The 258079-nt window shown below is 34.2% G+C and overlaps 5 protein-coding genes and 2 long non-coding RNA genes across 10 annotated transcripts; all 7 read left to right on the plus strand.

The window, feature by feature from the left end:
- Positions 1–28099: 28099 nt before the first annotated feature.
- Positions 28100–119032, plus strand: LOC125682840 (multiple epidermal growth factor-like domains protein 6). Its single transcript, XM_056147618.1, has 48 exons — positions 28100–28418; positions 42122–42376; positions 64893–65027; positions 65124–65261; positions 72522–72656; positions 72753–72890; positions 74980–75114; positions 75211–75348; positions 77437–77571; positions 77668–77805; positions 78702–78836; positions 78933–79070; positions 81161–81295; positions 81392–81529; positions 82426–82560; positions 82657–82794; positions 84885–85019; positions 85116–85253; positions 86150–86284; positions 86381–86518; positions 88609–88743; positions 88840–88977; positions 89874–90008; positions 90105–90242; positions 92333–92467; positions 92564–92701; positions 94782–94916; positions 95013–95150; positions 96024–96185; positions 96278–96415; positions 98504–98638; positions 98735–98872; positions 100954–101088; positions 101185–101322; positions 103397–103531; positions 103627–103764; positions 105860–105994; positions 106091–106228; positions 108297–108431; positions 108528–108665; positions 110734–110855; positions 111582–111745; positions 112493–112509; positions 113887–114024; positions 116112–116246; positions 116351–116488; positions 118581–118715; positions 118812–119032. The coding sequence occupies exons 1-48, from the start codon at positions 28100–28102 to the stop codon at positions 119030–119032; spliced, it is 6858 nt and encodes a 2285-aa protein (XP_056003593.1).
- Positions 119033–125980: 6948 nt separating this feature from the next.
- Positions 125981–139131, plus strand: LOC130049696 (multiple epidermal growth factor-like domains protein 10). The gene is made up of 11 exons (XM_056147619.1): positions 125981–125988; positions 126301–126458; positions 126555–126692; positions 128747–128908; positions 129001–129138; positions 131217–131351; positions 131448–131585; positions 133714–133848; positions 133945–134082; positions 138384–138521; positions 138986–139131. The coding sequence occupies exons 1-11, from the start codon at positions 125981–125983 to the stop codon at positions 139129–139131; spliced, it is 1434 nt and encodes a 477-aa protein (XP_056003594.1).
- An 87-nt stretch (positions 139132–139218) lies between these two features.
- Positions 139219–140400, plus strand: LOC130049080 (uncharacterized). The gene is made up of 3 exons (XR_008797607.1): positions 139219–139326; positions 139411–140218; positions 140266–140400. It is a non-coding gene; the product is annotated as an uncharacterized LOC130049080 (long non-coding RNA).
- A 31867-nt stretch (positions 140401–172267) lies between these two features.
- LOC125661686 (multiple epidermal growth factor-like domains protein 11) lies at positions 172268–206624 on the plus strand. Its single transcript, XM_056147620.1, has 22 exons — positions 172268–172336; positions 176397–176627; positions 179571–179825; positions 183565–183702; positions 184409–184546; positions 185593–185733; positions 186306–186443; positions 186590–186730; positions 186820–186928; positions 187013–187166; positions 189040–189055; positions 193936–194169; positions 198682–198936; positions 200568–200702; positions 200842–200979; positions 201467–201595; positions 201745–201882; positions 202567–202707; positions 204484–204621; positions 204711–204851; positions 204952–205060; positions 205146–206624. The coding sequence occupies exons 1-22, from the start codon at positions 172285–172287 to the stop codon at positions 205306–205308; spliced, it is 3234 nt and encodes a 1077-aa protein (XP_056003595.1). The 5' UTR covers positions 172268–172284; the 3' UTR covers positions 205309–206624.
- Positions 206625–210848: 4224 nt separating this feature from the next.
- LOC125661791 (uncharacterized) lies at positions 210849–219157 on the plus strand. Of its 3 annotated transcripts, XR_008797599.1 has the most exons (5): positions 212273–212420; positions 213264–213335; positions 214108–214163; positions 216526–216630; positions 218836–219157. It is a non-coding gene; the product is annotated as an uncharacterized LOC125661791 (long non-coding RNA). The 3 variants fall into 3 exon arrangements; XR_008797598.1 differs by having other exon boundaries at positions 210849–213335; XR_008797600.1 differs by lacking the exon at positions 214108–214163 and having other exon boundaries at positions 210849–213335.
- A 4059-nt stretch (positions 219158–223216) lies between these two features.
- On the plus strand, positions 223217–236361 carry LOC125663232 (multiple epidermal growth factor-like domains protein 11). Its single transcript, XM_056146135.1, has 12 exons — positions 223217–223347; positions 224955–225188; positions 230080–230334; positions 232220–232354; positions 232449–232586; positions 232992–233120; positions 233280–233417; positions 234103–234243; positions 235410–235547; positions 235649–235789; positions 235888–235996; positions 236082–236361. The coding sequence occupies exons 1-12, from the start codon at positions 223296–223298 to the stop codon at positions 236242–236244; spliced, it is 1773 nt and encodes a 590-aa protein (XP_056002110.1). The 5' UTR covers positions 223217–223295; the 3' UTR covers positions 236245–236361.
- A 7807-nt stretch (positions 236362–244168) lies between these two features.
- LOC130046510 (multiple epidermal growth factor-like domains protein 10) lies at positions 244169–254888 on the plus strand. Of its 2 annotated transcripts, XM_056146145.1 has the most exons (7): positions 244174–244247; positions 246657–246800; positions 246989–247076; positions 248603–248740; positions 248831–248937; positions 249368–249483; positions 254035–254888. In XM_056146145.1, exons 3-7 carry the CDS (start codon positions 247073–247075, stop codon positions 254195–254197), a joined length of 528 nt encoding a protein of 175 aa, XP_056002120.1. In that variant the 5' UTR covers positions 244174–244247; positions 246657–246800; positions 246989–247072; the 3' UTR covers positions 254198–254888. The 2 variants fall into 2 exon arrangements, with proteins under 2 accessions (XP_056002119.1, XP_056002120.1); XM_056146144.1 differs by lacking the exon at positions 246989–247076 and having other exon boundaries at positions 244169–244247.
- Positions 254889–258079: the final 3191 nt, after the last annotated feature.

Consider the following 258079-nt stretch of genomic DNA (forward strand, 5'->3'; position numbering starts at 1 on the left):
CACTCGCCAGTTGGGATTAAAATTTGGTGTGGGCGCCTGTTACACCCCAAATCGCGATCGTCGCTCGTCCCAAATCGTCGCCTTTTATGCTTAATTTGTATGAATTTAAATCTTATAAGCTTCTAATAAAAAAAAAAAAAAAAAAAAAATATATATATATATATATATATCAAACGAGATGTCTGCGCAATTATTTAATTCATCTCTAACTTTGACAAATGACCAGTTCAAAGTTCACTTCTTGTTATATACCATATGTAGGCCTATACATGTATATATATATATATATATTAAAGCTAGACACTTTATTGCAAATTATAAGGATAATAATTATAAGGATAATAAACCAGACAATTTAGGTGGTGACCCCCCCCCCCCCCCCCCCCCCCCAAACTGTTACTCAATCCATTTTTAGCAGTCTGATTTAAAGCACCGCCTTCTCTTTACGAGTGTAAGGAAAAGGGGTGTATAAGACGAGTGTACGGAAAGGGGGGGGGGGGTATTAGACGAATGTAAGAAGAAGGGGGTGTATTTAACGAGCGTAAGGAGAGAAGGGGTTGGAAAAGCCCTGAATTATTCCTGACGTTCACTAACCATGTAGGCTACAAGTGGTTTTCAAAATTTGTCGTGCAGATAATAGAGTTATCAGCACGGTCGTTATGCGTATATTCTCACCCCGGCGTTTTTTGTTTTTTTTTAAATTTTCTTTTTAAAAATAGTATCTGTATAGATAGTATTAGTTGTCAATATTTATATTTTGTAAAAACCCTTTCCCCCTTGAAACGGGATGCTACGACGTGCCTGGATAATACTGCCGTGATTTACACATTCATTGCTGTTGTAATGTATTATAATCTGTTATCTATGTAAAATTGCCATTGTTAATAAATCCCCCCCCCCCCTAAAACACCACACTGTGGTCCACCATGATCCACATAATGGATCCAGTAGTCGGTAGAGGGGTATCACTGAAATTTTAAATTTTTGTGCAATTCAGAATTAACAATTAAGTGTAAACATGATTGTTTTATTATGAAATGGAATCCTCAAACATAGGTATGGAAAGCAACTTTAGTGCCAATAAATAGTTTCTCATCGAAATTCTAGAAAGGAACTTTTCCATAAAAGACATGCTAAAGTAAACCTTTGGTCCTCTTTACATATTATGTAAAAAAAATTGTATCATAATATAAGGGATAAATCATTAAAAACTTTGGGGAAAAAGCAATACATCGTTGATTTGTCAAAAGGTTGCGTCCATGATTACGTCGTTTTTTTCCTTTGATCTTTGACACGCATATATAATTGGTAATCAGATATGGCGGCACCGAGCGTGGAAAACATCTATAGGTTGACAAACACCAGAGATATGAGTGCGGACAGACAGACAAACATACCAAGTGAAACTTATATACTCCCCATATAAGGAGTGCAATGAAATAACTTCTGTGTAATCTATCCCGAAAACGTAAATAAAAACGATTAGGACGCGCGACGATTTGGGGTGTACAATAGTTAATCCCAAATCGTCACCCCTAATAATAGTGTATATATATAATCTTGTCTCAAATCGTTGCCGGAGCGACGATTTGGTGTGCCGGAAAACGATTTGGGGTGCCGGACGACGATTTGGGGTGAAATGTCATCCCAAATTGTCGCCGGCGACGATTTTGGACGAGCGACGATTTGGGGTGTAACGCCTAAATTTATTTAAACAGTATTTTATTATGAATAACATAATAAGGATTAGACAGCAGACAATCCCTATATATAAGCCTTCTCCTTTAAGGTACAAGGTACAGTCCACATAATTATACACACAAGAAATTACAATATGGATATGAAGTAAAAGGATAATCAGTCATTCCAAATATAATGATTATGTAAGTATTATGATTTATTGATATGAATGATAGGCTAAGAAAATAGAATGTGGGGTGGTTAATGGGATCTAAATGACATACAAAAGAGAAAAAATTAAATCAAATAAAAATCGTGAAAGAAAAACGAATAAGTACAGCAGGAGAATTTATTTTTTTTTGAGAGTACCGACTCAACAGGATAAAAATAGACATACATAACAAACACACATGTATTATAAATGCATTTTTAAAATTTTTTGCTTTTTATAATATATTTCTGAACATATTCAAAAATCTTTATGTTATCTTTGAACCCAATAATCTCATCACCACTCAGCAATAACTTTAATGATATGGGAACTAGTAGTTGCATTGCATTTATTGAATCTAAAAGAGCAATTCTTTGTACTGAGTACTGAACACATTCAAAGAAAAAATGATAAGCATTTTCAGGAGGGTGACCACAAGTAGCATCATCTCGTAGAAATTGACTATGTAAGTCAAAATTTAGATTACTAGCATTATTTCTCAATTGGCAATGCCAGATGTTTGCATTGCATTTACCATGATTAAACAGTTTATTAAGTTTATTGTAGTACATATTTTTTATAGCAGTTTTGAATGATGTTAGAGTAAGGTTTCTAATATGGGCAGGTAGGTCATTCCATAGTTTAATTGTTGAAAGTACAAAGCTATACTCCTTTGCTGTCTCGCTCGCTCACATGGTGAGTGATTTCTGTGAAAAGGAATCGGTCATAATTGTGTCGGTTTTGGTAATCAGTGTAATCTTTAGCGATCAGGCGCTTTTCCGAAAATTATTTACTAGCTTAATTTAATTTGGAGACCTCTTCTAAAACACAAAAGTAAACCATGCACGATTTTTACTCAAGTCGATCGTCAACATCACTGTATAATGTCAAAACAGCTGGAAATTTTGAGCTTACCGGAAAAAAAGAAGAAGCATGATTGCAGTCTTTTTGATAGTTATGACACAGAGATGTGAAACAGATGAAAAACTACTGCTAGTACAAAGAGGGCAGCAGTGCTGTCGGAACAAATTGAAAAAAAATATTGGATGTGGAATACAAATAATTTAATGATGAATGTTTTTGTGGTAGAGAATATTTACGCATATCATATATACCATAGATAAAATATCAATACCTATTTTCAAACTCTCCGAATATTACTATGAATTCAAACAGTATGGTGAAACAAACGCACACAAAATATAGGATTCATTCCCATGTCTCATGGAGTTTTTGCATTATAATTCATCAGATGTGGGCTAGCATGTTTTGTTGTGGGCTCCCAGAAATAACATTTCATCAGATGTGGGCTAGCATGTTTTCTTGTGGGCTCCCAGAAATAACATTTCATCAGATGTGGGCTAGCATGTTTTGTTGTGGGCTCCCAGTAATAACATTTCATCAAAGGTGGGCTAGCATGTTTTGTTGTGGGCTCCCAGAAATAACATTTCAGGCGTCCACATGGCTCCTGAAATTTTTTAGTTAATTTTCAACCCTGACTGTGTATTGCACATTGATTGTCAACGTGTCATGGATATCATGTTGAATGAGGTTTAAGGAGGTATGGCACTATGAGAACCCAAGAAATTCATAATAAAAAGTAGTACATTTATAATATTGAGATGATGTGGTAGATTTTGCATAAACTCTTGCCAAAGTACATTTTATTATCACATAGAATTCTACGAGATCCAAATCTATGGTCCACAGATATAAAGGTTAACCCAGACATCGAATAGATATATCACAAAATATAGATATAAAAATCAAAAGACCCGGAAATAGATTGGTATGTCCTGCCGTATCAAAGCATAGAACATTGAAAGAAATAAAATAAATTTAAAGTAAAAGAAATCTTTTTTAGAAGTAATTCAAATCAGAAAAGAACCTGATGTTAAGGTAAATTTGAAGGCAAGATGGGGGTGGGGTTGGGCGGAAACCCCGCCCCCCCCCCCCTAATTTCAAACCAAAAATGAGGGTTATGACACTGTTATGCTAATGAGTCCTCTGTTGTTGTTGTGTTTTTTTTTTGGGGGGGGGGGGGGTCTTTTTCTTCTAAAAGCCATGTTCAGCCTCGTGTTTTTGTTTCCATGAATTAGCAAATTTTACAATTTTCAGTTTATCATGTGTTTGTACATGTGTATATGAAAGCGTCTATTAGATATAATAGGAATAATCCATCCTTATTCTTTAAATATTTTCGCTTGATCTCAATGATTTTTTATATTCTTCAGATATCTAAATCACGGATGGAGCTACATGTGTTACTCGCAATCGGGATCGGCGTTCTCTTCCTTGTTCCGGCACAATGCTTTGGTAAAACTTTTATTGTCCTTTTTTCTTCAAATGACCACATAACAAAGCTTCTAAAATAGTAAATCTCATTTAAGATAAAGTTTTCAAAAAACACCTGTTAGAAACTACAGTATAATATTTTTTCTAATATGACCTTGAAGTAGACATGGTATTTGTACTAAAAATAGAAAGCATGATTTCTTATCAAGAAAAGAGTGAAAAGCAGATGTTCAGTGTGTTCAATAAAATGATATTTATTTTCCACACAACAAGAAGCAAAATATATACTAAGTAGCCTTGAATTGCCCAAATTTCCTCAAGAAAAATTGTAAAGTTTGTGTGCAGAAAAGACCATTTCTGTATACATTAAATTCTGATCGAGGCGAATTCGTCAACACATATGCAATAGGGAACGTGGTAAATAATCAATGGTTATTTGATATTTTATTTCATAAAACAATAAATCCACTGAATTCGAAAATTCCAAAACAATATATCTCAATTTTCTTTTACTAAATAAAAACCATTAGATTCTATTCTACAATTTAATTACATATTCATGATAATTAAAACAATAGATGAGAAAGAATTAAAATAAGCACAATAAACTCCCAACTTCCTTTATTCCCTAAATCTAATTGTATTTCACGTGCTTACCAAAATCTCACCAATGATAAGAGAATGGACCTAATAATAAATGAATTAATTTAATATGTATACGGTGTGACCGTTGGACCGAGCGAAGAATGTAATTGTCATGATTGGAGAGTCGCAAGTGGTAATCATAATTCCGTTAAGTACGGTAGATTATGATTCATTTAAAAATATATATTTTGATTGAAATTTTCCTTGCGCTAAACACCCAGTAACATCTCAGTATTAAAGGGGTTTATATGGGGACAACAGTTTTACGGGATCCGCCTATTCATTGAACGCGGGAAATAAAACGCAAGGCGACGTAAACAGTACATCGTGACGTCACATTTAGCCTCGACTTTTTTCTCGTTTTCAAAGCAAACAATTATAAACAACAATAATACAATGCGTATGCAATGAAAAAGGCCGTTAAAACTAAATAAAATTAACCAATGAATTCAAAATTGTAAAAAAGTAACCGTAATTTTATCGTATATTCTTATTCAAAGAAACTCATGAACTCGTTCATCTATTTAGTCGTATCACGGTTTTATATGTATTTATTTGCTAAAACCTGTTACAATGATAATTATATTATTCACTTTGAACAAACTGAGTGTTTAAATTACGAATTGCACGTCAGAGTTTTCTATTATTGGCATTCAAAATAAAACACGAATAACTGTTGAAGCAGGTAATGAAAAAATAAATGGCGGCGCCCATATGGATCACGAAAATTTCATTGAACGTATATAGAGATTATCTCTTTTTCTTTTGCTGATTTTGACTTTTTTCTTTTACATACGTGTTACCTTTAGAGCCTTGCTTCGCGGACGGGCCTTCGGCCCGTCCGAGCTTCGCTCGGTATAACCAAACACCCGAACTCACACCATGGTAAATATTTAGGTGGAGTTCAGTGTAATAATTCACCAAGTTACAGCACCTTTTAAATATTTGGGTGTGAATTAGCTAAGTCCCTAAAATAACCGATACGAAGAATCGGGTGTGCACTTTTTAAATGATTTAGCGAACACTATATATATAACTTCACCGAAATCTATACTGGTTTTAAATAACTTTACTAGAAATCTCAGTGTAGTAATGGGTGTCACTTTGTAAATCCCTATAAAAACCCAAAGCAATTAATTAATTACGACTTATTATTTATTTCGTATGATTTAGTATCCCGTTATTACGACTTAGTATCTCGTTATTACGACATATTATCTCATTATTACGACTTAGTATCTCGTTATAACGACTTATGTCGTTTGTACGACTTTCTGTTTCACGTACGTACGAGTGATTATCTCGTTATTACAACTTAGAATCTCGTTATTACGACTTATTATGTCGTTCGTACGACTCATCATCTCGAAATTACAACTTATTATCTCCTTATAACGACTTATTATCTCGTAAATACAACTTATTATTCCGTAAATACAACTTATTATCTCGTTATGACGACTTATTATGTCGTACGTACGACTTAGTATATGTCGTTTATACGACTTATTATTTCGTAATTACAACTTATGTCGTTCGTACGACTTAGTATATCGTACGTACGACATATTATCTCGTAATAACGACTTATTATCTCGACTCGTACGTACGACATAGCAAATATTTATATCAATTGGCAGCAATACGCTTCCGTACTTTCGTGAGTTTCGAGACACCAGAAATGGATTAGAAAGCAATGGATAATAGTCTTACGTTACCACTTTGCACAATAACGTCGCATGACATTAACCGAAGCGCGGAGTTTGCGCCGAAGTAACTGATCGTGAAATATATAAAAGTGTATACTAAAGTTTTACAAGAATGCATTACATTGAAACTTTTCACACTTACAGAAAATATGTCTTATAAAAATTACAATAAAATTCATTGCAATCGACCGAGTACATTTTGTTATATGACATTAGTCCATGAACTTGATAACCACTCGTACATACAGCGAACCGAGATCAAATCTACATGTACATACAGCGAACCGAGATCAATTCTATATGTACATACAGCGAACCGAGATCAATTCTATATGTACATACAGCGAACCGAGATCAAATCTATATGTACATACAGCGAACCGAGATCAATTCTATATGTACATACAGCGAACCGAGATCAATTCTATATGTACATACAACGAACCGAGATCAATTCTATATGTACATACAGCGAACCGAGATCAATTCTATATGTCCTTAAACTTTTTAATATTGTCCTCAAACGCATTATTTTGTTCATTTAGTGAGAATGTTATTTTTTTCAAATAACTATAATACATATGGTTTATATTGTTAAATGGTGTCGTATTTTATACTTTTGAGGTTGACTTTTCGTGGATTACTTTGTGATCGATCGAAACTTTACCTACATTGAGAGAGCGGACTAAACGGACTACATGTACATAGACTGACGTCAGACTTTCAAATGTAGTTGTAGTAACCTTTCATATCTGGAAGAATTGGTTGCCATCTATGTGATGTACTATTTTCTTGAAACGCCCGCTACCTTCATATCCGCATGAACCACCAAAAAAAAAGCAGTTTTGTTTATATATACACCGTCAAGTGAAGGCTTTGATACATGTATTTGTACACAGAGTCTACTGAGGTCAAACTGACCCTATCCTGCGCAATGAAATAAGCTCCGCAGATATTTCTACCAATATTTCCTCCGATTTTTTAAAAGAAATTTTACAATCATCCCAAGGCAGATTTGATAGGGGTTTAAATCAAAGATCATAAACTAATACGGTACGTCGTTTAAGTTATCATGACATTTATTTTTTAGGAATCATATACAATAGCTTTTAAATTGCAGTTTACCGATTTTGTGAAGTACTAATTATTTGTAAACGTATTTGATACTCTTGTCACTGTCTCGATCATCAGGCATGCTAGAGGTAAAATGTGTTTTAAGACAAACTTACAACATATCTTAGTCATAGGTGAGGCTAACAAAGCTATCCGAACTTTGGATACTTCCTAATCTTCGTCATAATTTTAAGACAACAGTGGGGTACATAGCGTACACCTGTTAAAGTATCGATAATTGTAAATATCTAAGACTTACGTTCAATAACAAGATAATCAATTTGCCAACCATTATTTTTCATGAACTGGGGCTCATAAGATAAAGGGTACTTAAGTCCAAGACCGTGCTTATGTAGGACTTAAGTACATTCTTAGACCAGATGCATGCTAAGCTAGGACAATTCGAGCAAAAATTAAGTTTGTCTTCCATACTTTTTACACATGTTTAAAGATATAAAGAACAAGGGACGTTATTGGCCAAAATTGGCCGCGCTTCAAAAACCGATCATATTTAATTTTGCAGGTAGAAAGGTGATAATTTTCTCGTTTCATTTAAGAAATGAAACTTATAATTCTTTGTTTGATGCATGTATCAAACGAAACATTGGACGGAAAACTTCATCAATGTGCGTAGCGCATTGATGAAAAAGTTTTCCGTCCAATGTTTCGTTTGATACATGCATCAAACAAAGAATTATAAGTTTTATTTTTTATCATTTAATTATGTTTTTAAGATAGAAAAACAAATAGTTTCTCACCAAAAAGCTTGAATTAACGTTTCTGAAATGGCGCGTAGGAATACATATAGACAAGAATGAAAACAAAAACAAAACGGCATGGCTGTGCGTTCAGGTCAGGAACAGTTACTGTGCAGATTTAAATGGATTATACGCCAAATTAAAGGTGCAATGGTTAAAAGCTGAATTAAATATAAAGGAAGATAACAAGTGGTGACAGGATTTATGCTGCATCGTGTTGGAGGAGACGTTGAACACTGGTTGTGTCATTGGAACGGTGGAATGCAATTCGACTCCATTTCAATATCGAGGAAAACGTTCAAAACGCATTCGCTGACTGAGCCCCATATAACGCAGTTCAATTTCATTGATATTTACCAGATCAGAAGTCGCCACTTGCTCCGTCATGTTATCGATCTCGTAAAGCAGACGATTCATACCGGGAACTCGTGTAATCTGTCTACTTCTACCAGTAAGTGGTCTACGTCATCAAATGGACTATTCTGCCACGTCATCGCCTATGTATGTTGTTTCTTTAAATTAATTTGTATTTTATTCATATCTTTAGTTGTGCTAATTTTTGATAGCAATGAAAAAAAAATCAAACAAATGCATTTCGTTATATATAATGCTTGTGTGGAAAATACCGTTCTATAAATAACGCTAAAATTAGAACGGGGAAGACGATTCCATAGAAAAGTAGTCCCGCGTGCTTAGTGCAGATGAACTCCGAACGAAATTTGACAGAGAAATCAAACGAATTTTTCAACCAATCAGCATCGTTTATAAGTCATCACTTTAAAAGTTATTAAATGATTCATATATAACATGTACCATTTACTTGTTGCTGATATTGAGAAAACAACGTTACAATATTGCATTGTTAACTCTGACGCAGTCTTCCGACGGTCGCTTTTTCGAAACGACGTCATCAACCTTATTGAATTTACAGTCCCTTGATTCTTCTAGAATATTTTTCTAAAAGTTACAATTTAAACTTTTTGTATAAAAATACTCATTAAGATCAAAGACTATTGAAAACTGGCATGCTATGGAAAATACATTATTCATTTACATGTAACTTTATCGTGATCATAAACATTTTGCGGAAGAATCTTGTGTTAATTAGAGTGAGGAAAATAATGCGTGTATTTGTCAAAAATTGTTGAGTAGAACGCAATCATATTTTCGAAGGTGCTGTTCAATGTCCTCCCATTCAAATGAAATATGGAAAATGAAATGACTCTTAAATGTTCTTCTCTTTTTTTTGGGGGGGGGGGGGGTGTATAAATATAAACACTTCGATTAAAAACGTCGATTGAGTCGGATAAAATTACTTGTTATGCCATGTACACCAAGGACTATATAACAGGTCTGCTTACATGTGTATGCAATATACATGTTACAGTACATACGAGTAAAATATGTCTGCCTCCTGTGGGTATTTACAAAATTATTGAATAAAGTGTGGTAAATGTACATGTACTAAACGATACAAATTTATGTTGCATGAATGGGATATCATTTTATTGGGTACAGCAAAACATGTCAAGTAATATGCATGGAACTTCAGATGGTATATTTCATATAGCAAATGTATTTAAAAACCTCACAAAAATGCGTCCGTGTTTGTATCTTTACATTCCCCTAAATGGTCAACAAAGAGTAGTTCCAACTCTCTCTCTCTCTCTCTCTCTCTCTCTCTCTCTCTCTCTCTCTCTCTCTCTCCATATAGTGTTCATCTTTGATAAATGAAAATTACATCAGTCAGTGGGCATGCCATTGTATGCATCGACATTCAGTCTAAATCTAGAACGGACTCTGGGAAGTTGTTTGAGTACATGTATAGACAATGTGGTATATTTAACTGCTTTTCTCTGGCACTTATTTTCATATGCGAATAAGGATATATTGAGTGCCCCCCCCCCCCCCCCCCCCCTATTCTTGATAGTAGTATTGAATGAGAGAAAAATAGGCTTGAAATTATGAATTGAACTCATGTAGCGAAGGATACCCCCCCCCCCTCCCACTCCCCGACGATTTAAGAATTCGAAGATCAGGCAGAAAGTTTTTTTTTTCATTTGCTAATTAACTACCAACTTATCCTTCGACCCCCCAACCCCAACCCCCCGATAAATGATGCTACGTGTCTGTTTCCAAGAGACAGTATATGTAACTTTAACAGTACTTTTTAAAAAATTAATTTAATAAATATCATGCATGTATTTTTGTTTTTCGATGTGCGGGCCAGGCCTATATGCAGAACACCTTGGAGAGAGAGAGAGAGAGAGAGAGAGAGAGAGAGAGAGAGAGAGAGAGAGAAGTGTCTATCCTAATCATGGAGGGGGTGTACGTCAATACTAATGTAAACTTTTAGTAACAATAATCACAACACATATATTATATATTTTATAAGATTGATAAAAGTTGAAGTGTCATTAGGCTGGTCAAGTTGTTCCCATAGCAAGGAAATGGTCGACATCACCCCCCCCCCCCCCCCCTCAAATGGAGGGGCAACCCCTCCTCGATACTACGGTGTCTGAATATTTATATCTATACATGTATATATACACATGTTCATCCTGCCCAATTACCTTTGTTATATATGTGTACCTGTAAATGTGCATTATATATATATATATATGATCCCGTGGGGATCCTGGTTTGAATAGGTCCTCAGTACTCCTTGCTTGTCGTAAGAGACGGGCGACTAAATGGGGCGGTCTTCAGAGGAGACCGCAATAACTGAGGTCCCGTGTCACAACAGGTGTGGCACGATAAAGATCCCTCCCTGCTCAATGGCCATAAGCGCCGAGCACAGGTCTAAATTGTGCAGCCCTTCACCGGCAGTGGTGAGGTTTCCATGAGTGAAATTTTCTCAAGAGGGGCGTTAAACAATATTCAATCAATCAATCATATTCGATATAGAAAAAAAATCTGCCACAACAACGGTCGAAGTTTGAAATCGATCACAGGTTTTCGACGTTTTAAAGAAACCACATCTCGCTGGAAGATATAAATAATGATATGCTGTTATTTTATTTTTGATTTAAACCGTTTTAAGAACCTTTGGAATCAATATCTAATTACTAATGTAGTAATATTTAATTTCAACATGCATCATTCATATATACATACATGCATGTACGTTAAAATTGATGTAAGAAAACTGCTTTAAAAAAAACACAGCACAAACACGTCAATATTATTAGCAACAAGTTGTATGCATTATATTTGATATATTTGTATTAAAGATAGTTTAAAATTTAGCAAAAAAAAGTAACAGACATCCCACCTGTCTAGCTCTTGAGATATAACGTATCAGTACCCATTTTTGCCGAAAATGAGCGAATTTTGGTCCGATTTTTGTAAAAAGAAAATAAATTCGAGTTATTAAAGGTCTATGCGTGTCTGATTTTAATTTTTTTTTTTTATTCAATTTATTCTTAAATAATCTTATTTTGAAAGGACAGGACGTCCAAACATATTCAAGTGACCTTTAAAAACGAAAGTAGAATAATTTCATTCATCATGTGGTGGATTTTTGATCCGCCTCCTGACTCGAAAGGCAGACATCATCTGCATTTATTAGGTGCAGATTTTTATGGCAAACTATGTAAAGCATTAATTGTTTGACTGGACATATATGTATTTATTAAATCGCAAATTAAAGTAAGTAAAGTTTATGAGGTTAAATGATGCTTTTTTAAAGCATTAATTGTTTGACTGGACATATATGTATTTATTAAATCGCAAAGTAAGTAAAAGTTTATGAGGTTAAATGATGCTTCAGTTCTATAACATGCAAAATATTGACTTTGCGTATCGAAAATAGCCGATTTCTGCATTCATTCATTTTTTTAAATTCATATTGTTTGCAGCCAACAACCGACACCATATTGATAATGTCCAGATATTTATGCCCAAAAAAATTGCTGTTTAGATCAGGTCAAATTAATTGCTGTATATAAAGGGTTTAACAAAAGTCATTGTAAGGACACGGTACGAGTACTCGGATTGCCGAGTCATCAAACGCCTAGTTAAGGGGTAAATGATAATGACCTTTATGAGAAAAAGAGTAAAGACTTTATATACATGTAATTATCAAAACAAAACAATATAATGTTTTAGTCAACTTGGGACATCATTTTTAAATTACGAACATCAAATGGGAGTAAACAAATACGTTTGTTATACCCCTATAAAACAGTTCCTATATAACTCCTTACAAAAAAAAAGTCCAACATTTCGACTGTTCTGGCGACTGTTGGACCGGGAACTGTTAAAATCGACTGTTAAAAAAGACTGTTGACCGGTTTCCCATTGTGACGTCATACAGAGTTATCTCTGCTTGTCGTTTGGTAAACAAACATGGCGGATGTAGATTCAGATACACGATTCGCGGCAGCTACGGAGGACGAAATACAGGCGATTCTAGATAACAGGGACAGTAAAAACACTAAAAATGTTGTGAAGACAGCTGAGAACATATTCAGTGACTATCTCGCGACTTGTGATATGTCTCTTCTCCTTCTCCGTGGAATGTCTTGTGCGGAATTGATTGAAATCTTGCGGACATTTTATTGTGCTGCCTGAAAGAAAGATGGAACCATGTATGCTAAAAAAAACGTTAATTTCCGTACGCTAAGGACTCCAGAAGTCCTATGAGAAATCGCACCAAATTGACATCATCAATGACGCTAGATTTAAACCTGCAAATGATGTTTTCTTCGCTGCAATGGTAAAAATAAAAAAGGAGGGCATGGGTGAAGTGAAACATAAAGAAGTAATCAGCAAGCAAGATTTGGAGCGTTTATATGACAGTGACAGTGGTGTTTTCAGTTGTGAAAGTCCCAAAACACTTCAACAGAAGGTGTTTTTTGAACTCATGTTGTATTTTTGTAACCGGGGCAGGGAAAATCTGCGAAACATGTTGCGAAATGATTACGTCATTCGACAAGATCCTGATGGAAGGCGGTTTCTTGCCAGTTCTGTTTCCAGACTTACAAAGAACCATAGGGGCGAGAACACAACAGATGATGATCAGGAAGGTGGCAGAATGTATGAACAACCTGGTAAGTATTGCTTGATTGATATTTACAGTAGATCTGTATAACAATTCAGTTAGTACATAGATGTGCATATTAAATTCTTTAATTACTATAGGCTAAGTGTACTTCAAATGATCAATTTTAGAATTGTTTGCTTAAAATACCCTTATTTTCCAGGAAATCCAAAGTGTCCAGTTATGAGTTTTGAGAAGTACTTGAGCAAACTTAATCCAGACTGTGATGCGCTTTGGCAACGACCACGATCAAGCATATCAGAGTGTTCTCATGTGTGGTATGACAACATGGTTGTTGGCAAAAATACTTTGGGAAGTATGATGCAAAGGATAAGTAAAGATGCTGGTCTGTCGTTCATCTATTCTAATCATTGTATCAGAGCTACTTGCATTACAATGCTCGATGAAAGTGGGTATGAATCAAGGCATATAATTGGAATTTCGAAACACAGGTCGGAGACTAGTTTGAAGCATTATGCTACGAAGTTGAGTGATGCTAAGAAACGTGATATGTCTGACGCTTTAGCAGGTAAATTTCCTGAATCTGCCTCTGGTAATCAAGGGGAAGCCATCACAAATGTTCAGCGACAAGTTATGAGACAAATACAGAACGATTCTCCTTCTGTAGTCGTCCATAGCAATACAGTTGGTGTTCAAGAAGCAAGTGATGTCGTAGATGTTGACGACCTTGAGCTCGCTGCCATATTAGATAACCCTGATCTATTTGGAACTGTGCAAAACATTGCCCAACCTAATTCAGCAGCAAAGTCAGTCTTTTCATTCCATGGTTGCAACGTAACAATAAACAATTGTTAACTCGTGATTACACATGTCCATCTTTGGTAGTTACATCTTTTGACAGTTTTGTTAAAAGTATTTTAAAGCTTTGAAAGTGTTAATTGAATAGGAAATGCACATGTGAGAGACATATTTGCAATTCAGCGAGTTCAGAGGTGTTAAATGTTGAAAAGTGATACATCTGTTATTGTTGTTTTTATTTACTGTTGTGAAAGAAAATTTGTTATTGTTGAATAAATTTGATACAGAATTCACTGCATTTACTCAATTAATGTAAGGGTATAACAAAACAGTTATTAACTGGGTCCTCAGACAACAGCTGTTTAGTTTGACCCTCGAACTGAACTGTTGCCCTCAGCCTTCGGCTTCTGGCAACAGTTCAGTCCTCGGGTCAAACAAAACAGCTGTTGCCCTCGAACCCAGTTAATAACTGTATATTGTCTCAAAGTCACTTAAAATAGTCTAGATGTCGTTTTGTTACTAAAAATCACAGCTGCTCATATCCTAAGGCAGAAGGTCACTTAATAGTGTTTTTATGTAGAGTATTACATTGGATGGGACTAAAATGATCACATAAGACAGAGTCCTGTAATACAGAGAGCTATGACAGTCTAGATTGTATTATTCCAGTTTATCCCTTAAATAAGTAACTAGTATTAAGGTAATTCCCCATACCACATCTTAGTATTGAAAAACCTACAGATTTCTATCAAAATTTGCATGTATTTTGTCGAGGATTTATTTTGACCAAATTCTCGAAGAAAAATATGTTTAACGGCCTTTCCCAGAGTACAGCCACTTCTGAAAATAGAACACATCACTTTAAAACAAGCAGTGTTAATATACATACATTTTAAGGCACTGTCTTTATTTAAACGATAGAGATATGTTTCTTTCATATGAATTGAAGAAAATGTATTGCATTTGACTATTTTCAATACTGTTTCATCTACTGAACCATGTTCTTGGTTTCAATGTGATGAAAATGCACGTATAGTAGTCAAATTTTGACTAATCATAGCCTACCATATCCGGAAAATTGTGTTTTCAAAAACCTTCAGATTTTTTAAACATTTCAATATGTTTTACCTTTACACTCCAGCAATCATTTGACATAAGAAGTAGGTAGAGTATCGGATACTTTGAGAGCCCAATGACCCCCTCTAGGTTAAAAACCTTGAAAAAACGCATATATTGGAAAATGGTGTCTAAAATTCCTATCTCTGCAAACATGTTTCATTCATCATTTACATTACTAAATTACCATTTCAAGAAATATATTACAGGGTGGTTTTTGATTTGAAAAACAGTTTAATACATTAAAGCTTCAAATAGCTAAAAACCACTTTCATTGATTGCCATAAGCTTCAGTGATCGGTCTTGAAGTTAGAAAAATCCTAACTTTACTATGGAGCTTACTAAAATCCACAGCCTACGTCACATGAACACTGACATGACGTCACAATAGATGAAAAAATATTTTTAACGTTCATTCAGAGAATGGTAACCTATGCTCAAGTTACAAATTTTAGGAAATTCGAATATTTTAAAACACCTTAATTCTGCATTCCTCGCCCCCTTGGTAATTTTTAGTTCCTGGTAGTTTTTAACAATACGATACAGCCATGCGATGTGAGTCTTAACGACATGTAACTACCGCGTACATTCCGAATTGTTTTAATCAAATTTAAAACATCAGTAAAGGTCATGTCCGGCCAGAAAAGTGTTTTAGATAAAAGAAAATTACATTACAACACCATGATCCATACTGTACGTACAAAAATACAAACGTACGACACCTAAGCCTAGAGATAGGGCCTAAATATGTGACAAATCTGTCAGCGTATGATCTATATTGAACACCCTGAAATCATTAGACACAACAGAGATATGCACATACATTGTACATGTACTTGTATATGCACATTTATTATGGATTCGGAGGGCCTCGAAAGCGATTTCTGTCGTGTAAATAAATATAAAAAATATCAGTATAGCTTTAGATTATGCATATATTTTATTTAGATCATGACAACATCGATCGTATTCTTTCAGGTTTAAATAAATTATAGGGAAAACATAACAAAAATATGTGACTCAGTGCATGTAGCACACAAGAATTTGCATTTTGTTGAATAGGAGATTCGATATTTCTACCCATCATTAATGATCAGAAACCACACAAAAGAAATGGCCTACAATAGATACATTGAAAGTTGGCAACACGTTTAAAACATAATCTGTAATATTTGCAGAATTCTCACGGGAATTACCGAACGACTGTGTGTCATAACGCAATGTGTATGGAGATTTTACGACTTAGCGATGTATATAACTATATTATAGTTATATATATTATAACTGTTATAAGCATTTTCTCTCCCGGGCGTTGTCTTGTATAAAACCGGCTTGTTTGTATTATTGCGATTCGTAAGTTGTTGTGTTTAATTCTAAATTTTTGTTGTTTGCTTTCAAACAATCAGTCTAATACGTTCTACAAAATTCACCAAAATGCCACCGGGTTCGTTGAATGTGTGATAACGTTCGTGACTCGTGAATAACGTCAATTCATACAATGTTTCATATTTACAAACTTCTGGTGAATCTATGCTTACAGCTCAGTAAGTTTCATTCTGCCTAGTCTTGAAAAGTACTTTTTTATAAACTCATCAGATATATAACAAATTATGTTTATAACGAATTAAAATAAATTGTTCGTCCTAATTTTCAGTCTCAAAATTGGGAAGGGGAAGGGGGAGGGAATCACTATTTTTGGTGTTGGGTATGATACTAATTATGGGACTAGTTGTATAATGAGAAAAAAATCCTGTAATTGTAGTATCACTAGCTCATTAGTAATGAATGAATTACATCTGTTTTAAAATATGTCACCAATTGCAAAATAAATGATATTTTAGTTATGTAAATTTTTTATTTTAAAAATTACTGTCAAATATACCTGGAAGAACTGCAAGAATTAAAGGAAAAATTGGGAGAAACATATTATACAAATCTTGACTGAAATTGAAGGAACACTGATTAGGGGGCTCACATTATTAATGTCATCCACATTCTAAAATTATCCTTGTCACCCAAATAGACTCTGATAATACTCCTTCACTCACAGGAATTATATTACAGACATACTAGCTGGTTTTTTTTTTTACTCATCAATCATTTACAAATCCTTGTATCTGTTAATTCTGCTAGCAAACCGTTGCATGTGCATCCGTTGTTTATGTGTCTTGACTAAATTACCTATTATGATGTCACACTGTTTTTGATTCGCGAAGGTTTATTTACGTCAGTCAACGAATCTATAAATTGGAAGGAATACATTGAAATTATCAAAATATTATCTCCGTATTATTCCTATCCGGTCAGTATTAAAAAACATTGACTGGTCAATATCTTGTGGATGGGCTATCATTTCAATTGTTGACTATTCGTCAATATAGTTATACAGTGAGAATATATTACTGAATATAACAATATAAATTAACAACCTACCTAAGTTGAAGGAATTCCAACTAGTAGGAAGTTCATTCCTTCTAATAAACTGCCATTTCTTGCTAATCTGGATAATCTTGGCTCATTGTGCACAACTCCAGATAAATATAGTCACTATTTATCTCATATTGGTCCTGAAAAATAGAGCCTAAATTGCTTTTATTCAAATGAATACTACCCAAACATTACAATTTGTTGTACCTCAATTTTTGTGGAATTCATGGGTACCCCCACCAATGATTTTACATCCTAATCAAATCATATTTACATCCACTAAGTTTTCTCCTTCATTTCTTATGAAAATTGATAGTCTAATACAACAGTCTATGAACAAGATATCAAATCTGACCAGTTTGAGTGACAGAGATTGGCCAGGTAGTTTCAGAGAAGTTAAAAAAGAGCCCATGGGCCACATTGCTCACCTGAGTCACCTTGGCTCATATTTAAAGATTTTTCCTATATATTCGCATGTAAAACTTTGATCCCTATTGTGACCCCAACCTACTCCCAGGGGCCATGATTTTTTTTACAAACTTGAATCTGCAGTATGTCGGGAAGCTTTTTTGTAATTGTAATTTTTTCTGGTTCAGTGATTTTTCAGAAGAAGACTTTTAATGATTTTCCCTATACAATGTACATTTGTATGTAAAACTTTGATCCCCTACTGTGCTTACCCCCGGGAACCATGATTTTTACAAACTTGAATCTGCACTATGTCAGGAAGCTTTCGTGCAAATGTAAACTTCTTTCATCCAATGGTTCTTAAGGAGAAATTTTAAAAAGATTTTTATCTATTTATTAGTTATGTAAAACTTTGATCCCCTATTGTGGCCCCATCCTAGCGGCAGGGGGTCATAAGTTTAACAAACTTGAATCTGCACTATGTCAGGAAGCTTTCATGTAAATCGTCGCTTTTCTGGCTCATTGGTTCTTGAGAAGATTTTTCAAGATCTTCCCTACATGTATATAATATAAAACTTTGATCCCCTATTGTCACCTCATCTTACCCCCGGGGGCCATGATTTGAACAAACTTGAATCTGCACTATGTCAGGAAGCTTTCATACAAATCTCAGCTTTTCTGGCTAAGTGGTTCTTGAGAAGAAGATTTTTAAAGATTTTCTCAGATATATTTGTATGTAAAACTTTGATCCCCTATTGTGGCCCTATCCAACCTCCGGGGGCCATGATTTTAACAAACTTGAATCTGCACTATGTCAGGAAGCTTTCATGTGAATTTCAGCTCTTCTGGCCTAGCGGTTATTCAGAAGATTTTTAAATGACCCCAACCTATTTTTGTGATTATCTCCCCTTTGAAGGGGGCATGCCCCTTCATTTAAACAAACTTGAAAGCCATTCACCTAAGGTTGGTTTTGGCCAAATTTGGTTATAATTGGCGAAGTGGTTCTGGAGAAGAAGTCAAAATGTAAAAGGTTTACAGACGACGGACAACAGGCAATCAGTAAAGCTCACGTGAGCTATCTTGAGCTATTAGCTCAGGTGAGCTAAAAAGTTGAATAATTTCGAGAAGTTAAAAAAGTTGAAAAGCTTGCAAACAAGGAACTACAATAGAAAACCACACTGACCACTATGAGTGACTTAAAAATACTTCTTTGTCATTCATATGATTTGATTTGAACACATTTTACTGATATTATGCAAATGGTTTGAACATTGAACAGTTTTATCTACAATGTTCTTTAAAAGCTTACAAACATTATGGGGTATGTCTGATGCAATCATTGCAGAAAACTTAGAAAAACATTGTCAGCTACGGTAATTCTATATTATGAAATGCATATTGAAATATACTGCTCTTTGACAGGATTCTTTAGACTTCAAATATTAGGGTTTTTTTTTCATCAAATTCTTTTATATTGGTTAGACGTTAGCTAAATTGCTTCATTTTTAAGGCAAAACTATATACATACTGCAGAGGCAAGCATTTTCCATTCTGTGACATTATACTAACCAAATATGATATCCTCAACTCACCTCTGGCAAAAAGTATCCAGCCTCAAAACTATCCGTTAACCCTTTAACTACCAGAAATTTTCGAGTTTTCCTTCAAAGCTGATACAAATATTTCAAATTGAAATTAAAGCATTTTCTAGTCTTATTTTCGTAATATAACCTATGCATATTCTGAAAGGAAAAATCCTGAAGATTTTAATTATGCACTAAAATATAGTGTAACGGTTGCCATGACAACAAAAATACTCCACAAATCCCAAAGATGTGTATTTTCACCATTTTCGTCACCTAAAACACACAAATTGAATGTTTATCAGCCTTCATTTAAATAAATTTTAGGAATAGTTGTATTCATATGCATGTATAACATGCATTCATAAACTTTAGTGTCATTTATTGTAGATGTACATTAACATTGAAGTACAATATGCGCATAGGTTACAGTAGACTTATAGTACCTGTAATTATTGTAAAATGTTCCTTAAAACTTGATAAAGAAAAATTTTAATGAAAATTAAAACTCTCTCTACGTATATTTTTAGAATATAACTCATAAAAATTTCAAAATGAAAAAAATAAGTTTCCAATTATGCAGTGTAACGAATTTTTACAGTTACCATGGCAACTAAATGAGTCCATGAATCACAAAAATATGTTGTTGGTTTTTTTTTCGGTACATTTTCATTGTATGTTGTTGGGTTTTTTTCCGGTACATTTTCATTGTTGATTTTCATCCCTTCCTTCACATGAAAATACAAATTGACCAGTAAACTGCTACACTAAGTTTTGAATTATGTAGTATGACCTGATATTATGGTTGCCATGGCAACACAATAATCCATAAATCGCTAAAATGAGTTTTTCATCCTTTTCTTCCCTTGAAATAGAAAAATTGTTCAATAAACTATCACAATATTTACGTCATGTACGTAATGATATCATGAAAACTAGCAGTACAAGTTCAAATATACATGTAAGGTTTATAAACCTACAATACATACAAACCATATGCCTATAGAAATTAAATACCTTTACTCTCCAAATTCTAATATAATATTGTTCAGTAGATCATAAATGCGTCAATAGCTTGGTTCGTTTATAATACAATAAGCCAACTACAAGTATATTGCATCCGCGCTAGTCACGCTTACTAAGTCCGGGAGTACCGAACGTATGAACATTAGGCGTGGTTTGTGACGGTGAATATACCAGGGCCGTAAATTACATGGAGGCGGAGGAGGCAGCTGCCTCCTCCAACTTTTGAGCCAAAAAAAAATTAAAATTTAAAGTTCATTAGAATTTATGTTGTTTCCAATAACTAAGAACATGATACCTCCCTTAAAAAGCATTCCAAATCTTTCTTTTAGAATGAGTTATTCAAGTAACATCTTAGAAGGCCCTAGAATCAAGGATTTTGCACGAAACGTGTTCAGTGTGCACAAAATGTGCTCAGCGTCTGGGGGCCTGGGCGGCCCCCAGACCTCCGCCTAATTTCCTGCCTCCTCCAAATTGAAGGTTAATTTACGGTCCTGTATACTGATAAAACAGTGTACCATATATTTAGAGCGTTATATGATCTAAATTGTTACTGATTTTTTTCTATTTATATTATAAAAATAATGCATACACTGTCTCGCCTCGATCACGCATAGAGAACTACACCATCGGCACCGACGCTTTTTTCGCTGATGTGTCTCACATGCAAGCCGTTTTCTCATCGGACTGAAGAAGTTTCCGATCAGACACTGTGCAACGTCTAGTGAGAAATCAATTAGAGAGTAATGCCTGTAAGGTTTCACGGTACCTGGGTTGTTCAATCATAGAATATAAAACGTGTTTCCTGCAGGCACGTATAATAGGGGAGGGGGTGTTGCCATCCCCCAACTTTTCTCAACACCTTTTAATGTTAAAAGATATATTTGGTGCCCCCCTTCCCATATTTTATAATAGTATTGAAATATAAAAATGTAAAGTCGAAGTTATGAATTGAACTTGTGTACATGTATTGAAAGGTGCGAAACTCCCTCCCCCTATTTAAGAAGTCGAAGTTTGGGATTTTTTATGAGTCGCCGCTAATACATGTAACATCCCTAAATTTTAAATTTTCGGAATTTTTTTAAAGGTTGCACGTTACTCCCACATCCCCACCTCGAGTTTGGAGAATTTAAGTGCTGATTGTCCTAAAGAAGAACTTTTTAAAAATGTTTTTTTTTTTGATTTATCTATTCATTTATCCATTTATTTATTTTTATTTGCTCGTCAAGAAATTTAGACAATGGTGTAGGGATTTTTTCCGGCTTCCCCTCCCCCTGTTGAAAAATTATGCTACATACATGTACGTGCCTGTCCTGTATAAAATACCTGCATGTCGTAATGCGGTTATCCTGCAGGTCCCTGTGTACTGAGTGTATACCGTACATAATAGAACCCCTTTTTACAAAGTAGTTTCCATATGAGTGAAAAATTCTCAAGAGGGACATTAAACAATATTCAATCAATAGAGTACAGTTTCTTGCATGATTTTACATGTAGTGATAATTGATTACTAATATTTTAAGCGTACTTTTAAAAGCATCACTATTTAGTATTATATGTAGATCAGAGAGTCTTCGTCGGCACTGTACGCAATCGTATTTTTTCTCTGACATAATTCAAAAAGTTCGCAATATTTTGTATTTACATATCTGTATACTTTATGCTGTATGTGTGTGTGTGTGTGTTTTGTGGTGTGTTTTTTTTAATAACGGAAATTTGATCAAAATTGTTGTCATTGTCATCAAATATTTAAAGAAATTTACCGATGTATTGTCATCTGACCAGTACATATCAGAGAAATAACTATATGTATTTGTATATATGTCTCTGTACATTTGGGTATTGGGTAATTGTTCAATTCCCATCAAAGATACACATGTGGTTTGTTGAGGTCACGCCGTCCTGTACTCGATCTGCTTTCTGTTCTGTACATATCTGTGTCCTTTGCTGTTTCCCCAAAACTGATAAGAGGTAATATCAGCAGAAAGTAACAGTATACATTATATAAGAGGGGGGGGGGGATGAATGGAAGGAGCTGGGAGGGGGAGAAAAGAGGTTTAGTGGGGAGGTTCTTATATTTCTTTTCTTAAAACTCCTTCGTTTTTCCTTTTTCACCACTGCATCAATGGATCATATACGTATTCGATGCCGTACCCATTGTGTTTTGACAGATAAAAGAAACAATTAACAAATACAGAATATAAATACATTTGCAATATCGCGTTAGCCTGTTATATTTATATATAAATATTATAACCGTTGCAGTGCATATGGGTAGTAAACTGGCATGTAATACGCTTTAGTTCCCAAATGAAATATGCAATTTATCACTATTCGGGGGAAGAGATGGGGAGAGGGCTACCCCCTGTCCGTCCCCTTATATAAGGAGTCAAGTTCATGAGAAGGACCAACATCTTCATGGAACTTTATATTTATGCTATGGAGTTGATGCGACTAGAAGTAGAAATCCTCGCCGGTATGTCACTCAAATGACTGTCCAGTGTACACTGGTGACTGTGTTTCTATATATTCTGATTCATTGTCCTTATTATAGAAACTTCTTCGTAACTGTAGTCATCTGCACCAGTGTCTGACGGTGACCCAACGGACAACAAAACTGAGCCTTGTATCGCTTTCAGCGCTACACTCCATGATTAAATTATGCGCTGTTTATATTACAGTCATGACGACGTAACAAGAAATGGAAATATTTAGTCAAAGCAACTCATTTGACATACTTGTACTGAAGTTATTTTTTTTTTTTAAATTCTAACAGATTATTATTGCAAATAAAGGGAAAAATCCTAATCTAAACGCTAACACGTTTAAATGAGTATACATACTTACATCCAACACACACTGACAACTTGCTCGTAATGATTAACTTATAAAAAATGTACATTTTAGTCCTTTCCATAGCCTACATCATATTAATTGCCTATTCATCTAATGAAAATATACATCTATACCTTTTTTTCAATTCATGCATGTGAGACACTCAAATGTGAACAAACCTTTATTCTTTTAGATTATATAATACATGTACGTGAAAAAGATAGAGAGAGAAATAACACACAAATCCCGTGCGCTTTAGCCATTTTTTCACACATATATACTTAGGCTGAATGCGGACATGTACGTGAAAAGATAGAGAGAAAAAAAACCCACAAATCCCGTGCGCATTGTACCACCTTCACAATCACGGATTTTTCTTACGAGTCCTTACGGATCTCCGACTCTTAGTCAATCACAAGCATTCGTAAATCACTCGTCGGTATCCATGCCTAAATCGTAACAATCCGTGTACTTTTATGGATTTGTGGAATACGTAAGGGTCCGTAAGAAAATCCGTGAAGGTGAAGCCATTGTTCACACACGCGTACGTATACCTAGACTGAAGGCGGACACGCTTACATAGGGAAAATAAATGTACATTGTATTTAGGTTGTAAAACAGTAGTTCTAATTCATAAAACAAAAACAAAAACCCAATCACAAATTTATTTACTTTTTCCACGTAAATATAGTTATGTATCGTTATATAATTTATTTGCGCAATACACACGCACGCTAATGTCAAATGACGTCAAAGTGCATTTTTATCGCGTTTAACTTGTAAAATGCATTACTTTCATGAAGAAATAGGTCTATGACACTTGCCCGTACCTAAATATGATCATAAGAAAAAATGAAGCAAATATTTCAACCTTTCTGAATATGATATACGTTTTTAAATCTTGTGTTTTTCAGAAAAGATTTTACTAACAGAATATAACACAATTTTTGTCATTTCGGCTTAATTTTCCTACTTTCCGGTAACGATGTGCGATTTTAAATGCGTGTTTTCAACTAGTTCCCAACATCGCACAGAAAAACTTTGAGTAGAAAAATTGTTTAGTTTTTACTCTACTTTTAGAAAATATGATTTGTTTCATTATATTCCAATTAATAACAAAACGCCCCCAATTTAATCCCGTCGTCACATAAAAGGCGTCAAAAGGCGTCACTGGGCGTTAAAGGGTTAACCAACTCTCGTTGACAATGATATTTTTCCAGGCTATCCCTTGAAAGAACTTCCACGTACGTTTTGCTGTTCTACTCCCATCTGGTTCAGAAAGCAAAATGCAGTTGGATAACTTAATTATTCTACTTCAAGGCATTTAGAGAAATTCAAAGAAAAGTAATGTTTGATTTCGCACTGTCTGAGTTTCCCTGCAGCTTTAAAAATTCTGTCTGGAGCATTATTAAATTGGTCATAATACCTGAATAAACAAGATGTGTTTGTAAAACACAAATGCCCCCGATAATGGTCAATTCTAAAGATGGCCAATGCCACAAGGACAAATATCTTGGTACCAGTAGAAAGATCTTGTCACAAGAAATGCTCATATGCAATATGAAAGCTCTAATATAAATTTACCATTTAGAAGTTATGACGAATGTCATTTTTTTAAAAAGTAGGTCAAACTCCAAGGTCAAGGGTCAAACATTTTTGTTCCCACAGTAAGGTCTTTTCATAAGAAATACTCATGCGAAATATCATATCTCTAGCACTTACTGTTCAAAAGTTATTAGCAAGGTTAAAGTTTCAGACAGAATGAAAAAATGACAGACAGGACAAAAACAATATGCCCCCCCCCCCCCCGATCTTCGAGGCATAAAAATATATTGATTACTTTTAGATGGGGAATCTTAAGAGTATTTAAGTTTTCGACAATTCATGAAAAGGGTGAGGGGGGTTGGTAGATATTTATCTTCATGCTGGTAAAATGTTTTCCCATATACTCCAATTAAGTTCTTTCTACACAGAATCAAGATATTTAAAAAAAACATTTTAAAAATGTGAATGCATACTTCATATTTCATTAAAAGAGACCCCCTACCAAAACAAAACGCCATACTCAAGGACCATTAATTTCACAATTTTGGTTAAGACTTCCTTGCTCATCCTAACAACTCACTCAGTTTGCCTATTACTTAAATATCCAGTAGTACTGAAGATTTTAAAGAATTAATATATATTCAATGAGAGAAATGTTTCAGTTCTCATGTACACAAAAACAAATTAGTATTTCATATTTTTAGCATCTCTTAAAATGTCTTATTTTGAAATATCTATCTTTTCATCCAGAATTTAGTTTTGCAGTGAAATAGTCCCAGACAACAAATTAAACCTAACAATGTAATTCAAATTCATGTGTTATTAAGACGATATTAAATCTTAATATGTACTTTTCTCAACAGGTAAGTTTAACAAAACTAATTTTCTCCCAAGTCTGACGAAGCTATTCCTTTGCCTCAACATGAATGTGGAATCCTCTGCCTATCAGTTGCATTATATGCTAGTTCAATTCTGTGTCTTCAATTAAAATAACAAGTAAGATTATGTAAATTAAAAATTCACCTGCTTTAGCTATAACATGGCTTACAGTTAAACTATCGTCAAAAGTTTTTGTAACGCTTGCATTCAAACTCGGACAAATTTTCTCCATTTTTTCTGAAACAATAAGACCGGGAGATAAATAATAATAAAAATAATAAAAAAAAAAACTTCAAGGTTGTGAAGGTTTACTTCATTTTTTTTGATTTCTGACAATCACAAAAATAAAATATCTTTTTTTGACAGTGAAACATCTTTATAGTGTGCATGAAGAGATTATAGAGCAAAACTAAGGAAGCCGCTAGGTGCCAGGGTATATAATTAATATTTATTTAACTGGCGGCCGCCACTTAATTTATGTGGCGGCCGCAACTTATTATCTGGCGACCGCCAGTTAATTTATATGGCGGCCGCCATATAAATTAACTGGCGGCCGCTACATAAATTAACTGGCGGCCGCCAGATGATAAGTGGCGGCCACCACTCAATTTAAATCATTTATATGGCTGTCACCAGTTATTCAACTCCTCTCTCTTTCTCTATCTCTCTAAAAATGAAAGGGGTGCAATCCCTCCCCAATGCTTAGTAATATGTATGTGATATATATATAATTTCGATTGTACTGTTAAATACGTAGAACAACGGGGTTGACCCTCCTTTTTTGACAACGTTCAATTCTGTTATTTTCACATGCAAACTAAATCATTTTCACATGTACAATAAGGTTAATTGGCGGATTGGCCCCCACCCCACTCTTTTGGTGGTAGTAATGACTGACAAAAATGTAATAATCAGTGAACTGATCAATTGAAGGATGAACGGAGCCCCCTCCCTCTAATCTAGGAGTACGAAGTTTGGACAAAAGAGACATTTTGGGTTCCTTTTCTGCTTGTCAACTGCAATTGTAGAAGAAAATTCTCCTCCGACTGTCCCTATACACTTTGAAAAAACGATTCTGTGTGTTTGCGTACTATTCTAAATCTTTCCAAAATAATCACTCAGTGATACGAATTACATTGTTTTTGCAACTGGCAGCCGCCATATATAAATTAAGTGGCGGACGCCAGATAAAATAACTGGCGTCACCAGTTAATTTATAAGGCGGCCGTCAGATAATAAGTGGCGGCCGCCAGTTAATTTATATGGTGGCCGCCAGTTAATAAGTGGCGGCCGCCAGATATAATAAGTGGCAGCCGCCAGTGAAATTAAGTGACGACCGCCACATAAATTAAGTGGCGACCGCCAGTGAAATAAATATTAATTCTATACACTGGCACCTATCGGCTTCCGTACAAAATCAATTATTCCTTTTATGCTAAATTCATTTTGTTTCACGAAGGCAGTTTTTCTAAAACTCGGGTATGCCCCTCTAATTTAAGGCTAAAAATCATATAAATCGCTTATTGCTTGGTTTAAACTCAATTTATTTTGGCTAATTCTTGTCAATACACGTCTTTTAAACTTTTTTTCAAAAATACTTGAAGCAAGACATAAGTTCAAGTTGAGTTTATCATATATTTGAATTTCTTTATTCCATCAATATCTCACTGAACACCTTTAGGGAAATTAACATTAGACTTGCAACACCCTCTTTGAAGTCCTTCACTGGTATTGGTAACGTCTCCATATGAGTGAAACACTATCGAGAGGGACGTTATCATTACTAGCATAACAATTTGTGTACCATAAACATATTCTCTGAAATAACAGATTTTTCTATTTTTTTTTATTCCTACACGTAACATTCACCAAATACTTAAACTTGTATGATATATATATATATATATATAATTATATATATATATATATATATATATATATATATATATATATATATATATATATATATATATCATATGACTGTAGAATTATACATCTCAGTTCATAAATAAGTTGTTGACAACTATTAACAAATCACGCACTTGTCAATTATATTTTTGAAATGGAAAATGATAATCTCCATACATGGCAAACTTAAAGATTCTATATCACTGATTGGTGACCTTGATGATGATTCACTAGTGTTTTCTCCTTTTTCAGAAAATATTGCGTTATTGAAACCTGCCTGGCAAGAGCATCCTTATGACAACATTTTAGGTGTTGCCGGTAATGCTGTAGATGGTGAAAAATCTGACCTATCTTATAATGGAGGACAATGTACCACATCTGCTGCTGATCAGCGTACCGCCACATGGTGGGTCAACCTTAGCAGTGTCCTCAATATACATCATATCACGATATTTCACAGGACGGAAAACAGCGAGTCGAGTATACAAAATTATAAGTTCTACATTAATTTCTTTCTAAACAAGTTAATCGTTTGCTTTCATGATGTTCTGTTATCATAACTAGATGTCTTAAATATATCTTTTTTTATTCGAAAATACTTTAAAAATTACAATTAGGTAAAATATTTCTAGTTCGCAACCTTCATTTCATCATGAATATGTAAAACTTATACGGTACCAATTGTGATGCACCAGATGCGCATTTCGACAAATAATGCCTCTTCAGTGATGCTTAAGCCGAAATTTTTGAATTTGGAAATGACAAAAAAACTTGTAAGAGCTAATTTAAGGAAAACTAAAGTGCCAAAAACTGGAGCCAAATTCGTCCAAGGATCAGAGCTATGCATGAGGGAGATATAATCCTGAATTTTGAAATGAATTTCTAAATTTTATCCCAGGAATTAAATATACATCCGTATTTTCAAGCTAGTAACAAAGTACTTAGCTACTGGGCTGTAGAGACCATCGTTGTTTTCTTTTTCCATTTGCATTTCTGGTAAGAATTGCATTAATAGTTATTCTTGTTAAGCTTCCAATGAAATTCGAAGATAGATTAAAGGGCTATGAAAATTACATGTAAGAGGTGCGGATGCCAAATTTTGCAATGGGGTGGAAAGTGGACTACAAAAGCCGGAAGGTTAGAGACCACATTGTGCTCGCTGGTGGGCCAAGACCCGAAGATTGGTTTAGATTCAGGGAGCAAAATATTTGTAGCCTGATGTTGAACCATTCGTTTGGATCAACAATATGGTATGATCGTCATCTTCTCTAACCCCTTTAGTCCGTTCATCATCTCTAGTTCTTCAGATGAAAGAGGCGGTTCGTAGACAAAAATAAACGGAAATATATCACACTCGTGAGGCAAACACCATCTTTAAATGCATTATGACATGTTCGAAACGACTGCTAAAACTGACGTTCATTGCTGATAGTTTTCTTGAGCTAGCCGATTTACAAACTTCCGGTTTTACGCTTGAATAGTGGTGGTCAAACTTTGAAAAGCCAAAATCTAGTATTGATTACAAAACCATTTTCATCCAATACAGAAAATTTGAAGACAGAGTAATGCTGTATATATTTATTTAAACCATGACGACAACAGCCAAAAATATCAAAATGTAATATCGTGAATATTTATAAATTGTGAAGAAAATTTTTAACACAACCAAAATATTCAAACTATTAGCTCAACCTAATGGCAAATGGAATGACTTAAAAGTTTCCTTCGTTAGCTTTTCATATTTATGTAACAATATTCGATTATCACCAGGACATGTTTTTTTTTTCTTCAATTGATTCTATACACGAACGCATAATCTACGCATTGACATATTTGTAAATCGAGGCAGCCTTCTGATAAATAAGTCGATGTCACAGGGCACAGAACAGTGTCCTTTAAATTCAGTGTTTGCCCAACTCTCTATTTTGTATTGCTTCCCAGTAGCTAAATACGTCGTTACTAGCTTGAAAATACAGATGTATATTTAATGGCTGTTATAAAATTTAGAAATTCATTTCAAAATTAAGGATTATCTCCCTCACGCATAGCTCTTATCCTTCAACGAATTTGACTTCACTTTTTTTTTGGCACACTGTTTTTGCCAATAATAGCTCTAAAACTTCATTGTTATTTCGGATTTCAAACATTTCGGTTGAACATCACTGAAGAGACATAATTTGTCGAAATGCGCATCTGGTGCATCAAAATTGGTACCGTATACGTTTTACATTATAGGAGTTATGAGATTGATCGGAGAGCCCTTGTTTGTCGTACTCTAAAGTTTGTAGTCTTTATAGGATATACATGATTAGATAATGTTCTATATCTTTATTTTTCATTTCTTAATTTTGTAAAGATAGATATTACATATATCATTTCTAGCCAGGGCAGACAGATGCAAGATTTTGATCAAGTATCTAATTGTCGAACTCGTTGAAATGATTTCTAGGATCTCTCTCTCTCTCTCTCTCTCTCTCTCTCTCTCTCAATATCTGTTTTCTTTCAATAGGTAATATCTCCTATTTAATCAGATTTTTGACATATGCTTTTGGTCACTTATCCCCTGCTTACAGAGGCAACAAACACGTACTCGACGTAATGAAATCTTTAGATAATTTCACTTTGCAACTTACACCCGCATTAGGCATGATACTGGTCAGGGTGATTGGTATTTTAAGTGTATCTACAAAACAGGGCACAGCTGTTTTGGGGCCATTTTCAAGATCGCTATTATGTCAATTCCATCAAAAGAACGTTTGACGTAATCGCAACGTCATTTTAGGTAAGGACTTCACAATCTTTCGCAAAATATTTAGGTTATTTGGCGCAAAATCTATCAATTTATCAATCTGGGGATAAACTGTTTTATCCATAAGTATGTTTTGATAGAGATAAAAATAATGGTGGCTTGTTTTATTTTTTGGCGATTTAATTCTTGCAGATAAGGTGGACAGAAGGTATGTCCATTGGTTTCTGTCATTAACAACTCTGGTGAAGTTTTTCCAGTGATTACAAATATTCTTCACTTCCGTTTCATTCATCCGCCTCCAGTAGCCCACTGGTTTTCCAGATTTTCTTTGTAAATATAGCAAAATAGCAAATAGAATTTGGTAGATTCTCAGTTGAAACATTTAACAACTATTATTCAAGTATTAATAACTCTTTAGTCCTTCAAAAGCGTCCTAAAATCATCAAGTTATAACTGTGTAGGAATGTCAACACAAAATGTCCCTCAACACCTTCGCATGTTGGAAATACATATCAAAATTTTGATCTTTAATAACCCATAAACCATAAAAAGAAATCCTTACCATGTACCTAATTTACATGCCACCATCTTGGATCTGAACTTCATTGGTCATTACATAGAGAAATTAATAGAGAAAGTATGTTAAATCACAGTGTGTAAAGTAACCTCTGCATAAACATGCGCTCCCTGCATCTCATCCAATTTCCTATGTTCGTATCTTCTCTATGAACCAACTTTCAACGTAACTAGTATGATATTCGGATTTCTAATTAAAGCATTGAAGCGAAGAATCCCATTCATTTGATTACAAGCATTACAGGAATATTTGAAAATTACGAAAAGTCCACTATTACACTTCAAAATACAACGGATATAAAACAAGGATCATGGATTCCAGCATCGGAAACGGAAAATTGATAAAGTGTTTTTCAGGAATCGGTTGACAAATGTACTGAATTATTTTTCATAAAAAATCGTTTTCGAATCAAAACAACCGTTTTACAGCATTAGTTGCAATTCGACGTTGGGACACCGGCGGGGAAAGTTAAGAATTAAAAAATACAGTCATGCACATAGTTTTCAATTTATGGAAAGAAATCTCAGTTGTAATGTAATGTCTGTGACACTTGTACATGAGGCTTCAATAAGAGATACAAAAAAGTGTAGGGGTGGTGGTACATACGTTGATTTGCCGAACAGGATCCTTTTTGCAATATTATGAGGTCAACTTTGTAAGTATCGGGGAGTGTTTTATTTTTCTTATATTTTCTTTCGTGGTTCAAATTTTGTGTTGTCGAAACTTATAATTGAGTCGATATTAAATGTACGCGATATAAAAAACTTGTCAAAGTTATGTGTTTAATGAATATTCAGAACTTTAAGATCACCTGATATCGAGCTCATGAATAAAGTGGTAAGAATTTTTCCATACGACGAAATTCGGTTGAAATCCGAAAAACTTGATTATTTTATCAGCCATTTTGAAACAACTGACAATCGAATAAAAGGAAATTATACTGATCCTAGAAATGAACTGTGGAACCTTAGAATATTTTAGTACTTTGAAATAGTTCTGTATATGGTGACCATTTAGAAAATGGCGGTACAACAATTGTGATGCTGGAAATGGACTTAGGGTATTGAAATTGCACTAGAAATGAAATTTGGTTAAAAAAAATTTGAATTGGCGTCCATTTTGAAAAAAAAATATGAATATATGCCTCCTCATTACCCTCTACTGGCCTATGAAGTTTTATTGGTTCTGTTGAAGTATTTTCATAAAATCGCGCAAACAAAGTAAGCAATTGAAAAGGAAATAATAAGAAAAATTTTGAGCTATAACTATGTTGAAATGCCAACAAAAAAATCCCTGAACACCTCCCCATGTCGGAAATGAACGGAGGTCATGCCAGAATTCTCAAATTACCCTAGAAACTTCATTTGGTTTAATTTCGGGGGGGGGGGGGGGTAGGGGTTGGCAGCAATCTTGAAATGGCTGATATTTTTTGAAACTATTGGAAATTCAATGGATCTGGAACCGAACTGAAAACCCTCAATTGACCCCAGAACCCAAATGTTGTAGACATTTTAGCACTTTGAAATATTTCTGCATATAATGATATGGTGGCCGCCACGGCCCAAACCGTGGTGGAAATGCACCCGGGGTTATCAAATTGCGACAGAAATAAGGTTCAGTTGAAATCATACAACCTTGATTTTTCAACGTGTATAAGGCAGCCAATTTTAGATGATATCGGAAAAACTGCGTTCATAAAAATTGTAAGAAAGAAAATAATAACTAGTGGTTCTAATTGTTCGTGAACAATTAGAGGGCTTTACTACATGTACCTCTGTTTTGAAAAGACAAGACTGTTTGATATGGTAAAATAGGGTAAAATAATATCTATTGTATTTGAAAATACTATATAAGACCTTGAAAATGATTAACATTTTATTTCCATGATGAACTTGAACTTCGATCTTGACCTGATTCTGAAGGTCAATGGTCATTCGGCTTAATATAATTGGCCCATGTCTCTACCTATGTCAATGTAAAAACTATAAGATTAATTAATGTTATTGTAGAATTCTAGGGTCAATAACTATGCTTAAGGGCCCTTGGATCCCTTCGGTTAACATCTCCATAAAAGGATGTTTCAATGTGGATTTATTAGTGAAAGTTCCGTGTCTCCATGACGTCTGGTTTAGTAGAAGTAGCAATAACAAGCTTTTCAACACGAGTCTCGGTAATTCGCAGAAAGGTCAAAGATCAGAGTTGCAATAAATTATGTGAAAAGCAATTAAGAAGCCAAGACTTATGCATATCTTATATTAAAAGTATCTCATGCAGGAAAAATGTATAAAAATGATATTTTCAGTATTTATGGATTACGTTGACCTTTGAACTTCGCGCGATTTTCAAGGTCAAAGGTATCTGATCTTATTCCAGTTGGTTGTCCATAAAACAATTAGTTCTCAACTTTGATGTTTTTACGTAGAAATCGTAAAACATAAGGGACCATAACTCCCCTAAAGGGTCATTGAATCCTTTTGTTAAATGCCCATATGAATTCAACTAGGTCACATCAATGTTTCAGCAAACGTTTTATGCTTCTATCTTTTACAATTAAATTTAGCAAATGTGACAATATAAACGGGGAGTTTTGCGTAAAGTCCAATAACACTGTAAGAAACGCAGGACCACACGTGATCATCTCTGGAGATGTTGAATATGATGGACTATAAAACTTTTCGATACATATAAAGATCTCAAGTTAGTTTTTTTTTTACTTCACAAATACGGCAGTATTATTACTGCAGTTAAAAATTGTGAAACATTCTCGAGCCCTATAGAGCTCTGATTTTTTTTTTTTGCATTTAGATATTTGAATGCAATTCGGCAAAGCTTTGAGCGCAGCTCTACATTCGCTGAAAATTTCAACTTGCTATCTTGAACCGTTTCCGAGAACACTCGGAGACAAACATATCCCTCAAAATAGGAAAATCATGAATATCATACGTATTAAGTGACGTAATTTCAATCGACAAAAAAGCTTTCGAGTCATAGTGAATGTCTATCATTCCTGCAAATTTCACGAAAATCGGTCAATGAATATCCAAAAAACTCGCGTTCATCAAAAAAATTGTAAGCCAAAAAAAAAAAAAAAAAAAAAAAAAAAAAAAAAGAAAAGAAAGAAAACAGAAAAAGAAAAGCTTACGTTCTTCCGTTTCCAACGGAAAACCTTAATAAGAAAAGATTTCAATAACAAATGGAGCCAAAAAGTGTGTCCCCGACAATATGTGTTCGGGAACATGATGATATAAATGATAAGAAACGAAGCAAACACAATTCATTAGGGAACATAACAGAGTTTAAACGTCACTGTTCCAATGAACACAGATCGCCGTCACAAAGGTTCATAATATACCATCCCTCTCTCTATCTCTCTCTGCAAAATTATTGGGGTAATGGCCCGTCGCCCTGTCGCCTAATTTTGTTCTAACGTCATTGCCTCCATTTCGGCGTAACAACCCTCAGTAGAACTTTATATCGCCTATGAAAACTCACATTACAAATACTTGTACATACATAGTCATCACTTAATGGATCGAAGGCCAACATATTTTAGAATACTTGAGTTATTTAATGTGTTTAGCATTAATCAGTGCATGTTTGACACCTCCAACAAATTATTTTGATTCTACCAAGTCACTTGCTACACCCCAAATCCAAGCGTCATGGTCTGGTAACCATTATTGCACGTCAGATTAATATTCATTCCGCTATATAGATATCTTAAAGAATTTATCATATTTTCTATTTCTGATTTAAGACATCTTATAAATTTAATAATATATCTTCTGATTTACAATATAAAAGATATTTCATGAAATACATAAGATATCTTATGAACTATATTTCTCATAAACTTCAGGAGAGAGCTTGTATTTCAAAGAGAATATCTTATAAAAGCTTCTGAGATATCTTATGAAAATAGAATACATCTTATAACTTTATTCTTATAAGATATCGTATAAAACAAACAAGACATATCATAATTTTTATACGATATCTCGTAAACATTATAGGTATCTTATATATTATGTAAGAGATCTAAGAAATTAATTTTCATAAGATATATCATCAACTTAACGAGGTATTTGGTAATATACAATGCATACACGATATGAAAAGTGATGATAGTGAAAAGTGAACAACTGTGATAACTAACATGTTCTATACGATATCTTATAAAAGCAAATTCTTATGATACCTTATAAAGTTTTTAAGGTATCATATACAAATTCATTTATGGGATATCTTATAAAATACAAGATATCTTATAAATCTTATGAAATATATCATAAAACATATACGATGCCTTATGTTTTATAATATGCCTTATAAAATATACGAGTTATCATATCAATTTTCTTTTGTAAGATACATTATAAGACTTATAAAATATATCATGAAAATTATGATATCTTATAAAGTGTATGATATATCTTATATCAAAACGGCATGTGGAAGGCTCTGGGTTCGAATCCCGGCCGCGACAGAATTAAGTAGTTAAAACGAGTACATTGTAGTACTAGTTCCATCACCAACGTTCGGCATCAGGTGTGAATGTCACGGGTCCTCGGAGATGACGTTAAAAACGGATGTCCCGTGTCACAGTAGGTGTGGTATGCTAAAGAACCCTCACTGCTCAATGGCCGGAAGCATCGAGCAAAGCCCTAAATTTGAAGCCATTTACCGGTCATAGTGACATCTCCATTTGAGTAAAAAATTCTCGAGAGAGACGTTAAACAAGATACAATACAATATATAAAAAACGTTAATAATATATCATATAAAGCATATGAGACATCTTATAACGTTTATGAGACATCTTATATACTATATAAGATATATCATATATTCATTGAGATATCTTATAAAAAGAAAATAACGGATACCTTGTATCTTTTCTAAGACATCTTATAAAAGATATGATATATCTCATTAACTTTAGACGATATCATATATCATTCATATGATATAAAAGTTATGACATGTTTTAAAGAGGAATAAATGTAAAATCGGCGTTCCATAAATCATATCACTCTATTTATGATTATGAAACCAAATTATTGTGAACTGGAAAGTCCCTGTGAATGTGAAAGAAGTGATGTCCTTTCTAGGATTTGCAGGCTACTATCGGCGTTTCATTCGACATCTTTCACAAATTGCAACGTAAAACATCCTAAGACGACTCGTTCGCGAAACTTAAGTGTATGTTGTCATCTGCGCCATTACTAGGATATGCCGATTTTCCGTTGCCCTTTAATTTGGAGACTGACGACAGCGCACAAGGATTAGGAGCCGTGTTATCTCAAGTACAGAAATACGTACTGTGATCATTGCTTACGCCAGCAGGACGCTCAGACCAAATGAAAGATCATCAAAGACCATGAGCAGTCTGAAATTAGAACTTTTTGCATTGAAGTGGAGCGTGACTGAAAAATTCCGAGATTATCTCATTGGAAGTAAATTCTTAGTGCATACATACGACAACAACCCTTTGAAATATTTATCATCGGCGAAATTAGGAACGTAGGAGCAGAATGGACTTCCCAACTGGCAGATTTTGATTTTGAAATTAAATACCGCCCCGGCAAACACAACACCAATGCTGATGCTTTATCCCGACTTTCCTCAGACGGTGTTGACATTCTGGATCAGTGTATCGATGGAACTACTATTCCTTCGAATATCAAAGCAGCTCAATCGTCTGTGATATATGTTAATGCAGTGGATGTTGCATACTGTGACACTTTTCCTAGTTATGTCAAAGATGATCTTGGGAATTTACAATCAAATGACAGTGTGATTGGGAAGTGTAAAGACTTTATCATGTCAAAAACAATCCATAAACCCAGTTTTGTGCGGACGAAGAACAAGAAAGTTCAATTTCTCTTACGACAATACAAATACTTGGTTATCTGTGATGGTATCATTCATAGACGGATAAGTGATCCTAAATTTGGTGATCTTGAAACGTTTGAAAGATGTTGTGCTACAAAGTCTAGATGACGAGAATGGACACCGGGAAATTGAACGTACTTACAATCTTATCCGACAGAGATGCTACTGTCCGCAAATGTTCAAGGATATAAGGAGCTATAGTCAGAAATGTGAACGCTGTGCCGTTTCTAAAATACTGCCACCCAAGATCCACACTAACATGGGACATTTAAGTGCATCAGACCCATTAGAGTCCGTTGCAATATACTTTTTCATACTGGAAAAAGCTCAAAGATATGACAATGTTTTAGTGATAACGGATGTATTCAGCAAATGGACTATTGCAGTTCCAACAAAAGATCAGATGGCACATACTGTTGCTAAAGTGTTAGTGAGAGAACTCTTCTGTACTTTCGGTGTGTGCAAACGTATTCATTCCAATCAAGGGAAGTGCTTTGAAGCCGAAATTATACAACAACTTTGCTCACTTTATAACATCAAGAAGTTGAGAACAGCATCATACCACCCCAAGGCAATGGACAATGCGAGCGCTTTAACAGAACACTCCATGACTTACTTCGATCTTTACCACCAGCCAGGAAACGAAAGTGGCCAGAATATATCAAAGAATTAGTATTTTCCTACAATGTCACGCCACATGCATCGACTGACTACTCTCCTTATTATCTCATGTATGGACGTCAATCGCATCTTCCAATAGATTTCCTTTCAGGCAGAACCACCGAACCTTCTAGTGAAATCAACATTGACAAATGGGTAGAATTACAGTCCTTGAAGCTTGTGTTTGCATATAACAGAGCTAAGAAAGAACTCACAGAAAACGAATCCGACCGAAAACAGAGACATGATTCTGGTAAATACGAAACAGAGCTCCAGATCGGTGACCATGTTTATGTTAGAAATCGTGGGATCAAAGGTCGAAACAGAATTCAGGACTGTTGGAGACAGGAAATTTACGTAATAGTGAATAAACCATGCCAATCGGTGTATAGTGTAAAGACATTGAATTCCTGTTGTGATCGTGTGAGAAACGTTAATAGAGTGGAAGTTAAACCAGTGATTCTTTAAAATGTGAATTCCTGTGTTTTAAAGTGTATATTTCTGTATGCATATATTGTTTATTACATTAATCTGGGGACAGATTAACTTTTTACGGGGGAGTATGTGGTAGTTAGTACAAATCTATTCTAATTATTTCTTATGTATTCATTCATTTTTATTTTTATTGTATTTTTGAAAAATTTAATAAATTTCGGATTGAGTGGGACTTCTACTGCGCATCGGATTGGGTTGTTTTTCTTATGCGAATTGGATTGAGTTGATATTTTTGTAACGCTAAATTCCATTCGTCATTAAGTATTTCTCAATAGTCATGATTCACCTTTAACTATATAAGTTACCGTTCAAACTGAATAAATCAAAGCAGTGTACATTTTACTTCGAAGATCTAGCTGTCCAGCTTCAATCAGATGCATCTTGTGGTACGTAAGAATCATATTTACTTAGGTCTTACCTTATTACAATATTTTCGTATATGACTCTTATTCTTAATTGCAACGTTTATACTTTATTGTATTTTTGCAGTTAAAGTTGTATATTTTCAGAATTTGTTTGTAAGTTCAAAGGTCAATTTCTTACAGAACATATTTTTCTATTATAAATGTATGCTGTATTATTGGTAACTTATTGTCAACAGTTTATCTAAATTATGAACTTGTACTTTTTGTCTAATACAATTGTTATTTGTTTTGCTTATAGGTCAATGACTTATACTTTTACTTATATATTTCTACAAAAAATAAACAACATAAAGCCGAAAAAAGACTTTCCTTGCTGCTCGGTTACAATAGTACTGAAGGATAGGTGACATGCCCTCTGCACAAGGTGTTTCCACTTAATAAGAAAGCACTGAAATCAAAACACAAAATCATTAGTAAATGTTTGGGTGGGAAAGCAACCAACAAAAACATGAGATCAAATAATTATGATGACAGAGTGATATAAATCTGTAATCCAGTTAAGATACATGTTCTCTCTCTCTCTCTCTCTCTCTCTCTCTCTCTCTCTCTCTCTCTCTCTCTCAATATCTGTTTCCTTTCAACAGGTAATATATCCTATTTAATCAGATTTTTTACATATGAGTATCTGTCATGACCCATCGCAAACACTTAAAAACACATCCTTGAAATAGCAATACGTTCACAAATAACACAAACAAACAATTTAACTATCATTATATCAGCATGTTTCATTTGGTCGCTCAGGTCCCTCAAATATATACAGGTATCAGAAAGTTTGAGATTTATATCCAGACATGTCACACGATCAACAAACATGAATAAAGATATTTTGAATGTGTAGAAAAAAATGCATGTAATTGAAAAATACTCACCGTAGACCAGCTGCTGAATACAGACAAACTCCCCTTAGTACATGTTCCACACCTCCAACAGAAGATTTTTTCGTGTACCAAATAACTCGGTACACCCCAAGTCCAAGCTTGATGGTTGGATGACCGTGCCTTTGTATTTATAATTATTAAACCAATAATTACCAATGACTGGTAACAATCAAGGAAGCGCATCGCACTTTCTGAATACGGTGTGTCAGTTACACGACTTGGTATGGAGCATTGAATATAAAACAAAAACACAAGAACAGACATGCTCTATTTAAGACATTCTCTCTCTCTCTCTCTCTCTCTCTCTCTCTCTCTGAGGTATCTGTTATGTCACATCACAGTTGATGAATTTAGTATAGGATGCATCTTCACCATTTTGCATTTTCCATCATACCCGAAAATGACCAAAACAATGCTTTTAGTAAGTCCATTTGAAAAGACATGACAGACACTCTTGAAATATAGATGAAGACATTTTAAATGTGTACGAAAAAAAATAATAATTATTGAGAATTACTCACTGCACACCCTTATCATTTTTTCATTTTTTTTTTATTGTTGAATACAGGTTAACTACCTTTGGGAGCACTAATTATCACACCCAGCCAATGCAAAATTGCACCAATCAATATATGCTCAATTCTGATGATCTTGATTAAAGGATAGAAGTACGGGAAGGTTATAATCAGATACCACAAAATGTTCTTAGTTTTATGGTGTGAAACATGTATTAAGTATATTGCTAAACCTTTCCCTCGCCACTCGATATGGTCCCTTGCTTTAATCGACAAAATTGTACCAATCAAGATAAATTCTGATGGTTTTGATTAAAGAATAAAAATACAGAGGGGTAACAAGCTAAACAGAAACCACTAAGAGTTTAATTACTCCTGTGAAACATGTACTAAGTGGGTTGTAAAACTAACGAATAATGATCCATCTCATAACTCCTATAAACAATACAAAATAGAGAGTTGGGCATGTACATGTGTGTGTTGTTAAACTTTTCTCTTATCACTCGATTTAGTTCATCGCTTCGCTCTGCACTACATATCTTGGTACTCGAGAACCTTTTACCAACATATATCTATATCTGTTTTGACTTTTTACAAACCCCTACATCTAGTCATACTTTAAGGATGGATACTAGTTAAACAGTATTGTAAAGGAAGACCACTTTTAAATCATAAAAAGAACATATTTATCATTCCTTTGACTTCATCATCCAGCCGCCTGTGTGCTTGCATAATCATATGCCTCGTTCACACGAAGAGTTTAATTCGCACTAAACGTAAGTTAATGCGAATTAAATCTGAACCGCGTTCACACGGAGATTTTAATGCGCATTAGTTTACTTCGAATTAAAATTGACGTCGCGATTTAATGCGAATTAAATTTACTTCGCATTAGCTCCGTGTGAACGCTAAGCGAAGCTAATTCGAATGAAATGTAGACGCATGCGTAATGGCCAATTTGGGTCACATGCATCATACCCATGGTCAGCTATATATATTAATGTTAGTTTTGTACGAGAAACTAAGCAAAATGATAATAATCACTAAAAACATGTACAAACAGCATGTCATTAGATAATGTCAGACGTAAATCTGTGCTCTGCATAGGCATACTGAGTAATACATGTGGAAGGAATTGTTTTTAAATACGACAACAATGTTTTAAAATAGTGATAATATGATTTTCTTTTTTACATTTTTTAAAACATATGCCGCTCATTGTTATTTTTTATACCATATGACGTCATAGTAGACTTATAATGCGTATTAGTAATTAAAAATTACGTCATAACAGTAGTCACCGGAATGGGAAAAAAGACGTTCCGAAGTTTTAAAATTGGGCCCATGAAGAAACCATATGTTGTCTAGATTGAATGCTGGTTGTCGGAGGAAATAACAAGTAATTTCTTGGGAACATATAAATAAACACGACAAAAAACTCCTTATGTGTAGATCAGAATTATGTATGTAGGCCTAAATTGTAAACATGTAGTATACTGCATGTAGGCCTATATAGCGTTTTGAACAATGAATTCTGTATCTACACAAAATTCATTAAAATATCTATAAAAATAATAACATAGTCTATTCTTTAATTTATTTCGCGCACCCTTTAATAGAGATGCATACGAATTTAATGCGCATTAGTTTACTTCGCATTAAATATTACCGCCGTGTGAACGCTATTTAATTCGAATTAATTTAATACGCATTATTTTACTTCGCATCAAATTTGATGCGAAGTAAAATTTAATGCGCATCCGTGTGAACGAGGCAATAGATCATGAGTTCGAATGTCACAAGGGTTTTATTTTCCACTAAAATTACTCTCACTAAATAAATTGAAATTTAACCTTTAGTTTGCAAAATATCAAAGTATTTCAGATGTGATATACATCCTTAAATTCATTTTTTAATCACACTAAAATAATAAATTGCTTGTGTTGTCATGAACGGTATTAATTCATAAAAATGCTTGATTTTTAGATTTTAGGAACTTTTTTACACCGAGATTTTTAGGATTTTACGTTTTCGTATCCAACACAACCAACAGACTAGACGGTCATCTGTGTTTCCACGACACGAACTACGATATGTCCACCATACCGTCCGTCATCAACATAACCTGTCCAGTACACGGACAATATGTTATCTTTTACAATGAAAGACTCTCAGGAACTACCTATCCTTATGGTTATTCTTTCCACGCATTCAACGATCTCTGTGAAGTCGAAGTTTACGGTAAGTTAGAAAATTGTGTTTCCACGACACGAACTACATAAAATTCGCTATACCGGTCGTAGTCAACATAACCTGTCCAGTACATGGACATTATGTTATCTATTACAATGAAAAACTCAGGGGGTACCTATCCTGCTGATTATTCTTTTCATGCGTTCAATGATGTGAAGTCGATGTTTACGATAAGATTAACTATTGAAAGATAGGCCTATATAATAATAGGCCAAGAGGAATAAGCGGAACAATCTATAACGGAAATATAGCAATTGGGTATATTAGAGTCGGACTGAATGTAAAAGAAATATATGAATTTTTTTTTTGGTTAGCGAGCATCACTTCCCTCTCAAGAAATACAATGTGAATGCTACGATCTATATAATGTACATTGAAATATCCGCAATAGGCGTCACTTTCCGTTTAATTTAAGTCAGGAGCTTGAGATGAATCCGTATATATTAAAGGCACGGCTGTTGTTAACAAACATGAGACGTAAAAAGATTGATATGGTATTCTTATCTCATAAATGTGGTGCATATTGCAAGTGAGATAAATCATTACCTTTATCACACTCCCGTTTGATAAAGCACTTCCGGTCAGAACTATTTTTGACAGTGTCTCCGCTGTGATGACATATTTCCTATGTTGATGCATATCGATGCATGAAATAAGGCGTATAACTTGTTATTCTGTATTTATTTAAAATTTCGTTTATACGAAAATAAAAATGATATTGCCCCAACTGATATAAAATGCAAGTTAGCGGCCATATAAAAGTCAACTCGATTGATAACTACTCAAAAATATTAAGATAAGAAAACGAAGAGATGTCCACACTATCATCATCAACAAGGAATCAACCGCCTATTGGACAAGAGTAATCAAAACTACCTCCATATACTGCGTTACCAAACATTCACAAGCACAGTCTCTTTTCTTTGAGAGCCATATTGAATGTAATGAATCTCAACAGCTTTACTTACTTACTTACTAAAGTGCCTCAGGATTTCCTCCCGCCCTCAGATTCAAACAAAACAAGTGAATAAAATCCAAATTTACAAACGCTTCTATATTTCATTGTAAACTGTTGAACATATTAATAACACTACATTAAAATATTAGGTCTATTTTCAATGATCGTTGTTATTCAAAAAGACAGCAACATCAAACTTTTACCAGAAGGCCAGACCTGCGTCAAAAATAAATACTCGATCAATAGTTGTTATTTTGTTGGAATGGCAAAGCCATTATTAATCATCAAGTGTATCCCTTCTAAAACAATTTTCATCCATGGTTTCTTTTATTAAAATGCCCTTTCGTGCTGTATATGAATTATGGAAAGCCGTAGGGTACCCCCACATTATTATTATTTTTCCATACATAAAATACAAAAATTATAATCGTTTCCAAAAATTAAAATGTTCCCCTATTTGCCGACATTATTATTATATCGCAGCGATAATAATAATCTGTCCCGATTCTCAGACACCAAATTATACTTTCATCCCCGAAAGAAAAATATTCTTCATTTATGACATTATTATGATTATAAATACTGCCGCAATAATTATAAATTGACCCGATTGAAAGCCACATATTATCTTTAGAAATATAATCTTTCCACTACAATAAAAATTACTGAACATCGCCAACAATAATTATCTTTTTTTTTATTTGAACGCTACAGAACATAATCTGTACTGACAATAATAATTCTGGACCAGCCAAAAAGACAACATTATTATTGTTGGTGGAAAAGATTTGGACGATTGAAACAGAAAACGTTTGTCTGAATCGGATTCGCAATAATAATATCCGACTACAGAATGGCAGATATTATTTCATGCATGACTGTGCAAGCGGTTGGTCGAGAGGGACATCACGTTACGTAGTTTCACTTTGACTTTATTATGTAAATGGTTGTTTGCCGAAAAGATATCCTGGTATGTGTTTCTTTGGAGGATGATCAATGTGAATAATTCAATGAATCAATCTTTGTTGGAACCGGAGTATAACATTTTATATCTTTGTGACATGACACATAGAAAGGGAATTTTATCAACATGGCTGCACTGTCACTGTTTTTTCGTAACACAGGCCACCCATAGGGCTCATGGGGCGTGTGACCGGTCAACAGGGGATGCTTACTCCTCCTAGGCACCTGGTCCCACCTCTGCTATATCCAGGGGTTCGTGTTTGTCCAACTTTCTATTTTGTATTGTTTATAGGATTTACGAGATTAATCACTGTTCGTTATCTTCACCTTTCATGGATCTCTTTATTCTGTGTTTTATGTTGATTTCTTAATGTACTGAATAGGGTGTCATCACATGAGGTGTCCATTTCTGGTACAGGAACAACCTTATCGGGGAGTGGGCGTGTCAGTACTAAGTAGCACCTCCACCGCTAAACCCCACATCATTTTGTATGCATGATCATCCTTCTGCTTAGACAATTCACAAAGGTGGTACTAAGTACACATAGGTCATGCAGTTAATTGTTTCCCAGCTATTCACACAACGATCTAAGGATGCATACAATGTATAACTAAGGAGGTACCTTACATCGTCATAATGTCAAACTTCCTTTTAAAACATGGATGGAAAAAATCAATATCAGCAACATTTATATATTCCTGTTGGATTTAACTACCTAGCCAAGTAGCTCAGGTTAGGAAACTGGTTGTTGAGCTGTAGGTTGTGCGTTCGAGTCCAGCAGTGATTTTAAAAAACAATTTCCAGATATCATCAATTCATTTGAAGAGAGCAACAATTCAATCATAGCTCACGTCAATTCAGCAGAATAATTACTGTTATCACCAATTCAATTAATGTATGCAAAAATTTTGAAATGAAAATATGCTAAAAAATTATTTGAAGAGATCATTGACTTGTTGCATGCTTCAAATGAATTGATAGTATCTTCAAAATAATTAAAGATGACTTAAATTATTGAGTTTATACTGATTTGGCACTCCATACAACTGAGCCAAATACCTCAATAAGCTTGTCTGATCAGAATGTCATTGTTGCAAGTCCTCTTTCAATTTTTCATTTGGCATTTCAATGAAACTTAGTAGAAATTATCATTGAGTTAACAACTTTTAAGTTTGTTCATTTCAGGTTCCATGCCACCCTCAAAAGGGAAATAGACCTTATATCAATCCATGAAATATAATAAAAACCAAAATATCTTAAAGCATCTTATACGGTGCCATAATCAAGTGGTCCAGTGTTTCTTAACAAAGACTGATTACCAGAAAATCACCCGTATAAGAAAGTTAAACTTTTTTTTTTCATTTAGACGTACCGATAGCACATGATAAATAAGAAGGATATTTCATTGAACTGGGAATCAATTGCAAAATACTTTTAAATAATTGCTATAATGAGGGTTTTAGGAGAAATCAACACCAATCATGGTTCAAAGAGCTATATCGTCTTAATCACATTAGCCCTAGAATATTTAAACACTGTCACATGACACATTGTCTAAAACACACACACACACACACACACACACACACACACACACACACACACACACACACACACACACACACACATATATATATATATATATATATACAATTATGTGGATGCATACTGTAATTTACATTATAGCAACGAACATGACTATTTTAGATCAGAACCTTGCTTGGGCAATCATAGTCTATGAAAGAAAACACTTTAAGAAATATCAAAGACAATTCAATAAATACATGTATATAATTTATTACACAATCATACATATCTGACATTAATAATACATATCAGAAGGTGCTAAACATTTTGAATATATAAATGTATAGAAAATAAATTTGTTTTTCTGTAAACTTCTCCTGTGGTTAGCAAGTTTAACAGTACAAAGGTTCATGGGTGTTTTTGTAGGGGATGGTGGAGGGGGATGGGGGTGTTCAAACAACATATTCCGTTCATGAATAGCCTTTAGCTTTCATACCAAATGAAATTCTGTAAAGCTCCACATCTAAAATATTTCAACGATAAAAAAAACACCCCAGAAAATGTGAATACATGTAAATGTATCTGATTAGTTAAATACATAAAACTATTGAACAGAAATGAGCTGGCAATAAAAGCAAGTGTATAAAGTCATGGAAACAAATGCATATTCTACAACATCTCTTGATGTTAAAGAATCATCAAATGCATCATGCACTCCCTCAGATATATGCAGAGATGACGAGCATAGGTCCAGTCTCTCAAGGCGTCAAGCAAAGGCAGATATAGATGTTGCCACACACGTAAATACTTCCTCAATATCTTGGAAATTGTTTAAATACAAGTCAATGTAAATTAGGCACTGCATTTTGTTGAACTGCATAGAAGTATTGTGAAGCACCTAAAATAGAAAAAAATATATTATAATTGCACAGTGAGTCTCTAGACATATTCAACATACCCAGTATATAAATTGAACAAGAGGCCCACAGGTCTAAATTTATCGGTCACCTGAGTACAAGTGAAAAATTATCACTACTCCCAAGGGCTATGGAATATACGTAGAAATAATTTCCTGTTCTGAAATCTAAAATAAATTTTAACATTCAGCAAAAGTATAGAATAAGATGTGTTCTTACAACTTCAATGCCCTTATAAGTGCATACACTGATGAAAGGCTTCACAAGAGATGTTTGTAAAATACATATGCCCCCAGAGTGCAAAATTGAAAAGGGTTATACACACACGTCATTTAATTGATAGTAGTATCATCAATGCAAACTATTGAGCGGAGAATATCTTCCTATGTCAAGAGTGGATTGACCATGTGACCCCAAAATCAATAGGGGTCATCTTCTGAAGAAGATATACCAGTGTACCAAGTTTGATGTCTGTCAAGCAAATGGTTCTCTAGACATTGAGTGGTCAGTATATTCCTATGTCCAGTTTTACCTTTGACCATGTGACCTCAAAATCAAAAGGGGTCATCTACCCCTTAGGATGTACCAGTGTACCAAGTTTGATGTCTGTCAAGCAAAGGGTTCTCAAGATATTGAGGGGACAGTCTATTCCTATGTCCAGTGTAGATTGACCTTTGACCTGAAAAACAATATGGGTCCTCTTCTCATAACCAAGCCACCTATGAAATATCATTATGATCAAGTGAATGGTTCTCAAGATATTCAGCAAACAACATGTGTTCTACCGACCGAATGACAGGTGCAAAGCTAAATAATCCTCTTTTTTGAAGGGGGTTGGGGGGCATAATAGGTATATTAACATTAAAAGATATGACTAATTTTGACCCATCCTAGAGTAAAAACCCTGGGTTGTGAAATTCACCATTTTTTGTACATCTTTTTCTGCTATTCCTTGGTATGCATTTAGATTTTCTGTAGTATCATCAAACTTGCACATAAACACTATATTCTAAGTTTGACCCCACCCTGGGATCAGAACGTCTACCGCCCGGATCATGAAATGTACAACTGTGGTAAATACTTCCTGCTTTACATATTAATGTATTTAGTTTTTCTTAAACGTGTGGTTGTAGAGAAAAAGATTTTTGAAAATTTGTAAATTTTGGGCAGTTTTTGTCCCACCTCTACGATCATATGGGTGCAGGAATCCTAAAATTTACAATTTATGTTCCCCTTGTCCCAAAGATGCTTCATACTAAATTTGAAAAGAATTTGACTGGTAGGTATCAAGAAGTTAAAAATGTTAACGCACGACAGCAGATGACAACCAATTGCAATATGTCACTTGAGTTTACTCAGGTGACCTAATAAAGTATTGTAGAAATCATTAAAATGTAATATACTAAAGCAATTATACATATACAATGTATATAAATCACAACTTCATTTACATTGGTTGATGTATGCTGCATAATATATCTAGGATGTGATTATAAATTTGGATACTTACATGTTTTGCCACACAGAGTACACCACATCAATGATGTCAATAGCCAAGTAATGGTATTGATGTAAACAAGAGCTCATGATACATATTCCTCACCTGGGTCACCTTGGACCTGCAGTTGTTCAGCTTTTGTAATTTCTACAAGATTTTTTTCCAATCTTTAACTTCCATGAACAAGAGGCCCATGGGTCACATCACTCACCTGAGTCACCTTGGCACATAACTAAAGACTCTCCATATACATTTGCATGTAAACCTTCGTCCCTATTATGGCCCCAACCTACAACTGGCGGCCACGATTTTTGCAAACTTGAACCTACACTATGTCAGAAAGCTTTCGTGTAAATGTCAAATTCTTTGGCCCAATGGTTCTTGAGAAGATTTTCCCTATATTTGCATGTAAGACTTTGATCCCCTAATGTGGCCTCATCTTACCCCCGGAGACCATCATTTGAACAAACTTGAATTTGCACTATGTCAAAAAGCTTTCATGTAAATATCAGCTTTTCTGGTTTAGAGGTTCTTGAGAAGAAGATTTTTAAAGATTGTTCCTATATATTTGTATGCAAAACTTTGATCCCCTATGGTGGCCCCATCTAACCCCCGGGAGCCATGAGTTGAACAATTTAGAATCTACACTATTTAAGAAAGCTTTCATGTAAATGTTAGCTCTTCTGGTCCAGTGGTTCTTCAGAAGAATATTTTTAAATGACCCTATTCTATTTTTACCTGTTCTTGATGATCTCCCCTTGGAAGGTGGCCTGGCCCTTTATTTCAACAATTGAGAATTTCCTTCACCTAGGGATGCTTTGTGCCAACTTTGGTTGAAATTGGTCCAGTGGTTTTTGAGAAGAAGTCAAAAATGTTAAAAGTTTACAGACGAACAGACGGACGGATGCCGGACTACAGGTGATCAGAAAAGTTCACTTAAGCTTTCAGCTCAGGTGAACTAAAAACTTTTGACTCATAATTCTGTTTACCTGATCGAGATATAGGATTCAAGACAGGGGATACTTACTCTTCCTAGGCACCTGATCCCAATCTCTGGTATATCCAGGGGTCCGTGTTTGCCTAACTTTCTATTTTGTATTATTTATATGAGTTATGAGATTTATCACTGTTTTTCATCTTCACCTTTCATTGTAATCCCAACCTAAGGGTCATGACAACCGAACTTCAATTCACATACTGTAAAGCAATTTCTATTCATGATGAATTTAGCAATTTACAACTGGTTCTCGGTGATTAATAATCGGGACCAAGATAATCTTAAACAAATACAAAATACATTAATGATGGGGTTCTCGGGAACTTCACGAAAATTTCTCACATGCGAATAGAATTTGGTTTACAGTATCATGGATATCCCTCAATATCAACATATTGCTATTCTGGAGAAAAATCTTTTTTAAAAGATATTCTTTTCTGAATGCATAACCCTACTTCCTGGGCCACAATTTGACCAAACTTGAATCTACACTATGTCTTCAAGCTTTCATGAACAATTCAACTTGTCTAGCCAGTGGTTCTCAAGATAAAGATTTTTAAATGACCCCACCTATTTTTGCCTTTTCTTGATTATCTCCCCTTTGTTGATGGGTGACCCCCCAATTATCCAACTTTGAAGGATCATTTGTGTCAAGTTTAATTGAATTTGGCCAGGTGGTTCTAGAGAAGATAAAAATGTAGTTTACAAACAGACAGATAACAGACAAGAGGTGATCAGAAAAGCTGACTTGATCTACTAATAATAAATATATGTCACTGTGAGCGTAAAATCTCACATAGATATATACATGTAACACTATTTTATTTGTGTTACCTTGATTTAGTACAGATTTTCCCTAAGTCACTGAATTGCCATTTCCTTCTAAACAGGATTCAATGAAATGCTACAACGATTCCATTCTCTGTTCCAGGATCCATACATATCTTTTGAGAACACCCTTAAGAAAATATGACAGAAGCTCAAACTTTTAAGTTTTATACATGGAATTTTAACATCAGAGCAGATTCTGTCTAACATCAATTCTTGTGTAAAGGGACTGTCTAGGGTAATTCCATACATTTTATATCCAAGTCCAAAAGAAGAACAAGTTCTCAGTGTTTAGAAATAATTATATTCTGTTGTAATTGAACATATATGTTATAGATATAAAATATTATCTTATGAAATCCAAGGGAAGTGGTGGATTTAAGGGGGGGGGGTGGAGTGCACCCGGTGCGTGCCACCATACATTTTCAAATTTAAGGTAAATTGTGGTATCTTGTTTAGAAAAGTATAATAAACGATAAAACCGATACTAATTTCACCTTATTATGAATAGAAATAGTACAAATGACTTAAATAGGAGATGTATTTCAAGCCCTATAAAATCTGTAAAAATCCAGGAGCTTACGGAGGCTTTGCCCTCTGGGCCCCCATCATGGCTTTGCCTTGGACCCCCTAGGGGCCTTAAGGCAGCCCCCAGATCCCTGCCTAATAAAGTGGCGACAGTAATATTTACCAAATATTGTTCATTAAAACTGAAGCAATTTTCATTTCAAATCCCAAGGGGGATTTCCATGAATATTTTCATAGTAAAGTAACAGTTAAACTTTATGTTTAAAAAATTAATAGGAGGATCCCCTCCTCAATACTATGTGCCGGGAACTGTACAATTTAATTACATCCTAAAAATATCATTATTGTGTCTCCATAATATACTTCATGGATCTACAGAGAGACAATTGTACCGATATGATGTTTAACCCCCCCCCCCCCACCCCCCCCCCCCACTTCTTCGACGCCACCTAAAGCAACTGGATGATTGCAACAGTCTGAATACCCTTGCCTTATTTGATTTTGAGGACAAAAGCCTACTACTACGTGCGACTAAGTTGTGTCAGGCCTTACATTTCTATCAGTGATAGGGTCATAATATAATGATACATATCTATCAGAGCATTTTCAAACTACAAATAAATTATGGGGCTACAATGGCTTGAACACTCTTTCAAGAGGAAGACGCTGATGACATCAGTTGTAACAGGGAATTCAGAATGAATTCATTAAAACCCACTGATAATGATATCAGAATACCTGTACCTGACCCTATGACCCTAGCCTGAGGATGTGGTCAATGTTAAGCTGTTTAGAGCTCCCAACAGATGATTAGATACCTGACCTTTGCACATAATCACACATATATGTCTTTGTAGTCTTACCTCTATCCATAAGTCAATAAGTTGGATAACGGTTAGGTCTGTCAGACAATAAAGTTACAAAGTATTCATACGTGCTGCTTGCGTCACGTGCTAATCTCTCTCAATGGTGTGCTTCTTTTCGTCACGCTTCAAATAAAATCTGCCTTCACGCCTCAAATAATATCTGCCTTCATGCTTCATATAATATCTGCCATTCTGTAGGCGGATATTATTATTGTGAATCCGATTCAGGCAAACGTTTTCTGTTTCAAGCGTCCAAATCTTTTCCACCAACAATAATAAGCTGCTCCAGAATTATTATTGTCAGTACAGATTATATTCTTAAATTAGGATCCGCATAAAAATAGCGTTCAAACAAAAAAGGTAATTATTGTTGGCGATGTTCAGTAATCATTATTGTGGTGGAAAGATTATATTTCTAAAGATAATGTGTGACTTTAAATCGGGTCAGTTTATAATTATTGCGGCAGTATTTATAATCATAACAATGTCATAAATGAAGAATATTTTTCTTTTGGGGATGAAATTATAATTTAGTGTCTGAGAATTGGGAGAGATTATTATTATCGCTGCGATATAATAATAATGTTGGCAAATAGGGGGGCATTTTTATTTTTGGAAGATATTATAATTTCGGTATTTTATATAGGGAAAAATAATGATAATGTGGGGATACCCTACGGCTTTCCATAATGAATGGATTATATGCGCATTATTTTTTCCCGCGTAAAGAAGACTGATAAGCATGACGTCTGAGCCACGGATTCAAAATAAATTCAATCAGCTGGTTCTATAATACTGGGGATCATCTCAAAATTAAGTGAAAAGAAGACGTATGAGATACATAGAACATCTATAATGGCGTATTTTGAGATTGTGGTTTATCGACAAGCCTCGCGAATAAATACGCTATATCAACTCGTTGGATAAACCAAATATCAAAACACGCAATATAGATATCTTCTATGTATCTTTTGTAAACAAAAAAAGCTCGTAAAGATATCATCGTGGCTTGAATCTATGGATGGTGATAACGATGGATGGGTATTCAGATTTTGGAATGTCCAACTTTATCTAAAATATTAATAAAGCCTTATCATGAAATATAGTTGTTTTAAAGTTTGTATTATGATAAAATTATCCTCTAGTCTATATTATTACCGTGTACGACTCTCGGGTTTTAATAGATAAACATTTAATTGTGTAATATTTCATTGTCTCATAATTCATACTATTTATCCTCACATTATATATTTCATTGTTAATTCAAACAGTATTTTATACTGCAAATATTTTTCTAGGAGTATCCTGTGATTAGTTTCTAAGAATTTGATTGTGTTTTATAAGACTTACTTCCTAATTCTACAAAGGTTGTCCTGTACTCGGTTACTACGGACTTAACTGTTCCATTCCTTGTTCTGATACCTGTCCATACTGTCACATAGAGACTGGAGCCTGTCATAGATGTAAACCTGGATACCAGGGACATCAGTGTGAACTACGTATGTATGTTTCAGTGTTATGTACATTTTTCAACTAACTTGTTTCGCGTTCTTCAGGATTGTCCTTTGTTATTCCATGATGCATTTCATTCGTAGCTTGCAGTCCTCAGTATTACGGAGAACTATGTAATGAGACCTGTGGTAACTGTAGTGAGGGGATGACGTGTAACCATGTTAATGGAACCTGTACAAACGGATGTGACGTCGGATTCTATGGGGATGAGTGTAAAAGGCGTATGTCACTATCATTTGAAATGTTAAGCCAGTTTGAAGTTTTTAATGATGTAAGAAATTATTTGGCGAAACAGTCAGATTAAAATCCATCTTCGATTAAAAAAGACGGTGGTTTGTTGATGAAAAGGATTAATCTTTATCTACATATGCTGTTAAAGTAAGCTGTCAGTAATCATAGAGAATTTTTTGGAAAGTGCAAAAAAAAATTATTGAAAGATTCTACAATTTTATGCAGCGTTATTGATAAAATCATTCAAAACGCATGTGTGAGTCACTTAAACTTAAATAACACAGTGTTATTGATCACTTTGTTGTTACCATGGTAACAAGGAAAAAGTCCTTGAAAAAACAGTGAAATATACCTCTTTAAAGTCCAAAATAAATACAATTTAGATAATAAGATGCATATATTTATAGTTTAAGGTAAATGAAAAAGGCTTCTATAAAATTTTGTTGAAATAAGAAATTTAAATATCTCAGCAAAAAATGGTTGCCATGGCAACCAACATACCTTGCATTGTATGCAATCAAAAATTCAATAAAACACTAGATTTTTTAGCTAACTTTTATCAGAAACGCAACACAATCATGTAAGGTATTTCATATAGAAAGAAATAACAAATGTTAGATTTTTATTCAAAAAAATAAAATCAGTTAAACAACTTTTAGTTTTCTGTTACTGACCTTACCAAATACACATATTTTTTTCATGTTCAGCTACATTTTCGAAAATATATCTAATTACTAGGCTAATGATCTAATTTAGGTCAAGACCATTTGCCTTCTGGGTGCATCAATTACTTTCTAATGACATGTTAAATTCTATTGAACCTTGTAAATGACCTTGTCCTACAATCTCAAGGTCACATACATTAACCAATGACCTTCATATTTAATCAGTTGACCTAAACTGCAATTGGATTTAATTTAAACTTGTATAGATCTTTATCTACCAACGAACTTGTGTATTTTTTTTAAATCACATATTGCTGTGGTTTATATATATTATAGTTTATATATGATTGCACTCATGACAAAAGGTCCTTATGGCATATTCAAGAGAACAAAGAAATTGATTTTTTGATACATACATGTAAGATGTTGGAATAAGTAGGCCTCAAGTATTTCTATATCGAAATCTCTATGAAGTGTATTGTTTTATTACATTTAAATATGGATGTGGTCTAAAATACATGAATTACAGAATTTGTAATTGGAAAACGTGTGTGCTATACCCATAGCGTAATGATATAGGAATGGGATATTTGTTAGAGGATCTACCAACAAAATACCCCCCCCCCCTCCCCCCTTCTTATCAGAACAACAATCCACATCGTTATGTATACAGTATTTTGAAATATGAATTGCATTATAATAGAAATTACATTGACCATTTGATAGAAGATAAATTATTAAAGTGAGAATGAAATACTTTGAATACACAAAAAGTGCGTCACAATGCATTTTGAGTATGACGCAATATGAGGTGAAAGTGTGACGTCAGCATTGATACTGATTGAGTGTAGAAAATGATTTGAATATTCTTTGTTGTTGTTTTTTTTAAAGAGAAACAAGTGTTTTAAACTAGACATACTTGGAATCTTGTTTACCGGTGTTTACTATTAATTTACTAGATCCATCTGTCATTGGGACAGTTTGTATGAATTTGGAATTATTAAATGGATTCTAACTTCACTATTAACTAACATATCAAATTCAATTTACAGAAAAATAGGCTAATCTCTACACCACCTTTCAAGTTTCATGTTAAATGAATTCCTTACTGACCATCCAGAATTTGTTATGTTGTCTGCAAAGTGATATTCATTCATTTCTTCCTTTAATTCTGGAGAGTTCACATCAAGGGGGGTAATAATTGTGTAAAATAGTAGGCACTAGTGTAGAGTTTTGAGAGGTTTTACAAAAAAGGGTAAATTATTTAACTGTTTTTATTTACTATATTGGTGGTATAAATAACTGTCTTAAAAACGTCATGTAGAATTAATGTCAGCCCTGCTGCGTTTCAGAGAAAATAGTGTCTGAAAAGAAGTCATAAATGCTCTTTTTTACCTTAATTTATGACTTTAAGAATAAGCAAGAAAATACACATTTTTTTTCAATCACAAGTACCATAATCTAAGTGCTTTCTTGAATTTCCATTCACTGTACATTGCTGGGAAATTGTTTTATTAGAAATATTTATGAAAAGATTAAAAACTCAACATCTTATGATTTAAATGTGGGTATGGTCCGTTGCCATGGAAACACGATGCTTCCAGTAATTTTCACTTTTTTAACATTGATTATCACCATACACAAAAGTGTGAGAGTTTCATTCAGATTTGTGATTTTTGCACTTTCCACTTTTTTAAAGAAAATGCTCAATGGTTACTGACAGCTTCTCTTAAATGCTAAAGTATCACAAAGTCCAATGGTGTATAAACCCACTTGCGCATGCGAGATAGCACTGCACAAAATGCAATGTTGTACTACACATTGATAATGTGTAGAAAACCCGGTGTATTTTTGTAAATACAATATGCACAAACTATTGCATATGGTCTGTTAATTATGTCATAATTTTGTGAAGAGAGCAGATCAGAGATCCCACTATACATTACATAGTTGCATCCATGATATTTTATAATGAATTAGAAGATTTTGCAGGTATTGCTTGTAGAAGTTATGAGATTGATCACTGTTCGTTATCTTCACTTTGCATATACGTGATGGATCATTCTGCATTTAAGGATGGTACCATAAAATTGGTATGAAAAACATGTTTTTCAATGAATTGTTCCCATACGTTGTGAAATCGTAGAAGACCATCAATAGAAATATATCCAAAACATGTTGGGGTTCTGTTCATTGTAAGAATACATGGGCAAGGGAGAGTAACATCATCTTGCCATCAGTGTAAACTTGATAATATTGCATCATGATAATGTTAACCTGATGATGATCTAGATTTATATGTGAAATTCATACCTACTATAGAGAACAGAGACCATTAAGTAATCCCTTTTCATTTTTTTTTATAATATAGATAAAATTAAAAAATTCAGGATTATCTCCTTCACACATGGCTCTTATATCCTTAGACTAATTTGACTCCATTTTTTGGCACACTGTTTTTCCCTATAATAGCTCTAAAACTTCATTGTTATTTCGGATTTCACAGATTTCGATTGAACATAACTGAAGAGACATTATTTGTCGAAATGCACATCAGGTGGATCAAAATTGGTACCATTTAATAATTCATGAAAAATGGCAATTTTCACTTTATTGTTGTATTTTTTTTTTTTTTTTTGGTTTACACGTTTCACTAACTTTAAAAAAAAAACACGTGTAAATAACTTTTAACATCATTAAACAAAATATTCTTTTTACTTGCATCATATTTATAAGAAATATTCCAGCTGATCTCAGTGTTAAACTAAGGTAGAACATGAAAACTCACAAAAGAGACATCCATTTTTCTCTAATTCGCTAGAGTTTAAATCATTATTTCATTAGTTCAGGTATGAAGTGGAATTCTCTGTAACGACCAAAAAAAAAAAATCTAAAGTGGTCCGGCACGTATGTTTTCAGATTTTGATAATACTTATAGATTAAATAAAGTGTCCCATATAATGACATAAATCAACATAGTTTTTATTGCGATGCATTGACAACCATGATTTTTTACCATTGGGGGTACTCCAATTCATAGATAAAGTTATAAAAAACTTTCTTTTTTACAAGCTTAATAACCAAAATAGCAGCGACTCTTTTCTATCTTTGAAATCAGATTATGTAAATTAACAAATCAATAGCTGAAAATCCACGTAATTTTAAGTTTTGTCATTATCAACGAACTAGCTATTTAATTACCTAGCCAAGTAGCTCAGGTTAGCAAACTGACTGATGAGCTGTATGTTGTTCGTTCGAGTCCAGCGGTGATTTTAGAAAACAATTCCCAGATATCATCAATTCATTTGAAGAGAGCAACAATTCAATCATAGCGCACATCAATTCAGCAGAATAATTACTGTTATCACCAATTCAATTAATGTATGCAGAAATTTTGAAATGAAAATATGCTAAAATTATTTGAAGAAATCATTGACTTGTTGCATGTTTCAAATGAATTGATAGTATCTTCAAAAAATTAAATATGACTTAAATTATTTGAGTTTATACTGATTTGGCACTCCATACAACTGAGCCAAATACCCCAATAAGCTTGTCTGATCAGAATGTCATTGTTGCAAGTCCTCTTTCAATTTTTCATTTGGCATTTCAATAAAACTTAGTAGAAAGTATCAATGAGTAAAGAACTTTTAAGTTTGTTCATTTCAGGTTCCATGCCACCCTCAAAAGGGAAATAAACCTTATATCAATCCATGAAATATAATAGAAACCAAAATATCTTAAAGCATCTTATACGATGCCATATTCAAGTGGTCCAGTGTTTCTTAACAAAGGATGACTACCAGAAAACCATCCGTATCAGGAAGTTAAACTTTTTTTTTTTCATTGAGACGTACCGGTAGCACATACACAAGAAAGATATTTCATTGAACTGGGAATCAATTGCAAAATACTTTTAAATAATTGATATAATGATGGTTTTAGGGAAAATCAACACCAATTATGGTTCAAAGAGTTATATTGTCTTAATCACATTAGCCCTAGAATATTTAAACAATGGCACATTGCATAGTGTCTAAAACACACACACACACACATACATACACACACACACACACACACACACACACACACACACACACACACACACACACACACACACACACACACACACACACACACACACACACACACACACATACATATATATATATATATATATATATATATGCAATAATGTGGATGCATACTGTAATTTACATTATAGCAACCAACATGACAATTTTAGATCAGAACCTTGCTTGGGAAACCATAGTCTATGAAAGCAAACACTTTAAGTATCAAAGAAAATTCAATAAATAGATATATATAATTTATTACACAATCATACATATCTGACATTAATAATAGGCCAATCCGAAAACATGAGTTATCTTTCCTTGATCCGGAACGTAGTGCGCTTGCTTAGCAGTAGTTTAAGACTTCCGGGTAGTATATTCGAGAAGCGTCATTATCAACAGTGCAGAAGGCCGCAAAGATATTGCTGTATAATTTCACAGCAATCACGCCAACAAATATGTTAACGTTAATAAAAAATCCCAATGTATAAGTTTACTTCATACACGTGAAAATAACCAAATTTGCATGTAAAAATAATAGAAAATTAATGTTGTAAGTAGAGGATGACACCCTCCTCCCCAATAGAATGTTCTATCATTAAAGTGATGTAATTTCCTACGGCGGGGCTGTCCCGAGACACAGTTAGAATATTCAGATTCAGATTTTTTATTTCCTTAAGCTATACAGCTCATCGGTTATAAATACATTTTGATATTTACAGTAACTAACACCCCCCCCCCATTTTCCAGGATTTCACGTGTTTTATGACTGAAATTAGCATATATCATATATTGCATACATTTCCTCAGGATCTTTAGCCCGTGTTTTAATACAGTCAGATTTATAATAAAATATCAGAAGTTATTTGTTCAATATCAATGTAGTGCATTCAGCGATAAAAGTTCTGCCACGATGTAGTCTAGGTATGTCGAACTGATACCTCTGGATTTTGAAAATGTCCATCTCTTTGATTGTCGAGTAAAATTTATCCCAGCCCGTACTTGCAAGTGAGAGGCCACTGACAGATTTTCAGCTGTCTGCCCACAAATTTTATAGTTTCAAATACAAGTATTATAACCATAAAGAAATTCGTCGTCACAAACAATCTTTAAACTGACATTTACACATTTGGAATTTTACTCAAATTATTTTGTAAATTTGTGGCAAAAAGGGGGAGGGGGTCTAAATCTTGTCATTGCAATTTCTGTTATGACACGATACGTGCCTATACATAATCAAGTACATTTCAAGGGGGCTAAAATGAATAAAAGAGGGAAGATGCAGAGACGTCAAAAGCATTCTATTGGGGGTTATACTTACCTTCCCCCAGAGAATACATTTGAGAATATGGCAACCCCCCCCCCCCAATCCCCCCCCCCGGGATCACACAGGTCTATGAAAAATGATTTATATCAATCGAGCAATATTGAACACAATTAATTTAAAAACAAAAAAAATTTTTGATTACCTATTTTTCTGCATTTTAAACATATCAGTTGATATTAACAATTCCAGCGTCATGCTGCAGTGTACAAATGATTTGCACACAGAATGAACACATCCAGGTATTTTGGAAAAAGTTACCCAAACATTGCAATCTGGTTTATTTTTGAAAGAGTCGATTGGTAGTGGTGGAATAATTTTAGCTCTGATAAAACAATGAGAACGTTGATTTCCTTATTGATTTTTTTTTTTGGAAGGGGGGGGGATGTTTATATGATCTTTGCACGTGTCGATCCTTGTAAAAACCCGAGCTTTGAGTTGATGAGTTGTCATCATTTCTTGAGAATTAGAAGTTCTGTTCTGATTTCATACAAAATAATTATGTCAGTCGTTATTGGAGACATATTTGTAAACAAATGAATGTCTGCGTGATTTCCAATTTAATTTTTACCCCCCCCCCCCCCAACTCGAAAAATCACACCCGACTCGATCAAGAAATTCGTTTTTGTTTCCATTAACATTTTCTTACTCTCGTACAAATGATTTCAAATGTTTTCGATTTTAAGCAGCACCCATACAGTACTGATACTAATATATAACTCTTATAATATATGCGCAGTCTGAGTGTGTTACTACCCGGAAGTTGTCATATTCACACTAAATGTAAGAATACAAAGAGAGATAACTCACGTTTTTGGAAAGGCCTATAGATATCAGAACGTGCTAAACAGCTTTTCTGGCTCAGTGGTTCTTCAGAAGAATATTTTTAAAGATTTTTCCTAGATATTTGTATGTAAAACTTTGATCCCCTATTGTGGCCCCATCCAACCCCTGGGAGCCATGACTTGAACAATTTAGAATCTACACTATTTAAGAAAGCTTTCATGTAAATGTTAGCTCTTCTGGTCCAGTGGTTCTTCAGAAGAAGATTTTTAAATGACCCTACTCTATTTTTACCTGTTCTTGATGATCTCTCCTTGGAAGGTGGTCTGGCCCTTTATTTTAACAATTTAGAATTTCCTTTACCTAGTGATGCTTTGTGCCAACTTTGGTTGAAATTGTCCTAGTGGTTTTTGAGAAGAAGTCAAAAATGTTAAAAGTTTACAGACGGACGCCGGACTACAGGTGATCAGAAAAGCTCACTTGAGCTTTCAGCTCAGGTGAGCTAGAAACGTTTGACTCATAATTCTGTTTACCTGATCAAGATATAGGATTCAAGGTGGGTGTGACCGCTCGATAGGGGATACTTACTCTTTCTACTTCCTCTTTTGTATTACTTATATGCGTTATGAGATTGATCACTGTTTTTTTTATCTTCACCTTTCATTGTAATCCCAGCCTAAGGGTCATGACATAACCGAACTTCAATTCACATACATTCGTGATGAATTTAGCAATTTACAACTGGTTCTCGGTGAATAATATTCTGGACCAAGATAATCTTAAACAAATACAAAATACATTAATGATGAGGTTCTCGGGAACTTCACGAAAATTTCTCACATGCGAATAAAATTTGGTTTACAGTATCATGGGTAACCCTCAGTATCAATATTACAAACATGACCTTGCTTTTCTGGAGAAAAATCTTTTTTAAAAGATATTCTTTTCTAAATTCATAACCCTACTCCCTGGGCCAAAATTTGACCAAACTTGAATTTACACTATGTCTTCAAGCTTTCATGAACATTTCAACTTGTCTAGCCAGTGGTTCTCAAAATAAAGATTTTTAAATGACCCCACCTATTTTTGACTTTTCTTGATTATCTCCCCTTCGCAAGATGGGTGACCCCCCAATATTCCAACTTTGAAGGATTATTTGTGCCAAGTTTAATTGAATTTGGCCAGGTGGTTTTAGAGAAGATAAAAATGTAGTTTACAAACAGACAGATAACAGACAAGAGGTGATCAGAAAAGCTCACTCGATCTACTAATAATAATTATGTGTCACTGTGCGTGTAAAATCTCACATAGATATATACATGTAGCACTATTTTATTTGTGCTACCTTGATTTGCTTCAGATTTTCCCTAAGTCACTGAATTGCCATTTCCTTCTAAACAGGATTCAATGAAATGCTGCAACGATTCCATTCTCTGTTCCAGGATCCACAAATATCTTTTGAGAACACCCTTAAGGAAATATGACAAAATCTCAAACTTTAAATTTTCATACATGGAATTTTAACATCAGAGCAGATTCTGTCTCATATCAGTTCTTATGTAAACGGACTGTCTAGGGTAATTCCATACATTTTATACCCAGGTCCAAAAGAAAAACAAGTTCTCAGTGTTTAGAAATAATTATATTCTGTTGTAGTTGAACATATATGTTATAGATATAAAACATTATCTTATAAAATCCAAGGGAAGTGGTGGATTTAAGGGGGGTGGAGTGCACCCGGTGCGCGCCACAATAAATTTCTTAATTTAAGGTAAATTGTGGTATCTTGTTTAGAAAAGTATAATAAACGATAAAACCGATACTTATTTCACCTTATTACAAATAGAAAACAGTACAAATGACTTAAATAGGAAATGTATTTAAAGCCCTATAAAATCTGTAAAAATCCAGGAGCTTCCGGAGGCTTTGCACTCTGGGGCGCCACCATGATTTTGCCTTGGACCCCCTAGGGGCCTCAAAGCAGCCACCCAGACCCCCTGTCTAATAAAGTGGCGACAGTAATATTTACCAAATATTGTTCATTAAAACTGAAGCAATTTTTGCCATTGGTGTAACATGAGGTTAAAGATTAATAAATGATACTTTATCAAATTATCAGGAACTGAAGTTCTCTGATTGGTCCAGACTCTCTTTACAAATGGGTGTACCTGAGAGTGAGTTCACCTCAAATGAAGTTCCAAGAGGTTTATTCGGGTTCCCCTCTTAACAAACTGTAGATTTCTTACAATTTTATCAACCAATTAAACTGCACATTTTTATGGATGTGTCGTTGTGAAGAAACACAATGGTAGACGCCAAATATCAAAGAGACAAAACACCTTTATTAGTTATTGGTAGAGTATTTCATGTTTTATAGTACTCGTTTTCACTTCTTGAAAACAGTTTTGATTCAGAATTATGGTGGGTTTGTTTTTACACAACACATCTTATTTTGTGTTTATTTTTGTTGGAGGCAAAAATGTTGTAAAACTCCTGATTATTCAATAAATCGTTTATTGACTATTGAATTCAGTCTACTTTGTCTTGATCAACCCATACCTGACTAGGTTCATATAGTTACGAGTAGACCTCATTAAAAGTCAATAATTATATAATGTGATCAACTACGAATAGGAGAGAGCAATGTCAGTTACATAGAACAAATGTATTCTACAGTAGATCTACAAATCAATATAACTTTCCTAAACATTTATCACCATAGAGCATTACAGACAACAGGGTGGGGGGATAGTGGTACTTTTGGTGAACAGAAAACTATTTTTCTTCCATTTAACATGACTGCATTTCAATTCACTGCCAAGGGGGGATTTCCATGAACATTTCCATAGTAAAATAACAGTTAAACTTTATCTTTAAAAAAATAATAGGAGGATCCCCTCCTCAATACTATGTGCCGGGAACTGTACAATTTAATTACATCCTAAAAATATCATTATTGTGTCTCCATAATATACTTCATGGATCTACAGAGAGACAATTGTACCGAGATGATGTTTAGCCCCCCCCCCCCCCCCCTTCTTCGACCCCTCCTAAAGCAACTGGATGATTGCGACAGTCTGAATATCCTTGCCTTATTTTATTTTGAGGACAACAGGCTACTAATACTTGCAACTAAGTTGTGTCAGGCCTTATACTTCTATCAGTGATAGGCTCATAATATACATATCTATTGGAGCATTTTCAAACTACAAATAAATTATAGGCTAAAATGGCTTGAACACTCTTTCGAGAGGAAGACCCTGGTGACATCAGTTGTAACAGGGAATTTAGAATGAATTCATTAAAACCCACTGATAATGATATCAGAATACCTGTACCTGACCCTATGACCCTAGCCTGAGGATGTGGCCAATGTTAGGCTGTTTAGAGCTCCTAACAGATGATTAGATACCCGACCTTTGCACATAATCACACATATATGTCTTTGTAGCCTTACCTCTATCCATAAGTCAATAAGTTGGATAACGGTTAGGTCTGTCAGACAATAAAGTTACAAAGTATTTATACGTGCTGCTTGCGTCACGTGCTAATCTCTCTCAATGGGGTGCTTCTTTTCGTCACGCTTCAAATAAAATCTGCCTTCACGCTTCAAATAATATCTGCCTTCACGCTTCATATAATATCTGCCATTCTGTAGGCGGATATTATTATTGTGAATGCGATTCAGACAAATGTTTTCTGTTTCAAGCGTCCAAATCTTCTTTACCAACAATAATAAGCTGGTCCAGAATTATTATTGTCAGTATAGATTATATTCTTAAATTAGGATCCGCATAAAAATAGCGTTCAAATAAAAAAGGTAATTATTGTTGGCGATATTCAGTAATCATTATTGTGGTGGAAAGATTATATTTCTAAAGATAATGTGCGACTTTAAATCGGGTCAGTTTATAATTATTACAGCAGTATTTATAATTATAATAATGTTATAAATGAAGAATATTTTTCTTTTGGGGATGAAATTATAATTTGGTGTCTGAGAATCGGGACATATTATTATTATCGCAGCGATATAATAATAATGTCGGCAAATAGGGGGACATTTTCATTTTTGGAAGAGATTATAATTTCGGTATTTTATATAGGGATAAATAAGAATAATGTGGGGGTACCCTATGGCTTTCTATTATGAATGAATTATATGCGTACTATTTTTTCCCGCGTAAGGAAGACTGAAAAGCATGACCTCTGAACCACGGATTCAAAACAAATTCAATCAGCTGGTTCTACAATACTGGGGATCATCTCAAAATTAAGTGAAAAGAAGACGTATGAGATAAATACAACATCTATAAAGGCGTATTTCGAGATTTTGGTTTATCGGCAAGCCTCGTGAATAAATACACCATATCAAATCGTTGGATAAACCAAATATCAAAACACGCATTATAGATATCCTCTATGTATCTTTTGTAAACAGAAAAAGCTCGTAAAGATATCATCGTGTCTTAAATCTATGGATGGTGATAACGATGGATGGGTATTCAGATTTTGGAATGTCCAACTTTATCTAAAATATTAGTAAAGCCTTATAATGAAATATAGTTGTTTTAAGCTTTGTATTATGATAAACTTATTATGTAATCTATATTTTTGCCGTGTACGACTCTCAGGTTTTAATAGATCAATATTTAATTGTGTAATACTTCATTGTCTCAAAATCCATACTATTTATCCTCACATTATATATTTCATTGTTTAATTCAAACAGTATTTTATACTGCGAATATTTTTCTAGGAGTAACCTGTGATTAGTTTCTAAGAATTTGATTGTTTTGATAATACTTACTTCCTAATTCTACAAAGGTTGTCCTGTACCCGGTTACTACGGACTTAACTGTTCCATTCCTTGTCCTGATACAAACTGTCGATACTGTCACTCAGAGACTGGAGCCTGTCATAGATGTAAACCTGGATACCAGGGCCATCAGTGTGAACTACGTATGTCTGTTTCAGTGTTATGTACATTTTTCAACTAACTTGTTTCGTGTTGTTCAGGATTGTCCTTTGTTATTCCATGATGTATTTCATTCGTAGCTTGCAGTCCTCAGTATTACGGAGAACTATGTAAGGAGACCTGTGGTAACTGTAGTGAGGGGGTGACGTGTAATCATGTTAATGGAACCTGCACAAACGGATGTGACGTCGGATTCTATGGAGAAGAGTGTAGAACGCGTATGTCACTGAAATTTAAAATGTTAAGCCACTTTGAAGTTTTTAATGATATAAGAAATTATTTGGTGAAAGAGTCAGATTAAAATCCATTTTCGAATTATAAAGACGGTGGTTTGTTGATGAAAAGGATCAATCTTTATTTACATATGTTGTTAAATGCTAAAGTATCACAAAGTCAAATGGTGTATAAACTCACTTGCGTATGCGAGAAAGCATTGTACAAAATGCCATGTTGTACTACACATTGATAATGTGTAGAAAACCCGGTGCATTGTTGTAAATACAATATGCACAAATTATTACATATGATCTGTTAATTATGCCATAATTTTGTGAAGACGGCAGATCAGAGATCCCACTATGCATTACATAGTTGCATCCATGATATTTTATAATGAATTAGAAGATTTTGCAGGATATACGTGATGGATCATTCTGCTTTTAAGGATGGTACCATAAAGTTGGTATGAAAAACATGTTTTTGAATGAATTGTTCCCATACGTTGTGAAATCGTAGAAGACCATCAATAGAAATATATCCAAAACATGTTGGGGTTCTGTTCATTGTAAGAATACATGGGCAAGGGAGAGTAACATTATCTTGTCATCAGTGTAAACTTGATAACATTGCATCATGATAATGTTAACCTGATGATGATCTAGATTTATATGTGAAATTCATACCTACTATAGAGAATAGAGACCATTCAGTAATCCCTTTTAAATTTTTTATAATATAGATAAAATTAAAAAAAATTCAGGATTATCTCCCTCACACATGGCTTTTATCCTTAGACGAATTTGACTCCATATTTGGCACACTGTTTACCCTATAATAGCTCTAAAACTTTATTGTTATTTCGGATTTCAAAGATTTCGGTTGAACATAACTGAAGAGACATTATTTGTCGAAATGCACATTTGGTGCATCAAAATTGGTACCGTATAAGTTTTACACAGGCTATTATAGTGCCAATAATTCATGAAAAATGGCAATTTTCATTTTATTGTTGTATTTTTTTTTTTTGGTTTACACGTTTCACTAACTTTAAAAACACGTGTAAATAACTTTTAACATCATTTGACAAAATATTCTTTTTACTTACATCATATTTATAAGAAATATTCCAGCTGATCTCAGTGTTAAACTAAAGTAGAACATGAAAACTCACAAAAGAGACATCCATTTTTCTTTAATTCGCTAGACTTTAAATCATTATTTCATTAGTTCAGGAATGAAGTGGAATTCTCTGTAACGACCAAAAAAAATATAAAGGCGTCCGGCACGTATGTTTTCAGATTTTGATAATACTTATAGATTAAATAAAGTGTCCCATATAATGACATAGATCAACAACGTTTTTATTGCGATACATTGACAACCATGATTTTTTAGCATTGGGGGTACTCCAATTCATAGGTACAGTTATAAAAACTTTCTTTTTCTACAAGCTTAATAACCAAAATAGCAGCGACGCTTTTCGATCTTTAAAATCAGATTAGGTAAATTAACATATCAATAGCTGAAAATCCACGTAATTTTAAGTTTTGTCATTATCAACGAACTAGCTAACGTTGTCAAGGAAACACATCTGAAGGGCCCATCGCCAAGTGCTGGAAAACTGATTAGAATAGCTATGTTCACCATCTATTTTTGTGCTGTATATAAATTATGGAAAGCCGTAGGGTATCCCCACATTATTATTATTTTTCCATATATAAAATACCAAAATTATAATCGCTTCCAAAAATTGAAATGTTCCCCTATTTGCCGACATTATTATTATATCGCAGCGATAATAATAATCTGTCCCAATTCTCAGACACCAAACTATAATTTAATCCCCCCCAAAAAAATATTCTTCATTTATGACATTGTTATAACTATAAATAGTGCCGCAATAATTATAAACTGACCCGATTTAAAGTCACACATTATCTTTAGAAATATAACCTTCCACCACAATAATGATTACTGAACATCGCCAACAATAATTACCTTTTTTATTTGAACGCTATTTTTATGCGGATCCTAATTTAAGAATATAATTTGTACTGACAATAATAATTCTGGAGCAGCTTATTATTGTTGGTGGAAAAGATTTGCACGCTTGAAACAGAAAACGTTTGTCTGAATCGCATTCACAATAATAATATCCGCCTACAGAGTGGCAGATATTATATGAAGCGTGAAGGCAGATATTATTTGAAGCGTGAAGGCAGATTTTATTTGAAGCGTGAGGAAAAGAAGCACCCCATTGAGAGGGATTAGCACGCGACGCAAGTAGCATGCATGAATACTTTGTAACTTTATTGTCTGGCAGACCTAACTGTTATCCAACTTATTGACTTATGGATAGATGTAAGACTACAATAACATACAGTACACGACACGAGTTTTACACACCCCACCGTGGAAAGACCACAGTGGAAAATCCACGGAGATACACTGTTCCACGGTGTGTGTTATTTGCGAATACACACAGCTGCTAAGAGCTTTGTTCTGGCCACGGACGCCTTGCGGGAGATGGGAAAATGTGCCGCAGGCCAAATAATCAAGATAAGGGTGGAATTTTAAGAAAAGAAAATATGTCAATATTTCCCCACTATGATACTTATATTGTTTTTCAGCATTTTGTGCCAATTTCAACGATACCAAACACTATATATTATGTTTTTAAGAAAACCTGGTTTTGAATTTTTTAACTTTTAGTCTTCTTTCTTCATTAAATTATTCTTAAATTCTATGTTTAAATAATGTATACTTGCAAGCAATTCCTGTTTTGAATGCGAATTCGTATATTCAGTAAATGAAAAACATACATGTACAATATGTGATAGGGATATTTAATAATTACTGATGTGCTCTCTCTCTCTCTCTCTCTCTCTCTCTCTCTCTCTCTCTCTCTCTGACAAATGCGCTGTTTAACATAATTACTTCCATCATATTGTGTCGATATGCATCTTGACAAATATAACTTGATCCAATATAGAAATTATAGCATTGTCGATGATTAACAAATTGGAATTAATTTATTACGTAGTTAATAGAAGCAAAAATACAAACCATCGAATCATTCATTTTTAAAATCCCGAGTTAATTACATTTGACCGAGACTTAGGTTCGATGTACTTTGATAGAGGTTTTCATAAAAAAAATGTTCATCGGGAGTGTCTGGATAATGCAATGATTTTTGTATGATAAGTATATACCATGCAAATTCCTAGGGTCTTTGTCACAGTATAACTAAATTACGGTTAGCTAGTTTGGGTTTTGACTTTTCATGAAAAGTGTGAAATGTATTTGGTCGGCGCGATATCAGATCTAGTCTAAGATCACGGGTATCTTGCACCGACCCAATATATTTCACACTTTCCGCAAGAAACTAAGCACTTCTGTTGATTTCAAATACACGGATTAGCTGACCCCCATTGTTCTACTGAGGCGAAAACCCCTTCGAATTTGCATGGACTGTACAAGTTATACACAGGTCATTGTTATAGTCATACATCATAGTACCGCTAACCCGACAAACATTTTTTTTTATTTTGAATAAGTTATTGAATGACGAAGTATGACCAAACTGCAGATTGAACTTTATGGAGCCCCGTGCTAACATTACTTATATTTTTCAATGTATCAGAAGGGGAATGTTGTCGGATAAGTTGTGTAAATTTCTTGACAAGCAATAAAATAACAACAAAAATGGTGCTTAAATTGTCCGATTACGAAAACCTTAAATTGGGACCATGTGTGTGTTTGGTGGTGGTGGTGGTGGTGGTGGGGGGGGGGGGTAGTAGTCTGAAACTGTCTCAATTTCCCCTTCCGACTTCAATTTCTTAAATCGTGCAGTGGGTAGGTCGCTATAAGCTACACGGCTAAATCCTTAGCTTTCAAGTTTTCAAAGCACACTCTCTCCGATTCTATGTGCTTGTAATCAATATTTAAGGATGTAAATCCTCGGTGTCAAATACAACTAGTTCATGAAAAAAAACAACTAATATCAATATAAGGAGAAATGACTTAACGATTATTTGCTTTTATTCATATACGCTATCGATTATTAAAATCTTTAATTTAATCTTTAGATGCATTAGATAATGAAAGCAAGAGAGAGAGAGAGAGAGAGAGAGAGAGAGAGAGAGAGAGAGAGAATTCAAGTGGTAATCATTGATTATAATATTCATGAATGTATGCAGATACGGGAAGTTTAATACGTTCAGTATAAATCTTGAAAGTATAATTTCTTTCTGATTAATTATTCATCCCCTCTCATTCTGATATATTTTTTTAATTTCCCATTTTGTTTTCTTTACATGTTAAAATTTTCGGCTGGTCCGGGTTAGGACTAATGAATGAGCCCCCCCCCCCCTTCTTCTAGAACGATGTTACGTGCTTAGCTGTCGATCTCCCTCTCAGTCAAAAATAAACTAAATACATGCTATACATACTGCAACATCATTGGATTTACTGGATAATTCTTCGATTTCACCTTCATAATACATGTTAATGCAAGCGGACTATTTAGGCTTTTTTTTCTATCTTCGCTAGCCGAGATTATTCGTCCACAAAGGTACAGTTGACTCAAAACCCACTGCTAGCGGAGATTAGATGAATTTTACCCCTGTATTATGTTATAACTGACCAAAACCTAGTACGTTTGTTTTACAACTTTCATTCAGAAGACGCGCAATTAATTGTTGAGTTACTGAATAAACGAAAAAACGTCTGCATTTTTATTTCAACCGTTGTCAACTGTATACTTTGTGAAATTTCAAGACTACATGTACTTAATTCAATTGGATCTCATTATCATTATGCAATGGTATACAAAAATATAAAGACAAAAGGCTTTTATATATACATTTAATAAATAATACATGTATGGGTATTATAGGTAGGGGAGCACATTTTATTTTCTTATTTTCTTAATGAAAGTACGAAATTTTCTAAAGGTTTGTTTAAAAGTAAAGATATTTTTAATATTTATTTGTTCAGGTGATAAAAATTTGATTCTTTGCTCACATTGCTTCACAGTTGAGTACATAATGAAATCCATATCCAATGCAAACATGTGTTATTCCTACCACTTGTCGGTACATTGTTTCACGGCACGTGCAGCACAATTTCGCCAAATAAAAGAAGGGTCATGAACAACGACAATCACATGCCAGTAATTTCAATTTGATAAATAGCAGTTCAAATAAATGTGTACCATAAGCAATGGTTTATTTTTACGTAAAGTTTTCATTGTAATTAGGAATATATGATTAAGGTCAGCTATATACATGTACATGTGAACGTCTGCAGGGAAGTCTACATAGGGATATGTACCAAAAACACCAACGTATCATTAAACAACAATTACAAGAATTGAATGATTGATAGCTAATTTCTAAATAATTAATGGGGTGGGGGTGTGCTTGCTGGCCAAGCGAAAAGGTTTTTTGGGTGAATATTTCGGAAATTATTTCTTTGTTTTATCACACGGAGGTACACGGTGGCATCGACGGAGGTACAGGTGACATCCACGGAGATGCGCGGTGGCATCCACGGAGATCCTCCGTGGACTTCAATGTCTAGCTCGCGCGGAAAAATAGGACTTCAACGGTGCCGACAATTTTAAAGGTCCGCCGTGTTTGGGGCAAATTTGTTCCATCGCGATGCGTGGAACACGCATAAAACTCGTGTCGTGTACTGTACATGTGTGATTATGTACACAGGTCAGGTACCTCATCATTTGTTAGGGGCTCTAAACAGCTTAACATTGGCCACATCTCCAGACTAGGGTCATAGGGTCAGGTACAGCTATTCTGATATCATTATCAGTGGGTTTTAATGAATTCATTCTAAATTCCCTGTTACAACTGATGTCACCAGCGTTTTCTTCTTGAAAGAGTGTTCAAGCCATTGTAACCCCATAATTTATTTGTAGTTTGAAAATGCTCCGATAGATATGTATCATTATATTATGACCCTATCACTGATAGAAGTATAAGGCCTGACACAACTTAGTCACTAGTAGTAGTAGCCTGTTGTCCACAAAATTAAATAAGGCAAGGGTATTCAGACTGTCGCAATCATCAAGTTGCTTTAGGAGGGGTCGAAGAAGGGGGGGGGGGGGGTCCTAAATATCATCTCGGTACAATTTTCTCTCTGTGGATCCATGTAGTATATTATGGAGACAAAATATTGATATTTTTAGGATGTAATTAAATTGTACAGTTCCCGGCACATAGTATTACGGAGAACTATGTAAGGAGACCTGTGGTAACTGTAGTGACAGAATGACGTGTAACCATGTTAATGAAACCTGCACAAACGGATGTGACGTCGGATTCTATGGAGATGAGTGTAAAACGCGTATGTCACTGAAATTTAAAATGTTAAGCCATTTTGAAGTTTTTAATGATATAAGAAATTATTTGGTGAAAGAGTCAGATTAAAATGCATCTTCGAATTATAAAGACGGTGGTTTGTTGATGAAAAGGATCTACATTTTTATTTTTGGAAGAGATTACAATTTCGGTATTTTATATAGGGAAAAATAATGATAATGTGGGGGTACCCCACGGCTTTCCATAATGAATGGATTATATCCGCACTATTTTTTCCTGCGTAAGGAAGTCTGAGCCACGGATTCAAAACAAATTCAATCATCTGGTTCTACAATACTGTGGATCATCTCCACATTAAGTGAAAAGAAGACGTATGAGATAAATACGACATCTATAATGGCGTATTTTGAGATTTTAGTTTATCGGCAAGCCTCGCGAATAAATACATCATATCAACTCGTCGGATAAACCAAATATCAAAACACGCAATATAGATATCCTCTATGTATCTTTTGTACACAGAAAAAGCTCGTAAAGATATCATCGTGGGTTGAATCTATGGATGGTGATAACGATGGATGGGTATTCAGATTTTGGAATGTCTAACTTTATCTAAAATATTAATAAAGCTTTACAATGAAATATAGTTGTTTTAAACTTTGTATTATGATAAAATTAGTCTGTAGTCTATATAATTGCCGTGTACGATTCTCGGGTTTTAATATTTAATAGATAAACATTTAATTGTGTAATATTTCATTGTCTCATAATCCATACTATTTATCCTCACATTATATATTTATATTTCATTGTTAATTCAAACAGTATTTTACTCTGCAAATATTTTTCTAGGAGTATCCTGTGATTAGTTTCTAAGAATTTGATTGTGTTTTATAAGACTTACCTCCCAATTCTACAAAGGTTGTCCTGTACCCGGTTACTACGGACTTAACTGTTCCATTCCTTGTGATGATACAAACTGTCGATACTGTCACTCAGAGACTGGAGCCTGTTACAGATGTAAACCTGGATACCAGGGACATCAGTGTAAACTACGTATGTCTGTTTCAGTGTTATGTACATTTTTCAACTAACTTGTTTCGCGTTCTTCAGGATTGTCCTTTGTTATTCCATGAGGTATTTCATTCGTAGCTTGCAGTCCTCAGTATTACGGAGAACTATGTAAGGAGACCTGTGGTGGCTGTAGTGACGGAATGACGTGTAACCATGTTGATGGAACCTGCACAAACGGATGTGACGTCGGATTCTATGGAGAGGAGTGTAAAACGCGTATGTCACTGAAATTTAAAATGTTAAGCCACTTTGAAGTTTTTAATGATATAAGAAATTATTTGGTGAAAGAGTCAGATTAAAATCCATCTTCGAATTATAAAGACGGTGGTTTGTTGATGAAAAGGATCGGGGATTGAACCCGGGTCGTCCACGTGAAAATCGAACACGCTAACCATTGCGCTAGTGAAGATCGTTGCTTCAATAAGAAAATGACAGTATTAATACTATCGATATTAATTTGAATGCATGTAGAAGTACATATGTATGTGCCACTTATAAAGTATATAGATAAAGAAATAGGGAAAACAAATTGAATTGATATCAAAATATATATAACCGTTATACAATCTCAGTTACTCCTTTGTCCCGAGGAAATAAAATATGAGAAAATTAATGATTTGTAGTATTAAGCAGATTGAAAAGTTTTTTCTTCACTCATAACAAATGTACATGTATTACATGTACGTTATGCATTCCCTGTACATAGTTCTGCATGCATGAAGGATTATAAAATGTTGATATTGAGAAAATATCGAAATAACGCACGGAACAAATACAAGAGATCATTTGAAGAATGAAATCTCATTTTTAAGCTGTATAAAGTGGGAAAAAAATATTTTAGTAATCTGGGCATTGAATCCGGGTCGCCCGCATGAAAATTTACTACGCTAACCAGTAGGCTAGCGAGGACCTCGCTTCCAAATGAAAATTACGAATATCTAGAGTTTGGTTTGATCAATTTAAAAACAAATATCATATTCAGTATTCTATAAAGAGTATCTATTTATCTTACCTTTATGAAAGAAAAACATTAAGAAACAAAAAAGTTGAAATAATCCATTTTTTAAATTCGCTTCCGGTAGCGACCGGAAGTGATGACGACGTACAAAATAGTGATTCTGCAAATCTATAAGTCATGTTCTATCATCTCTAATAAGTCTCCAGTTCATATCTTTAGCTCTTCCTGTAGATCACTCGCGGACAAAGTTCCATTGGAAAATCAGGAAATTGTCCATAACTTGGAACCGAAATGGAATTTTCCCAATTTTTTTTTTGTGATAAACAAAGTTCATAATATAATGCATTTTTCTGAAAGTTCCACTGAAAACCACTTTACAGTTTTCGAGAAAACTCCTGCACAAAATTTGGTAAAAAAAAAAAATAATAATGATAACTAGAAACTTGTTGCCATAGCAACAAGAAGGTCTTCCATTCTTTCGGTGTCCAGTAGACAACTTTAAATTCTTCATTTGTTATCAAGTGAGAAAAAATATTCGAGTAATCTGGGGATTGAATCCGGGTCGCCCGCATGGAAATCCACTACATTTTTATTTTTGGAAGAGATTACAATTTCGGTATTTTATAGAGGGAAAAATAATGATGATGTGGGGGTACCCCACGGCTTTCCATGATGAATGGATTATATGCGCACCATCTTTTCCTGAGTAAGGAAGTCTGAGCCACGGATTCAAAACAAATTCAATCATCTGGTTCTACAATACTGTGGATCATCTCCAAATTAAGTGAAAAGAAGACGTATGAGATAAATACAACATCTATAATGGCGTATTTTGAGATTTTGGTTTATCGGCAAGCCTCGCGAATAAATACACCATATCAACTCGTTGGATAAACCAAATATCAAAACACGCAATATAGATATCCTCTATGTATCTTTTGTACACAGAAAAAGCTCGCAAAGATATCATCGTGGGTTGAATCTATGGATGGTGATAACGATGGATGGGTATTCAGATTTTGGAATGTCTAACTTTATCTAAAATATTAATAAAGCCTTACAATGAAATATAGTTGTTTTAAACTTTGTATTATGATAAAATTAGTCTGTAGTCTATATAATTGCCGTGTACGATTCTCGGGTTTTAATATTTAATAGATAAACATTTAATTGTGTAATATTTCATTGTCTCATAATCCATACTATTTATCCTCACATTATATATTTATATTTCATTGTTAATTCAAACAGTATTTTACTCTGCAAATATTTTTCTAGGAGTATCCTGTGATTAGTTTCTAAGAATTTGATTGTGTTTTATAAGACTTACCTCCCAATTCTACAAAGGTTGTCCTGTACCCGGTTACTACGGACTTAACTGTTCCATTCCTTGTGATGATACAAACTGTCGATACTGTCACTCAGAGACTGGAGCCTGTTACAGATGTAAACCTGGATACCAGGGACATCAGTGTAAACTACGTATGTCTGTATCAGTGTTATGTACATTTTTCAACTAACTTGTTTCGCGTTCTTCAGGATTGTCCTTTGTTATTCCATGATGTATTTCATTCGTAGCTTGCAGTCCTCAGTATTACGGAGAACTATGTAAGGAGACCTGTGGTAACTGTAGTGACGGAATGACGTGTAACCATGTTGATGGAACCTGCACAAACGGATGTGACGTCGGATTCTATGGAGAGGAGTGTAAAACGCGTATGTCACTGAAATTTAAAATGTTAAGCCACTTTGAAGTTTTTAATGATATAAGAAATTATTTGGTGAAAGAGTCAGATTAAAATCCTTCTTCGAATTATAAAGACGGTGGTTTGTTGATGAAAAGGATCGGGGATTGAACCTGGGTAGTCCACGTGAAAATCGAACACGCTAACCATTGCGCTAGTGAAGATCGTTGCTTCAATAAGAAAATGACAGTATTAATACTATCGATATTAATTTGAATGCATGTAGAAGTACATATGTATGTGCCACTTATAAAGTATATAGATAAAGAAATAGGGAAAACAAATTGAATTGATATCAAAAATAACCGTTATACAATTTCAGTTACTCCTTTGTCTCGAGGAAATGAAATATGAGAAAATTAATGATTTGTAGTATTAAGCAGATTGAAAAGTTTTTTCTTCACTCATAACAAATGTACATGTATTACATGTACGTTATGCATTCCCTGTACATAGTTCTGCATGCATGAAGGATTATAAAATGTTGATATTGAGAAAATATCGAAATAACGCACGGAACAAATACAAGAGATCATTTGAAGAATGAAATCTTATTTTTAAGCTGTAAAAAGTGGGAAAAAAATATTTGAGTAATCTGGGGATTGAACCCGGGTCGCCCGCATGAAAATCCACTACGCTAACCAGTAGGCTAGCGAGGACCTCGCTTCCAAATGAAAATTACGAATATCTAGAGTTTGGTTTGATCAATTTAAAAACAAATATCATATTCAGTATTCTATAAAGAATCTCTATTTATCTTACCTTTATCAAAGAAAAACATTAAGAAACGAAAAAGTTGAAAAAATCCATTTTTCAAATTCTCTTCCGGTAGCGACCGGAAGTGATGACGACGTACGAAATAGTGATTCTGCAAATCAATAAGTCATGTTCTATCATCTCTAATAAGTCTCCATTTAATATTTTTAGCCCTTCCTGTAGATCACTCGCGGACAAAGTTCCATTTGAAAATCAGGAAATTGTCCATAACTTGGAACCGAAATGGAATTTTCCCAATTTTTTTTTGTGATGATAAACAAAGTTGATAATATAATGCATTTTTACTGAAAGTTCCACTGAAAACCACTTTACAGTTTTCGAGAAAACTCCTGCACAAAATTTGGTAAAAAATAATAATAATAATGATAACTAGAAACTTGTTGCCATAGCAACAAGAAGGTCTTCCGTTCTTTCCGTGTCCAGTAGATAACTTTAAATTCTTCATTTGTTATCAAGTGGGAAAAAATATTCGAGTAATCTGGGGATTGAACCCGGGTCGCCCGCATGAAAATCCACTACAATTTTATTTTTGGAAGATATTACAATTTCGGTATTTTATATAGGGAAAAATAATGATAATGTGGGGGGTACCCCACGGCTTTCCATAATGAATGGATTATATGCGCACTATTTATTCCTGCGTAAGGAAGTCTGAGCCACGGATTCAAAACAAATTCAATCATCTGGTTCTACAATACTGGGGATCATCTCCACATTAAGTGAAAAGAAGACGTATGAGATAAATACAACATCTATAATGGCGTATTTTGAGATTTTGGTTTATCGGCAAGCCTCGCAAATAAATACACCATATCAACTCGTTGGATAAACCAAATATCAAAACACGCAATATAGATATCCTCTATGTATCTTTTGTACACAGAAAAAGCTCGTAAAGATATCATCGTGGGTTGAATCTATGGATGGTGATAACGATGGATGGGTATTCAAATTTTGGAATGTCTAACTTTATCTAAAATATTAATAAAGCCTTACAATGAAATATAGTTGTTTTAAACTTTGTATTATGATAAAATTAGTCTGTAGTCTATATAATTGCCGTGTACGATTCTCGGGTTTTAATATTTAATAGATAAACATTTAATTGTGTAATATTTCATTGTCTCATAATCCATACTATTTATCCTCACATTATATATTTATATTTCATTGTTAATTCAAACAGTATTTTACTCTGCAAATATTTTTCTAGGAGTATCCTGTGATTAGTTTCTAAGAATTTGATTGTGTTTTATAAGACTTACCTCCCAATTCTACAAAGGTTGTCCTGTACCCGGTTACTACGGACTTAACTGTTCCATTCCTTGTGATGATACAAACTGTCGATACTGTCACTCAGAGACTGGAGCCTGTTACAGATGTAAACCTGGATACCAGGGACATCAGTGTAAACTACGTATGTCTGTTTCAGTGTTATGTACATTTTTCAACTAACTTGTTTCGCGTTCTTCAGGATTGTCCTTTGTTATTCCATGAGGTATTTCATTCGTAGCTTGCAGTCCTCAGTATTACGGAGAACTATGTAAGGAGACCTGTGGTAGCTGTAGTGACGGAATGACGTGTAACCATGTTGATGGAACCTGCACAAACGGATGTGACGTCGGATTCTATGGAGAGGAGTGTAAAACACGTATGTCACTGATATTTAAAATGTTAAGCCACTTTGAAGTTTTTAATGATATAAGAAATTATTTGGTGAAAGAGTCAGATTAAAATGCATCTTCGAATTATAAAGACGGTGGTTTGTTGAGGAAAAGGATCTACATTTTTATTTTTGGAAGAGATTAAAATTTCGGTATTTTATATAGGGAAAAATAATGATAATGTGGGGGTACCCCACGGCTTTCCATAATGAATGGATTATATCCACACTATTTTTTCCTGCGTAAGGAAGTCTTGGCCACGGATTCAAAACAAATTCAATCATCTGGTTCTACAATACTGGGGATCATCTCCAAATTAAGTGAAAAGAAGACGTATGAGATAAATACAACATCTTTAATGGCGTATTTTGAGATTTTGGTTTATCGGCAAGCCTCGCGAATAAATACACCATATCAACTCGTTGGATAAACCAAATATCAAAACACGCAATATAGATATCCTCTATGTATCTTTTGTACACAGAAAAAGCTCGTAAAGATATCATCGTGGGTTGAATCTATGGATGGTGATAACGATGGATGGGTATTCAAATTTTGGAATGTCTAACTTTATCTAAAATATTAATAAAGCCTTACAATGAAATATAGTTGTTTTAAACTTTGTATTATGATAAAATTATTCTGTAGTCTATATAATTGCCGTGTACGATTCTCGGGTTTTAATATTTAATAGATAAACATTTAATTGTGTAATATTTCATTGTCTCATAATCCATACTATTTATCCTCACATTATATATTTATATTTCATTGTTAATTCAAACAGTATTTTACTCTGCAAATATTTTTCTAGGAGTATCCTGTGATTAGTTTCTAAGAATTTGATTGTGTTTTATAAGACTTACCTCCCAATTCTACAAAGGTTGTCCTGTACCCGGTTACTACGGACTTAACTGTTCCATTCCTTGTGATGATACAAACTGTCGATACTGTCACTCAGAGACTGGAGCCTGTTACAGATGTAAACCTGGATACCAGGGACATCAGTGTAAACTACGTATGTCTGTTTCAGTGTTATGTACATTTTTCAACTAACTTTTTTCGCGTTCTTCAGGATTGTCCTTTGTTATTCCATGAGGTATTTCATTCGTAGCTTGCAGTCCTCAGTATTACGGAGAACTATGTAAGGAGACCTGTGGTAGCTGTAGTGACGGAATGACGTGTAACCATGTTGATGGAACCTGCACAAACGCATGTGACGTCGGATTCTATGGAGAGGAGTGTAAAACACGTATGTCACTGAAATTTAAAATGTTAAGCCACTTTGAAGTTTTTAATGATATAAGAAATTATTTGGTGAAAGAGTCAGATTAAAATGCATCTTCGAATTATAAAGACGGTGGTTTGTTGATGAAAAGGATCGGGGATTGAACCCGGGTCGTCCACGTGAAAATCGAACACGCTAACCATTGCGCTAGTGAAGATCGTTGCTTCAATAAGAAAATGACAGTATTAATAGTATCGATATCAATTTGAATGCATGTAGAAGTACATATGTATGTTCCACTTATAAAGTATATAGATAAAGAAATAGGGGAAAACAAATTGAATTGATATCAAAATATATATAACCGTTATACAATTTCAGTTACTCCTTTGTCCCGAGGAAATAAAATATGAGAAAATTAATGATTTGTAGTATTAAGCAGATTGAAAAGTTTTTTCTTCACTCATAACAAATGTACATGTATTACATGTACGTTATGCATTCCCTGTACATAGTTCTGCATGCATGAAGGATTATAAAATGCTGATATTGAGAAAATATCGAAATAACGCACGGAACAAATACAAGAGATCATTTGAAGAATGAAATCTCATTTTTAAGCTGTAAAAAGTGGGAAAAAAATATTTGAGTAATCTGGGGATTGAACCTGGGTCGCCCGCATGAAAATCCACTACGCTAACCAGTAGGCTAGCGAGGACCTCGCTTCAAAACGAAAATTACGAATATCTAGAGTTTGGTTTGATCAATTTAAAAACAAATATCATATTCAGCATTCTATAAAGAATCTCTATTTATCTCACCTTTATCAAAGAAAAACATTAAGAAAGAAAAAAGTTGAAAAAATGCATTTTTCAAATTCTCTTCCGGTAGCGAGCGGAAGTGATGACGACGTACGAAATAGTGATTCTGCAAATCTATAAGTCATGTTCTATCATCTCTAATAAGTCTCCAGTTCATATCTTTAGCCCTTCCTGTAGATCACTCGCGGACAAAGTTCCATTGGAAAATCAGGAAATTGTCCATAACTTGGAACCGAAATGGAATTTTCCCAATTTTTTTTTGTGATAAACAAAGTTCATAATATAATGCATTTTTCTTGAAAGTTTCACTGAAAACCACTTTACAGTTTTCGAGAAAACTCCTGCACAAAATTTGGTAAAAAAAATTAATAATAATGATAACTAGAAACTTGTTGCCATAGCAACAAGAAGGTATTCCGTTGTTTCCGTGTCCAGTAGATAACTTTAAATTCTTCATTTGTTATCAAGTGAGAAAAAATATTCGAGTAATCTGGGGATTGAACCCGGGTCGCCCGCATGGAAATCCACTACATTTTTATTTTTGGAAGAGATTACAATTTCGGTATTTTATATAGGGAAAAATAATGATAATGTGGGGGTACCCCACGGCTTTCCATAATGAATGGCTTATATCCACACTATTTTTTCCTGCGTAAGGAAGTCTTAGTCACGGATTCAAAACAAATTCAATCATCTGGTTCTACAATACTGGGGATCATCTCCAAATTAAGTGAAAAGAAGACGTATGAGATAAATACAACATCAATAATGGCGTATTTTGAGATTTTGGTTTATCGGCAAGCCTCGCGAATAAATACACCATATCAACTCGTTGGATAAACCAAATATCAAAACACGCAATATAGATATCCTCTATGTATCTTTTGTACACAGAAAAAGCTCGCAAAGATATCATCGTGGGTTGAATCTATGGATGGTGATAACGATGGATGGGTATTCAGATTTTGGAATGTCTAACTTTATCTAAAATATTAATAAAGCCTTACAATGAAATATAGTTGTTTTAAACTTTGTATTATGATAAAATTAGTCTGTAGTCTATATAATTGCCGTGTACGATTCTCGGGTTTTAATATTTAATAGATAAACATTTAATTGTGTAATATTTCATTGTCTCATAATCCATACTATTTATCCTCACATTATATATTTATATTTCATTGATAATTCAAACAGTATTTTACTCTGCAAATATTTTTCTAGGAGTATCCTGTGATTAGTTTCTAAGAATTTGATTGTGTTTTATAAGACTTACCTCCCAATTCTACAAAGGTTGTCCTGTACCCGGTTACTACGGACTTAACTGTTCCATTCCTTGTGATGATACAAACTGTCGATACTGTCACTCAGAGACTGGAGCCTGTTACAGATGTAAACCTGGATACCAGGGACACCAGTGTAAACTACGTATGTCTATTTCAGTGTTATGTACATTTTTCAACTAACTTTTTTCGCGTTCTTCACGATTGTCCTTTCCTATTCCATGATGTATTTCATTCGTAGCTTGCAGTCCTCAGTATTACGGAGAACTATGTAAGGAGACCTGTGGTAGCTGTAGTGACGGAATGACGTGTAACCATGTTGATGGAACCTGCACAAACGGATGTGACGTCGGATTCTATGGAGAGGAGTGTAAAACGCGTATGTCACTGAAATTTAAAATGTTAAGCCACTTTGAAGTTTTTAATGATATAAGAAATTATTTGGTGAAAGAGTCAGATTAAAATGCATCTTCGAATTATAAAGACGGTGGTTTGTTGATGAAAAGGATCTACATTTTTATTTTTGGAAGAGATTACAATTTCGGTATTTTATATAGGGAAAAATAATGATAATGTGGGGGTACCCCACGGCTTTCCATAATGAATGGATTATATCCGCACTATTTTTTCCTGCGTAAGGAAGTCTGAGCCACGGATTCAAAACAAATTCAATCATCTGGTTCTACAATACTGGGGATCATCTCCAAATTAAGTGAAAAGAAGACGTATGAGATAAATACAACATCTTTAATGGCGTATTTTGAGATTTTGGTTTATCGGCAAGCCTCGCGAATAAATACACCATATCAACTCGTTGGATAAACCAAATATCAAAACACGCAATATAGATATCCTCTATGTATTTTTTGTACACAGAAAAAGGTCGTAAAGTTATCATCGTGGGTTGAATCTATGGATGGTGATAACGATGGATGGGTATTCAGATTTTGGAATGTCTAACTTTATCTAAAATATTAATAAAGCCTTACAATGAAATATAGTTGTTTTAAACTTTGTATTATGATAAAATTATTCTGTAGTCTATATAATTGCCGTGTACGATTCTCGGGTTTTAATATTTAATAGATAAACATTTAATTGTGTAATATTTCATTGTCTCATAATCCATACTATTTATCCTCACATTATATATTTATATTTCATTGTTAATTCAAACAGTATTTTACTCTGCAAATATTTTTCTAGGAGTATCCTGTGATTAGTTTCTAAGAATTTGATTGTGTTTTATAAGACTTACCTCCCAATTCTACAAAGGTTGTCCTGTACCCGGTTACTACGGACTTAACTGTTCCATTCCTTGTGATGATACAAACTGTCGACACTGTCACTCAGAGACTGGAGCCTGTTACAGATGTAAACCTGGATACCAGGGACATCAGTGTAAACTAGGTATGTCTGTTTCAGTGTTATGTACATTTTTCAACTAACTTGTTTCGCGTTCTTCAGGATTGTCCTTTGTTATTCCATGAGGTATTTCATTCGTAGCTTGCAGTCCTCAGTATTACGGAGAACTATGTAAGGAGACCTGTGGTAGCTGTAGTGACGGAATGACGTGTAACCATGTTGATGGAACCTGCACAAACGCATGTGACGTCGGATTCTATGGAGAGGAGTGTAAAACACGTATGTCACTGAAATTTAAAATGTTAAGCCACTTTGAAGTTTTTAATGATATAAGAAATTATTTGGTGAAAGAGTCAGATTAAAATGCATCTTCGAATTATAAAGACGGTGGTTTGTTGATGAAAAGGATCGGGGATTGAACCCGGGTCGTCCACGTGAAAATCGAACACGCTAACCATTGCGCTAGTGAAGATCGTTGCTTCAATAAGAAAATGACAGTATTAATAGTATCGATATCAATTTGAATGCATGTAGAAGTACATATGTATGTTCCACTTATAAAGTATATAGATAAAGAAATAGGGGAAAACAAATTGAATTGATATCAAAATATATATAACCGTTATACAATCTCAGTTACTCCTTTGTCCCGAGGAAATAAAATATGAGAAAATTAATGATTTGTAGTATTAAGCAGATTGAAAAGTTTTTTCTTCACTCATAACAAATGTACATGTATTACATGTACGTTATGCATTCCCTGTACATAGTTCTGCATGCATGAAGGATTATAAAATGTTGATATTGAGAAAATATCGAAATAACGCACGGAACAAATACAAGAGATCATTTGAAGAATGAAATCTCATTTTTAAGCTGTAAAAAGTGGGGAAAAAATAATTGAGTAATCTGGGGATTGAACCTGGGTCGCCCGCATGAAAATCCACTACGCTAACCAGTAGGCTAGCGAGGACCTCGCTTCAAAACGAAAATTACGAATATCTAGAGTTTGGTTTGATCAATTTAAAAACAAATATCATATTCAGCATTCTATAAAGAATCTCTATTTATCTCACCTTTATCAAAGAAAAACATTAAGAAAGAAAAAAGTTGAAAAAATCCATTTTTCAAATTCTCTTCCGGTAGCGAGCGGAAGTGATGACGACGTACGAAATAGTGATTCTGCAAATCTATAAGTCATGTTCTATCATCTCTAATAAGTCTCCAGTTCATATCTTTAGCCCTTCCTGTAGATCACTCGCGGACAAAGTGCCATTGGAAAATCAGGAAATTGTCCATAACTTGGAACCGAAATGGAATTTTCCCAATTTTTTTTTGTGATAAACAAAGTTCATAATATAATGCATTTTTCTTGAAAGTTTCACTGAAAACCACTTTACAGTTTTCGAGAAAACTCCTGCACAAAATTTGGTAAAAAAAATTAATAATAATGATAACTAGAAACTTGTTGCCATAGCAACAAGAAGGTATTCCGTTGTTTCCGTGTCCAGTAGATAACTTTAAATTCTTCATTTGTTATCAAGTGAGAAAAAATATTCGAGTAATCTGGGGATTGAACCCGGGTCGCCCGCATGGAAATCCACTACATTTTTATTTTTGGAAGAGATTACAATTTCGGTATTTTATATAGGGAAAAATAATGATAATGTGGGGGTACCCCACGGCTTTCCATAATGAATGGATTATATGCGCACTATTTATTCCTGCGTAAGGAAGTCTGAGCCACGGATTCAAAACAAATTCAATCATCTGGTTCTACAATACTGGGGATCATCTCCACATTAAGTGAAAAGAAGACGTATGAGATAAATACAACATCTATAATGGCGTATTTTGAGATTTTGGTTTATCGGCAAGCCTCGCAAATAAATACACCATATCAACTCGTTGGATAAACCAAATATCAAAACACGCAATATAGATATCCTCTATGTATCTTTTGTACACAGAAAAAGCTCGTAAAGATATCATCGTGGGTTGAATCTATGGATGGTGATAACGATGGATGGGTATTCAAATTTTGGAATGTCTAACTTTATCTAAAATATTAATAAAGCCTTACAATGAAATATAGTTGTTTTAAACTTTGTATTATGATAAAATTAGTCTGTAGTCTATATAATTGCCGTGTACGATTCTCGGGTTTTAATATTTAATAGATAAACATTTAATTGTGTAATATTTCATTGTCTCATAATCCATACTATTTATCCTCACATTATATATTTATATTTCATTGTTAATTCAAACAGTATTTTACTCTGCAAATATTTTTCTAGGAGTATCCTGTGATTAGTTTCTAAGAATTTGATTGTGTTTTATAAGACTTACCTCCCAATTCTACAAAGGTTGTCCTGTACCCGGTTACTACGGACTTAACTGTTCCATTCCTTGTGATGATACAAACTGTCGATACTGTCACTCAGAGACTGGAGCCTGTTACAGATGTAAACCTGGATACCAGGGACATCAGTGTAAACTACGTATGTCTGTTTCAGTGTTATGTACATTTTTCAACTAACTTGTTTCGCGTTCTTCAGGATTGTCCTTTGTTATTCCATGAGGTATTTCATTCGTAGCTTGCAGTCCTCAGTATTACGGAGAACTATGTAAGGAGACCTGTGGTAGCTGTAGTGACGGAATGACGTGTAACCATGTTGATGGAACCTGCACAAACGGATGTGACGTCGGATTCTATGGAGAGGAGTGTAAAACACGTATGTCACTGATATTTAAAATGTTAAGCCACTTTGAAGTTTTTAATGATATAAGAAATTATTTGGTGAAAGAGTCAGATTAAAATGCATCTTCGAATTATAAAGACGGTGGTTTGTTGAGGAAAAGGATCTACATTTTTATTTTTGGAAGAGATTAAAATTTCGGTATTTTATATAGGGAAAAATAATGATAATGTGGGGGTACCCCACGGCTTTCCATAATGAATGGATTATATCCACACTATTTTTTCCTGCGTAAGGAAGTCTTGGCCACGGATTCAAAACAAATTCAATCATCTGGTTCTACAATACTGGGGATCATCTCCAAATTAAGTGAAAAGAAGACGTATGAGATAAATACAACATCTTTAATGGCGTATTTTGAGATTTTGGTTTATCGGCAAGCCTCGCGAATAAATACACCATATCAACTCGTTGGATAAACCAAATATCAAAACACGCAATATAGATATCCTCTATGTATCTTTTGTACACAGAAAAAGCTCGTAAAGATATCATCGTGGGTTGAATCTATGGATGGTGATAACGATGGATGGGTATTCAAATTTTGGAATGTCTAACTTTATCTAAAATATTAATAAAGCCTTACAATGAAATATAGTTGTTTTAAACTTTGTATTATGATAAAATTATTCTGTAGTCTATATAATTGCCGTGTACGATTCTCGGGTTTTAATATTTAATAGATAAACATTTAATTGTGTAATATTTCATTGTCTCATAATCCATACTATTTATCCTCACATTATATATTTATATTTCATTGTTAATTCAAACAGTATTTTACTCTGCAAATATTTTTCTAGGAGTATCCTGTGATTAGTTTCTAAGAATTTGATTGTGTTTTATAAGACTTACCTCCCAATTCTACAAAGGTTGTCCTGTACCCGGTTACTACGGACTTAACTGTTCCATTCCTTGTGATGATACAAACTGTCGATACTGTCACTCAGAGACTGGAGCCTGTTACAGATGTAAACCTGGATACCAGGGACATCAGTGTAAACTACGTATGTCTGTTTCAGTGTTATGTACATTTTTCAACTAACTTTTTTCGCGTTCTTCAGGATTGTCCTTTGTTATTCCATGAGGTATTTCATTCGTAGCTTGCAGTCCTCAGTATTACGGAGAACTATGTAAGGAGACCTGTGGTAGCTGTAGTGACGGAATGACGTGTAACCATGTTGATGGAACCTGCACAAACGCATGTGACGTCGGATTCTATGGAGAGGAGTGTAAAACACGTATGTCACTGAAATTTAAAATGTTAAGCCACTTTGAAGTTTTTAATGATATAAGAAATTATTTGGTGAAAGAGTCAGATTAAAATGCATCTTCGAATTATAAAGACGGTGGTTTGTTGATGAAAAGGATCGGGGATTGAACCCGGGTCGTCCACGTGAAAATCGAACACGCTAACCATTGCGCTAGTGAAGATCGTTGCTTCAATAAGAAAATGACAGTATTAATAGTATCGATATCAATTTGAATGCATGTAGAAGTACATATGTATGTTCCACTTATAAAGTATATAGATAAAGAAATAGGGGAAAACAAATTGAATTGATATCAAAATATATATAACCGTTATACAATCTCAGTTACTCCTTTGTCCCGAGGAAATAAAATATGAGAAAATTAATGATTTGTAGTATTAAGCAGATTGAAAAGTTTTTTCTTCACTCATAACAAATGTACATGTATTACATGTACGTTATGCATTCCCTGTACATAGTTCTGCATGCATGAAGGATTATAAAATGCTGATATTGAGAAAATATCGAAATAACGCACGGAACAAATACAAGAGATCATTTGAAGAATGAAATCTCATTTTTAAGCTGTAAAAAGTGGGAAAAAAATAATTGAGTAATCTGGGGATTGAACCTGGGTCGCCCGCATGAAAATCCACTACGCTAACCAGTAGGCTAGCGAGGACCTCGCTTCAAAACGAAAATTACGAATATCTAGAGTTTGGTTTGATCAATTTAAAAACAAATATCATATTCAGCATTCTATAAAGAATCTCTATTTATCTCACCTTTATCAAAGAAAAACATTAAGAAAGAAAAAAGTTGAAAAAATCCATTTTTCAAATTCTCTTCCGGTAGCGAGCGGAAGTGATGACGACGTACGAAATAGTGATTCTGCAAATCTATAAGTCATGTTCTATCATCTCTAATAAGTCTCCAGTTCATATCTTTAGCCCTTCCTGTAGATCACTCGCGGACAAAGTTCCATTGGAAAATCAGGAAATTGTCCATAACTTGGAACCGAAATGGAATTTTCCCAATTTTTTTTTGTGATAAACAAAGTTCATAATATAATGCATTTTTCTTGAAAGTTTCACTGAAAACCACTTTACAGTTTTCGAGAAAACTCCTGCACAAAATTTGGTAAAAAAAATTAATAATAATGATAACTAGAAACTTGTTGCCATAGCAACAAGAAGGTATTCCGTTGTTTCCGTGTCCAGTAGATAACTTTAAATTCTTCATTTGTTATCAAGTGAGAAAAAATATTCGAGTAATCTGGGGATTGAACCCGGGTCGCCCGCATGGAAATCCACTACATTTTTATTTTTGGAAGAGATTACAATTTCGGTATTTTATATAGGGAAAAATAATGATAATGTGGGGGTACCCCACGGCTTTCCATAATGAATGGCTTATATCCACACTATTTTTTCCTGCGTAAGGAAGTCTTAGTCACGGATTCAAAACAAATTCAATCATCTGGTTCTACAATACTGGGGATCATCTCCAAATTAAGTGAAAAGAAGACGTATGAGATAAATACAACATCAATAATGGCGTATTTTGAGATTTTGGTTTATCGGCAAGCCTCGCGAATAAATACACCATATCAACTCGTTGGATAAACCAAATATCAAAACACGCAATATAGATATCCTCTATGTATCTTTTGTACACAGAAAAAGCTCGCAAAGATATCATCGTGGGTTGAATCTATGGATGGTGATAACGATGGATGGGTATTCAGATTTTGGAATGTCTAACTTTATCTAAAATATTAATAAAGCCTTACAATGAAATATAGTTGTTTTAAACTTTGTATTATGATAAAATTAGTCTGTAGTCTATATAATTGCCGTGTACGATTCTCGGGTTTTAATATTTAATAGATAAACATTTAATTGTGTAATATTTCATTGTCTCATAATCCATACTATTTATCCTCACATTATATATTTATATTTCATTGTTAATTCAAACAGTATTTTACTCTGCAAATATTTTTCTAGGAGTATCCTGTGATTAGTTTCTAAGAATTTGATTGTGTTTTATAAGACTTACCTCCCAATTCTACAAAGGTTGTCCTGTACCCGGTTACTACGGACTTAACTGTTCCATTCCTTGTGATGATACAAACTGTCGATACTGTCACTCAGAGACTGGAGCCTGTTACAGATGTAAACCTGGATACCAGGGACACCAGTGTAAACTACGTATGTCTATTTCAGTGTTATGTACATTTTTCAACTAACTTTTTTCGCGTTCTTCACGATTGTCCTTTCCTATTCCATGATGTATTTCATTCGTAGCTTGCAGTCCTCAGTATTACGGAGAACTATGTAAGGAGACCTGTGGTAGCTGTAGTGACGGAATGACGTGTAACCATGTTGATGGAACCTGCACAAACGGATGTGACGTCGGATTCTATGGAGAGGAGTGTAAAACGCGTATGTCACTGAAATTTAAAATGTTAAGCCACTTTGAAGTTTTTAATGATATAAGAAATTATTTGGTGAAAGAGTCAGATTAAAATGCATCTTCGAATTATAAAGACGGTGGTTTGTTGATGAAAAGGATCTACATTTTTATTTTTGGAAGAGATTACAATTTCGGTATTTTATATAGGGAAAAATAATGATAATGTGGGGGTACCCCACGGCTTTCCATAATGAATGGATTATATCCGCACTATTTTTTCCTGCGTAAGGAAGTCTGAGCCACGGATTCAAAACAAATTCAATCATCTGGTTCTACAATACTGGGGATCATCTCCAAATTAAGTGAAAAGAAGACGTATGAGATAAATACAACATCTTTAATGGCGTATTTTGAGATTTTGGTTTATCGGCAAGCCTCGCGAATAAATACACCATATCAACTCGTTGGATAAACCAAATATCAAAACACGCAATATAGATATCCTCTATGTATTTTTTGTACACAGAAAAAGGTCGTAAAGTTATCATCGTGGGTTGAATCTATGGATGGTGATAACGATGGATGGGTATTCAGATTTTGGAATGTCTAACTTTATCTAAAATATTAATAAAGCCTTACAATGAAATATAGTTGTTTTAAACTTTGTATTATGATAAAATTATTCTGTAGTCTATATAATTGCCGTGTACGATTCTCGGGTTTTAATATTTAATAGATAAACATTTAATTGTGTAATATTTCATTGTCTCATAATCCATACTATTTATCCTCACATTATATATTTATATTTCATTGTTAATTCAAACAGTATTTTACTCTGCAAATATTTTTCTAGGAGTATCCTGTGATTAGTTTCTAAGAATTTGATTGTGTTTTATAAGACTTACCTCCCAATTCTACAAAGGTTGTCCTGTACCCGGTTACTACGGACTTAACTGTTCCATTCCTTGTGATGATACAAACTGTCGACACTGTCACTCAGAGACTGGAGCCTGTTACAGATGTAAACCTGGATACCAGGGACATCAGTGTAAACTAGGTATGTCTGTTTCAGTGTTATGTACATTTTTCAACTAACTTGTTTCGCGTTCTTCAGGATTGTCCTTTGTTATTCCATGAGGTATTTCATTCGTAGCTTGCAGTCCTCAGTATTACGGAGAACTATGTAAGGAGACCTGTGGTAGCTGTAGTGACGGAATGACGTGTAACCATGTTGATGGAACCTGCACAAACGCATGTGACGTCGGATTCTATGGAGAGGAGTGTAAAACACGTATGTCACTGAAATTTAAAATGTTAAGCCACTTTGAAGTTTTTAATGATATAAGAAATTATTTGGTGAAAGAGTCAGATTAAAATGCATCTTCGAATTATAAAGACGGTGGTTTGTTGATGAAAAGGATCGGGGATTGAACCCGGGTCGTCCACGTGAAAATCGAACACGCTAACCATTGCGCTAGTGAAGATCGTTGCTTCAATAAGAAAATGACAGTATTAATAGTATCGATATCAATTTGAATGCATGTAGAAGTACATATGTATGTTCCACTTATAAAGTATATAGATAAAGAAATAGGGGAAAACAAATTGAATTGATATCAAAATATATATAACCGTTATACAATCTCAGTTACTCCTTTGTCCCGAGGAAATAAAATATGAGAAAATTAATGATTTGTAGTATTAAGCAGATTGAAAAGTTTTTTCTTCACTCATAACAAATGTACATGTATTACATGTACGTTATGCATTCCCTGTACATAGTTCTGCATGCATGAAGGATTATAAAATGTTGATATTGAGAAAATATCGAAATAACGCACGGAACAAATACAAGAGATCATTTGAAGAATGAAATCTCATTTTTAAGCTGTAAAAAGTGGGGAAAAAATATTTGAGTAATCTGGGGATTGAACCTGGGTCGCCCGCATGAAAATCCACTACGCTAACCAGTAGGCTAGCGAGGACTTCGCTTCAAAACGAAAATTACGAATATCTAGAGTTTGGTTTGATCAATTTAAAAACAAATATCATATTCAGCATTCTATAAAGAATCTCTATTTATCTCACCTTTATCAAAGAAAAACATTAAGAAACAAAAAAGTTGAAATAATCCATTTTTCAAATTCTCTTCCGGTAGCGACCGGAAGTGATGACGACGTACGAAATAGTGATTCTGCAAATCTATAAGTCATGTTCTATCATCTCTAATAAGTCTCCAGTTCATATCTTTAGCCCTTCCTGTAGATCACTCGCGGACAAAGTTCCATTGGAAAATTAGGAAATTGTCCATAACTTGGAACCGAAATGGAATTTTCCCAATTTTTTTTTGTGATAAACAAAGTTCATAATATAATGCATTTTTCTTGAAAGTTTCACTGAAAACCACTTTACAGTTTTCGAGAAAACTGCTGCACAAAATTTGGTAAAAAAATTTAATAATAATGATAACTAGAAACTTGTTGCCATAGCAACAAGAAGGTCTTCCGTTGTTTCCGTGTCCAGTAGATAACTTTAAATTCTTCATTTGTTATCAAGTGAGAAAAAATATTCGAGTAATCTGGGGATTGAACCCGGGTCGCCCGCATGGAAATCCACTACATTTTTATTTTTGGAAGAGATTACAATTTCGGTATTTTATATAGGGAAAAATAATGATAATGTGGGGGTACCCCACGGCTTTCCATAATGAATGGCTTATATCCACACTATTTTTTCCTGCGTAAGGAAGTCTTAGTCACGGATTCAAAACAAATTCAATCATCTGGTTCTACAATACTGGGGATCATCTCCAAATTAAGTGAAAAGAAGACGTATGAGATAAATACAACATCAATAATGGCGTATTTTGAGATTTTGGTTTATCGGCAAGCCTCGCGAATAAATACACCATATCAACTCGTTGGATAAACCAAATATCAAAACACGCAATATAGATATCCTCTATGTATCTTTTGTACACAGAAAAAGCTCGTAAAGATATCATCGTGGGTTGAATCTATGGATGGTGATAACGATGGATGGGTATTCAGATTTTGGAATGTCTAACTTTATCTAAAATATTAATAAAGCCTTACAATGAAATATAGTTGTTTTAAACTTTGTATTATGATAAAATTAGTCTGTAGTCTATATAATTGCCGTGTACGATTCTCGGGTTTTAATATTTAATAGATAAACATTTAATTGTGTAATATTTCATTGTCTCATAATCCATACTATTTATCCTCACATTATATATTTATATTTCATTGTTAATTCAAACAGTATTTTACTCTGCAAATATTTTTCTAGGAGTATCCTGTGATTAGTTTCTAAGAATTTGATTGTGTTTTATAAGACTTACCTCCCAATTCTACAAAGGTTGTCCTGTACCCGGTTACTACGGACTTAACTGTTCCATTCCTTGTGATGATACAAACTGTCGATACTGTCACTCAGAGACTGGAGCCTGTTACAGATGTAAACCTGGATACCAGGGACACCAGTGTAAACTACGTATGTCTATTTCAGTGTTATGTACATTTTTCAACTAACTTTTTTCGCGTTCTTCACGATTGTCCTTTCCTATTCCATGATGTATTTCATTCGTAGCTTGCAGTCCTCAGTATTACGGAGAACTATGTAAGGAGACCTGTGGTAGCTGTAGTGACGGAATGACGTGTAACCATGTTGATGGAACCTGCACAAACGGATGTGACGTCGGATTCTATGGAGAGGAGTGTAAAACGCGTATGTCACTGAAATTTAAAATGTTAAGCCACTTTGAAGTTTTTAATGATATAAGAAATTATTTGGTGAAAGAGTCAGATTAAAATGCATCTTCGAATTATAAAGACGGTGGTTTGTTGATGAAAAGGATCGGGGATTGAACCCGGGTCGTCCACGTGAAAATCGAACACGCTAACCATTGCGTTAGTGAAGACCGTTGCTTTAATAAGAAAATGACAGTATTAATACTATCGATATTAATTTGAATGCATTTAGAAGTACATATGTATGTTCCAGTTATAAAGTATATAGATAAAGAAATAGGGAAAACAAATTGAATTGATATCAAAATATATATAACCGTTATACAATCTCAGTTACTCCTTTGTCCCGAGGAAATAAAATATGAGAAAATTAATGATTTGTAGTATTAAGCAGATTGAAAAGTTTTTTCTTCACTCATAACAAATGTACATGTATTACATGTACATTATGCATTCCCTGTTCATAGTTCTTCATGCATGAAGGATTATAAAATGTTGATATTGAGAACATATCGAAATAACGCACGGAACAAATACAAGAGATCATTTGAAGAATGAAATCTCATTTTTAAGCTGTAAAAAGTGGGAAAAAAATATTTGAGTAATCTGGGGATTGAACCCGCATGAAAATCCACTACGCTAACCAGTAGGCTAGCGAGGACCTCGCTTCAAAATGAAATTACGAATATCTAGAGTTTGGTTTGATCAATTTAAAAACAAATATCATATTCAGCATTCTATAAAGAATCTCTATTTATCTTACCTTTATCAAAGAAAAACATTAAGAAACAAAAAAGTTGAAAAAATCCATTTTTCAAATTCTCTTCCGGTAGCGACCGGAGGTGATGACGACGTACGAAATAGTGATTCTGCAAATCTATAAGTCATGTTCTATCATCTCTAATAAGTCTCCAGTTCATATCTGTAGCCCTTTCTGTAGATCACTCGCGGACAAAGTTCTATTGTAAAATGAGGAAATTGTCCATAACTTGGAACCGAAATGGAATTTTCCCAATTTTTTTTGTGATAAACAAAGTTGATTATATAATGCATTTTTACTGAAAGTTCCACTGAAAACCACTTTACAGTTTTCGAGAAAACTGTTGCACAAAATTTGGTAAAAAAAAAATATAATAATAATGATAACTAGAAACTTGTTGCCATAGCAACAAGAAGGTCTTCCGTTCTTTCCGTGTCCAGTAGATAACTTTAAATTCTTCATTTGTTATCAAGTGGGAAAAAATATTCGAGTAATCTGGGGATTGAACCCGGGTCGCCCGCATGAAAATCCACTACATTTTTATTTTTGGAAGAGATTACAATTTCGGTATTTTATATAGGGAAAAATAATGATAATGTGGGGGTACCCCACGGCTTTCCATAATGAATGGATTATATGCGCACTATTTTTTCCTGCGTAAGGAAGTCTGAGCCACGGATTCAAAACGAATTCAATCATCTGGTTCTACAATACTGGGAATCATCTCCAAATTAAGTGAAAAGAAGACGTATGAGATAAATACAACATCTATAATGGCGTATTTTGAGATTTTGGTTTATCGGCAAGCCTCGCGAATAAATACACCATATCAACTCGTTGGATAAACCAAATATCAAAACACCCAATATAGATATCCTCTATGTATCTTTTGTACACAGAAAAAGCTCGTAAAGATATCATCGTGGGGTTAATCTATGGATGGTGATAACGATGGATGGGTATTCAGATTTTGGAATGTCTAACTTTATCTAAAATATTAATAAAGCCTTACAATGAAATATAGTTGTTTTAAACTTTGTATTATGATAAAATTAGTCTGTAGTCTATATAATTGCCGTGTACGATTATCGGGTTTTAATATTTAATAGATAAACATTTAATTGTGTAATATTTCATTGTCTCATAATCCATACTATTTATCCTCACATTATATATTTATATTTCATTGTTAATTCAAACAGTATTTTACTCTGCAAATATTTTTCTAGGAGTATCCTGTGATTAGTTTCTAGAATTTGATTGTGTTTTATAAGACTTACCTCCCAATTCTACAAAGGTTGTCCTGTACCCGGTTACTACGGACTTAACTGTTCCATTCCTTGTGATGATACAAACTGTCGATACTGTCACTCAGAGACTGGAGCCTGTTTCAGATGTAAACCTGGATACCAGGGACATCAGTGTAAACTACGTATGTCTATTTCAGTGTTATGTACATTTTTCAACTAACTTGTTTCGCGTTCTTCAGGATTGTCCTTTGTTATTCCATGATGTATTTCATTCGTAGCTTGCAGTCCTCAGTATTACGGAGAACTATGTAAGGAGACCTGTGGTAGCTGTAGTGACGGAATGACGTGTAACCATGTTGATGGAACCTGCACAAACGGATGTGACGTCGGATTCTATGGAGAGGAGTGTAAAACGCGTATGTCACTGAAATTTAAAATGTTAAGCCACTTTGAAGTTTTTAATGATATAAGAAATTATTTGGTGAAAGAGTCAGATTAAAATGCATCTTCGAATTATAAAGACGGTGGTTTGTTGATGAAAAGGATCTACATTTTTATTTTTGGAAGAGATTACAATTTCGGTATTTTATATAGGGAAAAATAATGATAATGTGGGGGTACCCCACGGCTTTCCATAATGAATGGATTATATGCGCACTATTTTTTCCTGCGTAAGGAAGTCTGAGCCACGGATTCAAAACGAATTCAATCATCTGGTTCTACAATACTGGGAATCATCTCCAAATTAAGTGAAAAGAAGACGTATGAGATAAATACAACATCTTTAATGGCGTATTTTGAGATTTTGGTTTATCGGCAAGCCTCGCGAATAAATACACCATATCAACTCGTTGGATAAACCAACTATCAAAACACGCAATATAGATATCCTCTATGTATCTTTTGTACACAGAAAAAGCTCGTAAAGATATCATCGCGGGGTGAATCTGTGAATGGTGATAACGATGGATGGGTATTCAGATTTTGGAATGTCTAACTTTATCTAAAATATTAATAAAGCCTTACAATGAAATATAGTTGTTTTAAACTTTGTATTATGATAAAATTAGTCTGTAGTCTATATAATTGCCGTGTACGATTCTCGGGTTTTAATATTTAATAGATAAACATTTAATTGTGTAATATTTCATTGTCTCATAATCCATACTATTTATCCTCACATTATATATTTATATTTCATTGTTAATTCAAACAGTATTTTACTCTGCAAATATTTTTCTAGGAGTATCCTGTGATTAGTTTCTAAGAATTTGATTGTGTTTTATAAGACTTACCTCCCAATTCTACAAAGGTTGTCCTGTACCCGGTTACCACGGACTTAACTGTTCCATTCCTTGTGATGATACAAACTGTCGATACTGTCACTCAGAGACTGGAGCCTGTTACAGATGTAAACCTGGATACCAGGGACATCAGTGTAAACTACGTATGTCTGTTTCAGTGTTATGTACATTTTTCAACTAACTTGTTTCGCGTTCTTCAAGATTGTCCTTTGTTATTCCATGAGGTATTTCATTCGTAGCTTGCAGTCCTCAGTATTACGGAGAACTATGTAAGGAGACCTGTGGTAGCTGTAGTGACGGAATGACGTGTAACCATGTTGATGGAACCTGCACAAACGGATGTGACGTCGGATTCTATGGAGAGGAGTGTAAAACGCGTATGTCACTGAAATTTAAAATGTTAAGCCACTTTGAAGTTTTTAATGATATAAGAAATTATTTGGTGAAAGAGTCAGATTAAAATGCATCTTCGAATTATAAAGACGGTGGTTTGTTGATGAAAAGGATCGGGGATTGAACCCGGGTCGTCCACGTGAAAATCGAACACGCTAACCATTGCGCTAGTGAAGATCGTTGCTTCAATAAGAAAATGACAGTATTAATAGTATCGATATCAATTTGAATGCATGTAGAAGTACATATGTATGTTCCACTTATAAAGTATATAGATAAAGAAATAGGGAAAACAAATTGAATTGATATCAAAATATATATAACCGTTATACAATCTCAGTTACTCCTTTGTCCCGAGGAAATAAAATATGAGAAAATTAATGATTTGTAGTATTAAGCAGATTGAAAAGTTTTTTCTTCACTCATAACAAATGTACATGTATTACATGTACGTTATGCATTCCCTGTACATAGTTCTGCATGCATGAAGGATTATAAAATGTTGATATTGAGAAAATATCGAAATAACGCACGGAACAAATACAAGAGATCATTTGAAGAATGAAATCTCATTTTTAAGCTGTAAAAAGTGGGAAAAAAATATTTGAGTAATCTGGGGATTGAACCTGGGTCGCCCGCATGAAAATCCACTACGCTAACCAGTAGGCTAGCGAGGACCTCGCTTCAAAACGAAAATTACGAATATCTAGAGTTTGGTTTGATCAATTTAAAAACAAATATCATATTCAGCATTCTATAAAGAATCTCTATTTATCTCACCTTTATCAAAGAAAAACATTAAGAAACAAAAAAGTTGAAATAATCCATTTTTCAAATTCTCTTCCGGTAGCGACCGGAAGTGATGATGACGTACAAAATAGTGATTCTGCAAATCTATAAGTCATGTTCTATCATCTCTAATAAGTCTTCAGTTCATATCTTTAGCCCTTCCTGTAGATCAATCGCGGACAAAGTTCCATTGGAAAATGAGGAAATTGTCCATAACTTGGAACCGAAATGGAATTTTCCCAATTTTTTTTGTGATAAACAAAGTTGAATATATAATGCATTTTTTCTGAAAGTTCCACTGAAAACCACTTTACAGTTTTCGAGAAAACTGTTGCACAAAATTTGGTAAAAAAAAATAATAATAGTGATAACTAGAAACTTGTTGCCATAGCAACAAGAAGGTCTTCCGTTCTTTCCGTGTCCAGTAGATAACTTTAAATTCTTCATTTGTTATCAAGTGGGAAAAAATATTCGAGTAATCTTGGGATTGAACCCGGGTCACCCGCATGAAAATCCACTACATTTTTATTTTTGGAAGAGATTACAATTTCGGTATTTTATATAGGGAAAAATAATGATAATGTGGGGGTTCCCCACGGCTTTCCATAATGAATGGATTATATGCGCACTATTTTTTCCTGCGTAAGGAAGTCTGAGCCACGGATTCAAAACAAATTCAATCATCTGGTTCTACAATACTGGGAATCATCTCCAAATTAAGTGAAAAGAAGACGTATGAGATAAATACAACATCTTTAATGGCGTATTTTGAGATTTTGGTTTATCGGCAAGCCTCGCGAATAAATACACCATATCAACTCGTTGGATAAACCAAATATCAAAACACCCAATATAGATATCCTCTATGTATCTTTTGTACACAGAAAAAGTTCGTAAAGATATCATCGTGGATTGAATCTATGGATGGTGATAACGATGGATGGGTATTCAGATTTTGGAATGTCTAACTTTATCTAAAATATTAATAAAGCTTTACAATGAAATATAGTTGTTTTAAACTTTGTATTATGATAAAATTAGTCTGTAGTCTATATAATTGCCGTGTACGATTCTCGGGTTTTAATATTTAATAGATAAACATTTAATTGTGTAATATTTCATTGTCTCATAATCCATACTATTTATCCTCACATTATATATTTATATTTCATTGTTAATTCAAACAGTATTTTACTCTGCAAATATTTTTCTAGGAGTATCCTGTGATTAGTTTCTAAGAATTTGATTGTGTTTTATAAGACTTACCTCCCAATTCTACAAAGGTTGTCCTGTACCCGGTTACTACGGACTTAACTGTTCCATTCCTTGTGATGATACAAACTGTCGATACTGTCACTCAGAGACTGGAGCCTGTTTCAGATGTAAACCTGGATACCAGGGACACCAGTGTAAACTACGTATGTCTATTTCAGTGTTATGTACATTTTTCAACTAACTTGTTTCGCGTTCTTCACGATTGTCCTTTGTTATTCCATGAGGTATTTCATTCGTAGCTTGCAGTCCTCAGTATTACGGAGAACTATGTAAGGAGACCTGTGGTAGCTGTAGTGACGGAATGACGTGTAACCATGTTGATGGAACCTGCACAAATGGATGTGACGTCGGATTCTATGGAGAGGAGTGTAAAACGCGTATGTCACTGAAATTTAAAATGTTAAGCCACTTTGAAGTTTTTAATGATATAAGAAATTATTTGGTGAAAGAGTCAGATTAAAATGCATCTTCGAATTATAAAGACGGTGGTTTGTTGATGAAAAGGATCGGGGATTGAACCCGGGTCGTCCACATGAAAATCGAACACGCTAACCATTGTGTTAGTGAAGACCGTTGCTTCAATAAGAAAATGACAGTATTAATACTATCGATATTAATTTGAATGCATGTAGAAGTACATATGTATGTTCCACTTATAAAGTATATAGATAAAGAAATAGGGAAAACAAATTGAATTGATATCAAAATATATATAACCGTTATACAATCTCAGTTACTCGTTTGTCCCGAGGAAATAAAATATGAGAAAATTAATGATTTGTAGTATTAAGCAGATTGGAAAGTTTTTTCTTCACTCATAACAAATGTACATGTATTACATGTACGTTATGCATTCCCTGTACATAGTTCTGCATGCATGAAGGATTATAAAATGTTGATATTGAGAAAATATCGAAATAACGCACGGAACAAATACAAGAGATCATTTGAAGAATGAAATCTCATTTTTAAGCTGTAAAAAGTGGGGAAAAAATATTTGAGTAATCTGGGGATTGAACCCGCATGAAAATCCACTACGCTAACCAGTAGGCTAGCGAGGACCTCGCTTCCAAATGAAAATTACGAATATCTAGAGTGTGGTTTGATCAATTTAAAAACAAATATCATATTCAGCATTCTATAAAGAATCCTTATTTATCTTACCTTTATCAAAGAAAAACATTAAGAAACAAAAAAGTTGAAAAAATCCATTTTTCAAATTCTCTACCGGTAGCGACCGGAGGTGATGACGACATACGAAATAGTGATTCTGCAAATCTATAAGTCATGTTCTATCATCTCTAATAAGTCTCCATTTCATATCTTTAGCCCTTCCTGTAGATCACTCGCGGACAAAGTTCCATTTGAAAATCAGGAAATTGTCCATAACTTGGAACCGAAATGGAATTTCCCCAATTTTTTTTTTTTTGATAAACAAAGTTCATAATATAATGCATTTTTCCTGAAAGTTCCACTGAAAACCACTTTACAGTTTTCGAGAAAACTGCTGCACAAAATTTGGTAAAAAAAAAAATAATAATGATAACTAGAAACGTATTGCCATAGCAACAAGAAGGTCTTCCGTTCTTTCCGTGTCCAGTAGATAACTTTAAATTCTTCATTTGTTATCAAGTGAGAAAAAATATTCGAGTAATCTTGGGATTGAACCCGGGTCGCCCGCATGAAAATCCACTACATTTTTATTTTTGGAAGAGATTACAATTTCGGTATTTTATATAGGGAAAAATAATGATAATGTGGGGGTACCCCACGGCTTTCCATAATGAATGGATTATATGCGCACTATTTTTTCCTGCGTAAGGAAGTCTGAGCCACGGATTCAAAACAAATTCAATCATCTGGTTCTACAATACTGGGGATCATCTCCAAATTAAGTGAAATAAAGGCGTATGAGATAAATACAACATCTATAATGGCGTATTTTGAGATTTTGGTTTATCGGCAAGCCTGGCGAATAAATACACCATATCAACTCGTTGGATAAACCAAATATCAGAACACGCAATATAGATATCCTCTATGTATCTTTTGTACACAGAAAAAGCTCGTAAAGATATCATCGTGGGTTGAATCTATGGATGGTGATAACGATGGATGGGTATTCAGATTTTGGAATGTCTAACTTTATCTAAAATATTAATAAAGCCTTACAATGAAATATAGTTGTTTTAAACTTTGTATTATGATAAAATTATTCTGTAGTCTATATAATTGCCGTGTACGATTCTCGGGTTTTGATATTTAAAAGATAAACATTTAATTGTGTAATATTTCATTGTCTCATAATCCATACTATTTATCCTCACATTATATATTTATATTTCATTGTTAATTCAAACAGTATTTTACTCTGCAAATATTTTTCTAGGAGTATCCTGTGATTAGTTTCTAAGAATTTGATTGTGTTTTATAAGACTTACCTCCCAATTCTACAAAGGTTGTCCTGTACCCGGTTACTACGGACTTAACTGTTCCATTCCTTGTGATGATACAAACTGTCGATACTGTCACTCAGAGACTGGAGCCTGTTTCAGATGTAAACCTGGATACCAGGGACACCAGTGTAAACTACGTATGTCTATTTCAGTGTTATGTACATTTTTCAACTAACTTGTTTCGCGTTCTTCACGATTGTCCTTTGTTATTCCATGAGGTATTTCATTCGTAGCTTGCAGTCCTCAGTATTACGGAGAACTATGTAAGGAGACCTGTGGTAGCTGTAGTGACGGAATGACGTGTAACCATGTTGATGGAACCTGCACAACCGGATGTGACGTCGGATTCTATGGAGAGGAGTGTAAAACGCGTATGTCACTGAAATTTAAAATGTTAAGCCACTTTGAAGTTTTAAATGATATAAGAAATTATTTGGTGAAAGAGTCAGATTAAAATGCATCTTCGAATTATAAAGACGGTGGTTTGTTGATGAAAAGGATCGGGGATTGAACCCGGGTCGTCCACATGAAAATCGAACACGCTAACCATTGTGTTAGTGAAGACCGTTGCTTCAATAAGAAAATGACAGTATTAATACTATCGATATTAATTTGAATGCATGTAGAAGTACATATGTATGTTCCACTTATAAAGTATATAGATAAAGAAATAGGGAAAACAAATTGAATTGATATCAAAATATATATAACCGTTATACAATCTCAGTTACTCCTTTGTCCCGAGGAAATAAAATATGAGAAAATTAATGATTTGTAGTATTAAGCAGATTGAAAAGTTTTTTCTTCACTCATAACAAATGTACATGTATTACATGTACGTTATGCATTCCATGTACATAGTTCTGCATGCATGAAGGATTATAAAATGTTGATATTGAGAAAATATCGAAATAACGCACGGAACAAATACAAGAGATCATTTGAAGAATGAAATCTCATTTTTAAGCTGTAAAAAGTGGGGGAAAAATATTTGAGTAATCTGGGGATTGAACCCGCATGAAATTCATCTACGCTAACCAGTAGGCTAGCGAGGACCTCGCTTCCAAATGAAAATTACGAATATCTAGAGTGTGGTTTGATCAATTTAAAAACAAATATCATATTCAGCATTCTATAAAGAATCCTTATTTATCTTACCTTTATCAAAGAAAAACATTAAGAAACAAAAAAGTTGAAAAAATCCATTTTTCAAATTCTCTACCGGTAGCGACCGGAGGTGATGACGACATACGAAATAGTGATTCTGCAAATCTATAAGTCATGTTCTATCATCTCTAATAAGTCTCCATTTCATATCTTTAGCCCTTCCTGTAGATCACTCGCGGACAAAGTTCCATTTGAAAATCAGGAAATTGTCCATAACTTGGAACCGAAATGGAATTTCCCCAATTTTTTTTTTTTGATAAACAAAGTTCATAATATAATGCATTTTTCCTGAAAGTTCCACTGAAAACCACTTTACAGTTTTCGAGAAAACTGCTGCACAAAATTTGGTAAAAAAAAAAATAATAATGATAACTAGAAACTTGTTGCCATAGCAACAAGAAGGTCTTCCGTTCTTTCCGTGTCCAGTAGATAACTCTAAATTCTTCATTTGTTATCAAGTGAGAAAAAATATTCGAGTAATCTGGGGATTGAACCCGGGTCGCCCGCATGGAAATCCACTACATTTTTATTTTTGGAAGAGATTACAATTTCGGTATTTTATATAGGGAAAAATAATGATAATGTGGGGGTACCCCACGGCTTTCCATAACGAATGGATTATATGCGCACTATTTTTTCCTGCGTAAGGAAGTCTGAGCCACGGATTCAAAACAAATTCAATCATCTGGTTCTACAATACTGGGGATCATCTCCAAATTAAGTGAAATAAAGGCGTATGAGATAAATACAACATCTATAATGGCGTATTTTGAGATTTTGGTTTATCGGCAAGCCTCGCGAATAAATACACCATATCAACTCGTTGGATAAACCAAATATCAGAACACGCAATATAGATATCCTCTATGTATCTTTTGTACACAGAAAAAGCTCGTAAAGATATCATCGTGGGTTGAATCTATGGATGGTGATAACGATGGATGGGTATTCAGATTTTAAAATGTCTAACTTTATCTAAAATATTAATAAAGCCTTACAATGAAATATAGTTGTTTTAAACTTTGTATTATGATAAAATTATTCTGTAGTCTATATAATTGCCGTGTACGATTCTCGGGTTTTGATATTTAAAAGATAAACATTTAATTGTGTAATATTTCATTGTCTCATAATCCATACTATTTATCCTCACATTATATATTTCATTGTTAATTCAAACAGTATTTTACTCTGCAAATATTTTTCTAGGAGTATCCTGTGATTAGTTTCTAAGAATTTGATTGTGTTTTATAAGACTAACCTCCCAATTCTACATAGGTTGTCCTGTACCCGGTTACTACGGACTTAACTGTTCCATTCCTTGTGATGATACAAACTGTCGATACTGTCACTCAGAGATTGGGGCCTGTTACAGATGTAAACCTGGATACCAGGGACATCAGTGTAAACTACGTATGTCTGTTTCAGTGTTATGTACATTTTTCAACTAACTTGTTTCGCGTTGTTCAGGTTGTCTTTTGTTATTCCATGATGTATTTCATTCGTAGCTTGCAGTCCTCAGTATTACGGAGACCTCTGTAAGGAGACCTGTGGTAGCTGTAGTGACGGAATGACGTGTAACCATGTTGATGGAACCTGCACAAACGGATGTGACGTCGGATTCTATGGAGAGGAGTGTAAAACGCGTATGTCACTGAAATTTAAAATGTTAAGCCACTTTGAAGTTTTTAATGATATAAGAAATTATTTGGTGAAAGAGTCAGATTGAAATGCATCTTCGAATTATAAAGACGGTGGTTTGTTGATGAAAAGGATTGGGGATTGAACCCGGGTCGTTCACGTGAAAATCGAACACGCTAACCATTGCGCTAGTGAAGACCGTTGCTTCAATAAGAAAATGACAGTATTAATACTATCGATATTAATTTGAATGCATCTAGAAGTACATATGTATGTGCCACTTATAAAGTATATAGATAAAGAAATAGGGGAAAACAAATTGAATTGATATCAAAATATATATAACCGTTATACAATCTCAGTTACTCCTTTGTCCCGAGGAAAGAAAATATGAGAAAATTAATGATTTGTAGTATTAAGCAGATTGAAAAGTTTTTTCTTCACTCATAACAAATGTACCTGTTTTACATGTACGTTATGCATTCCCTGTACATAGTTCTGCATGCATGAAGGATTATAAAATGTTGATATTGAGAAAATATCGAAATAACGCACGGAACAATTACAAGACATCATTTGAAGAATGAAATCTAATTTTTAAGCTGTAAAAAGTGGGAAAAAATATTCGAGTAATCTGGGGATTGAACCCTGGTCGCCCGTATGAAAATCCACTACGCTAACCATTAGGTTAGCGAGGACCTCGCTTCCAAATGAAAATTACGAATATCCAGAGTTTGGTTTGATTAATTTAAAAACAAATATCATATTCAGCATTCTATAAAAAATTTCTATTTATCTCACCTTTATCAAAGAAAAACATTCAGAAACAAAAAAGTTGAAAAAATCCATTTTTCAAATTCTCTTCCGGTAGCGACCGGAAGTGATGACAACGTACGAAGTAGTGATTCTGCAAATCTATAAGTCATGTTCTATCATCTCTAATAAATCTCCAGTTCATATCTTTAGCACTTCCTGTAAATCACTCGCGGACAAAGTTCCATTTGAAAATCAGGAAATTGTCCATAACTTGGAACCGAAATGGAATTTTCCCAATTTTTTTTTTTTGTGATAAACAAAGTTCATAATATAATGCATTTTTCCCGAAAGTTTCACTGAAAACGACTTTACAGTTTTTGGAGAAAACTCCTGCACAAAATTTGGTAAAAAAAATAATAATAATGATAACTAGAAACTTGTTGCCATGGCAACAAGAAGGTCTTCCGTTCTTTCCGTGTCCAGTAGATAACTTTAAATTCTTCATTTGTTATCAAGTGGGAAAAAAATATTCGAGTAATCTGGGGATTGAACCCGGGTCGCCCGCATGAAAATCCACTACATTTTTATTTTTGGAAGAGATTATAATTTCGGTATTTTATATAGGGATTAAAATAATGATAATGTGGGGGTACCCCACGGCTTTCGATAATGAATGGATTATATGCGCACTATTTCTTTCTGCGTAAGGAAGTCTGAGCCACGGATTCAAAACAAATTCAATCATCTGGTTCTACAATACTGGGGATCACCTCCAAATTAAGTGAAAAGAAGACGTATGAGATAAATACAACATCTATAATGGCGTATTTTGAGATTTTGGTTTATCGGCAAGCCTCGCGAATAAATACACCATATCAACTCGTTGGATAAACCAAATATCAAAACACCCAATATAGATATCCTCTATGTATCTTTTGTACACAGAAAAAGCTCGTAAAGATATCATCGTGGGTTGAACATATGGATGGTGATAACGATGGATGGGTATTCAGATTTTGGAATGTCTAACTTTATCTAAAATATTAATAAAGCCTTATAATGAAATATAGTTGTTTTAAACTTTGTATTATGATAAAATTATTCTGTAGTCTATATAATTGGCGTGTACGATTCTCGGGTTTTAATATTTAATAGATAAACATTTAATTGTGTAATATTTCATTGTCTCATAATCCATACTATTTATCCTCACATTATATATTTATATTTCATTGTTAATTCAAACAGTATTTTACTCTGCAAATATTTTTCTAGGAGTATCCTGTGATTAGTTTCTAAGAATTTGATTGTGTTTTATAAGACTTACCTCCCAATTCTACAAAGGTTGTCCTGTACCCGGTTACTACGGACTTAACTGTTTCATTCCTTGTGATGATACAAACTGTCGATACTGTCACTCAGAGACTGGAGCCTGTTACAGATGTAAACCTGGATACCAGGGACATCAGTGTAAACTACGTATGTCTGTTTCAATGTTATGTACATTTTTCAACTAACTTGTTTCGCGTTCTTCAAGATTGTCTTTTGTTATTCCATGAGGTATTTCATTCGTAGCTTGCAGTCCTCAGTATTACGGAGAACTATGTAAGGAGACCTGTGGTAGCTGTAGTGACGGAATGATGTGTAACCATGTTGATGGAACCTGCACAAACGGATGTGACGTCGGATTCTATGGAGAGGAGTGTAAAACGCGTATGTCACTGAAATTTAAAATGTTAAGCCACTTTGAAGTTTTTAATGATATAAGAAATTATTTGGTGAAAGAGTGAGATTAAAATGCATCTTCGAATGATAAAGACGGTGGTTTGTTGATGAAAAGGATCGGGGATTGAACCCGGGTAATCCACGTGAAAATCGAACACGCTAACCATTGCGCTAGTGAAGATCGTTGCTTCAATAAGAAAATGACAGTATTAATACTATCGATATTAATTTGAATGCATGTAGAAGTACATATGTATGTGCAACTTATAAAGTATATAAATAAAGAAATAGGGAAAACAAATTGAATTGATATCAAAATATATATAACCGTTATACAATCTCAGTTACTCCTTTGTCCCGAGGAAAGAAAATATGAGAAAATTAATGATTTGTAGTATTAAGCAGATTGAAAAGTTTTTTCTTCACTCATAACAAATGTACATGTATTACATGTACGTTATGCATTCCCTGTACATAGTTCTGCATGCATGAAGGATTATAAAATGTTGATATTGAGAAAATATCGAAATAACGCACGGAACAAATACAAGAGATCATTTGAAGAATGAAATCTCATTTTTAAGCTGTAAAAAGTGGGGAAAAAATATTTGAGTAATCTGGGGATTGAACCCAGGTCGCCTGCATGAAAATCCACTACGCTAACCATTAGGCTAGCGAGGACCTCGCTTCAAAATGAAAATTACGAATATCTAGAGTTTGGTTTGATCAATTTAAAAACAAATATCATATTCATTATTCTATAAAGAGTCTCTATTTATCTTACCTTTATCAAAGAAAAACATTAAAAAAGAAAAAAGTTGAAAAAATCCATTTTTTAAATTCTCTTCCGGTAGCGACCGGAAGTGATGACGACATACGAAATAGTGATTCTGCAAATCTATAAGTCATGTTCTATCAACTCTAATAAGTCTACAGTTCATATCTTTAGCCCTTCCTGTAGATTACTCGCGGACAAAGTTCCATTTGAAAATCAGGAAATTGTTCATAACTTGGAACCGAAATGGAATTTTTGCAATTTTTTTTTTGTGATAAACAAAGTTCATAATAAAATGCATTTTCCCTGAAAGTTTCACTGAAAACTACTTTATAGTTTTCGAGAAAACTCCTGCAGAAAATTTGGTCCAAAAAAAAAATAATAAATAGAAACTTGTTCCCATGGCAACAAGAAGGTCTTCCGTTCTTTCCGTGTCCAGCAGATAACCTGAAATTCTTCATTTGTTATCAAGTGGGAAAAAATATTCGAGTAATCTGGCGATTGAACCAGGGTCGCCCGCATGAAAATCCACTACATTTTTATTTTTGGAAGAGATTACAATTTCGGTATTTTATATAGGGAAAAATAATGATAATGTGGGGGTACCCCACGGCTTTCGATAATGAATGGATTATATGCGCACTATTTTTTCCTGCGTAAGGAAGTCTGAGCCACGGATTCAAAACAAATTCAATCATCTGGTTCTACAATACTGGGGATCATCTCCAAATTAAGTGAAAAGAAGACGTATGAGATAAATACAACATCTATAATGGCGTATTTTGAGATTTTGGTTTATCGGCAAGCCTCGCGAATAAATACATCATATCAACTCGTTGGATAAACCAAATATCAAAACACGCAATATAGATATCCTCTATGTATCTTTTGTACACAGAAAAAGCTCGTAAAGATATCATCGTGGGTTGAATCTATGGATGGGTATTCAGATTTTGGAATGTCTAACTTTATCTAAAATATTAATAAAGCTTTACAATGGAATATAGTTGTTTTAAACTTTGTATTATGATAAAATTATTCTGTAGTCTATATAATTGCCGTGTACGATTCTCGGGTTTTAATATTTAATAGATAAACATTTAATTGTGTAATATTTCATTGTCTCATAATCCATACTATTTATCCTCACATTATATATTCATATTTTATTGTTAATTCAAACAGTATTTTACTCTGCAAATATTTTTCTAGGAGTATCCTGTGATTAGTTTCTAAGAATTTGATTGTGTTTTATAAAACTTACCTCCCAATTCTACAAAGGTTGTCCTGTACCCGGTTACTACGGACTTAACTGTTCCATTCCTTGTGATGATACAAACTGTCGATACTGTCACTCAGAGACTGGAGCCTGTTACAGATGTAAACCTGGATACCAGGGACATCAGTGTAAACTACGTATGTCTGTTTCAATGTTATGTACATTTTTCAACTAACTTGTTTCGCGTTCTTCAAGATCGTCCTTTGTTATTCCATGATGTATTTCATTCGTAGCTTGCAGTCCTCAGTATTACGGAGAACTATGTAAGGAGACCTGTGGTAGCTGTAGTGACGGAATGACGTGTAACCATGTTAATGGAACCTGCACAAACGGATGTGACGTCGGATTCTATGGAGAGGAGTGTAAAACGCGTATGTCACTGAAATTTAAAATGTTAAGCCACTTTGAAGTTTTTAATGATATAAGAAATTATTTGGTGAAAGAGTCAGATTAAAATGCATATTCGAATTATAAAGACGGTGGTTTGTTGATGAAAAGGATCGGGGATTGAACCCGGGTCGTTCACGTGAAAATCGAACACGCTAACCATTGCGCTAGTGAAGATCGTTGCTTCAATAAGAAAATGACAGTATTAATACTATCGATATTAATTTGAATGCATCTAGAAGGACATATGTATGTGCCACTTATAAAGTATATAGATAAAGAAACAGGGGGAAACAATTGAATTGATATCAAAATATATATAACCGTTATACAATCTCAGTTACTCCTTTGTCCCGAGGAAATAAAATATGAGAAAATTAGTGATTTGTAGTATTAAGCAGATTGAAATTTTTTTTCTTCACTCATAACAAATGTACATGTTTTACATGTACGTTATGCATTCCCTGTACATAGTTCTGCACGCATGAAGGATTATAAAATGTTGATATTGAGAAAATATCGAAATAACGCACGGAACAAATACAAGAGATCATTTGAAGAATGAAATCTCATTTTTAAGCTGTAAATAGTGGGGAAAAAATATTCGAGTAATCTGGGGATTGAACCCGGGTCGCCCGCATGAAAATCCACTACGCTAACCAGTAGGCTAGCGAGGACCTAGCTTCAAAACGAAAATGACGAATATCTAGAGTTTGGTTTGATCAATTTAAAAACAAATATCATATTCAGCATTCTATATAGAATCTCTATTTATCTTACCTTTATCAAAGAAAAACATTAAGAAACAAAAAAGTTGAAAAAATCCATTTTTCAAATTCTCTTCCGGTAGCGACCGGAAGTGATGACGACCTACGAAATAGTGATTCTGCAAATCTATAAGTCATGTTCTATCATCTCTAATAAGTCTCCATTTCATATCTTTAGCACTTCCTGTAGATCACTCGCGGACAAAGTTCCATTGGAAAATCAGGAAATTGTCCATAACTTGGAACCGAAATGGAATTTTCCCAATTTTTTTTGGGTGATAAACAAAGTTCATAATATAATGCATTTTTCCTGAAAGTTTCACTGAAAACCACTTTACAGTTTTCAAGAAAACTGCTGCACAAAATTTGGTCCAAAAAATTATAATAATAATGATAACTAGAAACGTGTTGCCATAGCAACAAGAAGGTCTTCCGTTCTTTCCGTATACAGTAGATAACTTTAAATTCTTCATTTGTTATCAAGTGGGAAAAATATTCGAGTAATCTGGGGATTGAACCCGGGTCGCCCGCATGGAAATCCACTACATTTTTATTTTTGGAAGAGATTACAATTTCGGTATTTTATATAGGGAAAAATAATGATAATGTGGGGGTACCCCACGGCTTTCGATAATGAATGGATTATATGCGCACTATTTTTTCCTGCGTAAGGAAGTCTGAGCCACGGATTCAAAACAAATTCAATCATCTGGTTCTACAATACTGGGGATCATCTCCAAATTAAGTGAAAAGAAGACGTTTGAGATAAATACAACATCTATAATGGCGTATTTTGAGATTTTGGTTTATCGGCAAGCCTCGCGAATAAATACATCATATCAACTCGTTGGATAAACCAAATAAAAAAACACGCAGTATAGATATCCTCTATGTATCTTTTGTACACAGAAAAAGCTCGTAAAGATATCATCGTGGGTTGAATCTATGGATGGTGATAACGATGGATGGGTATTCAGATTTTGGAATGTCTAACTTTATCTAAAATATTAATAAAGCCTTATAATGAAATATAGTTGTTTTAAACTTTGTATTATGATAAAATTATTCTGTAGTCTATATAATTGCCGTGTACGATTCTCGGGTTTTAATATTTAATAGATAAACATTTAAATGTGTAATATTTCATTGTCTCATAATCCATACTATTTATCCTCACATTATATATTTATATTTCATTGTTAATTCAAACAGTATTTTATTCTGCAAATATTTTTCTAGGAGTATCCTGTGATTAGTTTCTAAGAATTTGATTGTGTTTTATAAGACTTACCTCCCAATTCTAGAAAGGTTGTCCTGTACCCGGTTACTACGGACTTAAATGTTCCATTCCTTGTGATGATACAAACTGTCGATACTGTCACTCAGAGACTGGAGCTTATTACAGATGTAAACCTGGATACCAGGACGCAGTTTCATCAAGAAGTGTAAATTTTCAATTAACTAAGTCTTACGCCGACTACGTAAATCTAGTCACGTATAATCTTAGTTTAGCGCAAACCGCGTTTAACGAAACGACGTAAATACATGCGTACGTTACTACTCGACTAAGTTTTCAACTAAGCTTACGTGCTTAGTTACCGCTCCCTGAGCATGCGTACATCATACTTTCGGTTTTTTTTTTCACTTGTCGTCTGGACCAAAATAATGAATGAAAAGAACGCAAAGAAAATACACAAGCGGAATTGGGAGGAGACAGAGATGACCGTGTTGGCAGAGGCAGTAACATTTTCCTATACCATACTATTTGGGCACTGCATACTAAATCAAACATGACTTACTTGACTTAATTCCTTTTCTCCTCGTGGAGAATAGGGCGATGTTCATAGTTTTCGTAATCAACTTCTTTTTATGAGGTCGGGTGATTAGCCCTACGCTCAACCTCGTTGAGGTGGTTTTTCTGTTGGGGTTATCCTTCCCTTAGATGACGGTCTTTTTTAAGACTATTGGATGCCATCCCCCAGGTTTTACATCGGAGTGTCCTTCTCCTAGGTAAGCTACCATCCCTGGTTGCGAATCTCACCTATCCGGGTTTTACTTCGGAGGTTTCCTTCTCCTAGACAGATAATCAACCCTGATTATCGACATCATGTCTTGCCGGCTATATTCCCATAGCTGGGGGCAAGGTTGACGAGTGCTAGGGCGTGTCCACACGCCGGTGGGCCTACACACTGCATCTATGAGGCCCTTGCTGCTCCCAGATCCCCATTAGTTCGGTCTGGTCCCGAGAGAGGCCAATATCCATGTGCTGCCAACGTGGAGGCACTAATTGAGTCTTGGTAATGTAGAGGCTATGTACTGACAGGAGAGGCTGACGCACTCGGCTCTCTTTTCGCAAATGGATGCTAGTCAACGGCAAATACATGCACTAGACGCATATCACTACCCTGTGGTATATTCCACCAACACACACTAAATCAAACATATCACTCCATAAACAAAATTTGTTTTTATGTATATAGGCCTATGTATATATTTTACATCTCTTCTTCTACAAAAAGTAGTTGTTTATTGATTTCAAAGGTTATTATAGGATTAAACATTCTTTTTGAAGAATTTATCGATGTGTAAACTCCGAACATTTTACTCATAAACTGAATAAAAGTGCGAAGCACTTTTATGTTAAGTTTGTGAGTAAAATGTCCGGAGTTTACACATCGATACATTCTTCAAAAAGAATGTTTAATTCTTATAATTCCGATTCATTCACTTTGTTATCAATTGCAAAACTTTGAATAGTTTCCCCGCACTATGTTATTTGTTTTCAGGCGTGTATGAATACATCGCGTTTTCGGATTTATTGATGTATAAACTCTTGTTCAGCTTCATTTTTGTCCAATCAAAACACTTGTAATAAATAACATTGGAATTATTATATTTTAAGTGCATGTAGATCGACATGATACATGTACATCTACATTGTATATAGATATTAACTATATATCTATACTTTAATTGGATAATTAATGTAGACTCATAGGCCTAAATGTGTTTGAACAAATTGAATATGTGTGCATATTTTACAGTTTGGGATTATATGCAGGCACGTACCATCGTTTTGCAAAGTGACGGAGGGGGGGGGGGGGGGGGGACCTGGGACAGAGATTAGATGTTGGTTTTTCAAATAATCTTTTTATCTTGCGTTATAATGCAAAAAATAAATAAAATAAAAATAAATAAGTAAAATGTTTTGTCCTATCTGCAAAATCCTAATTCGGAGGGGGGGGGGGGGGGGGGGGGGGTGGAGTGGGTGGTGTTGGAATCTTTTGCAGTGATTTCCACAATTTTTTCTCTCTCAAGTTTCATTTTCTTCAATCGTTGGGGTGCTAGAGTATTCTATTATGAGTGCATCAAAACATTTTCCTAGTACAAAATTTAAAAAAAACAACCGTATTGCTAAAAAAAAGTGGAGTAGCAACGCAAGGTGACCCCCCTCCCACTCACGCCGATTAGTGCCTGATATATATGTACATGTAGATGTTTTTCTTTATTTGATAACATAAAATATATATCTGCACGGATTATCCTGCACATCACTTATTACCGAAATTCGTCAAGTATGAAACTGTTACGAAGACTTTTTTTTTTTTATTATTTGGAAGAACTTTATTATCATGATATAGTTATATGATGTATCTCTTACGACGGGATATTCTTTCAAGATTTAAGATATACAATAAGTAACTGTTCATGAAATATACATTACACTCCCGTAAATCCACCCACCATACGATTGAAATCGAATTAAATCGGGCTCGCTAATCATTTGTTCCAAGTTAGTCAGAGTGGAAGTTTTGAAGAGATTTATAAATAGCTTACATATAATACAACAAAGTGAATGTTCCCTTTACGGTGGACTACTTTACAAAGGGATTTGGGAATAACACTGTGCATTCATCATTCGTGTACAGATAGACACTTGTGAAAGTAATCATACAGTAAGGGCAAGCCATAAATTTACTAGTTTTCAAAGGGAAGTAACCCTTATGGCCTTACATATTTATCGTTGTAAACGTCTAAAAGCATCCCCTCTTGAAAAAATCGATCACGACGCAAAGGTCGTCGGTAAAAATTCCATATATATTTACAAACAGCGAACAGTTGGCCATGATTTTTGCTTACGTAGGTACTTACGTAAGGGCTCGACCTGACGTAGTGTTTCTACTAGTTAGTAGAAAACTTGGTATATTCCAATCTTACGCCACTTGATGAAACGGACTTACGTAAAATATTTAGTGTAGTCAGAAAGTTACGCCAAACTAAGCTTACACAACTAGTTACGATGTTTGATGAAACGGCGTCCAGGGACATCAGTGTAAACTACGTATGTCTGTTTCAGTGTTATGTACATTTTTGAACTAACTTGTTTCGCGTTCTTCAGGATTGTCCTTTGTTATTCCATGACGTTTTTCATTCGTAGCTTGCAGTCCTCAGTATTACGGAGAACTATGTAAGGAGACCTGTGGTAGCTGTCGTGACGGAATGACGTGTAACCATGTTGATGGAACCTGCACAAACGGATGTGACGTCGGATTCTATGGAGAGGAGTGTAAAACGCGTATGTCACTGAAATTTAAAATGTTAAACCACTTTGAAGTTTTTAATGATATAAGAAATTATTTGGTGAAAGAGTCCGACTGAAATCCATCTTCGAATTATAAAGACGGTAGTTTGATGATGAAAAGGATCGGGGATTGAACCCGGGTCGTCCACGTGAAAATCGAACACGCTAACCATTGCGCTAGTGAAGATCGTTGCTTCAATAAGAAAATGACAGTATTAATACTATCGATATTAATTTGAATGCATGTAGAAGTACATATGTATGTGCCACTTATAAAGTATTTAGATAAAGAAATAGGGAAAAAAATTGAATTGATATCAAAATATATATAACCGTTATACAATCTCAGTTACTCCTTTGTCCCGAGGAAATAAAATATGAGAAAATTAATGATTTGTAGTATTAAGCAGATTGAAAAGTTTTTCCTTCACTCATAACAAATGCACATGTATTACATGTACGTTATGCATTCCCTGTACATAGTTCTGCATGCATGAAGGATTATAAAATGTTGATATTGAGAAAATATCGAAATAACGCACGGAACAAATACAAGAGATCATTTGAAGAATGAAATCTCATTTTTAAGCTGTAAATAGTGGGGAAAAATATTTGAGTAATCTGGGGATTGAACCCGGTCGCCCACATGAAAATCCACTACGCTAACCATTAGGCTAGCGAGGATCTCGCTTCAAAATGAAAATTACGAATATCTAGAGTTTGGTTTGATCAATTTAAAAACAAATATCATATTCATTATTCTATAACGAGTCTCTATTTATCTTACCTTTATCAAAGAAAAACATTAAAAAAGAAAAAAGTTGAAAAAATCCATTTTTTAAATTCGCTTCCGGTAGCGACCGGAACTGAAAATGAAGTACGAAATAGTGATTCTGCAAATCTATAAGTCATATTCTATCATCTCTAATAAGTCTCCATTTCATATATTTAGCCCTTCCTGTAGATCACTCGCGGACAAAGTTCCATTTGAAAATCAGGAAATTGTCCATAACTTGGAACCGAAATGGAATTTTCCCAATTTTTTTTTTTCGTGATAAAGAAAGTTCATAATATAATGCATTTTTCCTGTAAGTTCCACTGAAAACCACTTTACAGTTTTCGAGAAAACTCCTGCACAACATTTGGTAAAAAAAATTAATAATGATAACTAGAAACGTATTGCCATGGCAACAAGAAGGTCTTCTGTTCATTCCGTGTCCAGTAGATAACTTTAAATTCTTCATTTGTTATCAAGTGGGAAAAAATTAATCAAGTAATCTGAGGATTGAACGCGGGTCGCCCGCATGAAAATCCACTACATTTTTATTTTTGGAAGAGATTACAATTTTGGTATTTTATATAGGGAAAAATAATGATAATGTGGGGGTACCCCACGGCTTTCCATAATGAATGGATTATATGCACACTATTTTTTCCTGCGTAAGGAAGTCTGAGCCACGGATTCAAAACAAATTCAATCATCTGGTTCTACAATCCTGGGGATCATCTCCAAATTAAGTGAAAGGAAGACGTATGAGATAAATACAACATCTATAATGGCGTATTTTGAGATTTTGATTTATCGGCAAGCCTCGCGAATAAATACACCATATCAACTCTTTGGATAAACCAAATATCAAAACACGCAATATAGATATCCTCTATATATCTTTCGTAAGCAGAAAAAACTGGTAAAGATATCATCGTGGGTTGAATCTATGGATGGTGATAACGATGGATGGGTATTCAGATTTTGGAATGTCCAACTTTATCTAAAATATTAATAAAGCCTTATAATGAAATATAGTTGTTTTAAACTTTGTATTATGATAAAATTATTCTGTAGTCTATATAATTGCCGTGTACGATTCCCGGGTTTTAATATTTAATAGATAAACATTTAATTGTGTAATATTTCATTGTCTCATAATCCATACTATTTATCCTCACATTATATATTTATATTTCATTGTTAATTCAAACAGTATTTTACTCTGCAAATATTTTTCTAGGAGTATCCTGTGATTAGTTTCTAAGAATTTGATTGTGTTTTATAAGACTTACCTCCCAATTCTACAAAGGTTGTCCTGTACCCGGTTACTACGGACTTAACTGTTCCATTCCTTGTGATGATACAAACTGTCGATACTGTCACTCAGAGACTGGAGCCTGTTACAGATGTAAACCTGGATACCAGGGATATCAGTGTAAACTACGTATGTCTGTTTCAGTGTTATGTACATTTTTCAACTAACTTGTTTCGCGTTCTTCAGGATTGTCCTTTGTTATTCCATGATGTATTTCATTATTTCATTCGTAGCTTGCAGTCCTCAGTATTACGGAGAACTATGTAAGGAGACCTGTGGTAGCTGTCGTGACGGAATGACGTGTAACCATGTTGATGGAACCTGCACAAACGGATGTGACGTCGGATTCTATGGAGAGGAGTGTAAAACGCGTATGTCACTGAAATTTAAAATGTTAAACCACTTTGAAGTTTTTAATGATATAAGAAATTATTTGGTGAAAGAGTCCGATTAAAATGCATCTTCGAATTATAAAGACGGTGGTTTGTTCATGAAAAGAATCGGAGATTGAACTCGTGTCGTTCACGTGAAAATCGAACACGCTAACCATTGAGCTAGTGAAGATCGTTGCTTCAATAAGAAAATGACAGTATTAATACTATCGATATTAATTTGAATGGATGTAGAAGTACATATGTATGTGCCACTTATAAAGTATATAGATAAAGAAATATGGGGAAACAATTGAATTGATATCAAAATATATATAACCGTTATACAATCTCAGTTACTCCTTTGTCCCGAGGAAATAAAATATGAGAAAATTAGTGATTTGTAGTATTAAGCAGATTGAAAAGTTTTTTCTTCACTCATAGCAAATGTACATGTTTTACATGTACGTTATGCATTCCCTGTACATAGTTCTGCATGCATGAAGGATTATAAAATGTTGATATTGAGAAAATATCGAAATAACGCACGGAACAAATACAAGAGATCATTTGAAGAATGAAATCTCATTTTTAAGCTGTAAAAAGTGGGGGGAAAATATTTGAGCAATCTGGGGATTGAACCCGGGTCGCCCACATGAAAATCAACTACGCTAACCATTAGGCTAGCGAGGACCTCGCTTCCAAATGAAAATGACGAATATCTAGAGTTTGGATTGATCAATTTAAAAACAAACATCATATTCATTATTCTATAAAGAGTCTCTATTTATCTCACCTTTATCAAAGAAAAATATTAAAAAACAAAAAAGTTGAAAAAATCCATTTTTTAAATTCGCTTCCGGTAGCGACCGGAACTGAAAATGAAGTACGAAATAGTGATTCTGCAAATCTATAAGTCATATTTTTTCATCTCTAATAAGTCTCCATTTCATATATTTAGCCCTTCCTGTAAATCACTCGCGGACAAAGTTCCATTTGAAAATCAGGAAATTGTCCATAACTTGGAACCGAAATGGAATTTTCTCAATTTTTTTTCATCATAAAGAAAGTTCATAATATAATGCATTTTTCCTGAAAGTTCCACTCAAAACCACTTTACAGTTTTCGAGAAAACTCCTGCACAACATTTGGTAAAAAAAAAATTAATAATAATGATAACTAGAAACGTGTTGCCATGGCAACAAGAAGGTCTTCTGTTCATTCCGTGTCCAGTAGATAACTTTAAATTCTTCATTTGTTATCAAGTGGGAAAAAATTAATCGAGTAATCTGAGGATTGAACCCGGGTCGCCCGCATGAAAATCCACTACATTTTTATTTTTGGAAGAGATTACAATTTCGGTATTTTATATAGGGAAAAATAATGATAATGTGGGGGTACCCCACGGCTTTCCATAATGAATGGATTATATGTACACTATTTTTTCCTGCGTAAGGAAGTCTGAGCCACGGATTCAAAACAAATTCAATCATCTGGTTCTACAATACTGGGGATCATCTCCAAATTAAGTGAAAAGAAGACGTATGAGATAAATACAACATCTATAATGGCGTATTTTGAGACTTTGGTTTATCGGCAAGCCTGGCGAATAAATACACCATATCAACTCGTTGGATAAACCAAATATCAAAACACGCAATATAGATATCCTCTATATATCTTTCGTAAACAGAAAAAACTGGTAAAGATATCATCGTGGGTTGAATCTATGGATGGTGATAACGATGGATGGGTATTCAGATTTTGGAATGTCCAACTTTATCTAAAATATTAATAAAGCCTTATAATGAAATATAGTTGTTTTAAACTTTGTATTATGATAAAATTATTCTGTAGTCTATATAAATGCCGTGTACGATTCTCGGGTTTTAATATTTAATAGTTAAACATTTAATTGTGTAATATTTCATTGTCTCATAATCCATACTATTTATCCTCACATTATATATTTATATTTCATTGTTAATTCAAACAGTATTTTACTCTGCAAATATTTTTCTAGGAGTATCCTGTGATTAGTTTCTAAGAATTTGATTGTGTTTTATAAGACTTACCTCCCAATTCTACAAAGGTTGTCCTGTACCCGGTTACTACGGACTTAACTGTTCCATTCCTTGTGATGATACAAACTGTCGATACTGTCACTCAGAGACTGGAGCCTGTTACAGATGTAAACCTGGATACCAGGGACATCAGTGTAAACTACGTATGTCTGTTTCAGTGTTATGTACATTTTTCAACTAACTTGTTTCGAGTTCTTCAGGATTGTCCTTTGTTATTCCATGATGTATTTCATTCGTAGCTTGCAGTCCTCAGTTTTACGGAGAACTATGTAAGGAGACCTGTGGTAGCTGTAGTGACGTAATGACGTGTAACCATGTTGATGGAACCTGCACAAACGGATGTGACGTCGGATTCTATGGAGAGGAGTGTAAAACGCGTATGTCACTGAAATTTAAAATGTTAAGCCACTTTGAAGTTTTTAATGATATAAGAAATTATTTGGTGAAAAAGTCCGATTAAAATGCATCTTCGAATTATAAAGACGGTGGTTTGTTCATGAAAAGAATCGGAGATTGAACTCGTGTCGTTCACGTGAAAATCGAACACGCTAACCATTGAGCTAGTGAAGATCGTTGCTTCAATAAGAAAATGACAGTATTAATACTATCGATATTAATTTGAATGGATGTAGAAGTACATATGTATGTGCCACTTATAAAGTATATAGATAAAGAAATAGGGGGAAACAATTGAATTGATATCAAAATATATATAACCGTTATACAATCTCAGTTACTCCTTTGTCCCGAGGAAATAAAATATGAGAAAATTAGTGATTTGTAGTATTAAGCAGATTGAAAAGTTTTTTCTTCACTCATAGCAAATGTACATGTTTTACATGTACGTTATGCATTCCCTGTACATAGTTCTGCATGCATGAAGGATTATAAAATGTTGATATTGAGAAAATATCGAAATAACGCACGGAACAAATACAAAAGATCATTTGTAGAATGAAATCTCATTTTTAAGCTGTAAAAAGTAGGAAAAAAATATTTGAGTAATCTGGGGATTGAACCCACATGAAAATCCACTACGCTAACCATTAGGCTAGCGAGGATCTCGCTTCAAAACGAAAATTACGAATATCTAGAGTTTGGTTTGATCAATTTAAAAACAAATATCATATTCAGAATTCTATAAAGAATCTCTATTTATCTCACCTTTTTCAAAGAAAAACATTAAGAAACAAAAAAGTTCAAAAAAAAATCCATTTTTCAAATTCTCTTCCGGTAGCGACCGGAAGTGATGACGACGTACGAAATAATGATTCTGCAAATCTATAAGTCATGTTCTATCATCTCTAATAAGTCTCCAGTTCATATCTTTAGTCCTTCCTGTAGATCACTCGCAGACAAAGTTCCATTTGAAAATCAGGAAATTGTTCATAACTTGGAACCGAAGTGGAATTTTTGCAATTATTTTTGTGATAAACAAAGTTCATAATAAAATGCATTTTCCCTGAAAGTTTCACTGAAAACAACTCTATAGTTTTCGAGAAAACTCCTGGACGATATTTGGTCCCCCCCCCAAAAATAATAATAACTAGAAACTTGATGCCATGGCAAAAAAAAGGTCTTCCGTTCTTTCCGTGTCCAGCAGATAACCTGAAATTCTTCATTTGTTATAAAGTGGGAAAAAAATATTCGAGTAATCTGGGGATTGAACCCGGGTCGCCCGCATGAAAATCCACTACGCTAACCATTAGCCTAGCGAGGACCTCGCTTCAAAACGAAAATTACGAATATCTAGAGTTTGGTTTGATCAATTTGAAAACAAATATCATATTCAGCATTCTATAAAGAATCTCTATTTATCTCACCTTTATCAAAGAAAAACATTAAGGTAGCGACGGATAGCAACCACGTGATCAGTAAAAATTGTGTATTTTCACGTGAATTCATTTTCCGGAATTCCTTACTCCGTCATAGAATAGTCGAAAAACAAAAAGGGGTTCCGAAAGTGTTTCGTTGCTGTGACTGACTCGCCTACAGAAAATATGCACATACCACATCAGTATACGTCAATGTCTGTAATAATGGTGTGTGAAACTTTTTGCTAATCGAAATGTTAAACCAACCACCAATCCATGTACATAGATGCGCTACGTAAACAAAGTTGTTGATTGATGCATCGTAATGTCCGAGTGCTGCATGCTGAGAGATTAAATACTGTTTATACAGTCATTGAGAGGCTAAACAAATTTTCTTGCAAGAAGAGGAAGTTGGTGGATGCATTCAACTTGGACAACGAAATCATAGTTTCGTTTGGTGAGTGAAAAAAATGCCATAAATTTGTATTCAAAAGTTCAACTCACATTTCCTCTGCTATTTCACAACGCGATTTATAATAACATCTGTAAGTTTAAACACACGACATACAGTAGATGTATTATTTTGTATGTATATATGTATTCCATATGTGCATAAAATATAACTCCCACATGTGCATGTGATTGTAAACGAACGGATGTCATGTAAATGTATAAACATGGGCTCTCACAACTCTTTTATTAAGAAAATAATAATATCGTTATGAAAATAACCGTTTCGAAAATAACATACCTTGAACTACATGTATAAAAGTAATGAAAAACAAATATCTGTATAGACCTACTATCTAGGGGTATGAGGGAACCGGATAAAAAGTGGAAGGGGGGGGGGGGGCATGTGTTGAATTATAATTCCCTAGACTATAGTATACATATACTATTACTTTGAAATTTCAGTGACCTAAGAAATATATCAAACCTGAAGTTTCGTGTTTCACACAAACATGTAGGTTGGCAAAACCTTTTTAAATAATGTAAATTAATCACAAGTCTGCATATGCCCTCTCATAGGCAAATGTATGCACTGTATGTATAAGTAAGATATGTATACTACACGTATGCCCTTCTCTTGACCCACATTTTGTAAATAAAACAGATATGATAAGTCTATGTCAGTTTATGAAAACATATATACATGTCATCTCTTGCAATTTATAATTTTGAAACATCAGTATTTAAATTTTAACTGAATATGTGTTGAGACACAGTTTTAAAATTCACATTGTCTGACGCAATCTAATTACTCAATGGTATAATATAGACCTAACTGTGCAAATATCAATTATGATGATCTTTTTGTAGGTATCAGCCTGAAGACCGAGGGAGGTTAGATAGGACCAGTGCAGGTTGAAGTGGATTTCGAGGCAACAAGTATAACAGCAAGAGAGGTACTATTATTTTTTTTGATAAACATTTGTAAAGACAATTCTGAGTATATCAGATATTCATCTTTTTTGCTATATTTAAATATATTTATCTATATTTTGAACAGGTACTCCATTTACAGTGATGATGACATATCCCCTGGACCCCCACAACTCCACAAACTTAAAAATGTTTGATCAAGTTCCGAAGATTAAAGAACTACTGCAAAATTTGGGACTGGATGAAAAACATTAATTCACTTATATGAGCTCAGAGCAGTGGATGTTATACAGCATACTTTAAACTAAATTGTGAATTTAAGGGAAAACAAGATCATGTACTCGTATATTACAAGTACATGACTTTTGAAAGACAATAATATTGCATAGATGTAAAGGAAATTTCAATGTTGATTATTCTTTCTTAGATATATTAGTAAAAAATGTGCACATGATGGAATATCAATTTTATAACTTCAATCAATGTGTTTGAATTTTCCTTGTAATTCAAAATTTAGTTGAAACATACATCATAGATACATTAATGTATATCAAATTTTTAGAAAAGTTTCATAATGGAACTAATTAACCCCCCCCTCCCTATACATACAGTGAACATAGACCTTCACCTGGGAAAACTTCAGTTAGTTAATGCAATATACATGTACATGCATTCTCAGTTATCCAATAGTGAGTTTTTGGTTCCATGTGAAACTACAATTAGAAATCGTAAACTTATGAAAGACACACCTATCTGTGAGGGTAAGATGACTCAGATGGACTTGCATGTAGTGATCCATGGGCAGTCCATGGGTCTCTTTCCATTGATATTAATTATTTATTGAAATATGAAATGGTTATTTAAACATATTTGGTGTATTATACTGTATAGTGATATAAATTTCTATCAAAAAATATGTATAGGTAATAGATTTGGTCCAGTTATTACAAGAAATTGTATAAAAAATAACTAAATATTTAGGCAATCATTGTGAGTGCGAAAAGGTCAACTGCAATAGCACACACTATATATCATTCTTAAATGGCGCATGGAAACTTCTAGTATTGTGAGTTTGAATGCTCAATATGGTAATTTGGGAATGCTTAATCATTTAAGGTCAATAGTTTATCTCTGCTGACTGTATCTCTTAAAATTCATTTCTAGAAGGGAGGGGGTAGGGTTACAAAATCTGACATAGTTTCAGATTAAACCTCATTTGGTATATTTTTTTCTATTCAATATTTTAGATACTACTTGACTTATTGTAAAAATGAAATAAAATCAGAAATTTTATGAGCAGAATTTTGTTGTTGTCAGAAAATGTATGCCTGATAGTATTTGAGAAACGCCATATTTAGGGTAAATTTGGCCAATTGCCAAGTCGAATCATGCCAATGTTTCCCTTAGATGCATTTTGAATTTCTAATCCATGTTGATTTTTTATCTGTTTGTGTTTAATTTACATAACTATATATGACAAACAATATTTCTGGTGTCAATAAGATTTTTATTGGCTTTTGTGTTAATTTGCTCAATTTTGGCATTTTTTGCCTTTTCGGGCTGCAAAAGAGGGGATTTCAATCTCGCTTTCCTCGAAAATTAACCTGATTACTTTTGTTGATTTTTTGATATGTTTTAGGATAAAGTCAAAATGTTATAATAAATAAAATTGAAAAAAATTCAATGAGCGTTTTTTTTGGGGGGGCTAGCTATCAATAGCTACCTTAAAGGACACAAGGCATGTTTCTAAACTTTTTCATTTTTTCAGGAAAATTAACTCTTTTTATGCCTAAAACTACTTTAAATGTGTTTTAAATGAAATATTTTGCGTAGTTTTCTAGTTTGAAAGCGATGAAATTCAAATCTTGCGATATGCATATTTTCTTTCGCTAGTTTACGCGCCATTTTGTATGACGTCATATGCACCCTCGGGTTTCAAAACATCTATTAGTCATTTCATAAACAGATTAGATTTAATCGACAAAAAACCAATTGTCACGTTAACGGCTTGTAAATAATAATGCATTAAGATGTTTTGTGCCGTGCTCGGGTGTACTAGTTGTCGGTAGAAAGGATTTAGAGTGAGTATTTTTCAATTTTTCGAAGGAAGGTACGAGAAAAAAGACGTGGATAATTTTTTTGTTGGAGCAAGAACTCTACCTTAAAATACACACCAAGTCACTTTTTCAAACATCGCTTGGACAGAGACCCTGATAAACTACGAGAAAATGGATATATCGAAGCTATAAGGACTGGTAGGCCTATAACATACATTCTGTTTTGCTCTTCAAATTCAATACACACTCGGATCAACTGACCTTCACCTTGTAACAACATATATCGACGATACAATGTAACTTCTACCAACTGGTAGATTTACAACAACAAAAAATAAAGATACAAAATAATTGAACTTTTAATTATAAAAATAATAGAATGTTGTATTTCCTAGCTTTAAATTGAATTATAAAATTATTTCTTTAATGAACTCGTAGCATCTTGAGTGCGTCGCGTCAGTAGGCTATAACGCCGTGCTCCCACTTCGTACTTCCTAAAGACGTGCAGATCACAATTCAAAAATAGTAATAAGATTGCTTTATCAAAATAAAATAATGTGATTACCACTTTAAATTTGAATATTTTTATTGATTTGTGTGTGTGTGTGTGTGTTGTCTTTTTCTTTCTTTCCGAAATGCACGCGTGACAACAGCTTGGCATAGGGCCTAGTTGTCAACAATTTAACGTATCATAATTTGTCTAATCCAAACATAAATAATGATTGCACTGTTTATTTTAGAAAAACAGCGCCAATTACAGATGTATAAAGGAATAACATCCCCAAACAGTTTATAGACAGCGACCCATATAAACATTATTTACTCACAATTTTGCCGATTTCATACACGCTTTACTCGCTATATTTGGGTATTTACATCGTTATATGTGTACATTGGTGGCGAACACATAAAAAACTCGGACAATTTATCAACATCGATTTAAATGTTGCCCATGGTAAATTAATTAGGCCCCTAAAACTTGAGTTTTTAATACTATCTCGCAGTACTTTAACAATCCGAAGGGAGCATGTGACGTCACTGTACCACGTGACTACCTACCTAATTAACTTGACTTTTTGAAATCGGCGCTTAGATTTAAGTCTGTATTGTGGTTAATTATCGCAAAATTTCGGCGAACGAACTATTAGAATTAATTACTATAAGCATAAAGAAGACAAAATGCATGTAATTTTGTATACTTTGAAAACGTGAGATATGTCCTTTAAGAAAAAAAAAAGTTGAAAAAATCCATTTTTCAAATTCTCTTCCGGTAGCGACCGGAAGTGATGACGACGTACGAAATAGTGATTCTGCAAATCTATAAGTCATGTTCTATCATCTCTAATAAGACTCCATTTCATATCTTTAGCACTTCCTGTAGATCACTCGCAGACAAAGTTCCATTTGAAAATCAGGAAATTGTCCATAACTTGGAACCGAAATGGAATTTTCCCAATTTTTTTTTTTTGGTGATAAACAAAGTTCATAATATAATGCATTTTTCCTGAAAGTTTCACTCAAAACCACTTTACAGTTTTCGAGAAAACTGCTGCACAAAATTTGGTCCAAAAAAATAATAATAATGATAACTAGAAACGTGTTGCCATGGCAACAAGAAGGTCTTCCGTTCTTTCCGTGTCCAGTAGATAACTTTAAATTCTTCATTTGTTATCAAGTGGGAAAAAATATTCGAGTAATCTGGGGATTGAACCCGGGTCGCCCGCATGAAAATCCACTACATTTTTATTTTTGTAAAAGATTACAATTTCGGTATTTTATATAGGGAAAAATAATGATAATGTGGAGGTACCCCACGGCTTTCCATAATGAATGGATTATATGCGCACTATTTTTTCCTGCGTAAGGAAGTCTGAGCCCCAGATTCAAAACAAATTCAATCATCTGGTTCTACAATACAGGGGATCATCTCCAAATTAAGTGAAAAGAAGACGTATGAGATAAATACAACATCTATAATGGCGTATTTTGAGATTTTGGTTTATCGGCAAGCCTCGCGAATAAATACACCATATCAACTCGTTGGATAAACCAAATATCAAAACACGCAATATAGATATCCTCTATGTATCTTTTGTAAACAGAAAAAGCTCGTAAAGATATCATCGTGGGTTGAATCTATGGATGGTGATAGCGATGGATGGGTATTCAGATTTTGGAATGTCCAACTTTATCTAAAATATTAATAAAGCCTTACAATGAAATATAGTTGTTATAAACTTTGCATTATGATAAAATTATTCTGTAGTCTATATAATTACCGTGTACGATTCTAGGGTTTTAATATTTAATAGATAAACATTTAATTGTGTAATATTTCATTGTCTCATAATCCATACTATCCTCACATTATATATTTATATTTCATTGTTAATTCAAACAGTATTTTACTCTGCAAATATTTTTCTAGGAGTATCCTGTGATTAGTTTCTAAGAATTTGATTGTGTTTTATAAGACTTACCTCCCAATTCTACAAAGGTTGTCCTGTACCCGGTTACTACGGACTTAACTGTTCCATTCCTTGTGATGATACAAACTGTCGATACTGTCACTCAGAGGCTGGAGCCTGTTACAGATGTAAACCTGGATACCAGGGACATCAGTGTAAACTACGTATGTCTGTTTCAGTGTTATGTACATTTTTCAACTAACTTGTTTCACATTCTTCAGGATTGTCCTTTGTTATTCCATGATGTATTTCATTCGTAGCTTGCAGTCCTCAGTATTACGGAGAACTATGTAAGGAGACCTGTGGTAGCTGTAGTGACGGAATGACGTGTAACCATGTTGATGGAACCTGCACAAACGGATGTGACGTCGGATTCTATGGAGAGGAGTGTAAAACGCGTATGTCACTGAAATTTAAAATGTTAAGCCACTTTGAAGTTTTTAATGATATAAGAAATTATTTGGTGAAAGAGTCAGATTAAAATCCATCTTCGAATTATAAAGACGGTGGTTTGTTGATGAAAAGGATCGGGGATTGAACCAGGGTCGTCCACGTGAAAATCGAACACGCTAACAATTGCGCTAGTGAAGATCGTTGCTTCAATAAGAAAATGACAGTATTAATACTATCGATATTAATTTGAATGCATGTAGAAATACATTTGTATGTGCCACTTATAAAGTATATAGATAAAGAAATAGGGAAAACAATTGAATTGATATCAAAATATATATAACCGTTATACAATCTCAGTTACTCCTTTGTCCCGAGGAAATAAAATATGAGAAAATTAATGATTTGTAGTATTAAGCAGATTGAAAAGTTTTTCCTTCACTCATAACAAATGTACATGTTTTACATGTACGTTATACATTCCATGTACATAGTTCTGCATGCATGAAGTATTATAAAATGTTGATATTGCGAAAATATCGAAATAACGCACGGAACAAATACAAGACATCATTTGAAGAATAAAATCTCATTTTTAAGCTGTAAAAAGTGGGGAAAAAATATTCGAGTAATCTGGGGATTGAACCCGGGTCGCCCGCATGAAAATCCACTACGCTAACCATTAGGCTAGCGAGGACCTCGCTTCCAAATGAAAATTACGAATATATAGAGATTGGTTTGATCAATTTAAAAACAAATATCATATTCAGAATTCTATAAAGAATCTCTATTTATCTCACCTTTATCTAAGAAAAACATTAAGAAACAAAAAAGTTGAAAAAATCCATTTTTCAAATTCTCTTCCGGTAGCGACTGGAACTGAAGATGAAGTACGAAATAGTGATTCTGCAAATTTATAAGTCATGTTCTATCAACTCTAATAAGTCTCAAGTTCATATCTTTAGCCCTTCCTGTAGATCACTCGCGGACAAAGTTCCATTTGAAAATCAGGAAATTGTCCATAACTTGGAACCGAAATGGAATTTTTGCAATTTTTTTTGGTGATAAACAGAGTTCATAATAAAATGCACTTTTCCTGAAAGTTTCACTGAAAACCACTGTATAGTTTTCGAGAAAACTCCTGCACAAAATTTGGTCCAAAAGATAATAATAACTAGAAACTTGTTGCCATGGCAACAAGAAGGTCTTCCGTTCTTTCCGTGTCCAGTATATAACTTTAAATTCTTCATTTGTTATCAAGTGGGAAAAAATATTCGAGTAATCTGGGGATTGAACCCGGGTCGCCCGCATGAAAATCCACTACATTTTTATTTTTGGAAGACATTACAATTTCGGTATTTTATATAGGGAAAAATAATGATAATGTGGGGGTACCCCACGGCTTTCCATAATGAATGGATTATATGCGCACTATTTTTTCCTGCATAAGGAAGTCTGAGCCCCGGATTCAAAACAAATTCAATCATCTGGTTCTACAATACTGGGGATCATCTCCAAATTAAGTGAAATAAAGGCGTATGAGATAAATACAACATCTATAATGGCGTATTTTGAGATTTTGGTTTATCGGCAAGCCTCGCGAATAAATACACCATATCAACTCGTTGGATAAATCAAATATCAAAACACGCAATATAGATATCCTCTATGTATCTTTTGTAAACAGAAAAAGCTCGTAAAGATATCATCGTGGGTTGAATCTATGGATGGTGATAACGATGGATGGGTATTCAGATTTTGGAATGTCTAACTTTATCTAAAATATTAATAAAGCCTTACAATGAAATATAGTTGTTTTAAACTTTGTATTATGATAAAATTATTCTGTAGTCTATATAATTGCCGTGTACGATTCTCGGGTTTTAATATTTAATAGATAAACATTTAATTGTGTAATATTTCATTGTCTCATAATCCATACTATCCTCACATTATATATTTATATTTCATTGTTAATTCAAACAGTATTTTACTCTGCAAATATTTTTCTAGGAGTATCCTGTGATTAGTTTCTAAGAATTTGATTGTGTTTTATAAGACTTACCTCCCAATTCTACAAAGGTTGTCCTGTACCCGGTTACTACGGACTTAACTGTTCCATTCCTTGTGATGATACAAACTGTCGATACTGCCACTCAGAGACTGGAGCCTGTTACAGATGTAAACCTGGATACCAGGGACATCAGTGTAAACTACGTATGTCTGTTTCAGTGTTATGTACATTTTTGAACTAACTTGTTTCGCGTTCTTCAGGATTGTCCTTTGTTATTCCATGAGGTATTTCATTCGTAGCTTGCAGTCCTCAGTATTACGGAGAACTATGTAAGGAGACCTGTGGTAGCTGTAGTGACGGAATGACGTGTAACCATGTTGATGGAACCTGCACAAACGGATGTGACGTCGGATTCTATGGAGAGGAGTGTAAAACGCGTATGTCACTGAAATTTAAAATGTTAAGCCACTTTGAAGTTTTTAATGATATAAGAAATTATTTGATGAAAGAGTCAGATTAAAATGCATCTTCGAATTATAAAGACGGTGGTTTGTTGATGAAAAGGATCGGGGATTGAACCCGGGTCGTCCACGTGAAAATCGAACACGCTAACCATTGAGCTAGTGAAGATCGTTGCTTCAATAAGAAAATGACAGTATTAATACTATCGATATTAATTTGAATGCATGTAGAAGTACATATATATGTGCCACTTATAAAGTATATAGATAAAGAAATAGGGAAAACAATTGAATTGATATCAAAATATATATAACCGTTATACAATCTCAGTTACTCCTTTGTCCCGAGGAAATAAAATATGAGAAAATTAATGATTTGTAGTATTAAGCAGATTGAAAAGTTTTTTCTTCACTCATAACAAATGTACATGTTTTACATGTACGTTATACATTCCCTGTACATAGTTCTGCATGCATGAAGTATTATAAAATGTTGATATTGAGGAAATATCGAAATAACGCACGGAACAAATACAAGGGATCATTTGAAGAATGAAATGTCATTTTTAAGCTGTAAAAAGTGGGGGGAAAAAATTCGAGTAATCTGGGGATTGAACCCGGGTCGCCCGCATGAAAATCCACTACGCTAACCATTAGGCTAGCGAGGACCTCGCTTCCAAATGAAAATTACGAATATATAGAGATTGGTTTGATCTATTTAAAAACAAATATCATATTCAGAATTCTATAAAGAATCTCTATTTATCTCACCTTTATCAAAGAAAAACATTAAGAAAGAAAAAAGTTGAAAAAATCCATTTTTCAAATTCTCTTCCGGTAGCGACCGGAACTGAAGATGAAATACGAAATAGTGATTCTGCAGATCTATAAGTCATGTTCTATTAACTTTAATAAGTCTCAAGTTCATATCTTTAGCCCTTCCTGTAGATCACTCGCGGACAAAGTTCCATTTGAAAATCAGGAAATTGTCCATAACTTGGAACCGAAATGGAATTTTTGCAATTTCTTTTGGTGATAAACAGAGTTCATAATAAAATGCACTTTTCCTGAAAGTTTCACTGAAAACCACTGTATAGTTTTCGAGAAAACTCCTGCACAAAATTTGGTCCAAAAAATAATAACTAGAAACTTGTTACCATGGCAACAAGAAGGTCTTCCGTTCTTTCCGTGTCCAGTAGATAACTTTAAATTCTTCATTTGTTATCAAGTGGGAAAAAATATTCGAGTAATCTAGGGATTGAACCCGGGTCTCCCGCATGAAAATCCACTACATTTTTATTTTTGGAAGAGATTACAATTTCGGTATTTTATATAGGGAAAAATAATGATAATGTGGGGGTACCCCACGGCTTTCCATAATGAATGGATTATATGCACACTATTTTTTCCTGCATAAGGAAGTCTGAGCCCCAGATTCAAAACAAATTCAATCATCTGGTTCTACAATACTGGGGATCATCTCCAAATTAAGTGAAATAAAGGCGTATGAGATAAATACAACATCTATAATGGCGTATTTTGAGATTTTGGTTTATCGGCAAGCCTCGCGAATAAATACACCATATCAACTCGTTGGATAAATCAAATATCAAAACACGCAATATAGATATCCTCTATGTATCTTTTGTAAACAGAAAAAGCTCGTAAAGATATCATCGTGGGTTGAATCTATGGATGGTGATAACGATGGATGGGTATTCAGATTTTGGAATGTCTAACTTTATCTAAAATATTAATAAAGCCTTACAATGAAATATAGTTGTTTTAAACTTTGTATTATGATAAAATTATTCTGTAGTCTATATAATTGCCGTGTACGATTCTCGGGTTTTAATATTTAATAGATAAACATTTAATTGTGTAATATTTCATTGTCTCATAATCCATACTATTTATCCTCACATTATATATTTATATTTCATTGTTAATTCAAACAGTATTTTACTCTGCAAATATTTTTCTAGGAGTATCCTGTGATTAGTTTCTAAGAATTTGATTGTGTTTTATAAGACTTACCTCCCAATTCTACAAAGGTTGTCCTGTACCCGGTTACTACGGACTTAACTGTTCCATTCCTTGTGATGATACAAACTGTCGATACTGTCACTCAGAGACTGGAGCCTGTTACAGATGTAAACCTGGATACCAGGGACATCAGTGTAAACTACGTATGTCTGCTTCAGTGTTATGTACATTTTTCAACTAACTTGTTTCGCGTTGTTAGGGATTGTCCTTTGTTATTCCATGAGGTATTTCATTCGTAGCTTGCAGTCCTCAGTATTACGGAGAACTATGTAAGGAGACCTGTGGTAGCTGTAGTGACGGAATGACGTGTAACCATGTTGATGGAACCTGCACAAACGGATGTGACGTCGGATTCTATGGAGAGGAGTGTAAAACGCGTATGTCACTGAAATTTAAAATGTTAAGCCACTTTGAAGTTTTTAATGATATAAGAAATTATTTGGTGAAAGAGTCAGATTAAAATGCATCTTCGAATTATAAAGACGGTGGTTTGTTGATGAAAAGGATCGGGGATTGAACCCGGGTCGTCCACGTGAAAATCGAACACGCTAACAATTGCGCTAGTGAAGATCGTTGCTTCAATAAGAAAATGACAGTATTAATACTATCTATCTTAATTTGAATGCATGTAGAAGTACATATGTATGTGCCACTTATAAAGTATATAGATAAAGAAATAGGGGGAAAAAATTGAATTGATATCACAATATATATAACCGTTATACAATCTCAGTTACTCCTTTGTCCCGAGGAAATAAAATATGAGAAAATTAATGATTTGTAGTATTAAGCAGATTGAATGTGAACGGTAGATCAATGTTTTCGGAATAATAAGTTCTTCTCTGTTATCAGAAAAGTTTTTTCTTCACTCATAACAAATGTACATGTATTACATGTACGTTATGCATTCCCTGTACATACTTCTGCATGCATGAAGAATTATAAAATGTTAATATTGAGAAAATATCGAAATAACGCACAGAGCAAATACAAGACATCATTTCAAGAATGAAATATCATTTTTAAGCTGTAAAAAGTGGAAAAAAATATTCGAGTAATCTGAGGATTCAACCCGGGTCGCCCGCATGAAAATCCACTACGCTAACCATTAGGCTAGCGAGGACCTCCCTTCCAAATGAAAATGACGAATATATAGAGTTTGGTTTGATCAATTTTAAAACAAATATCATATTCAGAATTCTATAAAGAGTCTCTATTTATCTTACCATTATCAAAGAAAAACATTAAACAACAAAAAAGTTGAAAAAATCCATTTTTTAAATTCGCTTCCGGTAGCGACCGGAAGTGATGACGACGTACGAAATAGTGATTCTACAAATCTATAAGTCATGTTCTATCATCTCTAATAAGTTTCCAGTTCATATCTTTAGCCCTTCCTGTAGATCACTCGCAAACAAAGTTCCATTTGAATATCAAGAAATTGTCCATAACTTTGAACTGAAATGGAATTTTCCCAATTTGTTTGTGATAAACAAAGTTCATAATATAATGCATTTTTCCCAAAAGTTTCACTGAAAACCACTGTATAGTTTTCGATAAAACTCCTGCACAAAATTTGGTCAAAAAGTAATGATAAGAATAATAACTAGAAACTTGTTGCCATGGCAACAAGAAGGTCTTCCGTTCTTTCCTTGTCTAGTAGATAACTTTAAATTCTTCATTTGTTATCAAGTGGGAAAAAATATTCGAGTAATCTGGGGATTGAACCCGGGTCGCCCGCATGAAAATCCACTACATTTTTATTTTTGGAAGAGATTATAATTTCGGTATTTCATATGGGGAAAAATAATGATAATGTGGGGGTACTCTAAGGCTTTCCATAATGAATGGATTATATGCGCACTATTTTTTCCTGCGTAAGGAAGTCTGAGCCACAGATTCAAAACAAATTCAATCATCTGGTTCTATAATACAGGGGATCATCTCCAAATTAAGTGAAAAGAAGACGTATGAGATAAATACAACATCTATAATGGCGTATTTTGAGATTTTGGTTTATCGGCAAGCCTCGCGAATAAATACACCATATCAACTCGTTGGATAAACCAAATATCAAAACACGCAATATAGATATCCTCTATGTATCTTTTGTAAACAGAAGAAGCTCGTAAAGATATCACCATAGGTTGAATCTATGGATGTTGATAACGATGGATGGGTATTCAAATTTTAGAATGTCCAACTTTATCTAAAATATCAATAAAGCATTATAATGAAATATAGTTGTTTTAAACTTTGTATTATGAAAAAATTATTCTGTAGTCTATATAATTGCCGTGTACGATTTTCGGGTTTTAATAGATAAACATTTAATTGTGTAATATTTCATTGTTTCATAATCCATACTATTTATCCTCACATTCTATATTTTATTCTTAATTCAAACAGTATTTTACTCTGCAAATATTTTTCTAGGAGTATCCTGTGATGAGTTTCTAAGAATTTGTTTGTGTTTTATAAGACTTACTTCCTAATTCTACAAAGGTTGTCCTGTACCCGGTTACTACGGACTTAACTGTTCCATTCCTTGTCCTGATACAAGCTGTCGATACTGTCACTCAGAGACTGGAGTCTGTTACAGATGTAAACCTGGATACCAGGGACATCAGTGTAAACTACGTATGTCTGCTTCAGTGTTATGTACATTTTTCAACTAACTTGTTTCGCGTTGTTAGGGATTGTCCTTTGTTATTCTATAATGTATTTCATTGGTAGCTTGCAGTCCTCAGTATTACGGAGAACAATGTAAGGATACCTGTGGTAACTGTAGTGAAGGAATGACGTGTAACCATGTTAATGGAACCTGCACAAACGGATGTGACGTCGGATTCTATGGAGATGAGTGTAAAACGCGTATGTCACTGAAATTTAAAATGTTAAGCCACTTTGAAGTTTTTAATGATATAAGAAATTATTTGGTGAAAGAGTCAGATTAAAATCCATCTTCGAATTATAAAGACGGTGGTTTGTTGATGAAAAGGATCAGGGATTGAACCCGGGTCGTCCACGTGAAAATCGAACTCGTTAACCATTGCGTTAGTGAAGACCGTTGCTTCAATAAGAAAATGACAGTATTAATACTATCGATACTAATTTGAATGCATGTAGAAGTACATATGTATGTGCCACTTATAAAGTATATAGATAAAGAAATAGACGGAAACAATTAAATTGATATCACAATATATATAACCGTTATACAATCTCAGTTACTCCTTTGTCCCGAGGAAATAAAATATGAGAAAATTAATGATTTGTAGTATTAAGCAGATTGAATGTGAACGGTAGATCAATGTTTTCGGAATAATAAGTTCTCTGTTATCAGAAAAGTTTTTTCTTCACTCATAGCAAATGTACATGTATTACATGTACGTTATGCATTCCCTGTACATACTTCTGCATGCATGAAGAATTATAAAATGTTGATATTGAGAAAATATCGAAATAACCCACGGAACAAATACAAGACATCATTTCAAGAATGAAATATCATTTTTAAGCTGTAAAAAGTGGGAAAAAAATATTCGAATAATCTGGGGATTGAACCCGGGTCGCCCGCATGAAAATCCACTATGCTAACCATTAGGCTAGGGAGGACCTCGCTTCGAAATTAAAATTACGAATATCTAGAGTTTGGTTTGATCAATTTAAAAAGAATTATTATATTCATTATTCTATAAAGAGTCTCTATTTATCTTACCTTTATCAAAGAAAAACATTAAAAAACAAAAAAATTGAAAAAATCCATTTTTTAAATTCGCTTGCGGTAGCGACTGGAAGTTATGATGACGTACGAAATAGTGATTCTGCAAATCTATAAGTAATGTTCTATCATCTCTAATAAGTTTCCAGTTCATATCTTTAGCCCTTTCTTTAGATCACTCGCAAACAAAGTTCCATTTGAAAATCAGGAAATTGTCCATAACTTGGAACGGAAATGGAATTTTCCCTTTTTTTTGTGATAAACAAAGTTCATAATATAATGCATTTTTCTTGAAAGTTTCACTGAAAACCACTGTATAGTTTTCGAGAAAACTCTTGCACAAAATTTAGTCAAAATAATAATAATAATAACTAGAAACTCATTACTAGTAATGAGTAGGTCTTCCGTTATACTACTTCTTGTCGAGATTGGAAGTTTAAAACCCATTCATTACAATTGAATTTTATTTTCTTCACACATTATCCGTTGATATTAAGGTTATCAGTGTTGGAAACAAATTGCAGTTCAGATTGCTTTAGTCAAATTCGGTTCCAGTTTGTGAAATGCATTGGAATTTTCAAAAATATATTCCACAAAATGTACCGTTGCGCCTAACATACACACAAAAAAAAATAAAACACGTTATGATTCCTGTTGTCTATATTCACTTTCGGTCATGACCGGAAGACCTCCAATTGAATAAATATTTTATTCTACATATTAATAATTCTCAACTAATCATACCTTTAGCTTTCGACAAAAATACACATATTTGAGAAAACTTCCGGCTTTTCGGTCGGCACTTCCGGTGGAAATATTTTACATGAACAAGACCTAATCATCATCCATGATAGCCCCAATATCTGTCCAAAAAAAAACTTCAAAAAATTATATTTTTTATATCGCTTCCTGTCACGACCGGACGTGACGGTTACGGACGATTCTCACATGATGCAAACACACTGATGACTGACTATCAGTCTTGAAAATTTGAGACTACAGTCGTTAACATTTGCAGAATTTTAGCTTGAACAAATTCTCATTTTGAAGACTGTAAATCTCGCGACCGGAAGTAGATTTCACAAAAATACTTTACGTTACTCTAGACATTTGCAATGTTTTGCAATGTCAATAACATACAAGAAAATCATTTGTAATACTCCATATACAAGCGAGATTTAAGACCAAGTCAAAAACTCAATTTTTCCACTTTTTCTCACAATACCGGAAGTTGCCGTTTTTGCTTCCGATAGGGTCAACATATTTCAAAAGAACAAGAATGAAACAATAAGCTAATGTTTGTTCTGCATCAAAAGAAAAAATCTGAAATTTTCAATTTCTTTGATCACTTCCGGTGAGGTCCGGAAGTGACGGTTGACGAAGTTAACCATATTCGACAAACCCACTTGTCATGATTTATCATTTCTGAAAGTTTAGTGCCTTAATCTTTAACTGTTGCTGAGCAATTTCGTAAACAAAATCTCATTTTGAGGACAGGAAATCGCGCGACAGGAAGTAGATTTTACAAAGATATTTGATGTTACTCTAGATATTGTCGGTGTAGGCAACATATTTGAAAAGTATTTCAAATACTTCATTCACAAGCGAGATTTATGGGAAATAAAAATGTTCAATTTATTTCGATTTTCTCTTATGACCGGAAGTTGTCGTTTTTGTTTCCTGTGGGACTTACATATTTTGAAACTGCAAAAGAGATGCAATAAAGTGATGCAAGTTTTTATATAAAAAAAAAGGAAAAGTTGAAATTTTCGATTTTTTTGATCACTTCCGGTGACGACAGGAAGTGACGGCGGACGTGCTTAACCCAATTTGGCTCGCCTACTCTTTAAGGTATATCACTCCTGTAAGTTTGGTATGTAAATCTTTTACCGTTTCTGAGATCTCGCGCGGACAAAATATTTTTGAAAACAACGGAAATCGGACATATCTGACGAACGGAAGTGAATTTCAAAAAAAATGAAAAAAGGGTCTGGAGGTATTTATATTCTCTATCATCCCTGAATATTTCAAGAAAATCCATCCAGCCATCTCTGAGAAATCTTCAGTAAAAAAAAAAGAATAATAATAAAAAGAATAATGATAATAAACAGTAGAATCACTCTAAGGTCTTCCGTCTGGAAGGTCTTCCGTCTTGAACGGAAGACCTTAATAATAATAATAATAACTAGAAACTTGTTGCCATGGCAACAAGAATGTCTTGCGTTCTTTCCGTGTCCAGTAGATAACGTTAAATTCTTCATTTGCTATAAAGTGAGAAAAAATATTCGAGTGATCTGGGGATTGAATTATTGAACTAAAGAAATTTTATTATTGACAGAGTAAAAATAATCTATTTCCGTGTTTTAAAAATACCGTTTTGTATGGAGTCACATAACACTACGTAATGACGTGATTTGACTTGTTTATGCTACAGGTTTTTATTTTCGTTATTTTGACTATGTTTTATCAATTCTTACTTTTTGGTATATATAAATAGATAGATAGAAAGATAGATATACAGACAGATAGATAGATATATAGAAAGATAGATATACAGACAGACAGATAGATAGATAGATAGATAGATAGATATACAGACAGATAGATAGATAGATAGATAGATAGATAGATAGATATACAGACAGATAGATAGATAGATAGACGGATAGATAGATAGATAGATAGATAGATAGATATACAGACAGATAGATAGATAGATAGATAGATAGATATACAGACAGATAGATAGATAGATAGATAGACAGACAGATAGATAGATAGATAGATAGATAGAAAGATAGATATACAGACAGATAGATAGATAGAAAGATAGATATACAGACAGATAGATAGATGGGTAGATATTTCTTTCAGTGATTCCAAAATCTTAAATCGTGAGAGATTACAACCGCAAACTAGCAAACAATTTGGTCTGAACTTCAGTTTCTTAAAATGTGATTTTGTGGAGGGACAAGACGAGTGCTCGTCATTCAATACATCAGCTTAATTCATAACTTCAAGCCTACATTTTTACTATTCATAACCATTGTACAAAAAGTGAGGTTTTGCTCACCCGATGCATTTTTATCAAAATATGGATATAACGGAAATGCATGTTTGAAAAGCGGAGGGAACATTACCCGTGATCCCTTCACCCGAGTCTATGTTTTTGAACAATCAATTGTCACGGAATATTCACCGTACTTACGAAAAAGGCCAACATCATTATTCTTTTATTTGTATTATGATATCATTATATAATCGTACATTAATAATCTAAAGAAAGACAGCTAAATGACCATTTATCATGACCATCAAAATCATATTACATTTTATGTGCAATCCTTTCGATCATACATTTGATTCACCTAGTTTGTTTTCAGTACAGTGACATGATTCACTTAAGAAAATTGAAACTTTTCTTGCATCTTTATTCAAATTATTACACTAGAGTGTGGTGATAATCTGTACGGACCAAGCTGTAACCAAACATGCGGGAAATGTCGAGATGGCAAGCAGTGTCAGTACATCAACGGTTCTTGTAATGATGGATGTGAGCCTGGATACCGGGGAAACAAATGTGATGAAGGTAACATTTGCGTGTCCAGAAGTACCAAATCCACGAATAAATTAAACTATTTTGCTATTTCATAAACTAATGATACCGGGGCAACAAATGTGATTAGGGTTATACTGATGTGCGCTGAAATACAAGATTCATGTACAAATTAACCATATTTCATAGATTAACCATATTTAAACACAATACAGATGTATATTTAATTGCTCTTACAAAATTTAGAAATTCATTTTAAAATTAAGGATTATCTCCCTCACGCATAGCTCTTATCCTTAGTCGATTTTGACTCCAAAAATAGCTCTAAAACTTCGGTTGAGCATCACTGAAAAGACATTATTTGTCGAAATTCACATCTGGTTCATCAAAAATGGTACCATATAAGTTATAAATATTTGCAGCTTATAGGAGTTATGAGACTGATAACTTTTCGTTATCTTCACCTTTCATTTCATGATTTTTTTCGAATGTTTTAGTCTGCCAGTTTGGGCATTTTGGTGCTAATTGTACAGCGGAATGTAGTGTGTTCTGTCGGAAATCACGTGATTGTCATCATGTGACGGGCTATTGCACGGGTGGTTGCAAAACTGGATGGCAAGGAAATTACTGTATAGAAGGTTAGTATGGACAGACAAGTATACAATAACGTAATGTTGTAATGTGTTATTCATATAATGGATATTTCATTGTCTCAATTAATCATTGCAGTCGAAGCTGAAAAACAGGAAATAGACATAAGATTTTATGCAGTCCTTGGTGCGTTATGTTTCACATTACTTCTCATTGGAGTGTATGCTGTTTGCAAAATCGTGCAATGGTAAGCAGCTTCTCTTAAAACGGTATCATAAAAAAATATATAAAAACACCCTCGTGTTTCAAAGGTGGAGTAATTTTTTTTCAGTAAAAGGAGGACATGATACGAAGGTGAAAAATATCGTCCCGATGATTCTCATCCTTGCATTAAAGACCCTTCATTAAAAGTCAATGAAGGTGGGATTGTCAGTAATGTATATCAAGAACTGGGAGAAATGGGCCAGTCCTCAATCTATGATCCTGTCGACTAGGAGATAATTAAACTTACCTAAGATGTATACAGTGTATACCTAGAATATGGACAGTGAGTTGTGCACTCTCACTACATCGTGGATTCCAAAATATTGATAGGCACCAATATGTTATATTTTAATTTGCTATGACATCTGCAATTTTACAAGAAACATACACTGTGATCAATATATGCGAGCATTTCTTTCGTACAGATAACAATATGATGATAACATTACCATATTTCAAAGAAGATTAAGATTGATGTCAATATGTTTGAACCGCCATGCCAGGAAGTAAGAATGATAATGATGTGAGATATGGCGATTTTTATATTTATCAATGTTATTTTGGAGTTATCTTTTTTCCATCGTATATCGTTGGAAATTCATGATAAATACCATCTCGCTGTTTTCAGAACTCAATGCCTCACTTTTTCGTCAGATTGAAGCATTAAAATAGCTTTATGTTTGGTATGAAATTAATTTGATATCTACACATTGCAAAAATACTATTATTTACTACGATAATGAGTAATGTATTAATATTTTTATATCATGTTAGTACATTATACTGCATTGCGTTTTTATATTCTTATAACCATGGGAATTGTAAATGTTTTAGAAATGTGACAGAAAGTTGTATAAAAGCTATAGCTAAGTTAGGTCTGATATGTTGGTACATGCTAGATATACGATGTTTTATAAGTTAGGTCTGATATGTTGGTACATGCTAGATATACGATGTTTTATGTGCTTTTTGTATTACTGTGAGAATTGAAGACTCACAATAGCCAATTTTCGATTTCGAATTTCGCTTTTATACTTCGGAATTCATTTAATCCCTTTCAGCAGTTTTATTGTGCTGTCATTTCATAAATAAATCTCAAAGTTATTTAAGTCACATTTTACCATTTCTCAATGGTTGATTAAAGATCTAATCACAATATTTCAAATATCGATTCAGATCTGTATGTGCCCTGATTTGAGGTAGACTTATATCATATAATTTTCTTAGGAATTTAACAGGGAACACGTTTCTAAAAAATACCATGATGTCTCATGATCTAAAGAGGTCTACGGGGTTAAAGGTCATATAAATGCATACTTGTTCATACTTTTCAAATCTGCACATTACGACACCTCTCAATAGATTAGAGTCAAAATAGGAAATTCTTAATGGATGAGAAAATCTGACTATCAAATCACTGCAAAAACATGACGATCAAATTCATCAATTTCATTTAAAACTGCATAGTTTGGTTGATAAGTAGCATCAATTATTTTACAATTGTAACCCTAATCTACGTTTCTCCATTCATTTCACACAATTTTAACATAATTACATAGCATGATGATTAGATCAAAGTCAATGATTTAAAAACATAATCTTTAAACAGATCTTAATCATTTTAAAAGGCGTTACAACAAAGCATGATGAACATTAAGATAATTATGTTTAGAAGTCATCAAGAGCAAAATTACATAATTTATTTCCATTTCCATCGTTGTTCACCTATTCTTAATAATCATTGTATTAACTCATCACAATTCATTTAGCCACTATCAATTCTCCTCTGTTTGATTTTTGTACTTTCTATTTAACTCAATATCTCTGTAAAGATAAAAAACAAACCACAGATTAAGTTCTAAGGACAAGGGATGTTATTGGCCAAAAATGGCCGCGCTTCTAAAACTGACCATATTTTGCAGATAGAAAGGCGACAATTTTCTCGTTTCACCATATATAACATGTGCCATTTCTCTTTTGTTGAATTTGCGAAAATAACGTTCAAATATTGCATTGTTAACTCTAATGTCGTCCTCCGACGGTAGCTTTTTCAATAAACACTGACACGAAGTGCACTTGCATGAACGCCAATCATCCTGGGCGAGATTACATCAGCTTTCGTATAAATTTATTTCAAGTTTTGATTGAATGGTATCATAATGTCATTAACTTACAAATTCAATGTACATGAAAAAGATCCGATTTATATGTAAAATATATGTACTGTGCTTAGAGAAAGATCACTATGAAATTCCGGAGACGGACCTATAGATAACAGTGTGTGAACCAATATTATTGATTATACTACTCTAACTACAAGTACATATAAATATTTTGTCGATAATATTTAACCTACACATTTGACTGTAAACACAATTCAACACATGTCAAGAGATGCGTTCAATAATACCCTCTGCCTTTAGAGTGTGACGAGTCGTTGATAAAAGGTGATGGTTGACAACAGTTGGTGATTTTTAAATACAGTTTTTACAAAAAACAATAAACAACCACGTCGGGATTGTCGAATCCAGGTAAAAGTCCATCTGAATAAATGACACAAAGTTTAGTGATAAAATGCATTCTGTGGTAAAAAAAAAAATAAAAACAAAAAAGACATGTATCAGGATCATTGTGCTATCTCTTATTCTTCAAATGGACTATCTTCTCCTCTGTCAGATTCACGAATGGGTCGTGCTGCGTCATCCAGATTGTGAGTCCAATCACGTACGCCTTTTACAGGTCTATCCTGGTGGCGCGCAAACAACAAGTACCTGAAATTATTGTAGAAGTATAAAATATGAAATATTGAAAATATCTTATCAATGATACGCAATTAATAGATAATGGTCAATTTATCAGTAGCAAATAATAATAATAATAATAAAAACATTTCAAATCTTCGTTACCACACAGCAACTTACTTACAATTCGGGCAATACACATTTTAACATCATGATTGTAAAAGCGTCCATCTAATTAAAATTAGATCCTACGATCCGCTTATCTACAATGTAGCGATATTAGCTAAGCGGATTATCATATTTAATTTTAATTAGATTGTAAAACATGAACGATTGTACAAATACATACCACAGAACACTTGTTATATTTGCACAGCAGCCAACAACCCGGGAACCAGCCTTGCATTTGCAATATCATGATGTTATTACTCCTTCCTTTTGTTCAACCCAGCAGAAGTATTTCTTGGCCGACACATGGCGACTCAGCATTTTGTCGCCAATAACAAAGAGGATGTCCTCATTCAGTAGGATTTCATTGGCACCGTCTTCCTAGAGGAAGGTTATTTGATTTTGTCAGCTTATAGTCACTGTACTCTCTCTCTCTCTCTCTCTCTCTCTCTCTCTCTCTCTCTCTCTCTCTCTCTCTCTCTCTCTTGTTCTCTCTCTCTCTGTTCTTTTAGCTTTGGACTGTATTTCCATACAATCTCTTCTTAATTTCTAAAATGGTTTGTATATCTTTTACATGGAAAGCAATATTTGTATTATTTTTTTTCTTATTGTGTTGTTAATGCGGGATTTTACCACTCGCATCAGGATGCAGAATAGATTTCGTTGTGGCATAACATATTCATCAATATGAAATATATTAATATAGGACCTGTAAATACTCATGAGTGTAAGCTTTTGCCATCTTGACTTCGTATGTGCCAAGAGTCAAGCTACGGATTTCATCTTCGGTGAATCCAGGGAAATATAGTGCAACATCCATAGCGTCCAGCTTTTTCCACGAGTAGGACCTTTGATCCCATCCCTCCGTCTCTACGCGGACGCGCATCTCGTTCGCTTGACGTGAGAGGTGAAGCATTTTTATTGATAGAGTTTGATCTTCATCAGCAATACCTGAGCTTAGAGGTGGGGAATATTTGTTGGCTACAGCAGCTACGATGTGCACATATTCACCAATGAAAGGAATTTGTGTGTTTGGTATGGTTCTGTCAAGATAACGCCATCGTTTTAGTCTTGCATTGACAGACTCTACAACCCATCGAACCTACATTAAAATGTGGAACTATGGACGAATTTCGCTCCATTTGTTTGGCACGCTGTTTTTGGCTATATTTAGATCTAAAACTTCATAGTTATTTCGGATTTCAAACATTTTGGTTGAGCATCACTGAAGAGACATTATTTGTCGAAATGCGCATCTGGTGCATCAACATTGGTACCGTATAAGTTTTACATTATGACCCCTGGATCGAGACCTCTGCTGGTGGACTGTTAGTCCCCGAGGGTCTCTACAGCCCAGTAGCTAAGTACTTCGTTACTAGATTGAAAATACGGATGTATATTTAATTGCTGTTATAAAATTTAGAAATTCATTTCAAAATTAAGGATTATCTCCCTCATGCATAGCTCTTATCCTTGGACGAATTTGGCTCCACTTGTTTGGCACGCTGTTTTGGCTATATTTAGATCTAAAACTTCATAGTTATTTCGGATTTCAAACATTTCGGTTAAGCATCACTGAATAGACATTATTTGTCGAAAAGCGCATCTGGTGCATCAACATTGGTACCGTATAAGTTTTACATTATTACCCCTGGGTCGAGGCATCTGCTGGTGAACTGTTAGTCCCCGAGGGTCTCTACAGCCCAGTAGCTAAGTACTTCGTTACTAGCTTGAAAATACGGATGTATATTTAATTGCTGTTATAAAATTTAGAAATTCATTTCAAAATTAAGGATTATCTCCCTCATGCATAGCTCTTATCCTTGGACGAATTTGGCTCCACTTGTTTGGCACGCTGTTTTTGGCTATATTTAGATCTAAAACTTCATAGTTATTTCGGATTTCAAACATTTCGGTTAAGCATCACTGAATAGACATTATTTGTCGAATTGAGCATCTAGTGCATCAAAATCGGTACCGTATAAGTTTTACATGTATATATATTAACAACATTCTCGTGTGAAATGTACATTACATATGTAACTATATTCAATTCATCCACTTAATAATGTCAACTGTCAAAACTAAATGTATGCATGTATGTATGTATATGTATGTATATATATATATATATATATATATATATATATATATATATATATATGAAAGAGAGGGGATACCTTGGTTATTAATCTGGAACTATTAGACTCCTCTGTGGTATGTTTGGAGTCTTTTAAAAAGCATGGCATTTCCATCCTAATGCCTATATCTGTCAGGACTTCCTTGCTGTCTCGGAAACCACGAGCTACAATGAATGTATCCCCCTCCTTAAGCCAACTTCTGAAGTCCTCCACGTTAGACTTGATCATGTGGTTAAGGATCCTGGCATCATTATTTTTAGAGTCGGACATGTATGGACCAAGAACGGATAGAATATATCCAGATGTTGTTACCACGATCATTGGCTTTACGGGCGATCTATGTTTATAAAGACTGTACGACCGCCTTGAGAAGGTGTAATTATTAGACTTCTGGATATATACATATATAGGTTCCATCTAAAACGAGCATGGCCGATGAGGATGCAGTTAAATCTGACGAAAAAAACTCCTGTGCTAACTGCCTTGTGTGATTTTGTATCACACTGTCTCGTGTGAGATGTTCAAAGCCAGATTTTCTGGCACAAAATGATTCATAAGAGCAGTCCTGGCAGAGGAAATAGATCGGCGTACCTAAACAGATACATAAATGTATTAATTTCCATTCTATCCATGGGCGTATCCAGTAATTGAAGTTAGGGGGACACAGCGTCATGAGGCAGAGGTCGGGGAAAAAACCCGTGGATTTTGTAGCTTTCATAGGGCTTAAAATGTCTTTTAACGAGGCCGAGTACAATTCGAATTTTTGCGTTCTGCGCAGTTGTTGCGCATTGTTTCACTTTCATGAAGTCGTAAAAAGTGAACTCTATATATTTTAACAAATACGATGTTTTATTAAATAAAAAAACTAAAGGACTGTTAATTCATGTTCAAATATAGTAAATTCTAAAGATAATAAGAAAAATTTGTTTAAAAAGTTGTTTTACAACTTGAGAAGACCAGAGCAGACGTAAGACAATTTCCCGGTGTTTTGAACACATGGGGATATTACAAAAAGAAATTATTTATAGAAAAAAGTTCGATGTCGACCTATGTCCAAAGATAAAGTCAGCTAGATCATTTATTTTAATATGTGTTATCATATGCATGTATATACATGTATATTTTGCCCTACATGTTCATATCTTATTTCCAAACGCCAAAGGCATAGCTCGTGGGGCAGCATGAAAATACAAACAAATGTATAAATACATCAGCAAAAAAAAAAGGGGGGATAAGAAGTGATATACATGACACATGGTTTAAACACAATGTCAGTTATTTTAGATTGCATATATTGTTTAAAATAAATTTCCTAAGTGTATGCTATCTTCTAGTTTACAAGGGAAAAAAATCCAAAATGGAAAAATGATAGCGATATCGAAGATAGTAAATCATTTGACGTAAATCTATTGTAGAACACTTGTTTCTCATAAAAAGAAAACAACAAAGATCCGTCGCGTCTAACAAATCATTTTCTACACTATAGTATTAATGCTGACGTCACACTTTAACCTCACATTGCGTCATACTCAACATGCATTGTGACGCACTTTTTGTGTATTCAAAGCATCTCATTCTCACTAAAATAATTTATTTTCTATAAAAAGGTCAATGTAACTTTTATTATATGCAGTTCGTATTTCGAAATATTGTATACGTACGTTATTAAAATGATGAGGATTGCTGTTCTTATGAGAAAGAGGAGGGAGTGTTTTAACAGTTTTATTGTGCACCATAGGCCTATGTTTCGTTGGTAGATCGTCTAATAAATATCCCATTCCTATATAATCAGACTATGGGTATAGTGCACACGTTTTCCAATTACAAATTCTGTAATTGATATATTTCAGATCACATCTATATTGTAAATGTAGTTGGGTAAAACAATACACTTCATAGAGATTTCGAGTATAGGTACATAATGGCAGTCCCCCCCCCCCCCCCCCCGGAACAGGAAACTTAACGACCTGATGATTTTAATGATGTTCTCTGGCCTTGCTATGTATATTTTTCCATAGTTGAATTATACATGGAGCCATTGGTAGGCCTAATGGTTAAACTTTTGATAGTATCATTTATAAAGTAGCGTTGTAGTTATTTACGCATGAGATCGAAACATATTTTGTAAAGTTTTGAGAATATAATCTTGTGATTCTTTTAACTTTTCTGAGATTTATAACTATTTCCTGATATTTCTTTATTCTATATCAAACATGCATATAGCTATTTAATTTATTTTCCCGATCATATGGAAGTTAGTAATGTACTACAATTATCAAGTATCCCAGATTCAAAGAAACATCTAAATCACGCACACAAAATCGGGTATAACTATTTCAGACTATTAGAGGAAAATGAGATATTCCCTAAGCAATTCCTCAAATTCATTTTCCATCATGATCCATACAAAATAGATTTTAAAAGAGCATAAGTAAGTTCCTATGGAATGAGTAAATTGCAAAGAAAATGATACGCGCTTTCATCCAACAAATTTGGACTAATATTGATGAATAATATAAGAAAAAAGTTGGCTGAAAAGGAAATTAAACGTTGAGATAGTCCCTTTGAACCGTAAATATGTACACCATAATATTCTTACTTTATCAGTCATTACAAAATTAAAGGTGTTTAAACATGAAATTATCTAATCAATGAAACAAATGACTTTAAGTTATTCATTAATATATAATTGTTGATACATGCAGAAGTTACAACTATATAATAAGTAGATTCTCAAATAAAAACTTTGAAACGTTCCCTATTCAATCTTCAGATTTCATTTTCTATCATGGTACACACCCAATAAATTATCTTGATAGATTTAGTAAGTCTCTATGACTTGAGGAAGTTACAAACAAAATTATGGGGTTTCGTCTTCAAAATTTTGACTAATAGTGTTTTATGAGAGCTAAAAATGGCATAGGGAGGAAACTTTGAGATGACCCCTTGGTCTTTCTAAACGGGGACATGTTGATTTTATTTCATTATATTGTCAAATATGTCTAAGACTTTCACATACATTGAAAAGATTGAAAACTCTAGGGCAAAAATATGAAAAGTTCTTTATTTTCGAAGAAAATCCCATAAGGTCCTAGAGTAAAGGTGCTGATATTTTGAGACGACCCCTACACAATACTGTACGAGCAAAATCATTTTTTTCTTCTTAATAAATGTCGAAAGTACAACTCATCAATGATACAAATTTAATAAAAATCTCTAGGGCAGTAATAACTGTATCCAGCCCCCTTAAGTAGTAATTTTATTTTCTATCATATTTAAGGTGGTGAAATTGATAAAATGAAACTTTTAGGGAGTTGAGAATACAATATAAGATCTCTTAATAACAGTAACAATAACTCAAAAAGATCGTGTCATTTATTTCTCTGAGGATAGAAATATGATTGCTCTATTATCGTTTTTTTTAATAAAAGACCTTGGTTACCTTAATTTTTGAAAATTTTAGCGGGGGGTGGGTAGGGGGTTGAGATCCGCCACTGTTACATATCAAACTTCTAATTATCAGAAAATAAATGTTTTCAATTTAATATATTGAATTTTGTAATAAAAGGGATTGAGTTACCTGCCATTTCTTCATATTAAACAAGGTTGTCAACAGCTTGTTGTCCAAGGTGCACCTAAGTTTAACCACCAGTATAGCCACACAAGTACGAACACTTCTTGACTTAGACAGTTTAATTTCCTTAACGTTGGAGATTAAATAATTGAATTGATTACGAGTGAGACCCGTGAGATTTTGATAGTCCTCACCAGAGAAAGAAGTGTTATCATCAAAATCAAGGCGGGTGAATAATTTTGTATTCACAAGATTTCTCAAGCTATCCGGGAGGGAAAGAAGTTCGTCATTGCTAAGAGATGTATTTTCTCTAACTCTGGTGTTGATTCCGGTCTTTAACACTTTTCCACTTATACGTCCGCTGTCGATATGTACTGGACAACATATCGCACCTTTTTTCAGAAGGACGCCAAAGTGCACAAGAAGTTGGAGTCGTGCCTGGTCAGGAAGTACAATAAGTTTCCGCGCTTTCTTATCACAGATAGAACAACAGTCATGTCTGTATCTTGATGGTATTTCAAGAGTTATTTTGTCACAAGATGGAACAAAATTTCCATTACCCTGTATGTTAATGAGGGGATGTCTCAATTTCAATGATGAGTAATATAACTGTCTACATTTATTACAAACAACATCATTGTCACAAACATTCGTCATAAACGAGAGAAACTTTCAAAGGAGCTTATTTTGATTTCCTTTGACAGGTCTTCTTTCATCTGTTTTAATCGTTTTTTACATGTGTAACATGTATACGTTTGATTCCATGCAAAAGACATTATGAATCTGCAATACTGATAGAATACACTTGAGAAATGTCACGTGTTCTATAAACGAAATAGTTTGTTAACACAACTGTATTCATAAATTACATATATATATGCATGTCTATTACAAGTAACGCACACAAAAAGAAATTTAAAACTGATCCTTTCTAAGAGACAAAATAAGAAGGTAAAACATACTTTATACAATTATTTGATTGAATATGGGGCACGAATACTCGTTTTTCAAAGTGGGGTCAGGCTTATCCGAAAAAAAAATCCGAAAAGCATATGAGAGAGAGAGAGAGAGAGAAAGAGAGAGAGAGAGAGAGAGAGAGAGAGAGAGAGAGAGAGAGAGAGAGAGAGAGAGATTTCATCAGCTTATGAATACCTTAATTTTTAGCATGAGAGAGAGATAGAGAGAGAGAGAGAGATTTTACATCATATTTATGAATACCCCAATTTTTCAAACTGTGCAGGGGTATGTTCATTCCCATAATTACTTATATAAACTTTTAAGTAGCAGTTTTCACCATTCATATACATGTATGTATACTTTATCAGATTAAAGTAAAAGTTACGGATGTTACAGGGCTGTTTGCGTTTTTTAAGAGCAATAAATTGTCCACGAAAGAAAAAAAATCCGAGGGGAAGTTTCTCCCCTGATGTTCCGTGCCTGAATGCTTATATTTCTACATGTATGAATGTGTAGGCCAACTACCCAATAGTGTTTTCGTTGCATATGTATGCATGTACTTGCAAATATGCATGCGTTAGCCTACACATTAGGCAATGCAAAAAAAAAAATAGAACAACAAAAAATGGCCACGACATTGTTCGAACCTCCGAATGAATTATAGGGGATTGATGTTTTAAATAATCAAAATGAATAAACCAACATTCGCTCGAATATATAAGAAACTGTTGTATTATATTTTGAAATGTCTTGAGAACCTTTGGAATCAAGATCTAATTAAAATGTAGCAATATTTGACACTCATCGTATGCATACGTTAAACTTGATGTACGCAAAAACGAGTTTAAAAACGCACACGCAGGTCATTATTATTAGCTATTGAGTTATACTCATGTATATATACGTATGCATCTATTTTATATGCATGTATTAAATACATTTTTATAAAGTAACAATTGAACAAAATAATATGCATCCCATCATAGTTAATGTAGCGATGTAGTATAATGAAGAAAAAACGATACGTTATCATTTTTATCGTACAATGATGATACAAAAGTCACACTGCTGTGACAATTGATAATATATATGTCACCTACAAACAAAACCACTCATTACAAGAAATTATATAAAAATCTTATCCTCATTACATATCTCTACAATGTCGCACTTTGCATCACCGCAATATTTCGTTTCCAAGGAAAATACTACATAACAGACAGATTCATACTGGAAAACTGCCGATTTCTGCATTCAGTCTTCTTCTTTTTTAAATTCATATTGTTTCCAGCCAACTACCGACACCATATTGATAATGAAAGCAGATTAGTAATGGATAATCAAACATGCAAAATATAAATCTGGTTGTTGTAAGCAAAAATATCTGTTTTTAATAAAGTTTATTCATATCTTCTTAAAATCAACAGATTCTGCTAAACTACCCAACTTTAGCGCACAATCATGACGTCATAATAAAATATTACGTCATTTTAATGTAAGTCGGGTAAGGATTAGGTCCTAGATGAGTAAATAAAACAAGTAATTAAACATAATATGAAAGTTGAAAAAATAAAGCAATTCTCGGCGGTATATAGCGAATAACGTCCCTTGTCCTTTCAATTAATCGTACTATAAAATTCCCGAGCATTATAAGACATATAAGAGCTAAAAAAAAAAAAATGAACAATTGCTCTACTTTTACAGGGCGCATTTTCTTTTTCCTATTTTCATACTTAAACATTACCAAAACGCCTATCTATATAACATTGTTGATAAAAGCATAATATGACGTTCATGATTTATGAAACAGCTATTTTCCCATAACACTGCCAGTCATTGAAAATGATTTTTATATTGAAAGCAGGGGTTTAATATCCATTATATCATATAGACGCGATCCTAGAATAAATCGGTGATTATGTCAATTAATAACCAATTCATTTTATTATAATATGCAAAATGATCGAATATTATTAGCCAAAAGACAGTTAACAAACATAACGTTTCCTTCTGACACCAGAATACACGTACTCCATGGTGATAGTATCTAGCAACGGGTAACATTACTTGACAACAGGCGATATTATAGAAATTATCACATGCGTCAAATTTATGCACGTACGGGTTACGGTAGATTGTTAACCAAGGTCGTTTGAGCGTTTGTAAACACGGGAATACATGCATTCATGTATACAACTCCGAATGACAGTGATTGATTAAATGTCAACAGACGTAAATCTTTCTGCTTTAATGTTTATACAACAATCAGTAAAATAAAACTAATGCTGCTGAGCCCCGGTTGACATGGTTTTTTCGAGGTGAACGTTTTTCAAGTTACCCTCAACTACATGCAATTTGCATATAGTGTAACTGCCATTATATCATTTAGCCAAGATTCCAGAGTTGTTCTGATATATCATATATATCATATAACCACAATGTGATGATCCAGGTTGGGTTTTTTCGAGGGTTGAACTTTTAACAAATAAAATAATGCTAAATAGCAAATTGAGCCTCTCAAAAAGTGCAAAGATATCTAAAAACGTTTAATTCATATTAAAGTTAGAAATCCAAAGGGACCATTCAGTCCCAGTATTTTAATTCATCGATTCATATTATATATCGAATCCCTTTAATTTTCAGCCAAGATACTATCAATATCACAATGCAGCAAAAATGTTATTATGTAATCGAGACTATCGCTTAACCACGATTTTATCGTGCAATGTTTTAAGTATTCAGAAATGAGCATGTAGTGATAAGTTTCGTATGGCTCATTGTTTACAAGAAAACATTCGCTTCCATTTTATTATTACCCCTTTTGGTGACAGTGGACGAATTAAAGAATCTGTTTACTATGTTATATCTCATTAAACAAAGTTCTATGTCTGGGCGATTTTTAAACGTGACGAAAATATCTGAAAGTGAAGAAGAGCAATTTTTGTTTTAACATAATTCAAATAGATTTCAAAAATAACAATTAGTAAAATTCTCCAAATATATCACATCAAGTAACTCGGTTTTAGATGCATTTATTTCACCGGAATTTAATCTAACAGTCCGAAAGTGATCGAGAGACAGCACGTCAAACTATGTATTTAAAAAAATAATTTTCAGTTGGTTATGGAAAATCAAAAAGAAACAACCTCTCTGTTTTGGTGTTATTGTTTGTCTTGTAAATTTAGATTTATAGTGCTCAATATTTATTGGCGGGCCATCGTACACCATGGACAACAATTATGCATGTATCATGATGCAAGTCATGTATTCAAAATGATTTAAAATTGAAGGCTGTACTGAAAATGTTTTGTAATAATTACTAATAAAGTTTAAAAACATAGTACATCGGACTTCTTCTTGAATTCATCGGGAAATATACGCTCACAAGGTATTGATTGGTGGTACATGTGTGTAGTAATATTCATACCATGCAAACACTGATGTAAGTACTGTTTTGACATTTGAAGACTTATAGTGAATGGCATTAAATAATTTCACCCGATGCGTTGACTCCATGTCCAATCATCCGTATGATGCGTATGATGTACACATTTGTTTTAGACACTCATATGTATCAACAGGGGATGCTTACGCCTCCTAGGCACCTGATCCCACCTCTGGTGTGTCCAGGGGTCCGTGTTTGCCCAACTATCTATTTTGTATTGCCTGTAGGAGTTATGAGATTGATCACTGTTCGTTATCTTCACCTTGCATGTATCTAATACTAACCCGCACTTAAGGTAAAAATGATTTACTCGTGTAAGAAATAGCTTAGGAACTCGCAAACAGAACTCTTATCTTTATGAAGGTAAATTTAATTGAGTTATTTTCAACGCTTTATGAAAGGGGTATATCTGACAGAGATACGAGCACTATAATTGCTTTTATATAAACACAGCGATGCCGTTAGAAGCACAGGGAAAACGTGAAGTACCATAGGACTAGTGCCAGGTTCGTAATCATTTCAACGTCTTCCGTGACCTGGGACCCCCACTATTAAGGTCATACCCTAAAAACCCGTGACACTCGATTCTAAATGCCGAATATTTGGTGAAGGAGTGATACATGCAACTACCACAAGTTTACATCTTATGTATGACGAGGCCATGGAATCAAGCAGGCCTCGAACACACAATATCTGAGTTACGAAGCCAGCGCTCTACAACTGAGTTACTGCGACTGATCAAGAAACGAAGGTAAGTTTAAATCATTTACTGGATTACAATGGACAACAGGACCATTCACAGTTTTAGGCATTACATATACTGTAAACCCTAAGAACATGGAAAAGCTTAATTTTGATAACAAGCTTACAGCTATCCAGAAAGAAATAAACCAATGGTCAAAAAGAAATATTTCTCCCATAGGAAAAATTACACTGGTGAAAAGTTTGTTTCTATCAAAATTTACGCACTTGTTCATTTCGCTTCCCAAACCAAGTTTACAGTGGATAAAGCAACTTATAAAGGCTTTTTACAAATTTATATGGGGGAAGAAAATGGAGAAAATTTCTAGAAAAACACTAGAATTAGATTTTGAAAATGGTGGGTGTAGAATGACCAATATAGAAACATTTATCAAGTCTCTCGAACTAACTTGGTTTAGGAGACTCTTTACAACTAATTCTACATGTAGCTGGATAAGCTTATTTTCTGAAATAACTGGTTGTAACATTACAAAATTGTGTTATTTTGGACCTGTTTACTGTAAACAAAAAGCAAATTCCACTAGAAATTCTTTTTGGAAAGAAACTTTATTTTACTTCGTAGAATTTTTGGAAAGTTTTGAAATGAATGATTTTCATATTTTTTTGGAACCCCTGTGGTATAATGATAAAATAAAGATTCAAATTAAATACATATTTTGCAACCAATTATATGACAAGGGGTTTCATATAATATCTGATTTATTAGATAAGCATGGTAACTTTATCAGCTACCAGAGTATCACAAATGATTACTCAATTCAGATTCCATTTACTACATATGAGGGATTAAAACAAGCTACTATGCACTCATGGCCTAATATCAAACTGCTTATACATGATACAACTTTTCAACCATATCAACCTGAATTCATTAAAATTCTATGCAAATACAAAAAAGGTTCTAGGAATATTTATGACTATTTAATATCAAAATCACAGCATCGACCTATTTGTGAAAACAAATAGGATAATGATTTAAATTTGCAATTAGATTTAAATTGGAAACATGTATATACAAACATCAAATCTGTAACAAAAGATTCAGGACTGATATGGTTCAACTATAGAATCATTCATAGAATATTGGGTACTAACAAACTCCTACATATATCAAAAATTAAAAACTCTCCACTTTGTTCAATATGGCACTAGAACCAGAAACAATTAAGCATATCTTTTTTTATTGTCCTTCTGTCTCTACACTATGGACAAAATTATCAGATTGGATTTTTCAAAAATCTGGTAAAAGAATGGGATTTAGTGTACAAACTGTTATTTTTGGTTTTCCAGAAAAAGAACACGTGGTTTTAAACTTCATAATCCTCTTAGTAGAGAGATACATATTCCAATATTCAAGAAAGAATGTCAATATTGTTTTTGATGATGTTTTGAAATGTTTATATGATTACTACATTTTGGAAGAAAAACTTACAGAACAAATATTTTACAAAAAGAAATGGTCTAAATGGAAATGTCTTTTCAATTAATGATAACAGCATTTCTTCTTCTTTTTTTAACAATAAGTACTAGAATATACATGTAATTGTCTATATTGCTTTCTTTAATCTGTATGAGAGTGTGAGTAAAAGGTGTATATGTATTTGTTGAAAATGATAAAAACAATAAAAAAAAAATTTAAATCATTTTACAATGCCGTGTATTTCAAGTAAACCCATTGTTGTATATACAGAATACCCAGTACACGAATGGCTATCACCAAATCATCAGTATCATTACTGAATTGATTGAATTTTTAAAATGTACATACATGTATCACGTGTAAGGAAAGGATTACACATAATACTACCTGTATGTCTGTCACCAAATTCCTTATTATTGGAAGTATTTGCATGTAAACTATTATTATTATTTTTTTTTTTTGGATTTTGAAAGATATATTTTGTACATGCATGTACATGAATTTCAATTCAGCTATTTTAAAAGGAGAGAGTATGTCATGACAGATTAGGGTTCTAAATGTAAATACATCCTGTTTCATTGGACCTGACCATTTTTATTCACGTTAATGGCATAACATCTAAATCAGGTAAGCAGCAATGCTGTAAAATAGAATATTGCTGTCACTTATAGGTCAAGTACGGTGATTTTCCTAAAACTTGAGTTTTATACAGAAAAATGTCTGTCGTACACTTATGGATTAATTTCCATGGCAATTTTGATAATAATCACTTGGCTTGAATTACACGGCGCTATCAAACTTTTACCTGAGCGATCGATAAATGTGTTGTGACGTGAGTTATCGCTCGTAGCTTATGACGTCATCTGAGACAACTTTCGATTGCATTGATAGGCTTTTATAGTTTTTACATAGAAAAGTCCTGTATTTATGGTACAATGCGCTGCTTTGAACTGCAATGTGAAATTGGGACAGGGATTAAGTATGCTTCTTTTCCCAAAAGACCCTAAATTTCGAAGAATTTGGACAAGGAAACTGAAAGAGACACTGAGATTTGTGACAAGCCACGATGATCAGTGAATGACACTTTAATTAACGAGGATCAGATTTCCATCAACCCTGACACACCATCCTGTTTGATTTCAAACAAAGTGCAAAGTGATGATTAACTTGGCATCCTACAAAACAAGTGGAGGGATGTATTTTAATTATATAAAAAGTTCAACCCAAATTAAAGGGGGGGGGGGTGCAATCCACCCCTCTCTACATCACCACTGAATGCTTTAATGCGACACTGTATTCAATGGGTTTGCGATTGCACATAAAAATTAATGTCACCCATTACCTAGTTCGAATTGATTTTATTTCGTTTATTAAATGAAATATCTTTCGAATATTGTCGTACTCATACTATATTTATAAGGGACTCGTCATTTCATTTCTTCGCTATATATATTTTGAAAAAATAAAATATAGTAAAAATGGAAATGAATTCAATTTAAAAAAAAAAACCATTTTGATAAAACCTTATTTTTTGCGAGGTCTGTCCTATTTCCAAAGCTTTTTTTTCAAGTTCATTTTGAAAACAAGTAAAGTTTTTCCTTTTCCTAATGCGCTTTTAAGTGCTACATTAATTAATATATCATGAATTATTAAGGCAAAATTTCACACCTTAAAAATGCTACAATTCGTTAACTTTGTGTCGTAATATTTCAATTTCGCATTTGACGTGTGTTGTGAAAAAATTACATGTACTAATAGGCCTAATTTACATTTTATGATATTGTATCTACATGTAGATGGGGGTTTTTTTTTTAAAGGGGGGTGTACAAATAACGTTGTACACTATAAGTTTGGTTTTGTTTGTTTTTTTGGTCATTTGTTGTTCTTTTTTCAAAAAAGCATTTTTCAATTAAATATATATCTAGCTAAACACATCATAATCTGAATCTGATCAATCTCATACTAGTAAATCCCATACAAAAATACAAACGTGAGAGTCAATCTAGTTAAATACGCTTACAATCGCTACAATAGAGTATACGGCGAGTATCTATGAAGTTTGATATTGATTATAGCCTAAATTGTGTAAAATTCAAAGGTTATCTTTTGATAGAACTTTTTTTTTTCCAATATCATTCCCAATTTTCTATGGACTGTCCTGGTAAATAATTTCTAACTGAAATTCCTGTGAGATATTTGTCGAACATAGACATATTACTATCGGATGGTTTCGAAACGGGTGCAGGTACAAACATAAAAGGTTGAATCCCTAAACTCAAGTGTATCTACGGTATTTCACCGTCAATATCCACGGTGTTGCTAAAACTGGCAATTTCTCACGGAAATTAAAAAAATGATATATAGGCGTAAACAACTACAATTGTCTCAGATGACGTCATAAGAAAGGGCGATAATTCCTTCATTCGTTTCTATTAACAACGATTTTGGAACAGGTACTGTGTGCATTTATCTGGATTAAAAAAAAGAAATGAACATATCAATAAACTTTTCAAAACGGGTTTTAATGAATTAAAAACATTATTTTCAAATTTATTTTTATTACGCTTGACCTTTAAAGTTTCCATTATGTAGTATCTGCTTTATTTTGTTTTAAATATTTGTTGCCTGTATATATTTTTCTATTTCCTCAACTTATTTTACAAATATTTATCCTACTGTTGTAGCATGTTATGTTGACAATATTATACGCCTTCACAGCATATGCATTTTATTTTACTGCTTTGCTCAAATGCAAATGTATGCATAAATTAATACAGGTGTGCACTAAAATTCTGTACAAAAGTTTATTCTTACAATAACATTGTATAATTCTTTCCTGTATCGTTTCTCAATTATCTGAGAAAATGTTATGCCTTTGGACAAAAATATATGCAAACTTTATAATTTTCTTACAAAAAGTACCAGGTTGTTTGGATCTTGCTATTTTAGGAAATATTACTCTTCCACCGGGATTTCAAAACCAACCTTTTTATATTTTTTGATATACATGGCTATATAAAAACTTTTTCAATGTCACCTTTTCATATCATTAGTTTATATGTTTATTTTTCATCTACAGAAGTTGGTACAGATTTAACCACCAGTTTTGAAGAAATTGAATTTTGATGATAAATAAAAAAAAAAAAGTACAATGACTAACAATTCTGTTTTGCGGTATTTCAATTCAAACACCGTAAACAGGAATATCTTAAAAGACAAAATGAGGAGTTCTGGAGTATGTAATTGAAAATTGATGAAGTTGAATTCTCTTTTTTTTAAATGAATGAAAATTGTAAACAAATAAATCCCAAATACTTGTGTTCTGGTGTTATTACCGATGTTTCTATAAATGTATGAGGAATTGGTACAGGAAATATCACCAGGCGTATCATTTCACCTGGAAGGTACAGTTAAAGTGACTAATAACTAAATAGTTACCTTAAAACGGATACCGCGTGGCGACAGGCTTTGACACGTTAACGAACCGCCACTGCTACGGCTCAGGGCGCTTAAATATACGTCTATATTTGTGGTACTTCGCCTACAGTTGTTGAGATCACAATATTCATAAGTGAATAGGGAAGTAAAACAATCAAAGAAAATCCTCCTGTATGAAAAATTACAGTCCTTTATGTTGCCTTTTTGCTGGAATCATTGATAAAAATCATTGTAGCTGCAGATCTGTAGCGTTATGGTTTTATATTCTTGTCTTTGACCATAACGCTACAGTTCCTGTAACGTAAATAATGTGCAATTTACGGCGCAAGATTTTCTGCGCACGTTTGGGGATGTATTTATCCACTTTCCAGCTTTGGGCAATCATCTACCCTTCATTCCCTAATTGTAAACATATTTTATTACCCACCTGTATATTTTATCCACCTCTCAATCCTTTATAATCGTCTCTACAGACCGATAAACTCGCTTGTTTTGAATTTTCTGCCATCCGACAGCCATGTTGACCTACTGACGAGATAAAATTGTGTCACAGTGGTTTCAATGGTCTTTTTAAAGGTAACATTTCACAAATCCTATGACCGTTATAATGATCTCATCTACAAATACAACCTTTTACTGAGTCGAATGTTGTCTGGCGAGTTACATGCTAATTCATCAAGATATGGGGCGCAAGGCGTATTTTAATGGCCAATAAGGAATACTTACTACTCGTACATATATAGGTACCTAATCCCAACTGTGGTATCTCCAGGGTTCGTGTTTGTTCGTTTCATAACTTTTATTCTTTAAAATATTAGTAAAATTTGGATATTGATTTCCTGTGTAGTTCAAACCATTATTTTTCATTGGCCTACGGGGACATATTGCGGCGTAAAGTGACAACAGGCTCTAAGGCCACATCAAACTTTGCATATACAAGGTATTTTTGATTGACTGACAACATGATGCTTGCAAATGATTTGGACCAAACATATTTTTATGCTTTTATTGAATAAATATTTCAGGACATGGTCTATTTTGGTCACTTTATTGACAAATACATCGCAGTAGGACAAAATCTCCCTGGTATCGGTATGTTCATAATTTGACCAGTGGTACCTATATTCCAAAACGTAAAACTCCTAATGTAACCCCACTTTGACACAGGGTGAATAGTTTCAATCACCTGGAATCTAAATATAATCAACTAAATACTAGTATTAAGATTTGACAGTTTGGACACCGTTTCTTGAAAAATTCTTTTAAAGATTCATCCTATTTCACAGAAGAATAGCATTCTTATCCTTAATCTGCCCTGACCTTGATTAACTTCATTTGGATAAAGACTATTTTACATATAAAATCCAAGATACAGTTTGTAAGAAATATAATTGAAAATCGTACTCTTTTTCTTGGAAATGTTTCTTTTAAAGGGACATTTCCTTTGCATTTTAAGTAGCAGTCCACGTAAGAATCATGCAAAATGAAAAATAAGTGGCACAGCAATACATTTAAAATCTCTTGAAAAATTGCGGATTTTGAAGAAAATCATGTTTTGTACTTGATCCAATAAAAAATTTCACTTTGAATCCTTCTTAAGATTTTTAATCGGCTGAAAGGATATTCAGTTTCAAAAATATTTTCCCGTTGTTTTCTTTATAAAGAGCACTAATGAAATTGGTCATAAAAATTAATTATCGGACACTCTGTCATTAAAGATTAATAGATACATAAAGTCAATAGCATGGACAGTAAAAGAAATAACAAACATCATTTGGAAACATGTTTACAAATTAGTTACAGATTTTTAAAAACTACGTACGATCTAGCAGATTGACGATTTTATTATCTCCCTTTGCTAACTCTTTAGTGTTAAAGATACGATTGTTTGGGGAAACATGACAACATGTCATACGAGTTGGCGGTTTGAAGACAGACGATGCCGTTTTGTAACATTTCTTTATGGACAAATACTCCATGTGAAGAAGTTTCAAAGACAGTTTATGTGAATGACTATAAGAAATCGGTAGCTAGATATTTATACTCCTTAAACAAATCACATTGCGGGAAATCCATGACGCAAGGCCCGCCTGCGCCTGTGTCTATTTTCACAATCACACGTTGGAATTTTTCGGGTGTTTCATATCATCAGAGTTCTTTGGAGTGGATGAGGAATACTACATGTATTTTCCCTGATCACTCGGTCAGTTGTATTGGATATACGAACCGATATGTGCACATATTAACATTCGGCATGAGCAACATGCTTGTGAAAAAATGCTATGGCCAGTATGGGTGGCGGTGCAGGTAAGTTTGTATGAATAAATCATAAATATGTATTGGTTACTTAAGCTAATTTCACCATACTTTATTTTAATCATTCTTTTGCTTTGTACCATAAATAAGCTGTCGACTAATGAATAAATAGTATCAGTGTGTGTGTGGGGGGGATGGGGTGAAAACTATGTAAAAATATTATACTTTAAAATGTAGGCCATTTTAGAAACACTTTTGTTTTCCCTCTGCCAACCAGTGGTTGAAAGTAACTTTTTCTTCCACAGGCTAAAATCAAAACACATCAGCTAAAATGAAACTAATGAATCATTGCTCTTTTCAATGAATGATTCAACAACCCCACCCCCACCCCATGATTACTGAACCTGGTGGATCAACAGTTACACATTGTTTAGATAAGTCAATGACATATGCCATATGGTGATATGTTGGAGTATCTTGATCCTCACAACTCTAATCTAACACATATACCGCAGGTTCAAATTTCATAACACATCAGGATTGTTACTAGGGCTTTTTAAAGATAAGCCCCAGACTCATGGTTTATGAGCAGCTTCAATCCCATGAAAATTCACAAGTCCCATGAATTTTCATGAGTCTTTTTGTATCTGATTTTTGAGAAAAGTACAAATGTTGATTCCACATAGTTGTTAATCATGATGTCATCACAGTGGAAATTCAAAATTAATGATTTTTTATTTTCTTAGCCATGGAATAATAATTAAAATAGGAAACACTATTTGTGACACCTGATTCTATATCAAAATCCTTTTCATTTTCTTATAACCAGTATAGATGCATTTTTTAAAATCCAATCACGACCCACATAGTTGAAAATACATATTAAAAGTGCTTTTCATTAGCTAATTTTTATCACATCAAATATGAAGACCAAAGAATATATTGTAGTTAATTTTGCATAAGATGCACAATTTCAAACATAATTTTTAATGTAATGATTTAGCACGGATCTTTTAACCAAAAGTCTGTATACAGCTTACCTGATCACCATTTTTCTGTGATCATAATGTCTGTTATACTTGTTGTCTACATAATTTGGTAACTTGTGAACTTGATTGAAAATTGAATTATTGACACCTCTGCAGGTATCAAGATCATTGCCATCACCACAAATTGATAGTTGGTAGTTCAGCTTCATTGAATGAAATATATTTACTTAAATTTCAGTATACAAGGAATCTATTCACTGAAATTCCAAGAAGATTCCACGACCTGCTTGCCATACAACAAACAACAGATTATGGACGTGATTCCTAGAATTAGAACTTGAATGGGTCAGACTTGAATACATGCAAAGTCATGTAGCAATATCAAAGGTATACATCATGATATCTGCTTTGCATGTATGAAAATGAAAAACCGTTGTCATTGTAAATATGCACATGCATATATTTACATGTAATATATGTATTGTTCAGGTTGTTATATTGTCCTGTATATGTGAGTTGGAATATTAATTAAGTTTGCACCCGTCAGTCACACCAATTGCTTGGTTGACAACAAACTTGGCATACTGATAAACCACAGAGCATATTATCCTATTTACCTCACCTGAGTTGAACATTTTAGTGAGCTTTTGTCTGTCTGTCCATCTGTTTGTAGACTTTTCAAAATTTAATCTTTTCTACAACCACTGAGCCTTTGTCAGTCAATCTAGCAAAAATCATCCTTGAGAAAAGGGGATTCAAGCTTGTTTAAATTAAATGAAGGGTCATGATCCCTTCAAAGGGGAGATAATCAAGAAATATGGAATATTTACATGACTAAGTAACATGTTATGTATGTCTCTGATCTCATATCTGATTTCATATCACATAGATGAAATTTAAAATGTTTACCTAAAGTCCTTCAATTGATTTTATAACTTTTTATTAAAAATTTCCATTAAAAAATCAATTGAATTATTCATAAATGACCATTGAATGAACACATTAAAAAAAGAAATATGTCTTTATTTTAAAGAATGTATTTTTAATGTATCATGTTTTAAAAATTATTAATAATTTTCATTGAAAAGAAAAACTTAGATTATTTCATGTAAGAAATGATAGGTAATTCAAATGTAATTGAAAAGTAATGGTCATTACTGGCATTTTTATGAAAGTAATGCATTACATTACAATTACTTGTAATTCAAAAATGGGTGCATTACACATTACACCCCATTACTTTAAAAATGTAATGATGACAATGCATTACACATTACCATTACCCCAGGTCTGGAGGGAGGTTCTTTTTTTTTAAATCTTCTCAAAAACACTGGGCCAGAAAAGTTAAAATTTACATGTAAGCTTCCTTAACATAGTGTAGATTCAATCACCATAGGGGATCAAAGTATACTGGATTTTTTTAAAATAAATCTTCATAAAAGACAGGTACTACTAGTAGTCGGGTTAAACTCACAGATATTGCACAATTTAAGTTTGTTCAAAGTGTGGTCCTAGAAAGAAGGGTATGGCACAATAATTGATCTAAGTTTTATTTGGGTATATGTATGGAACATCTTTAAAAATATTCATCTCAATAACAGATGACCATGATTAGGCTAGCCATATCAATATGCATGCATGAACAGGTTTTCAAATTTCTGTATGTTCAATTCTGGGCCCTAGGGGTAGGTGTGAAACACAATTGGAGATTTATATTAGACTATTCAGAAAATTGATTGAAACAAATGTTTAAGACACACTAAATCCTATCATAATACCAACATTCCTAAGTTTATTTGAAGCTTTTTCCCTCAGTAAAATGAACCCTTGGTTTATGGTTACTCAATGAATCATAATTTACATTCATAGGACATATATGCTCTAAAGAAGATCTTTAAAAAAGATGTTTTCTCAATAACAGCAAGATCATGTTAGTCATATTGGTTTTGAGACATCCCCATATGTGAATTCAAGTAGGCTATATCGCAACTTTTTGGGCTAGATTTGGGTCGCAATATAGGGTTAAACATTTTCATGGGAATAAAGATTGGAAACAAATTTTTTAAAAATCACTACAGCAGGGTCAAGATGACTCGGGTGAGCAATGCAACCCATGAGCCTCTTGATGGTATTTGAGGCCACAAAATCAAAGACAAAGGTCAAATCAATCATGATATTAGAAATATTGTTCAATGTCTTTACACCCCTTTGTTTGACAACAAATGATGAGTTGTAATTAATTTCGAAATATGTTATATATTTTCTTCTTCTTCAAAATAGGTGTTGTACTTCAGGAAAAGGGGAAGCGTATTTGTTGGAAGATGGATAAAGAAAAATTGGAGCATGCACTAGACTTCTTTAAACCCTGCTTTTTTATCAGGTACACAATAAATTATCAACAATGCCAAATTATGTCCTCATCCAATGAATATGATTAACATTCATTGAAATAACTCGCACTGCACTCTGAAAAAATACATCCCATGATTACCCAATGTAAAATAAATTTTTAATAGCAACTGACATACATTTATGGAAAATATCTGTTTCAATGAATAGGCATTTTTGACATTGTGCAAATTTTTTAAAAACAATGTCTCTGATCCAACAAAACTATTTTCAGGTAACATCATTGAGTACAAAAGAAATGTACCTTCACAGCAGACAACTTATAACCTTTCGACAAGAAATTGGGACTGCCTGCCATTCAACCATTGTACATATATGAATTTACCAGTCCTGTTGTTAAGAAACTTATTTCATCCTCTTTCAAGGGCCATGTTATTTAGGATTTTAAGTACTTGTCCTGCATCACAAGCTTAAAAAGACTTCACAATCTGGCTGCAGATGGAACTGCATGGTTTGAAATCCTCATAGGAATTCTGAGAAGCATGGAGGCCTATTAACCAGATAATGACAAGATTTCATAGCTCGAGGAGTACCAGGAAAATTTACTTGCAGCAAAATTGTACATAAAGAGAGACTCACTCAAACATGAATGTAGAATAATTATAAAGATGCAGAATATATATATATATATATATATATATATATATAGAGAGAGAGAGAGAGAGAGAGAGAGAGAGAGAGAGAGAGAGAGAGAGAGAGAGAGAGAGAGAGAGAGAGAGAGAGAGAATTATATGGTGATATAATTAAACTCATTGTCTTCAATGGGTATGGCATGTCAGTAGAGAATCATGATTCATATGGTGATATTTTATACGCCCGTCTTAAGACGGGACGTATTATGGTATGGAGTTCATGTCCGTCCGTCTGTTAGCTTTTTCGTGTCCGACCCGTAACTTAGATACTACAAGGTCTAGAATCATCAAACTTTGTCTGTAGATACATCTTGGGTAGAAGGTGTGTCGCACATTAAAACCAGGTCACTGTGACTTTTCATTAAGAAGATATCCGTCTGTCCGTCCGTCTGTTAGCTTTTTCGTGTCCAACCTGTAACTTAAATACTACAAGGCCTGGAATCATCAACTTTGTGTGTAGATACATCTTGGGTAGAAGGTGTGTTGCACATTAAAACCAGGTCACTGTGACTTTTCATTAAGAAGATATGGCCATATATGGCAAAAAATTGTCTGACTCATAACTTGAAAACTATTAGACCTAGAATCACCAAAATTGGTCAACTAATGCATCCTAGGTAGAAGGTGAGTCACATCCTACTTTAAGGTCACTGTGACATTTAATTAAGATGATATAAAAAATGTTTTAATGGGTACAATCTATACTGTTAACAATATGTGACGGGCGTATCATGTGCCGTGGCGGTGCACTTTTTCAACTATATACTCGTTTCAGTGCAATGGCATTGTACAAATAAATATTTTAAGTATTGTTAGGGAAAGTGGTTGCTATGGTGATATGTGTAAACATATTGTCTTCCATGGGTCCGACATGTCAGTAAATAATTACATGTTGATATATTTGTATTATATTCTCATTTGAAGGCAATTGGAATTGTTCAGTTTGAAAGGTTTGCTTGTTGCTAGGGAAAATTGGTTGCTATGGTGATATAGTTAAACCTGATGTCTTCTTTGGATTCAACATATCAGAAGAAAATCATATATTGGTATATTTGCATTAAGTTCTCATTCCAGTGCAATTTAATCATACAACTTTAAATTTTATGTGCGTTGCTAAGGAAAATTAGTTGCTATGGTGATATGGTTTAATTTTGATTTCTCCAATTGGTCTGAAATGTCAATAAACTAAAGTGAACCCAGATGATTTGTATTTATTTTCAGTTAATAGAATCATTTTAATGCATATATTGCAGATATTATTGTTTTATTGTGTTGGAAATGGGCCTGAAAGAGTTGCCTAGCAACCGCTACTATGTGCATTTCCGACTCTTTTGATTTTTATTTTGAGTACACTTAGTATTGATTGTTTAGAAAATATGTATCAAAATTTGTCACTTTTCGGATAACTAAAGTAATATGTATTTAAAATACCTTAAAATTGTCAAATTTACAGAAAATTGATAAATATTAAAACAATGCCTATTCTAAAGTCCTCTACAGATACCATATAATAGTATTTCATTAGTATTGTACATTTTTATATTGAAGTAACCTTTACCTCGCCTAAATAAATTATCATTATGTTTGAAAAATTATTATTTTCATTTTTATACAAATTTTAAGAAGTATGTATTTCTGCACTTTACAAAACCCAATACAGTGGTTGCTATGGAAACACAAATGCTTTAATTTCCATAGCAACCATTGATGCACAATGTTTTTACTCAGCATGTCTTCATATATCATTATTATGAAGAGTTATGGAAAGTTTCGTGAAAATCCAAGATTATCAGTATGCCACCTTCTGCATGATTCTTACGTGGACTGCTACTTAATATGAATGCTTCAAATCATATATATGTTGCCTTTATTTTCGAATATTTATAGACCGTTCAGACTGTCTTCGTCTCGAAGAGAAGATTATGTAAGCATTGCTCATTATTTTCATTATTTGCTAATTACCAATTCCGTCTCCTTCGAAGAACTCATGATCTCTCGAATTAACAAACTCAATTGTCCTTTATACAAGTATAATGGTGTGAAGGTCTATCACAAAGCGGATTTGGGATTGATATAGAGCAAAAAAATCAGACATACAGTACACGCCAGACACATATTGAAAAATAAAACATTTAAGCGCTGTTACCGGGTGAGGTAAAACATTTCGACTTGTATGTACATGTATACAATGTAAGCAATGATCAGTACGGTATATGTGAATTCGGCGGAAAAGCGTAGAGCTTATTAGTCATTTATAAAAATGGTATTGAGTATCCTTTGTTCCATTATTTCTGATACAGTCGACTTAACGAATCCTTAATAAGCTATTAGAATAGAACATGCTATCACTCGTATAAGTATCAACGATATATCGCTCGTTGATCAGGTTTATCTTTTAAATGAAAATTATTTGTATCATATTATTTTGTTTTTTGTTCTTTTTTATTCACGATCTCTCACCAACACTGAAATTTAGCATTATCTAAATGTTAAAAGATGTATATAATTTGAACCTTTTCCTCTTCTGTTTTTCTATTGCCGTGATTAAATAATGAATAGAACATGACTTAAATATTTGTCTTTGTGCAACCAAACATGTGACACACCATCACGCAATGAAGAGTCACACAATACCACTGTTCTCAATTCCAATTAAAAACAAATCAGTTTATAGAATTCTGGATTAATATTTACCGTGTACGTCTTCTTTGTATCCATTAGTGCAGATTAACACTGTTGCACCATTTGGGACTTGGTATATGTTGCTTTATGTAATGCATTTGCAATATCAATGTAACATTTATTACGAACACTGTATTGTTTATATCGGAGGCTCTTTCAGAGAACACTCTCACCTGTTTCTGACTACTTCATCCATCATGTAAAATTGGATAAGAAATTGAGTGCTTGGTCACTGTTTTCCAAATCAATTCTAATTTATGTTTCAACACCGTTACTCAATTGGCAAATTTCATTTTATCAAGGTTCAAGCTTTCGAAGATATTCAACGAATAGAAATTACATGATATATTCTCCCGATTTATTCTGTTATTTCCTTTAATGATGTTTCATTTTTTCATGTGCATTTGTATTCCTCCTAGATATTGCAACTAATATTGTGTTTGCATACGGCTTATTTCAATTTTCAACTGCACAGTAGATCAGATTGATTGCTTGTTTATTGTTAAACGTTCCGCTCGAAAATTGTTCACTCACAAGGAGAGGTCACTATTGTAGATAAAGGGCTGCAAAATGTAGGCCTCTGTTCGGCGCTTACGGCCTTTGAACATAGGGGGATATGTGTCGTTCTTCACCTGCTGTGACACGGGACATCGGCTTTTGCGATCTCATCCGAAAGACAGCCCCATTCCGTCGCCAAATGTGACAAGAGAGGGGTACTGATTGCCTATGCTAACTAGATTCTCGCGGTATTGCATTTGATTTGATCATATATCCGAATGACAGCTGGGGTAGTATTGTAGATAAACTGTAACGGTCCTGATAAAACTGAATGCAAAACAACATACTCAAACTTAACCAGGGAAAGACAGAACTTATTATCTTTACACAAAAAGCAAAGCTATTGAATTTCCAGGATATCAAACGGCTATCGGTGGATATGTGGAAATCTTGGGATGTTTTTTAATAGCACACATAGCACGGAGTGTCAAATAAGTGCATTGACTAAATCATTTCAATTCTAACTTCGTAATAATGGTATAATCAGATCTCTTATAACACGTGTTAGATCACTGATTAAATCCCGTCTTCATTATGGGAATACATTTCTTTTAGGAGTTAATTCAGGATCCTTGCAAATGTCACGGGAAGTTTAAAACACTACTGCCAGGCTAGTGACACTATCAAGGAAACATGAGCATATTACATAAATTATCATATCGCTTCACTGGTGACATGTGATTAATGAAATGAAATATAAAATCATATAGTATACTTCCAAGGCTCAACATGGATTAGCTCCATCATACCTCTAGTAACTAGTTCAATTCTACCATCTGCAGCGAACACTTCGCTCTGAGGATCCGTTATATCTTCTGAAGCCAGGCGTTCGTACTAAACTGCATTGCGTATTTGTATTATTTTATGGGTTTTTTCTATGTATTTATTGTTCTTTGTTTTAGTTTATTTTTATCGTTTTAAATGTAAAGAGCTTTACGTTAATTGCCATAATTAGATAAAGAACTATATAGATGTATAAATTGGTACCGTATAAGTTTTACATAATAATAATGATAATAATAATGATGACTAGACACGATCTCGTTGCGAGCAACGAGTAGATCTTCCGTCTGATTTCTGATAAGATAAGATATTGATTGGGATAATTCATTTATTGAAGATGAACTACACATGAAAGCAATAAGCACCTACAATCTTAAAAATAGAGTGATAAACATGCAAGCGATAAGAAGTTTCAATTTTCTTATTTGACTGATTAAGCGAGCATATCATTTCATACATGTAGATCTTGCTGAGCTAAACACCTTCTAATCAATATTCACTATCATAAAGTTCTTGAGATAAAATGTTATTGATTGCAATACCAATCAGACTGTTTTTGCGAGCCATGGGACCGACATGCCTTTTTATTGACACCATTCGAACGATCTTGCAAAACTGAACAACTTTTGTTCTACATGTTTTATCAAAAGTGTCTCGAGAAAAAAACTATTGATTGTGACACTAATCAGACTGTTCAGGCGAGCCATGAAGCGCGTTCGCCTTTTCCGTGATGCTGTTCGAACGATCTTGCGAAACTGAACAACTTTTGTTCTATATGTCTTATTAAAAGTTTTTTGACAAAAATGTTATATATTGCAACAATAATCCGACTGTTCAGGTGAGCCACGAGATCCAAAGGCCTATTTCTTGATATCGTTAGTTAAAACTTGCGAAAATGAACAGCTTTTGTTCAATATATCTTGTCAAAAATTCCCCTAGAATAAAGTTATTAATGTTATTAACTGCGATACAAATTCGACTGTTCAGGCGAGCCATGACGCCCGGAGGCCTCTTTTTGACATCATTAAATATATCTTGCAAAACTAAAAAAAAAACCTTTATCCTACTAGATCTCAATAAACTCTACAACTTTTGTTATAAATGTTTTAACAATATATTTACGAGTAAGGAGTTTAAAACATGGAAAATAATTGGGCACTTTTTAAAACTCCATTTTCGACCCCTACCGAGCTTCCATACTAAGTACTTCCGGAAATTTTGAAAACCCAGATGCACAACTACAACATGTAGTCTAACATAACTAAAAAATTCAGCACTCTAGCTTTTATTGTTTTTGAAATTTTGGAACTTTGGACAGACAAAATGATTATCTAAACATCGATAAAAGGGGGTAACTTCCGACCGGAAGTGAGTTTTCAAAACTTGAAATGGTGGGACAAATTTCAGATGACAACACCTCACCCTTGAAAATTTGAAGCAAATCGATGGAGTCATCTCTGAGAAATCCTCTGGACAATATCAGTAAGGGAAAAAAAAAAAGAATAATAACTAGACACGATCTCGTTGTTCGCAACGAATAGGGCTTCCGTCCCATTCCTGACGAGAAAAGATCTTGACTGGAATAATTTAATTAGCGACGAACGACTATACTTGCAAAACTGAACAATTTTTGTTTTACATGTCTTATCAAAATTTTCTCGAGAAGGAAGTTCTTGATTGTGACACTTAGCAGATCTTGCAAATCTGAACAACTTTTGTTGTATATGTCTTGTCAAAAGTTTTTGGACAAAAATGTTATTGATTGTGATAAAAATCTGATAGTTCATGTGAGCCATGAGACCAGCAGACCTATTTCTTGATATGGTTAGTTAAAGCTTGCGAAAAAACAACAACTTTTGTTTAATATGTCTTGTCAAAAGTTTCTCGAGAAAAAAGTTAATAATGTTATTTACTGCGATACAAATTCAACTGATCAAGCGAGGCCTATTTTTATATCAATATTTTTAATACCATTAGATAGATCTTACAAAACTGAACAACTTTTCTTCTACATGCTCTAGATATCTTACTAAAAGTTTCTTGACAAAACTGTTATATATAGAAACAATAATCCGACTGTTCAGGTGAGCCATGATACCCGTAGGCCTATTTCTTAATATTGTTAGTTAAAACTTGCGAAACTGAACAACGTTTGTTCAATATGTCTTGTCAAAAGTTTATCGAGAAAAAAGTTATTAATGTTATTGATTCCGATACAAATTCGACTGTTCAGGTGAGCCATGACGCCCGGAGGCCTATTTTTAATATCATTAGATAGATCTTACAAAACTGAAACTTTTATTCTACATGTTTTATCAAAAGTTTCGCGAGAAAAAGGTTAACTAGTGTAACAGAAAGCCAATGGTTCAGGCGATCCATGAGGCCCACGAGTCAATTTATTGATATGACAATAAAGACTTCATTAAACTGTACAACTTTTGTTATATATGTTTAAACAAAATATCTATGAGTAGAAAGTTATGATTTAAAACGTGGAAAAAAAAATGGGCACTTTTTTATACTCCATTTTCGACCCTTACCGAGCTTCCATACTAAGCACTTTCGGAAATTTTGAAATCCCAGGTGCACAAATACAACACTAACTAACATCACTGAAAATTTCAGCACTCTAGATTTGATCGTTTTTGAGGTTTTGGAAAGACAACGCATCAACCCTGAAAATTTGAAGCAAATCGATCGAGCCATCTCCGAGAAATCCTCTGCACAAAATCGGTAAGGAAAAAAAAAAACAAGAGGCCCAAGGGCAACATCGCTCACCCGAGTCACTTGGCTCATATTTAGTTATTTTCCCTATATAGTTGTATACAAAACTTTAACCCCCCCCCCCCTTTGTGACCCCGTCCTCCCCTGGGGTTATGATTTGAACAAACTGAGATCTGAAATATGTCAGAAAGCTTCCATGTAAATGTCAGCTCTTCTGGCTCAGTGGTTCTTGAGAAGATTATCTTTAAAGATTTTCCTTATTATAGGATTAAACATTCTTTTTGAAGAATTTGTCGATGTGTAAACTCCGGACATTTTACTGAGAAACTGAATAAAAGTGCGAACCACTTTTATGTTAAGTTTGTGAGTAAAATGTCCGGAGTTTACACATCCATAAATTCTTCAAAAAGAATGTTTAATTCTTATAATTCCAATACATTCACTTTGTTAACAATTGCAAAACTTTGAATAGTTTCCCCGCACTATGGTATTTGTTTTCAGGCGTGTATGAATACTTCGCGTTTTCGGATTTATTGATGTATAAACTCTTGTTCAGCTTTATTTTTGTCCAATCAAAACAATTGTAATAAATAACAGTGGAATTATATTTGTATGTAAAACTTTGATCCCTTATTGTGGCCCCATCCAACTCCCGATGGCCATGATTTGAACAAACCTGAATATGCAGTATATCAGAAAGCTTTCATGTAACTCTCGGCTTTTCTGGCTCAGTGGTTCTTGAGAAGAATATTTTTCCTATATATTTGTATGTAAAATTTTGATCCCCTATTGTGACCCCATCATAACCCCAGGTGCAATGATTTGACCAAACTTGAATCTGCACTATATAAGAAAGCTTTCATGTAAATATTAGCTTTTCTGGCCCAGTGGTTCTTGAAAAGAAGATGAAAATGTGAAAAGTTTACGACGACGACAGACAGACAACGAACACATTTGGATCTAGATTTTGATCTAAAAAGGAATAATGATAAGAAAAGTGAAAAAGAAACAATAGAATAATAAAAGGGTCTTCCGCTGATGACGGAAGACCCTAATAATGATAATAATAAATCAGTGTGATTAACACTCATGCAATTAATTGAAGACATCTGAAATATGTCAACAAATACCTTTCTTACCATTAACAATTCAGTCTTTAAAAACCCGTGGCCATTCACCCAAATCATACAAACAGGTCGCGTTACGTCGGAGAAGTTCAATCTAATTTTACTTCCGTGTCTTGATCCTTATATGTTGCCACCATGCTGCAGATGTGTCTGATATCATTGGCTTTACAGCTGTCCACTGCTTATGGTATGATCTCGTAAAATAGTTTACGTTTATTTTAAATTTGTACAGTGTTTCATCGAATGTCGTATAAATTAGGAATTCAAGTTAAATCAGTAGTAGTATTCGCTGCTAAAGCATGTAGTTTATTCCTATCCTTACCATTGTATGACTCATCGACATATTTCCTGCATAACATTTCAATGTTTGCATTAATTCTGTTTACACAAAATGCATGGCTTTATCTACATGTATAAAGTATGTTTGTAATGTGTTTTATCGTGTTCATGGTAGCTACCATTGCAGAAAAAAAAATCACAAGCCGCATTTTTCTGTAGCGATTTGCTGCCATCATCACCTAATGAAACAACACATAAATGTTTTTTGTTGTTTACATTTATAGTGTGCATTGTTTTAAAATATAAACTAGATTTGTTAGTTTTAAAATAGCATATGGTTTATCTGTAAGTAAAACGGAACAGCAACTGCGCCCTTTGAACTTGGCGACGCTCCATATTTGGTATTGATAACACATAAAAGTGGCAGTGTACTAAAAAAAACGGATGAAACTAGTCTTCATTATGTTAGACAAAAACAATGCCAATCTAAAAAAAAAATTATAATACATACATACACACAGATATAGATAAGATAAGATAAGATAAGTTTATTCCAATATTGGGCCCAGAGGGCATAACAGTGAGACAGTTTATAAAGAAGGAAATTCAAAAAAGAAAGAACGTTTACAACATTAACTACAGGCTACATGGACTGCAAACTGCATGTGGATGTAGCATGTTGGGGAAACAAGTACATACATATATGAATTGCTAATCATGTGTATACACAAGTAAATGGACAGTATCAGTAATATACCAACATATGAATAATAAACTATAATGATTTTTGCAGTTTTAAAGCATCACTTCTTTTTCTGAAAGTTTGCACTAAATATTCACTCAATTTGACAATTACTGGTTTGTCTTCATTAATCATCAACCAAGTAAAGTTGTCCTTATTTGTTAGATAGATGAAATTTTTGTTGAGCTTGTATATACCATTAAAAAGATATTTCTCTCTTCAAAATAGAATGGACAATCAGTAAGGAAATGAAATCCATCTTCTACACAATTAAGGTTACATAATTCACAAATTCTTTTGTTTCTTTCTAAAGAAATCTTCTGGCCAAAATTGGTTTTTGTAAATTCATATCTTCCTCTTTCAATTCGAAGGTCATGTGCACTAATTCGAAATCTACATAAAGTTTTTTGACAGGTTACACTTTTACTATAATGAATTACACTGATTCAATTACAACTAATGGCACAAGACTATCTTAGATTATTAAATACCAAGGCGCAATTACGGTATCAATATCGGATGTCAGATTGTTACTTGTTTGATTTTTTTCAAAGCAAAATAAGGCTGTGTTCAAAACAATTCGAGCCAAACATTTGATGATTGTGGTTAAAGATTCTCTAAAGTATTAAAGTTTTAATGCGATAAGAACATTTAGGTTGGTCGGTGATATGATTTTAAATGGTTTTTTGTTGTTGTTTGGTTTGGTACCTTTATGCATTCTTTATATGAAATTTCAAAAATCCTATAAACATTGATACTGGATATGATTTTTTTGGCGATTATCTGAATAATTTACGCTCAATATGCAAAACAAAACAAAACAAAAAATATTAAAAAAAAAGACAGGAAATTCAGACTGATTTGTTTCCAAATTGAATTTGTTTTCATACCAACTAAAATATTTTCACAAATTAACCACTTTTAAGAGCATAATATTTAAACGTTGTGTTTGATGTTTAAAAAAAATGTGTTTTAGAGAAAGAAATAACAATTTTCAATGACCTCGGATGACCTTCAGTTCATTATATTTTTTTATCCAATTCATTGACATGCCAATATTTTTGGTTAGTCCTGTAGCTATGGACACCATCTTTAAATCATAGTAAAATAATTAAAATCTAATTGCATTCAGTAAATGTTTTTGACCATTTTCATAGAAAACTCTATCCTCAGAAAGATATTTTTAGAGGCGCTGAGGAAATTCGGACTGCATTTTGGGCAATTTGTTTTTGCGTTACGTGGATAATATTTTCACATCATAGTGTCTGCACATAGACTGTTTGTATGGTGACCATTAAATATAGCCATATTACAACATGTTTGTTTGCTGCACATATTTTTGGATCAACAACTGCTAAATTTTGGCCTTTGTGTTTTTTCAACATTGTTAGGTCTCAGGGGTTGTTTCCATGGAAACGAACTCATTTACATATATAAAAATTGTCATTTTTTAAACAGGAGAGACCTCCTTTCTATGATAAAATGATTTTCAGAAGAATCAAATTACTTTCATCTCAGCATCATATCCCCTTAAGCGAAGTAAACGTTTTTTTACAAGAATTTACAAAGAAAGCGTTTTACACGAATTTTGAAAGTTTGGCATTGACAGATGGGTTAGCAAACAGTGACACATATGAGTAAGGAATGGAAAGAACACACGTGGTTTTTCTGCCCTGCCAAACGTCATTAATGCACCTGAGCATGCATTAACACATAATACACCGTATGTGTATACCTACAACAGGGGGTACGGTATATATAGAACATGTTGGACCACAATAGAAACTAGCTATATGCTAATTTGTGTTATCATGGATAAAAAAGGCTATTATTATTATTATCATTAGAACAAAAAAGAATTAATGATTATATTAAGTCAACAAGTTAAACATCTTGTGTTTTATCTTTTATTTTGACTTAGTGACCGCAGCACTTCAAACCTATATAGGGATGACTTCTGGCAGTCTATTTCTAAACTGAATACTTGTATCTTAACATTTAGATTAATAATTAGAAGACTTTTTGATTCCATTCAAGGATGAATTCTCCGTTAGCCCTTTAGATATTCCATATATTATGAAGTGAATCTGTTACTTCCTTGTGATGGATCGTAAATTTCACTTTAGTTTTCATTTCTTATGTTTCAGTCTTTCTCTCCGGGTTCAATAATAATCCACAGGTACGAACTTTCACATAGATTTATCCCAAATAACGCTAACCTTTCATACACGCCGGTCTCGTTCGTTTTTAAATTTGGTGTGGTATAGTAATGTACATTATACCAGGTGTAGAACTAAATTCAAATTAAATTATCTTAAAAATATCTAGGTCGATTTGAAAAGGCTATGTTTGGGTAGAATTGTTTTTAAAAAATATCTTTTACAATGCTGTTTCTCGAGGGGTGGGGCTTTTGGATATAAAATTTGAAAGGGTTCACATTTTAATTGAAGTCGTTTTCAGTTCTCATTAATTCGTGAAACAACATAATGTCACAATCGAGGGGGTAGAAATGACAAAGCCCGGAAAAAGGGGTGGGGTAGAAAATGGCAAAGCCAGAAAAAAAAAGATGGTAGCCACAAACACTTGCTCAATATTTGTCATGGTAAATTAGTGGTTTTAAAATAAATATGCATTATTATGAAGTACATGAAATGGTAGATTATGTGGATTACTTCCCGTTCTCTCTGCAATTTCTGCTTTCCTTGTTCATGGTAAGCCTTTTGATTTTACAAAATACTAACCTCCTCATAACATCAGTGCATACAATATTTTTCACTCTCTGTTATGTATAATGGCAAACAATCTAGTATTTAATTAATCATTAGGAATGGTCGTGTAAAGTGTTGAAAAGTCATAGGTTTTGATGTCGTTGATTTCAGAAAGGCCTTGCGATTTCAAGTTTAGTAAATTATCGTTAGAAGTTTTTAAAATTCCATATTTGATTTACACCACTTCTGGCATATATAGTGGCACAGCACGTTTGAAGTTTCTCCTTCACAGCTGTTATGTTTTTCGTGAGGAGCAAATGTACATGTAGAGGCTTGGTAGAACACTTACTGGATCCAGAACTGTATCTTTTGTAAGGGTGTTGTGGGGTTTAGGAATCCAATATAGGTACAGTAAATCCAAGCCATTATCTGCATCAAGTCCATAATAAAAGTATATAGCTTAATAAATGTACGGTTTTGAACGCTCGATAACTGAATTAGTGTTTTGATTTCTACAGAAAATATTGCCCTCTACAAGCCGGCATGGCAGCTTTATCGATATGGAGATGATGCCACATTCGATGCAAGTAACGCTGTGGATGGACTCAAATCAGACCTCAGGGCCTGGGGAGGACAGTGTGCGATATCAATATTTGATAAAGAGATAGCCACATGGAGAGTGGACCTAGAGGACATCCTCAGTATACGCCACATTACCATTTATTACAGAACAGAAAACGCTGCATGGGGTAAACTACTTAGCAATTCGCTTGTAAATTGTTAGAAGATGCTGGTTTTTGATTTCATACATATAGATGTATTATCAAAATGATTAATACTTGAAACCATTTTACTTCTATACTGTAGACTCCTTATGTTATGAGAGTACTTAAAGAACACATCACTTTTTTCCTAAACCTTTTTTGATTTTCAAATTAATTCATTGCATGCCTAAAACTACTTTACATATGTTTTAAATGAAACAGTTTCCGTAGTTTTAGAGTTTGAAAGGGATGACATTCAAATCTTGCAATATGCATATTTTCTTCCATATTTCACGCATCATTATTTGTGACGTCATGTACGACCTCAAGCGAGAACATTCGAAAACAATTGTGAGCCATTTCATAAACAGATTAGATTTGATTGACAAAAAGAACAATTATCACATTAACGGCTTGTAAATAACATTGCATCAGGGTGTTTTGTGCAGTTTAAAGGTGTTACTTGCTGTCAGTAGGGAGGATTTAAACTGTTTATTTTTCAATTTTCAAAAGAAGGTATGAGGGAAAAGACGTGAATATTGTTTGTCAGCACAACAACTTTGCCATAAAAAGGTAGCATTTGCCCATGTACTTTTAAAAAAAGCATTTGATCAAAGACGTAGATAAACTGCGGGAAAATGGATCTATCGAAGCTAAGCACTGTTACATATAGGCCTACGGCATATGCACTTCAAATTCAATACACACTCGCACCAACTGACCTTCACCTTGTATAAACATATAGGCAGAACGTGTGCTTGCAATTTCTCCCAATTGGTTTAAAGATAAAAAAGTAACTCAACTTTCAATTATAAATACTGAAATATTATATGTTCTTACTTCGAATTGAATTATAATGTTTTAATTCATCTTTTTAAGGAACATGTACGTGATGTTCAACAGCAGTAGGCCCGCGCCGCGCTCCCACTTCCTAACAACACGTAGATTAAAAACAATGATAATTAAAATTGTTTGAGTAGAATAATTTAAAAGTATAGTGATTTTCAGTATAAATTTGATCATTTTAATTTATTTTTTTCTAAATTCGACCTTGACCGTAGGTCTAAGCCTATGTATGTTATCCAAAAATAAATGTAATAATAATTGTACTGTTTATTAAAAACAACGCTAACCAGAGATGCTCAAAGGAATAGCTTCACCAAATAGTGTTTTGACAACGATCTCATGTAAACATTACTTAAACGCAAGTGCAAATTTCATTCTCGCTACATTTGGGCTGCTATTTGTATACACTGGTGGCTAAAAGATACAAGACTTGGGAAATTTGTCAACATCGAAACATCAAAATAAATGGTATACATGGTAAATGAATTAGCCCCCTAAACCAGAGTTTCTAAAGATATCTAACATTACTTTACAATAAGTAGATCGACGAATGTCGCATATGAAGTCACTGTACCACATGACTACCTAACTAACTAGCCTTTTTGAAATCGGGGTTTAGATTTAAGTCGGTGTTATGGCTAATTACCGCAATATTTCGGCAAACGAAGTATTGAAATTAATTTCTATAAGCATAAGGAAGACAAAATGCATATAATGTTGAATACTTTGAAAACACCAGATATATCCTTTAAGGTAACGTTTGCGACATTTTAGCATGCAGCCAGCACATTTACATGTATGTTGCGTATCAGTATGTTCAGTAAGACATTATCACAAAAAATAGACATGCCATTTTATAAACAAATGGGGCTAATTTTTAATTTTTTTTTTTTTTTTTTTTTTTTTTTTTACATTTTCTTGATCTCTGTACAAGAGAGAACACTAGTTGTATAAACATTGAACTTTAAAATATTCGTGTCATTTTATGACCAGATGGGCCTAAATATGTGATAGTTGACATTTTCTGGATCTTTGGACGAAAGGAATACTACTGGTAGGAAAACTACACGAGGCAAATTTATGGGGTAAAAAGCGAGTAAAGTTTTAAAACATTTATAACATATTATGCTACTTGGTTAAGCAATCATCATCAAAAGCACAAAAATTAGCACTTCTTATATCTTAAATTAAAAACATTAGAAGAAAAATGCATAATGAACAGTTTCAGAAAGTCTACGCTGGAAAAAAAATCACTTTAAACATTTATAAAAGCAAAAAATAATAATGATAATAAACTACCAACCTGATTTTGTTTCCATTGTAACATATTAAAAAGAATTATTTCATTTATGTAATTTCGTGGGGAAATGAGTTAGAATGAGTCCTCCGTATCCGTTGCTTGCCGTAAGAGACGAATAAATGTGTCGGTTCTTCGGATGAGACCGCAAACATCGAGGTCCCGTGTCACAGAAGGTGTTGCACGATAAAGGTCATTATCCCTGCTCTTGACCATAAGCGCCGAACATATAACTCAATTTCGCAGCCCGTCACCAACAATGGTGACGTCGCCATATGAGTGAACAAAAATCGTGAGAGAGACGTTGAACAACATACAGTTTCGGATTATATTAAACATTGTAGAAGTTTGAAGGGTGCATTGAGCATTTTCAAATCCCGACCCAACAATGATAATCTGTATATATTTATTTATCAAATAGATAAAGTACATGTAATTAGAGAGATAACGCATAGGCAGGATTATTTTTTAAAGAAAATATATGGGAATGCCATAATGGATTCCTAGTTCTGTTAGTTTCAGACCTTTCAAATTTGAAAATGCTCTACAAACAATTATCGATTACAACAACACCAAAATGAATCCTATTTTCACTTGTCCCCGTCGCCAAACACAAATATTTGCAATACGATATTAGAAATTAATACAAATCACACAAGTTTCCCTCTTTCTCTATAGCTTTTGATATTTTTGGAACAATGTATGTGTAATGAAAAATGACGAAGAGTGGTAATGATTTGTCTGTTACTTTACATGCAGTTTGTTGTGTTTATGTTTTATGTCAGGTTCGACAAGTGGCTTTCCTGGTAGATTTTTGGGGTTTTCCTTGTACGTATCAAACACAACAGACAGAACAAAGGGAAAATTGTGTTTCCACGACACAAGCTACACAACAACTACCATCCCAGCCGTCTTCAACGTCACCTGTCTAGTTCACGGACGATACGTCATCTACTACAACGAAAGACTGCAAGGAAAGACGTACCCTCCTGATTATAGCACCCACGCATATAATGAACTCTGTGAAGTAGAGGTTTACGGTATGTTTGAATATTTTATCATTTTATTAAGATATATCTAGTGCATGTTTTACTTGCATACTTTAGAAATTAGTTTCAATACGAAGACACATGCATTAAATCCATGACGTTTTGATCCAGTGTACACGTAACAATGCATTTCCATACATACCAGTTTATTACAATTTTGTATCTAGGAACTCATTTCATATCGGATATATTTATTACATTTGTAAGAGTGTTTCTAATTTCGTCAACACTCCGCATCTTTTACAACTAGTATTTATCATATTCGAAAAGAACATTAAAGTATGACAGTGACATGCATAACAGAGTTTGGAACTTTGCCTAAGTTTATGAAAAAGAAATTAATCAACAATTTTATATTGAATGATATTACTGTTATTTGCTCCATCATTCCATCGCCACGAAGGTTCGATGACACGATGGTTCGATGACACGATGGTTCGATGACACGATGGTATGATGACACGATGGTATGATGGTGATGGTGCAGCGATACAATGGTGATAAAATGATAGTAATGGTAAAATACCATGATACTACCATCGTCACCGTACCACTGTGTAATTACCCCGTATTATATATCTATACGCGGATCGTCGTACGAATTAGAGACCTTTAGTTACAATGGGGTTTTTTGCGAACGTATGACGTCATGAAAATATATGTTTTATGAAGACAGGATACATTGCTTGTACGTCTAACTACGCGTTTCGACCTTGGATGGAGTGATGTACACGTAGACAGTAAACGTTGCGTTAACTTTAAGATTTTGCTACTGATATTCAGTCGTGTGAATTGTAACTTGTGTAATGTCAGACCTTGTCCAATTATGTAATAATTTCAGGCATGTTTTGTGACATTCTTACACTCACTCTTGCTGAGCATCCTCAAAGTATACATAAACCATGTGTTGCATTTATTGAACTAAAAAGAAAGAAAAAAGTTGGTTCATGGTATTTTTACAGTATTTCTTCACAGTATTTGTTTATAGCATTACTATATATACAGATGAACGTACCGGGAGTTTAATTTGTTTTTTTTATCATTATTTAATTCTTATTCATGTAAAACGTATACGGTACCAATTTTGATGCACCAGATGCGCATTTCGACAAACAATGTCTCTTCAGTGATGCTCAACCGAAATGTTTGGATTCCGAAATAACAATGAAGTTTTAGAGCTATTATAGGGGAAAACAGTGTGCCAAAAAAGTGGAGTTAAATTCGTCTAAGGATAAGAGCTATGCGTGAGGAAGATAATCCTTAATTTTGAAATGAATTTCTAAATTTTATAACAGCAATTAAATATACATCCGTATTTTTAAGCTAGTAACGAAGTACTTAGCGACTGGGCTGTAGAGACCCTCGGGGACTAACAGTCCACCAGCAGAGGCCTCGACCCAGAGGTCATAATGTAAAACTTATACGGTACCAATCTGGATGCACCAGATGCGCATTTCGACAAATAATGTATATTCAGTGATGCTCAATTACAAGGAATCCATGTATACACAATCTAATCGGAATAAAGGACAATGCTCATCGCTCAGTACCATAGGGTTATTGAACTTATATTGGTGAATATTGGCACGAGTTGGCTGTAAAAATGCACGAACTTGCGACTGCATTTTTACAACCAAGGAGGGCCAATATTCACCAATATCAATTTAATAACCTTTTTATGATATAGCTAAAGTATGTAGTTGTTAAATTATATCCCTATTCATTCTAACTACTCCAAAATAGACGATAATTCATCAATATTGGCCTCTAATATGAAGGTGTGCAATAACAGCATGCATTTCTTAACTGTTCAATATTTTACCTGTCATTAATGCGTGAAGGAAACTGATTTTGTGAATGAGGACATCATAATGTATATACAGCAAAACATTTTGTTTAAGTAAATAAAATGAATATCAAATACCGGCTCTGTCTGATTCGGAGTACCCTCGTCTGTCATTTTGGCTTGTTTAAGTCGTTACAGTGAAATCAATATTGAACGCTCATACTCGGAATGTTTCGGACGCACACAATTTATGCAATGCAAAGTTAGAGTTCAATAAATTCTCAGGATATTGAACTCTAACATTCTCTAGATTTTACGCAGATTTTATAATAGAATATATATTAGCTATACAATAAAGAGAAATACAATCTGCCAATAGCTGAATAAATAAGAATTATTGTGGACTGTAACGCGAGGAATTCATCAAAAATGTAATCGCTACTCATTCAGGAAATCTGGTAATTTTTTAATAATGAAATCTATAGATAAGGTTAATGGACTTTTAAACATATAAAGAAAGTTGTTCTTTGCGTTTTAATGCAAAAATCTTATTTATAAGAATTATTCACACATAATTATTTACTAGATATTCAGAAGCAATATCTAGTACCTTTTTATAACTTATTTCAAGACTGGCCTGGCTCATTTATTCATTAATTATCACAAGATATTTCCATCTGGCTGTTTTGACGTCTGCTAAGAGTACTTAAGGTATTATGCGTTTGACCTTTGTACAACTGGAATGTGTGCATGGGTGTGTTAGTTTAACAAATTTCGTATAATTAAAGAACATGTGCAAGTGTACGTATGTATGAACATGCGGTAGTATGACAAGGACAATGGCTAATAGTGTAGCCTACTTATGTCACTGTAATTTAATAGGAATATTTATTTGAATATATCAATTTCTAATAAAATGAAACCTATTTCAACAGACATATTTAATATGTTACTATATGTAAATTGTTAGATTTGACAAAAAATACGGTGTAATATTCTCTTCTGAGAAATGCTGTCTTATAAAGGTACATATAGCTCCGAAATGCAACTCATTCGCGCTTGACAAGGATAAGGACCGTACTTTACGTTAACATCGACATGTCAACAACCACGTGAATATATGAGTAAACATAAAAAAACACATACATGATTAGAAAAATATATATCATATATGTATTGGTGACAACAAACAACATTCTATTGATCAAAGCGGATAAGACATAAATCTTTAATTAATATAAGTAAATATATTTTCGTATAGCAAATATTATTGATCTGTTTTGGTCAGAAAAGTGTTACCCATTCTCTTGGTGCTATATGACCTGCATTTACTCATTCTAAATGACAAAGAAGGTTGATAATGCTCATTAAACATATATCGGGGCGTTATAGTTGAGCCACTTCTTCATTCACTATCTATGCCATGAACGCATGCGATTGCAATACTTCGTGCATGCAAAAATATACATAAATTAAATAGGGCGATGGTACCATAGCAATAACACGATGTCGATGTTACGATGTTAACATCGTTTCATCGCCATCTTAAATTGTGCTATCGTCATCGCAGCATCGCCATATTACCATAGCTTTATAGTGGCGTTAAGGGAATAGTGAAATGGGGCACATGACAGAAATAAAATTCAATACCAGCAGGCAAACGAGTCTATCAGATCATATTTTGGAAATCCATCACGAACAAAATTATGCAAATCAATTAAAACTAATCTACAGTCTCTATCTTGATATTGAATGACCGCTATGCAGATAACTCATTGGTATTGTAATTTTGTCGTCTCATTATTCATAATATTTGCATTTCAATTATATCTTTAAACGTTGATTCAAATAGTAATTTAGAAAGTAAATATTTTCTTAAGACTTTCCTGTAGTTTCTATGAATTTGATTGTGTTTTATGAGGCATAATTACTAACTCTACTAAGGTTGTCCTGTGCGCGGTTATTACGGACCTGACTGTTCGACCCCCTGCCCTGACACCTGTAGGCACAGGTATTGCCACATAGAGACTGGATCCTGTCAGGGATGTAAACCTGGATACCAGGGACATCATTGTGAACTACGTATGTCTGCTTCAGTGATACTCTTAGCTTAATATAACTTCAATCTATGTTGTTCAAGATTGTCTCTTTTCACTCCATGTGTAGATTTTGTAGCTTACAGGGCCTATTTCAAAACAGATACCCACGGGATGATTAAATATATGGTTCCTTGTGTAAAAGACAGGGAATGATACGTTTAAATGTATCATCGTGACAAACATTTAATTCATAACAATAAGTTGGTGTATAGATGACGCCCATTACACGTGGTGAACGATTTACCATCAGTACAGTGTTACCCTTTCCAGCCCGGGTAACAGGGTGATGTACATTTCCCTGTAAATCTGTCACACGTGTCACAGTTTTGGCACGGCAGTAAGCGGTTTTCTCCATGCCAACCGGCAGGACAAGCTGGAAAGAATAAGTAACAGAAAATGACGTGTCCTTCAACAGCGTTCGTACATTTTCTGAGATTCATTTCTGAAATAAAGTAATAAAAAAGTAACAAATTTAATGTTTGTCTAAAGTACTTAGACCTATAAGTGTATGCAATGTTTAAAATATGGTTTTTATCTGTCGCCATTTACACACCAACTTATTGTTATGAATTAAATGTTTGTTAAAAGTTTAAAATAAGTAGCTTCTTTCCTGCATTGTGCATTGAAGAATGTCAATATATTGTATGTGTGTAAGGTGATCTTGGTGTATTTTACACTCTATTTCATAGAATGTGATGGAAGAAAATATGGAGATGACTGTGCAGATGACTGCGGAGCCTGTCTAGATTACAAACAATGTCACCATATAAACGGATCATGCCTTCAAAGATGTGACGCTGGATATGAAGGAAACCTTTGTAAAACCGGTAAGATCTAATTTAATTTAAGAATGTTGAAATCAATGTAAAAATGCAAATAGTGATCCGGGTTATAACAGTTCCTCATTATCCCTTGCAACTAAATAGGGGTAGTCCTTGGGATAAGACGGCAAAACACCGAGGTTCCGAGTCACAGCAAGTGTCACACGATAAATATCCCTATGTAGTCAATGACCATACGCATGAGGCGCCAACATTTTACAGCTCTTCTCCTGCGATAGTGATGTCTACATATGAGTGAAAGATTCTCGAGAGGGATTCTGAACAATAAAACAAGAAATCATTTTTAAACCCACTATGCATGCTATTTACTTAATACCTGCAATAAGTTCCTTTCCATAACATATAATTAATTATACATTGTATATATCATAAAAGCAAATTAAATCAGCATTATATGAAGTAGATCAATGAAGGGTGAAGATAATGAACTGTGATCAATCCCATAACTTCCACAAGCAATACAAAATAGATAGTTGGACAAACACGGACCCCTGGAAAACCCAGATGTGGGATCAGGTGCCTTTCTGATGCAATTAGTTAAATATGTTTTCAGTTGCATGTAATGGTTGTTTAGACTGGTTTGCTAAGAAATTCCCCTCCTTCAGTGTGATTTAATAAATTAGTTTACGACTTAAAATGTTTAAACCTCACGCTATGTTCAATATAAGAAAGTTGATTTTTATGTAGATATGGGTTAGTAATGATGCGTAACTGTAAATGCTCGTTGATAGACAAAGACGAAATCTGAACGATCTGTGTACAATACATTTGTCTTAACCAATGACATGCTCATATCTGATAATTTGAAGTGGACAGCAAACTCTCTCTGTGACAAAGCGTCTGAACAGTTGATATACAGATAGCAAATACAGTACTATATATTTCCCTTGTCAGTAACGACAGATGGATTCACTCTGTTCTAGTATGCTTACAGTCATTGTTGTTGCAAAGATACAGTGACTGTTGTTTTTCAGAAGCATTATTATAGGAAACTAGAAAACAAGATTAAGGGATAACTTTTGCAATTGTAGCGTGTTCGATTGGTTTTTATGGGATTAATTGCCAGGGAAGATGTAGCGTTAACTGTGGAGTCCCTGGGAGGTGTAACAAGACATCCGGGGAATGTGATGGAGGCTGTCAACCAGGGTGGAGAGGAAATGTGTGTGACGCAAGTAAATGTTGTTTAATTTTGCTTTGATACACAGATTCAAATACCACCATATTTTACCCACTCTACAATTACAACTATCCAAATATAAGTACGACGTGAATGTATGCAAGGTATGTATTCAGAATTCAAATAACATTGATATGATATCTTGGTAATGATCTCAATTTCTGAACAAGCATATATCTTGGAACTGGATATGTTCCTTTTTTTAATTTTCATTATTTTGACTGTGATATCAACTCTTTTTATACAATCATGGAGGATTGCAACCTCAAACCTTTGAACAATCAATTGCCATGGATTATAACGGCAATTAGGACATAGCTACATTATTACTCTGTCATTTTGTGTTATGATTTCATATATGATGTCACATTACAATTTTGAAGAAAGAGGCCTAAAATCACACACCATCATTCTAACCATTCATTACGACCATCAAAGTCATATTACATTTTGTGTGCAATAATTTCGATCATATGTTTGATTTACCTAGGTTGTCTAAGGCTAAATGATATGATTAACTTGAAAATGTAAGTTTTTCCTTAAGTTTTATTCATACCATTACAATAGAGTGTGGTGATAACCAGTACGGACCAGACTGTAATCAAACATGCGGGAAATGTCGGGAGGGGAACCAGTGTCACCACATCAGTGGTTCCTGTAATGATGGATGTGAACCTGGATACCAAGGGGATAGATGTGATGAAGGTAAGATTTAAGTGTGCTGAAATACGAAATCTACGTATAAAGTAACTATATCTTGCTAAATGTGATTAGGGTAATACTGATGTGTGCTGAAATGCAAGATCCATGTACAAACTAACCGTAATTCATGAGTAGTTTTTATTTTCTAGTCTGCGAGTTTGGGCATTTTGGTACTAGTTGTAAAGCGGAATGTAGCGCGTTCTGTCAGAAATCACGTGATTGTCATCATGTGACGGGCTATTGCACCTCCGGTTGCAAAACTGGGTGGCATGGGAAGGATTGTTTAGAAGGTTGGTATGGACAGACAAGCTTATAGTAACATATTGTTGTAATATGGTATTCAAATAATGAATTTGATTGTATCAATTAATCATTGCAGTCGAAGGTCAAAAACAGGAAACGGACCTAAAATTGTATGCAGTCCTCGGTGCGTTGTGTTTCATATTACTTCTCATTGGGGTGTATGCTGTTTACAGAATCGTGAAATGGTAAGAACCTTCTCTCAAAATGGCCATAAAAAGTATCATAAAAATATCTTCGTGTTTCAAAAGGTGAATAATTTTTTTTTTCAGGAAGAGGAAGACATTAAACGAAGGTGAAAAATATCGTCACAGTGAGTCTCCTCCTTGCACTAAAGATCCTGCATTAAAAGTCAATGAAGGTGGGAATGTCATTAATGTATATCAAGAATTGGGAGAAATGGGTCAGTCCTCAATCTATGATCCTGTCGACTAGGAGATAGATATACATATATGCTATCAGATATATGTACAGTGAGTTGTGCACCCTCACTACAACGTCGGTTCCAAAATATTGATATGCACCAATTTGTTATAGTTTTGTTAGGACATCTGCTATTTTACAAGAAACATTAACTGTGATCAATATATGCGATGCATTTCCTTCCTACGCATAAGAATATGATGATAACATTAAACATCACCAGATTTCAAAGAAGAAGAATATTTATGTCAACATTCTTGAACCGTCATATCAGGAAGTAAAAATGTTTATCATCTGAGATATGGCGATCTTTATGTTTATTAATGTTATTTTGGAGTTATTTTTCCCCCTTCCCATCGTATTTCGTAAATACCATCTCGCTGTTTTCAAAACTCAATTCCGCACTTTTTTGTCAGATTGAAGCATTATGTTTGGTTTGAAGATAATTTGATATTTACACATTGCAAAAATACTATTATTTACTACGCTAATGAGTAATGTATTAAAAGTTGATATCATGTTGGTACATTGGACTGTATTGTGTTTTTGATATTCTTATGACCATGGGATTTTTAAGTGCTTTAGAAATGAAACATAAAGTTTTACAAAAGCTGTATTTAAGCGGAGTCTTATCTGTTGACACTTATTAAATGTTTGATAGTTTAAGTGTTTTTTGTGTTACTGTGAGAATTGAAGACTCACAATAGCCAATTTTCGATATATCGAATTTCGTTTTTGTACTTCGGAATTAAATTAATACATCTCAGCAGTTTTATTGTGTTGTCATTTCATAAGTAAATCTCAAAGTTATTTAAGTCACGTTTAACCCTATCTCTACACATACATTTAGATGATTTTAGATGAATTTAAAGACCAAATCACAACATTTCAAATATCGATTTAGATCGATATGTGCCCTGATTTGAGGTAGACATATATCATATGATTTTGTTAGGTATTTAATAGTGAAAACAGTTTTAAAAATGTCATGATATCCCATGATCCTAGAAAGTATACGGGGTTATATGTCATATAAATGTAGATTTGTTACTTTTCAAATATCTATATTACGACCCCTCTCTTTAGATTTGAGCAAACTTGACTATTAAATCACTACAAAAACATGACGATCAAATTAATCAATTTCATTCACAAATGAATATTTTGGTTGTTAAGTAACATCAATCATTGTACAACTTTGACCCTAATCTACCTTTCTCCATTCACTTCACACGATTTAAGCATAACTACATAGCATGGTGATTACAAACAAAAACCAATGACTTAAAAATATAATTGTTAGACAGATCTTAATAATTTTAAAAGACATTACAACAAAATATGATGAACATTAAGATAATTATACCTAAAAGTCATCAAGTGCAAAATTACAACACGTAATTTATTTACAGTTCCATCGTGTTTAACAATATGGTACATCACTATGTTCCACTCGATATGTAAAAAAATATTTCAGCATTAAAACAAATATATGTTCATGCTAATCTGAAATAATGTGATTTTTGTGTCAACTATATTTAGTTGCCAAACCATAACACATCAAACATATCAAACCATATACAAATACTGCCCGTTTTCCTCTACAAGTACGGTGTACAATGTATATGAATATTCAAGTATTTCCTATTTCTAGACATAATTCCTAATACTGGTTTGTTCCTATAGCGGACTTGTGTTTAAGAATATATGTATGCCGATCAGAACTTCACTTGGTCCTAAACTATAAAGTCAGTGCTTGTGGATACTCGATTGGGTCTGTAAATGTTTTCTATAACAAAAGTATAATTACACGTACTTGTGTAATTTTATCAGATATTATTAGAGTGCACATCTAATTCACATGTTAAATGTACAGATTAATTTTAGTAGAGGTAAGCTCATATTGATGCATTTTATTCGTTTAAAATTTTTAAAATCTCAATTTGGTTGTTCAAATTCACCGTTGGCAATGGAGTTGAAACACAGTCTAATTGATATGGCACAGGATCAGATAAAATATCAGAGTCACTTAAATCAGGTTGCAGTCTTTTATTGAACGACAGTTTGAAAAGTCTTTTTTAAGCGTTGAAATGATGTTAATTGTTTCATGGACAAAATGATACTTTTTACTTTTTAAGCGATTTTTTTTAGCGAGAACATAGGTATATATAATTCACGAGAGCGAATTTTGGCGACTGTATACATGTGATTTGAAAATAGATATCCATTACCTACAATGCGGAATAAATTGTTAGCGATATTAAGTTTCAGCGATCTCAACGCCTCGTTGATAACGCCAAAATTAAATCATCGCTGAAATGATACTTATATGATAAACATCTTTTGACTGATTAAAAGAACTTCCATTATATGCTACAATAGTCTTATTCATATGATACACGTCATTTTATCAGATAACAGTATTTTGATGCAAACTCAATGAATGAGAATCTATTGACTAAATCGATATTCTTCGGATTTCTTCTGATATTTGTTTTAATGAAAATTTCATATTCACATGCGATTTTTTTTAATATACATTTTGACTCCTATAATGTTCTTGCACATAGTTTTGTTAAATTTTAAAATGCAAGGAAAGATACTACGGTGCAATCCACACTCATTCAATAAGGAGATCAAAATACGTCAACATATACCTCCATACCATTAAAAGTTTAGCATTTAAAACTCCTTGGTCATTCACCCAAATCATATAAAATGATGGGGTCATTATCGGAGAAGTTCGGTGTAAATTTACTTCCTTGTGTTGATCCTAATGCATCGCCATCATGCTGGAAATCTGTTTGATAATATTGGCTTTACAACTCTCCACTGCTTATGGTATGGTCTCGTTAAATATTTCACATTTATTACAAACTGGAATTGCATTTATTTAAATTCCTATCAAGTATGATTTCACTTTAGATTAGCAGCTCTTATCAACATTGTTAGGTGCTCATGTGTGCAAAATGTTCTTCAATATTGTGTGACTCATCGGAACATTTCTTGCATAACATTTCTTTTTATATTAATGCGTTTTACACATCTGTATGGCTCAAGCTAAATACTACATACATGTTTGTATTCTGTGTTGTACAGTTTGATTACTGTATTTAGGATTTAACTTTTGGAATTATGTAAATCTTTTACATCATTAAATACGTTACTGATTAATCCTGGTTACCAGTTTTAGCGGTCGACGAGGAATGCTTATTTCCTCTTGGTACCTGATCCCGCCGCTGGTGTTTCGAGAGGCTCGTGTTTGTCTGTTTTTAATTTTGAACTCTTAAAAGGATTTGTGAGTTTCTCATTGTTGGTTACCTTTACTTTTCATTGAGAAGTTTAGCATCATATCCTCTGTTTCGATAGACAAGTGCATTACAATGCTGAATCATAGACATTGATCATGCATTTTTGTTTCCATGCATACCTGTTTATTTGGAAATCGAATGACAATGAAGTAGCATTTGAACCAGACAACATGTAGAAATCTGACTTTTTAAACTGTATGAAATAATTGGAAAATGGAATGCGCGACTAGATAGAAAATTGATTAATCTTACATAAGTACATTGTACATGTGATTCTTAATTCAAATGACAGGAAAAATTTTAACTCCTTTTTGGTAAAAATCATCAAAATATCATTTTATATCATTGTTGGATATTTCCATTAAGAACGTCCCTGGTGACGCTGATGATCGTGTTTTGTTGCGTGATGTTACATATGTTTGCTCTTCATCATCACTTTTCTACATGGAAGGTGAAGATAACGAACAGTGATCAATCTCATAACTCCTACAAGCAATACAAAATAGATAGTTGGGCAAACATTTAATACATGACAACTGTAATTACAGAATGAGAAAATGAACAATGTACACGAACTACATACGCATGTATTGTATGTAGAAAATATCTTCTGATACACGCGAAACTTCTGGATGTTTTAAACGTTAATAAAATGACGTCAATTTTCATACACTACAATTTCCTAAAACAGGTAAATTAGATTTAATCGTTAAGAAAATGAGGTCAATTTCCGTACATTGCCAATTCCTAAAACAGGTAAATTAAATATAAACGTTAATAAAATGACGTCAATTTCCGTACACTGCCAATTTCTAAAACAGGTAAATTAAATTCCCAGGATACTACATGTGATATTCTTCGATGTTCGCAATAAACTAATGTAATCCGCAATTTGAATTTGGTATTTTCTGGAACATATGGTAAATATCCAATATATTGGAGGTCTTTAAAGCATTTATATCTTTGAGGTTCATATTTCATGAAAACTAAGGTTTTCATGGTACTAAAGCTCCATAAACTATTGGAAAACTCAAGAGAGCAAATAGTTTACTGATTTTTTTAGTTTCGAAACTTAAAGTTTACAAGGCTTTACGAAGTGCGTCCCCTATTCCTGTTGGTATACGCAGCAGAAACTTGCTGCTGAAACCTTGAGTTTCTGTACTACTGTAAGGGGAATTATTTTGCGGTTTGTAATTTCGCGGTGTTTTGAATTTAGACATATTGGCGGATTCATAAATTCGCGTATTCAAATCGCCATAAGCCCCCCATTACTAATACATAATGTGTATTAACGTTTTCTTAAATTTGCGGGTTGGTCTAGACCGCGATTATAACGAAAACTTCCTCTACGATTTATTTTCCACATACCGTATTTCCACACTATCAAAACTAGTCACCGTTGTTTCCACACATTACCCAAGACTAAAACTACTTTCTAACCTACGTTTACGCAATACCTGCAGGGATTACTTAATGTAAATAACCTACCCTTCTCAAATATTTGACAACATAAATGAATGAAGGTTATTTACACACTTTAATATCAGTGATATATAGCCTCCTCCTCAAATTGACAATTCGTTTATCAATAGTTATGCAAACCGATTATATATTCATTGAGTGAAGTCGTTAAAAACGGAGACATTACCAACCACGCATTAATGCAGAATACATACCTGTACCTGTTATGTGCAATGCTTTTATTAAAGTTTCAAGGGACATACGTAAACATTATTAAACAATACATAGCGGGGTTAAGGTGTCCCGAGTGAAATAACAAGTAATAGCAGCATATTTATATAAAAGTAAAAAATGTTCACGCGTCGCATATTTTGAGTAAAAATCGTTTGTCAATACATAAACAAACATCGTATCACGTGGGGAAATCCTTTGCTTAACTATTACGTCGTCATCCCAGTGACGTGGATCTATTTTCATCCGCTAAACCTTTAGTTGTTTATCACCTCGGTACAGGTGAAAGATGCACTCAAATAATTTACAGTTTGGGTTTGACATGTCGACATTGATATGGTAGATTTAAATAGTGATATGGATCGGTACAATATCCTCTCAAATATAGCAATTCCCATTATCTCAACTCAAATGTTAGGCATTTTCCACATTCACATCCAAATCGTATCTAAACGAGGCAAAATATTGTACCTTCCGTATCAAAATCCTAAATCTGCAACTGTAGTTACCTTTCTGAATACGCCTTGATCGAAATAAAATATCGTCATCTTTCACCTGTATGGAATCGATATGTACATGCGTTGGTTTTCTTTATTCCAAATGACTATACACATCGGGGGCGATATCGAGGTCACAGAGTGATGTAAAGATTACTTTACAGTCTTTCCTGCACATACTATATATAAAAATATGAGACTTATATATTATCAAAGAAAGCTGGTCTGACAAACAGATTTAAACACATACAGCTTGAACACTAGATAACGGCAATCAGTAGCGATAAAATATTATGACATTTTCCCCGCGATACAACTATAGACATGTACGTCGTGACGTACTTTCATATTGTGACGTCATATAGTATGAAGTGCACCGAGGTACATTTTATTATGTTTATTTAACTTTACTCGGGAAACCTTGACCCTGCTGTGTAACATTGACCGTAGCTTGGTTGAACAATATACCACATGAACGACAGTACAATTATAAATAAGAAATGATTAAGAAACGCGTATAACCCTACGGTGAAAATTAGAAAGAGTTATACACTGGGTCAAATGCTGTCTGACGTGTTTCATACCGATTGTTAAGCCGTTCTTGGCACACTGATTTTGACTGCGGATAACTCCGTTTACCTGATCAGGATATGGGGCTCACGGCGGGTGTGACCGGTCAACAGGGGATGCTTACTCCTCTTAGGCACCTGATCCCACCTCTGGTGTGTCCAGGGGTCCGTGTTTGCCCAACTATTTATTTTGTATTGTTTGTAGGAGTTATGAGATTGATCACTGTTCATTATCTTCACCTTGCATTTGATATCTGCTACTGTAATCAACGTGCGTATCTTCTTTTCATCGATCTAACCCTAATAATGCATCTCAATGTCTGCTCTTGTGAATTCATCTTGGTTTGCATGTATGCGTTTTAGTCAAAGCCTTTCCATCCTTTATGAAACACCAAACACTTTCTATGACGGTGTTACTGATCAATTTTATTTATGAAAACATACCTGACCATTTACAAGGTATCAAAGAATATCGAAGTTTGTCAAAATTAATAGTATTCTTAGATACGCTGATAGTGGGGAGAAACAACTGTGGTTATCTATGCAAGTTATTCATTATATTCGATGGGTTCATACTATAATTTAAAAATGTATTGTGAATTCATTATTACTATAACGTGCCCTTTAGGATATCACACCGATGCAGAATAATCGTAAGATTTTGTATCTTTGATAATCACATATCTATGTTACTTTTCTACAGACAACGTTGCCCTCAACAGACCGTCATGGCAACTACATCCATATAACGGAAGTATCGCCATATACGATGCAAGTAATGCTGTGGATGGACGCAAGTCTGACCTCATCTCATGGGGAGGCCAGTGTGTTATATCGAATAATCGTAAAATGACAGCCACATGGAGAGTGGACTTAGAGAACATCCTCAGTATTCATCACATTACCATTTATTACAGGACGGACAATGCTGCATGGGGTAAACTACTTAGGAATCCGCTTTTAGGTTTTGGGAATTCTTGTTTTGTCCTTATATACAAATATCATCAAACTGATTAATGCTTGGAACGATTTACACCTCTCTAACATCGAAGTTTTTAGATAGCTATATAACTGAATGATACCTATTTTCTCTTCTGAATTCCAGATCCATTATTGAAATTTTAAGTGTCCATTGACATCCAGTATGTTTATAAATTGCTAACGCTTTATATCCATATCACTGAATCAAGATAGTTGGTTCATATGCAGGAAGTAAAGCAGCTAGTGACTTCATCCATTTTTCACCTAGGTTTACTTTAATGATCAGTAACAACATATCTATTGTCGTTTCATTGCTATAAATTCGACTATGTCCATTTATGCTGAATATTGAAATCACATTTGTTTCTACGTATGTTGCTCTCAGAATAGTATAATGATAATGAAATATTTTCCTTAACAAATACGTCGCCCAGTGAAGTACATTTTCATTAAAATAAGCAAACATAAATCTTCTGCAGTCCGGTGGTAATTTTTATTGTCGGATCTACATTGCATGAAAATAAAAGAGGTTATTATGAGAAACACCGATTGCAAAACAAAAGTTCATCAACTATGGTTCTTAAACAATTGATTTCTTCGTCATTTGTATGTCTGTATACTGTTTTGTATTCTTTAGCATTAAGATATTTAACCTAGAAAGATTAGTTTTCTTTTTCAGATATAATGTATGGCTGGCGAGGTTTCTGTAATTGTGATACTACTTTGAATAGTTTGTTAAACAGATTAATCCACCTTTGGAATCTACAGATTTCGGAGTGATTAATATATACATCTACAATTTTTACATTAATGTCTATGAGAATTTGTTATGGCCAATGTTTGTGGGTGAGCAAAATATTGCTGGATCACGGGAATGTAATGACGTGAACAAACGATATGATGTCACTAGGAAAGAAAAATGTTATTGGTTGAAAACATATTCAAGGACACGTAAATTCGTGGGTAAGAGTGAATCACGAAATCCACGATCATCAATCCCCAAGAAAGAAATATGATTCCACAATATTATTCAAGTTTATTTCAAGGGCCTTTCGTTATACCTTGGATACTTTGATTATTCAAAACGAAATGTACTAATTACACTGTACTAGTATTTGTGTTTTGAATTTCACGATAAAAATCCTGTTACTTAAATGATTTATTGTATTCGTGTTCAACACATGCGTAAATGCAATAAAAAGGACATATCAAAAATATTAGTAGGATATTGACTTGAAAATATGAGTATCGCCAGTTTTAGATGAGGATACTATATCGATATTCCTGTCGTGACACGGAATAGCGTTTTTTTTTTTAAGATTCATTCAAAATATGCGTTACTTTTGCTCAGCAGTAAAATTTAGTGGTTAATGCACCTGCCTCTCACAGATGCGACTCGAGTTACATCATACTTATCGGCAGTGGTTGTCATAAATTTTCAATCAGTCGTTTAACTGTTTTCGGGATTTGTATTGTTCATAATGTCTGGTTCTATTATTATCTAAACTAAATATTTCAGTTCAGGTTATTATGATATCATTATTAAAGAACACAACACTGGTTGTATGTGAGTGGGTAATGTGGTCGCTTACGCGGAGATTCGGAACATAAACGTGTTGGCTTGTCCATCTATGTGTTCCTCTGCCCGATAGTTTGACTGCCCGTTGCATAAACATATTTAACCTTGGTCATATCTTTTACACCATAACAGGTATACCTTTGATATCTGGTACATGCATGTTGCTAGCATTTCCCATTGGCACCGGAATATTTGGCCTATTGTCCTTAACATTGACCATTGACCTAGTTTTTTTAAATAAAAAAATAACCCTTAATAGGTATATCTTTTACATTTGGAATATTTTCTTCTTGCAAGACCTTTCCATTGGTATTAAAATTGTCTATCTACTGACCTTGAAATTAACCTTTGACATAGTTTTACAAAAATCGATATACGTCATATCTTTCAAATGGTAACAATTATTTTCTATTAAGCATGCTCATTTTTGTGAGATTACTTTTTTTCTAATGATATTAAATTTGTTGAGCTTGTGATCTTGATGTTGACCATCGACATAATTTTTGGAAATTATTTTATTTTTCTACATTACATGTACATCTTTTATATTTTGTATGGCTATTCCCTGCTGCAAGGCCTTTTAATTGACACCCAAAAAGTTTGATTTGACCTGGTGGCATTAGCATTAATATTTGACCTAATTTTAGAAAATTCTAATAGAAGCCAAATCTTTTAAGCCTTAAGGCACTGATTTCTTATTTAGTATATGCATTCTTCTGAGAGGACCTTTCCATTGGTACCAAATATTTGACCATGTGACCTTGAAATTGAATTAAAACTTATTTGAAAAATATTCCTTAAAATTATTTCCACTTTGTTATAATCTGGGGACATCAGTTTTTTATAAACACATCTTGTTTTTCTATTTGTGGACACTTGATGAAGGAATAATCATCATAAATATTAAATGATGTGTTAGTTTGAAAGAATTATATCGCATCCATATTTTTCTTTTGCATGGGCCATGTCAACAACTACCAGCTACACATATCTTTGTATCACCATCGTTTAAAAATCGGTTAGAATTTGAATTTGTTTTAATGATTTTCTCAACTAATCTTAATCAGAAAAAGAATGTATGCATGTACAAGGTAATTCTATTTAGAATAACGATAAAAAGGAAACTAAAAAATCAATAAGAATAAAAACTAAAAAAAAAAGAAAAGAAATACTAGATGTAAAAGTCTGTGTTGGATTTTAAGAGTGAATCCCCCATATGTTTGTAGCATTATTCGATTATTATCTGTATATATGGTGATTATATTTCTGAATTCAGTTGATTCAACTTGGCAGGCTACTGGTAAATACATTGGTGTCAGAGGGCATTCAGCAGTGCCATATGAAGTTAACATATCTAGTTCTTAAATACATGTATAACTTTTTATTCGTTTGAATGTTGTCCGGTATGTTTCATTCCAATTGTAAAACCGTTCCTTACACACTGGTTTTGACTACGGATTACTCCGTTTGGTTTATCAACATATAGTTTCCATTGATTATAATAAATTTGTCGCTAAACACAAATATTCTATGCGAAGAGATATTGGATGTAAAGCACAATAGCTTAGCGAATTCCTTTGTACGATACAGGGTAATTCAGAAGGAAAAATGACATATAGGTACTTGATGTAAATTCTAAGAGGTTCATGCTTCTCTTTTACAATGTAGTTCGTATCATGTTTCAATATCATAAACACATCACATCAATATTCATTTGTCTTATGTAAATAACTAATAAGATTTCAATTTATGTGTGTCTGTTGTTGACTGAGTACACATATTGAACATAAAAATATTGGCTGTTGTTGTTATTTTTCGTAGTCAAACGTGTTTCACTCATATTGAAACGTCACCAGTTGTAGGTAAAGTACGCTGAGGACCGGGGTAGTGAGGACTCGTTAACGTACCAAGGCCTGTCTTCTCATGGGACTTCTGTTTTATTTTAAGATCATAAATCAGAACGACCCCTTATTCTCACTTATGAATACCAAGTGTTTTTCAAAATAGTAATCACTTCTTGTGTCTAAGTCTTAGGTTCGACGTAGCTACCACATGAACGCTGCACGAAATTACGACCGATTGGTTAAGAAGCAAACGTTTGACCACTGAACTACTACAAGATTGAGAGCAATTAGTTATCATTTTTCTGTAATTTTCGATGTCACTTTAACAAATGGAATATCACATTGCTTTCCCTTTTTAATTTAGAATTTTGAATGAAAATATTCACAATTATATTCTAAATGGATTCCACTTCCTTTGTAGTTTTTGACAAATCAAGAATATGTACAATGAAAAGGTTTATAAGGAGTACATTATTGATATTTGTTTAAAAACAAGTGGGTGGGGGTGGGGGGCTAATAAGTTATTTTATGTTTTATATATCAGGTTTAACAAATGATTATGCTGGTAGAATTTTTAAGCTTTCGTTATTCGAATCAAGGAATTCACATTGCAGGTCCGCACAATCCATACTCCGGCAGGTTCGTGGGGTTTTCCCTATACGTATCAAACACAACCAACAGAACACAGGGTCATCTGTGTGTCCCTGACACAACCTACACCACGGACATTTCGTCATAACATATGGCCGCTTCATCTCCACATGGCTTGGATATGCCCTAGATAATTTGGGCATATGTCGTAAGTTGCCCAACTTCATTTCAAGTGGAGAGCAGCGAAGTCGAGAAAAGCCATCATCGATTGGGCGAGGGATCTTATTTGATTAGTGTCATTCGTTTTGACGAAAATTAGTTGTCCGTCTTTTTCGAACAATGTTTCCTTAACACAAATTACAGATGGTATCCATAGCTATTGTTCCTAACATCACCTGCGCAGTCAACAAACTAAGTCATCCACTATGATACTTTTGTATTATCAATATTTCAGATATGTCAAGTCAATACCCTGGCAGGTTTGTGGGGTTTTCGCTATACGTATCAAATACAACGGACAGAACACAAGGTCATATGTGTGTCCCTTACACAAACTACACCAGGGACACCATACCCGCCGTCCTCAGCGTCACCTGTCCAGTTCACGGACGATACGTCATCTACTACAACGAAAGACTACAAGGAAAGACCTACCCTGATGGATATAGTGCCTACGCATTTAATGAGCTCTGTGAGGTAGAGGTTTACGGTATGTGTGAATATTTTATGATGTCATTAGAATATAACTAGTACATGTTTTATTTGCATACTAGTAAAACACGTTTAGTGCAAAGACAAACACAGCGATTTTGTGAACATAGTGAAGTTTTCTTTTTACAACATTCTTCAGATTGCTGCATCGCGAGCAAATGAGCTGTAACTGACGGTAAATGGACTGGAAAATAAAATAAGAAATATATTAACATATTTATGATTGATATATCATATACCTAGCTTCATAGAATCAGATTAAGACTGAAGTAATAGACTGTCCAATCGGCAGAGAATGTCGATTCATGAATCATTTCATTCCTGCTCGTATTTCCCGACCTGCATTGACCTCGGATGTCATCAGTTGGCTACAAAATCAAAAGAGGGGTACTGCACATCTGTTAGTATTGTGAACAATATTATATGCCAATTTTATAGCAAATGTATAATCAACATTTCAATTGAGTAGCATATTTAGTGGCACATTTGCGTAATTTGATTTCCTGTACTTCTTACACTTATACTCTTTAGAGTTATTCATTAAAAGATGTAATATTTTAAAACAAAACAATCCATGACAGTTTCTATCTTTGTGTAATCCGATCATATTCAGCAATTATCGTTCACATGCCCATGAATGCGTCACAGTGGCGTTTTATAATAAACGCTCATTGTAGGTATGCTACAATATCTTTATCGTGCCACACCTGCTGTAGCACGAGGCCTCGGTTTGTGTGGTCTCATCTGAAGGACCGCCTCATTTAGTCGCCTCTTACGACAAGCAACGGGTACTGAGGACATATTTTAACCCGGATCCCAACGGTATTATTGTTTAAGTGCAAATTCGAATTTGCTGACTACATGGGTACACTGGTATTTGATATGCGGCCCCGTTTTCGATGAACGGTTATAAAGCGACCTATGGTGTCTCAGTATGGCCGATGTAATTATCGGAACGCTTACAAAAAGAAAGTTCTAACTAGCACCTGCAATTCACGTTTTCACTTTAAATTTACTTCTGTTTTGTGGATAAAAATCAGGATCCTTGTGTCATGTACGTGCACGTAGCACATTTTGGTTTATTGCATGTTTTGATGATGGGGTATTTTCAAGATTACTGGTAAAACAGGTCCTTATAAGAATGAACCTAAAAACATGGCTTTATAGTTTACTTTGATCAAATGAGATTTATCTGAAACCTTATTTTATATCTGGGTAGGCTTCTAACAAATGAAGGTTATATACAGTATATTGTGATTAACATACGATACCTATCTTTATCCTGTATGTCCATTGAACTAGATCAGTCTTACAATATTGTAATATTTTTACCGTCGTTTGACCCATAATTTTCTTTAAACTGCATATCTCAAGGTTACTTCGAAAGGTCGGTGGTATCTTCTCAGGTACATTGTATCAGAGTTCTTCCTTTCACCTATGAAAAAAAACTAGGAAACTGGAAAATTGTTGAGTGTGGTGGAATCAATCAAACAATCAATCAGTCAATACTTCAAGGTTAACTCAAACAGTATCTTACAAAGCCAATGGGTTTTTTTCTAAGAATGGCATACACTTGGTTTACAGGGATTTAACTGTGTTTTATAAGAATTATGTCTGAATTCTTCTCAGGTTGTCCTGTACCCGGATTTTTCGGACCCGCCTGTTCTTTCCCTTGTCCTGATACAAACTGTCGATACTGTCACATAGAGAATGGAGTCTGTCAGGGATGTAAACCTGGATATCAGGGACATCAGTGTGAACTACGTATGTTTGTTTTGGTGTTTCTTATAACAATTTAAATTTGTTTGGCGTTATTTAAGATTTTTCTCCTTGTCCAATGATGTATTTCATTTGTAAATTGCAGTCTTTATAATATCGCGTTTTACATACAATCCATTTGTAGCTTGCAGTCCTCAGTATTATGGAGAGTTGTGTAAAGAGACCTGTGGTAACTGTAGTGACGGGGTGACGTGTAACAATGTAGACGGAACGTGTACAAACGGATGTGACGTCGGTGTCTACGGAAACAGATGTAAAACACGTGCGTCTTGGAGACACAGACTATACCAGTACAATTTGTTTATACATGCTGTGAGGCAGTAATGAAGGATACATTTTCACATAAATCGTTATTCAATAACCATGTCTCGCAAAGGCGTATCAAAAATATAATTCATACTCAAGATCGGCTGTTTATCAATTCAAGACATGAATCCAAAAGACAAACAAAAATACATTAACATGTATAGCAATCGCTGACACTTATTCATATAAATAACACTGTGTGTATATTGCGAAAGATGACCAACATGGTGATTTTGATCATCATAACATCCCACCACTAGTAGGTCCAGGAGGTCGTGTTCGACCAACTTTTCATTTAGTATTCCTGAGATTGATCACTGTTCTTTATCTTCACCTTTCATACAATTCTAAATTCAAGTACTTTAAACAAACATTGCATTTTTGAATTTTTACCTTAGAAGTAAATCTTGGGAACTTACTTTGCATTATTGATTTTTTTTCAGCGTGTCCTGTTGGTTGGCAGGGGAAGAACTGTTCACTGCGGTGCGGAAGCTGTGACACGTGTATCAGATTTACAGGACAGTGTACATCTCCCTGTTATCCGGGCTGGAAAGGACAACACTGTATTGATGGTAAATCGTTCATTAAGTGCAGTGGGTACATTATTTGCTAAACCTTTGAAAGAAGTGGCTTCTTTCCTGAAATGTGCATTGCGAATTGACGAATGCTAATATATTACATGTGTTAAAGGGATCTATGTTTTCTACACTTTGATTCATAGAATGTGATGGGATGAAATATGGATTTGGCTGTATATATAACTGTGGAACCTGTCTAGATTATAAACAATGCCACCACATAAATGGATCATGTCTTCAAGGATGTGATGCTGGATTTGAAGGAAACCTTTGTAAAACTGGTACGACATAATTCCATTAAAAATTTTCAAATCACTATAAAATTTCAAAAGCTCACCATGCATGTTGCTTTCTTTTCTGAATAACTGCAGTACGTTCCTTCGCAGAATATGCATATAGTTAGTTCACAAAAGCATGTCAAGTCAAGATTATATGAATTTGATCAATTTGAAGCATTGAGTTGAATATGTTTTCAGTTACATGTTATAGTTGTTGAGAATGGTTTTCTAAGAAATTCCTTACCTTAATATGACTTTAATGTATACGTTTCCTACTTCAAATATTCAAATTTCTCACGTCATTCAGTATCAGGTTAATCATAAAACAACCAGAAATTTGATTTTCATATATATCTGGATTACATCTTAAAGGTAACTTTAAATGCTTGTTTATATGCAAAGCCAATCTTGAACGATCTGTGTACAATACAGATCACTTGGTGATATATGCCAACCGGAAATACACACCACTCCCCCCTTGTTTATGACACGTGATACATGGCTAACAAATAAAAAAAGAATATACCCCCTTTTCATCAAAGGCAGAGGACGGGTCGAATATCACACTGCTGTAGTATGCTTTCAATTCCGGTTGTTAAAAGGGTTTCGTGATTGCCATTCTTCAGAACTATTACTATGTGAAGTTAGAATACAAGATGGGTTGATGTTATTTTTTTGCACTCGCAGCTTGTTCGGTTGGTTTATATGGACGTAATTGCCTAGGGAGATGCAGTGTTTACTGTGGAGTTCCAGGGAGGTGTAACACAACAACTGGACAATGTGACGGAGGCTGCCAACCAGGGTGGAGAGGAATTTTGTGTGCCACGAGTAAATGTTGTTTCATTTTGCTTTAATACAAATAATAGGAAAGTACCGCATCTGTATACCATCACGATACAAGTACGTCGTGAATGTATGTAAGTAAGTTGGTGAATTCAAAATAGTTCTTAAAACCCCTGCATCGTGAGGTAAGGGATTTCAACCTCATACACTCTGGCCCGATTTTGGGTTCTTAAAATGTAACGGGGAAGAGACGAGTGCTCGTCATTCGATACATAAGTTCCATTCATAATTTCAAACATATATTATTACCATTCGAAACTATTGTACTGAAAAGTTGAGGTAATATCCATCCGATACATCTCATCACGATAGGGGGTGCTTACTCCTCCTAGGTACCTAATCCCACCCCTGGTGTGTGCAGGGATCCGTGTTTGCCCAACTATCTATTTTGTATTGCTTGCAGGAGTTCTGAGATTGATCACTGTTCGTTATATTCGCCTTTCATTAGGATATGAAAATAAAGGAAAATTGATCTGTCAAAAACTGGCGGGGCAGTCTCTTTGATCCCTTCCCGTGATTCTACGTGGTTAAACAATCAATTAGCATATTATATGTATCACAGTTAGAGACTGAGCCTGTATCATTCTTTCTTTTATCGGACTCATTATATATTACTATATCTAAATATGAGAATTCTATGCAACGCGTAATCTAATTCGTCTTGACAGTGACGTGCCTGGGATGATAAAACTTCATGTATCCCATTCGAACATCATATATTTCCTTCATAGTTCATCCCTTTGGCAGCCTCGGGCATTTTTCATAAATGTAACGTCAAGGTAAACAAAACTTATTGTGATGTCACAATAAATCCGATTCATTGCACTTTCATAGTTCGTAAGGCACAACATATGCGGGTCACTGGTGAAAAATGAAGATAACGAACGGTGATTAATCTCAAAACTGCTATAAAGAATACAAAATAGATAGTTGGGGAAGCACGAACCCCTGGACGAACCAGACGTGGGATCAGGTGCCTAGGAGGAGTAAGCATCCCCTGTCAACCGGTCACATCCGCCGTGAACCCTATATCCTGATCAGGCAAGCGGAGCCATCCGCAGTCAAAAGACAGTGTGTCAAGAACGGTTTAACAATCGGCATGAAACACGTCGACCCAATGATAAATTCTATTGGAAAACTAGTTCGTTATAACAATCATATGATTTGTGAAATGAAGTTAAATCGCATGGTTTTGGTTGATACAAAACAGAAGCAAGTAAATCAGCATTCACGGAGAATGGATCTACAAAAACGAGTTATCTAATCATTGTATTCAGTTATGTTTACTTTCTAATACGTTGACGGCGCGGTGTTACTGTTAGGTCGATCTCAGCTACATACAATGTGAAGATGACTGCACTCCAATTTAAAATGGATTTGTTTAGTCATGCTTTTTTTGGTATAATACATGATTTCTTGCATGAATGTTCAGGAGATATGGAGATTTAATCACAAAAGAAAAATAATAGTCCCTCGTTGCTCTCCGGGAATATAATTTTTCTTGGGTGAGTAAATCTTCATATCTCCCTCAAAATCATGCAATAAATGTATAATGTCACATTAATAATTTAAACAAAGATGCCCAAAGAAAAGTTAATTAGCATTTTAAGCATCCAGTAAGGACACCTAACAAATAGTATATTTTGAGTACAATCTTATCAATCATACACTTCCTCTACCAAGTGTATCTTAAGTACAATTACATGATTCACATGAGAAAATGGCAAGTTTCCTGCATCTTTATACAAATTATAACAACAGAGTGTGGTGATAACCAGTACGGACCAGGCTGTAACCAAACATGTGGGAAATGTCGGGAGGGGAACCAGTGTCACCACATCAGCGGTTCCTGTAATAATGAATGCGGACCTGGATATCAGGGAGACAAATGTGATGAGGGTAATGTACTTCATACGAGATCTACATTTCAATTATAGTGTCTTGCTATTTCATGAACTGATTATAATTATAGCTTCTTTTTTTTCTAGTCTGCGAGTTTGGGCATTTTGGTGCTGGTTGTAAGGAGGAATGTAGCGCATTCTGTCAGAAATCACGTGATTGTCATCATGTGACGGGCTATTGCACGGGTGGTTGCAAAACTGGCTGGCATGGAAACGATTGCTTAGAAGGTCAGCATAAAGAAACAACAATAGTCATGCATAAATGTAATGCTTTGGCACGTTTTTTTTTAAATATTATTTTTTCCATTGTTTCAATTAATCATTGCAGTTGAAAGTCCAGAGCAGGAAACGGATACAAGGTTTTATGGAGTCCTCGGTGCGTTTTGTGTTACATTAGTTCTCAATGGAGTGTATGCCGTCTACAAAATCGTGAAATGGTAAGCAGCTTCTCTCAAAAGCACCACATTACAAATCATCTTAAAAAATCCTCGTGTTTCATTTTTTAAATAAAATTTATCTCAGGAAAAAAAGGAAATTAAACGAAGGAAAGAAATATCATCCGAGTGATTCTACGACTTGCACCAAAGACGATGTACTAAAAGTCCAAGAGGATGGCAATGTCAACAGTGGATATCAAGAACTGAAAGAAATTAGTCAACCTTCAACCTATGACTCCGTTCACTAGAGGGGAGGTTATCTTTCCTCTCTCACTACGCCATGGGATTCAATTCATTGACATCTTTGGAAATATGTTATATTTTGTACGACATCCTTCATTTTTACATCAAGACCCATGCATTGTTTTCAATACAGTCAGTGTGGTTTCCTCTTATAACTACAGATATGAAATCGGAGATGAAATTAAATTTAAGTTTCAGGAAGTATAAGATTTCTATCAAAATGTTCTACACCAGGATGAAATTAGACCAACTTAAAAAAAAATAGTGTTCGAGTAACTCTCCCATATGCACTAGTGGGTATCTGGAGCTGGGAAAATTGAGTCCATCTTCAAACTATGCCTTCATTTGTTAGCAGAAAAATGTTTTACACGCCATGCATGCTAATATATGATTCTTTCATAATGCATCGCATGGTGTTCATGTATTGCAGTAAGCTGGTTTTCTACATGTATACTTTACTAGGAAAAGAAACAATATTTAGTACCTTTGTATATCTTATTTCAAAACTGACGTTGCTTATCTATTTGTAAATATCATCAAAATTTCTCATCCCGGCCGATTTGACGTCTGCTAAAATCACTTCCGGTATCATACATAGCTAAAGTAATTCTAGCCTATATAGAACTATAATGTGTAAATGAGCGTGTAAGTGTAACTAAATAACACGTGTACGTATATAGGAACAGGTGGAAACATGACAGAAACAATGACTAATATTAACAGTATACCCTACTTATGTTCCTGTGATTGTTCACGGCAGAAATATACAACATAATGCCTACTTATCTGAAGAAAAAACTGTATTTCTTTAAAATGACAATTAACAGTAAACTTAGTCCAACATATAAAATCAGAGATTTTGGATACTCGATACACCGATCCATTACATATCGATTAGCCCCGTCCATCGTCGTTCCGTCTAAGCGACGCTTCCGGATCGTACTTTCTGTAGTAAACAAGGCGGGCGAAATCAATCTAACAATCGATTCGGTGCGACAATTCTTCAGATTTTTCTCCGAAATACCGAGATTACTAAGAGAGCAAAGGAGAGAGGGTACAATCATTTTATCAATGGATACGTTTATGCATTTCAATTATATTCATCCAGTCATGAACCCATTGATATAGCGGCAAAATGTTACTGATCTATGCGCAAAAGTGAACTTTCACACACGATCAATATGACAAGTACTCCCACAACATCGATCAATATCGATAGTCATTGTTCATGGAAAACCGGCTATGTACATAAATTAAACGATTTAGATTTTCATCATATAAAAATTATATGAATTACGAAATAAATCTATTACGAAACGTACATGTTTAGCATTCTTCCTTTTAGAATAAGAGGTACTTGTTGCATGTTGTTGACACGATGAATACATTAATACACTACAAAAACATTGACTTGATTGAAGTACCCTCGGCCCTTCCATCTACTAATATACCACAGCAGTGGCATAAACCTCGTGGACTTAAAATAAACCCTGAACCAGTTGCTGCCATGGTTTTTTGCCAAACCTAAACAGACTCCAAGAAAAAAAGCCTCTCCACAGCATAATGCCACGCATGAGGTACTGGCAACTGTTATAAGATACTTTTGTTCTCGAGTAATACTTCTATGACAGTTTTAGTTTATATATGAATGTTATGCACCGAGTTTCTAGTTTCGGTATTTCAATGCATACAAAGCGATCGAGTGAGTAATAACTTCGCGGTGTTTCCTCCTCTTGTATAAAGGGGGGGGGGTGTGTGAATGAAACATACTTACCTTGGAAGATAAATATGTATGTTTCGTAATCTTTTCAACGTTTAGTTGCGAATGTGGCATTCGGTAGAACGAGATTCAACGTAAGCATCTGTCAAGATCAGACCTTGGTCTCAGGAATGGGATGAATTTCGCACCCATAAGTTTATTCGGATATCTGCTATCCAATTTACAAGTTCCGTGTGGGCAATGCCTCACCATTGTTATATCTTATTAAACAGTACTATTTCTTAATAACGTAAAAAAAAAATACTAGACATCTCAAAACTAATTGTAGACAAGCGCCATTTTTGTCCGACCTATGCCTGACCATGTATACAGAAACAAACGACGTTATCTCATTGGACAAAATTCGACACGCCCACGTGTCACTGGATCATTGTATTGTATCAGTAAATGTTGTCTATAATAAAGGTAAACATTTAGTATATCCAGTTCTAATAAAATAAACACGTGTTATATATGTACTCGGTTTATAAATCATGGGATATAGGTACTTTCTTTCATGGGACGATCATTTTTGGCATAAAATCGTGAAGCTTTTTTAACATGACAAAACCAAAAACAACTTTTCTCGCACAGTTTTGTCTAGTCTCCCTATATGAGGCTAAACCAACTTACATGCCATTTATAAAAATGAACGCAGATTTGCTTGTTTCGTCATCTAATGTATCTTAAAACAGAGCTTTAGATTTTCTATTGTACAGGCTGTATATAAGCGTTGAAAGGGAAATGTAAATTAACCATTGGTTGCGTTGTTTTTATTGAAACGAAAACCACGCACTGTCTCTGCACACTTTCATAAATTTTCGCGATCCGATATAGGAACAAACGTTATCATATTCCGTCATATGCGGACTTATTGCTTAGCAGGGAAACATATCGTGTTCCATATTAATATCGCATAACGTTTATATTCAAATTTGATTTTTTTCATGTTTGCTTTGCTTTAATTTAGTCTACCGATGAACATAACACGTCCGACATGCATTTTATGTGCTTGGTATTGTCCTACATGTAGTTTATACGATGATGTGCTATGTGTCATTAATGGTTTTATGATTTGGAAAAAGTAAAGATTATCACTCTGATTATTCCATGCATATGTGTACATTGAGGATTTCGCATCAAAAGTAATTTTATCAATAAAGACCAGTGGGTATAGGTCAGGTGTTGTGATATTCCTACATGCAATACTTGAGTTTTATATATAAAAAAAAAAAACGTCTGTCGTACACTTATGTATTAATTCAAATAACAATTTTGACGAAAATCACTTAACATTATTTACACAAGACTTATTAAACTCTTACCTGAACGATCGATAATAGTGTTGTGACATGAGTCATCGTCCGTAACTTATAACATCAGCTGAGACAACTGTCGATTACAATGATCGGCTTTTAGAGTGTTTACATAGCCAAATTCTGCATTTTATGGTACAATGCGCTGCATTGAATTGCAATCCGAAATCAGGACAGGGATTGAGTGTGTCCCCCCCAAGACCATAATTTATGAAAAGAAGCAGAGACACAGGGTACTAGAATCGGCCCTTTCGCCAAAAAAAAAAGAGACTTGCACAGTTGATGTTCTAAGATGTATAGGTTATAGAACAATCTATTTTTTAAGTACATGCATATATTTTCTACTTTTGTTTTATAAGAGAGAGAGAGAGAGAGAGAGAGAGAGAGAGAGAGAGATAGAGAGATATAGAGAGAGAGAGAGAGAAAGAGAGAGAGGGGGGGGCTACTGTAATTTATGAAATAAACGTCTGATGAGTTTGAATAAAAAAAGTAGTTCAAAATTACTTGGCAATCTCTGCACTAATTCTACTCGGTAGACAGAGTCTCGTTCATTTGCTTTCATCTGTTTACCTTCACTACTTACCCACTAGCTGCAATAATGTAGCCCTCTCTGATTTTTTTTTTTTTTTTAGGGAGAGGGCTACAACTCCTTAGGATCTCCGTAATGGTGCAAATGCGGGAGTGATTCACTCCCGCAACATTTGCGCTCATTCTAAACATGTCCTGACTTTCTTTACGTCAATAAAATGATATTCTATGTTTCTTAGTCAATATATAAATTTACAACCTGCAAGTTTAGATTTGTGAGGCTCTATTCTACCGTTTTCAACAATTTCGATAAATTCCAATTTCTCGATTCATATTTGTGCGCCATGTTTGATGTACTGAAGTTTCAACTTCCGGTTGTCAAGTCATTTGGATATGCCATATAAGGTAGTATTTGAATTTAATATTAAGTTAAAAACCGAACTGCAGAGTGTAAATTCTCTCTGCAACAATATGATTTTCCTTTCTTTGTCCAAGTGGCTCGAGTAACTACATTTTCGCGCTGATTGTCAATGTTTAGGCTTTTCATTAGATCCACCTACGAGATCTCGCGATAACAAGCATGGCGGAGCAGACGAAGAATTTTGGATGCTGTACATTATATTGAATGAAAAACATCTTTATTAGACATGCCCGAGCACAAAGTTGGTACTCCTTTTGGTGTAAACAACATTTGGGACTAATACACAGAGTTTATTATCGGTTATTCATAAAATTATTTTGCACCATTACGGAGATCCTATGGAATTTTAACCCTATCCCGAAAACGTCAGAATAAAAAAAAACTGGATAGGGCTATATTATTGCAGCTACTATATACCCTAATGACCAATATCAAATTTTAGATGTTACTTTCACTTGACATGTTTGACCTCGCAAGGACCCTAATAACTGACGTCACATAAACATCAGATGACATCTTAATGTAACTAAGCAATTGTTACTTCATCTAAAATATCAGTACGCGGACACTCAGAGAGGTTATATGAAAGTATATTGGGTCCTTGAAAATATTGCATATTTGACTCATCTTACACCTCGGCCAATATGTATTTTATAAGAACCCCATATATTTCCGTATTATCCCTCCAAGTGTCTACATAACTAACAATATTTTCCTGTTTAAAATTTTTAGCTCACCTGAGCTGAAAGCTCAAGTGAGCTTTTCTGGTTGTCGTCTGTCGACTGTAAACATTTACATTTCCAATTTCAACCAAACTTGGCAACAAGTATCCTTGGGTAAAGGGCTTTTAAGTTTTTAAAAATGAAGGTTCGTGCCCCTTTCAAAGGGGAGATAGTCACAAAAATGCAAAAGTAGGGTGGGGTCATTTAAAAATCCTCTTCTCAAGAGCCATTGGGCCTGAAGAGCTGAAATTTGCATGGAAGCTTCCTGACATAGTGGAAATTCAGGTTTATTAAAATCATAACCCCTGGGGGTAGGATGGGGCCACAAGATAGGGTCAAAGTTTTATAAGGAAAATCTTTGAAATTCTTCTTCTTAAGAACCACTGGGCCAGAAAAATTGTGATTTACATGAAAGCTTCCTTACATAATGTAGATTTGAGTTTGTTTAAATGATCCCCCGGGGGGGGGGGGGTAGGATGGGGCCACAATAGGGAATCAAAGTTTCACATGCAAATATATAGGGAATTTTTTTTTTATTTCTTCTATAGAACCACTTTGCCAGGAAAGTTGAGATTTACATGAAAGCTTCCTGGCATTGTGCAGATTCAAGTTTGTTGACAGCATGGCCCCTGGAGTTAGGATGGGCCACAATGGGGGGTCAAAGTTTTACATACAAATATATAGAGAAAATCTGTTAAAATCTTCTTTTCAAGAATCACTGGGCCAGGAAAGTATGAATTTACATAAAAGCATCCTGACATAGTGCATGTTTGTAAAAATCATGGCCCTGGGGGTAGGATTAGGCCACAAATAGGGAATCAAAGTTTTATGTGCAAGTATACAGGGGGAAAAAATTCCCTAAGCACCACTTTGCCAGGAAAGTAGAAATTCATATGAAAGCTTTCTGCCATTGTGCAGGTTCAAGTTTGTTAAAACCATGGCCCCAGGGGTAGGAATGGGCCACAATACGGGATCAAAGTATATAGAGAAAATCATTAAAAAATCTTCTTCTCAAGAACCACTGCACTATGAATATTGGCATTTATATGAAAGGTTTCTGACATAGTGCAGATTCAAGTCTGTAAAAATAATGTTCCCCGGGGTAAGTTTGGGCCACAATAGGATCAAAGTATGGAGGGAAAATCTTCAAAAATGGGACAAGATGACTCAGGTGAGCGATGTGGCCCATGGGCCTCTTGTTAAATATGTGATATTTGATTGTTTTTTCATGTAACTTATTAGTACATGTACCAATAAATAGTACCATTCCCAATGCACTAAAATGTTGATTTTTCCTAATTTTGACACTAAAAATCCCAATTCAGTTCCCCTGACTTAAGGTAGCTCTTTACACTAAAGCTTATACTATTTATTACACTACTCACGAGATGGCAATTTAAATGTTTTGTAAATTTATTTGTATCAATCGATTCGTTTGTCTATTACCATAGCTCGGTGGTTAAAGCATTGGTCTGGTGAACCGCAGATCTCGAGTTCAAATCTGCCAGAGTCTTTTGTTCATATGTGTTGAAATCATGTTTTTGAAAATCATGTTTTTATCCAAATTTGCTTATTATCTGCTGTTTTGGCATATATATTTATTATACATCATCAAATCTTTTGTGATTAAATCAATTCATACTGATTTGAGAAACTATTTCAAGGTGTAGTGAGCCACCTTAATATTATTCTTATAGGATGAAATGTACAAATTCACTTGTTGTTTTTTTTGTTTTTTTTTTTTTTTTTGTTTTTTGTTTTTTTTTTTTGTTTTTTGCTTTCTTTTGATTTGTACAGATCAGTCTTAATATTGCAAGGCATGTTGTAGTCAGCCTATTATCTGACATTGACAACTTAAAAATGTGAGAACTAAAGATAATACTGTTTAATGATTTGAAACAATGTAAACTTTGTAATGGAGAACCACTGGAAGCTAATACTTAGTATAAAGATGAGCTTAGGGTGTGTTATAACCTTGTTCAAGGTCATTCCGGCAAGTTCAAGTTCAGTAGCAGAAAAGTATTAACACAATTATTTTTTGATCAATAACTTTAGATTGAGAATCATTGGAAGCTCATACATGGTTTTAAGATTTTTTATGACCTAAGGGTGTATCATGACCTTGGCCCAGGATCATAAGAACAAGTTTAAGGTCACTGGCAGAAAATTTCAAAATTCATGATAGGTCTATAATATTCTAATAGAAAATGATTGGGTGTTCATATTTCTCTCAAAGATTAGTTTTGACCAGGGGACATACATGTATGACTGGGACTTCGATTGAGCTATATGAGTTTCATAGCATTGTGTTTTGTCTTTCAGGTAGTTCATGTAGATTCTGACAAGGCCATAGAGAAGGAACTGGAGAAAGGTAAGCACTTGCTTAATAGTTTAAATGCAAATTGATTTTAATTGGGAATTGTTAAATTATTTTCTTCTCAGTGTGGCCTTTTAGAGGTATTATACTCATATTAGATTGATAGAAATACCCAATATACACTTTAGTATTTACCTTTTTTGTGGTCTACCTTATGCCCATTTATTGGCAGTCTCCTTAATGACTGTATCAAAGTACTGATTGCTATAGGAGATAAAGAGCAGACATATTATCCCTGAACATTATAATACTTTAAAATATTTATAGTTTTAACTATGGCCTTCTATGAAATGCCAAATCATTGCAGTAACCTCATTATCTGTCTGTTCTTTCACTCATTTGTAAGTCTGTCTGTCTGTCTGCAAAAAGAAGAATTATGTGATGTCATAACCCATATAGGTCATAGGAAGAAGTTGAGGTTATATCACTTTGTCTGATAATTGACCATCAAACCTTTAGATACGATGTTATAATAGTTTGCTTGCTTTGCAACTCGTTCATATCTTATACAAATGATGCTGACCTAAGTAGAAGGAAGTCTCCCACGAATGTTTTAGTTTTATCGCATTGTCATTGGGACATATTCATCTCCAATTAACCCAGTTACTTATTCATCTCCAATGATATTAATGTAACAGGAAGGGAGAAAATGCAACGAACCAGACCGGGATTTGAACCCGGGCCCCCTGAATCTCTAGTCAGGTGCTCTACCAACTAAGCTATCTAGCCACTGGCGATCGAACCTGGCTGACCGCTACAATAATATACATATAATAAATTCATGAATACATGGTTTTAGTTTTCCATTTTATGCCATCAACATTTTTTTTTTTGCAGATGCTACCAGACTGGGTGGTATAACTGATTGCATTTCCAGCTTGACTAATGATTCTGTTTTTTCTGAGATTGGTAAGTTTTTTTTTAACTTGACCATCAGAATAATCTTGAGAGTATATATTGACTATGCTGTCCGTCATATAACTCAGACATTTAGTGGCATTCAACCTTGAAATTTCTATCTTTAGTATCTTTGACATCTTCAGAACAGTTCACAGATTTTAACAGCATGTACATGTATGCTATACTTGAATGTAGAATCAAATTAAAACGAAGTCTGATTGAACAGTACAATTGAAAACACAGTTGCAGTTTTAATATAATAACAGGCATAAGTATATTATACATAATCATGTTCAGGCAGTATCAATTAATGTTTAAGTCCCGTGGGGATCCGGGTTAGAATAGGTCCTCAGTGTCCCTTGCTTATTGTAGAAGGCGACTAAATGGGGCGGTCATTTGGATGAGACCGCAAAATCCGAGGTCCCGTGTCACAGCAGGTGTGGCACGATAAAGATCCCTCCCTGCTCAAAGGCCATAAGCGCCGAGCATAGGCCGAAATTTTGCAGCTTTTCACCAGCAGTGGTGACGTCTCCATATGAGTGAAATATTCTCGACAGGGACGTTAAACAATATTCAATCAATCAATCAATTAATGTTTAAAAGGTGCTGTTGATTCTCTTCAACTTGAGCAGACACTTTTATACCCGTCTTTACACCCCCCCCCCCCCCAAAAAAAAGAAAGTGGAATTTTTTGGGGGATTGTAAATGAAGAAAAAATCATTTTTGAATGGAATGTGGACTTGACCAGCCATAGTTTGGCTAATTTCAGTAATTTTCTTAGTAGACACCAAGGAGATGCTGCAAATTAAGACAGATCCAGTTTTGAAAAAGAAAAATGTAAGTAAACTCTGTGCAATGGATAAATTAAATGTATTGGGGAAACTAGATGCAGTTTTAGTTTCACTAATATATATCTTGTGACACGTACTCCATACACTAATAGATGCTCCACACAGGTATTGTACAGCCTGGAATCAAATATTGTGACAGTAATCATAAAAAGAAATTGTGTAGCTTTATTTGACTCAAATCATATCAGTTAAAATTCATACTATTGAATAAAAGTTGTTCAAACCAAAATATCAGAGAAAATGAAACTTGTGCTTTTCAAAAAGATGATTAAAAAAGTTTCATGGGTAGAAGGATATGGTAGCACAGTGGGTAGAGTGGCTGCTTAATGATCGAAGGTTTTGGGTTAATGCCCCGAGCAAACCCTAAAATTTGGCACAGTTTGTATGCAATGAGAATGGATCAAGTAAATTTTTCATCAAGTGATTTTTTCTCAATGAAATATGTTTTTTATAATTAAATATTTGCATGTATTTATGAGGCTGTGAATTTGGTTGGGATGTCTGCTATACGAATTTATTCATATGATTCTTACATTCGCCTTTTTTAGTACTACAGCCATATATATTAAATGTATACATGTATATAGTAAAGCAATTTTGCGGCTGCATAGTCACTATTGGTCAGGTTAACAGGGTCTGCCTCCTTTTCTTGGAGGGATTATACTGACTGGTCTATTTTTCATTTGCGAAAAAGCATTTTTTCATCATAATTCTTATTGATTGATATTTTTAAATGTAAGGAAACTCACACCATTTTTAGGAAATTCTTATATTTCTTATGCATAAAGAATTAAAGATTATCATTTGCATTACAGAGTTTGAAAGATAACAGATACAGCGTTAAGTCAAATGGAAATTTACATTAAAGTATTATCATGCAATAATTAAGCTTATTTCATTAGCCAAAAAAATAGTAACAAAACAGTTACAACTGAACCTAGGTATCTCAAGCAATGATATCTTGAATACCATATCTATGTTAAATATATAGAGTCCCTGTCACTTTAAAAACTTTTCTCTGTATTTTACTATCGATATATCAAAACCTTGGATATCTCAAAGTTTTTCCATTTTTCTATTAAGTTTGAGATAACTAAGTTTGACTGCATTTTTGTTTTAAAGGATTTTTCTATCATATTTTTTATGCCTCCGAGTCCCGAGATCAAAGACTGGGGGAGCATGTTGTTTTGGTCCCGTCTGTCATTCTGTCTGAAACTTTGCTGAACATGCTAGGGATCAAATTTCCATTCCTGAAAACATCAGTCCAACATTATGCCACAAACACCTTTACATTAAGGAATATATTTATATGCCCCCCGAGATCGAAGATCAAGGGGGGGGGGGGGGGTATTGTTTTTATCCTGTCTGTCATTCTGTAATTTTGTCTGAAACTTTAACCTTGTTAATAACTTAGAACAGTAAGTGCTAGAGCTTTGATATTTCACATGGGTATTCCTTATGACAATACTTTTCCGTGGGTACCAACATTTTTGACCCTGTGACCTTGACCTTGGAGTTTGACATACTTTTGGAAAACTTTAACCTTGCTAATACCCAGTAACTTTTGAACAGTAAGTGATAGAACTTTGGTATTTCACATGAGTATTCTGTGTGACAAGACCTTTCCATTGGTACTAATCCTTTTGACCTTAACATTTGACCTACTTTTAAAAAAAAATTGACATTGGTCATAACTTCTAAATGGTAAATATTTGAGCTTTCATATTGCACATGAACATTTCTTGTGACAATATCTTTCTACTGGTACCAAGATATTGTCCTTGTGACCTAGCTCGGTCATCTTTGGAATTGGCCATTATCGGGGGCATTTTTGTTTCACAAACACATCTTGTGAAGTATAAAATGTAGTTTTCATACAATATTGTCAACACTTTGGAGGTGGAATTCCAAGACTGATATCATTGACAATAGTCTTCAAGAAAAATTCTCTAACAATTGTTTAAACTGAACAATAACCAAATTTTCAACATAACATCAAATGGTACATTGGACTCATCATTAAATTTCTCATAGTAAGAAATGATCAAGAAAATTTTCATTTAGATTAATGTCTGCAAACAGATTTGGGATTGAGAATTTAACTTAAATTGTCGACATACAACAGTCAGCTTAATAATTATAATGGTGGTATTATTTGAATGTACCATGCCGAAATAGTAGTCGGGGTTTGATACAGAGTGCACTCGATTCCCGCTCTTGCACCCTGTGTCAACACCTGACTACTATTTCGGCAAAGTACATCCAAATAATACCACTATAATATAATTACATGTATCACCCTATGGGTTAAAAATGTGAAAACAAGTTGTTGTTTTTTTTTTTCACAGTGAAATGGTCTAAAGAAGACACTGCATTTTTGACCAATTAATTTAAAAAATATGTCCAGACTAAATGTGCTGCCAGGCAATTACAAAATAAAGGATACCTTCTAAGTGAGTACTTTTTAGTATTTTTAGCTCTTCTGAGCCAAAGGCTCAAAGAGCTAATGCTATGGCCATTTGTGCGGTGTGCGTAAACTTTTTAGAAAAAGGGCTATAACTCAAGAACCCCTTGGCCAATTCTTTTCAAATTTGTCACAGGGTATCATTGGCCCAAGGGCTTTCATACATACTAAATAGAGGGATGTGACCCTTTAACAAGGGGAGATAATCAGGAAAATACAAACAAAAGTAGTGGTTGCTAAAAAATCTTCTTCTCAAGAACCACAGGGCAGATTATCACCAAACTTACACATAAGGATGAAAATATGTTGTAAATTAAAAATTGTTCAAGGCATTACCCTGGGGCAAAGGGCGTGGTCTCAAGGTCACTTCAAAGTTGACCTAAATTTAATTTTTTTTTAAATTCCTTAAATCTTAGATATTTTAGTCATTATAAGGACTAGGATCATCAAATTTTGACAGTTGATGCATCTTAGGACCTTGTGTCAAGTTGTCTCAAAAGTAGGTCACGGTGACCTACTTTTTGAATTTTGCAGGTATTTATTTTAAAATTAATTTTGATGCATATCTTGGACACTTTAAAGCCTATGATCATCAAAACTTGTCAGTTGGTGGATCATGAAACCTTGAAATGCGTCAACTGAAAAATAGGTCACCGTGACCTACTTTCTGAATTTTATGGCTTATCATTTATAGATATATTTGAAGTTGTTATTTCAAATACCGAGAGGTTTAGAATCATCAAATCTTGTAAGTTGATGCATCTTGAGGCCTTGAAACATATTTATAAAAAAGTAGGTCACAATGACCTACTTTTTGAATTTTACAGATATTCAAATTTCACATTTTCAATTTTAGATGCATAATTTGGGCACTGTAAAACCTAGGATCATCAAACTTTGTCAGTTGATGCGTCTTCAGTCTTCGGTTTGTGTCGACCAAAAAGTAGGTCACCGTGACCTACTTTTGGTATTTGACAGCTAAATTACTATATTTCAGACACTATTTGACCTACAATCATCAAACTTTGTCAGTTGATGCATCTTGAGTCTTCGGAGTGTATCGACCAAAAAGTAGGTCACTATGACCTACTTTTGGCATTTGACAGTTATATTTATATATTTCAGTCACTAATTGCCCTACAATCATCAAACTTTGACAGTTGATGCATCTTGAGTCAACGGAGTGTGTCGACCAAAAGTAGGTCACCTTGACCTACTTTTGGAATTTGACGGCTATATTTATATATTTCAGATACTATTTGACCTACAGTCATCAAACTTTGTCAGTTGATGGGTCTTGCATGTTCGAAGGGTTTCGACCAAAAAGTAGGTCAACTTGACCTACTTTTGGAATTGGACACCTATATTTATATATTTCAGATACTATTTGACCTACAGTCATCAAACTTTGTCAGTTGATGCATCTTGCATGTTCAAAGGGTGTTGACCAAAAAGTAGGTCATCTTGACCTACTTTTGGAATTGGACAGCTATATTTATATAATTCAGATACTATTTGACCTAGTCATCAAGCTTTGTCAGTTGTTGGGTCTTGCATGTTTGAAGGGTGTTGACGAAAAAGTAGGTCACCTTGACCTACTTTTGGAATTTGACGGCTATATTTATATATTTCAGATACTATTTGACCTACAGTCATCAAACTTTGTCAGTTGATGGGTCTTGCATGTTCGGAGTTCGCTGACCAAAAAGTAGGTCACCATGACCTACAATTGGAATTTGACAGCTATATTTCAATATTCAGATACTAATTGGTTTAAAATCATCAAACTTTGTCAGTTGATATTTCTTGGGTTCTCAAAATGTGTAAACCAAAAAGTAGGTCACATTGACCTACTTTTTTTGAATTCTTAGGATTTAACTAAAGATTTAGAATACTAAGAGGCTAAGAATAGAAATGGTGGGGTTGTACAATTTATCAGAAGAGCGATTCTAGGCCCTTGGGCCTCTTGTTTTTTTTTTACCTAAGCCAGTAAAAAAACTGATGCTCTTTTAATTTGTTTATGTGATGATTAGTCTGCTTATCAGTACACATTGAAAAGATTAACAGCATAAATGATAATAAAAAAATCTTAGATGTATATTTTCACACATTTATTATCAGACATTTATCATGAAATCTAAAATGATGTTTGCAATAAACATTGGTTTTAATTTTTCTTCTTTTCCATTTACAGGCAAGAAAGAAATAAGAGATTTTATGGAAGCCCATATTCTGACATCCATATGCCATCTTTCGATGAACGAACAGTATCTCAAAATACGAACAAAGTTATTCAATGAAAGGAAAACAATTTGAACAAATGACAATGAAAAGTTGAAACAAATGGAAGTAGAAGAAGATTGTCACTCACTTAAAATTCTTAGTTCATCATACATTCCTTCATGTATATACATGAAAATATTGTGTATCAAGTCTTAGCTCACTGTGATTTATTGCTAATGCTAAATTAATGAATCATATAACAGAGATTATATAAATTTAGTAGACAATGAGAATGTCTTACATGTAGTGTTTCAGATGTGTATTAAGCTTTGAGATCTTAATTTGAAATGAAAAGCTATTCTTTTTTTTAATTTGGTATGAAGCATCTGGGGGACATAAACTGTAAATTTCAGGATGCCCGCATCCCTGGGGCCTTAGGGGCAGGGCAAAAACTGCCAAAACTTGACAAATTTTCAAAAATGTTTTTTTCTACAACCGTGTATATTTATGGAAAACTAAATGCATAGTGATGTAGAGCAGGGAGGCCTCAACCAAAATTGTAAATTTCATGATCCCCAGGGTAGTGGTTTTGACCCCAGGGCAGGGCCAAACTTACTATATTGTGTTTATCTGTAAAACACTTAAAAATAACATCTTCTTTAGTGCTGTTGATACTACATTGAAACTAAATGGATATTTAGAAAGAGCAGGTATTCCTTTACCAAAATTGTAAATTTTAAGATCCCATGGGTAGGGGTTTGGTATTACCGTGGGGCCAACATGGTCAGTTATTAAATGTGTGAACAATAGAAATTTAAACTTCTTGATAACTCTCATTCCAATTCTTTTCAAATTTGGTATGAAGCATCTTTGGAATGGGGGGAGGGGGGGGGGCTGTAAATTTCAGGATTCCTGGGGCCTTAGGGATGGGGCAAAACTGCCACAAATTGACAAATTTTTAAAAAAATCTTCTCAACAACTGCACATGTTTAAGAAAAAACCAAATGCATAGCGATGTAGAGGAGGAAGGCCTCTACCAAGATTGTAAATTTCATGTTCCCCAGGGTAGGTGTTCTGACCTCAGGGTGGGGCCAAACTTAGTATATGGTATTTATGTGTAAGTTTGTTGATATTGTATGATGTAAATGCATAAGGAATAAAAGAAAAGGATGTACAAAAAATGGTTAATTTTACAAACCAGGGTTTTGACTCTGGGATGGATCCAAATTAGTCTAATGTTTTAATGTTAATACACCTATTATATTATTTAAAGCCTTTCATCAGTGTATGCACTTTTGAGGGCATTAAAGAACACATATTGTTTTATACTGTTGCTGAACATTAGAATTTAGCTTAAATATTCAGAACAGGAATTTTTTTTTCTAGATTTCATAGCCCTTGGGAGTAGTGATACTTTTTCACTAATACTCGGCCCGATAAGGCATGAGGGCCTCTTGTTTAGAAATAAATATATAATCTGAAAATGCAACAGTTAATTAAGGAAATAAGCAGAAAAGAACAAAATGGTCTGCATAAGCATGTGCATATACTTTTGTGGTCTCCTTCATACATTGTATATACTTGGTCTTCTTAAACCCCCGAGGATCTTCATAAAATATATACAGGTCAACTTAAAACCTCCAAAGTATTTACAAAATATTAAGGAGACCAGAACATATGTATATTTATAACGAAACAATATTTAGTGTTGAGATGGGCATGTTTATATTTTTGAAGCCTTTAAGAATAAATTTAACTAAAAGTGTATAACAAAATGTCTCAAATAAAAAAATATGAGAAAAGTCTGCTTAATGCCTCAGAATAAATGCAGTCTACTTTATGCCCAACTCCTCCATATATATATATATATACATGTATATATATATATATATATATATATATATATATATATATATATGTCACAGTTGCAATTTATTTAAAATATATTTATGCGCTATGATTATATCAGTATTCATATTGGCGCACATAGTCAATTGAATACAAACTGGTTTTTCAAGTGGGCCAGAGACCCTTATATTGTTGCTAAACAGCCCATTCCTGAAATACCTGTGTACATTGTAGAAAAAGAAAATGGTAATTGTAAGGACAAATCAAAGACCTTGCATAGAAATATGTTATTGCCTAATTCCTATATACCAAAATTGTCAGATATAGAGCAGATTAGTACGGGTTCCGAGGCACTGCCTATCAAAATATCTGATCAAACTCGTATTCCTGTTATTCCTACCACCCCTATCCCTGTCAAACCTACTCCTGTACCTAGAAGTGAATGTCGGGAAAGTGAGAATACTGGGTCAAGCACTGAGTCTTCTGATTCCGATTCAGATTCTGAAGGTAGGCAGGTATGCATCATTCCGCAGCGGAGAGTAAGTAGATCTAGTCCTATTATTCACTATAGTCCAAGTACACTACTGGATACCACTGCTGGTATGCGTGATACTACCGATTCTACTTTGAATCGCAATTTGTCCACTATACCTAGTACCCCAACGCCCCTCCCTAGACGTTCTTATAGACAGGTGAAACCACCCAACAGGTATGGTGAGTGGGTGCAACAAGTAACTCCTGTTTATTTTGTATAGTGTCAGGGGAAGAATGTCACATGATGTTCAGTGGATTTGAAAATATCTGAATTTATTTTTTCTTTTAATTCAATATTTTATCTGTAAATTGCCATATGGACAATTGAACATTGTAATATATTTTCCTTTAAAATATCAGGAGCCATTTTCCCTAGCAGGGGAGAATGTCACAGTTGCAATTTATTTAAAATATATTTATGCGCTATGATTATATCAGTATTCATATTGGCGCGCATAGCCAATTGAATACAAACTGGTTTTTCAAGTATGCGAGAGTCAGTGTGAACGTTTTGTATTGTACAGGTGGTAATTATTTCTATTTTTAGTTCAACTTTACGTTTGACTGACCAGTGGTCTGAGTTCATAATACTGCGGACCAATGGATTTTACCGAATACTAATTAATTATGCATGTGTTACTAACCCGTGCACTATATAAAGTTAGAAACCCCGCCAAAATCCCCACTCTAAGCCTTGTGCCAACACGGTTATATTGGACAGTTCTTGGTAAAATATCGATTCACTCGATGTAACTTAAATATTTTCCATTCATAATACTGGATGCCTGGTAAGATTTACATTTATCTTGTAATTCATTTACTTGTTAAATATATGTAATTATACTGGCAGTCGTATTGATATTTATTTATCGTTTATCGTAAATGTTTAAATGTCTTTTAGTTTACGTCTTGTGTTTTATGTATGTCTATTATCTTGTGTGCATGTTTGTGAGTATGTTTTCATATTTTTTCTAGGTTTTTCCCCCTTCTATTGAAATAAAATAATTGTCTGAGACCGACCCAGTTTTGTGTTGTTTGAAACAAAACAGCGACCCTGCGACATATATTATTATTATTATAATATATATATATATATATATATATATATATATATATATATATATATATATATTATCGTAAATTTATAATGGTAATTTAATTTTTAAAATGTGCTTTCCCTGTCTATCATTAAAGAATTGTCCTACTTATTTGATAACTGATTTATATGGTTTACATGTTGGAGTTTACTATTCGAAACAATTGATCTTCACTACCCTTAACTTATGTCGTCCGTTATGTTTTTTTTTTTCACATTTATATGTTTAAAGCAGATAAACTGGGTTTTTAAAAAAAACAGAAATAGAGTGGACAGTGTCACTAAATGGATTTTAATTTTCTCTTAAGTAGAAACTTCAACAATGTGTAAATAAGGATTATTTCCTGTATATAGATATGCAATGTTTACCTTCCAGCATCCGAGTAATATTCAATTATCAAATAGATAGGCGGCCCTTCTGTCGCGAGTGCGCGGAGCGGACGAGGGAGAGAAGGACCTCATCTATTTGATAATGTGAATATTACGAGGATGCTAGAAGATGACCGACTTGTCACATATTTCAAAAGCTTCTCATTGTACATTATTGAACCATGCATCCAATTGGTAGATCACCATATACCATCGTCGGACGATGCATTTGTACATCAAAATTAATACGTTTTACCCGTAAAACATCAAAACTGATTATCCCTGTCATTATTAATCACATATCGGTGGTTCATAAATTATTTTTTCAGGTATTCTACGCAAGCATCTGTAGAAATGTCTTAAGAGAGAGAGAGAGAGAGAGAGAGAGAGAGAGAGAGAGAGAGAGAGAGAGACCTTCACCCCTGTTGCTGACTCGCCATTTAATAAGGACACCTGAACGTAAACAGTTCACACCATTTAAAATCCCCTGTTCATTCACCCAAATCATAAACACTGGTCTGGTTATTATCGAAGGTGTTCGGTATAAATTTACTTCCTTGTTTTGATCCTAATGTGCCGCCATCATGCTGCAAATATGTTTGATAATATTTTCGTTGCAGTTATGCACAGCCTATGGTATGATCTCGTAATATATTTTACATTTACATGTATTACAAGTTTGAGTCGCATTTCTTTTAGTTTCGTATCACGTATGGTTTTAGTTTAAATTAGCAGGACTTATCAACGTTGTCATATATGCATTCCCTGCTCATGTGTGCAAGACATTACATTCCTTAATATTAGATGATTCATCGGCACATTCCGTGCATAAAATTTCAATCTTTATATGCATGGTGTTTACAACTGAATGGCTTTATCTACATCAACATGCATTCTTTTCTGTCACGTGTTTCACTATTGTATTTAAGTTTTAACCGTTGGAATAATGAAAATCGTTTGAAATCATTAAATGGATTGCTAATCCAACACGAACGATGAACAGGGATTGCTTACTTTTCGTAGGTATCAGTCATGCTTCTAGGGGTCCATTTTTGTCAAATTCTAAATTTTGTATATTCATAGGATTTATGAGATTCTTTATTGTTGGCCATTTTCACATTTCACTGAGTTGTTTCATTAGTTAAGTACATGTTGATGCTGAAATATAAACACTAAAAACATGTGCCTCATTTGTAATAATAAGAATATGAAACATTGGTCAATTGCATTCTCATAACTCCCTCAGGGGATACACAATAGAAAGATGAACAAACGCTAGGTTATACCAGATGTAGGATCGGGTGCCTTGAGGAGAAGTAAGCATCCCCTGTCTGCTAGTCGCCTCAACCGTGAGTCCCATATCTTGGTCAGGTAAACGGAGTAATCTGAGGTCAAACTCAGGGTGCACCGAACGGTCTAACAATTGCCATGAAACTCGTCAGACATCATTTGGTCCAATGACAGGTTGTATTGGCAAACTAGATCGTTTAAGCATGCACAGAAAATGCGAAATGTTGTCTTCAAACGAGACTGTTGAAAGCTATGTAGCATCAAGTTGTCATTAGTTTGCCTCGATTAGAAAGCTGATCATATGCAGAACACGCTGTTTCGTATCGAATCATTTCATTCACCATATTTAGTTGACAATTGAATATTGATAAATATAAATGGGAAGTTGACATCCTGTGTTTCATAATGTAGAATTTTTAGATTGCCGTTAACATCTATGTTAAAAAAGAAATTAAAATGTTCTTCAAATTCCCAAGATATCAGAATTGGAATATTTGAAACATACATTTCCTTTTAAGATATCTTAATACGTAGCATTTTTTTTAACAATTTATATTTGCTATTGACGAGTCAGGTATGTTATAATGTACATCGTGGGTCCTTGATATGCCAGTTCCATTATATTCTGTTGATATCTAGTAAAATATAGGGCCGCTGTTTAAAGAGAAGTATCTGTTTTTCTGTCAATAATTTTAAACAATTCAACACTCTTCTACCTTAGAATATGATGCCCTATATTTGAAATTATATGGATAAAGAATTGATATAATATATTTCGTATATACCATGTACAGCCATGCAAATCATTCCGCTGTTAGCGTAGATTTATTATAAGTGTGCTCTCTTTAACTGTGATTTGACTGTAACGTGTCCACGAGGCTATCACATTGCTGTAGGATAAAGGAATGGTTTTGTGTGTTTGATAATTAAATATTTGATTAAATTTTATACAGAAAACATTGCCCTCAGAAAACCAACATGGCAACTCCATCCATATAACATATCTAACCCCATATTCGATGCAAGTAATGCTGTAGATGGACTCAAATCTGACCTTGGAGTCTGGGGAGGACAGTGTGCCATATCGAACTATACTCAACATATAGCCACATGGAGAGTGGACCTACAGGACATCCTCAGTATACGCCACATTACCATTTATTACAGAACGGAAAATGCTGCATGGGGTAAAGTACTTGACAATATGTTTTTAGCTTTTGGGAAACCTTGAGTTTGCTTATAAGCATGTATTATCAACACTTTTAATATTTGAAGCAACCTCATACCTCTCTATCAGTGGAAGTTTTTAAGTAAATATATAATTCAATAATAGCTATTGTTCTTATGAATTATAGGTTGAGTTTTGAAATATGAGTTCTTCATTAACATTCAGTATGTTTGCAAACTTCTAACGATTCATGTATGTACCACTGAATTCAAATGTACAATCAAGGCATTTGGCTTTGTATACAGGAATAAAAGGATCAATTGGCTTCATCCCTTTTTCCACCAAGGTTCGCTTTAATTAGCAGTAGCAACATATATATTGTCTCTCCATCGCTATGAAGTCGGCTTTGTACATTTATTCTTGAACTGACCATTGTGATCATATTGCACTCAGAATAATAGTACGTTTACCTAACAAATACTTCACTTAGTGAAGTACATTTTCATCACAGCAAGCACACATAAATTCCCCGGAGCCCGGTGGTAACTTTTTATAGGTGGTTCTCCATTGTATATACAAGTAGTTACAACGAGAAAAAGCGAAAAATGTCATCAAATATACAAATTAAACAATTGATCTGTTTGTTATTTGTAAGCTTGTATAATATTTTGTGATATTTTACATGAAGGTATTCAATGTAAAAAGCTTAGATGTTAGATATAATCAATGGATGCCGGTATTTTTGTAAACATAGTATTAGTTTGAAGAGTTAATTAAGCAAAACTAATCCACATTAAAAACCTACAAAGTTTTCATTAGAGCTTGATTTGTGTTACCTACATTTACACATTAATAAAGAACAAATGTTACTAGAATATGTTTCAAAATAAATCATATTCTTAGGCACAATTCTTGATAAGAAGTTTCACAAACGTTCTCGTTATGAAAATAAGAAATAGATGTAAGAATAATTCATTACTGCACATTTCTTTTAGACAATCATATTGCTCTTATTTTAATAAACGGCGGATAAGTTAAGAAAAGTCTCATATGCAAAATGATCGGCCTCTGATTATTTACCAGTCATACACATTTTATATACTTCAATCACATAATGATTTACCAATACAGGACTTTCCAGATACGGATCCACTCTGACTTTTATCACACATTGAACGTAATTTGTAGGGTATGTCACTTCCGGGTTGAAATAAGAACTAAGTAAACAAGCATGGAATACTCCAACTGCTATTAAATTACTGTATTAAAATGTTCTTTTTCAAAGAAAAGAATCACTACGACCATTCATAAGAAAATGCATTTAATTAAATTATGTGAGTTTGCAAGGAAAACTAATCTAGGGAATATATTGAGGATGCCGGTAAAACATTACACCTTTGATCCAAATATTCGCGTCTAAATGCGTCTTTTCCCTTCCATCTAATTTACAACTAGGTGCTAAGCACCAATAATAACTTGGGTTGCCATCGTGGGACTGTACATAGCTCTTTACGGACCGTCTGCTAGCGAAACACCAGTTGTATCGATATCAAGTTTGCCCTACAATTCCTTACTATCACCTGACCGCGGTGTACAAACGTCAAGTCAAATCGGTCGTTCCAGCATATCCCAAACATTCCGTATCAACAATTAATTTCATTTCAAACTCCTTTCTTTATATATTGTTAATTTTGGCTGTTCACAAAGACATTTAATATTCACCACTTACTTGTATTTTGAACTTCATAATATAAATCTTGCTGAAAGACCGTTCCATTGACCCCGAGATATTTGACCTGGTGACCTTAGCATTGGCATGTGACATATTCTTAGAAAATTCTAAGAGAAGCTCCATCTTTTAAACGCCAAGGCACTGATTTCTAATTTAGCACATGCGTTTTAGTTAGAAGATCTTTCCATTGGTACCAAAATGTTTGACCTTGTGACCTTGAAATTGACCCTAAAAAATTGAAAAATATTTATTAAAATGAGTTCCATTTTGTTGTAATCCAGGGACATCACTTTTTTATAAAGCATTTTGTTTTTTTATGAAGGAAGGATTTGAAAGAATTATATCGTATTCATACATTTACTTGCATGAATCATGTTAAAACACTAACAGCTTCACATATCTTTACAAGTATCATTATTTATGAAACATACAATTTAAAATTCGGTTAGAACATTTATTTGTATTAATGATTTTTTCGAGTTATCTTAATCAGAAAAAAAAAATAAAACATATGCATGTACAAACTACTTCTTTTTGGAAGAACAATAAAAAAAATAGATAATACTAATAATAATGACTAAAAAAAACGGAGTAAATGAATAGAAAAAAAAAACTAGATGTAAAAATGTGTATTTAATCGGATGCACATGGTGAATTTTATGATATAATGGTTACATTTATAATCAGTTCATTGCGAAATCATTGCAAAAATGTTTCAATCTTAACATGCAGATTTGGGGCATCAATTGCCCATATGTTTGTACATATATATGTAGCAATATTTGAATATTTACATTTGCAACTGTTTTCTCCTACATAACACTATTACGAGCAATACGTATTTATTTCTGGATAAATCTACTACGGGGTCAACATTTATTACAAGTAGGTAGCAAGTACTACTTTTACTAAGTATTTACTAAGGCAATACACATCTAGCAATCGCTCTCACTTACTACAGAAATCGTTCAATAGATGAAATCAACATCACAAAATGTATTTACGGTTTTATTTGTATTCCAAGCAGTGGACTTTCATCAATAATTGATAAAAGCATTTCTGTAAACAATGTCTTTAGTTACTAGCCTACTAGGCCTTTCGTCTGCTACAACTTCACCCTGGTCATCGGTGATGCGGAATTGTACCTACTACTAGACGATGACATTAGACTTTAGCAAAAAGGTCATTCACAGGATGTATGGCCGATAAGTTGTCAAAGTGCATTAAGACCTACACACCACACTGCTTCCGTGCCACAGCAGCCATAGTGCTTGATGTCGGTTTCCAAGTTTATGTCGGGACATCGAAGCGAGGCGTCGTTAAAAACTTATTACAAAAAATTATCGAGTCAAAAGAAGCGTTCAGTGAGCGTTTATCAACAATTACATATCCAAATCCAAACCGTCCCTTACCTTCGTGCAGTTCCACATTCTCTGCGATGTTCAGTTCTTTCCGGAGATTCATCTGAGCTGCGTCCTCTGTCCTGTCTATAAATGATTTGCCTACACCTGACGACTGCCGCCCTGTTCTTCATGTTCCTCCATCTCAGTCTTCTGTTAACTCCGTAATATCCACAGAATATCTTTCAAAGTCGGTCTTCAGCGTCTTCACTTTTCAAAAGTCAAAGCGCATCACAACTCTAAGTGTAACACTGCGCATCCCCGTTTAAATCATAATTCCCCCACCCCCTAAAATTAGACACATGGAAGAGTTTTCCATTATATACTCCCGAGTTAATGTATAAGTATATGTTGATATACTTGCTTTCTAGCGTCTTAATAATTAAAACAGTTCTTCATTTTATAGAACTTTGTTTTGTGTTGTCGTCATTTTGAACATCTATGACGCTTCGTTGTGGACGTCAACAATTTGAAATGTATGGAAACGTGTGGTTAACACAATTCAGTAATGTTACCGACCAAAAATGTAAATATAAGTAATAAGGTATCATTTTAAAATATTTATCGGGATATAAATACAGGTTGGTACATGATCAAATCTTGACAGGCTACTGGCAAATAAATTGATGCCAGAGGGCTATCAGCAGTTTCATGTGAAGTAAAAGTATCTACTTCTTAAATACATGTAAAACTTTTCATTCGTTTGAATGTTGTCCGGTATGATTCATTCCAATTGTAACACCGTTCCTTACACACTGGTTTTGACTACGGATTACTCTGTTTCGTTCATCAAGATATAGTGTTCATGGTGGCTGTCACCACTCAGCGTGGATGTGTACTTTTCTTTGTACCTTCACATTTTCCATTGATCACTTTTTTTTCCCGCTAAACATAAATACACTTAGCGAAGATATATTGAATATGATGCACGTTGAATTATCGGATTCCTCTGCTTCCTACAGGGTCACAGAGAACGAAAATCAGATATAGCTACTTGGTGTAAATTCTAAGAGGTTCATATACAGTGTCTTTTATATGACGTATTTCGTATTATGAGGCAATATGATTATATTGCATATCATATCAATATCCATTTGTCTTCTGTAAATAACTACTAATATTTCAATTACCGTGTGTCCGTTAAAGACTGAATACACACATTGACTATAAAAAAAAAGATATGTTGGTCGTTTGGTTGGTTTGTTCCACGTCCCGTCGAGATTTTGTCTCTTATATTGATACGTCACCAGTTGTAGGAGAAGCACACTGACGCCCGTAACAGTGAGGTTTTGTTATCGTATCGCCAGCTTCCGCCACACGGGACCTCCGTTTGAAGATCATTATTCGAACGACTCGTTATTCTTCAGTTCTAAATGCCGAGTGTTTGCCACAATAGCAAGCCGTCTTATGTTTATGTTTAGACTTGACGCGGCCACGGCACGAGAACAGCTCGAACTCACGACCCCTGGTTACAAAACGAATGCTGTATTGCTGAGCTCCTAAAAGATTGAGAGAAAATCTCATCGTTATTATTGTTTCTGTAATTTCCAATGTCACACTTTTCGGCAGGAGAATATTAATTCTTCCCCTTTTAAATTTAGAAATGTAAATACAAATATTCATAATGATATTTTCAATTGATGGAAATCACATTATCCCCCCCTTCCCTTGTAGTTTTTGACACATTTTCAACAATATGCACAATGAAAAAGTTCATGAGGAGTTTATTATTAATGTTTGTTAAAACGATAATACGCTGTTTATGTTTTATATCTCAGGTTCAACGAACGCCTTTACTGGACGATTTTTGGGGTTTTCATTATACGTATCAAACACAACCGACAGAACACGGGGAAAATTGTGTTTCCATGACACGAGCTACACAACCACCACAATACCTGCCGTCCTCAACGTCACCTGTCCAGTTCATGGACAATACGTCATCTACTACAACGAAAGACTACCAGGAGTGACCTACCCTAGTGGATACGATCAATATGCATTTAATGAACTCTGTGAAGTAGAGGTTTACGGTATATGTTGATAATTTATTATTTCACTGATATATAACTAATATATGTTTGCATACCACAGTAATATATGGAAGGTGAAGATAACGAACAGTGATCAGTCTCATAACTCCCATAAGCAATACAAAAAGTTGGGCAAAAACCACTGGATATAGCAGAGGTGGAATCAGGTGCCTAGGAGGAGAAAGCATCCCCTGTCAACCGGTCAAATCCGCCACGAGCCCTATATATTGTGAACCCATATGTGGTCTACTGAAAAGAGGACACGATGGTCCGATTACACGATGATATGACACGGCTATACTATGACAATGGCACGATGACTCGATGGGGAAGCACGATGGTGATTGTACGATGTGATGACACGATGCTATCATTGTAACTTTCCATCGTACCATCGTACTAATGTGTCGAATTGTGAAAGGAGTAATAGCTAACATAAATAGTAAATCCTACTTATGCTACGTGAATTTAATTTTTTAATGAGAATGCATTATGGAGAAAAAAAATATAGTAATTCCTGATTAAATGCATATGAGCATCGTCGAATACAAATCAGATTACATCGTTATAAAAAAAAATGATTATGCTTTTTAATTGTAAGTGGGGTTCGTACGATCGTTTCATTGTAACTCACCAATATATTACATATTATTATTCATGATCATCTGATTGTCCTATAGTGAGGTACTCTTTAAGCTGCTTTCGTAAATCTCATGAATTAAAAAAAAAAGTAAAATTAATCGACCAGAATGTCGAATTAAATGTGCAGGGCAGAAGTAAGCCAAACTTACAATCAAGAATCACTGTAGTTTAACAAATTGACCAATCACCCTTTTGAAATTTCATGCGAGGTGTCTGTATGGAACTTATTCGACAGGGGTTGCTATATGAAAATAAATAACATCTTTTTAGATTGTTTATCAATTTTTTTAATTTGTCGGAAATCAACAACTTTAGCAAGTGGGCAGAGTTAAAAATAATGGGTTTAAACGATTTGTATAGTCGTGTTTCACAAATATCACCGATGATGACTAGTCCTACCTAAAAATTACGAGTCAGTTCACTGAATGGATTTAAAAGTAGATTTATTTTTTTCTCATGCATAATTTTCATACTCTATTTGATGTAGATTAGAAATGAAGGCACCGTAGTTCGTTGTTCTATCTACTTGTCGGTTTTATTCAAATTATCTGTTTCACAACCACCTAGCTTATCATTAACAATACTATCAGCTGGAAAATCGGTAAAAGGATTTTTAGTGGAATTTCTAATGTGCTGACTAGATGGCTACATTTTAATTTGATTTCTCAGCTCCGTTCTCGGTGAACGAACATAATGTGTTTAAGGTGTCTCCGTATGGCCGAGGTAATTCTCACCGCATTTACAAAAAGAAAATTTTAAGTAGCACATGACATTGTCGTTTTAACTTTTAATCTATTTCTGTTTTTGAATAAAAATCAGGATCGTTGTGCTATGTACGGGCAAATAACACATCTTAGTTTATTGCACGTCTTGAGTTTTTAAAGGTTACTAGTAAAACAGGCGCTGATAATAATGCGTCTAAATGCATGGCGTACCGTTTACTTTTCATTTATTGCATTTTTTCTGAATCACTTTTTATGTCTGGACCGATTTCTAATATAAGAAAGATATATACATTATCTTCCGACAAACCTAATCTACAGTCTATCTATCTCTTACATGTCCATTAAAATAGATATTGAAATTTATCACCGTCTTCTGATTCATACTTGATCGTATACCTCAAGGTTAATTTAAACAGTATTTTACATTTTACAATGTTAATATTTTTGTAAGAATGTCATGCGCTTGGTTTCTAGGGATTTAACTGCGATTTTAAGACTTGTTTTTAAATTCTTCTAAGGTTGTCCTGTACCCGGTTACTTCGGACCTGACTGTTCTTTCCCTTATCCTGATACTAACTGTCGATACTGTCACATAGAGACTGGGGCCTGTCAGGGATGTAAACTCGGATACCAGGGACATCAGTGTGAACTACGTATGTCCATTTCAGTTTTACTTCAGTGTTACATGTACTTGAATCTTTGTAAAAAAAATCATTGTTCATGTATGTACATGAATTTCATTTTTAGCGTGCAGTCATCAGTATTACGGAGAACTATGTAAGAAGACCTGTGGTAACTGTAGTGACGGGGTGACGTGTAACAATGTAGACGGGACATGTACAAACGGATGTGAGGTCGGTGTCTACGGAGACAAATGCAAAACACGTATGTCTGGGCGATATAGAGCATACAAGTACATTTCGTATATGCATGGTATGATGCCGTCATGAAAAAGATACTATTTTGAAATGATAACCATTATCACATAAATTGCAATTCAATAATCATTTCCCGCAAAGGCTTATCAAACTCCCCGTCTAAGATCGGCTTTTCATCAAGTAGAAATATGATTCTATGGATAAAACGCAGAAATCGATACATCTACATGTATCACAGTCGTTGAAGTTCATTCATTTCAATGGTTGTGTGCATGTTGCGAAACACGACTAACAGTGATTTTGACAATTGTACACACTTATAGGTCCAAATACTTTAATATTTGAAGTTTTATCTCAGAAATTGTGCCTACACTGTTGACTTACACTTATTTTGCCTTACTGACTTTTTCAGCGTGCCCTATTGGTTGGCAAGGGAAGAACTGTTCTCGAACGTGCACTAATTGTGACAGATGTGAGAGATTTACAGGACAATGTACATCTCCTTGTTATCCTGGCTGGAAAGGGACACATTGTACTGAGGGTAAAATTGTTGCTTAAGATGGAGGTGTACTTTTATTTCTGAAACTTTAAAAGAAACATCTTCTTTCCTGAAAATGAGCATTGTGCATTAAGGAATGTGAATATATTACATGTACATGTTTTAAAGTTATCGTGATATGTATTGTACTCTAATTCATAGAATGTGACGGGAGGAAATACGGAGTGAGCTGTATATATAACTGTGGAACATGTCTACATAACAAACAATGTCACCATATAAACGGATCATGTCTTCAGGGATGTGATGCCGGATTTGAAGGAAACCTTTGTAAAACTAGTGAGACCTAATTCCATTAAAGAACGTTCAAACTAATATAAAATTTCAAAAATTCACAGGCATTGCATTCTTTTCTGAATAACTGCAGTACGTTCATACACAAAATGTACAATCAGTTAGTTCATCAACGAACGTAAGGTTAACATTATTTGAATTTGATCAGTCTGAAGCATTTTGTTAAATATGATTTCAGTTACATGTTGGTCGGAATGGTTTTCTAAAGAATCCCTTACCTCGGTGTGATTTTAACGAATTAATTTGACGACTTCAAATATTCAAACTTCACACTATATTCAATATCAGGTTAATCATTAAACAATCAGAAAATTGATTTTCATATAGATATGGGTTCCCTCGGATAGGTAAGTGTAAATGCTCGTTGATATGCAAAGATGATTTTGAACGATATGTGTACAATGCATATGACTTGTTTGTATCTAACAACCGGGAATCGACACCAGTCTCCCCTCGTGTCCATGCTTGCCGACACGTGATACATCAATAGCAAATAGAGAAGAGTATATATCATTTGCCAGTGAAGACAAGGGACAGGTCTAGCATCACTCTGTTGTAGTATGCTTACATTATTTGTTGTTACAAGGGTTCTGTGATTGCCGTTCTTGAGAAACATTACTATGTGAAGTAGGGAAGCAAGATTGGTGGATAGCTTTTTTTACAATTGCAGCTTGTTCGGTTGGTTATTATGGGGGTAATTGCCCAGGGAAATGTAGCGTTAACTGTGGAGTCCCCGGAAGGTGTAACAAAACAACTGGACAATGTGAGGGAGGCTGCCAACCAGGGTGGAGAGGAATTTTGTGTGACACAAGTAAATTTTCTTTCATTTTGCTTTAATGCAAATATTAGGAAAATACTGCATCCCTATACCACCACCCATTATTTGATTATGACTGTATCTAGGTACCAGTCCGTCGTGAATGCATATAAGTTAGTGAATTCAAAAGAGCATGCTAATTTTTTGACAGTATATTTAAAATCCTGCATAGTGGGGGATTACAACCTCAAACAATTTGCCCCGAATTTTGCTTTCTTAAAGTTTGATGGAGGGAGGGGTGAGACGAGTGCTCGTCATTCGATACACAAGTTACATTCACAATTTCAAGGTTATATTCTTACCATTCAAAAATACTGTACTAAAAGGTGAAGGTAATGTCCATCCGATACATCTTTATCAGAATATGAAAATAAAGATAAAAAACGTGTCAGAAACTGGAGGGGTTGTCCGTATGATCCCTTCCCATGATTCTACGTGTTTAAACATTCAATTAGACTACTTACCGCAGCTAGTGAGTAGGCCTACATCATTATTCTGTCTTTTTTACGGATTCGTTATATATTATTATACCCCGGTATGAGATTTCTGTGCAACACATGATCTGATTAGTTTAGACAGTCACGTGCCTGGGTTGATAACATTTCATATATCCTTTTCGTACATCATATCCTCCCACCATAGTTCATCCCTTGGGCAGTCTCGTACATTTTCCATAAAGTTATCGTCAAGGTAAAGGAAGCTCGAGGCATTGTACTTTAATAGTTCATATGGCACAACATTTACGGGTCTCTGAAATACAGTTAATTCGTGTCGATTTAGTTTATACAAACCACAAGTAAGTAAATCAGCATTCGAGGAGAAATGTTTATCATATCACTGTATTTAGTTGATTGTACCTTCTAAAACGTTGACGGCGCGTTATTACCATGAGAGCGACCTTAGCTACATACAATATATAGATGAGCGGATTTCAATTTTAAATACATGCAATAAATGTAAACGTCACATCAATAATTCTAATAAAAATGCCCAAAGAAACATTAATTATCATTTTCACCATCCAGTAAGGGTACCACACAAATATAGTATTTTGAGTGCAATCTTATCGACCATGCACTTCATCTACTTAGTTTTTCTTAAGTACAGTTACATGGTTCATTGAAACGTTTCCTGCATTTTTATTTTTATTATTACACTAGAGTGTGATGATAACCAGTACGGACCAGGCTGTAACCAAACATGCGGAAAATGTCGGGAGGGTAAGCAGTGTCACCACATCAGTGGTTCCTGTAATAACGAATGCGGACCTGGATATCAGGGAGACAAATGTGATGAGGGTAATGTTTGTGTGTGCTGAAGTACGAGATCTACATTTCAATCAAACGTACGTGCCTTGCTATTTCATGATCTAATTATCATTTTAATTTCATTTTTATAGTCTGCGAGTTTGGACATTTTGGTGCTGGTTGTAAAGAAGAATGTAGTGTATTTTGTCAGAAATCACGTGATTGCCACCATGTGACGGGCTATTGCACGAATGGTTGCAAAACTGGATGGCATGGGAAGGATTGTTTAGAAGGTCAGCATGAACAAACAAGAATATACATATATAAATGTAATGCTGTGACACGTTTTTTTTAATATAATTTTTTTCATTGTTTCAATTAATTATTGTAGTTGAAAGTCAAGAGCAGGAAACGGACACACGATTTTATACAGTCCTTGGTGTGTTATGTCTTACATTGGTTCTCAATGGAGTGTATGTCGTTTACAGAATCGTAAAATGGTAAGCAGCTTTTCTCAAAGGCGCCACATTACAAATTCTCTTCAAAAACCCTCGAGTTTCAAATTCTTAATGAAATATATTTCAGGAACAAGACGAAATTGGACGAAGGAAAGAAATATCATCCGAGTGATTCTACGACTTTCACCAAAGACGCTGTACTAAAAATCCAAGACGATGGGAATGTGAACAGTGGATATCAGGAACTGACAGAACTGAGTCAACCTTCAACCTATGACTCCATTCATTAAAAGGAAATCATATATGTCGGTTTTCACTTAGCCGTGGGTTTCAATTCATTGACATGTTTGAAAATTTGTTATATTTTATGCATCCTCCATTTTACAACATGACGTATGCATTTTTTTTTTAAATATAACCAGTGTGCGTTCCTCTTACAAACAAAAGGAATCAGAATTCAGGAAGTGAGATTTCTGTCAAAATGTGTTACATTTGTACACCAGGATGAATTTAGATCAATAATGTTCGAGTAACTCTCCTATCTGCACCAGAGAGACAATGTTAAGGTAACGACGTTGAGAAAATCAATATATATATATATATATATATATATATATATATATATATATATATATATGTTTTGCAGTAGAACTAATATTGTTGTGCAGTCATTCTGTAAATAAATTTCGAATCATTGTGAATTGTATTAACATTGACCTTTCTAAATGTATCTTGACATGCATTTGCTTGTTGAATACGATAGTGATTACAAAGCAATAGATTAGACCGATGTGTTTTTCGTCAACTTCCCGAAAAACACCTCTGGTGAGGTGTTAAACAGATTGAACCGCCAGGTCATCAACATTCAAAGTTGATTTACTGCAACATTAAATTATCCATTCCTAGTGATCTTCAGTTATTAGTGATATTTGATTCCGACTCAATAATCTTCTAGAAAGTACTTTCATATGAGTAAGGCGCGATGCGGGAGCTCTGTGATTAGGGAGATATCCAAAAAAACAGATACCCTCACTTCTAACTGGCGAAGGAACAAGCATTACATATGTTTACATCTTAAGCCCGTGTCACACTATAGCGTTTTGTTTTGTTAGACGTTTGGTTGCGTTTTGAAAAATTGGAGAAACGTCGATATTCTTCAAATTGAATTTTTAGATCAATGTTGTTATAACGTTCTTGTAACGCTAGGGTAAAGCTCAACCAGCGTTCGCGCAGTGTCAGGCGACGTCTGTGGTCGAACATAAAAGTAATACGTAGAGTTCTTAGCGCTTTGATAGCGTTCTCAAAGCGTTTGGGTAGCGTCTCCCTAGCATCCAGGTAGCGTTTCATTATTTATTCCAGCGTGTAACCAACGTACTTGGCGTTTCCACAACGTTTGTCTACCGTTCCTGTAACGTCCCATCAACGCGTGGAGCGTTTGTGTAACGTTCCTATAAGAGGAAGAGGAGGACCTTTCTACCATCTTAGCTAAATGTCGGTCCGCCCCCTATTTGCATCACATGCACCAGCCAAGCCCAGAACGACATGTTTAAGCCGGACCGAAGCCAATGGCATCATAAACCGCCCACTGGCACTCCTTGGCAGTCACAGAACAGGGTGTGGTCGACCAGATACAACCAGCAGCAGCCTCACTCGTGCTTTCAGCAGCCTCAGACGTCATTCCGGCAGCCACACTTTTTCTACCAGTCACCACGGTCCTTGCAGCAACAAAGTAGGAACTCCCACGTTTTCCTTACGCTGACAGCACCAGCCACCACCCATGTCTTCCTTTCTACGACCGTCATCTGTGCAAGACATGCCATGGACCAGAGCAAGCAAGGCAGAAACACTCCAGCCCCGGTTGTCACTTGTGCCGCCATGGACGTTATACGTGTCCCCCAACCGAAGTATCTTTAACAGCCAGTGTCAACGACTTGTTCAGCAATTATTTTGTTAGGACTTTGTCTTTATATGTTGAACCTATTTTGAAAATCTTGCAATAATTACCTTACATCTAACTTTGAATAAAAGAAGAATGAAAACTTGCAAAACATTTTTTGAATTTGCCGAGGTTGTAAATACGTATGATTAATAGATAATAGTTTTGATATCGGTTTCTATTAATTTTATTTACTGTCGTGATTTGCTTGAAATAATACTTTCCACAACAAAGTTTGTCCACATATACTTCATAATTTTGTTAAATGTAAGCTTATGTTGACAGCAAATCAACAACTTTACTTGATGACAAACGGGATGAATCCAATTTCCCATTCATCAATACCCCATGCGTATGTGGCAATATTCCATTATTACCTGCATATGGTGTTTGTATATCTCATCTGACTCAATACACCAGATAATGCTATGTGTATCATCCGTTTGTTATATCAATGCAGGTTATTGCCAATAACTATATGCGACAGAGGATTGAATAAAAAGTGAAGATAACGAACAGTGATCAATCTAATAACACATTTATGGAATACAAAACTAAGAGTTTGACAAATACGGACCCCGGACATACCAGAGATGGGATCAAGTGTCTATGAGGAATAGGCACCCCCAAAGTTAGCATCTCACAAGTCTCATCATTGTTGTAATGATCCAATTCGCAAATACATTTCATAGAGTCGAAGTCTGTCGGACGAGTGTTTTTAACATTAATCATTAGAACATCCTTTAATTCTAATATTGGCCAAGGATCATTCTGTTTACCTGATCAAAATATGAAGATCACGACTGATGTGGCCAGTCAGCATGTAATGTTTTCTAATATGTTCCGACTCTTTGTTTCCTATTCGCATATACTTTATTCTCCTATCATTTGTGCGTTTGATCACTGTTTGCTATCCTGACTTGTCCCATTGCTCAATTTCATTACAATATTCAGTCTTGGTGCCATTATGTAACTAATATCCGCATTAGAAGATCGATCATGTCTAAATAACTTCATTTTCCAAATATCTTTGCATGACAATTATGCGATTTCATTTATATTTCATACGTTTTACGTTTGTCTTGGTTTTTTTTTCTCGAAATATCTTAAAGACATAGGGTCTAAGGTATTGGTAAAATTTTGCAGGTTCCAAAAAGGTGGTGAAATTAAAGATCATAACTAGAAAATCATAAAAAAAATTCCTCAGAATGTTTACGAAGACATTGGATACGATACTAACGACAGTAATTACATATGTACAAAATGATTCCCTGTTCTCATTTGCCTAAATGGGTACCCTGTTGACTTTGCATCTCTTATGTTTGTGTGTAGCCACCAATCAGCGGGGTACCAGTTTAATATATTGTATTCCAGGCAAACATTTTATAAAGGGCTAAAACATCAAAATCACTTTATTTTCAAAGCACTGCAGCTATAGATAACTCATAATTAATACTACCATTTTTTTTTTTGCGTTCTTCTTGCAAAATATTGTAATGCCATATTGTAGATAAAAGATAGACTATATGCCTTTAAAATCCATGCGAATTTGTTTTAGAATTCAGATGAGGGTATTTTCTTGCGTAAATGCTTTGACTGTAATATATAAATAACAACATCATCCGGAAGAAGGAGCATGCAGCGATATTTTGTTGATGCCTCATTTACAGACAAAAGATAGTGTAGTCCCAACTTCCTGATCCTAACTGTGTGTGTCACGTCACTTTTGTGATTGAATTGTAAATATAAACAGCAGCTTCATTTTTTATTGAATAAACAATAGACTTGTTTACAACCTGACTGACATTTTCTTCACAGTTTCTAAAATTCCTCTGAATCAAATTTAAATCAAACTCGTTACAGTCAGTTTTACACATCAATGCTGATATTCATAGCAGTTAATGTCTTTATTGTCTATTAATAGTCGCAGATATATCGATGACGTTTTGTCTATTAACAATGATAGCTTTCATTCATATGTCGATTTGATATATCCCTGTGAGCTCGAAATAAAGGACACCACAGAGTCGTCCACTTCTGCTTCATACTTAGATATTTTATTGAAAGTAGACATTAACGGCAAACTAACAACTCAACTGTATGACAAACGGGATGATTTCAGCTTCTCCATCGTCAACTTCCCACATTTATGTAGCAATATTCCATTACCACCTGCATATGGTGTTTATATATCTCAACTGATTCGATATGCAAGAGCTTGTTCTGGGTATAGTCAGTTTTTAAATCGAGGTAAACTACTGACAAACAAGTTGATGGTACAGGAATTCCAACAGTCTCGATTGAAGTCAACATTTCGCAAATTCTATGGTCGTTATAACGATCTAGTTCGTCAATACAACCTCGCATTGGGTCAAATGCTGTCTGACGTGTTTCATACCGATTGTTAAGCCGTTTTTGGCACACTGATTTTGACTGGATAATTCCGTTTACCTGATCAGGATATGGGGCTCACGGCGGGTGTGACCGGTCAACAGGGTATGCTTGCTCCTCCTAGGTACCTGATCCCACCTCTGGTGTGTCCAGGGGTTCGTGTTTGCCCAACTATCTATTTTGTATTGCTTGTAGGAGTTATGAGATTGATCACTGTTCGTTATCTTCACCTTGTATATACTTCAATCTGCGACATGAAGCAACATCAGGCTTTCAGACAACGTCATATCTTTGAATATACAGTATGCATTATACTTGACTGATAACATGAATATGACTGCTTATGCTTTAGACGAAGCATACTTCTTTCCCCTTTAGTTAGTAATTGTAATTGTAATTAAAACACTTATATAGCGCCCTGTCAACATTAGTTCTCTAAAGCGCTTTACAAATGTGAAAGAAAAGTTAATATAAAATCGATGTGCACATACATGTGAATAAAATATTCATAGTGTCATAATTAGAATGCATGGTTATTATTATTGATATATAGCGGCTAATGTAATGATATGATTACCCTAATAACATATGAACCAATTCAAAACAACCCTTAGGAATAACTAAATACATAGACAGTGCATAGGTATAATAACAAACTACATTTTTGTTTTTTAACAGCACTGTAAGAGCTGTATGTAAGAGACTAAGTATATAAAAATAATCACAAATTAAAAGATAATCTAAAAAGATGCGTTTTGAGTCCACTTTAAAACTAGACAGTGAAGTACATTGTCTGAGTTTAAAAGGCAGATAGTTCCAGATACTCGATGCAGCCTTGTCCAAACGTCGATTCCCATATGTTTTCTTACGTGTTCGATGTACCTGGAGAAGATGCAGATATTCGGATCTTAGTGATCGTGTAGGATTGTAAACTTATAGGATATCCTTTATGTAAACTGGGTATAGGTTGTTGAGAGATTTGAAAGTATGAAGAAGTATCTTATATTGAATTCTGTATTCAACTGGGAGCAAGTGAAGTTCTATTAGAACATGAGTAATATTTTGTTGAGCGTGTTTTTATTCTTGCAGTTGTGTTTTGAGCCTTCTGAAGTTTGGTATGTTGAGACTGAACACCATAACGCGATACATTTCCGCAATATAATCTGGATGTAACTAACGATTTTACTAATGTTTTAAATGCTTCATCATTGATAAATGAACGGAACAACCAAGTCTGCGAATGTTCACATATGCTGAGCGAAAAATAGAGAAACAGCATTTTTCCATGGTAAGGGATGTCAAAGAATACGCCTTTTTTTACGAAAGACAAATCACTTACAGCACAGTCAGCAATTCAGGATCAATACTGTTCATATCTTTAAGTCTGTGTTTTGGTATAAAAACTACAAGTTCCGTTTTATCTTCATTGAGTTTGAGGAGGTTAATACTCACCCACATACGTATGTCTGATAAACAACTTAAGAGTCTTTGAGACATATCAGTCCAATTGTCACTAGGCTCAACGATGACATAGATCTGGGTGTCATCGGCGTATATATGATACGTCATATCATGACATCTGCATACTTCCCCTACGGGTTTTGAAAAAAACAGTAGAGTCTCGGACCCAGGACTGAGCCTTACTGTACACCACATTCGAGGAGACAGGCATCATACAACGATGAACCGACGGTAACACGTTGATATATATAACTAAGATAGTGTTTAATCCATTTCAATGCATATCCAGTGACACCAAACATGTTTCCATACGTTGCAATTATATATTATGGTCTATGACATCGAAAATAGCAGAGAGGTCAAGCAATACAAGGATAGCGCAACCGTTATTGCCAAGTGCATATACGAAGTCATGATGTACCTTCATTAGTGCAGTTTCTGTATAGTGTCCCGTTCTGTACGCGGACTGAAAATTGCCATGCAGTTGGTGCATATCCAGATGGGCTTCGACTCGTTTTACAATAACCTTTTCAAGAATTTTCGAAACAAACGAGCAATTTGACACAGGGCGATAGTTTTTGAAAATGTCTTTGTAAAGGCCTGGCTTTTTCAGTAATGGTCTAATGATTGCCTGCTTAAAGTCACTGGGAATTATAGATTGCAACAGCGACTTGTTTATGATTAAAGTGAAGGATGGCAAGAAACCCTCAATGCATTGTTTCAATAGATGTACAGTAACTGGGTCCAATTCAAAATATTTGGGTGCTGAGTTCATAAGGAGTTTTCGAATTTTTCCTGTTGTTGCAGGTGCAAATATTCCCTGAGATATTCACCATTCGCAAACTGATAAACGGATATTGCTTATTTTTCCATAAAAACATATATATTTAGCAAAGTTTTGCGATGAAGGTAATATGGGTTTGCACGTGTTACCCATGAGCTGATTAATAAGAGGCGACTAAATGGAGCGGTTCTTCGGATGAGACTGCAGAAACCGAGGTCCCGTGACAGCAGGTGTTGCATGGTAAAGATTCCCCCTTGCTCAAAGGCCATAAGCGCCGAGCATAGGCCTAAATTTTGCAGTCCTTTACCGGCAATGGTGACTAGTTTATATTTCATATGAATGAAATACCCTTGAGAGGAACGTTAAACAATATATCATTTAACAATCACACAAGTGCGATTATGTGAAGATTGATAAAAAAGTAACCCTGTTGTTGATAGAGATTAATGTAAAAACATTTTCTGCTATCTATTTCAAACAAACAGTAGACGTCAGGTAAATCTCATTTAAGGAATCCACACGGGGAGCTAAAACAGCAAGAAATCAGGTTTCCACTTAAATCATCAATACGGGGTGCAGTGTACGGATTTACAGTCGTGGTGGCTGATGAGGATTTATCTTAATGATGTTTTGTATATTTAATTTTATTATTTTTGATACAGTTAATAAATCATTAATACACCATTGTGATAAAATAGGACACCGTTGTATAGGTATCAATAAGATATCGCTCTTTGATGACCGTCATCTTTTATATATGAAAATCATCTGTGTTGGTTTTATTCATGTTAAGACCTCTCATCAAAACTGATATTGAATGTGAATAATGTATAAAATTTGAACCGTCTGTTCTTTTGCCCACCTACTGTCATACACAATTATCGGTCCGTTATCTACAGAGCATAACCCACATTTGCACCTTTGTTACCAAAAAAGTGCATTCAACAATTCAATACAGCATAACATGATCATAATCACGCAATACCACTGTTATCAGTTCAAACTGAAAGCTTTTCAGAGCTACGCCCCAATATCTTCAAATGCAAATTAACAAAGTTTCACAAATACACGGTTGATAATTATCTGCAGTTTTATGCAATACTTCTACAGTATCAAAATAATATTTGTTTACTGTTTATAGCTCAAGTGCTTATATAGAGCATTTTAACCTGTTGCAGACAGCTTGATCTGTATCACAGAAACTTTAATAGGAATTTAATTCTTGGTGGCAGGTACAAGTCCGTTCTAATTCATGTTTGAATACACCTATTCATGCGAGTAAACACTGCATCAAAGCACACCATTTTTGACGTAAATTCAATGGATAAAGTGAAAACATATTTGTCCAATTTCTTCTGCTATTTTTTTTTAAATGATATACTTTTTAAAAAAAAAATCATGCATTACTTCTAAATATTGCAACCAATATTGTTTATAAATACAGCGTATTTGATTTTAGAGTACATGGTAGATCACGACGGTGTGATTCACACTCATGCGATTCAATAAAGATTAATGAAATGTGCCGACAGATACCTTTCAGACCATTATGAGTTTGACAGTTTAAAACCCTGACCATTCACCCAAATCGTACAAAACAAGTCGGGTTACTGCTGGAAAAATTCGGTTTAAATTTACTTCCGTGTTTCGATCCCAATGTGTCGCCAACATGTTGCAAATATGGTTGATAATATTGGTTTTACAACTGTCCACAGCGTATGGTATGGTATCGTAAATATTTCAAATTCGTTGTGATTTGAGTCGACTTTCATTGACCTTTTTAAGTATTGTTTCAGTTTAAATTTTCAGTAATTATCAACGTTGTTAAATGCGTTTTCCATGTACATATATGCAATATACTTCTCTTCTTAGCCAATCCCTCATACTAAATATTGATATTTTTAAAAAACTACAGATTTATATCAAAATTTGTATACAATTTGTCGATAATGTATATCGATCAAATACATGAAAAATACGTTTAGCTGTATTTTACATAGTACATCCGTTTCAAAAAAATAGAACACATGCCTAAAAAATGCAGTGTTAATATCCATATGTTTTGAATTCATGAACAATGAAAATATGTTTATTTTCTATAAATTAAAGAAAATATGTTGTATTTGACTATTTTTAATAATTTCCCATCTTATGAATCATGCTGTAGGTTTCAAAGCGATGAAAATCCACATACAGTAGTCCAAATTTTTACTTCATAGCCTATCGTATCCGGAAAACTGAATTTTAACACCTTTAGATTTTTTTGAACATTCTTATATGTTCTACCTTTATACTCCGGCAATCATTTGAAATAAAAGTGGATGGAATAACGGATAGTTTAAGATCCCAATGACCCCTTCATGATAAAGATAACACATAATAGAAAACGGTGTCAAAAATTCCTATCACTACAAATGTGTTTACATTACTAAATTACAATTACAAGAAGTATTAATCGATGACGTGTCAAACACAAGATTGAAGTATGGAAAATTCTAACTACGCTGTGGAGTTTACTGAACGATGCGATTAATTTAGAATTAAAATATCATTTTTTAGTGTTATTGAGATGCAACATGAAGTTGGTCACGTGGTCAAATCCTATAACGCCGGAGGGACATTATAGTAGATTTCATCACGTACCAACTTCCAGTTATATTCCAATAACACTCAACCGTGATATTTTATTTCTTATATTTGTATTTTCTATTTTGATTTGTTTTTTTACCGAGCATCCATGACTATGTAGTAGATGACTGAAATAACGATCGTATAGCACAAAACACAGTTTCGTTAGAATTTCATCGAATAAATAATTAGGAACATTATCTAAGATAATATAAGACATATGCATTTAATTGCTAACGTTAAAAAAAGACGAAACCGGTGTAAATTAAAGTAATTTAAAGCGTAAAGTTAACTGAAATGATGTGGATTATTCATCCAAATTTTGTGGTCTCCTAGTTCCACAACACAGTGTACCATTAAGGCTGATGGTTAACAAGCTGTAATGTTGATAAAAGACAGAATGAGACCATGTGTGACGTCAGGTCCACGTTGTGACGTACATCATAATACAACTGTGACACAGGCAGATTTTATGCAATTTCTCTTTTTGAAAAAAAAAATGTTTTTCCGCGTCAAAAATTAAGAACTGTACAAATATATTAACCAGTTTTAAATCCTTGACAAACCCCGCTATTCAGACCGAACAACAAGTCACCGCACTACAGAAGAGTCACTTAAATTCTTGATAAGATATCAAGATTAATTTTATTGTGAAGTTTCATTCTCAAATTACATTTCTTAAATTTAAGAAATATTTTATTCATCAAATTTGTTGAATTAACGATGTATTTAGTTCATATTATCTAAACTTTATTTTAGCGTGCAGGTTCACATTTCAGGTCGCTGTTACAAACGCAAACTCCCCCGATGGATATTTCATGACTTATAGAAACAATGTAGGCCTAAACAGACGATGATTCAGTAAATTAATATAAATATAAGAAATTAATGACATTTTTGAGCTGTTGATGGTCAACATGTACAGATTCGGATTTGAAGCAAATTGTGTGACTCACAGCCAGTGCGATTCACATAATTTGTCACAACTCCAAATCTGTTCATATTGATCATGAACAGCTCTAAAGTGTTGTTCGATGATATGTCACAATTTAGTAGAAAATTCTTCAAATTCATAATTATCCTTCGGTAAGCGAGGGCACATATTTTTGACCAACCACACCCTACTAATGCGTCTCCCCCTGGATCTAAAGTGCGTGTGAACGTAAGCGACTCTACCCTTACTGATGTGCAAGTATTGTATACGTGTACTTACACGTGTCTGTGTGTTTCAGTTAAAATGTTTGCATTGTTTTCGAGGAATCGACCACTTAGAAGGATAGTTTGAATTTGTCAAAATTAAGAATACAATAGGACACATTGATAGCGAAGTGCTTGGAATGGACTATTTTGATTCCCTATGAACGCAATTTAAGTGTCTTACTGTTAGTGTGAATAGTTTTAAGGGTGTTCTCCATTTATGCCGTGTAACAATGTGTATGGGACGTGCATAAACGGATGTTACATTGGTGTCTAAGGAGGAAAACTTCTGCGTTTACTTTCAGAATGTTCCCCTGGGAATTTTGGAAAGAATTGTGAGCATACATGTTCTGAGAATTGTGTCAAAGATTCCACAATCTGTAAGGGGACGACGGGAGAGTGCACGAGTGGATGTCGACCGGGCTGGAGAGGACTGCAATGTGACATGGGTAAAGAAATAGTGCAATCTTTTAAATGCAGTTTCGCCTAAGAAGCACGCAAAATAATGTGGTGGGTGGGTTCATTGGTGAGGTTGTACGCCGTTTGGGCAATATATAAGCCATTTTATAGCTATTGTTATGAATTATGTTCAATATTGAAATAGTTTAGAATTTCTTAGTGAGCATTCTCTTTTTAGAAAATGAGGGAAATGGTCTTTTATGTGCGAATGGGCTAAAGATCCTTGATACGGGGCACCCTCTTAACGTCCAATCCGAAAGGCATGGGTAAGTTCAAGTTTAAAAAATGATATCAAATATCAAATATATGTTAACTCAGCAAGGCAAGTGTATTAAAGAAATTTGGTGATTTGGATGCATTCCGTTCTGTTTCGGTTTTATAGGCAAATGTTAAATAGTTAAAACACTTCAAATTATATAATACACTATGTCTAAAGAGGATGAAATTTCAAATCCTCAAATCCTTTATCAAAACACACAAATCATGATAAAAATTAGCACTAATTGCAATATCATATTTCAACAGAATAGAGTGTATCATTTGGTAAAATGTTTAACGATTGTTGAATGGTTGAGAAAATGTGTTGTATTTTATATCTAATTAATTTGCAACGCAGCCCACTGCCAAGCTATCGTTTCTAGTTTCAAAATATGACATAGTACGTTTTATTCTATGCATAAATATCATATACAAATTAAATTCATAGTATAGTCTCGGTAATCTATAGGTTAAGGCGTTCCGTTTTAAGTTTCATTCTCAATCGCTGCGTCGTATCAAACCTTGGTAAAAGAGGCGATATCATCAATGACAGTCAATGAGTTTGTGTTGCTTGTTATGCCTACTACTCCCTCCTGGGGCATACACCGCTGACAAGAGATCTTGAGTTGTTTCTATCCTTGGCTTTCTGTTCAAACTGCCTCCAGCTATATTCAATTTTCTCGTTGTCTGCATCAAAGTATCGGCACCCCGTGTTTCTCGACCGACCTCTGTTTTTCTTTCCTTGAGGATTCCGAGTCAGCGTTTGTCTCCTGATTTTTAACGCTGGCCCACGGAGTGTGTAGCTAATCCATTTACAGTGTTGTCCCAGAATCTTGTATTCTGCAGGGAGTTGATTAGTTTGCTACCAAAGGACTTTGTTGGTTAGGCAATATTCAAACGGAATTCTTATGTTACTATAGGCACGGATACGATCAAACATATTCATTGTTATGACAGTAGACTCCATGTAGAAGTCAACTTCACCTAAAATCTGTCTTTAAAGTTTTTAAACAAGCGGCAAATATTCAAATAGGACTTTAAAATGCATTCAACATGGAGCAGAAACTCAAAATTTACTGACAAAGTGGAACAGTATATAATCTCCTATTTTCTATTTGGAAATGAAATTTAAAAAGGTATGCCAGTGTTAGTTGCTAGAAAATCTCTTTCAGAGTATCTATTTTACTTAATATGATTGTCAATGATTAATCTAACGGTTATCAGGAAACAATTGGTGATTATAGGGCATGTGTAATGGTTAGTGTTTAGTTGTCAGACAGCCTGCACTTCCATTCGAGTGGAAAAAAAAATCGAGAGGGATGTTACATAATATATACTTTCCTATTTAAGACAACAGCCTATTGCCATGATTCCGTTGGTTGTCACTTGGACAGTAATCATATTGCAGATTAATAGCTAGCAGACGCTAAATAATCAGCTTGCAGAGTCCCGGTAATGAATTCGCTGACACGATACTACAGTTTCTATATTGATATGTATTGTCTAATAATTTGCCTTTACGGTTGTTTTATAGTATGCTCCTTGCAAAAGTATGGTAAGAGTTGCAGCCAGACATGTGGTAGTTGTCGCGACCATGAGATATGTCATCATGTGAATGGAGCATGTTTCAGAGGATGTGACAAAGGGCATAAGGGAATATTATGCAACGAAGGTAATACAAAGTGATGAACGTTTTATTCCCTTTGAAAGGTGGTACGTTTTCATAGATTACATATTAAAACCATTAAAAAATTTATTTCAGAATGTGAACCACAGTACCATGGATATAACTGTGCAGATAACTGCAGTACAGCATGCATCAATCAAACCTGTGATTCCATTGACGGAACGTGTTTCGGAGAACAGATGGTGGGTAATTGTTTTAACGGAGAGTGTTAAGTTAAGAGGACGGTGACCAATTGCGAATAAGGTCGAAAAATTAAATATACGAGGGAATATTCAATGGCGATAAGATCAAAATATACCTTTACAAACGTGTGTTACTCCTGCTAGATATTCATGACATTTACCTAATCTCAAAATGCGATTCAAATTATACATTTGTTGTTATCACACTACTGTGGGGTAACCTTAAAGTTCTAAGTAAATTGGCATTACCCCTATTCCTATTTTGAACTCATCAGCTGTTCAACTGATATGCTGACTGGTAATGTGTGTAAAAACGATCAATCTGGGATTGAAACAAACATAAACTGTTGAAAACTTAATTCAGTAATACATTGAAAATACTACTTGTTTGTGTTGAGCGTGTGTTCAATATCTACGATTTGTTTTCCAGATACAAGAAAAGAAATTTACATCTGAAGATAACATACTAGTGCCTATCATAGGCGGTGCCGTCGGCGTGCTGTCAACTTGTTTGCTGGTTGTTGTAATATGCTTAGTGCTGAGAAGGTAATCACTGTTCATCATGCCTACATTACAGCTGCTGCAAGTAAAATATATATGTACAAAAATAGTATCGTATACCTGTGATTCATCTTTTGAAATGGTGAACATTTTGTTGAAAATCCAGTATCCCTTAGCAGATAAATAAATATATATATATATATATATATATATATATATATATATATATATATATATACATACATCTGCACTTGCAAACATTTTTCTACAATACAACATAGTACTTTTTAGACATTCCCTTAATATTAAAGAGGTTAGCTCCTGGGCTTTTGAGCACAACTGCTCAGAATGCTACAACTAAGTATTTACTTGTCCAATAATGTTGCCATGGGTGCGAACATACTACACGTATAATGCCGTTGAAAAAAATGTGTCAATTTAAAGTTTCATTTGGTTTTGCAGGGACTATATTTTGTGGCGGAAAGATTGATTAATCAAAACGTTCTAAATCTTCGTGATATTACAGTTTCTGTTTCATCTAATATATCTTCTATTTTTATACTCATGTATATGTGTTTCAGTTTTATGATTTATGACTCAAGTGAATGATACTTGGAACTATATCAGATGTGGTTATTCATTAATTTGATTGATATTTCTACCCAAAACAACTCTGATTCCTTAAAAAATTTGAATTGATTTACTCCAAATTTTGTGTAAAAATGCAGTATTTTTGCCAATAATTTTAAAATATGATCCCCAACCCCTCCCTTATACGGAACTCAAACGAAGGCTTTGAAAATTGTGTGAAATTTTAGAAATTGACATTACTCCTAATTTATCTATTTAAACTTGATATAATGACTATTTTTCATGTATCAAATGCAAAAGATCCTTATCTATTCCCATTACGTGTATTTAACTCTTTTTACATCTGCATTGTTAGAAGACATTTATTTATTTTATGCAATGATTGATTTGTGTCTCTTACATAGTGTTGACACCAACAAACAAATCAAGTTTAAAGTGGACCTATACTCGGCCTACGTCACAATCAAATGTAAATGCAGAACCATGCGACCGTTTTCCGAGATGTGGTATTATAAAGATATCAGTTTGATTTTTACATGGCGATATGAATCTTATCAGCTGCGGTCAAAGTTTGTATTAAAAGGGGGGATAAAGATGATTCAAGCTTTAGAAAAAAATCGGTTGGAAAACAGACAACATTTTGGTGGATGAGGTCGTCCGTGAGGTATTTTGACTATCCATGTACATGTATGTAAAAGTTTTACAATGATCCATGTTTAACATATGAAATTACGCAGGCATCAGAAAGTTGGAGAGGCGGATGGGAAAGGGGGACCAATTCATTTTTCCACCAGCATCATGAAAATATTATTTCCTTTGGGGGGATCCGGGTTAAAATCGGCCCTCAGTACCCAATGCTTTTCGCAATAGGCGACTAAATGGGATGGTCCTTCGGATGAGACCGCAAAAACCAAGACCCCGTGTCACAGCAGGTGTGGCACGCTAAATTGCCCTACTCAAAGGCCGTGGGCGTCGAGCATAGGTCTAAGTTTTGCAGCCCTTCATCGGCATTGGTGACGTCTCCATATGAGCAAAAAAATTTCAAGCGTAATAATTGCTAACTCAAAACTATACAGCTGTTGAATCCAAATTATCACGAAGAAATGCATGGTAAGCTTGTGTAAAAATAAAAGTTCACACTTTACTGCTCCAGTGACCACAGATATCGTAGTTGTGTTCACTGCTCCAATGTTGCAGACATTGACACAAGCTTCAAACAACGGCTGCAAATAATTTGTTTTATTTCACCGACCGTCATAAATTTGTCATTTTTTCCTCATCCCCTCTCCTTTTAAAAAAAATTTAAGGGGGCGGCATCTCTATAACGCGATTAGTTCCTTATTGAGATTGCATCTACATAGATCGGCGTAAGTGGTGTATATGTACGTATATCCAATTTATGTTCATGCAAATGATTTCCTGATAAAAGATATAACACACATTACACACATGCATTAATCATAATAAGCAAAACTATCAAAATTCAGTTTGTTACTTTCGTTTTACATTCACAATGTGAATACCCTCTTCTAGAATTTGTTTTCAGATAAAATGTAAAATCTAATTCCAAATCACATGTATCTTATAATACTCATAGTTTAACATAGTTCAAATTATTATCCAAGGTTGGAAATATACTCAAATTTTACGTCATATGAAAATTTGACAATGTATAATTCAAGATTTTTTTTGGGGGGGGGGGTGTACTTGTTGTAGAGCTTATAGCTTTTAAAATCATACGTCAACATTTGATTTTCTTACGCAAGTCCTTTTTCTGAGATGATGATCTGTAAATTAAAAACAATTTATTCAAGGTTTAGTCCATAAAAAATGGAGGGAAAAGACCAATATTGACATCCAATGGCATTTTCAACAGTATTTGTTTCAAGATGTTTGGAATTGCAAAGTGTACATTATGAAAATAGTTATTCAAATTGATTAAAATAAATTATTAACTATCATTAAATAATGGGTATATAGTCAATGTTGCTTATAACAGCCCATTTGTTTGGAAAAATAATAATTATCAAGTGAAATAAGAAAAAATAAGGAAAAATACATTTTCATTAAAACTGATTATATGTCGATAGGGTACTTACTTTTGAGAAACAATGACAATGAAAATAGCATGTTAACATATATATTTTTCAAAGTTTATCTATTTCTGGTGTATATATCTATCTTATAAAGGCAATTTTTTCATGATCGAGTCCATTTAAGGCCGAGTATAGGTCTACCTTAATTGAATAAATTTTAAGTGCAAAACGGTCATGTTTAGACCACTGTAGCTTGATAACAAGCATTGCAACCCCAGTTTTACTTTTCAATTTCCTAATTCTCCTTTAACTTAGAAATTGAAAATATACCTACAATTGACATTACTTAATGTAAAACTTATACGGTACCAATTTTGATGCACCAGATGCGCATTTCGACAAATAATGTCTCTTCAGTGATGCTCAACCGAAATGTTTGAAATCCGAAATAACTATGAAGTTTTGAGCTAAATATAGCAAAAAAAAAAAACAGCGTACCAAAAACGTGGAGCCAAATTCGTCCAAGGATAAGAGCTATGCACGAGGGAGATAATCCTTAATTTTGAAATGAATTTCTAAATTTTATAACAGCAATGTCATCCAGTAAGATCGTCATCTCTCTCTCTCTCTCTCTCTCTCTCTCTCTCTCTCTCTCTCATCTCATACATTCGTACAGTTTTATTTTCAAATTATATATGCATGCATAGTTGACATACCTGTACCGAAATGGTTTCCCAATTTGCAAATCTGTAACACTCTGATCAGTAAACCAGACAGTATAAAAATTCAAACATAATACAGAGTAAATATTCTACCTCAAAACTTCTCCTGATTGAAGATGGTTGATCAGTACCGGCTAAGTGTGCCGCGGTCTGTACAATGAAGTTACAATGAATGGGTTTACTGCAGGGATACAAATGGAGGTTATAATTTTGTTTCATAGATTATTCAAATAAAGGAACATTTACCACTACTTACAGTATTTTTCACAAGTGTACACGCACATCTGCGGTTCTTTAGATATATTATGAGTAGATCCAAGTAAGGAGTTGTCCGCAGTCGATGCGTTATAATGGCGAACATACTGTCATGTGCATAAGTTACAGTGGCACATGTATTTATGTACAATGTACATGTATTTGCATGTTGCTTGAATTCAGTATGAATGCTACAAATTTATTATCTTTGTTTGGTGATATAGTTATGGCACTACTTGTCAGATAATGATTTAGACTTGTCAGATCTTACGTTAACTTTTCAAATGTGTTTGTCGACTTGTCACTTATTAATGTGTTTAATTATATTCAACATAAAACGTGTCCATGCCCAGTCTGCGTCATCCAGTGGACAACATATTTTTTTTCCGACAAGTCAACATAAGGATCTGAAAAGTCAACATAATCGACATCACCTTCCATCAAGTCGTCATAAGTATATGATAAATCAACATAATCACATGACAAGTCGACACGTCCGATAATTATGCTGACCTCTCAGAAATGTATGTCGACCTGTCAGATATTAGGATTAAAAGTTGATGACAGTAGCATCAACACGCTTTAATAACAAGATATTAAGTTCCTAGTTATGATCATGGTGATTTTTTTTTTCTGACGATCTGACATGTCGACATATAGAGCTGGCAGAAATGTGCCACTATACCTTTGCTCGTTTTATGCTATCAATTGGTAAAACATCCCCAAGCGTTTAGGAAAAATTTGAGATTTTTATTGTAATTGTAAGTGCGTGTATTTAAATAGTCTAAATGTATTGATCCAAAACCTTTGAAATGCTTTATTATTGTTCAATATTGTGTACTTTGAGCACTACATGGTGCTCTAAAACGTGATTTCATTTCTTTTTGATGTCCTATACCTTGAAATGGTAAGCAGTTTCTTTCAAAGGCGCCACATTACAAATCATCTTAAAAAATCCTTGTGTTTCAAATTTTTAATGAAATCTATTTCAGGAACAAAAAGGCGTTAGATGACGGAAATAAATTCCATCCGGGTGATTCTACCAATTGTCCCAAAGACGCAGCACTAAAAGTCCAAGACGATGGAAATGTGAACAATGTGTATCAAGAACTAAAAGAACTGAGTCAACCTTCAATCTATGATTCCCTTCATTAGAAGGACATAATATATGTCCGTTTTCACTTAGACGTAGGTTTCACTTCATTGACACATTTGGAAATATGTTGTATGTTGTACAGCATCCTCTAGTTTTACAACAAGACGCATACATTGTGTTCAATATATACAGTGTGTTTTCCTCTTTAAAAAAATACATATATGAATGTTGGGATAAAATTAGATTTAATCAGGTTTCGGGAAGTATAAGATTTTTGTCAAAATGTTTTACAACAGGATAAAATTAGACGAAATTCAAAAAAATATTGTTCGAGTAACTCTCTTAACTGCATCCGAGAGACACTATTGTGGTAGAATGACGTTTCGAAATTCAACAGTGGATATCAGGAGCTAGAAGAATTAAGTTCATCGTCAACCTATGACTTCATTCATTAGACGAAAAAATCTTTACACTCCATGTATGCTAGAATATGATCGTTTATGATGTATCACATGATGTACATGCATTGTAGTAAACAGGTTTTCTAAACATGTATAGTTTGCTAGGACATCCACAATGTTTACAACAACGTGCATGCACTACATTTGAAATCAGTATAATTCAAAGTATTTCTCTCTTACCAAGGTAGATAAATAGATAATAGTACATTTCAGCGAAGAATAAGATTTTGTAGAGCGATGAACGTTTCATATGGTTGTGTTTTTCTTAAAATTAAAATATTGTTCTGGTGACTATATTGAAGCTCTTCAATATCCTTTTCCTGAAACATTTAACGGAACGCAATTGTCAAATTTTAGAAATGAATGTCATATTTCTTTCATAACTCACAAGTGCACTTCTTATACTTGATTTGAGATTTATATAGTGAAAATGAAAGTTATATTAACTGATAAATAATTACCATCATTACTAGTAATTGATAATTCGAGACTATATCGTATATTGTAGCTATATTTATATATATAAATATATCGTCTAACTCACTTGGGATTAAGAAAGCCAAAAACAAGACACGGGTAACATCTAGTAGGATATTAGACTTGGACATGTGGGTAGAATTTTTGAATCATTATAATGGAGTGACTCTATTTCGGTTCTTCTGGTGGTTTTGGAGTTTTCTTTCAGAAAAGATGGGTCTATGGTAGTTGGCCGCAGCGCTGGACAGAAATAGGCATATTAAGCGAAATGACATTTTAGAGCTCTCCCAAATAGTGGTAGCCTTGTCCGTATGGGAACATTAGCTAGTCAACTAGAAAATACTATTTAATGTTGATAATCAGGCAACAATACAAATAATCAACAAAAAAGCATCTAAATCCCCCGAAGTTTTGGTCTTAGTAAGAAAACTTGTCCTCGACATGCTACGTTTTCACATAAACATTAGAGCACAGTACATCACCACCAAAATTAACGCAATAGCTGATTCTATTTCTCGTTCTCAGTGAAAGCGTTTTCGGGTTTTGGCATAACATGCAGAGCCAGTACCATATTCACTTCCCCACAGTATATGACAGAACCGACAGCTTCAATGGCAGAGAATACATGGTACACTTATAAGACAGCTGTCGAAAGTTTTAATCACTTCAGGTATAGATTTAGCTTACAACCAACATCGCCGGCACCCCTAGATCACATAGTTAATTTTATAGCTGATATATCGACCAAGAATCAGGCACCAGTTTCGATGATGACATACATATCCGGTTTGTCTTACATACACAAAATGCAACGCCTTGAGAATGTTACCAAATCATTTATTGTAACAAAGCTGTTTGAGGGAGCCAAAAAAATTCTTAAACACTTTATATAAGGGTCCGATTACTTTAAGCACAGTAGCACAATTAATCAAAGTTTTAGACAAGATTTGTGCTTCCAAATATAGGGTTTGTTTACTTAGGTTGTCTTTTGCTTGGCTTTCGTTGGGTTTTTTGCGAGTAGGGCAGCTAACTAGCACATCGCTTAAGCACTGCGATCCAAGACCACTACGTTTTAGTGGCGTTGACATTGTGACGGGCTTAGGACACAGACAAATCAAACTGACGATTCGTCAATCCAAAACTGATCAATTAGGCCAGTCGCCGGTCTTGTTTTTATCAGAAACGGGGGACCCTGCTTATCCAGTTGACTCATTGGTCAAATATTTAGCCGTAAGAAATCACAATACCCAAGGCAACAGTCTAGTATTAGTTCATTTCGATGGCAATCCCATGTCATCAATTCACATGCATTTTGAGCAAAACCTTGAAATTCTGCAATATTAACAAGGGACATTTTAGGTCTCTCACATTTAGGATTGGGACAGCTACATAGGCAGCAATGAGTGATATTCCTGATGTAGTAATCAAACAATGGGGTAGGTGGAAGTCAGAAGCTTATTCTTCTTACATTCGATTGTCTTAAGTTATGCATCGTAGATTTTGCGTAGATTTGTTGAATGCGTATATAATTTTTGCACATTATGTTGTGCAGTCTTGCTAACAAAGACCGAATTTTGCAGGAAAGTCAACTGCAGTTTGAATCATGGGAACTTCCATTGTGCATTGGGCTGCCAGTAGGGCTAACAATCGTCCTGGTGGGAAGCACCTTGCGCTCCAAGATAAGAATGCTCAAATTTATTGGTGCTGTGCCAGGGACATGAAATGGGAGCAGTTTGACTCTTTTTTATAACAAATTAGGGACAAACCCGGCACCTAGATATTTAATAGTGCACTTGGGATCTAATGATCTAGGGATTCTTCCTGGCCTAGAGTTACTGAATCGCATAAAATGCTCGTTTTTCCGTTACAAGCTGCTGTCTCCATACACAACTATCATTTGGTCAGACATGCAGCCACGCTGATAATGGCACAATGCCAAAAGTGCTTCTAAAGTGGATGCCATGCGCAAGGATGTCAAAAAACAGATTGGTTGATTAGACACCCAACAATTACATATACCGAAAAAATAGCTCTTTAGGTATGAGGGAACTCATCTGAGTGAATTGGACAATTATGTGCTTCTTAATGACTTTCAAGAGGATTGGGAAACCTTTTTATCAGATCCAAAAAGGGACATCGCTGTATTTCCAGTCGAACTGCAAGTTGATTAATGAAAATGGTAAGCGGTACTATTTCCATAACTTAACTTGCTTCATTTTATTTTGTATCATGTTCTCTTTAGGTAAGGAACGGTGGGTGAAAATTTTAGGCTCGCAACACTTGAACACTGATAACGTGTTTTTTGGTGGGTGAACTTGTATCTAGACAAGTCCATTTGGTGGGACTCGGGGAAAACCACGAATCAGGATCTCGCTTAAATGTCTGGCTCTAAACTCTGTGTATTCCATCCTCATTACTGGGGGGCATGTGTGGGTCACTTGTATTTACCTTAGGGGCCGGCTTGACCAGTTTGGCACCAAGGGCAAGTTTTGGGCTTATCCCTATATGTGGTACCAAGGGAGGCGGGATAGATCGATGTCCTGAACCAGTACTTGATTTCCTATTCACATATGGTATTATCTCTTGTTATGGTACCAGGGGGCGTCGCTCATCACGGTTACCCGTGGGTGCGCCGTTGGCCAGTGGATGGAGGCATTTGATGATTCTCTGGTTTCCGTCTGGAGAAGATATATATGATACAAGTGAATTATGAAAAAAAAAACGTCACAAAAATTGTAATATTCAAGTTTTTCATTAAAGTTTTGTAATTTATACGATTTGTAACGTTCATTTCTGCATCTGGAATTAATGAAATTTATCAACAATTGTATTCGATAATGCTTTTAATTCTAGGGCAGGCGGAGTAACTCTTGCAGCCTAGTTAACCTTTAACCACAAACGTATTTAAGACTAAGAATATGTATAATGCGCATTGCCTGTGCAATCAAAACCTGAAAAGAGCCAGATTCAATCATTAACGGTTTCACGCTTGATCAAGGAGGA

This window comes from Ostrea edulis, chromosome 8 (assembly GCF_947568905.1).
Source record: "Ostrea edulis chromosome 8, xbOstEdul1.1, whole genome shotgun sequence".
NCBI classification, from domain to species: Eukaryota; Metazoa; Mollusca; class Bivalvia; order Ostreida; family Ostreidae; genus Ostrea; species Ostrea edulis.

What these genes read in the sequence shown, in the direction of transcription:
- LOC125663232 (XM_056146135.1), top strand. Translation starts at nt 223,296, where the DNA reads ATGCTGCAAATATGTTTGATAATATTTTCGTTGCAGTTATGCACAGCC. An exon ending in AACGGAAAATGCTGCATGGG is followed by an intron (nt 225,189 to 230,079) that starts GTAAAGTACTTG and finishes TTTATATCTCAG; the next exon opens with GTTCAACGAACGCCTTTACT. An exon ending in GGGACATCAGTGTGAACTAC is followed by an intron (nt 232,355 to 232,448) that starts GTATGTCCATTT and finishes TTTCATTTTTAG; the next exon opens with CGTGCAGTCATCAGTATTAC.
- LOC130049696 (XM_056147619.1), top strand. An exon ending in TGGAGAGGAGTGTAAAACGC is followed by an intron (nt 129,139 to 131,216) that starts GTATGTCACTGA and finishes AATTCTACAAAG; the next exon opens with GTTGTCCTGTACCCGGTTAC. An exon ending in GGGACATCAGTGTAAACTAC is followed by an intron (nt 131,352 to 131,447) that starts GTATGTCTGCTT and finishes TTTCATTCGTAG; the next exon opens with CTTGCAGTCCTCAGTATTAC.
- LOC125682840 (XM_056147618.1), top strand. Translation starts at nt 28,100, where the DNA reads ATGATAATCTCCATACATGGCAAACTTAAAGATTCTATATCACTGATT. An exon ending in TGGAGAGGAGTGTAAAACGC is followed by an intron (nt 116,489 to 118,580) that starts GTATGTCACTGA and finishes AATTCTACAAAG; the next exon opens with GTTGTCCTGTACCCGGTTAC. An exon ending in GGGACATCAGTGTAAACTAC is followed by an intron (nt 118,716 to 118,811) that starts GTATGTCTGTTT and finishes TTTCATTCGTAG; the next exon opens with CTTGCAGTCCTCAGTTTTAC.
- LOC130046510 (XM_056146144.1), top strand. Translation starts at nt 244,196, where the DNA reads ATGTTGCAAATATGGTTGATAATATTGGTTTTACAACTGTCCACAGCG. An exon ending in GGGAATATTATGCAACGAAG is followed by an intron (nt 248,741 to 248,830) that starts GTAATACAAAGT and finishes AATTTATTTCAG; the next exon opens with AATGTGAACCACAGTACCAT. An exon ending in CGTGTTTCGGAGAACAGATG is followed by an intron (nt 248,938 to 249,367) that starts GTGGGTAATTGT and finishes TTTGTTTTCCAG; the next exon opens with ATACAAGAAAAGAAATTTAC.
- LOC125661686 (XM_056147620.1), top strand. Translation starts at nt 172,285, where the DNA reads ATGCTGCAGATGTGTCTGATATCATTGGCTTTACAGCTGTCCACTGCT. An exon ending in CTGTGAGGTAGAGGTTTACG is followed by an intron (nt 198,937 to 200,567) that starts GTATGTGTGAAT and finishes AATTCTTCTCAG; the next exon opens with GTTGTCCTGTACCCGGATTT. An exon ending in AGGAATTTTGTGTGCCACGA is followed by an intron (nt 202,708 to 204,483) that starts GTAAATGTTGTT and finishes TTATAACAACAG; the next exon opens with AGTGTGGTGATAACCAGTAC.